A 217,548-nucleotide genomic window follows, 5' to 3' on the forward strand; every position below is an offset into this window, starting at 1 on the left:
TCTCGGACAAAAATAAAGGTGTAGCCGCATAGCTAGGCGATCCTATATACTACTCACTCTGTTTCAATATAGTTATACTTTACGAGTATTTTTTTAGATTTAATGTTTAATTTACGACTAAATTTTGTTATTCGTATAAATATTAAAATTTAATTAAATATAACGTTATTATGTATAAATGTATGATTCAATACATAATTAAGAATATTAATGATCAAAAGTGTGTATTAGATATTGTGATCCGAAAACGAATATAAGTGGGTAACGAATTTAGCTAGTGAGATGAAGGGAGTATGTAGTTGTAACTAATTCTAATAAAGTAATAAGCATATGTGATACGGCTGATTCCGTGGAATAAAAATCATACAAATTGATATGATTTGCACACTAGTTATTATTAATTATTAAATGTAGCAAGTTAACAACCTTCACCAACTTGCTATTGTTAAATGGAAAAGTACATAGATCAAACCTACAAATTGGTCATCTTATTATTGCTTGTTTTAGAGGTTCGGTTTCAATCAATAGTAACTCACTGTTTCTTATCCTAATTAGTCATATTTCATGTATTATGATATGATAAGGACTTAAGGAGACTCATTATAAGAAGGTGAAAAATTCCATGTCACATAAATATATAACAATGTAAGCTAAGAATGAATATTTTAAAATCATCTATCAATATAAATTTTCTTAAACTTTTTATATAATAATTATATACTATGATGATCTAAACCATTATGATGATTTAAAGTTGCTATAAATTCTTGTCAAAAAAAGTTACTATAAATTAACGGTAATTGGTCACGAGCATTATTGAGGTTTTATATACATCGATAAAGTAATTGAGACATAATTATCTTCACGTGGTACATTTGTCATTAACCAATATTACTTAATGCCTTATTGCTTGATTATCTAAGTTACTCAATATAAAATTGGTAAATGGCTTAACAAATCATATTAAAGACTTTAACACATGAAATCAATTAAATCGAATATCATATTATCATCATATCAAGATACATTATCTTCATGAGAAGATTAAATATAAAAGACAAAATGTTATAATAAGTGTCACCCCCCCCCCCGAATCTTCTAAACCTTTACCAAAAACGTTATCGGTTATCGGCTAGAATGTCTCAATTATGAGATTGCAAAATTCATCACAATGAGAAATTGGTCCCAACAAAGATGAGGACTCAAACCTACCCTTCACCAAAATCAAAGCAGCAGTATTCCTAATTCAGCTACATAGCCTCACTTACCAGATTATGATACCCATAGGGATGTCACTGGGGCGGGTCTAGTAGGAGACCCGCCCCATCCCCGCCCCGATGGGGCGGGGATGGGTCTAGCTTTGGCGGGTCGCGGGGCGGGGATGGGTCTAAAATCCATACCCGCCATGGGTGATGGGGCGGGGATGGTTGTTATGTAATACCCGCCCCGCCCAGACCCGCCCCATACCCGCCCCGCCCCGCCCCGCCTGACCCACCCCGTACCCGCCCCGCCCCGCCTGACCCACTCCATACCCGACCCATACCCGCTTTATACCCACCCCATACCCGCATAAGACCCGACTAGCCATAGCATAATACGATTAAAAAAAAAAAAAAAAAAACTACACCTAATGAAATCTAACCCAATAACCCACTTACCCAATACCCACCCTCATTCAGTCATTCACAAAACAAAAACCCTAGCCTCTCACTGCCTCACTCTCTCCTCTCACAGACTCACAGTCTCACTGCGCTGAATCTCTTCCTCAAGCCTCAAACCCCTCTCTTCGATCCTTCTTCTTCAACCTCGTGGTCCTCGTCTGCAATCAAATCTCTTCGATCCTTCTTCTTCAACCTCGATCTTGCAAGGCTGCAACTCATTCAATTTAGGTAAACGTTTTCGCATTATTATCTTTGAATTTTCTTAATTCAATATGTTCAATTAAGAATTTCTTAATTGGGTTTTCGATTGAAAGTATGTGATTCGTCTTTTATTTATGATTTGTTCGATTGCGGTTTTCAATATTTCATTTGATTGAGCTAGGGTTTCGTGTTATATTTGTATGATACTTTCAATCTAATGCAATGTAGTTGATTACTGTTATTTTTTGTATGATAATGTATGAATATGATGACCTCTAAATTTTTTAGTTTATTAGGGTTTTAATCTAGAATTTTCATTACTTGTTTTTTTATATTTAATTTCACAAAATAGATATAATAAAGTCGAAATATGTATAGATTGTAATTAGTTTTTCTCATTAATTTCAGACTTATAAGTTTATGTTTATTATTTTAGCTTATGTGTGATAACTAAATTCGGATTATGTCATTGGGGGAAGTTGGAGCAATTTCTATTGAGAATTGTTAAATAACCCAGGTAAGAATTTTCTTCAAATTTTGTTGTATTCTTTGTTATTGAGATTGTATAAAAGCGTGAGAAATGAATTTCAAACTATTATCATAGTATCATACTATTGTTGTTATACTGTAATTTAAGTAGTACTCAATATTGATGAAATTGATCACAATGTATGCAAATTGAGTTGGGGTAATGAAAATGTGGATGGATAATCAGGTGCTGATTTTGGTGGTTAAGAAAGTGGGTGTGTATAGATAGAGTGGAAGAACAGGTTGGATCTTTAATGTCGTAAGCTGACAGCTTTTAAGAATGAAGACTTTGAGACACCAAATTGTACAACTACTGTACTATATTTTGATGTCCTTGTGTTTGTGTTTGTTGTCTCCCTCTTTCTTACAAAATGAGAGTACTAAATTTGGTGATGCTGTTGCTGGCAGCCAGTATGTAGTGGTTAGTGACTTAGTGTGATAGGTGGTTAACTGGTTATGCAGCAGCAACAATATATTAACATAGCAGTTACAGTATGACATTATGCATTGATAGGCCTTTCAACATGATATCTTCCGATAGCTGTGCTAGAAGCATGATCTGCCTTTGCTGCTGTGCATTGCTAATTTGCTATTATTAATTTATTATTGCTGTTTCTGAGATGTCAAATGTGTTCAATACTGTAGTCAATATGTCTAGTGCATTAATTGTCTTTATTTAATTTTTACAGGGGAGAATTTGTCTGAGATGTCAAATAACGCTAGTGTTCCCACTTCCGCTAGTAATACTCCAATTGCAATAGATGATGATGAAAGTCCTCTAGAGACTAATTCCGATCCTTCTCTCCTACCAATTACTAGTAGGCATACTTCGGCAGTGTGGTCTGATTTTAAGAGAAAGAGAGTTGGGGATGTGATAAAAGCTGAGTGCAACCATTGCTCCAAGCTACTTGCTGGTGGGTCAAAAGCAGGAACTACTCATTTGAAAGATCATATAAAAATATGTCCAAAGAGAGTATGTCAAGATCTTCGACAAACAAGAATGTTTGGTACAAAAAAAAACTTGAATGATAAGAATGACACGATGACATTGGCTCCTTACGAATTCCACCAAGAAGATGGAAGAAGAGACTTGGCAGAGATGATTATTTTGCATGAGTATCCAATTAGCATGGTTGAGCATATTGGTTTTAGAAAATATAGCAAGACACTCCAACCTGGATTTAAAGTGCCGTCTCGCAACACAACTAGAAAAGATATTATGAAAAGATATGAGCTTGAGAAGGAGAATGTTGCAACCTTGTTGAGGAAAGCAAAGGGTAAGATTGCCTTAACTACTGACATGTGGACAGCTGACAACCAGAGAAAAGGTTATATGGCGGTCACCTCACATTTTATTGATAATACATGGAAGTTGCAAAGTCGGATCATAAGGTATTGTTTTCTGGTTACTTATAACTTGTTTATTTTTTTTTTGTTGTCTTTGTATTGCTATAGTTTTTTGTGTGAATTTTAAAATCATAAGAATTATAAGTTGTGATGATGGATGATAATAATGAGCCCATATATCCACAATAGTATTGAATAGACAAATAATATATGTTATTTTCATTGGTTTTGGTAGGTTTTTATATGTCCCCGCCCCTCATACTGCTGAGGTTCTTGCTGATGCTTTGAAAGAAAGCATTCAATCATGGAATCTTGATCTTAGGTTGTCTTCTATAACCGTGGATAATTGTTCAACTAATGATGCAATGATGGAAATTTTGAAAGGAGTGTTTCCATATGGCTCACTTTTATTGCGAGGTGATTTTTTTCATATGCGTTGTTGTGCTCACATATTAAATTTGATTGTTCAAGATGGTTTAAGTGCTGTGGTATCAAATGGTGTTCAAAGAATTAGGGATAGTGTTGTGTTTTGGACTGCTTCTGATAAGAGAGTACAAAGGTTTGAACAAGTGGCTAAGCAAATAACTCCTGAGTGTAGTAGAAAGTTAGCACTTGATTGCAAAACCCGGTGGAATTCTACTTATGAAATGCTTTCTATTGCTACTAGTTATAAAGAAGTGTTTGTTGTTTTAAGTGCTCGTAATAATTTATATAAGAATCCACCGACCCCTGAAGATTGGGAAAAAGTTGAGAAAATATGTGAACATTTGGAAGTGTTTAGTAAAACTACCCTTAGTTTTTCAGGAACAAATTACCCTACGGCCAATCTTTATTTTCCTAAAATTTGTGCTTTGAGAATTGCTATTTCTGGTTGGCTTTTATCTCCTCATGATTATGTAAGGAAAATGGCCGACATTATGTTACAAAAATATAACAAGTATTGGGCTAGTGTGAATGGCTTAATGGGAGTGGCAACAATACTAGATCCTAGATACAAAATGGCTCTTATTCGCTTTTATTTTGCAAAAATTTTTGATGAGCATGACTTTGAAATTGAGGTTCGTAGAATTAGTGATCTTCTACGAAGATTGGTTGATGAATATGGGTCTAAGATGGGTAAAACTCAAGGTAGTAGCAACCAACAAGATTTTGATTTGGGTAGTAGTAGCAAATCCAATGAAGAGACCTTTATGCAAGAATTTGCTGAATTTTTACAACAAGATAAGGACTCAAGTCATGATATATCAGATTTGGATAAGTATTTAGATGCTGCTAATGTGCCTCTAGTCCAAGATTTTGATATTCTTAACTGGTGGAAGACAAATGGAGGCACATATCCCATTCTTCAGCAAATAGCACGAGATATATTGAGCATTCCTGTTTCTACTGTTGCATCAGAGTCCGCATTTAGCACAAGTGGTCGGGTTCTTAATCCTTATCGTAGTCGGCTTTTACCGGAAGCTGTAGAAGCTTTGATGTGTACTCAAAATTGGATATGGGCTGCTTCTAAAAGTAAATAGCTAAAATAAAATTTTATTTAATTAATAATATTATTTATTTATTTATTTTGATTAATTCACATTGTATTTGCAGATTGTGGAGAATTTAAGGATGATGAATATGCTAAATTAGTGGGAGAATTAGAGGAAGGATTTGAAACATGTGATATCGATTCTGGAACAAGTGGACTTTGCACCGAATAATTCAAGGCCTAATGAATTTCTTGTTATGTATTTGAATATTTGTAGACTTGTAGTTATTTTTAATATTTGGACTTTGGACAATTTGGAGTTATTTTTTTTTTTTTAAAATGGTTATTTTTAAAATGGTTGATCTTGCAGTGGTTTTTGTTGGATTTGAGTTAATGGGATTTGTATGCACTGCTACTTTTTCATTAGTCTACTATGAAGTCTGCAGGGTTTCAGTTGACACTTGAAACTTGAAAGACAGTTGCTTTTCTCAATACTAAGTTGGCGGGTATGGGGCGGGGAATTGGCGGGGATGGGGCGGGGGTTTGGCGGGTATGGGGTGGGGGTTTGGCGGGTATGGGGCGGGGACGGGGATGGGGCGGGGGTGGTTTTAGAGTTGGACCCGCCGGGGCGGGGACGGGGATTATTTTCAGACCCGACATGGGGATGGGGATGGGGATGGGGATGAAAATGTGAGGCGGGGATGGGGATGGGAATGCCAAAATCCGCCCCGCCCCGCCCCGTTGACACCCCTAGATACCCATTGATTTTTTACTAGACGAATCCAATCCAAAAAAAATGTCCTCTTTATTCGTTTTGTTTTGTTTTTAATTGGTACAAATCGTACAATGACAAAAAATGTGACCCTTTAAGTTTTATTGAACCCAAAATACAAATTTGAAACATTTAGTACATAAATTTTGATATACCCCTGCTTAGACCCCGTTCTAGAAACATCATCCGTGTATTAATTAATAAATATTTTATACTACGTATTTCATAAATACAAAGTAGATAGAGTTAAGTATCCGTGAAAATAATTCTTACTTAATCATTCAACGAGCAATAAATAATTAAATATATACGCTCGAACCTTTGATTACATTAATCACTGTAGGTGTACTCGGAAACTTTATAATTTAAATAAAATGTTGGTCCAATATAGTTAAATCTCGCACAACTACTAGTAATTAGAAAAAGACTTTCTAAGAAAGGCACACAAAAAGAAAGTGACCTTCCACTACAACTCTCATCAACATCATCATCTAATCGCCAATCAACCACGTTTTGTAGTTGTATATAATTATTATTCCCCATTTCTCTACTTGGAATCTTTCAATACCCAGTATTAATCAAAGAAAAACCAGATAAGATTGGTGGTTGTCTCAATTATTATTATTAACCCATATTTTATCCCCTTTTTCTCTTCATTATTGTTCCTACTATAATTCCTATTTACAGGTATTCAAAGTTCTCATCTTTCTTGTTTAATTTTTAAGTCATTTGTGAAATTCAAGTTTTTTCCAGGTTTGATTTCTGGGTTTTTGATCTTTTTGTTTAATTAATTGGTTTGTTAATCATGGGTTCATTTTGTTTTTTGGCTTCAATTTCTTAATTTTTGTGGGGTTTAGGAATATTAATTGGTATGATTAGTGGGTATTTATCCGAATTGTGGATCAAAGTTTCAAACTTTGACAAAATTTTTGTGGTAAATTATTAAGATTTTTTGTTTAATTAAATTCCGTTACACTTAATTAGTTGTTTATCAGATAATCAGCTGTTTTTGCGGCATGATTATCGTGCTTATGAGAGTGATAAGTGGTTTGTTTTAACTTCTAAGGTCACGTTTCTTTCACTTCAAAACTCTGAAGTTTCTCAGGCACTTTATATTGGGTTTAGTTTGAAGCTTTTATTTGAAGCTTAAATTTGATGAGACAGAAAAATTCTTAGTTGTGTTTTAGAGTATCTTTTAGGTTTCTACCTTCTAAGTAAGTCAATTTCTTGCAATTTCTAGATTTTATATTTCAGGCTGTTTGAGTCCTTTTTCCTGAGTTTACTTTGTTTAACTTTTCATGATGATATGACTATGTTCACACTTCGTGTATGTAGAATATTTCTGTTGAATTTTAACTAGATTGGCTTCGTTGTAATTTATTTTAAATTTTAAACATCTCTCTTGAGTTTGGGAGATGGTGAATCCATCCTCAGACTTTGCACTGCTTATAATTTTTAAAGTGTACAAACATGTTCTTAAAATTTTAATTTAATGTTGTGCTGAAACAGTATTCTTATTCCATATAGTTTGCTAGTTGTTCTCAAATTTGGTCTATTACTGTCTTCTGATGCAGGCTATTGTTAATTTAAGCTCATATATTGGTGGTACATAGTATCTGGATTGTTAAATCATGGGTTCAGAAGGTCCTGCACCATCACCAGTAACGGTTCATGTGACGGGTTTTAAGAAGTTCCACGGAGTTGCTGAAAATCCAACTGAAACGATTGTGCGTAATCTGAAAGAGTACATGGAGAAGAAGGGTTTGCCGAAAGGGTTGGCTCTAGGAAGCTGCAATATTCTTGAGACTGCAGGACATGGAGCAGTTGTTCCTCTTCATCAGACGCTGCAATCTGCAATTAACGAGAATGATTCAGAATTGCCTAATTCAGGGAAAGTTATTTGGGTCAGTTCCTCTTTACTTCTACATGTTTTTTTCAAATAACCTTTGATGCAGAATAGTTGTTTCAAGTCTTGTTGTTTCCCTTCCTGAGATCTGTTGTAATTAAAGCTGAATCATGACTTTTCTAAAAGCCGTTGAAGGCGGTGATTCTGTCAACGTGGAGTGCTTGACTTGTGCACTTTTGTTCTGCCTATACGATACGTTGACCATCATACTTTGAGTAACCTATTAGCTTTCACTTATTGAAGAAGTTTTATGGTATGATCATGGATTGCTTAGATAGTGATACAGACCCATTAGAATCCAAGAAATGGTGAAAATTTGTCAGTTTTAGGTTCCTATTATGTTTTTAGCAGCAGCAATAAAAGGCTATATAAAAAAAGGTTTCTGTACTTGGGATAAGAGGATTAACATTGCGCTTCTTATGAGAATAATATTACCTGGCTCTGCTCAATTTCTGATTCTGTAATGTGATTTGTGCGTTAGATTGTCACAAACAGTTATGTTTGGCCTATGTGGGCAGGAGTGAAAGGAAGTAGCTTTATGTTTGGTTATATAATCTGTTGTTTAAAGTAGATTTTCTGGTTATGAATTGAATCTGAATGTCACTTTTCAATCGTTTATACAAATGATCTATTCTATCTCGTATTGGTAAATACTCTCTCCTCATTATAAAACTTGGAAGCTGGATTAATGTTGAGGTTATTCTTTTTTTTTTTTTTTTTGAAAAAAATGTTGAGGTTATTCTGGTTAGACCATACAATGAGATATTATACAGCCTACAAGAATGAGAACCAAACCATCCTAGGATCAGTGTACAACCCCCTAGCGCCCCTCCCCGTTCCCCCCTAAAGAGAAAGGGTCCTTGTAAAAAATATTTTGTGGTGCGCTATAATGTTATGATGGATTTTTGTTTGTTTACTGCAGTTACATTTAGGAGTTAACAGTGGCGCTACACGATTTGCTATTGAGAATCAGGCTGTCAACGAAGCCACTTTTCGCTGCCCTGATGAAATGGGATGGAAACCTCAGGTTATATGGATTCCCTCTTGTTATCCTCCTCTGTTTAAGCTTTTCACTTTTACTCCGGTGTCTAATTCTTTCTCTATTCACTTGCAGAAAGTCCAGATTATTCCTGCAGATGGAGAGATCACTAGAACAAGAAAGGTAATTTTGCACTTTTCTTATCCTTTCATTACTATGTGCTCAAACACTCTCATCTTTTTGTTTAGTGCTGAAAACCACCTTAAGATGAATACTGGATAATATTAAACCACTTATATTACAGTTTTTTTTTGAGTGTCAAAGCGATCTTTGTGAGATATGATGAATGTTGTTTAGTTGTTTACCTAGTATCTGAATAATTGGATTTTGTTTCAGGAAGTTGGGATATATCGTTATGTTGTTTATGTTTTCATGAGTACAAGCAATTGCTTTTTTCTTTCTTCTTGGTTTTTTTTTTTTTTTTTTTTGGGGGGGGGGGGGGGTGTTGCATCAATCGCAATTAATTAACATACACTGTAGTAAGTATAAATTATACTAGTAATATTAAAATTGCTCATGCAAATATTAGGTGAAAGACTGATAAATATTCAAGGAATTAAAGAACCTGAAGGAATGTTCTGATGTTGAAAACAAAAAAAATTATCTTCAACGAGAATGAAAAGTGGACATCCGTGTTCAAGTCTCCCAAACAGGTTTTCTTGTTTGTAGAACAGCTCTCCAGATTGTGTTAATTATCTCTTGAAAAACTACATTCTCTCTGATTTACAAGTTCTCTCTCACAATAGACTGTTGACTATATTGAACACTAATTTCTGTAAAAAGTGAGGTTGGAGATGGAGTACTGGAAACTTTTGTCTCTTGGAAGTGCCAAGGGTTTACGTGTATTTAAGAGTGCCTGCCCATCATAATTTAGTTTTTTTTTTTTTTTTTTTTTTTTTTTGAGGAACATCTTAATATAGGTATTAAACTATTAATAACCTGATAAGTAAATTCACTTGGTCTAGCAAAATATTTGCCAAGGACATCATCAATAAACTGCTAAATAATTGTGCTAGACCATTAACCTTCAATGCACCCTGTCAGTGAGTAATGGATTTTTCGTCTACTTTTGAGCTTTAACTTGCCGGCAAGGTGTGCAAGTGTTCTCTCTTTTTGCAGTTTGAGAGGCAACTGCTATTTTCTCCTATAATTCTTTCTCTGAGTTCTACTCTAATAGACTAGTAAGGGAACTTATCAAGTACACTTAATTCACAAGTTTCCCTACCATTCTATTAGAAATTTAGAATAGAACTCAGAGAAAGAATTAGTATGTTGATGTTTCGTTTTAAGTTGTTGTCCGTCTGGGATCACATGTTGCCAATATTATCGATTACTCCTTCAATTTCGTTTAAGTCATGTATGTAGGGTTGTAGTTGTATCTTTTTTTTTCCCCTTTTTGTAAAAATATAATGGAATGATTGTAGAAGTCGTTATCATTTCATTGGTATTTCAACTAACTAGTGAATTGTTGTTTATGACGAACATATAATTGTCCAGTGATACAAGAAAAGTTATAGTTAAGTACTACTCATGAATAATATAATATGAAGCTCTAAAATCTTGAAACTAAGTCGTTATGCATTTTTTTCTTATTGTATTATTGATAGCACTTCAATTTTCCATTGTTTAAAAGTCATTTTTATTTTTTATCCAGACTTCACTCGCCGTTGAGGAGATTACATCGGTTTTGACAAAAAAAGGTTACGAGGTGATGACATCCGATGATGCAGGCCGCTTCGTGTGTAACTATGTCTACTACCATTCACTCTGGTTCGCAGAGCAAAACGGGACAAAGTCCCTATTTGTACATGTGCCCCTATTCTCTACTATAAACGAAGAAACCCAGATGCAGTTTGTAGCTTCCCTATTGGAGGTACTTGCATCCTTGCCGTAGCACTCTAGGTAGCAACTCACGTCTTGTCCAGTGCTTGTGTGAGTTTGTATTGTTGGGTTTGTATTCAGAGTGCAGGAGAATGGAGGCATGTTTGTTACATGCCGGAGGAAACCGTCTTAAGTTACTAATTACATCTTGGGCTCTCTCTTTTCTATCAATCTTTTGGCTAGTATTCCAAAATTTCATTAGAATATATGCAATTTGCTTTGATAATGACCAAAGATAATCAGGAAGAGTCTTTAAAACTCCATTTGATTCCAGGAGTTGTAGACAATTATTTTTTACTAAAACTCTTAAATGGTATTATAATGATAAGTATTAAGTTTAACAGTCCTACACTCAACTACTTCATCATTGACTCATGGAAAGCAACTTAATAATATACTCAGATGTTTTGAGCATTATTATACTAGTTGATGTTATTATGAGGCGATGACTGGACTTGACTAAGCTAATTAATTAGCAACAAATATCAAAATCAAGATTATATCTTTGACAAAAGATATAAAGATTATATCTTTGATTATAGGATTAATTGATTAAATGATCTGTTTCATGAAATAGTGTCAATAAGGATAAGGACTACCTTATATTCGTACTTGTTGCTAATTAATTAGATTAGCCAACAAGCTAATTAAGTGTCATCTTCTGACTTTAATCACAAGCTTTCAAACCTTTAATAGATGTTGTTAACCCCCCTTGAAAAAATCCTACTTCATATAACCTCAATTCTTATCACAATTTCCATCAAATCTTAACATTCAATAACATGAACTTGCAAATAATGATTATAATTATTATAATAGTTAATAATAGTAATTGACGATATATGCTACTAATATTATGCATGGTTATGTTTTAGTACGGAAATTATTGAAAATTCAATGGGCTACATGGAGTATTTAGTCCTTGAAAAAAAAAATCCATATATGTGGTTTCTTTTATAGATTTGATCTCATGACCTCAAGATTAACATTAATATCTTCTGATTTATCAAGCTAAGCTTCGTCTAGTGATTAGCATTGTACCTTCCAACCTTGAAATTAGGTGTTCAATCCCTACTAGTGATATTTTGAGGGTGGAGATCCTTTACCATTTCCCCCTCAATTCATTAAATTATAAAATTTTGGAGTGTTTTTTTTGTTTCTTTTTTGAAGTGAAATATTAATAATTTAAATAATTTAAATTATATTAACCTAGAGTGAAGCTCGAGTCAAGAAACTAGTTTCATCGATAAAAAAAAAAAAGTAAAATATTTCTAAAATTGAGTTACCTCAAAGAGTTACTTGTAACCTACAAGTATAACATATTGCAATGCCCTTAGTTATCATGGAGCATTACAATACACAAGTGTTTTGAAATTGGGCACATTAAGAGTCCGTTATCTTCAGTTTATTTTTTGATTCAACTCCAATAAGTTCAGTTTTTAATTTCCTTTTCACATAAAATATTCAGCTCAGTTCAATTCAGCTCAGTTCAGTTACTCGTAATCAGAACATACCCTAAGAACATGTTTAGACAAAATCAGTTTAGATAAGTTCAAAGAAGCTATCTTACTCCGTATTAGCCATGCTCGGACACAATATTAGTTAACACTAGAAGCAACTGGAGCAAGCCCTCCACAGCCGACCACAGTCCACACCACAACAATGCGTCAAATGAAGAAGCGAGAGAGAAGTTGAATAAAATTTAGGAATGAAGTTTACATGCAATCCAACTCCATTAATCTTTTTGTTTGAAATCCCTTTATTTTCCAGAAATTATTCCCAATCTTCCTCTTCAATCAACGACCGTACTGTATTTCTCAATTCAGTTCAAAAACAATGCAAATTAGGGTTTTCAAATCTCAATTACCCCCTTTCCCTTTTTCACCAAATGACCTCTGTTCGTCCTCTTCCTTCAATCTTACGTTTCAATCAGCTTTTCGCCGCCATTCTTAAACTGAAGCATCTTCAACCTCATTCCATCATTATCTCTCTCTTCGCCCACCTCCATTGTTATGGTATTCGACCCGATAGGCATTCATTGGGTATTCTTGCCAATTCTTACTGCCATTTGGGTCGTATCGATTTCGGGTTTTCTCTTCTTGGTAAACAGATTAAACTCGGGTATCCGCCCGATTGTGTTACCCTTACCACCTTAATCAATGGCTATATCAATAATGATAAGCTCCCATTAGCTGCTCAATTGTTGGATAAAATTGTCGGCTTAGGAATCAAACCCGATATTGTTACTTATGGTGCTATGTTCAAAGGGCTTTGTAGGATCGGCGACAATGCCGGTGCTCTTGATTTGCTTGAGAAAATGCAGTCACAAGGGCATTGTATGCCTAACCTTGTTATATATAGTACTGTAATTGATAGTCTCTGTAAAGATACGATGTTACAAGAGGCTCTGAACTTGTTTTCTGCTATGAAAAATGAGGGTATTCAACCTGATGTTATCGTTTATAACTCGTTGATTCGAGGTTTGTACCATTGTGGATACCGGGATGAGGGTAAGCTTATGTTGAATGAGATGTTGGTAGACAACATTGCGCCGACTGTTGAGACTTATAATATGTTGGTTGATGTGTTTTGTAAAGACGGGAGTGTTGATGAAGCCTATGCCGTTCTTGAGCTAATGATTGATAGTGGTGAGGCTCCGAATATCATTACTTACAATGCTTTTCTTAATGGTTATTGTTTGCGTGGTCAGGTGAATGATGCGAAAAAGATTTTCATGGCTAAGAATAGTTGTGAGCCTAATGTTGTCAGTTTTAATACTGTGATTAATGGTTATATTAAGCTTAATTTCATTGACAAGGCTCTAAACATATTCCAGGAAATGTATCGGAAAGGAATGACACCGAATGTTATAACCTATAATACTCTTATTGATGGTATGTGCAAAGCCGATAAACTCCCACTTGCACTCCAGTTGCTCTTGGAAATGCAAGCTCGTGGAGTTCCTCCAGATATTTTCACGTATGCTTCATTGCTTGGTGGCCTATGCAGAAGTGGCCGGCTTGATGAGGCAGTAGCATTGCTCGAAAATATGGAGGTTAATGGTGTCAAGCCTAATACTGTCGTGTACAATATCTTAATTGACAGCTTCTGTGAATCTGGGCGCGTTAAAGATGCTGAAAATATCTTCTGTCATCTTCTGTCAAAGGGTCTACAGCCTGATTGTATAACATACAATGTAATGATCAAAGGCTTCTGCAAGAAGGGATTAATGAATGAAGCTGATGATTTATTGAGGAAAATGGAGGAAGATGGTTGTTTCCCTGATGATATTACCTATAATACAATCATCAGAGGCTATATTCTCAATCACAGCCTGTCAAAGGCATTATACTATCGTGATCTTATGGTTAGCAAAGGATTCAAAGCTGATGCACACACTTCCTCATTATTTGATGATCTCCTGTGTTATGGTAACTCGAGTTATTAGTCCGATTGCCTGCTTCAGGTATGGGCAAGTTTGCAACTAGAGGAGATTTTGGAGCTGGGATAATCAAATTTGGTGAAAACATCTTCCATTGGCTTCAGAAGTTTTAACATCTTATTGGCTTTTGTTGGAGATTGGTTTTCAGCTTATTGATTTTTTCAATTTAGGATAGGATTGTATATACACACAATACTTGTATATTTGTATACTTTACATTCATCAATTATACCATACTTTTTTGACTCAGAAAAACTCTGTCTAGCACAGAATAAGAGCTTGACCTTCAGTAAGTTTACAACGCACCAGGACAGTACCTTTCGAGCCTACAGACTAACAGATTTCAATTAGAAGTTTAAGAACACATCATGTGAACAGATATGTTTGTTCTTTGACAGTTTTCTGTTGTGTGACGCCTTCCTCCTAGCGAAATGGGTTGTCTTGATCCCAGCAATTATAGTACCGATTTTGTTCTCAGTATTAAGTCCTAATCCGAATGTGGCAATTAGAATCACACGGAGCAACATTGACCAATAGTATACATAGGCGGATAGGCCTACACGTCTTAGAGTTTGGACTGCAGGCTCATCTCTTGAAGTCTCTCCTCATCCTTACTCCTGAGTCCTCACCGACCATCTTAGGATAGATCATAAATTTCTAAGATCCCTCGCACCTCTCTCCTAGTATGCTTACTTATTTCTCGGTAGGGATGTCAATGGGGCGGTCAAGGCAGATGTTGGCCTTCCCATCCCCATCCCCACCTAACATTTTCATCCTCAATTCCTCATCCTCATCCTCATCCCCATCTCCGCGGCGGGTCCAATATTCATCCCCATCCCCGCTCCACCCCCCACTAGGATATTCATCCCCATCCCCGCCCCACCCCCCCACTTAGATATTCATCCCCACCCAAGACCCACCTAATCACTGTCTCTTAAATACACAATCCTACATGATTAATACTCCGTACGGATTATAATAATAAAACATTCTTAATATTATACACATTTTTTGTTTATAATATAAGTGTAATACAAAGTATTATAATTAATATTTTATTTGATGTAATTATTTTATAAAATAGTATAAAAGTATATAATTTTGTTTTTTAAAATATATAGACGTGGGTATAAGGTGGAGATGGGACAGGGCGGGAATGGGGCAGGTACAACTTAAAATCCATCCCCGCCCCATCACCCATGGCGGGTATGGTTTTTATCCCTATCCCCGCCCCACCACCGCCAAACCGAGATCCATCCCACTTATATCCACGCTTTTTGAGAAATTTTGGAGATTTCGGGGTCTGGTATCGAAAAGACTTGAGATTCTAGGGAATACCTCTCGAGGTCATATAATGTTGTTTGGAACCATATATGATCATTATTTGTTGTCATAAATGGTCGTGGTAGGCTTGAGTTAATGAAATTAGTGCAAGTTGTAAACCGGTAAATTGGACGTTTAAAGGCAAATTGGATGGTTCCACCCACCCAATTGGACTGCCGGAGGGTATTAGCGACCGTGGTAAACATTTCGACAATTTTTATTTTTGAGCCGAAAAAAGTCAAAATTTCAAAAAAATTGAAGGCTAATGTCCACGCTTTTTGAGAAATTTTGGAGGTTTCGAGGCCCGGAATCGCAAAGTCTTGAGATTTAAAGGAATACTCTGGGGGTCATATAATGCCGTTTGGAACTATATATGATCATTATATGTTGTCCTAGATGTTCGTGGTAAACATTAGTTACTGAAATCGGTGCAAGTTGTAAACCAGTAAAATTGGCCGTTTAAAGGCAAATTAGTTCCACCCACCGAATTGGACTCCCAGAGGGTATTATGGACCATTGTAAATATTTCGGCAGTTTTTATCTCCGGTTAAAAAAAAGTCAAAAAATTGCAAAATTGAAGGCTATTAGAAAAAATTTTAGGTTTCGGGGCTTGATGTTGAAAAGTCTTGATATTTTAGGGGATACATCTCGGTGTCATATAATGCCGTTTGAAACTATAGTAGGCTTGAGTTATTGAATTCCGTGCAAGTTGTAAACTGGTAAATTGGCCGTTTAAAGGTAATTGGATGGTTCCACCAACCCAATTGGACTCCTGGAGGGTATTAGGGACCATGGTAAACATTTCGGCAACTTTTATTTCGGGAGAAAAAAAGTTGAAAAATTCCAAAATTGAAGGCTAATATCCACGCTTTTTGAGAAATTTTGTAGGTTTCGTGGCCCGGTGTCGAAAAGATTTGAAATTATAGGGGACACATCTCGGGGTCATATAATGTCGTCTGGAACCATATATGATCATTATTTGTTGTCATAAATGTTTGTGGTAGGCTTGAGTTAATGAAATCGGTGCAAGTTGGTTGTTAACCGATAAATTGGTTGTTTAAAGGCAAATTAGATAGTTCCACCCACCCAATTGGACGCCCGGTGGGTATTAGTGAAAATGGTAAACATTTCGAAATTTTTTATTTCCGTGCGAAAATAAGTCAAAAAATTCAAAATTGAAGGCTAATATCCACGCTTTTTGAATAATTTTGGAGGTTTCGGGGCCCGGTGTCGAAAAACCTTAAGATTTTAAAGGATACATCTAGGGGTCATATAATGTCGTTTAGAACCACATTTGATCATTATATGTTGTCATAAATGTTCGTGGTAGCCTTGAGTTAATGAAATAAGTGCAAGTTGTAACTTGGTCGTTTACAAGCAAATTGGATGGTTCCACCCACCTAATTGGACTCCCGAAGGTGTATTAGGGACCATGGTAAATATTTCGCCAATTTTTATTTTCGGGCGAAAAAAAAAAGTCAAAAAATTCCAAAATTAATGTCTAATATACACGCTTTTTGAGAAATTTTGGAGTTTTCGAGGCTCGGTGTTGAAAAGTCTTGAAATTCTAGGGGATATATCTCGGGGTCATACAATGCCGTTTGGAACCATATACGATCATTATTTATTGTCATAAATGTTCATGGTAGACTTGAGTTAATGAAATCGGTGCAAGTTTTAAACCGGTGAATTGGTCGTTTAAAGGCAAATTGGATGGTTCCACCCACACAATTGGAATCCCGCAGGGTGTTAGGGATCATGGTAAACAATTTGGCATAAAATTTTCGGGCGAAAAAAGTCAAAAATTTAAGGCTAATATCCACACTTTTTGAGAAATTTTAAAGGTTTCGGGGCTTAGTGTTGAAAAGTTTTGAAATTTTAGGGGATACATCTTGGGGGTCATATGATGCCATTTGGAACCATATATGTGTAGGAGATTATAGGTACTAATTGCGGAATTAACATGAATCATATTCATATAGCACCAAACCAAGGATCTCATGCATAACACATAAAGAAGTAAGAATTATACCTTTGAAGCGTGATTCCACCGGTGATCGAGCAAGAACTAGGGAGATAAAGAACCTCAAGTGTGATTCCTCTACTTGGTCCACGGGCACAGATTAAGACCTCCACTAATTCTAGTTAGTCGCGAGAGAACTCTTCAATCGACCTTCTACGGAGATGAACGAACAACGAACTAGCCAAGAACCACCGCGCAACACCACGAGGACCACTAGGGTGGCCGGCCGTGGGTGAGAGGAGAGAGATAGGGCCGTGAGTTTGAGAGGGGAGAGGGCTTTGGATGTTGGTTGCTTAGATTCACAATTCACTGTATGTTAATTGTGACTTAATTAATCAACCCTAGGCATGACTATTATTTATAGATCATATCTCTAAATAATAGTCCAAGTCAAAGCCCAATTCCTAATCCCACTCAAACTACACTTAGCCCAATCATACTTATGACTAATTAAATGCTCATGAGGCCCATTAATGGGCCTCTAACTTGCTTAACCCATTACCCTTGTGTGTGACCTTATAGGATCCATTCTAAAGGGCTTTGGACTATTTGACTAGCCCAAAGATCATCTCTCATAGTCTAGCAATAGAGGATGACGCCGCAATAGAATGAACTTATTATCTCCATAATAGTGATCCTTGATATATCTAGTAATTGCACTTATCGAAGACACAATTCCTTCAATATGATCATTATTTTTTATCATAAATGTTCATTGTAGGCTTGAATTAATGAAATCGGTGCAAGTTGTAAATCGGTAAATTGGTCGTTTTAAAGCAAATTGGATGCTTCCACCCACCCAATTGGACCACCGAAGGGTTTTAGAGTCTATGGTAATCATTTCGCCAATTTTTATTTTCAGGCGAAAAAAGTTAAAAAAAATCCAAAATTGAAGGATAATATCTACGTTTTTAGAGAAATTTCTGAGGTTTTGGGACCCGGTGTCGAAAAGACTTGAGATTTAAGGGAATACATCTCGGGGTCATATAATGTCGTTTGGAACCATATATGATCATTATTTGTTGTCATAAATGTTCGTGGTAGACTTGAGTTTATGAAATCGGTGCAAGTTGTAAACCGGTAAATTGGACGTTTAAAGTCAAATTGGATGCTTCCACCCACCTAATTGGACTACCGGAGGGTATTAGAGACTATGATAAACATTTCGGCAATTTTCATTTTCAAGCGAAAAAAGTAAAAAAATTCATAAATTGAAGGCTAATATCCACAGTTTTTGAGAAACTTTAAAGGTTTCGGGGTTTGGTGTTGAAAAGTTTTGAAATTTTAGGCGAGATATCTCACGGTCATACAATGCCATTTGGAACCATATATGATCATTATTTGTTGTCATAAATGTTCATGGCAGGCTTGAGTTAATGAAACGATGCAAGTTGTAAACCGGTAAATTGGTCGTTTAAAGGCAAATTGGATTGTTCCACCCACCCAATTGGACTCCCGGAGAGTGTTAGGGACCATGATAAACATTTTGGCAGTTTTTATTTTTGGGCGAAAAAAAGTCAAAAAATTACAAAATTAAAGGCTAATATCCACACTTTTTGAGAAATTTTAGAGGTTTTGGGGCTCGGTGTCGAAAAGTCTTGAAATTTTAGGGGATAGATCTCGGGGACATATAATTCCGTTTGGAACCATATATGATCATTATTTGTTGTCATAAATGTTCATGGTAGGTTTGAGTTAATGAAATTAGTTCAAGTTATAAACCGGTAAATTGGTCGATTAAAGGCAAATTGGATGGTTCCACCCAGCCAATTGGACTCCCGGAGGGTATTAGGGAACATGGTAAACATTTCGGAAATTTTTATTTCCGGGCGAAAATAAGTCAAAAAATTCCAAAATTGAAATACACGCTTTTTGAGAAATTTGGGGTGTTTTGATGCCCGATGTCGACAAGTTTTGAGATTATATGGGATACATCTCGGGGTCATATAATGCCGTTTGGAACAATATATGATCATTATATGTTGTCATAAATATTCTTAGTAGATTTGAGTTAATTAAATCGGTGCAAATTGTAAACCGGTAAATTGGCCATATAGAGGTAAATAGGTTGGTTCCACCCACCCAATTAGACTCTCGGAGGGTATTAGGGACCATGGTAAATATTTCGAAAATTTTTATTTCCGGGCGAAAAAAAGTAAAAAAAATTCCAAAATTGAAGACTTTTGTCTACGCTTTTTGTGAAATTTTGGAGGTTTTGGGAACCGGTGTCGAAAAGCCTTTAGATTATAGGGGATACATCTCGGGGTCATATAATGCCGTTTGGAACTATATATGATCATTATATGTTGTCATAAATGTTTGTGGTAGACTTGAGTTAATGAAATTGGCGCAAGTTGTAAACCGGTAAACTGGCCGTTTAAAGGCAAATTGGATGGTTCCACCCACCCAATTGGACTCGCGGAGGGTATTAGAAACCATGGTATACATTTCAACAATTTTTATTTCTGGGCGAAATAAAGTCAAAAAATTCATGAATTGAAGGCTATATCCACGCTTTTTGAGAATTTTTCGAGTATTCGGGGGTTCGGTGTCGAAAAGTCTTGAAATTTTAGGGAATACATATCGGGGTCATTTAATTTCGTTTAAAACCATATATGATCATTATTTGTTGACATAAATGTTCGCGGTAAGCTTGAATTAATGAAATTGGTGTAAGTTGTAAACTGGTAAATTGGACGTTTAAAGGCAAATTGGATGGTTCCACCCACCCAATTGGATTCACGGAGAGCATTAGGGACCATGGTAAAATTTTTGCCAATTTTTATATCCGAGAGAAAAAAAAGTCAAAAAATTCATGAATTGAAGGCTATATCCACGCTTTTTGAGAAATTTCGAATGTTTCAGGGCTCGGTGTCGAAAAGCATTGAGATTTTAGGGGATACATCTCAGGGTCATATAATGCCGTTTGGAACCATATATGATCATTATATGTTGTCATAAATGTTCGTGGTAGGCTTGAGTTAATGAAATTAGTGTAAGTTGTAAACCGGTAAATTACTCGTTTAAAGACAAATTAGATGGTTTCACCGAGCTAATTGGACTCCCAGGGGGTATTAGGGATCATGGTAAACATTTCGGCAAATTTTTTTTATTTCTGGGTGAAAAAAAGTCAAAAAATTACAAACTTGAAGGCTATAATCCACGGTTTTGAGAAATTTTGGAGGTTTCGGGTAGAGCTGTCAATTTGGGTATTCGGGCCAGGATTGGGTCGATAAGAGTGGGTCGGGTCAACTCGGGTTGGGTCAATTCGGATTAACTCCATAACCTATGCAGGTCAGGTTTGGGTTTGGTCATGCTTGAGTCGGGTCATACTTTTTATTAGGCTTGGGTCAAGTTTAGGACGGGTTAATAACAGGTCGGGTTACATTCGGGTCGGGTGTACAATAAATCGAGTTTAATTCGGATTTTGAAAGGTTAAAAAGGGTTAGGGTAATTCTCGGGTTTGAGTCGGGTTCGGTTCAAGTCAATAATTTACGGGTTAGAATCAGGTAGGGTCATTCTGGGGTTTTAGTCGGGTTCGGTTCAAGTCAATTGTTTGTGGGTTATAATCAGGTTAGGTTATTTTCAAGTCGGGTCATTCTCGGATTCAAGTCGGGTTCGGTTCAAGTCAATAATTTGCGGTTATAATCAGGTTAGGTCATTTCCAAGTCAGGTCATTCTCGGATTCAAGTCGAGTTATGTTCAAGTCAATAATTTGTAGGTTACAATCAGGTTGGGTCATTTCCAAGTCAGGTTATATTCGGGTTCAACTTACCATAAATAGATAATTATCATTTTTATCAAAATAATTATTTCCTTTAACTATAATATATATGGAAATATACTAGGGAACTATAGTATATAGTTTAGTGAGATAATTATCTTCTTTGACCATATAACAAATATATACTATATTTAACTCTTAAATTTGAGGATGATGCTCCTTTCTTTTGTTGGCCTGGACTGACTTGGTCTCCCTAGACAAAATGCTTTGATCAACAATAATAAGGTGGTCTAAATTGCATTTAAGGTGATTTGAAATCGGGTCAAAACAATTTGGGTTGAATTTAGGTCGGGTCAATAACAAGTCGTGTTGATTTCGAGTCGGGTTAGTAACTGATCGGGTTGAATTTTTGGGTCTGGTTAGTAATAGGTATGGTAAAATTCCGGTCGGGTTAATAACAAGTCGGGTTGAATTTGGGTCAGTTAATAACAAGTCGGGTTGATTTCGGGTTGGATTTGTAACAGGTTAGGTTAAATTCGGGCCGGGTTAGGGACGGATCGGGTTGAAATCAGGTCAAGTTAGTAACAAGTCGGGTTAAATTCGGATTTTGATGGGTTAAAACGGGTTTAGGTCGATTTCGGTTCAAGTCGGGTTCGGTTCAGGTCAATAATTTACGGGTTACATTCGGGTTGGGTCATCTCTAGGTTAGTTCATTTTCGGGTTCAGGTCTCACATACTTGGGTCAACTCGAGTCTAGGGTTGGTTTCAGGTCGGGTTTGAGTCACCATTTTTTCGGGTTTAGATGAGTCGGTTAATAATCGGGTTTGAGTCGATGTTTCGGATCGGGTTAACTTTTGAAAGCTCTACTACCATGATGCAAACAAAAAAAGACCGAGAAAATATTACTTAAAATTTAATAAACAAAAGTCAGAAAATCAAGAGAAATAGAAGAGCAGGAATAACGATGACGATTAATTGCAAAGCTGCTGCTACTAAAACACCATACTTAGCTTCCTGTCTCCATTAATGGTGTTTTTCTGTTACAAGGCAAATCACTTGGAACTTACAATACTCAACAAATGAAGATTACTCCTAATTTCAGATGTTCTGCTTCCATTGGTAAATCTTCAACTCTTCTTCTTCCTTGTATTAATTCCCCTTTCAATTTCATCTCTCAATTTTATTTTTCACGACATTTTTCCAGTAAAACAATTATTGCAATTGAAGACCGTAAACTATTTCTCAATTTTGTTAGAGAACAATGCAAATTAGGGTTTTCCGATCTCATACTTCCACAATCTCTCTTCAATCAATTGATCTCTTTGCGTCGTCTTCCTTCAATCGTCGTTTTCAGTCAGCTATTGACTGCCATTTCCAAATTGAAACACCTTCATCCTCATTCCACCATTGTATCTTTCTTCAGGCAGCTTGAATTACTGGGTATTCGATCTGATAGGCATTCGTTGGGTATACTTGCTAATTCTTACTCCCATTTGGGTCGCGTTGATTTGGGGTTCTCTATTTTGGGTAAAAGCCTTAAGCTTGGTTATCCTCGTGATCATGTTTTCTTTCACTCATTAATCAATGGCTTTATCATTAATGATAAGCTCCCTCAAGCTGTTCAATTGTTGGATAAGACTGTAAAGTTAGGTTTCCAACCTGACATTGTTACCTGTGGTGTTATGGTGAAAGGGCTTTGTAGGATCGGCGACAATGCCGGTGCTCTCAGTTTGCTTAACAAACTGCAATCTTCTACTCATTGTAAGCCTAACCTTGTCATATACAGTACAATTATTGATAGTCTTTGTAAAGATAGGCTGTTGCGAGAGGCTCTGAACCTGTTTTCTACTATGAAAATGGAGGGCATTAAACCAAATGTTATCACTTATAACTCCTTGATCCGAGGCCTCTACAATTCTGGATGCGGAAAAGAGGCTAAGCATGTGTTGACTGAGATGTTAAGGAGCAACATCGTACCAACTGTTGACACCTACAGCATTCTGGTTGACATGTTTTGTAAAGATGGTAATGTTGAGGAAGCACAAGCCACATTGCAGTGCATGACTGATAAAGGTGTGGCTCCAAACATCATAACTTACAATGCTTTACTTGATGGTTATTGTTTGCGTGGTCAGATGGAAGATGCGGAAAAGCTACTTGACCTTATGAAACAAAACGGCTGTGAGCCTAATCTTATCAGTTTCAGTACTATAATCAACGGTTATGTCAAACTCAAAGACATTGACAAAGCTCTTACTATATTAGAAACTATGTTTGAGAAAGGGATAGCACCAGATGTTGTTACCTATTCAACTCTTATTGATGGCTTGTGTAAATCCAATAGACTTAAACCTGCATGCCAGTTGTTCGCAGATATGCAAGCTTACGGAGTTACTCCTAATGTTGTCACGTATAATTCATTGCTTGATGGCTTGTGCAAAAGTGCACAACTTGATGAGGCAGTTGCAATACTTGAAGATATGGACGATAAAGGTATTAAGCCTACTACTGTTACTTACAATATCTTAATGGACAACTTATGTGAGGTTGGGCAACTTGAAGACGCAGTAGTTTTCTTCAGTGATCTTCAATCTAAGGGTCTACAGCCTGATTCTAAGACATACAATATCATGACTAAAGGATTCTGCAAGGAGGGATTAATGAAAGAAGCTGATAAAGTACTGAGAAAAATGGAGGAAGATGGTTGTTTACCCAATGATATCACCTACAATACTCTCATAAGAGGATGTATTCTCAATAATGACTTTTCCAAGGCCTTATACTATCGTGATCTTATGTTTAGCAAAGGGTTTCAAGCTGATGCACACACTATCTCATTATTTGTTGATCTCTTGTATTCTGATAAGCTTAGTATTTCGTCTAAGGGCCTGCTTCAGAAGTTCCTAGAAGGACTTGAAGTTGAAAATAATTAAGATGATTGCGAATCATGAGAGATTTTGGATTTTTGCTGGTCAAAGTTTCTGGTAATGTTCTATATCTGAGGTGACCTTCCATTCTTAACTGCAATCACAAGATCACCTGAGGAGTTGGGTAGAGCCTTAAACAAATGGTAAATACTCTGGCTTAACATTTTCGTGTTTTAGCTTTTCTATAATTGCTTGGTTTAATGGTTTTTATATGTGATTTGTTTTAAGTTTTTAACTTACCCTTGTTAAGCTAATGTTGGCTTGCTGGCATCTCACTTTGTTACATTTCCTGCTGGTCCTTGGATCATTGTTTTTTTTCTTCTATTTTAGTAAGTAAAAAATTGGCTTTTGAAAAATGGCTAAATGATTCTGTTTGACTGTTACTTGCTGGGCCTTTACTTGATCAAAGTTTTTGGTTCTATCACACAAAACATGGTGGTTGTTGGATTTGGGGAAAATATTTTTTTTCTCTGTCATGTAGGAAATGAGAACTGCATCTTGATTAAGGATGCTCTGCAGTTGTGACTCTTGTAAGTATAAAAATACATATCAGAAGAAGTATATTGCTGGCTAGTGGCTAAGGCTATTAATATAAAACTTACTCAATTGCTCCTTTAGTTCTGAGGCATAATTGTACTCTACATAGAAGCCACGTGTATGTTCATCCTTATATATTCTTTACATTAAAATTTGTGGCAAATTTGATTGGTCTATAGATAATTGTTTGTAATTTGTCTGACTCCGGGCGTCACTTCCTTGTAATCTGGACTTTGTTGATTGTAAATTTCTGATGATACTTAGGTAATTATAAAATGACCTAGCTACCATTAAAGGTCATTTACACTATATTTGGATAGCATTAATGAAGGGAAAGAGAAGGGAGGAAAGTAAATAAGGGGAAGGAATGGAAGGGAAGGGATAGACTATAGAGTGAGCTTCCATTAATTTTCCAATTTTTTCCATTATTTGGGATTTCCCTTGTATTGAGTTGGAGAAAACCTTCTTTGAATTACTGATCATTTGATGTGTCTCAATCTTCTTGGCCATCTAAAGTCTATTTCTAACCAAATTAGCCAGGACTTTATAGGTTGGTTCTACTTCTACCATTCAAAACAAATTTTCTAGGTGTGTGTGATGGTATCTCAATCAGGTGATGTGTGCATGACTGTCCTTGTTTGTTGCTTCTGCTTGCACAGAATTCTCAATGAATTAACTCCATGGATGCTATAAGATATGCATATGTGTATCCTATGTTCCTACTTGCCCATGACTTTTTAATGAACATTATTATAAATGAACACAAGTGTAATTACTCGTGTGATTGAGTGGGCTGTATGGATAGGGTTGTTATTGAGCCAAATCGACACTGAGTGGTTTGAGCTCTACAATAAGCAATAATAGCATAACGGAGGAAGTATATAGATATAGTTGCCCTCCATAAAAAGAAAAAAAGAAAATTCTGTAGAATATATGGATGAGGAAATAGACTTGAGATGGGCAAGAAGTCTTGGTATTGTGCTTAATTTTCTACCCCATTTGGTAGAATAGTGAGTGGCGTTGACCCCTTGTGCTTTTTTTGACAAATGACTCCTTGTGCTTATGTTCTCATAGAATGTTGATTAGTATAAGAAGTCTAGTTCCAAAGCATTCACTGCTCACTCAAACAATCTACTTTTTTTTTTTTGAGATACACCATGGCTTTCTGGTGGTCTGCAATATGCCTATTGATTTTCTTAGTTTCATCATTACTTTCTCTTGATTCTAGTAATATCGCTCTTGCTAACAATTCTGTTCCTGCTTCCTTGCAGTATCCGAAGCAGTTATGCCATCATCAAGAGAGCTTAGCCTTGCTTCAGTTCAAGCAAAGCTTTCTCATTACTTGTTCTGCATCTAAATCGGCCTTTGCACATCCAAAGGTCAGAACATGGCTGAATGAATCATTTGATGATCAAGTGAAAAACGGAACTAGCTTTCATACTGGTGATTGTTGTATGTGGGACGGTGTCAAATGTAACAAGGAGACAGGTCATGTGATTAGTCTCAACCTCAGTAGCAGTTGCCTTTACGGCACATTTCCTCAAAATAGCACTCTCTTTAGCCTTTATCATCTCCAAGTGCTTGATCTGTCTGATAATGACTTCAACTTTTCTCAAATCCCGTCTGCCATTGAGCGCCTTTCCAAACTAACAAAGCTCAATCTTTCTTCATCCGATTTCAGTGGCCATATTCCATTGGGGATTTTGAAATTATCCAGCCTCTCGAGTCTTGATCTTTCCCTATCGGCTGTAAGTGGCTCCAAATTGGAATTTCAGCATGATTTGAGTTTTCAGAAGTTGGTTAGTAATTTAACTCATTTAACCCGACTCTATCTTAATTTTGTTGATATATCATATCCTGTGCCTGTTAGTTTAACCAACCTGACCTCTCTAAAATCTCTCTCCCTTGCTACGTGCAATCTATATGGTAGATTTCCACCAGGTATATTACTGTTGCCAAAGCTTGAACTAGTCGATTTGAGTGGCAACGTCAACCTTAGAAGGATTTCTTCCAGAGTTTTCGCTAATAGCTCTCTTCAAATTTTAGATTTTAGCAGCACATCATTTTCTGGGGAATTACCCCATTCCGTTGGTAATCTTGGCAGCTTGACTGAGTTAACCATCTGGAAGACCGGTTTCACCGGACAAGTCCCATCCTCATTAGTTAACTTGACAAAGCTCACAAGCTTGACTCTCTCGGATCTTAGTTTTAAGATTTATCCTCAAATATTAAACTCCTGGTTGATTAAGCTCAGTAAACTGGAGCACCTAGCACTTCACAATACGGGTTTATGGGGTGAAATCCCACCTGCTCTAGCAAACCTTACTCAACTCAATTGGTTGGATCTTAATTCAAACCCACTAACAGGTCCATTTCCAGTTTGGCTAGCAAATCTAACAAAGTTAAACTACTTAGATCTACTTGGTAATCAGTTTCAAGGTCCGGTGATACCACCGTCGTTTTCTCAGCTGATTAATCTTAAAGCACTCTTCTTGTCTTCCAATGGCTCAGTTGCCATGTTTGACACCTTGCTGAAACTTCCATATCTAAATATTTTATATTTGTCTGATATTAACCTTAGATTCTTTCCTAATGCAAGCACCAATTCATCCCTTCCCAAGTTTTCTGTCCTGGAACTTCAATCATGCAACTTAACAGAATTTCCACAGTTCCTGCATCATCAAGATAATCTAATGTTCCTATCCTTCAAACAAAATAACATTGTGGGCACCATACCGCAATGGTTTGTGAACAGAACCTTAGACAGTCTATCAGAACTCGACCTTAGTGACAACTTTTTAACGGGCTTTGAACAGCCACCTCAAGTCTTCCTCCCATGGAATAATTTGGGGGCGTTGTATATTCAGGGAAATTTGTTCCAAGGCCGACTTCTAATTCCTTCAAAGTCCTTGCTAGTTTACCATGCCTCTGGAAATCGGTTGTATGGAGACATCCCGAAGCAAATCTGCAATGCTAGTTCTCTTGCATACCTAGATTTGTCCATGAATAACTTCAGTGGTGAGATCCAAACCTGTATTGGTCCTCGGCTTGGTAATTCTCTGCAAGTTTTGAATTTGCGTGGCAATCTTCTTCAAGGCACCATTCCTCAAACATTCACAAGGGCTTGTAAGTTGAAGATGATTAACTTAAGCGAAAATCAATTGAAAGGACCGTTACCAAAGTCGTTGTCCAATTGTCGAATGCTTGAAGTACTTGATGTTGGGAAAAATCATCTTAATGACACTTTCCCATCATGGTTAGGAAGTCTTTCCAAGTTGAGTATTCTTGTTTTGAGGCATAACAATTTTCATGGCAGAATACCAACTCCGGAGCCTGGTCATCATTTTAGTAGCTTAAGAATAATTGACCTATCTAATAATTTTCATACTGGTAATTTACCTTACACATACCTTCGAAACTGGCTTTCGATGGAAGTTACAAGCGAAGCTCAGTTGAATTCATCTAGCTCTGAAATTGAGATACATATTAGGAGTGGTTCAAATATATTTATGACATTGCATCAACCTTACTCCTATATAATCACCATCAGCAATAAAGGCAGTGAAACAGTATACTCGAAGATATTGACTGTGTTTCGGGTGATTGATTTCTCAAGCAATAGCTTCACGGGAGGAATTCCGGTTCTTCTTGGAAACCTAAGAGGGCTTCAGGCACTTAATTTATCCAACAATCAACTTCATGGAGGTATCCCATCATCTTTTGCAAACATTATAGACCTTGAAGCATTAGATCTTTCTCAAAACATGCTCTCAGGAGAGATCCCACAACAGTTAACTGAGTTAACATTTCTTGCGGTCTTCAATGTCTCTCACAATCGTCTTGAGGGACAGATACCTCAAGGAGAACAATTCAACACTTTTGATAATAGCTCTTTTGATGGGAACTTAGCACTCTGTGGATTTCCATTGTCGGAGAAGTGTGAAGATACAGACCCTCCTCAACAACCACCGCCAGGAGTGAAAGAAGAAGACTCGGAGTTGATTGATTGGATAATTCGATCTTTGGGATGTGCAAGCGGGTTTATTGTAGGTTTTATCATTGGGAAAATCTACATAACTGATAGGCATCATGACTGGTTTATGGAAACTTTTGGAAGGAAACGACCGAAGCCAAGAGCGAGGAGATCAACACAAAGCCGCAGGAGAAATCGGTGAATTTGCAGAGATAATAGGGTCTGAAGTAGGTTTACTTCTTGACCTTAAACTATGCACTTAGTTTCTATATGTCTTGTGTTTGAACATGTTCCTGCTTTTGTATTCCCAATTATGGACTATATATGTAATATTTCATGGTTGTTTGGTTGCACTTTGAGAAGTTACACTTTTCTTGTATTTGCAATTTCTAGGCAATATTGTTAGATCATAAAAATTTGTTTTCCAATTTCATGGGAAGCTTGACTTATTTTGTGGGAGTAGAACTTAATAGGAAATTTCTTATGCTCATGTCAACAATCAATCTCTCCAATTTTCACTTCCTAAGAAATTAGACTTCCAATTAATTAGAATGTCAAACCAACAACCAACTTCTTGGTTTCATTTAATTGCATCGCTTTTATTTTCACATGCGTTAATGTATGATTTCAATTATTAATACAACTATGTTTAATTATGAATAGATAAAAGTTGATGCTTGTATTTTAAAAATATACTACATACAATAATAAGATTATAACAAAATATCACATTACTATAAATTTTTTTTTATTCAAAATATAAAAATTCATAATTATACAGAAAGATAAGTTATAATTTAATCAAGAAGCAAGATTGTCTAACAAGACTAGGGAGTGATTTCATGGGGACAAGTGATTGCAACATTAACAATACATAAACTAAACTGAAAGCGCCAGAGGCCTAACCTACAAAATCTTTACAGACTCATTAAAAAACGGCTGAGCTGGTTCTCCTTAGCTGATACCTTGGTTCATTAGACACTTCAACAGACAAACGGCTCTCCAGTTCCTGCAACGGAAGTCAAAAGTCAAAACTATCAGAACTCTGAAACGGAAAGAGCACAACCAAAGAGAAGAGGGAAGGAGGAGCATAAAATCGGAAAGATGAAAGTGAATGTCTGAAAGATAAAGAAATGTAAGTCCTAAATACATAAAAAGAAAGCAAAATCAAACCTGTTTCATCAAATAGCCTCATGATGTAACTGGAGACAAAGGCAGACAACATAGTTTCTAAAAATTAAATTCTCTAATCTCTATACAAGAAGATTACCAGAATAGAAAAGGTAACATGTTAGCTCCAAAATCAAGTAACCAATACTAGGACCTTAACAAAGTTTACGAAAAAAAGTCCTATAAAGTCCCATTTTGTTCCTACACACTCACACCCAAACAAACCAATCTGAACAATAGGACTATACTTCGATTATAATTTCATGAATTTAAGGGAAGAATATTATTGCAATTGCTTAAGATTTTAGAAATCATTGCAAGATAGCATCAAAGCGCTCATGCTCAAATCAGAATTCTTATTTAAGCTTCCACTTAAGAAATATTAGCATCCTTAGCCATGGGGAGTCTTTCTGATAAGAGGATTACCTATACACTTAATCATGAAGAGTTCCAAAGCAGGAACAAATCATCAAAAGATACTATACCAAGTTTTTTAAAGTTCTGTAGATTTGTCACACAAGTTTTTGTTTTGTTTTTTTTCCCCATTGCACAAACTCATTTTTTTTTTTTCGTCTTTCAGAAGAAAAAATAGAAAGAATTATCATTTTTTTTTTTTTTTTTTTGGTGGGGGGGGGGGGGGGTTCTAGTGAAGCATTTTCAGATATACCATCCACTAAGACCATTGGGCTGGACAGAATGTGATAAGCTGTCACTTCCTACTAGATTGATACTTGATACGGAGTATCATGCAAAGCAATAATTTAGCGTTCCATGTGAGTATCAAACAATTATCAAAACCAATCCCAGAAAAGCTAAGCCTTAACCCCTTTTTTTCGTTTTTTTGTCAACAGCTAAACACAAACTACAAACTACAAGAATGCCAACACAAACTAGCAATATCATGTTGTGCCTGATGCGCACCATCACAATCCCACCTGTAGGAGCGTACAAGCTAAGCAGATTGACTAAAAAAAAAAACATAACAATAATACTCATATATTATCTGTAGTCATCTCGAAATAGCTTTAACTATTGTTAACTCAAAATAATCTTAAGCTCTCAAGATTAAATTTAGAAGTGATAATAACATTCTCTCAGTTCCTACTTAACTACAGCCACATTCACCAACAAATCCACCATCCTCAATTCTCAGTCTTCCCCTTTCCTACCCCTGCCACAACCACATTCCCATATACACCATCAGTCCATGAACTAACCTCATTATGCTTTTGATCAACACACCAAATCCAACTAAAGGTACAATAGCCACAAGCCCACAAGTCCTTAAAAGTGAACTCCCATTTCTAGAAGACAAGCAATTCCTTAAAGTATCATCCTCAATGCCCACGTGTTCCTCGGGATTTAGAACAAAAAAATCTCCAGCAATTGTACTATTCACTCACTAAGCCTTCATTCACTTGCTATTCACTAAGAAAGTCCATCTTCATGCTTCACACTCCTCAAAGGTGTCTCACAACTTAATCCACTTCATAATTCTAGTATGTAAGATGAAACAAAGGAGAAGCAAGAGAATAGAAGTATTTTAATCACAGACATATCTCCTACTTTATTTTCCCTCCAGCAACCCAATTGCCAAACAAGAAAACTCACCTCTACCCATCTACACTTTTAGCCTTTACCTAGAAACACAACCTTAATATTTGGCAACAATACACTTCCAACAATTGGATATGACTCAAGATAAAACACTCCCTTGAGTCCTTGACAAGTTCAAAAGCATTCATCACACCCGTGGCCTCTAAGCAGCAGTTAGCCTGACATGTGACAACCAACTCAAAATGTAATGTGTTGTTGCTTAGGAAACCCTACTAAAGACCACCCTCATAATAGGTAGTCAACTCCAAAATATCAATTTTTATGTTTCACTACTTTTCTTCAAGCAAATCATCATCACATATCGTGATTATTCTTCTTCATCTGATAAGTCTAAACCCACATTTTCCCAAAGAGATTTTTTTCTTGCTTATCAACCTTCATATAACCAAAGAGACACACCACCAAAAAAAAAACACCACTAATTTACCTAAATATTGCTACCTAAAGGCTGTTAAACATTCTTACCACTTATTGAGACTTGAGGTTGTCGAGTGTTGCCACTTGCCAGCAATGACATAACTTTCTACTGAATCTGACCAGAACAGAACCCCCATGTATAGACTGAACATCTCAACATCTTAATGAATCACTAAAAAAACCATCAATTATACAGACTGAATCTCTAAGACATGAGTTATCCTAGCTTCTATTAGACTGGGCAATCATCACAATCAAAACACCCATAAAAGGAACAATAATCAGTTCCCTCAGTACAATAGGAACCACAATCATCCATACACTTATCTTAAATGATCTTGCCTGAATTCAATGCAAACTTCACCCCCAAAAAGGAACCACAAGAGCTTCATTCAAAGAACAGGATTAGGTATGTCACCATTCACCATCATTCAATAAAGTTGGGTATATTAGCCTCCTAAGTCACTATGTGCTTGTGATACATGACCTGGACCAAAATTGCAAGGTTTCTATCATCTAGATCAGAAGAGTTGGGTTTATAGTTAACAAAACTGCCAATTTAGGACAAATTGCTCAAGATGGGGATTCAGCCGAAGTCAAGTATTTGTATGTTGTGCAAAAAACAAGTGATGGACCACAATCATCTTTTTTAACTTCAATGAGGGGTCTGTGACCTCTGGACGGTCATACGTGTGATTGTGTATGCCACAAGATCCCTTGTGTAAATTTCTGTAGAGAACACATTATTGACTACTTACACAATCATATAAAGGGAAAGAAGCCTATGGTTCTGACAGTGAAAACAAGCTTCAATGCAGCTGTTTCAGGTGATGCTAAATGAGATGAGCAATCTAGTGTTCTAGAATCCTAGTAACTAGTAAGAGATAGGTAGAGTGGTCATTCTGGATATCTTTTGAAAAGCAAAGAATGAGGTATAGACACATTGTCAGAGCTAGAGAGGAATTTTGATTTATTCCCAGCTAATGTATGGGCATGTGTGAATTGGAACCTGGTAATCTGGCTTTAATTGCACATAACTCTATTTTGGAAATGAATATTTTTTATTTTATTCCAAAAAGAGAAAGCCAGGGCAAAGAATAACAACCACTTGCTGCATGAAGTAAACACCAACAAGAGTAGAGATAGTAATTCAACTAAGACTACATACAATAGGGTATATAATATAAATATAAGAGCATAGGCTATTCCTAAAAAAATAAATCTAAACGGATAGGTATTGTATTAAGCAATGCTAATATGCTATCAGTATCATACTATAAGTTTGGGCGTGAATCCTGTACAAGAAAAGCTACTATCTTGACAAACACAAATTGCGGCACTCAAACATTACAAGTTAAAATTACTTATGCAAAAAAGATAAAGAAAGCATGCAAACCACCCATAACCGGACATAAGACAAAGAGGCCAATGGCAATACAAAACTAGAAGAGTTAAAAGTACAAGAACTAAAATCACCTTCTCTTTCTTAAGCCTCATGTTTTTCTCCTCAAGCAGTGAAACCTTGCTGACCAACTCATTATGGTAAGCCTGAAGATACATAAAGATACAAGAAAGTGAAGATTAATTAAGATTGGCAGAATAGAATCAAAATACTTTTTAACAAAAAACAAAAATAGATTAACCTGTTTTCTGGCACGAGAACGAGCAGCAGATTCCCTGTTTTTAATTTTCCTCTTCAGCCTCTTTTCAATGCCCCTCTCCATTGGATTTGAGGAAATCCTTCCCGGCCCTTTAATTGGTGTATCAGATATTGTGTCAATTGAAGGAGCTGGGGATAAACCCATTTGCTGTGAGTAACATTGTGTAGTATCATCCATATCTAAAGGCATAGGCATCACAGGACTTAAAGCAGTTACATCCATGGCTTCCGCTTTAGCCAAGAAAGCTTCTAAAGTCATTTCACCCATTGAAGGCTCTCTCTTTACTCCCTGACTAACGCCTTTGATCCTATCCTCTTGTTGTATCTCTCTCCACACCTCATCAACAATCTTCTCACTAACAGTCCTCGACAAACATAGGCTTCCCTGACCTTGTAACGACCTAATCGATGAACCATTATTTCTTCCCTCTACACCAGCAGCCTGATGGATTTCAGGGTTCCAATCATTTTTAATAAACTCCTCAATATTCATGCTTCCTATTTTCTTACCTATAACACCCAAATCAGTCTCAACTTCATTAAAATCCCAAATACACCGAGAATTTGTTTGTACATCAGGCAAATGTGTAACCTATCCAACACCTATGTCCAATTCTTCCATCCACTTACCCCCTCACAAACCTATCATCATATATGGTCACAAAATCCCCAAAATCATGAAAATAATTACATAAACAGGACAATAATTGACTGTCAAATATCTGATTGTAGCTCTCCACAACTCTCCAGTTCATCTGCAACATACAATTCAGTGTAAAATAAAATTCCCCAAAATTAAAAATAAAAAATTATCACTTTATTGTATGAACTGTATAAGTAAGTATAATTTGATTAGAAGTACAAAACTTTTCAATATATATTACAGATAGAGATATGATATTAGTAGTAAACAATCAAAGGTTCAAATTCAGTAAAAAGAAAACCCAAAATTCTTCAGAAAACCAAAAACTTGAAAAACCCAGAATTTATCATCGCAAATTAACACAATCATAGCTACTAAAAACTTAATAATAATCTGGGTTTTATTCAGGAGGATCAAAATATTAAACCCAGATGAACATGAATACAAAACGATGGAAAACTTCACTAAAACATGAAAACCCAGAAATTAGAACAGAAAATTAACACTCGATCAACTAATTAAACTTCAGTATTCTTTATTGTAGAGGATCAAACTGATAAACCCAGATGAAAATGAATACAAAATGATTGGGAAAAATAAGGGAAAGAGACAAAAATTGATTACCTAAGGAAAAAAAAACGGGAATCAAATCAGTGCAATAAAAATGTTGGGTTATTTTCCAACAGATGAGTTCCACGTAGTAGGAAACAAGAGTTGAATGACAATCGTGGCCAATTTCGGTGGAGAGTCCAGAGGAGATGAGAGGAGAGAGACTGGTGATGGTGAGTTGCGAATTTTGTGTAAACTTCTATCTTTTGTTTCAACCTCCCTCCCTTTTTTTTTTTTTTTTTTTTTTTTGCGTTAATAATATTTTTAATTATCGGTAAATATTGAGCATCACGTATTGAAAGTTAATATTTGAGATTCAAGAATGAGAATGAGCATACTTTCTCATTCTTGAATCTCATTCTATACATTGAGATTGAACATATTTTCTCATTCTTGAATCACTATTTTTCTTTTAAATTCGAGGCTAGAGTAAAATTTAATATGAGGTAAAATTGGTAGCAAGGATGAGTGTACCAAAGCTACAAGTTGGAAAATTTTATGAAGGAAAATTTATTTAATTCAATATCTTATGTAATTGTTAACAGCGAATCTATATTGTAGGTGTAGTATGACTTTTATTTAATGAAATACTTTTGCTATTAAAAAAAACTACTCGTACAAGTTAGAATGAACAATCAAGTTGGCCGTCAAAAAAAAAAAAAAAAAAAAAAAACAATCAAGTTGTGGTGATTGAATAAGAAGGCTCAAAAATATATGGAGGTGAATATGCACATATTATTACACGTTGCAAGAAATTAATTGCAAATCCAACTTGGCAAGTAGAGATTAAGCACGAGTTAATTAAAATAGCTCGATGATTTAAACCCCTCCTCTAAGTCATATTCTACATAATTATGTTTTTTTCACAGTACATATTCTACATAATTATGTTGTATGGGAGGATGTGCCAAATTTTATTTCTTTAGTGTAATCTTTTGTGTCTAATAATTTTGTGAGGCCTAGCCTCTCATTTGCACCAAAAATTAAAACAAGAGTTTACATAATTACTTCATATTTTTTTTTCCCTTAGTATAAAACACTTGTTCCAAGTGGAACTTATTGAAAGTGTAAAACAAGACATTTAGTAAAATGACGGAATAGTAAATTATGGTAATTAAGTACTCGTATAAGACTTGTTTAATTAACCTTATGAAAAATAAGTTTAGATAAGTCCATAAATTGAAAAGTAAGTGATTACTCCCTTCGTTTTTAAATACTTGCTCTATTTCTCCACGCGCGGAGTTTTAGGTTAAACTAGCATAGTGCCCGTGCGATGCACGGTTTGTAAATCAAATTATTAAACCCGTAGGAAAAATAAAAATAAAAACAAAGGTAATTCATTTACTATTAAAGGACTTGGTTACTAATGGTCAATTAAAAAAAATTAAAGGAACGTTATTTGAATAGTATTTTATGTTATTTGAATTTCTTTTAATTTTTTTTATAATGTTATTCTATTAATTGAAAAATAATTGAATAATACTCCACATAGCTATATAAGAAGTGGACTAATTTATTTATATCTCATGTTGAGAAAAAACTAAATTTTTCTTATCATACCATCCGCATCAGTAGCTACAATCAATCTAATATATACATGTTTTATTTACCCGTCACACTCATTAAATTTATAAACACAATAATAACCTTATATTTTACCTACCAGAACATATATTTTCCTAAGTTAACCATTGTGTCAAAAACTATATATTATATAATAGTCACATATATAACCAACAGCTGATTAAATATAGTATACAACATTAATACTTCGTATATAGGTATGGATACTGATAATTTTATATAAATAAAATATACGGAGTATTTATTACTAAGATTTATCCCTACCTTAATTATAAAAAGGTTAACAAAACTCTTATAATAGTGCATGGACATTTATATATCTAAAAGTGTTCTTTTTACAAATATTTTCCCCCATTTAATTTTAAAAGCCTTAAAATTGTCTCTTGAATTCACTAAATTGATTTAAAAGGTTATGTTTATTTAAAGCCATTTACTATTTTCATTTATTTTTGTTTTAATTTTTCTATTTAGAATTTATTAGACTATTAGGTTTTAAGATCGAAGTCAATATTTTTTTACCGTACAATCACTAAATCAAAGTCGCTCAACTAAAGTTTTGGACATTGCATAGCTACACAACATCCAACACATTTAATGATTACATGCAAATAATTTTAATAAAACTACGCATTTGATATAAGTTATTAAACAATTTAACTATATATACATTTTGATAGGTTTATATCTTTCATATTAACAAAAATTTACAAATGTTATTATATTTTGAAAAAAAAAAAAATTAGACTTTGGAGTTTTGTATAAGATAGATAAAGGATAAATTAATTTCCGTCATATATGCATTGAGTTTTGCGTGTTCTATCCGGTTCACCCTTTGGGCTAATCTAGATTTGAGGATCAGTTCTAGGTTATTAGGTTCTATTCCCCTTCCGATTGTTGTTGCAGGGGAGCGAACACAGGTCCACCCTACCTAGTGTAGTCTCAGTCACCACTACACCAACAACCAATTGGTGTAGTGGTGATTGGGACTACACTTGGTATGGAGGACACGTGTTATAAAATATTATATTATATACATATACTTTTTTATATTATAAAAAATATTATATTATATACACATACTATTATAGTTAAAAGTATTATTATGTATAAAACAACATAAATTATTGCATATGATTGTTGTATATCTAGTATAATACATGAGCAATGCACGACTTTTAAATTCATAAGTAATAGCATTGTTATTACGAATATTACAATTTAAAACACGAGTAATAGTTATAATACATTTTATATCTGTCCCTTTTCCGTCAAATGTCTAATTCAATTTAACTTTTATTCTTCTTGTTTAGATTGGTTATTGGTTCAATTTTTTTATTTTTTTTATGCAAGAAAAACAAAAGGTCATTGTAAAAGGCCGATTAAAATTAAATTTATGTTCAAGATTATGTATTTTTTTCCAAGACAACATTTCGGCTCAGCATTCAGTATTTGTCAAGGAGTACAACAAATGATAAAAGTAATTTTTACACTATTTTGTATCTTTATAAAAAACTTTTGTATTCATGCGATTACTTGAATTGAATTTAGGATAACTTGTAGACTATTTTGGGTAACTTTTATCAATAAAGCATAAATAGTTTTCATTCATTACAGGGTAGCTTTTATAATAGGTGCACAATATTTTATTGTACATCTGATTTTTTTTATATGTTTGTATTGATTTCATAATTAACGTCAAACTAAATTCTATCGATTTTATTTAATTTTCATAAAAAAAATATTAGCCTTTCAAAATACGAAATATTTGTTCCTTAATTATGTCACTTTAATCATATTGCTTCAAATTAGTTATTATTCTTTAAATTGACTATAAAATTGGAAAGACTTTATGGATTATTTGTAGTATTGGAAGTATATATTTATTATAAAAAAAATTAAATCAATATTTATGTTAGGAAATCATGAAAATCTTATGCATGTATAGAAACTTGTTTTTATTGTTTGAAATTTAACAAAAATAACTATGCTTGAATATGTAAACAATAATTATATAAATAAATTTTATACATAAGATAAGCCAATGAGAGAGTGACATTTGTCATCCTCACATTGAGGCGCTTGTCTTTTAGTATAATATATAGATTGGAGAAAGTAATAAAATATGGAAGTAGTGGGGTAGTTGAGAAAATAAAAAATTGTGAAAAGCAAAAGTAGTGGAAGAATAGGGGGAGAGAGAGTATTATGTTGGGTCTTCTAAGTGTGAAAAATGAATTAAATATTGTAAAACCTTTCCAAAAAAGGAAATGTAGCAAGTATTTAAAAACGGCCGAAAAAAGAAAGTGGAGCAAGTATTTAAAAGCGGAGGGAGTATAATTTAATTAAGAGTCAGTCGAAAAGAATGTTATTTACTTAGTAACAAAAGTCACTTTTATTTTATTAGTACTTATAATTTCTTCTATAGTTGTATCAATTAACAGAAACGGTGGCTTATCAAACAGAGAAATACAGTTGGTGCGTGCACATCAAAAGAAGCATATATTTTCCCTTCATTTTGCTGATTATGGAGTAAGTAATCATAACATTTATCACATTTTCATGTATGCATTGGAAATTTGGAATAAAACATAATTATCGATTTACCATTCACGTTGAAAATTGATACATACTTCGTGATAAGGTTATAATATCACCTTATCAACCGATTAAAAAGCAATACATAGTGAAATTTATATGAAATCTAACATACAACTGTTAATAATTCCCTCTCCACCTTGTTATTACCGGCTAGAAAAGAGATATACATACTCAAATACTCAATACATCCTTACTTGTTAAGATGACTTTACTTTCATGTACAATATACGATATAACCCTCGAGCCTAACATTGTCCAACATCACTACCCACGTCTAAATATGGCAAACCCTCCAACAAGCAATAAATAGGGGGAGTAGTCAAATCTCCGACATTACTCCCATAAGCATTCCAACAAAAGGGTTCCATCTTACGCTTGTGACCATTTGTCATAGTCGTGGTGGCTGTGGCCGCGGGTAAGAGTTCTAAACCCGACACCGTGATGTTGGTGCAAGGAACCGCATCGCTACAAGCCAAGTGGACCGGAGGGGTCCGTGGGTCATAAGTGCCCTTGATATTGGAATAGGATATATCACTTATTGAAATAGCTGCAGTTTGGTTAGAGCAATTGGATGAGAGGCAATAGTATTGGTCTATAATAATTGGGTTACGGACCGTGTCCATATGGATCGCTTCGAAGGTCACTCCGGTTACTGATCCGAACCCGCCTTGCCATGTCTTGATCCGAACCCCGTTGTCGGAGTGCTTGATCATGCAATTGCTAACCGTAATGTTGGATACACACGCCTTGGAATTATGGACTCCTAGGCTACCAATGCTACATGATGAAACAAAATTGAGACTTATTATATTAGGTCATATTCTCAGATAAAAACTTATTTTGGTTGAACATAACATTTTTTTTTTCAAACAAATTATATTGTGAAACTAAAAAAATTATACTGGTATAGTACCTTATTCCATGACTAGGACCACACGTAACATTCCTGATATCTAAATTATGAGTGTTAGCTCCAATAGATATGCAATCATCACCTAAATTAGCAAAAAAAAAACATAATTAAGTCATTAATGAAAGATTAAAGAAAATAGATTATACTCTATAACACACAATAACAAATATTTAGTGTAAAAAAAAAAAAATTACCATTAGAGATGACTGAATTGTGAATGGTGACGTCATTTGTATTCTCAACGTGGATTCCATCAGTATTAGGGCTATTGCCAGGAGATTTAATGACAAGTGAATCCACACTCACATTTTGACATGAATCTACACGAATATGGAATTGTGGACTGTTCATGATTCTTAGCCCTCTCAACGTTAGATTTGTGCTCCCAAAGAATCTTATGGCCTGTAAAACAGTTATTTTATAAGTAACAATTTATATGCATGGACATTTAACACCCTTAGCTTGTTAGGGATCGGATATATACTCTCTATGTTCGAAATTAATTATAACTTACCACTGGACTATCACAAGGACCAGGCAATGTAGTCCCATTGATACCCTGCATGAATTGAAGTTAAAATATTAATACAATTTGTTAAGCTTAGGATTGGTGTATGTATACAATCAATTTAAGTACTATTTACTTAATTAAATAACTAATTAATGAAATGAAAAAGAAAATTAAATAAGATTGTTACTTAAAGTTAAAGTTAAGTACCTTATGAGGTTTACAAGGGAGATTCCACCACTTATCTCCTCTTCCATCAATAAGACCACCACCTTGAAGTGTTAATCCATGTATTCTATAAAAGATTAGCCATTGTCTTTTGCTGCTATTTTTAGGCCATGATTCTGGTCCATCTGGTGGCATTATTGTTCCTTCAAGCTACACAATAATATAAATAAATTAATAAATACGAATTTACGAGTATATTTAAGTTTTTCTAAAGCAAAATTATTTTTCTAAACCCTCTCTGTTGGTTAATAACTTAGATGAACCACGTAATCTTAGAGGATAATTTTTTTATATGTAAAGTTAGGACTTAAATTCGGACCTTAACTAGAAGTTTGTCTTATAGTAGTAGCTTTTCTTCCCTTTTTTAGCTTTTTAGAAAGGTTTACTTATAGAAACATTCTATTGGTCGTTTTGCTTTTTTGCCATAATATATGTTGAAGCAATATATTTGTAAATTGGGGCACCAAATTAAAACAAAGAACATGTAGAGATAGGGTGTATGACAACATTTTGTCTTTTTGTATTACGGACTTACGGAGTAGCAAGTTTTTTTGCAACTTTAATCGAGAGGTTGTACTTTGCAAGTTACAGCATAGATCATTCTGTAGCCCATGAGCGAAGAAATCATATGCACATGATAGTCTAACAAACTACATACACATCGAAATGACATTAAGTTTCGAACGTTAGTAGTATATGAACAAAATAAACATTGGTTACTAGACGTTACGTTGTTGTAGATTTAGAAATAGTTAATAAATACCTGAAACACAATAGCGCTTTTGCAAGGTCCGGTGAAAACCAAAGGTTGAAGCATGAAGGAAAATCCTCGAGGTGCAACAACCTTTGCATTGTCGACTTGGCAAGCACCATCCCAAGCTGATTTGAAGGCTAATGTATCGTCTGTTAAGCCATCACCAATAGCCCCATACGAACGAACATCAAACACATTCGCTTGAACTATAGTGCTATTACTACTACTACCACGGTTAACATAACTAGGTGAAGGAGCAGGACTAGCATCTATGTAGCTAGGAGGCTTAGGGCTATTAACATTTGGAGCTTGAGAAGGTGGTATCGAAATTTGGGAGTTTTTATAGGGTTCATTTAGAGGCATCGACGTTAAAATTCTTCCTTGGATTAAGCTAAATATAGAACACAACGAGAACATAGTTAAAAACATAGACACTTTAATAATATATGCCATATCAAAACTGTAACGTTAATTTGTGTTTTTTTTGGGATTAAGAAACCGGCTTAGGTTAATTATGATGAATATGTTGTAAATTATTATTGATCTATCGGACTTATTTATAGAAGAAGCAAAGGAGGTTAAAAAAAGAAGGGTAGTAAGTAGTAACCCTTAGACTATAGGGCAAAGTAAAAAGTTTGAAGTAGGGTATCCCCCCACAATATGGGAAGTAAAAAGAAAGTTGAAAGTTTGAGAGGGTTTTTTGTGTATGTATGATTTAAACAAGTAGGAGCACGAGTTAGCAATGCAAGTTGGTAGAAATCATGAAATAGATAGAGGATATATATATTGTCAAAAAGTGTTTTTTATTTTTATTTTTTTGAGTGGGATTAAATTAGAGTTATAGTGGAACACCAATGTGTTATAGATAGGGCGGTTTAAAGTGTTTATACTAGTATAATTTATATAAATTATATTGTATAGTTTGTATAAAAAAGAATGAGAAATGAGGGTGATTCATGAACCGACCATGACAACTAAAGTTTGCAGGGGTGAGTGTGTTTGAAGAAGGATGATGATCGTATTTCCAAGTATTTTTTGGTATTACTATTCATGTATAGTAGTTCTATCTTAAACGTGCTAGGATAGAAAGGTGTTTCACTGAAAACCAACTGGCTTGGGTTAGTTCTTAGTTATTACTCCATATAAAGGTAAGAAAATGAGACCAATGTAAGGTGAATTTTCTAATGAGCTAAAAACAAGGATAGAAATTGTTGTTGTTAAAAGGTACTATATATGCCCATACTATTGAAATAGCCATCCAACATCAGCTATCTAGTCAATTGTCAATTTGCCTCACGATAGATGTGTTAGCTAATACTTTATCAGTGTTCAATTATGTTGACAAGAAAATAATTTCTGGAAAAATATATATGATCAATCTGTCACAACGCCACATATATGTAAAGTTGTAAACCTTCAACTGATCAAGTTGATAACCATGAAGTTGTCGCCTTTCATATAGATTAATAGATATATATATATATATATATATATATTTTTAATGTCTTGTTTAATAATTGCTCGGTTAGCTCTTAGTTGGTGTACTGTAGTGTATTGTTAGAAAGTAGATCATTTTCTCCCAATGATCTACAAATTTCTCTCAAAGTCTTAAATAACAAAAACTTGTGTTACGTACATTGAAAATGCCTTTAATTGTCATGTCGATTTTTTTTATTTTTTTATTTTTAAATAAAGTTTAACGAATAATTAAATATAGTAGACACTTTGTATATAAATTTTATTTTGAAAAAATATTATACATAGTGTAGATTATTAATTTATTCAAAAGAATAAATACATGTAACTTGTGATTTTTCAATAAATGACTATGGTTATAATATGTAAATTATTCTCCTTGAAAAATAATGTACATTAAGCATTTAAGCATAATCTTTTTGTACATAATGCAAAGTATATAAATTTCATACAATTGAAAAGAACTTGAAATATACTTCAAAATAAGATCATTTGTGTGTGTAGTTTGTAGTAGATACCTATACAAACAAAATTAGGTTAATTTGAAAGATTATTACAAATAATGACGTCACAACAATATATTCTTCCTTTTTAAAACCCTATTGGCTCTATACATCGAGTTCAAAGCTTGAGTATATCCCAAATAAAGTGAGGATTGATTAAGTTCAAACTACAATAATTGAAAGGCAATGACATTGTACTCATAAGCTTTCAAATACACTAACAAAGGAATGATTGACTTCAAACTTTGTCGTGTAGTGTATCTTTTGAATTTTTTTTGATATTAAGTTCAATGCAAGTAGGGGGAGGGGGGAAGAGGTTTTTCATACTAGACATGTTTATCAAACTTTGTTTAGTTTAGTGTTCTTCTTAATTAGGGATTAAGGAGTACTTAAACTGATCAATTTGTACCTCTCTAGCTAATCAAGAAATATATTAGAGATTAAAACCTTATGGTAATTTAAATTACGCGAATGATAGCTCAATCAATCAAAAGAATCATTGATCTACCTAAAAAAGAGTCGCATGGCATTAACAACACATTTGACAACTGCGTTCGTAGATATGTAAAGTGGCTCCAATAATTAAGGGCAAAAAAAACAAGTTGTAAACTGCCTGAAATTTCAATGCCGTGTAATATGAGCGTTTTGTAAAAATTAGTAGAGCATTAGTAATTTCGGATGTGTAAGATCGAGTTTTGAATAACTACCTAAGCTTATGGTTGTAATTGTGAGCTCTTTAGACTAATTTATGGTTAAGCCAATGTCAAAATATAAAAATCATTAGAAACCCATATTTGAAATAGATGCAAATGTGGTCCACCATATAGTTGGAAGTTGGAACTTGAGTAGCTAGAAGAAATGTTAGTTAAGTAGCTAGAATATACTTCTTGATCCTCTAACCAATAGTATAAGTGATTAATGGGTAAGATAACACAAAATATGAGGTCAATATTCAAGACACTTTGGTCAAGGGGCTCTTAACTAGTTAGAAAGTCTTTTTGTCTTAAATCAAACATTAATTAAATGATATTAAAAGACTTTTAACTCAAAAGTGGACACTAAAAGTGGGGAGAATATAAAATAAGTTAATCTAATAAAAAGAATAATGGATAATTTGCAATTTTGAAGCAAGGTAAGCAAGTATTAACCACAAATTTTGGAAGACAAAAGAAGTGGGATAGAAGTGGGTTGTGGGCGGGGGTGGTGGCATTAGGCATGGCAGACCCAACTTACTTTCACTCTGGCAGTGGCGCCGACTCCAAGGATGATTTGCACTATTCTATCTTTTACCCTTTTTCCTTAAGACTTATGGCAGGGAGATTCAGCTATAATCAAATATTTGATCGAAAGCATAATGCACATCATAATCTCGAAGAATTTGGAATTCAAGGTGGGCTTAAGTATATGAGTTGGGTATTTGAATCAATATAGTTATCGAATCAAGCCTCCTATAAGCGGTACGAAGTACAACTTAAAATGATACTCGATAATGAAACAGATGGTCACAAAATCCTTTCACTATTTGAGTTATTAAGTAGTGAAGCAATTTGAGAAAATATGGTCAAAGCTAATATATATAGTGAAAAGGGATGGAGGTAGTAGTCAATTACAACGTAACAATATTACTTCTCCGTTTGGCAATCCACAACATAGACCTTTAAATTTTCAATATTCATTTAATGGAAAAAATAAATTTAATATTCAAAAATATGCAGTAAAAATTATCAAAGAATATTTTAATAACAATAATTTTTATACCTTTCCTCGAAAAAATAAATATCATAATAATAATTTGTATCCTTAAGTAACAATTTGTACTCAAAATATTACCATTATTGTTAAAAAAAATACAAAGAAAATTTTGGACAAGCAATAAATATTTAATAAAAAATTATGCTTCCTTGTTATTTATTTATTTTTTAATGGTAAAGAAATTAACCTTGATTAGAATCTGTTCTATTCACCTTATTTTCAATTACTTCAGGTGTAATAAGTTCAGATAAGGGTTATCCAAGTACAAATTACAACTAAAATAAGTTTTAATAAGGTCTAATAAGTTCAGATCAGTGAAAATTAGGTAAATTGAACACATAGATCTACCTTTACAATATTAAATTCAAACCCAAACCTCAAAGATTTAAGGCAAGAGTCTTATTAAATGAGTCAAGTTTGTGCACTCTTGCCTCATAATCTCTTGTTATTATTTTGTTGCTCTAAAACATAAGTCTATCCCGCATATATTTAATTACTCACTACTACACTAAGCTAGCAAATGAATTAGAGATAAATGAAAGAAGAAAAAAAAGTGTCAAAGGATATATAGAATAAAGAAAATAGAACTGAATAGAAAAATGTATACTGAACTGAATAAAAAATGTATATACTAGTAAATGAGATCATACATCCATACCCACTACATATGCTAGAAAATTGAGATCATACCCACTTATGCTAAAACAACTGTACCCACTTATATAAATAAAATGTTGGTTTAATCTTTTGCACATAAACAAAAGTCACACAAGAAAACAAGATTGAACCTTATTCTTCACTTAATAATTATGTTGAATAGTAGGTGATGATAATATTAGCGACTTGAATGAGTTTAAAAGTAAAATTATGTGGTCAAAATTTTTGACAATTTTCTAGATACAATTGGTTGTATGACATATATCTTGCGCATGGTACAATCAGTATTATATCTTTGCCAATGCGCTTGTATACAAATTGGCCAAAAAAAAGGGTTGAATGTTGTATCTTGTTACAACTAGCTAGTTGTATTACAGTATGAATTACGATTATTATTCAAATAATTCACAGTGAAAACATATTTTGATGGTACTAGATATACAGTAAAATTTCAAAAATAGCATGTCATACTTCCTCCCTTCTTTTGCCCCATTTCATGCTTTTTAGTTTTTACCCTATTCACTCATTCTTTGACCGTAATCACCGTATTTTATGATTTTTATATACGTAGTATATTGTCAAATTAACATACTTCGTATTTTGTAAGAAAAAAATTCTGAATCATGATTAGCTTATAATAGAATAAATAATTGTAAAAGTTTACATTTTAAAAGGAAGTGAAAGAGAAACCCTGAACGGTAGAGCATATAACATGGAACATAATTCTGCCACCAATATACATTATTTCAAGCACTAGATTTTAAAAATAATAGTTCAGCATGAAAACCCACATGGCATACATGAAATTGTTAGATAACAAACATGTATAGGCCATGGTCTACATAACTTATAATACATAACACGAAACCACATCGAAATGGCAAAGGGTGTGCAGGGCTGCAGGGGCATGGGATGTACACAAGATATAACCTATTATACAAGAAGAGATGATAGTATGGGCATGTAAACCACTGATAGAAGGAATGGCAGAAAAAGATGAGCTAGTCTATAGGATAGTCCCCCTAACCTCTTTTCTTCCAAGTCTCTATCTCTGTGGGTTCATTCAGTTGCCATCAAATTGCAAACAGCTTCTTTCACTAGCATGCTCCACACGGGTTATGCCTCTCCATTTCAACCTCTTCTGAGCAAATGGTTCTTCCCATATTGGATTTGTGCTGAATGTCAAATTAATATAAAGCATATAGTTTCAGCACTCTGGAATACTCAACAAGCAAGAAAAAAGCAAGCTATATGCAATATAAATATCAGAGTAAGTGACCATCAAGCATTTCAACCATAAATCACAGTTACTTGATCTCTAATTGATGATAACCAGTATATTAAGTTCAGAACATATCCATCCAATGAATAGTCATTGGATTGAATACACATGACATTGCTGATGAGATCAAAACATCCATTTCTATGCTATCTTAAGTATGAAGATAAAAACCCAAGACTAGGCTGCCTCTAGCGTTATGGGTCTCATGACTACACAATAATACAGCTCAACCAAGTCTAATAAAGAGAATTATTGATTTTATGGTGCTGACATGTATAAACACCAACATTTTCATATAATTCATGGGATTTTATTTTAAGCATGAAAAATTATTTCACCAATTAACACCACCAACATAGAGATAATAACATAATCAAATAAAGTTATACAAAGTATATTACTTTGCAACATACACCCAGAAAAGTTGAACATACGGTCCATACCCGATTACCTTACCCCAAAACCCAAATGCTACCTAAAATCAAAATTTTGACCAACCGACCAAAACTGACCTGACAATTAATATTGAATATTTAATATTAAAATAGACATTAAAACAATAGAACCGAAAATTAGCCGAACTGACCCAAAATCAACCCGAAGGAGGCTTACCCAAAAATGACCTGAATTGACCCAATAAGAACCCCTACCCGAACAACCCGACTACACCCTCTAAGTATACTATACTACCTCCATTTCATATTATTTGCGACGATTTGACATAAAGCGTGAGTAGAAAATGTCTAATCATTGCTACTAATACGAAACGGGGGTAGTAATAAACATGAGGGGATTTTCAATGAAAAAAATGCAACAGAACATAGATGTGTCACATACTTCGTAGGTTAAAGGTAATGTTCATAATAGAATAGAATTTCCAGTGCAAACTGAGTAAGATACTGAAATGCTTACAATTTGCTGCAGGATAAATGGATTTTAAAGGCATCAGGTTTGATTGTAAACAACAAGGCTTAAGATGCCACCATTAAAGTATACAGTAACTTTAAGTACCCAAAGACTAAAGGAGGCTAGTTTCATTTGGAGGATGCTACGGAGTCTAGATTTAAGATACCTCTAGGTACAATAGACAATTTCCCTCCGAGCTTTGTCAAGAATCCCATTGGTCATATACAGTTCCTAATATCTTTAGCAACATGGACAGGCTGTTTGGGAGTCTATCACTATAGCTTCATTACATTCAAGATATCCCACAGGAGAATTCCTAAGATTGTGTTTATGTTATTTCCATGGTTAACTAATTTCAGTATTAAGTCATCTATGCTACCAGAGTAGGGTAGTTTAATAAGGTTTCCGTCCAAGACTTTGATTCACCCATCATCCACTACAAGAAATATACAACAGACTTGAATTTAAGCTTTCAAAAATACCTACCAAAGGTAAGTATACTCCTCTGTAATACATATAGAATATCAATTTAAATCAAGCTCAGAAGGTAGCTTAAGAGCACAAAAAAACCCTTCAGTCCAGATTTTTCCCAAGGCTCCCCACAGGTCCACAATTGCCTCAGTAATCTCCTGGAAAAAAAAAAAAAATGAGGGGGTGGGGGGGGTGGGGGGTGGGGGTGGGGGTGGTCTTCATCAGAGTCAGCTTAGGTTGAATAATGCCATCTATGTTCCCAAAAATCCATTGAAAGATCTAGAAAGACATCCATCCTAATCTATTAAGATCACCAAGAGCCACCAAAAGAGTCTAACAAACACAGGTTATATGTTTCAAAATGGATTCTCTAACTCGAAGGCGATTTTGAGTCTAGATTTTCTACCAGCCATTCAAAAAGCTCTCAAAGATGACACAAAGTGCAGCCTCCTTGAAGTGACCAAATTGTAACACTTTCCCTGGCCTGGTCCATGGTACTAATGGCATATCCACTGATCCATGGGACAGCTACCTGGGCTAGCCTTTGGCCTAGTTATGTTCATTTGATTATTCATTAGAAACACACACAATACATTAACTAGGCTGAAAATAGGGCATTTCAATGCCAAACTTAAAGGACCTACATTTCTTACATTTGTCTTTAAAGATATAGTTATTACAGCCATCTGATTTGGCGCTAGGACTTCAAAAAGCTCGAAGGTGATTATCAGATATCAGCAGACCCCAATTCTTCTCAGAGCTAGGTGGATCGAAGTTCTTACAATTATTGCTCTCCCTCTTTCTCTCTTTTATTCCCTCCAAAACCCTAACATCCATCGTAGCTAACTGTAAGAACGGCCATTGTCTTTTGCCTGTGGGTAAGCCCCAATTACCTTGTTTTTTATTAGACCTACCAAATTTGTTTTATTCTGACAATTGTATCAACATCTACGACAATTCTTCCCCCTCATCTCTTATTGGGTTTAATGGTGGTAGGATAGATTTGTTGGTTGATAATCTCATTACATAGGTATCAGTTCTTCCACTACTATAACTACTATGCCAAATCTCTATCTAAATAAACTTATGGGACGTTAATACACCTCTTCATCAAGGATTAATATAGGGCATGCAGAAGTGCTAAGAGTTACTGTACTATTCTAAAAGATGAGATTAGTTTTGTCTTGTTAGAAGTTAGAGATGTAATTGGTTGAATTTAATTCTCTTTCGGAGAGAATTATTACACGTAGAATTCCACACCTATGATTCCCTATTATCATCATAACAACCTCCATGATGCAGAACAGGCTGCACAACATTTAGCAAAAAAATAAAATGGACAATCTAAGAAAAATACCTTACAAAACACTCATGGCTCATCCCCAATCAACAAAAGGTAGTGGCGGATATCCTCCTTCAGGAGGAGGCCTCAATGATGGAGGTAAATTCCCCAGTGACATCCCAAAGCTTTGGCTAGCAACATGACCTGCATGTAACAAAATATAAGCAATGCTAACATATAGTTCATGAGTTCACAAGTATAACTAGAAAGCTTAAAGAGATTGGCTTAGCCACAAGGAGCTAATTGCTGTGCCTTTTATGCTAGACAGATAGTGGTGGACAGTATGCAAAAATGTTTTCCCTCAGTATAGCTTCACTGTACCTTGTAATCCTCCTACACGCGGTTGCAAATTTTCAGCAAAACCTGACACCAATTTGTTGTACAGAGTATTAGGGAGGGAGACTATTCATACTTGCCGCAAAATAATGAAAACAACCATCACCAACTATTTCACAAGTATTTGGCCCCAAGGATTAAAGCTCTATTAATTCGAGTCTCCAATTTATAACGCCATACAAATGCTGTTAATACATCTGCCTTCTCGAATGGTATATATATAAATCTGACCAGTAACAAGTCAGAAAAGCTTCAAGAATCCAATTTAAATACTTCTAGATAACTCAAATGCTTGTAAGAAGTTGCGATAAGGATAAAGTTCCTGAAGGACAGCCAAACACAGTACAAGGAAATACAAAAAAAAGAAAACGAACCAGGAGAAAGCTGTGGCAAAAGGAACTTACTAGGCGTTCCCTGGCCCTGAGTTATTGGACCTTGCAAGTTATGCTTGGGATGATGGTATTTGCAAGAATCCCCGTATGGGCAAAAACCCTTGAAATTTTAAACAATAGTTAGAACAATCCAATCAATCTCAAATTGGATACATTTTATTGCAGGAAACACGTTCCAAAAGAACAATTTTCGTAATCAATCAAAGCTCAGAAAATTTAAGTGGGAAATACCCCCCCTTAACAAAGAAAGCCCAGGAGTACAGGCTTACAGAACACTGACTCCCCAAGTGAAGCATTGGAATAATTCTTCAAAATTAAGGTCTAGATTAACTTAGTCAATTGTTACTACTCTAAACAGAATTAAAGGCTTCACCAAACAATTACAAAAACACCAAAACATCAAATGCAGTACATGGGATTCTTCATTCTTTCGAGAACAGAAATTAATCAATTAATTAGTCCTGCTGAATTCCTAGGATGGACCAGAACTAAAACACTCAAATATTTTAAGTTTTTAACCCAATGAATAACATAACTCAATACAATATCACAATTGTAGCAATAACTGGAAAAAATGGATAATTAAGCTAACAAAATAAACCTCAAACACAATATCATACAATGCTGTTAAAAGACAATTGATGAAAGTCAAGTGTACCGTTCTGAGGAAGCGGTTGCAGACTCCATTACCAAAACTCTGTTGTGTGAAATTAGGGTCTGTAATTCCGAGAAATTAAAACAAAAATGGCGAAAAATTAGACGAAGAAGAATGAGATTGTTTTAGAGAGAGAGAGGATTAGAGGGAAAAGATTATACCTTGGGGAAGAGAGAGAGAATCGTACCATAGTTTGCGATTGCGGTGATGCGCAATACCTTGAAGATGACGCCTTCTTGCCGACGCTGTATCTTTGAATTCCTTGTCGCAGTAATCGCAGTAGTATTTTCCTACCGTCATTTTCTCTCTCCTCTACAATGTTTTGAGTGAATGTGGTAATGTAATTTTATACTTCCTCCGTTTTCGAAATGTCACAATACTTGTAACACACTGTAAAAGGAAAGTTATTTTAGGGAAAATTATAATATATTCCTTATCAAAATGCAGTCTACTTCTCATTGTAAGCCTAACCTTGTCATATACAACACTATTATTGATAGTCTCTGTAAGGACAGCCTATTACAACAAGCTATGGACCTTTTCTCCGCTATGAAACACGAGGGCATTCGACCCGATGTTGTCACTTATAACTCCTTGATTCGAGGCTTCTACAATTCTGGATGCAGGGTAGAGGCTAAGGGTGTGCTGACTGAGATGTTAAAGAGCAATATACCACCTGATGTTAAGACCTACAGCATGCTGGTTGACATGTTTTGTAAAGATGGGAATGTTGTGGAAGCACAATCCACACTGAAGCTCATGACTCACAAAGGTGTAGCTCCAAACATCATTACTTACAATGCTTTACTTGATGGTTATTGTTTGCGTGGTCAAATGCAAGATGCAGAAAAGCTACTTGATAGCATGGCCCAAAAAGGTTGTGAGCCTAATCTTAGAAGTTTGAATACTATGATCAATGGATATGTCAAGCTCAAAAACGTTGACAAGGCTCTTACTATATTACAAAATATGTTTCAGAAAGGAATAACACCAGGTGTTGTAACCTATAACACCCTTATTGATGGCTTGTGTAAAGCCAATAGACTTGCACTTGCACGCCAGTTTTTCACAGATATGCAAGCTCATGGAATTACACCTGATGTTGTCGCATATAATTCATTGATTGATGGCCTGTGCAAAAGTGCACATCTTGATGAGGCAGTGGCAGTACTTGAAGATATGGAGGATAAAGGTATCAAGCCTAATACTGTCACTTACAATATCCTAATGAACAGCTTGTGTGAGGATGGGCAACTTGAAGATGCAGCAAAATTCTTCTCTGATCTTGTGTCAAAGGGTCTGCAGCCTAATCGTAAGACATACACTGTATTGGTTAAAGGCTTTTGCAAGAAGGGGTTGATGAATGAAGCTGTTGATATTTTGAATAAAATGGAAAAAGATGGTTGTTTACCCAATGATATTACCTACAACACACTCATCAGAGGATATGTTCTCAATAATGACTTTTCCAAGGCATTATACTATCGTGATCTTATGGTTAGCAAAGGCTTTGAAGCTGATGCGCCCACTTTCATTATTTGTTGACCTCTGTTCTTCCAATAACTCAAGTGATACTTCCTAGGGCTTGCTTCAAAAGTTTATCAAATGAATAATAAGTTTCCTATGATTGGATAGTTTAGACCTTGGATATCAAATTTACTGTTGATGCTATAGAGAGATGTACCTCCATTGTGGTCTGAAAAAGCAAAACCATTTGTGAATGGTATGAATTTTTGTTTCCTATTTCACGTTCCAGATTTGAATATCAATTCTGCTGCATGTCTGTTATCCTAGGCTAGCTTGTCCTTAAGCTGATGTCGGCCTGTTAGCAATTTCATTTGTTACCATTCTTACCAGACATGCTGGTCTTCAAATTATTGTTTTGATCCTTAGCTTATGAAAAATGGCTTAGTGATTTTGGAAACTTATCGTACTTGATTAAATTTTGCTGGATAGTTAGCTGATTTTCTGGTTTAGTTTCTGGTTCTATCACACAAAGCACAGACTGTTGAATTTGTAAACACTCTTTTTTATTGTCACAGAAAAAGATAGAAACATCCTGATTTTTTATGCTCTATATGTGGAAGAAATAAAGAGATTAGAACTCAGTTTAGCTCTCTGATTGATACAGTGCAGAAAAAATTGCTGGCTCAGAGGCTATTAATATGGAACTTGCTCACTCTCTTGCTTCTCTTGGTGGACCGCATGCATGTTCATTTTCTTTGTTCTTGGCGAAGTAATTGTATTTTATCTCTTCATAGTTAGATTGTAGATTTGTAATGGCTATATGGGCTTCACTTCGATTGTAGTATACCGCTGGTGTATCTGATGAGAATTAGTGAACAACTTTGATACACCAAGGACAAATAGTTATGTTAATAAAACCTTATTTGACATTACACAAGCAGTGCCTTCTTATTTGTCGAGTATCAACTGAGTTCTCATATTCCAAGCTTCTTACCAAGTCATTTGTTCATTATATTACGAATGACAAAAAAAAGTGAGGCGCAACCATCGAACCATAATTCTATATCACAACATACACTTCCGATTAAGGTTGGCTGTTACTTTCGGTGATAAATTACAACCAGTTAGAAATATAAACCATAGTAAAAAAAAAAAAAAAAAAAAAAAAAAAGACAGCCATATTCAGGTCTTGTGCAGGACTTGCAATTGTTCATTTCTCTCTCTAAAAGCTGCTTTTACAACATAGGGTGTAAGGGGGAAAAAGATACTAACATAGAAGGGGGCACCAGAAAATATGTAAAGGAGTAAAAAGGAACAGATATTTAGACTACGAAACCACATCTTCCATAATAATAATGATTTCCTCTGCTCTTCATAATCTCATCAAATTTGATTTCACAATCCAAGAAATGAACACTGCTTTCTTGCATGCTCGGGGATCAATCGGACAACTGTTTCTGCTGGCACTCCTTTCAACACTGTAGTGTTGCGAAAAAGAAAAAAAAAGTCAACTCAAATCTTAGAAAGAGTAGTGGCACAACAACGTAGTCTTTCCTTTGATCAATTCTCTTACCAAGCGGCTTGAAGTTAAACAGCGGGGGTAGAAAGCGTCCATTTGGCAAGCGGGTGTTTAGGTCTCTAAGCTCATCAAAAAAGGGATGAGTCAAGGCATCCAGCTGAAATTGAAGACAAAAAAAAACCACTTTAGGATATCAGGAGCACATCAGTCACTGATAGAGAGGGGATTAAGATGCTACCTGGTGAATGAGGTATGAGCAAGCTTTAAAAGAATTAAGAAACTAAATAAACACACGTTTACTAAGTAATGTGCCAAGACTTATAAATAAACATAGAATAATAGAAAGCAACACTTAGAAATCATGATCCTCTTTCTTTCATGCAGCTTTGGCACAAACAATTAACAAGCAAAACTCAAGCTCATTCATTCATAAAAAAAAATGAAGGGAATATATATCATCAATTTTAATAAACTTGTAATAGCTCACTCAAACAAAAGCATGACCTGCAGGGCTGCTGGAGAATACTACTGAAGTGATGCAGGAGGGAAAATGCCAATGAATGAACTACAAAGTTTTTATATATGGCACTTACAGCTGAACATCGGAGATTAGGAGAATACTGTAGGAGCCTAGAAACCAAGTCAACAGCCTCAGGAGGCATTCGTTTGTGAAATATCTGTTGAAAAAAAAGCATTAAAACAATTTAATCAAAAAATAAAAAGAAAAAGAGAAGATCCAAAATTTGGTCTTGAATTCAACCTTGTGCCATGGATGAGCTTTAATTTGGGGGAATTTGAATTCCGTGTAGTTGGGATTCATACACTTGATTTCTTCTCTCGTTGGAGTGCCCAACACCTGAGAAAGTTTTAGGCAGGCATTGTCAATAGACATTCAAGAAGCACCACAGCGGAAATGACTACCAAGTTTCAAGACTGACAGAAAAATGCCTATATTCCCCTCCCCCAAAACTGACACATTTAGCAAGCCAAGAAACAACAAAAACTTAAAATACCATAGTCAACATAGGTGACAAGGGAGCCCGCCCTTTGAGGTGACCATAAAAGTTTGTCTATACCTTTATAATCTCAACAAGCTGATCAACTCCGCTCTCGCCAGGAAATAGAGGCTGAAAAATAATACAACACAGATTATAAATATACATACACATAGAAGGTGCCAACCATTACGTAAAAATGGCAGAAAACTTGCAAGAGTATCAAGCTACCTGTCCAAGAAGCAGTTCTGCAAGCACACAGCCAGCAGACCAGACGTCAATAGCTGTAGTGTATTCTGTTGCTCCGAATATTAGCTCTGGTGCTCTATAGTATCTAGAGCAGATATAAGAAATATTAGGCTCGCCTTTTATCTGCAGGTGAGGAGAAGGTAATTAGATGAGGCATAACACAACGGTAACATACATCTGAAGTAATGGGATGACTAAACAAATTTACCCACATACCAGAACTTTTGCGCTTCCAAAGTCACAAAGCTTCAGCTGGTGCGTATGAGGATTTACCTACATATAATTACAAATAAAGCCAGTAAGAGCCACTGACAGAAGTATCCAATTCGTAGGCTATAGACAAGCAGGGATGCAACCATGTAATGAAAACGTCGAGTGTATAGATGTGCATGTCGTCCATAATCAGGGTGTAGTGTACATAAAGTAAAAACAGCACTAACAGCTCAGAAAGTGACATAAAAAACAAAATTTTCATTGCTTGCAAACTTACCAGGAGATTTTGAGGCTTAATATCACGATGACAAACACCAATAGAGCGATGAATGTATGACAAGGCTCTGAAAATCTGCAATTATCAAAGAATTTAGCGAAGTCCAAAGAATTAGCATTGAGTAAAAACAGAAGAACAATGCAGATAAAGATAAACATAGTTACAAGCTTTTATTTAGATTTGGTACCTGGTAAGTGTATAGTTTAACATAAATCAGAGGCATCCTCTGGTTCATTTTATTATAGTGCTTGATCACGCGATGGACAGTTTCCGGAACATACTCAAGCACCAAATTAAGGTACAGTTCGTCCTTATCCGTTGTTGAAAAGAAACAATGTTTCAAAGACACGACATTTGGGTGGTCAAGAAGACGCATTGTCTGCAACTCGCGATTTTTGTACCTCTTGTCCTGAAGAACCTTTTTTATAGCCACAGTTTCCCCTGTTTCTAAGCACTTTGCCTACACGAATACAAGAACACAAATTAGCAAACTAATTACACGGACAAGAGACCGTCAACAGTATCTCATATGTCACGAGGACAAAAAGTCTACCTGAAAAACAACCCCAAAAGAACCATGTCCAACAACACGCTCTGCCATGTAGCTAATAGTCTGAAATGAGCCAATAGAATAATAATAGATGAGCAGCTAATTTCTAAATGTTTGATTTGTAACCTACAGATATACCTATTGGCATTATAACATAGCACTCTACCTGCTTTGGCTGGCCATTCTTCCCGCCGATTGTTGTCACTATTATATGCCCGGTCTCGGTGCCATTGCCATCAACAACTGTTGGTTCCATATCCTAAAATACAAAAACACTTATCAGTAACTAATAACAAACAAGAGAACAAACAAAACAAAAAAACGCGAAAGAAAAGAATCAATCATTCACCTTATCATCTCTAATTTTCATGTCATTCATTTCCTCGGGAAGCTTATCAACACCATTACCACTAGAGTCTCTAATACCAGTAGTAGGTGCAACACCTACTGAAGCCATACTTGCTTACAACGTTCGTTTAATTCAACTCAATCACTCAATCATCTACCAATACAAGATAAAACCACAATTAGCTTAACAATACAACGCCACAAGCCATTTCTCCATTAGATTATAAATAAAGGCACCTCAAACATTGCTGATACGATTCTAAAAACAAACCCTAATAATCGACGAAATTTGTTCACATTAGAATCGCCAAATTATGCATAACAATTAAGCTACAACAGACACACATAAACACACACACCAGCACCACAACAACAAAAAAGGGTGAATTCAAGCATCAATTACCAAGTTTAAGCTTCAGATCATTCTTATACTCTCACTAAGACCAGTAAAATCATTCTCTATTTTTTCACTAATTACAAATATGCAGCTTCTCAAGTAACTTTACACATATGCAGCTCAAAATCATGCTTGTTAAGCATTCTCCAAACTAATAATTACAAAGAAAGAAAATGACTACTTTTTATCATCACTTAGGTCCTACTGAAATTTACTTTGAACATGGATTACAATCTGTTAAAACCAAAAGAAAGTAATTAATGAAGAGCTAAATCATTTTTTAATTTTTATTTTTTTTGTGATTATTGGTTTGGAGTATCCTTAACAAGCATGCTTTTAACAAAACATATAGAAAAATTAATTAATTGAAAAAAAATTAACTTAGCAAAACAAATGATGAAAAGAAAAACCAACATCAAAGATTGCAACTTACTACAATTTCATAGCTTGACCATAGTGAAATCATTGTCTAATTTTACAAAAATCCACAAACTTCATTTAATTTCTATCCAATGAAAAAAAAACATTCTCAAAAAAAATTGACAAATAATCGGTCTATAATAGCCACAGAGATTAACCCAAAAAAACACAGCATCAAAAACATAAGACAGATTCAAATAAATCAACAAAACAAGAAAAAATGATGCATGAAAAAATCAAAACCCTAGAAATGAAACCCACTAAAAATGAAAAAGCAACAAAATTTGTGTAAAATCACAACAAATTAGCAAAATCCAAGAAAGAAAAACAAAGTACCGATCAATTGCGAAATTTACAGGCGAAAAACAGCAGATTACACCAAGAAGAAAGAAAGGAACAGAGGTTTGGATCAAAAAAAAAATAGGAGAGAGAAAATTAGAGAGAGAATGAAAAAGGGAAGAACAGATCCATACGGAGGAGAGAGAAAGATGAAGAGGGTGTCTGAGTGTTTTTGTTATTTTCCTCAAATTTTAATTTTTAATTTTATTTATTTTTTGGGTCCTTCTTTCTGTGTTAGTGTCATAATGGGTTGGGTGACAGTCAAAGATGAAAGCATAAAAATATTGACATTGAAAAGATAAAGGAATTATTTATTCATTTATTGGCTTTTTTTTTTTTTTTCAAACGTATAAAATATTCTAAATAATAGTTACTTAAAGTTGAACATTGGTCTTAACTCGTTTTTTTTTTTTTAAAAAAAAAAAACGGTCTTAACTCTTTACTTCCTCTATCCCCATTTATTTGGGGCAAAAATGGCAATAAATGGGTTAAACTTCAAAATTTTGACCAAAAATTCTTATTAATCAATGATAATGTAGTCATATGAGTCACATATATTTACTAATACAGAGTATCAAGTTTTTACGAAGTGCATATGAAATTGGAGTTATGTATGTTCTAAAGTATGCCAGTAAAACCATAAAAAGTCAAATAATGCAAAAAAAAAAAATGACATATAGGATAACAACCAAACTTTTTAGCATTTACATTAAAGTTGTGCTTTGATACTTAAATGTCATCAAATGTTGTTACATTTATCTTAATGTTATTTTTAGATGTTTTACTTTTATAAATTTTATTATTTACATAAAATTAAAAATAAACAATTAAAATAAAATAAAAAAAAATTATAGTAACAGTTTAGTATGAACAATTATAAATTTTAGCTACTACTTTATGTCATTTTTAATAAGAAAAAAAAAGAAGTTTAATTTACTTATTTTATTAAATAATTTTGTTTAAGTATCAATAATCAATATTGTATATAGCTTTATAGACGGTAATGATAACTACAGAATGGATTGGCTAATGTTATTTGTCAAGGGTGTCGTTACTAAGATTGTAATTATTTTATTTATATTTTAAGGACCGTTCAAACATTTAAAATTTGTGCTAAAAATAAAATACTGGTAGTAAAAAATAAATTAGGAAGTCAGAGATTTTCAGTGTGTGGATGGGAAAAGATTGGCGCCAATATGATGACAATTGAGATGGGCACCCACTTTCCTCATATCCATGATAAAACCAATTATTTACACATTTTTAATTTTTTTTATTACAAACCTAACATAATTTTCTATCATTCATTTATTGGTTTCCAATTTGCAACAGGAAATTAGTTGTTGTCTCAATTTGTCATTATTTTTTAAAATATTATATGCCTTATGGTTATTATTATTATTATTATTTTAATAATATACTAATTATTTATAGTTTTATACAACTAACATTAAAATATCTTTCGATAAAACTTTTAAAAAATGGCAAAACCTAACGAGTGTCCCGAGACGTTCGATAAGAGTACTAAAACTGGAAATATTATTGGAAAAAAACTAACATCAATTACACCAAATGACGCATGATTTTGTCATGCATTCATAACAATTCTATTTTAAGCAATATTTTAATTAGTTATTTAACGCTTCGGAATGCTCGTTAACAAGATCCTTAAAAAATTAACTCTGTAATTTCTGTAATTGTACTCACAAAAAAATTGCAATAAATTTAAAAATATCTAACAAGTGTTCCAACTAACGACATGTTTTCTTCAACTTAATTTTAGTTCAATTTTTAATTTTTTTCTCTCATAAACAATTCATTTCAGCTCAATTCAGCTCCAATCAATTTAGTTCAACTCAATACATAAATAATCAGAATATTAAATAATATTTCTTCACCAGCGTTGCAATTGTTAAGATCTTAAAAATTAAAAGTGAAAATTACTAAATTTGTAGTCTAGTGGAAAGGGGTATATGCTTTGGGTATCCTGCTTTCAAGCATTCTTTATCTTAGGTTGGGGGACAAGGTAAGTGTGAAGTAATGATTATGCATAAGCTTCTTGGTGATTAAAGAAGTATTAGGATCTCAGAATATTGTGGTACCAATTATTATTACTGCTGTCACTTTTAGAGCTCCAAGTATCAAATATGAAGGCATCTTCTTTGGATTATCATTGTATGAATGTATCATAAGTATATTGTAGTACAGTATGATGTTTGAATCTCTTTTTTCTTTTTGTTCATTTTCCCATTATGAATATAGTCTAGCCAATTTGCAATCTGTTGTATTATATTAAAGTCTTGCAAAATCATAATTCTTTTTTTCTTTTCACTATAATCCACTGTGTCATACATATATTAAATCACAAAAAGTAGCGAGTGTACGACGAGATTTGATTACATGTCTTGCTAATCCCTTTTAATTAAGCTAGTTGATGTCCACGTTTTATCCAAGTAGCTTAGATAATGAAATATGTATCAATCAAAAACCTATATATAGTCAATTGGTCGCATTTGACAAAAGTTATAGGTTGATAGATGGATCACTTGATACAATTCCTACCATGGTACAACACATAGTTGTATCATATAGTCATTGACATTTGCTGTCCTCATTGGGTGATGTTTCCAAACAATAATTGTGTATGAGCTGAATTAATGATTAAAATCAAAGCTTCTCATAAATTAAAAGTAGAATTTTAGGTGAAGATGCAAAAATTGTCCAAAGAATCAGCTGCCTACTCTATGAATCTTCTAGTTGGGCTTATTTGGACAATTTCTTTCTCTCAATCTAAAACGAAGGAGACACTAAAAAGGTAATAAGGCTAACTAACCAATAATTGCTTAATAATATTTGACCAATTAATCTACACCCACAGACATATTCCAACAAGATTTAATGCTCAACCTCAAACGTCAAGAACAATATTATCTACCCATATATTAATTTATTTTCACATTATTTAAAATACATTTTTAATTGAAAAGGACATCTAAAGTACAGGTTTATTAGCAAATATACTTCAATTCGATTCAACAACCATTTAATTTTTTTTATCATGAGAATCAATGAGTTAGCTAGAATGACATGGAAAATGTAGCTCACAAATTGAACTAATTGATGGAATTCATTGGCAATTGGCAAGTAGTGTGTTACGCGTTGATGTCCAAATAACATGCTTATAATTATTTTCGGGTGTAGGCTATCTATTTTTGTCAAGACATCGTACATTAATGTTGACCAGCTCTAGGTCAATAGCTACACGTATGTCGTGTCACAATTTTAAAAGGGCAACCTAGACCCAACCCTAACTCCGTAACTTATCGTGTTCGTGTCTAGCATGCTTGATCTTCATGCCTACCCCAATTTTACTTGTATTGATTTAAATCCGATTATGAAACAATAAACTCAACAACTAGACCAAGCCATCCTTCAAGTTTCAACATAAAAAGTTTGGTAAATACGAGTTTTTCAAAATCTGCCCAAAAACCACATACACTGCTTAAATGTTTTTACACAATTTGGCAGTTGTTTTCATGCGATGTAAAATCACTTTAATGGAGATAAGACTTTTAATCCTAATATACTCCGTACAATAAATTTCTTAATTTACTTTACTATGTAACAATCATGACGTTGCTCTTACCGAAAGAAAAGAATTCATCTTTCATACAGACCACATAAAATAAAAAAAAAATAAAAAATAAAAAATTCTAAAAAAAAGGAAGACAAAATTTTTCAGAGGATGAAAAATGGTGGATAAGACGAAAACAAAAAACAGAGAAAATCATGAAATCAAGGAAAATGACATACTAAAATAATAATTTAAATTAATTAATAGATTAAAAATAGGAAAGCAACAAATAGAAAGAGCTGTGCTGTCATGTCTTCTGTGTTCTGCTACTGAATAGTCAAATATTCATCTATAATTGCCTTACTAATAACACTATTAATTTACACTCAGATGGACCCCACTTGCTGTATTTCCTTATTCTATCATTCAAATTCAACACTTCAAATCTGTAGATGATTACTCCATTTGTCCTACTATGATTGTCCGGCTTAAGCAAAGTTCGACTCTTCAACTCACTGATCACAATTTCAAGAACAAAGCTCCTGTTCAAATTTAACAAACTGTTCTGTACAGACATTTACTGATACAAATAATTTTGGCATCATATAAAACAAAAATTACTGAGTACTCTGTAGCTTTTACATCATACATCTTATAACTTTTGGCCAAAACTGTCCCAGGGCAATGTAAGGGATGATAAATCCATCTCCATCTGAGAGTTGGGCAAAAAAAAAAAATCCAATCTTGGACATCTTTAAAATCTTGACATACATAAATGTTTGTTTGTTTGTTTGTTTTTTTTCAAATATTCAGTGGAAAAGCCATAAGAAAGGATGATTTTGCACATCTCTGGGACGGAATTAACGTGAATAAGGGATATGGTTGCTCCAAGGAGCATTAAAAACCAAAAAAAGTACTATTGATACCATCCTGGAAAAAAAGAAAAGAAAAAAGAAAGAAAGAATCCCCCTTTTAGGATTTTGTAGGCATAAAGAATTTGTTGCAACGAAAAGAAATCAAATGGAACGATGTAGTCGATCAGCACTAGTGAGCAGGTAGGAGGCAGCAACATACATGTCGAAGCTGGTGTAAGTACAGTTTATCAACCACCGCTCTGCATTGAGAATTGAGGCACACGACCCAGCGGAATCACAAAATCTTTCATGATCTCGTACTCTTCAGCACTTATCTGGGCACTACTTAAGACCTACAGAGGCAACATCCAAACATAGCCAACTTTATACATGTTCATATGTCCTAGGAGACTAAGTTCCAAATAAATGTTAGAAAATTTTGAATGTTAGCTATTCTTCTCAAAGGCAAATGACATGGACATAACCAATTAAATAATGGCCACTCAAACTCGAACACTCCACAATGGCCAAACATGGTCAGAGACCATGAAATCCCAACATACAAAATAGGAAGAAAAAATAAATAATAATAAAGAAAAAAAATCAGAGTCTACATTCACTTCATAAAACTCTAAACTCTTTAAGATGAACAGATGACATACAGGGAGTTAGAATCTTAGAAATGTAAAGAAAGCATATTGGGCAGAAGACTATAGTTTTTCAAACAGATAATATGGACTATATGGCGAAGTAAATAAGTAATTTATATTGAAATCAGTAAAATCTACACCATGGAAGAACAATGCACTAACATCCTAAACTGATAACAATGCTTATTACACAACTAAACTACCTCAACTGTATGCAAGTATAAGAACCTACAGATTCTACACTTAAACCTCGTATGTCACCATGTCTAGCTGACACTCTGCAATGCATGTGGGTTTGACACATGGAAACCCCTCAGCAACAAGATGTTAGCAGCTGCACCAGGGCGGAGATATTCTTACATCACTGTGAATGACACATCACCCCCCCCCCCAAATCCTCTCTCCCTCTCTAAATCATTGAGTATCAAATGCTAGGGATCGCTCAAATGACCTTACATAAACACTCTGTAGTACGTGCACAGGTTTTCGCTACATACCCCTTATTTTTCCCAACTGTACTTCCACTAAATCACTCAGGTAAGTAGATGTTTCCATACAGATTTCTTTCCTTTACAGTCAAGTAATTTAATGCGATTGTACTTCTAGCAACATAAGCCATATACATATTCAAGGGCCATGATAACTAGTACATCCATCAACTGTATCTCCTTGTCCAACCCTTAATTTCTTACTGTCACTTCCACACACAAGTCTAAACATCTAGTCCCGATTCCTTAGCAACACCTTAGCTATAAATTATTCAAGAGGGCCAACAAGCACCCTTCATTGATGGTATACTGTACGTCTGTACCCATACCTGTCCCTAATACAATTGATCTCCTGATCTCCATATCGTATATAATAGCTTTGTTCATCTGTACCTTTAAGTCTGCCAATAATATTAGCATTATTACCCCAAATTCCTTGTTCTAGATTGTCAACCAACTAGCAAAGTCATGCTCATACTCTCATAGAACTATAGAAGAATTCTAACACTGTTCTTGTCAACCAAATGCACATCTAAGCGACAGTATGTACTTCAAATCAGTGGCACCTAACCAAAATACCAAAACAGTTACTTAAGAGAACCCCGATGTAACATCAGCTACTAGTTACAAGTCTAAGCAAGAACCTATCGGCTAAACAACGATTCAGTGCCAACATTAGTTCAATACATAACAATGGGTTGTTGGATACAAATATACAATACTCTTAAAGTCTTTAAGGCTTGAAGTCTATTGTTCTCAAACCATAGCCAGTAGCCATCATACAAATGAGATGAAAAAATTATTCAGCTGCACACTGTTAATGTGACCCACTTCCCTTTTAGTTCACCTACTACTTTGCATGGTCCTCTCTCTCTCCATCCCTATCTACTCAGATTCTTCTTCAACTTCAAAGGACAATATCTACACACTATATCTCCCATGTCCTCTTCTGGCAACCATCAAGCCATCAAAAGCCAATGAAACTACCTCAGTGAGACTGATAATTATCCAAGTGACGTGACCAAAAGTTCCACCTAGCCTCTCATTAGTTGATGGCTTGATTTGTAAATACAAGGTTTTCAATGTACTCTTCGATCTGAAAAACCAACAAGATCGTTCACAAAGACTAAGATCAATGTAATTTCTATTTTTTTTTCTCCTTCGTAAAAGCCCACACACTTGTGATTTGTATGTGCAGCCCTTACCAGGTAATCACAGCACTTAAATATCTCCAATGGAGTGCAGGTCATCTCCAATGGAGAATATAAATATCTAATAACAAAGCTCCCGACCTCCTCCTTAGAGTAGGTTAATGTAGGTAAAATGTAAATCATTTTTCCCTGGGACGGCAACGCAGCTATCCTTACTGGAAATCAGTCAAATAATCTACAACCACCTTCTATTCTAGAATTTATAGCCTTGGTCCTTGGTTCAACTTGACTTTTCACAAAAGTTACAATTTGTGGAAAGATACTTAACAGACTAAAATGGGAGTTATGGAGAAAGAAGCACAGCAAAAGAACGCATAATTAGATCAAGCAATCGTATATATATAAAAAAAAAATGGAACAAAAATTATCAAAGAAAAAAAAAAAGGGAAACAACTAATCACAAGTAGAGGGCATTATGACAATTTATGAGATATTTCATTATTTAATATCAAACTCAGAAAATGGCCAAAAAAATAGACTTTTAACTTCATTTGGAAATGCAGAGATATCACCAACTAAGCTTCAACAAAGAACAAAGGGTGCAAACAAAAGGACATGGACTAAGAATCAGAAACTAATAAGCAAAAAACTTACCTTGGGAATTAGAATCCTCCTGCTAGTCAAGTATGCAGATAGTCCAGGAATCCTACAGACAGAAAGAGCATCAATGAATAGAAGAGCAATTACTTGCCATTGCTTCATTCTAAGCGGAGGAAGTGCATCCATAAAAGACATCGTTTCCAGCAAGCAGGTCTGCATACAAACAAGCTTACAAGTGAACACCGACCTCAAAGATTTGGAAACAGGCAAACAGCACAAAGGACCGAATAAATAGCAACCTCTTGCCAAAAAGAGAAGAGGAAGAAGAAAATGATATAAAGGAGCATATTAAAAAACAGCCAGAGCCGCTTTATACAATTAGAAAATGACCAAAAGGGAGGGGGGGGGGGGGGGGAACAGTACAAAGAACAGGATAAATCAATCAACAAAAAACTAGAACTGGTAAAATCCACCATTACAAAAGTAGATACAAGAAATGACAGCAAAAAGTGTTCTGAGCAAAAATCATGCAGCGATTAATAGAATTTAAAAATAGCACGATCTGAGTCAATGCATTAACACAACTAATCACTGATTGGTAGGGAAAGAGAGGTAGCCCAAGCAATTAATACCAAGAGTTCAATATCAAAATACCATATCCAGCAATAGACATGCCCACAATGCCCAAACAAAGTAAACAGTCATGCAATTGGCATATATAATTTTCATTCTATAACCAAAGCAGGGCTACAAAAAAAAAAAAAAAAAAAAAAAAAAAAACCCAGATAATTAGAGCTCAGTACCACTTCACGTTCCAGAGTAGATAATGGTGTTGGCAATTTTAGATCAGCAATCAATCCAGGCAAAGCTCGTGCAAGACAACCAGATAATGTTTGCTTGATTTCTGGAGAACGGCCATCAGGAAGCACTATTTTGCTGGGATATTCTCTTCCATTTGTAAACATATATTCTTCATGAACACTCTCATCTCTTCCATATATATAAGCCAGTGAGGATGATGTCAGCCAAGAAAATAGAGCATCCCACATCAAGGCAAACGGTGACAACTGAAGATCCAAACAATGCTTAGAGGAGCACATAAAAGTGAACAAGTGCACTGCAGTAAGTATTAACAGCACTTTTGGTAGCCAGTTAAAAATAGCGGTAGTGGAAATGAAATAGAGTGTAATTTGACAAAGCAATATACTACCTCCGTTTCACATTATTTGCAATAATTAGACACTTTCTACTCACACTTTATATCAAATCGTTGCAAATAATATGAAACGGAGGTAGTATGTACATAAAAATGCAAGCTTATCCCCAAACATGCGTTTTTCTTCATTATTGTTCAATTCCACCCAATATCACCCCACATGGGTGGATGGTTATGAAAATTTGCGAAGAAATTTATATAATCGGGGTGAACTAGCATTACCATGACAATGGACATTGGATTACTCAGTAATATACAAATTCAATCTCATTACCATTTACCACCATTAATAACCACTTACCAAACAAGCTGTAACATTATTAAAACTTACTGTCAAGCTGAATCCTTCCGGAGAAGTATCAAACCATGAGTTATCAGAGTCAAAGACACGATTCAAGTTGCCTGGTGTCTTGGGCAACTTTTCAGTAGCTAAGTTCTCTAATGCATCATCTCTTACAGAATGTTGCCCTTCATCTGCTGTTTTTGGCGGTGGCAACACTACGATTCCAGCCTCAGAAACTGAAGTGAAACAACCAACATAAAAGAAAATTAGTGCAACTAGGCTTTTGCACACAAACAATGTTCTCAAATGAACAGCCTCACGGAAAGCAGATTATACCAGCATCATCGGCATCAGATTGCCCAGATGCAACAGCTTCTGCTGCCTGGATCAATGCCATCGCACAAGCTTCAGCAGAGGTAAATCGCTGGGAATCATCCTCTTCCTCTGCCTCTTCGCTTCTTGAAGTACTTGGACCTTCTTTTGCGTTATTAAATTCTCTAAACTCACAGAGATTTCCAATGGAAAGACCATTGGGTTTCTCGTCAGCCCAAGTTACAGAGCGTGCAAGTTTCTTTACCCCAGAAGTTCTAAGAGCAGATTTTCCTTTTGATAAACTAGAGTGAACAACTTTCTCAGAATGAGATTCATCTTTTACATGAGTGCTACATGAAGCGGAACCATTCTGATCTTGGTGAACATATACTTCGGCTAAGCTTGCATTCTGATCTAAATTATTTCCAGCCCCAATTAAAGCTGAATCCATAGATCTCCGTAGATCATTGTCCCCAGGAGAAGCGGACTCCTTACTTAGATTATCAAGATCCAGTTTTTCAGAGAATTCTCGGGACATTTGATTCAGATCAGATTTGACTTGACTGGAAGGCAATTTGGAGACACTGTATTCATCTTGGGTAATGATGGTGCTCGTAAAGTCTACACTGCCAAAAAATGAATCTTTGCCCTTTGTCGAGAGAGACTTCTTTGCTACTGAGCCTGTAGTAAACTCAAGCTCAGTTCAGACTAAATGGAACTAATTTACACAGAAGAGTTAAAAAAAAAAAATCAAATAGATTATCCATGGTATTGATGAATAAAGCATTCAATTTTAAAGCCACACATGCCAATAATACCTTTTTTGGCTTCTGACTGCACTGACTTGGAGCCACCTTCTAACTTCTTAGGAGCAGTAAACTCATCATTAGTTATAATCATACTGGTGAAGTTTAAATCACCTAGCAAAGGTTCCATTGTTTCTGATTGATTGGGCTGAAAATTCTTGTCATTTTTCAGAATTTCTGTAGAACCAGTTGAGCCATCAATGGATTTAATAACAGTAACCTCGAAGTCAGACCCATTTGAAATGGCATCACTGTGCTTATTCAACTTGGCATCACCTGGTTCAGATCCTGAAATGTGCAACCATTCAACAAAAAGAACAATTGAAATGCACAACCATGATCCAAATTCCACAAAAATAAGAACATAATCAATGTGCAAAAGCTAAGACGATATTTTCTCACCTTTTGCAAAAGCTTCTGACCCTGATGAGTTGGAGAGACGATCTCTGTGTGGAACATACCCTTCAATTGCATTCGACGGACCAACCCATTCCTCCATCGAAACTTCCCCTCCTTTCGTCTCAACATTCTCCTTGATCATCAATTTCGACAACCCCAAATCCCCATTCTCCCCCTTGCCCTCCTCTTCCTCATTTTCCAAACCCCCACTCTTAAACAAACTCAATATCTCATTAACCTTAGCCGGGTTCAAAATCGAGCATCTCTCCTCATTTAAACTCCCCGCAAATGCCTTACTATTGATCAAACAACTAGAACAGCAATACAAATAGGTCTCATGAAGATCATACACCCGGTGCTCCTTAATCGAAATGCGATACTGCCCCTTTTTCGGGTGTTCAGCAGGCAAAGAATTCGGGCACAATGGATAACCACATAGATTGGCAATCGTACGCTCAGTCACTACATCACCATAATCACTCCTAGACATCAAAGGCCCAGCAGCAAAAAGCTGACCATCATCTTCAATACCATCAAGAAGTGCAAGCTGCAGCTTATGAACTGCTTCTGATACAGTAATTATCCTATCCTTTTCCATCTAAATTTCTAGGGTTTTCAGACGGGTTTTCCCAACTTAATATACAAGAAAACAAATCAAGCCCAAAAACCCTCCAAAACAACTAAATTAGGGTTCAAGCAAGCGATGAATCACTGAAATTCAAAAAATTCCCAATTGAGTACAATAAATTAAGCAAAATAAAGTATGAATGAATGAAATTTTAAGCAATTAGAATGATTGCATACCGAATTAAAGCGGAAAAAAAGAGAGAAATTGTTTGCTTAATCTTGTTCTTGCTCTTCAATAATCAGCAATAATTCATTCAATCTCCAGTAAAATTGGAAAATTGATTGAATCTTAACAAGAAGTCATGTGAAGAGGAGAGAGAAAGAGCGCGAAATCTGGGGTCGGTGGTATGGAATCGAACATAGAGATAGGGGTTGAGTACCAAGTTTGGTGAGTTTGTTGAGACTGCCGCTTTGAACTTCGAAGAGGGAGTTTGCCCAGAAGAGAGGAGAGAGATTAGGAAGAAGATAGGGAGACTTTTGGAACGTGACTTTTTAAGGGAGAACGACACCGGCCATGATTTTATTTTTTTTGGTTTTTATTAGGCCCCGTTCACTTTCTCTATTTTTCCTGAAATTAAATTATTTCTAACGAAATAAAATTAATTTTATTGAATATAAATTTTTTTTGCTGAACTGAAATTATTTTTACTGATAATCTATTGTATTTTTGCTTTAAATTTATTGATTTTTACTGAACTAAAATTAATATTACCGAACTGAAATTATTTTTACTGATTTTTTTTTTTTTTTTGGTAAAATGAAGTGAACTAGGACTTGTTCCGTATTTGTAATTTTGGGAACTATTTGTGAAATTTATAATATTTTAAGGTTTTTAAATGATATGAATTGGAGGTAGTAAATTGAAATTGTTTTGATGCACTTGGACATTGTTCACTCCATCTTAAAAAAAAATATTAAGTAAAAATAATTTCAGTTTAGTAAAAATAAGTTCAGTTAAGTGAAATTTAGTAACTTTAAAAGAAGAAATATAATAGAAAATAAGTCACAGTTTCAATTTAACAAAAATAATTCAGTAATTTAAAAAAAATATATATATTAGAAAATCAGTAAAAAAATAATTTCATTTCAACAAAAAAATAAGATAAAATGAACAGGACCTTGTACTAATTTATATCTTAACATTTGGAGGTATAAACACTATTTTTTGGTCCAAATGCTTACTTTGGATTATGAACAATATTTAAAATCATTACGAACTCGTCTACCATCCTACATTATACTTACATGTGATGCAATAATAATCCAAAATACGGAGTACTTGGTTTCAATTCAACGGCTTCTCAAAAAGTTGTGATTCAATTTTAGTAAAATTTACAATAGTAGTCATCAATAATACGGAGTACTATACACACACATAAATAGTACTCGTATCAACTATTGAATTTTTTTTTTTTTTTTTTTTTTGGGTTCTTTTTGACATTTCATCTTTTCTTTCCTCTTTATTTTTTTTTTTTTGGTTCACGCAGTTTTTCACCAATTATCTTAAATATATATAGGAGTATATCTTTAAAATTGGACAATTAGCGAAGAGCCAAAGGGCACCAAAATGTTTGAAATGGATAAGTGCCTAAGTGGCCCTTTGGCCCCTTTAGACTTCTAAAAAAGATAATGATAAAAATAAATTTGGAATTGGTGGAACCTATATTTTTGTGCCTTTGCCCTTAGTGACCTCATCACAAATAATTAAAATACACCTTATTAGCTTGACATAAGAAATATCAACAGAACAAATAGTGTGAATTGAAGAGGATGTCCTAATTGATCAATGAGTTTGACAAAAGATTGTCAAATTAGTACTCCGTATATGAATAATATTTAATTCAAAACGTTGAACCTAAATCTTAAATCTTAAAGCAGAGTATTACTTTCAAGTTTCAACCTGTTTATACAAGCTTCACTCTAGTTCTATTCATGGTCGATTCGTTGGTATACATTCCAATTCAGTTCTACCGAAAAAAACAGGCAAATTCAGCATTCAATTAATATTCTACGGAGTAGATCAGATTAAGAAACACAATCACTCTCATTTTCAAATCTACAAATTTGCCAATTTTCACTTCTTCGAATGGATCACAACGCAAATCCCTTTGCACAATACCACCCATGTCTTAAAAACCTTGAGGAACTTGTTTGGACCTCCTGAATTAGGAAGAACTTGTTCTAAACTTTCATCGGGCCTCTAACTTCATCAGCGTGGCATCAACAAACTAGCTCTGTTTCACACTACTAAGATATGAGAATCTCAGCAGTTGTTACATTCATTGCAACAAGTGTTTACAAAACAATGCAATATGCACATAAACTTTTGAAAGAATTTTTACCAATTTGCTTTTGATACCTGTAATACAGGTCTACAGGATGCGTCGATGCGAGAGGAAAATACATGATAGATATCAACTTGCAAAAAAGAGGGACGATACCAACAAATTGAGAGAATTATGCTAGATAAGAGAGGTACTTGAGTCCAACAAATAAAATCACCATTTTACATGTGAAAATTCTTTCATTTCTAGGATGAACGTTATACAATGCCCAGTGCAAAAAACATAACAAGAACAAAAGCAATGAAAAAGTACCCCATATCTAGAAAAACACAAACCAAAAGAACCTATCTAGAACCCATATCAGCTGACCACAAAACTGAACTTACCAAGCTAATGGATCAGTGCCAAACCCATCTACCTCCTACCCTTGGGACGCTTAGGCAAGCTGCTGCTGCTGCTAGGGCCAGGACGGGATTTCCCAAAAGTTGCCTTCATCTTCCTTTTACGTCTCTCTTCCTCGCTGTCAGATTCATCTCCTCTCTCACGGTCTGCATTGCTAGCTTCTCTCTCTAGCTCTTCCCAAGTCAAGCCTTCCTCTTCCTCCTCTTCTTCTTCATCCTCTTCCTCTTCATCCTCATCAGACTCCACCAAAGATTCACTGTCAGAGGCTTCATCTTCTGACTCTGACTCAGCCTCCACATCAGATGGCTCATAGCCTTTATCTGACTCTGACTCGTCGGTTTCAGAATCACTTGCATCCATGTTCAAGAATTCCCACCCTCCATCTTCTATAAATTTCTTTGGGTCATCAGTGATAGTCTTCAGAATGGCACGCCAATGCAGATTCAATCTGCTCTCATAATATTTAATATCAGTGGTATCTAGCCATTCTTTGATACTTTCCAAAGAACTGGTGGGGATAGAATCAATTCGGAACACATCTTTCTTAAAATCCTTGAATATGATTGTCATGTCGAAATTCTTCTGCCCAAAGCCTACTCTCTCCAGATTCACAATCTCAATCTCACTCAGGGTGATCACAAGGAAGGGTGTTTCAATCAGCTCAACAAGACAGCTGGAAGTGGGGACAATGAAAGCAGAAGCCTTGTACGGTACACCATGGAATCCAAGCTCCCTCAAAGGCATATCAAACTCCAGGTCAAGATCTTTAAACTGAGGCATTCCCCAAAGTTCATTTACCCTGGTGACAAAATTTTGAAAATCCATGTTGATTTTGTTCTTCCTGTCTCTTTCTCGCTGCTCTTCTTCAATCTCATCAGGATCATAGGCAGATCGTCTCCCACCACCCAGGGTCTGGACCACTTCCATCACTTCAACATAAAACTGCACATCCTTGGTCTTTTTGTTACCCACCATTATATGATTGTGAAGGTGGAAATGAAGAAGAGTAATCATCTCATTTTCTGCAGGCTGGAAGAAAGCATGCTTGATATTAGCAAACATGATATCAACACGCTCATCTGACCTGGAGGTAGAAAACCGAAATCCATTCACATGTGCTTCTAGAGTACCAGGCAGCTTTCTTCCCCGCCCACTAAAAGCAGGACGTACCCATAGATCAGACAGTCTCATTGGCTTGGATCTGTTTTGAGCAATTATAAGTTTTTCCTGAGTAACCAAGGTTGCCCTCTCAGCCCTTTCAGACTCCCTAGCAGCAACCTGCCGCCTGAGTGTCTTTATCTGCGCAACCACCTCATTCACATGCCTGGGATCTTTTGAGCGGAAGGAAACTTCCTTCACAAATATTGCCCCCTGATTCTTCAAAGAATTAGCATCATGTGGACTAAAAGGTGTGCCTGGAACATTGAAAATTATCCTGACATAACAATTGCGATTGGTGTCTGACTGACTGGTGATGGTCTTCACAGTGGCAATGTGGAAAGGGACCATGCTTCCATAGATGGGCAGTAAAATAGCCTCATTCTTCTGGTCAACCTGAATCATCATTTCACCCCTTGCATGTGGAAGATCATTTACATTCTTGTAAGCTACCAGCTCTGTTGAAGATCTTGACGAAGAGCGATTATCTCCTGCCCCTGCACCACCACCAGCAAGTCGCCGAGCAGTTTCTTCATTCTTTTGACGAGCAAGTTCAGCTTGATGCTGCCTCCTAAGCTCTTCTCTGTTAATCTCCCCATGATCCGACCTTAGAGTAGTTTTTGTAGGAACAGCTTCAGCCTCATTGACCTTGCGCTTTGCCTGTGGAAGACAAAAAAACGGCAAGGCAATAAAGTAAGAAGAAATCACAGATAAAGGGATCACATATAAACTGTTTGTACAAAGTAGCCACATATTCAGCTTACTGGTCATGTATATAGCACCTTAATTTAAATTTTAGTAAGCAACGAACGGCAGAACTGAATGTGTGTAAAACATGCAATAGAAACATACAACATGATGAGCAGCATCTAAGATACCTTTCCACAAAAAGCCTAGCCATTATCACAATCACTATAAGTTATACTCTGAAGTGGCTCATCATTTCAAAAAACAATGACCAACATCAAAAAATTATGTTCCCAGAAAGTCATGAGTGATGCATTTAGTGAACAAAAAAAGCAAAGTGCAGCTAAATGAAGTTACCATAAAAGGCAGCAATGAATGACTATACAGAAACTTATAAAGTGTGATAGAAAGCAAGTTCAAATGTCAAATATATTGGTCTCCATTGTTTCAGGCTTCCCTCCCAACGTTAATCCAATTTCCAGACCCAACTCACATAAACTTATTTCTTTTCCCATTTTACAGCTTTAATTAATGCTTTGGTTTCCAACCTGAAAAACAAAAATTTGGCAACTGCAAAGCTCCTTTCCACATTTCCCAGGAAAATAAAGGTTGTCTGGCTGTCTAATGTCCACTATAACTCTACAACTTTCAGATAGTAGATAAAAGTTATCTGATGACTCTTATTCCCTTCCTCATTTTTTCTTCTATTCTTTCTCTTGGCTATTCCATCTCTTTGAATTAGTGAAGGTAATCTTCCCACTTTAATTTTTCTCCTCCAATTTCCTAGCATCCGTAATTCCACTTTATGAGCAGTTACAGGTTTTTCATTCTCCAACCAATTTATGGTCATCAGTTGAAAGTGAAATTATGTTTGTTGGTGAAATGGAAAAGTGAAATTTGATTAAAAACTTAATTCAACTATAGATCAAATTCCAAATGTATATAATATTAGAGATTTTCTTATCCATGTCAAATTTTTTGCACACGTCAACAAGAAACCAGAGCAAGGCTCAGGCATTACCTAATCAGACAATTTAACGAAGCCAAAAAAATCTCTTATAAACATCACAATAATAATCACTTCACCGAGGTACAAATTGGGGAGGAGCAATCAATCACATATTCAAACTCTAATTATATGATAAGATTCTCGTTCAAAAACGAACCTCTTGAAGATCACGTACAGATCTCCTCACACAGAAATTCAACATAAATAGACATATAATCATTACCAATTTCTTTAAGGCTAAATTAATGGAAATTATTCTTTTTCAGTACATCTTATATTTCCATAAGCAACTTACTCCAATACACAAACATTTCACTATCTAATTTATCAACTTTTTACAACATAAATCTTTAAATCATGTTCTTAAATTAACCATAAAAACACATGTTTATCATCAATAACACAAAAGGCATGCAGCTATTTAGCAGAATTAACATGTTTGAAGATATGAAAGTAACAGTGTAACTGAATTAACCACAAACCAGAATAACAGCACACTATTAAAAGTAAACATACAGTAAAATTCTTTTTAAACCCATTACCTTTGGTGGCTCAACCTCTTCCTCTTCCTCATTGAATGAGTAAGCAACATCTTTCAATGCCTTAGAGCTCAATGCAGTCGTAATTTCTGGGCCCTTCTCCCCAACAATGACGGTATCAGCTAGAAGCAAGGCAAAGTTCTGGCTTTTTGGGTTACTTGCCTGAGTCTTCATGTTCTGAAATCCTAAGACAACATTAAATACCATCCCTGGCTTCAACTCCTTCTCATTTTTAGCGTTCAAGTTCAGCCCCGACTCCCTGAATTCAAGGCCAATACCAGTACCCGCTGATTTAGTCAAATTCGCCACCAATCCCGGGTCCTCTTTCTCGACTACAGCAAGAGCAGCAAGATAAACATCATTAGCTTTATTCCCAGACTTCAATGCACCAATGGCTGCTTCTTGCGCCTTAAGCAAAATCTCATATGCCTTACTCTGATCCGAATTAGCATCAATCAAGATTGTCCTCGCTATATTCGAGCAATAGCTATTATACCTAGACCCAACAGCACAAATAATCACACTAGCAGGCTCATAATACAAATTCTCATCATTACTCGAGGCACTCGGCCTCAAATCAAACTTCCCACCACTCTGAATGATCGGAGGGTAACAAATATCCACATTTTCCGCCTTCAACTTGACCTTAATTTTGCTAGGATCCAAAATCACCTTCTCAGCTTCATCCATCATAGCCGAATGCGCCAGCTTCTTCTCCTCATCGATAACCTTCTCCAAATTCGGAACAACATGACTCTTCATCACAGAAGCCGTTAAGAACGCCGCCTTCTTCACATTCACCAATTCTCCAGCATCCTTAACAGCAAACAAATCCGACAACCCGTTTGTAACATCACTCAGCTCCATACCCGAATTCTTCAGCTTATCAACCCACATTTCCAATAACCCTCCTTCTGGAGCTTCCTTCGACAAGTACCCAACCACGGGCTTCTCCTCTAACGCGCGCAGACTCTTCAAAATGGTATCCATATGCGACGAACCGTCTTCGCCTTTCCTCTTTATATACGTCAACACTTCAACTTGTTCGGCATCCTTCGCCGCCTTCTTCACGACTTCAAGCAACAACGCCTTCTTCTGGCTACAAAGGAAATGAATCTGCTTCCTAGTGAACACCATAATCGTATCAGGAAACTCATAACCTAAAAGCCAAATGTTAAGCGCCGAAGATTTCAAGTATCGTAAATCTTCCGACGCTGGCGGCGTTGCAATTGCTAACGCCTTAGCTTCTCCCCATAAATCTGGATTACTTTTCCAGTTTGAGTAGAGAGCCTTCAATCTCTTCGAGAAGTTCTCCAAATTGATTTGGTATGAATTCGTCGACATCGCTTAAAATTGATGCTGCTAGGGTTAGGGTTAGGGTTAGGGTTTTCTTTCGAGTTTTGGGGCGATTGAGATGCTCAATTAAACAAAATTCAACTTATTTCTTCTTCGATCATCAGAATAATCGAAGAAGATGAAGTAATTGATGGAAATTTAGGGTTTCATACGATGAGGGAGAGATCAAATTCATCAAATTTGATGAAATTGATGAGAAATTAGGGATGAATAAATTGAAGAGAGTGAGTGGAACTATGAAGAAGAGAGAGAAAATGCGAAAGGAAAATGTTTTTGTTTTTTTTGTTTCGCAAGAAATGTTGTGAAAAAAGGGTATTTATAGATGGAGATGTTGGTTTATCAAATAGGGTTTAAAATTGAGGAAAATTACGGGATTTGCCACCGTTTTGGAGATCTGAATTTACTGAATTGCCCCTTAACTGAGTGAATGAGATCTTGTGTATGAGGGCTATTTTGGGTATTCTAGACAATTTTGTAATAGGGTAATGTGGCGGTGATAAAACGACGTCGTTATTGTTTATTTATTTTATTTTTATTTTTTTAATTAAAATGGATGTGGTAAAAGGCGGGAGGAGTGAAAGTTATTGGCGGGAATCATCTGTTATTTGATGAATTTAAGAATTTAACTATCGGAAATTGTATTGATAGGAAAGGAAGTACTTCTGATTCAATTATTCACCCATGTGGGTCTGTTTATATTTATTAAACTGAACTGATTGGAGCTGAATTGAACTGAACTGATTGGAGCTGAACTAAACTGAACTGAGCTGAGCTGAAATGAATATTTTATGAGAGAGAGAAATTATGAGTTGAACTGAACTGAAGTGATTGGAGCTGAACTGAAATTAAGTAAATTTGAACAGGCCCATAGTATCACTGGTCTGATCGTCTTTTGTAATTATTGGCTGGAATTAGCTGTGATTTGATGAATTTGAGAATTTTCCTTATCCCAAATTGTATTGATAGAAAAGGAATTACTTCTCATTCTCACTCGTTTAATCGTCTTTAGTAATTAAATACTAGAAAAAATATAATCATATAAAAATTTTACTAGATTCGTAAAATGTAAAAGAATATGTTTATGAATTTACTTATAGAAGAAAAATTTATAGTAAAATACGTATGAGCAAACTTGAAATTTCAACGTCGTATTAAAAAAGAATAAAGTAATTATGATACTCTGTAATAATTTAATCTATTTCGTAACACACTTTATTGTGATGTTTGACACTTGGTTTTTCTATTACTGCATGCATATTTCTTTAACTTTTTGTACTTTGAATATTCAAATGAATATGACAATGAAAATTTCATCTATGTTGATATATATAAAGAAAATTGTATATTCTAATTTGCTGGTTATAATAAATTATTTAAATGACCATTATTATCTTAAAATGATGGGTCTATTCTTTTGAAGAGTTTATTCACTCACATGGTAAAGAGCTAATTAAAATTTATTTAATTTGTTTTTTTAGCTTTTGCTTCAAAAAAAAAGTTGTGTACAATCTATAGAATGGAGTTGAGTGATTCATTGCGTAATTTGTAAAAACATTTTTAGCTCTTCATCGTGTTTTAGTAAGTCAAATCAAATTGATCATGGTAGGTTTGAAAATCTTCGAATTCCAATGATGTACCACTTTTTTACAATTGCAAATATTATTGATCATGGTAGGTTTGAAAATCTTCGAATTCCAATGACCTTCCTAGTTAGTCCCAGCCAAAGAAGATCTTTAGATTGGTAAATTATGAACAAAAATATTTTTTATCCAAAACTAGAGCAATCTTACTATAAACTTGTGGGAAATAATTATCTTATGCTGCCCAGTGCCCAATGAACAATTCTTAGGCCATTTTCTTAGACTTGGTTCATTCTATGATACTCGACTACTCGTATCATTAGATGGTGCAATTAAAAAAAACGGAAGAAGTATTTTACAATTTCAATAATCATGCAACTTATAATCAATTGCTTAGAACATAATCATTATCCCTAGCATTAAGCATCATACAATATTTACAGATTAACAAGTTTACAGTTTCTTCTGATTTCACCTTGTGTACCAGTCAAGACCTCAATCGAACCCATACGAGTCATAGCATTAACAAACTCCGTCATCCAAACCCTCCCATACTTAGCAAACATTCTAACCATCGATGCAGTCCGAGGATTATACATTAGAGCTTGATCAGAAGCCAACAAACCTCGTCCTGTCTCCAAGTTCCTGAAATACCTGTTATCCAGCCTACTCGGCGTAAAACCATCTAGTGGGACTTCAACATTGTCACTAACTCCACCTGCACTAGTAATGGAAGGACAATTGTTTTTCATTTCACTAGCAAAATTTAAGTCCATTGCAGGATCTTGTACATGAGTAGCATTGAACGTGTGCAGTCTGTGAGAAAATACAGAACATCGCGTTACACGACCAATTGAATGTGCACCAGAAAGTGCAACCATTTCTTGTAAGGTAAGGCCTTTTGTAGCAAACATTTGTTGAAGTTGTTCAACAGTCGAGTTAGGTGATGGGAGATTTTGTGTTGGTTCGTCTTTGATGGATACTCTGCCGTCTCTCCTGCCTGCTGGGACTTGGTAGCTGATCCCTCCGAGCTTTAGCACAGAATCTCGTGCTGCAAATGCTAGGATGTCTGCACATGAGACTGTCCCAGGGCAGTTAAACTCAAGTTCTGCTTTCGCTTCATCAATCACCTCGTAACCTCTTAGGCTTGGACCATTTGCTTGGTTCTCCTTTTCTGAGGGATTACTCAATGTCGAATCTAGTAGTATAGATGCATCACAACCCTACCATAGGAAAAAAAAAAAGTACTTATATCATTCATTTGTTGGGTTACATGGTTAATTTTTATCGATTAAAACTGATTTTTATTGTTTAAAACTGAGCTTTACTAAATTGGAAACGCGGTCTAAAAGGATTAATTACCCTGACAAAGCAGTCATGAAAATGCATTCTAATAAGGCCTGCTCCTAAACCAGGATCTTGTGTTATAGCCCTGTATACTGATCTTCTTACAATAGCCTCGGCTGATGGGCAAGTTGATTGATAAAATCCGGCCTCGAGTGTTGCAGTGCTGATAATGAACAAAGAGAAAAACAACAATGAGAAGATTGATCCTGTCATATTGTGGAGTAATGAAAGCATGTAATTAGTGTGAAGAAAACAAGCAGAGAACAATGGATATTTATATTAGGGTGTGACAGCTAGAAATATAGTTTCCTTGTATAATATATCAATGGTTGGTTATAATTGGTTCGTTTGTTCTTCATTTTTACAAGAAACCAAGTTACAAAGTATTGGTGATACTATTGTACTGATTTACCAAACATTGAAAAAAAAAATGAACTTTATGGTAACTTATTTATATGTTGAAAGTTGAACCTTTCAAACGGCAAGACAATTATGGCTACTTCTATGCTACACGAAACATATACTCCAGTAGCTAGCAGCCCTTTTGTGACTTTGTCATAGTGGTATTAGTATAAACTTTATCGTCTATTGATAAAATATGTAGCCTCTGTTTGACAATAACTTTTCAACTTTAAGAAAAATAAAATAATATTTTAAACTAGTTTTTGCTGATGGTACTAGGAAAAAGCGAAATAGTATATGACAAGTTCAAGTTTTAAAATTAATTTTGCAACAAAAAAAAAAAAAAAAAAAAAAAAAAAAAAAAAAAAAAAACTAATTTGTGATTATTTATAAACTAACTTAGCTGGGATATGTATGATCCTGGTGCATTGTACAGCAAAATTTATTATTCACTCAAAATTTCCTTTGAATTAACATTAGCCTTTTTAACAATTGAAAAACAATGAATAACAAATCAAATCTGTAATGTAAATGAAAAAATAAACAAATATTTTTGTAAGCATAATTTGTTATGTAGCTCTGTACTTCTAATAGTTAACAACCCTACAATTTCTTCTGATTTGTCCCTCAGCACCAGTGAGCACCTCAATTGAACCCATATGAACCATGGCATCAGCAAACTTGTTAGCCCAAACTTTACCCTGCCAGCTGAAATCGCGCACCATTTGGACCGTGGTTGGTGAAGTCATAAGAGCTTGGTCCGAGGTCAACAAAGCCCTTTTAGTCTGCAAGTTTTTGTAGTAAATGTTATCTAACCTGTTTGGTGTAACAAAATCAAGAGGAACAGTTGGATCAGTAGTAGCCGGTGAATTTGGGCACCTTTCCCTTAAAACACTGGCTAGTCTAGGGTCCAAAGAAGGGTATTGAGGGTGAGTTTCATTGAACGCGGAACAATGTGAGACTCCAATAGAGTGAGCCCCAGAAAGGGTGACCATTTCTTCTAATGAAAGGGTTTTCCTAGCAAAGTTTTCTTGTAGTTGTTCTAGGTTGGAAGTTGGTCGAGGGATGTTTCCTGTTGGATCGTTAATGTTTGAGACTAGTCCATCTCTTCGGCCTGCTTGTACAACATAGTTTATTCTTCCTAATTTTAAAGCACTGTCTCGAGCTGCAAAGGCTATGATGTCTGCACAAGAGACCGTGTTTGGGCATTTGGCTTCGAGCTCTGCCTTAGCCTCATCGATGACTTCATACCCTTGTAGACTTGGGTTGTTTGCTGGATGCTCCTTCTCTGCTTGGTTCCCCGGTATTGAGTCTAGTAGGATCGATGCATCACATCCCTGAAAATCAAACAAGTACCATGAGTTTTACTCAATAATAACAATTTTTGTACACTATGAATGTAACATATACAATAATTATACGTACCCTAACAAAGCAATCATGGAAATGCATTCGAATAAGGGCTGCTCCTAATCTCGGATTTTGCGAAACAACTTTGTTTACGACATTCCTGACTGTAGATTCAGCTGAAGGACAAGTTTGCTGATAGAAACCAACCTGAAGATTGGATGCCAAACAAACCGTTGACATAGCAAGAAGTAAAACAAAGCTAAAACCAATGTATTTTTGCATGTTTGCTTGTTAATATATGTTAGCTAATGAATAAAACAAAGTATTTTGGAAGGAAAAAAATGCTAAGACAGGAAAATTTATGTTTTTGTAGTAAATTAAAGAAATGAAAGATGATATTTAGATAATTTGAGGTGTGTGTATATATAGTATATGATTGGTGACAAATGGGAAATGATTTATTCAAAGTATATTTGGACAAAAACGTGTGACAAGATCAACCTGCATCATGTGTAAAGAAATATAGAGAAATGGGCCGTATATTGGGCTTGTTTTCCTTTGAATAGATCAACTATTTCATGCAATTGGCAATTAATTATGTACTATTTATTATGTATACACTCATCTTTTTCTTCAACTACTTAATTAAATTTGCTCTGTATTTGAGTAGATCAATTTGAAAGTTTATCAAATTAAATAAAATTATTTCACTCCTTTGACCTTTTCCTTCAAAGCCTTTATTATAGTATAGCTTTTGTTGCCTTTTCTTTTTTTTAAACGGTAAAAAACGAGGAAGGACCCTATCCTATCACAGAAAGAGGGATGAGGAATCGAACCCCCGTCACTTGGGGGAGGGGGAGATGGAGGTGGAGGGACTAATCATATCTCCAACTCCTTACTCCTAGATCCTCAGCTTTTGTTCCTTAATGCATATAGATGGATTGGATAAGAATTCTGAAAATTGGTAGGCATAAATTGTTAATTTTTTTTTTATAATAACTTGACCTCTTTAAGAGATTTTTGCGTGAGAAACATTAAATTTTACCTCCACATGACAATAGAAACAAAGTCTTCTCAATATGAAATTTTTACCTTCGTATTCTAAAATAATTAGGGTTAGGGTTAGCAAATCTCCAACAAGCTAGTAACAAACCGTAGCTACCATATTTATGTGAATTTGTGATCTTCACTACCAATAAATTACTCCCTCTATTACACTTCGGTAGATCACATCTAATTATATGTCAAATAGTAATTAATTTACTTCTCTTAAAATCCCATAAATTATAATCTTGATATAGTTTGTTTATACCCGACGTATAAAAATTCCTAATGATTACAAATTTACAACAATTCTTAAGAACACCTCATTAAAATACTTCATTAATTATTACGTATAAAGTTTATTAATTACGTTTACGTATGTAAGGAATGTGAAGAAATGGACCAGTTTATATTTGTACACCTTCCTTTAGTTTGAACTTTTTTACGCAAGAAAAAGAGACATTTGAACTAATCAATAAATCTATGCGATTTGCCATTGAATAATAATAAACAAAAATAATGTAATATAGATATAATATATGTATACTCTAAACTTTATCTCCCAATGTTTTTCTTCAACTACTACGTTTGAAGAACTTGTATGTAAAAAGATTTTAACGTAGGTTCTTTGTAGTGGAGGTTGGGGGTATTTGGGTCGAGCCTTCTTTAACTGAACTTTGACTTTCAATTATTTAATCTGAATCCAAATTATATTAACATGCACGTGTGGTTTGAGCAAATAAATGTGTAAACTTTCAATTTATTTTGGCTGAATTGAAATTTATCATTACACAGATAGTATATATAATACTACGTATTAATTAAGGGCATGTTCTCATACGTTTATTTTCAGTTCACTTCAGCTTTAATAAGTTCAGTTCAGCTTAGCTCCTAATTTTCTTCTCTTATAAAATATTCAGTTCAGTTTAGCTCTAATAAGTACAGTTCATATCAATGCAGTTCAATTAATATAATGAGAACAGACCCTTAAGTATCATATATGATCTTGTTCGTTTATATGTCTCGATGATTGTTTAGTGATTACCTTATACATACTGCATACTCCATACTCAATTTAGTTAATTAATTTAAGTACATAAAAGACTGCAAAGAAAAAAAGTATTACCATTTTTATAATAAGAAAGGACAGAAGATTTAATACGAAGTTACGTACTGTTAATATAAACTCATGTGAAACAAATAAAACCTTATAATCCTACATGCATGTCAACTTGTATTGTTAATAGAATCTATCAAACTATAAATGATACTTCAATTTATTATACTTAAAAATTTGACTTTTTTTTTTTTTTTAAGGTGAGGAGAAGAACCCTGATCATATCTCAACTCTCACATTTTTTAGACCGGTATTTGTAGGTTAAATACTTTGAGAGTGAAAGGGAAGGGTATGTAAGGGATCCCCACCCTCAAAGTGTCATTGGGCTCTCAAGCTCAAGGTTAAAAGGTACAATCCTTACCATTAGACCAAATTTAGCTTGGTAATTTGAAACTTAACTTGACAAGCCATTAAGCCACTGTACTACAATGGCTGTACGAGTAGCATTTTACTCTTTAATTATCATAAAAGAACAAATAATAGAAGATATTCAAAATAATTATTATTTTTTACGCATGTGTTTCTAATAGTCTATGTATATATAATACGAAGTACTTTTTATCATCTCTATGTCCCACTAAAATTGCCTCATGTCTATTTTAAGTTAGAGTTGATTCGTCTCTTTTTTTAAAAGATTATTTTATAATTGTATCCGAGTTATCAAGTTATCTTAGCGGGATAAAAAGAGTAACGAGCAACTAGATTAAATAATCTCAGTAGTCATTTAGATGAATAATTAAGACAGGAAACTGCTGGGTGATGGCTATCATATAGGAATACCCATTTGCCAGTTGCCAATTTTGGTAATAGTAAAATTGTATGGAACTATTCAATTCAATGCTTGTTAAGGAGGCTACACGTTTTCTTCAATCAAAATTTAAACAACGCACTCCTAACTATATAAACTCCACCATATTACTACTCTCAACTTACTTCATCCTTAATCATTCAATTCCTTCATTTTCAACACTTGAATACAACACATTATAACACCGTAAGTGAATTAGCTTAGCAGCTTAATTTTTCTAAGTGTAAATGTCGCTTTCAGTGCTTTGTATGCTTTTCTTTCTTGCCATGGCATTGTCGTCGTCGTCGTCTTCTTTGAAGGTGGGATACTATCAACGGAGTTGTCCCTCGGCGGAGGCTATTGTGAGGAATGTAGTCAGCACTGCGCTCACTCGGAATCCTGGTTTAGGTGCTGGCCTTATTAGAATGCATTATCATGATTGTTTTGTCAGGGTAAGAAACAATTTATATTTGTATGTATTATAGTTTAGCAACATATCTGATAGCGCATATTCCTGGGCCTCAACCATCAGGTTAAGCTTTTGGTTGAATTGGTCCTCTAACAACATGGTATCTGAGCCAACGTGACATAGAGGTCACGGGTTCGAATCTCATCCACCCCTCCTTTGAAGTGGAATTTATCTTAGCTTACATTAATTTTATGTTACATGTATTTCAGGGTTGTGATGCTTCAATTCTACTTGATTCAACCCCTGATAGCCAAGCTGAGAAAGACAACATAGCAAACAACCCAAGCATGCGAGGTTATGAAGTGATAGATGAGGCAAAGAAGCAGCTTGAAGCTCGATGCCCACAAACAGTCTCTTGTGCAGATATCATAGCCTTTGCAGCACGAGACAGTGCCTCCAAGTTAGGAGGGATCTACTACGCTGTACAATCAGGTCGACGAGATGGGAGAGTCTCACTTAAGGATGACCCGAACCATAACCTACCTCCATTCTTTTTCAACTTACAACAACTACAAAAAAGCTTTGAACGAAAAGGCCTTTCTGTAGAGGAAATGGTCACCCTTTCCGGGGCACATTCAATTGGAGTTTCACATTGTTCTTCTTTCACTAAAAGACTTTACACCTTTAACGCTACTAACCCACAAGACCCTTCAATGGATTCTAGGCTTGCTAGTATGTTGAAATCCCGGTGTCCTAGTACTCCTAGTAATGCTCGTAGCAATGTTGATCCTACTGTTGCTCAAGATTTTATCACGCCTAATAGGTTGGATAACAAATATTATCAAAATGTACTTAACAAAAGGGGATTGTTAACCTCGGATCAATGTCTTATGAGTAGTCCTAGGACTGCAAGTTTGGTTAGGAACTACAATCAACAAGGCGGTGTTTGGGCTAACAAGTTTGGTAAAGCAATGGTTCATATGGGTTCTATTCAGGTTCTCACTGGCATTCAAGGTGAAATTAGAAATAATTGTAGGGTAATTAATAATAGTTGATGGTTTGATAGTTTTCATCTTTGATTATTTTTTGAATTAGAGTGTAATTGTGGAGGATTATTAATTCATTCTTTTATTTCGTAACGCAAGCAAGTGTATATATGTATAAATTACAATTTATATGAATGAGATCTTTATTTTTTCTTTTATTGGGATTTTTTTTATATAGTGGGCATTGCTATGAAATTGAAGCTAGTGCCTCAAATTTATTGGTAAAAATGAATCGTACAAGTTTGAAATAAGAAATATGAAGTAATTAATTAGCAGATGCATGTATTAATGACAGTAATATTGAATCCATCACTTATACATATATGACAGCATATACATAGACAGTTACATTTGATTAAGACTTTATATGTGTGATTCATATTAAAAAAAACAAGTAATGTTGACTTGATATTAGGATCATCAGAGTTTCAGATATAAAGAATTAGAGTGACCATTTGGTAGTTGGTATTTAGACTACTTGTTAAAAATGTTACTCCGTACTAGGATTGACAGATTGCCGTTGGGGCTCAGCCAGGCGGCCACTGATTCGCCTCCCTTAGTGAGCAGTTCGAGCTCCCTGCCTGTCAATAGGCTTCGAATTCAAACCAACCTGCCAAAGAAAGTTCCAAGAGAATATGATTACAGTATGTTAATTCTTAAGAAAACTACATACAGATGAAAATATTAAGCTGCTACTGACAATTTGCAATTCTGCAGAATGTAAGTCACCTAAGCATAGTAAATTGGGAAATATCCAAGATAGAGATTAATTAAGACACTCTAATACTCTATATAAGAATAATCTAGTTAGAGTACATTTTACGCGTTCTTAACTCTGAATCTCCAAATCTATACTAAATGATATACACACTAAATCTATTACTTCACACACTCAGGAGTCAGGACCATGCATACTTGTCTACACATAACAGAGCTATTGTCCACTTTTCAACCTCAAAATATTGATTTAACACAATAGTATGATAAGCTTAAGTAATTTGTACATTTATTCATACTATTTTGAATAATACACAAGATAAAATAAGAGCGAGCAATTTATCTAAAAGATACCTGCATCAAATCAGTAATTCCATAGCTAAATTTCCATTTCCTATCATAAATTCAGAAAATCAGAAGGTACTGGTCTCCTAACATGAGCTTGGTTATCTGGCGTCTTGTTACTTCCCCCTTCTAGTCCTTTGGTTTAGACAAGCTATGCGATCCGGGCTCAGAAAATAGTAGAAACAGTATTTCAGAAAAATGCACTGAACAGTGTATAAGAAGAAGGGAAAAAACAGGGCAACGAACTTTAGCACACAGCATAATAGAATTTTCACTTCTTGACACTTTACAATTGGAAAGTCATGGAAAAGATTAGAGACCCTAGCATTAGCAGTATATTACTGTAATAGAAAGATAACTATAATACCTCAAGAAAAACTATTTGATTGATATCTAAGGTTCAAAATCCCAATCATAGCAAACTTGCACTGCAATTCATTTAATAAACATGTAAACCAGCATGCTGTAGGTCTTAACAGCAGGTGCTATGTTGCTCTTTAACATCTCATCAACATACCCTTAGCCTCTACCCTGCATCCAGAATTGTAGAAGCCTGGAATCAAAGTATTATAGGTGACAACATCAGGTTGAATGCCCTCGGTTTTCATAGCGGAGAAAAGGTCCATAGCTTGTTGTAATAGCCTGTCCTACAGAGACTATCAATAATACTGTTATATATGACAAGACCAGGCTTACAATGAGCAGCAGAATGCATTTCTTAAACAAAGTGAGAGCACTAGCATTGTCACCGATTCTACAAAGGCCTTTAAAAATAGCACCATAAGTAACAATAAGAGAGAAGGAGAGAAGAGGAGAAGCGAGAAGGAAAAATTATTATTGTACTATAAGATAAAAGAAATGTAGTATAAAAATATAAAATTTGAATAATTTACTTATAATCTCTAAATAAAGCATTGGAACTTTTTTTTCCGCACAAGGGAGAAATTATATTACATCAAAGTGGCATGAACCACCTGAGCAAAAGTGGGATAATCTGGAGCATGAGTAGCAACCAGATATGCCTAACCTGAAACTTAGTTACAGATCCATAAAAAGCAATAAAAGAGTTGACAGTACTTTGTAAGTACTTTACAAAAGCCTTCCTAGATAACACAGAATTAGCATAAAGTGTTAATGTATCTAAAACAAACACAAGACTAAGCAGCAACATGATATTCTGGAATCTCAGAAGCATATGTTTCGAAGACTTCAGCTGGAGGATAGAAATAAGTTTCCTTTTCACCCTTCTTCACTCTAGTTCTTCCAATGGTTGCTAATTTGTCTGCCACAAAGTTCACAGTCCTCCTAGCATGAGAAATGGTGACAGTATAACTTTTTTAACACTACAATGTACTAATGTGTAGTACTTAGTTACTCCCATAGTAATAAGAATGAATACAATGTTTATGAATCTTACAAGATTTCACATGATTTAACATGTTTACCCTAACATTATTTTTTAACAAGTACTCAGCAGATAGAAACTCAAACCCATTTTCAGGCAATTTAACCTGTTGTAACCAGATTTCTCAAGCATTTAATAAAAAAGAAAATCTGATATTACTCTCTCTCTCTCTTCATAATCCCAAATTCATATCAGCTAACTCACTACACTCCAACAAACAAGAACTTAAATCACAATAAAATTCACATTTTAGCAATAAATTTCATAGCAAAATACAAAATATAAGCAATGCTAACAAAATGTTGAAGAATTCACGAGTATAACTAGAAATATTAAGAGATTGCCTAAGCCACAACGAGCTAATTGCTGAGCCTTTTGTGCCAAAGCCCGGATTATGGAGGGCAGCATTATGCAGATATATATTTACAGAAGTGTGTGGCTTCACTGTACATTGCAATCCTCCTAAATGCAAGGAATTGAAGCAGATTTCTAACAAGACTTTCTTAGATCAATTAACTAGCCAAATAGGAATTGCAAAATATGATTATAGAAGAATAATCAGAATATAAATACGTCTAACATTATCAATAGTCAAATAATAATATTAGTATCCTGTAAAAGTGATACCTTTCACTTATTACAGTACAGTTTTTATCAAGATCTTAGAAGCCTTATAATCCTCTTTTTAATCTGAATTAGCAACTGCAACCTGATTTGACAAGGCCATACTACCTTGGGATAGATTGCTTGCCTTACTTGAAATGAAACCTTGATACCGACATTGTTGAAACTAAAAGGTCTCAAGGCCCATAATAGCTCAGTATAACATTTTTCACATAACAAATTAACAAATAGGAAGTCATCTCAAACTGAGGAACATGAAAGACATTCAATATATCAATAACAAGGGGAAAGGCCTAATAAGAAGAAGAGGAAGAAATATACATAATCATTCTTTAATTAATCCACAAAAATATAAAAATGAGAAACAAATTGTGAAGTTCATGAAAATGTTAGACTTAGCTCGAAAGAATCAGATTTACTGTATAATTTGTGGCTCATCACATGCACCATCAGTATACTAGAATCATACAGCATAGCCAGCATCAGCAATACTTCTCTGATCTGTATTAAACAGAGAGCTGATTAGTTCCAATCTCTTGATTTTTTATTCCAACTGTAGAGCGTCAGAAATCAAGATGCTTTTATCTTTTCTAGTGTGACAGGAAAAAGAGAGTTCCAAATCCAACATCCTATGCTTAGTGTGATGGAAACATAAACTAGATCAGCTCAATGTACAGCAAAATTTAATTTAAGCAGATGAAGATTCCAGAATCATTGAACTATTTTTCAAAAGCTAGTCTGCTGAGTTTTATACAAGGATCAGAGTGGTAACAAAAGAAGTTGTCCACTGGCCAACATCAGCTTGAGGACAAACTAACTTAGGATCATAGACAAGCAACCAAGTAGATACTGAAAATCGGAGCGTGAAATGGGAAATACATACCATTTATCTGAAGCAAATCTCAAATTTTGAAAACCTTAACTACTATTCATTTGATAAACTTCTAAAAAAAGCCCTTGAATAAGAGACTTAAAGTTACCGGTAGACAAGAGGTCAACAAATAATGAAAGTGTGTGCATCGGCTTCAAATCCTTTGCTAACCATAAGATCACGGTAGTATAATGCCTTGGAAAAGTCATTATTGAGAACATCTCCTGTGATGAGTGTGTTGTAGGTAATAGCATTGGGTAAACAACCATCCTTTTCCATTTTACTCAAAATATCAACAGCTTCATTCATCAACCCCTTCTTGCAAACGCCCTTAACTAATATGTTGTATGTTCTAAAATTAGGCTGCAGACCCTTTGACACAAGATCAGAGAAGAATTTTGCTGCATCTTCAAGTTGCCCAGCCTCACACAAGCTGTCCATTAGGATAGTGTAAGTGACAATAGTAGGCTTGATACCTTTATCCTCCATATCTTCAAGTAATGCCACTGCCTCATCAAGCTGTTTACTTTTACATAGGCCATCAAGCAATGAACTATACGTCACAACATTAGGAGCAACTCTGTGAGCTTGCATATCCATGAACAACTGGCGTGCAAGTGTAAGTTTACAGGCTTTACACAAGCCATCAATAAGAGTGCTGTAGGTTACAACATCTGGTGTTATACCTTTCTGAAACATATTTTGTAATACAGTAAGAGCCTTGTCAACGTTTTTGAGCTTGACATATCCATTGATCATAGTACTAAAACTTCTAAGATTAGGCTCACAACCTTTTTGGGCCATGCTATCAAGTAGCTTTTCTGCATCTTGCATTTGACCACGCAAACAATAACCATCAAGTAAAGCGTTGTAAGTAATTATGTCAGGAGCTACACCTTTGTCAGTCATGATTCTTAAAATCCCTTGTGCTTCCACAACATTACCATCTTTACAAAACATGTCAACCAGCATGTTGTAGGTCACAACAGTAGGTGTTATATTGCTCTTTAACATCTCAGTTAACAAACCCTTAGCCTCTTCCTTGCATCCAGAATTGTAGAAGCCTCGAATCAAGGAGTTATATGTGACAACATCGGGTTGAATGCCCTCGGTTTTCATAACAGAGAAAAGGTCCATAGCTTGTAGTAATAGGCTGTCCTTAGAGAGACTATCAATAATAGTGTTGTATATGACAAGGTTAGGCTTACAATGAGAAGCAGACTGCATTTTGGTAAGCAAAGAGAGAGCACTGGCATTGTCGCCGATACTACAAAGGCCTTTGAAAATAGCACCATAAGTAACAATATTGGGTTGGAAACCTAAGTTGATAATCTTATTCAACAGCTGAGCAGCTTGAGGAAGCTTACCACAGAGGACATAGCCGTTAATTAAGGTAGTAAAGATAACCCAATCGAGGGGATAACCAAGCTTAATTCTTTTAGCAAGAAGAGAAAACCCGAAATCAATACAGCCCAAATGGCAGTAAGAATTAGCGAGAATACCAATAGAATGCATATCAGGTGAAATACCCAGTAATTCAAGGTGCCTGGGAAGAGAGATAATGGTGGAGTGAGGATGAAGGTGTTTCAATTTGGAAATGGCAGTCAATAGCTGATTGAAAACGATAACAGAAGGAAGAGGGCGTAAAGAAGTCAATTGATTGAAGAGAGATTGTGGATGTTTAAGATCTGAAAACCCTAATTTGCAATGTTCTTTAACAGAGTCGAGAAATAAATTACGGTCATCAATTGTTTTACTGGAAAAATGGGAGAATTTTCGAAAATAAAAAGGGGAGATGGAAGAAAAAAGGGAAAAAGGAAGAAAAAGAGAAGTACCGACATGAAAACGCTGAGCTTGAATCTTCATCTTTCAGTTTTCTTGTAAATTTTCCAAGAGGAAGATGTATCTTCGTGGCCAGTGTTGCTGCTGCATCTTTCAGTAGTAGTGATACTCAATACTAAGTATTGAAATACAAAATGAATTGTTTTGTTTTTTTTTTATCTCCAACTAGTTTAAATCCCGTGCAATGCACGTTTAATATTAAATTTTATAAAGAGTTATTGCATTAAATTTTATAAAAAACTTAAACTCATAATACTAATTCAAAAATAAATATAACTTTAATTTTATATGTAACTTTATCAATATCAAGATTAGTGACACTTAGACTTGATTTAAGGGAAAAAAAAGGTCTTTGAAGTTTTTTTTTTAAAAAAAAAAATTCTATGGATAGTACCCCTACGGCCGTACATGCTACGTTAGTATTGGTACGACTTTTAAGAGTAGAAAATAAAGTGTATATATATCTTAACAAAATTATTTTATTTTTAATTGAAATAAATATTATTGCAAAAGTAACAAAATTGAAAGAAAAAAAAAAGTTTATAGTATTATCGAAGACTAAAATAATATATAGCAGTATTGTTTAATAATATTTACCTCATTTTTTTATAAAAATAATACCAAATAAAAGATTACTTATATGGAAATATATATTAGTTGGGTTTATATGGAGATTAATTATTGTTAAAAATTTTAATTGGAAGAAAGATATTTTAAATTATTTCCTTAAAGTATATGCGTAAAAATACAAAGTAAAATGGGCGGGAAATTTTTTAATGAGATTATGACAAGTGTTATTTTAGGTTCGCTTTTAGTATAGGTTAATTAATGATGGTGATATCCAACTCATTCTCAATTTAGCAACTCATGTGAAGTCTAATTTTCCATTGGTGTTACTTTATAAAGTATACTCATGTCACTTTTAATTTATAACCCACCAAATCATATTATAAGCGTTTTAGAAAAATAATAGAATTAAAACTAAATAAATTACAAAACATATTACAAGTATAATATTGTCAAGGGCTCATACTTTTGCCAAATGAGACCTAAAATTGAGTATCTAAACTTAGCAAATTTCTTTTGGAGTTATCAAATTTTAATACCAAGTTATTGGTATTCTTTGCAAAAAATACTCTTTGTCTCCTAAAGATATTCCCTCAAGTCTCAATACTTGTTAAAATAACGATTGATAATATGAATATTTAGAAAGAGTAGTTGCAATAATATAATACATTAAAATTAAATTATATACAATACTGTTTCAAAAAGTAACCAAAATATGTTAAATGTTATCCACAACTTTGAAATGTGAGTAATAATATAAACTTTTGAGAAAAGTTACTCAAATGCTGCCTCTACCACTAAACCCTTTTATTTTTTTCACGTAGTGTATTAATTTGGTCAAAACACTAACCGCTATCTTAAATGCTACTACCAAATAGGGCCTAATTCCATTTTTCTCCTCATTTTCTCGTACTTCCAAAACTTGTACACGGTAACTTTGGTCACTCAACTTATAATTACTAATGAAATATTTTTTCTTCTTAAAAAAAAAAAAAAACCCTTATTTGCAATTATATAATTAATATATGCTTATAAGATTTGCTCCAATTATAAAAGTTTACTTCAATTCAAAACTGACTTGATTTAAAATTTTTCCAACCAAATTATTCGACCCAACATGATTCAACTTGAATTTTCCCACCATAATCCCGCTTCAAATCCAAACCCAACTTGACACAATTTAAAGCCAAACTTAAACCTTATCTACATCTGAGAAGATAAATAACCTAGCACATCACAAATCAAACTTGATTCGACCCAAACCCAAAAACAACCTGAAGTTTAAATTGACCTGACACAATTTGACTCAAATAACTAAACTTGAATTGACAACTCTAGCTCTAAAGACTCAACCAAACGCCTCAAGCTAAAAGTGGTCAAAAATTAGGGCTGACCTTAACATCAAATCTCATGTCCAAATCCGGAAAAAGTGACAAGCATATCGATTATCGAGCCATAGCCGGCTTTCGGGTATTTTTGGTCTGCTTAGGTTTTTACCTAAGTGTGTGTTTTTAGACTTGACAAAACCCGCTCTTTTCAGGCCGTAGTTGATCACCTCTAATCCACGCTTCTTTATTTTCTGATCATTTTCATACAGCTTTCCACTTTTCTTTTGTAGGTCATGCAAATTTTAGGTGCACAAGAGGAATAGAACAATACGCAGCAAAGGAGGCGTGGGTTTGAGCACCGGCTAGTTTCTCCGCAGTATCACTGGTCCACACACACAGAATTAAGTCACAATGAGAGGAAAAGGATAACATATATTGACTACATAATTTAGAATAGAAGGCATACTTGTGAACTTCTTTAGTCATTTCCCATTTCAAACACATAAACCATTATTAGGCTCAAGATCAGGTTGAGAAATCTCCAGGCCATGCTTCTTCACGAGGTAGAGAAATCTCTTTGCATACCGCCTGCAGATTATTTCAAAAGAGTGAGAGACAAAACTGGGTGACTTAAAAAAAAAAAAAAAAAAAAAAAAAAAAAAAAACAAAACAAAAACAGTACAATGTTATACGTTAAATCATGTTCACATAATTATGCTTCTAGCATATAAAAGAAATTACATGTTCTTTGCACCCTACACTAACAAATATTCTCGAAAACCATTAGAAAACGAAAAAAGATAAGAATTGCCTGTCATTTGGAAGCAAATCTTCACAAATGAGATGAATAAGAATCATTTACCTCCCATGTCTTTACAAAGATCATGTTGGTCAAATTATGTTTGGAACTTAAAAGGTAAAGTTTCAGTAATTTACTAATTTAAGAACGAAATTTTATCCACTTGTTACCAAGCAGGTATTTCATCATTCACATACACGGTGTACAACATTGCTTTTTAAAGTGACCATAACTATAAGAAACCCAAGAACATCAGTGTTCAATCAAACCAAATTCATGTAATAGGAACAAGTTTTCATGAAATGGGAAGGCAGACTGGTTGTTAGAAATACTGATCAATGCGGTCTAATAGCTTATAGCTATATGTATACAGGTAATACAACAGTCATTAAAGAATTTATTGCAAACCAATCTGAGATAAATCATAGGTAAAATTCAAATTTGGGTTAAGTTTATTTAGCAGCAACTAGTTTATTATAGGGAGAAACTTGCTCGATTATAAACTATTTGATGATGTAGCCATCTCATTTTCATCATGGGATCTACTATCTGAGCAGTGGGCTAAGATAGCCGAATTTCGACCAATAGGCATCAATGGACCAACAACAAGCCATAAATGTGAGAAGAAGATTCAACATAATCCCTACCCCTTTTCTACCCCAAAATGAATTCTATTTTTTTTTTCTTTTATTGGGATTTATGTTATATAATGGCCTAGTGGACGACATTGCTATGATTGAAGTGCCTCAAGTTATAAGTAGATACTCCGTACATATACATAGTCTGTATTGACAATTTTATTTTGGGAAATGAATCATACAAGTTTGAAATATTTAATACAAAGTACTTGATTAGCAGAAGCATGTATTAATGACAGTAACATTGAAACAACGAATTATACATACACGTCAGCATATTTAAAGACAAAATTGCAACTAATTAAGACTTTATATGTGATTCATATTTAAATAAGCAGTATTGTTGACTTGATATTAGGATCATCAGAGTTTCAGAGACAAAGAATTACAGCAGTGACCACTTCTTAACTCCTTACTCCTTAGCATAACAAAATTGGAACTATCCAAGATAGAAATCAATTAAGACAATCTATATAAGAATCATCTACTTTAAGTACATTTCACGCGTTCTTAACTCTGAATCGTCTCCAGTACTATACTGAATGATATACACATTAATTCTATTGCTTCACACTCATGAGTCATGACCATGCTTACTTGTCTATACATAAACACTTCACTATTGTCCACTTTTCAACCTCGCTCAAAATATTGATTTAACACAAATACACAATAGTATATAGTAAACTAAGTAATTTGTGCATTTAATCATACTTATTTTAATAAAATACAAGATAAAACAAGAGTGAGCAAAATAATTACAAGTAGAAGATACCTGCATCAGATCAGCATTTCCATGACTAAGTCTCCATTTTCAATCATGAATTCAGAAGGTGCTGGTCTCTTAAAGATAGGGTAGTCTTTCACGAGCTTGGTTCTCTAGCCTGGCTATTTTCCCCTTCTAGTCCTCTGGTTGGACAAGCTAAGTGATCCGGGCTTAGCCAATTTTAGATACAATAATCCTTATCACTTATACTGATTGATATTTCTAGCATTTCAGAATATGCACTACTCGTATACAGTATGTAAGAAGAGGGGAAAAAACAGAGCAATGTTTACTACAGCACACAACATAATACAATTTTTACTTCTTGACACTTTACAATTGGAAAGTCATGGAAAAGATTAGAGACCCTAGCATTAGCAGTTAATTTACTGTAATACAAGATGAATCGATACCACAAGAAAAACCATTTAATTGATATCCAAGGTCCAAAAAAAGCTCCAATCTTAGCAAACTTGCACTACAATTCATTTTATAAACTTCTGAAGCAGGCTCTTGGACGAATCACTTATGTTATCAGAAGACAAGAGGTCAATAAATAATGCGAAAGTGTCTGCATCAGCTTCAAATTTCTTGCTTACCATAAGATCACAATAGTATAATGCTTTTGTGAGGTCATTATTGAAAATATATCCTCTGATGATTGTATTATAGGTGATACCATCAGGGAAACAATCGTTGTCCTCCATTATCCTCAGTAATCGAGCAGCTTCAATCATGAGCCCTTTCTTGCAGTAGCCTTTAACCAATATGTTGTATGTTTTAAGACTAGGCTGCAGACCCTTTGACACAAGATCAGAGAAGAATTTTGCTGCATCTTCAAGTTGCCCAGCCTCACACAAGCTGTTCATTAGGATATTGTAAGTGACAGTAGTAGGCTTGATACCTTTATCCTCCATATCTTCAAGTAATGCCACTGCCTCATCAAGTCGTTCACTTTTACATAGGCCATCAAGCAATGAACTATACGTCACAACATCAGTTGTAACCCCATGAGCTTGCATATCTGTGAACAACTGGCATGCAAGTGTAAGTCTATTGGTTTTACACAAGCCATCAATAAGAGTGCTATAGGTTACAGCATCCGGTGTTATCCCTTTCTGAAACATTTTTTCTAATACAGTAAAAGCCTTGTCAATGTTTTTAAGTTTGGCATATCCATTGATCATAGTACTAAAACTTACAAGATTAGGCTCACAACCATTATTCTGGGTCATGATATCAAGTAGCTTTTCTGCATCTCTCATCTGACCACGCAGACAATAACCATCAAGTAAAGCATTGTAAGTAATGATGTTTGGAGCTACACCTTTGTCAGCCATGTGCTGCAGTATGGCTTGTGCTTCCACAACATTACCATCTTTACAAAACATGTCAACCAGCATGTTGTAGGTCACAACAGTAGGTGTTATATTGCTCTTTAACATCTCATTCAGCACACCCTTAGCCTCTACCCTGCATCCAGAATTGTAGAAGCCTCGAATCAAGGAGTTATATGTGACAACATCGGGTTGAATGCCCTCGGGTGGATGTTTAAGATCGGAAAACCCTAATTTGCAATGTTCTTTAACAGAATCGAGAAATAGTTTACGGTCATGAATTGCAACAATTCTATTACTGGAAAAATGGGAACAATATCGAAAATATTAAGGAATGGAGGAAGAAATGAGGGGAAAAATAGAAGTACCGCCATTAAAACGCAGAGCTTGAAACTTCATCTTTCAATCTTGGTCTCAGCAATGAATCAGACTCTGAAGAAGTAGCTGCTACTACTTGCCTAATTCTGTAATTTCCCAAATTCTCAGAGAAGAAAGACGAAAATTGAAGTTTGACACTTACAATGTTCTGGGAAGTTCGAACGAAACAAAGAAATTGAAGGTTGACACTACTCAAATCAACTTCATGTATTTGAAGGTTGACACTTACAATTGTTTTATTTTTTTTTTTAAAGAGGAAAAAGGGATTTCATTAATAAAATATTGTAAAACGGCACATACATATAATTCTTAAGAAATCAAAAATTCCAACACAAGTACACATCTTAAAACTAAATATATTGTAGAATTGATTGACACTTGGATGATCTACAACCGGGAGAGGAGGTCTAACCACTTGAGGAGCTATCCCTCACTCTCTACTTTATTTTTTTTAAATAATGTGTGAAAGTGAAAGGTTATTGTAAAATCTCAAACATATGAGCTATTTGAACTCTAATCAAGTAAAGGAATTAAATTTTACAAAGTATTTTCTCTTCTGCTCTATACTCTGGAGTATTTGTAGACGTTGTAGTTGTACTTGTACTAGTATAAAATACACGTTGTTCTCCTATATGAATAAGAAAACCATGATTGGAGATTTGTAGGATAAAGATTGAGGATTAGTTGTTAGATATTCATGAAAGTGTATCAACTATAAAGTACAAAATTTTTAAGTTACACTCGTGTGTTATATTATGTAAGATCAATAGTCCGATTAGTTAAGTACTTTGAACTTTTGAGCTTGCACATGTGCTTTCAAGTCGAACTTAGGGCCTGTTCTCATTTACTGAACTGAACTGAACTGAACCGACCTGAACTGAACTTAACAGAGCTGAATTGAATTGAAATGAATATTTTATAATAGAAGAAAATTAGGAGCTGAAATGAACTGAAATGAACTGAACTGAATTGAAATGAATATTTTATAAGAGAAGGAAATTAGGAGTTGAACTAAACTAGACTGAACTGAACTGAATTTCAACGTAAGAGAACAAACCCTTAGTTGTGCTCAATCTCATCATAAGAAATTATACTCAAGCTTAATTGAATAATTTGCAACTAGCTAAACTCCTTAACACCGACCTCTACTTGCACTATTGCAATATATAATATTGTGATGACGGATTAGTTACATATTCATTGTCATAAAGAATATATACCAATTGGAAAACCAGATCTAACGTTCAACAAGAAATAACTCATGTAGAACTATGGAGTATTATGTCAAGATCTCACCAACTCAATAAATGGAATTAGATGGTGGATCAACTATTATATACTTACGCACTAACTAATTAAGACAAATCAGCATAATCATCACCATCATGCTACTAAATACTAATTATATTTTTTTTAGTGAATATATGTGCCAAAATTATTAGCTAGAATAATGTATCTTAACCAATAATCATATTGAATATACCTAATTATTTCCAGAATTAGCTGCTCCAACTAGAGTGTAATAATAATAATATCAATGCATGCATCATTCACTAAAAATCTAAAATTCTAAATTAGGATCTCTTACTAATAATATAATTGAAAGAAGAAGAATCCGACAGAAGATTCCTATATGATGATATAGATTCTCACCAACTCTCAGTCACAAAATGACTAATGAGGTTTGATAAACTTTATTGCTGGAATTCAACCCAGGTGCTTATATCATCAATATGTTATTCAACCATGAGAATGGACTACTAGCCCCCACACTTGCGGGCGTTTGGATTGTGGGAATGGGAGTTTGGGGATTAAAATGTGGGAATGGAATTGAGAATTGATTGTTGGGAATATAGAAAAATATGACAATACTTTGTTTGGACAGTAGATGAGAATAGATGGGGAATAAATAACAAAAATACAAAATTACCCTACTAATCTTTCTCCTCCATTTTTTCATTAATGGTAAAAATGTCATTTTGCACTTATTTCCATTCCCACCCATTTATTACCTACCCTCCGTAGGTAATAAAATGGTAGGTAATAAATGGGTGGGAATTCACCCCATTTATTCTCAATTTCATACCCTTCTTTAATCCCAATCTCATCCAACAAACAAGAGATTTTGTTTTAGGAAAATGTTATACATAACCCTTAGGGCTACATATAAGCATTAAATTTACACTTGAAAATCGTAAGAAGTTAAGAAATTATCAAAATATAAACACTAATAACACTGATTTATACGCGTGTTTTTGTCATGAATTTCTAATTTCATACAATTTTCAAAAGTATATTTAATGCTTATATATAACTCTTACTCACTTAGGGCTACATATATCATTACCCTTTGTTTTATTTGGAATTAAAATTCCCATTCCCACCCTCAATTCCCGTTTACCAAACACCCCCTTGATTTTAGCAGTATAGGAAGTGTGTTTTTAATTCAGGGCGGGTTTTTATTATTAACAATTATCACTTTAAGCGATGGAGAAGTAGCTAGGTTGTAAGTAAATGAGGAATTTTAAATTAGAGTGGAGCAAAGTTCCATTATCATATTGTATCTCAAAATTATTCTGTCAAACGTTATTTAATATTGACCGTTTCAAAATAATCTTCCTTATAAGTTATGCTATGTATATCACTTTCTCTATATCACTCCTATATGGGCTATATCACATCAATTCAACCATATTTGTCTCTTAATTACTTGTCTTTTTTCTCTCAAACAACTTGTTTCGGGTGAAAACAATGGGACCTTGCCGAAGGTCCGCTGAAATGGAGAAGACTGGATTCGGTCCAAGTTGTGTTGGGCCGAAGGTTTCCTGCACAGTAAACACACGTAAACTAGCCTCAGGGGTGTTGCCGAGGAAGGCCCCTCCGATGCTAAAGTCAGTACAATGTGTAAGAAGAAGACACTATGCAAGAGAGTTTGTAGCTTGAGGCTTTTATGGAATATATCAGAATGTATGAATCAATATGTGAATATGAATCTATGAATGTGAATATCAATCCCCTTTTGAATGAGACAATATGATAGCTTTTATACCTCATCATATATGGAGAGGTTGGGCCTTAGCCCAATTGGCTTGCTTTGTGGGCTGACCTTTGACTTTAGCACAATTGGAGAGTCGAACCTTGACCTTGGGCTTTTAATTGGATCATTTAGTGCTTAGGCCCAATTTGGACTAAATTGGACCCAAACAACTTGCCCCCCAGACCCGATTTGGAAGGATGACGGGTCGGGTTTGATTTAATTCAGAAAAGGAGGGAAGTAAATGATTTAATTAATCCAAAAATTTGAATTTAAACCGTAATTAATGAGATAACAACGGTTAATGATTGTGGAAGTTGGACGTATAATGGGAAGTTTAATCACAAGATCATGTGTTTAACGGTTACTTAGTGGAGTACTTAAGAGAAATTAAAACGCAAACTCCTCGTATCCCGTACCTGGAGATATAAACAGAGGCGCGTCATTTCTCCTCACTTATTCACCAACACAAACCCAGAATTCTCGAGAGAGAAACCAAGAACCCGCATCAAAACTTCACAAATTCCCCGAGCATTAAGCTTAGAAACTGAGACTTGCCACTACGAACTCGTAAATCGGCAACTTTCGCTTCAGATTAAGGTAAATTCCTTTGATTTCAGTTTATTTTTCTTCGAATTCGAACTCCTTCCCCTTTTCTTTCGACTTTTCTCTTCGAAATAATCAATGGCAAGAGGAGTTAGAGGTAGAGCCCGTGCTCCAAGAAGAGCAAGGCCGATTCCCGATCCTAGGAACAGGATTGGGACCTGGAATGGTCAAAGGCCGGAGTCTGACCCTGCTGAAGGGATTAGGGCGACTCCCCTTTCCTCGGCTCCTCCTCAGAGAACGGAAGAGCCGAGCGCTTCTGGACGGGATGATGAAGTTCCCGCTGTCCTTTGGGATATCCTCCCCGGGTTTTCAGAATGGGAGAATGCCGAAGTTGCTTCGGCCATGATAAAGAACCGCCCCTACTCATGGTGGGTGGAGAATGCCGATCAATATCGATTTGCCGAGCAAATTGAGTTGCATTACGGCATTTTTGAAGCTGATGGGTACTGGTGCCGAATGCCCTCGGCATCCGATAGAATCCATCGTCCACCCCCGGGGTATGTGGGGGTGTACACAAGACAGCTTCATTATGGGCTGAGGTTCCCTTTGGACGTATTCGTCCGAGACTTGCTGATCCATTACAACATCTCTCTATGTCAGTTAACCCCCACCAGCATCCGAAGGGTGATGACATACTTATGGGTCTGCAAGTTCTTCAAGTACGTGCCGAACCTGCACTGCTTCAAAAAGCTCCATCGGCTGGTGCCAAATATTCAAAGTGGGCACGGAAGCCATGGTTCTGGGTGGTACCGGATTGAGTCCCGGCCCCAATATCTAACCATGTGGCCAAACGACTCTTCAGACAAGGACTGGAGAGGTCAATGGATTTGGGTTAGGGCACCCACAGATCCGGGCCACCCTTGCGTCTTCAGCGCTCCCCGGTACCTCGCTGAGCCTGATCCCGAAATGGGAAGTTTAGGTCCCCCCGCAGATAACGGGGCGGATCCAAACCTGGATCAGCAACATATCTTCGGCAAGCTGCCGAACCGGGGGGGCAGTGGCCGAATGCAGCATATCCCGGAGACTTGGCTCCCCGATACGCATTACGTTTTCCAAGAGAACATGCTAGCAGCTGTTGGCCTCAGCCGAAAGTTTAAGGATGGTAAGCTTCTTCGGCTGGGGCCGAGGCTTTTTAATTATCTCTTTTTCTTCTCTCGCTTCGCTTTTTATGCTGTGCCAATCTATCTGAGCTAATCTTTCCCTTTTCCTTTTTTCAGAGCGGGACGAGACCAACGTTGGCATTAACTACGCTCGTCTTGGTGTCAACCGAGAACGAGTTGTAACTGAACGGGCCCCGTCTATCACTGAGCCGAGGCATAGGGAAGTTCATCTAGACTCTTCCCACTTCCAAATTGAGGCTGTTGCTCTATATCAGAGGCAGAAGCCTTGGTCGAAGAAGAGAGACCCCTGGTTTCAGCTGCTGGACGAAGAAGCTGAAGCTGCCCGCACAGCCGAAGAGGTTGCACGGGTTCTCGAAGCTTGCGAAGGAGGAGAAGGGTCCTCCAGAGCTGCTGAAGCCGAAGCTGCAGCTAGGGCAGCTGAAGAAGACGAGGCTTTGCTGAAGACCTCGGTGAGCTTTCAGACAACTTTTTCTTTTTTCTTTTTTTTTTTTTTTTTTTTTTACTCACATTCTTCCTCCCCCCTGTCTGTTACAGTCTGAAGAGAGTAACAGACACAGAGAAGGCAAAGCTCCTGTTCGTCCCGAAGACCAAATACAAGAGTCTTCAGACTCAGATATGGACGAGCAGCCCCTTCTGAAAAGGCGCCGAGGGATGGCCATCATCGGCCCTCATGACTTTCAGCGGAGGCCGATGACCATCGGCGTCGCAATAAGGGAACCCGAGGAAGGCAACGGATCGCCGAGGGTTCCCCAGCCACCACCCCAATCACCTCAAAAGACCCCTCCGCCACCTCCTGAGATGGAGGTGGATCAGAGAACTCCCGAATCTAAGGGAGGGGTCCAAGAAGAAATCAAGAAGAGTGCTGTTGAGCACGAAAATAAGGATGCCGTGATGTCCAGTGCTGAGGGCTTCACGGCAGACATCGCAAGAGAGGTTGAGGCTTTCGTCCTCACCCCTGAAGAAGAGGAGGTCATAGTAATTGACTCCTCTGAGAAGGATGATGCTGAGACAACCAAAGTTAATCAAGCTCCATCGTCATCCTTCCCTTCTTTCCAGACTCTGCATTCTGGAGAAATGGGTTTCTCGGCCCCCCGAATTCCAATCCCAGACCACATCTGGGACCTCATATGGGGTCAGAACCGAGAAGGAGCTGCAGCCTACTTCGGCAATTTTGCTGGCATGTCCGAAGTAGACAGGGCAAGGATCTGGTCACTGAAGGCCACTGCTGAGATGGGCGAATCCAGCAGATCAGTTCCTGACCCAGCCAGGTCTAACCAACTGCTGATGATGCAGGTAATTTTCCTTGTCTTCATTTCCTCTGAAATTCAGCTCTTTATATTTTTTTTTATTTTTTTTTTTTTTTTTTTTGTCTTCCTGTTTTCAGTTCGTGCACAATCAGACTCTCACTGTAGAGCTGATAGATACCCTACAAGATAGGGTAGACGCTGCTGTGCACGACAAGAAGGTGGCTGAAGAGGAAGTAAAGCTTGCTAAGCTGAAGCAAGCAGCAGCTGAAGAGAAGCAGCAGGAGGTTGAGGAGTATGAGAAAAGAGCTGCTGAAGCCCTCAAAACCTTCTGCGACGCTATGGAGAAGGAAGTTTTTCCCCCACTGATGGAAGTGGAAAAATTCCTCCAGGACCATATGGGAGTGGACGTCTCCAAATTCAAGGCTGCTGTTGAGAGCCGAATTCAGGAAGGAGCTGCTGCACAAGCTGAAGTGCAGCAACGTCTAGAGGCTCTTGAAGCCAGCCGAATGGCTGCTGAAGAGCTGCTCCATGCCAAAGATGTCCAACTCTCAGAGGCTGCTGCTGCTGCCGAAGCTCAGAGAGCTGAACTCCATGAGGCTGAGGATCAACTGATGATCCAAAAAGTTGAAGTGGCCCAAGCTCAGACAAAGGCTTCCCGAGTTCAGCAGGAGCTGAACGAGCTGAAAGGTTCCTCCTCCAAGCTCGCTGATGAGCTGAAGAAATCCAAGGAAGACTTGGAGGAGACCCAGAAGAAGCTGGCTGATGCTGAGGCTTTACTCAAAGTCCGTGTCTATACCCAAGAGGAATATGAGATGGGTTTCAGAAATGGGTTCCGAGTATGCCGAAGAGTCTGCCTTCATGCTGAGCCGAAGCTGGACTGGTCTAAATGTGCTGAGTGGGTCCAGAATCCCGAAGACCCTCATATGAAGTATGCAACTCCAGCCGAAGCTGAAATCCTTAAGGCTGAGGAAGCCGAAGAGGAAGCTGAGAGAATGGAGTTGGAAGCTGAACAGAGGGAAAGGGAGGCTCGGCAGAGTGCAAAGCCCGCTTCTTCTGCTGCTGGGGCTGAGGCCACCATGGGGCTCAACGCTGATCAGTCTGATCCTCAGGCTGAAGCATAGGAACTCGGGCAGTCGTCTTCAGAATCTTGCGGTTCATCATGTGCTTAACTTTAGACTTGCCGCTTTCTGAATTTTTTGCCTTGTTTTTTGCTTCAGCTTGCCTTGTCGTACAGCAGTTTTATTTTTTTTGCTTATGTACGTATTTCGGCAGCTGTTATTTTCCGCTTGGGGGCGGCTGCCGATACTGTTAAATTGAACTTGTAGCTCAATTTTTGAGCATGAATTATATATCTGATGCTCTTTTCTTTAGTTGCTTTGTTTTTGAATGCTTTACTGTTTCTGTTTCTTCAATTCTGCCGAACATACTTGCACTGATAGTGCTTCTTGCCCCCCCCCAGAAATTGAAGTATGACTTCAGCTGAATAAGCAATTTCTTCACTTCTTCAAAATGGGTATCCGAAACACAGGGCCAACTGAAGGCAATGCTTCTGGGATACAAGTCTTACTGAAGATTGACTTCATCTGAAAGTTGGATATCCGAAACACAGGGCCAACTTAAGGCAATGTTTCGGATAATGGCTCTCTGGGATACAAGGCTCAGTTAAGGCAATATCCCAGAATTGTCCATGGACTAATGTCTTTGGAGAACAAGTCTTACTGAAGTTTTACTTCAGCTGAAAGACCATTGTTCTTTAAAAAGACGCATATCCGAAACACAGGGCCAATTTAAGGCAATGTTTCGGATAATGGCTCTCTGGGATACAAGGCTCAGTTAAGGCAATATCCCAGAATTGTCCATGGACTAATGTCTTTGGAGAACAAGTCTTACTGAAGTTTTACTTCAGCTGAAAGACCAGTGTTCTTTAAAAAGACGAGTTTTGTCAGCAATCTGAAACCCAGTTACCCGAAGGCGAAGGTTTCAGACGAGGCTGATTTAAAAAATTTCAACTGTTGCTATTATCCTTGATTTTCTGTCTATCTTTGAAAAATGGATACCCGAAACACAGGGCCAACTTAAGGCAATGTTTCGGATAATGGCTCTCTGGGATACAAGGCTCAGTTAAGGCAATATCCCAGAATTGTCCATGGACTCATGTCTTTGGAGAACAAGTCTTACTAAAGTTTGACTTCAGCTGAAAGACCAGTGTTCTTTAAAAAGACGAGTTTTGTCAGCAATCTGAAACCCAGTTACCCGAAGGCGAAGGTTTCAGACGAGGCTGAATAAAAAACCCTTAAAGAGTAGATAGAACAAAGAAAATTTTGAAAGGATAAAAAGTTGTAAATATTTATATAAATGGCGGCTCCAAGGCCTTTCATTAGTTAAAAATGTACTTACAAAGATTGTTCTGCCCCGAAGGGTTTACACATGGTATTTTTTCAGTACATCAGCGTTCCAGTGATTTTTCAACTCAGTTCCATCCAACTGCCGAAGTCGGTATGTCCCTGGCTGAAGCTCATCATAAATTTCATAAGGTCCTTCCCATGTAGCTGAGAGTTTCCCATGGATTCGGCCTTTCTGAACTGCAGCAGCATTCCGAAGGACAAGGTCTCCAATTTTGAGAGGCCTTGCATGGACCCTTCGGTTATAAAATTTGCTGATTCTCTGCTTATAGGCGGCCATTCTATCTCGGGCTGAGTCTCTTACTTCGCCGAGGAAATGAAGAGATTCCCTCATCAGTCGCTCATTCTCAGCCGAGAAGTGGTGCACTCGAAGGCTCTCAGAGCCAATTTCCACTGGAAGGACGGCTTCGGCACCATACACCAGTTCAAAAGGTGAGTGGCCCGTTGCCTCTTTTTCAGTTGTCCGAAGGGACCAAAGGGTTCCGGGGAGCTCCTCTAGCCATTTGGACTTTTGATCTTCCACCCTCTTCTTGAGGGCATTTAAGATCTGTTTATTTGCAGCTTCGGCTTGTCCGTTACTTTGCGGGTGGCATACCGCTGAATATGCCAGTCTGATGCCGAACTGATCTGTGTACCGCTTCAGCGGTAAGTTATCAAATTGCCTCCCATGATCGAAGACAAATACTCTCGGGATGCCAAAGCGAGAAATGATATTCTGCCAGATAAATTTTCTGACAGTTTGCTCTGTAATGTTCGAGGCTGCTTCGGCCTCGATCCATTTACTGAAGTAGTCGACACCAACTATCAGCCATTTTTTCTGGTACACAGCCTCTGGAAATGGTCCCAGTATATCCAGTCCCCATTGGGCAAATGGGAGTGGATTAAGGATCGGCTGAAGATCCCTTGCTGGCTGATGGATAACTGGAGCATATTTTTGACATTTTTCGCATTTCCGAACCAGCTCCTTAGCATCTGCGATCATGGTGGGCCAGTAATATCCAGCCCTCAATGCCTTGTGGGCTAAGGTTCTTCCCCCAATGTGGTTCCCACAGATGCCGAGGTGAATCTCCCGTAGGATATAATCTGCATCTGTTGGCCCACGCATTTCAGCAATGGGGCTGAGAAGGACTTTTTCAGAAGTTCCCCCCTGAAGACAATGAACCTAGAACTGGTTCTCTTCATCTTGGAGGCCAAAGCTTTATCCTCAGGAGTTTCTCCCCGAAGCTTGAAAGCTAGGATGGGGTCCATCCAACTAGGCTCTGGGTCAGCGCAGCACACTTCAGGTGCTTCGTCGACACTTCTCTCTCGACGCACTTCTACATATACAGACCTGTTCAGCTCGGTAAAAGATGAACTAGCAAGTTTGGAGAGTGCATCGGCTTGAGTATTCTGACCCCTTGGGATCAGCTGAACCTCAAAAGTTTTCAGCTCTGCAATGACTGATTTGATCTTGGCAAGATAAGCTATCATGGAGGGCTCTTTGGCCTCGTAGCTGCCACTGATCTGATATGCAACTAGCTGAGAGTCTGTTTTTAAGCAGACATGATCGGCTTCCAAGGAGATGCACAATTGTAGGCCGGCGATTGCTGCCTCATACTCGGCTTCATTGTTCGAGGCCTTAAAAGAAAACTTTAGTGCATACTCAAAGGATTTGCCTTCGGGAGAAGTTATCACTACTCCTGCCCCCGAACCGTTTTCGGTGGAAGACCCATCCGTAAACACGGTCCAGACTTTCTTTTCACTGTCTAGCGCTTCTTGGTATGAGCATTCGGCCAAGAAATCCGCTAGGGCTTGAGCCTTAATGGCAGCCCTCGGACGGTAGCTGATGCTGAATTCGGTGAGCTCAAAAGCCCACTTGGCTAGCCTACCGGATTTTTCAACCTTGCCGAGAACTTTTTCCAACGGCTGATCAGTTAAGACCACTATCTGATGGCAATCAAAATAGGGCCTCAGCTTCCGAGCAGCTACTACTACCGCGAAAGCAACTTTCTCGAGTAGAGGGTAGCGAGTCTCGGCATCCGTCAGTGTATGACTGACGAAGTAGATCGGTTGCTGACTCTTACTCTCTTCCCTCAGCAATACTGCGCTGATGGTGGCCGGGCTAACGGCCACATATAGGTATAAAGTTTCTCCTTCAGCTGGGCTAGCCAGCGTTGGGAGTCGAGCCAGATGCTCCCGAAGCTGTTGAAAGGCGTCTTTTTGCTCTTCCTCCCAAACAAGCTCTTTTGTTTTCGGGAGTTTCAGGGCTTTGAAGAAAGGTAACCCCTTATCCGAAGCTCTGGAAATGAACCTCGAGAGGGCTGCCATTCTTCCGGTGAGCCGCTGAACATCCCGCTTCGTTTTCGGCTCAGGAAGGTCGAGCGCCGCTTTGACTTTAGAGGGATTGGCATCAATCCCCCTTTTGCTGACCATGAACCCCAGGAATTTCCCTGACTTCACGCCGAAGACACACTTCTTCGGATTCAGCTTCATTTGATGCTTTCTCAAGGTGGCGAAAGTTTCAGCCAGGTCCTTTACATGGTCCTCTAGTTTTTTGCTTTTGACGATTGAATCGTCAACATAGACTTCCATGTTTCGGCCCTTTTGATCGGCAAAAACTTGATCCACCAGCCTTTGATAGGTTGCCCCCGCATTTTTCAATCCGAAGGGCATCATTTTGTAATTGTACACCCCAGCGTTCGTGACGAATGTTGTCTTGGCTCGATCGTCGGGGTGCATAAAGATCTGATGATACCCCGAGAATGCGTCCATGAAGCTAAGCAAGGCATGGCCACTTGTCGAATCGACTAGCTGATCGATTCTCGGCAAGGGATAGAAATCCTTTGGACAAGCCTTATTTAGGTCCGTGAAGTCAACGCACATCCTCCAGGTACCATTGGGCTTCTGAACCATCACCACATTTGCCAGCCATTCTGGATATTGGCAAGGTTCAATGAATCCTGCCTCCAATAATTTTTTGACCTCGGCTGCGATGTCTCGGTTCTTATTGGCGGAGTAATTCCGCTTCTTTTGCTTAACTGGTCGACACGTTGGGTCAACATTAAGCTTATGGGAGATGAGGTCTGAACTTATCCCGGGCATATCAGCTGCCGAGAAAGCAAACACATCTCTGTTATCCCGAAGGAGCTGAATAAGTTCGCAACGGGTGTTCGGATCAAGGTCCATCCCGATTGTTACACATTTCTCAGCGTCTCCTTCGGCCAACTCAACTGTTTCAGTCTGTTGGTCCATGTCCATTGCCGATGGACTGGACTCTTCAGAATCTGGCCTGCTGCCAATGTCAGCAGGTGTCCCAGTCTTTGTGTTCTTCGGCTGGCTCTCTGAGTCTTGCGGCTCAGCTGAAGAGCTAGCCTTTTCCCTTTCGGGCCCTTTTTCTCTGGGCACAGATCCTTGGGCCGAAGCACTTAGGCCTTTCGGCTTTTTTGTGCTTGGCTCTCTTTCTTTTTCTTTCTCCTCCTCATCCTTGTCGTCATCTGGGCGACTACTGGATGGCTTGAGGTAGTTGCACCTTCGGGCGTCCTTTTGGTTGCCCTGTATCCTTTCGGGGAAGCCGGCGTCTGAGACGTAAATCATCAGCTGATGATAAGTTGAGACGACCCCTTGGATCTCGTGAATTATGGGTCTCCCCAAAATCACGTTGTACACTGAAGGAGCGTCGATGACCAAAAATTCAATCATGACGTTCCGGGCTGCCTCATCGCAACCGATGGTGACAGGAAGTGTCACCTTCCCATCTGGATAAGTTGAAGCCCCATTGAACCCGGATACCGGATAGGGTACCGGCGTAAGGTGCTTGGGCTTCAGCTTAATTTGATTGTAGGCCTTTCGGAACAGAATGTTTGCTCCACTGCCACCGTCAACAAGGACCTTACTGACGTCGTGGTTGGCCACCGTGGCGATGATCACCAACGGATCCTCATGAGGGAACGTAATCCCCCGGCAGTCGGCGGCTGTGAACGTCATGTTCGGCACCGGCGGCTGGGGAGATTGAATGTCAGCGTTGTTCACCTGGTGAGTCAAAGCTCTAAGGTGGCGCTTGTGCTCCCTCCGAGAGTATATTCCTACCGAGATGACATTGATCGGAGGGAATTTCCCCTCCGGCTTTTTACTGTTTTTCCGGGGGAAATCAAGGTCCTGCCGAGGGTCCTTTGCTGACCTCTCGGATTCTTTTTTCTCGCGGTGATCCGCGATGTATTTTTTCAAGTATCCCTTCCGGACCATGTCCTCTATCTGGTCCTTCAGTTGGATACACTCCTCAGTGTTGTGGCCCGAAGACTCGTGGAACTCACACCACTGATTTTTATTTTTTCGCTGATACCACTCTGGGAGTGGTCTCGGCTTTCGGTAACTCTGCTCCTCCTTCGTCACACTGTAAATTTTGGCGCGTGGAAGAGAGAGCGGAGTGTAGGACTCGTATCTGCCTGTGTATGAGGCAAATCTTTCCTTCTTTGGGTCGTTGGCCAAAGATTGCTCCGGGGCCTTTGACTTTCCCTTTGCCTTATGGCCTTGGCCTTCAGACAAGGGTATTTGCCTCTGTTTCCCTCCCCCGGATTGAGGTTGGGTTTTCGCTTTGTTCCATTCTTCGGCTCGGATGAAATTATCCGAAGCACTAAGAGCTTCCTCCAAAGTCTGCGGGGTATGCATGACCATGAAGTCTAGGAACTTTCCTGGCTGAAGGCCATTCTGCATTGCGAAAACGGCTAGCCCCTGGTCTAGCTGGGAGACGCTTGATGACTCATTACTGAAACGGGTCAGGTAGTCTCGGAGGCTTTCGGTTTCCCCCTGTTGCAGACTCATGAGCTCTGCGGTAGTCTTCTCTCGGCGGTTTGCCGTGGAAAACTTGCTCCTGAACTTGGAGGACAGATCATCCCACCCTGTTATGGAGCCTTGCCTTACTCCCTTGGAGATCCACGCTTGCGCGACCCCCTTGAGAGTGGTTGGGAAATATTTGCACCAAGTCGCCTCGGATCTGGGGCAAAGATGCATATGAGTCTCATACGAGGCCACGTGGTCCTTCGGATCCGTGGTCCCGTCATATGTGATGTGCGAAGGGATTTTAACCGTGGGTACGCGCTCTTCCAGTATCCATTGCTCGAATGGTGAACTAGCGGGTAGCATAACGGCCTTGCCCTTGTTCCTGGCCGAAGGGACCGCGCTCCGCCCTCTTAGAGAGGTAGGAGTGGTTTTCGTCCCTGGCTGGGAAGTCTGGGCCTCGGCTGCAGGGAACGAGAGGCGACTACGCACGCTCGGTTCCTGGCCGCCGGGTCGGTCAAGGACGCTTCTGCGAACAGTCTCAGGTTCTCGGTGAGTAGATTCTGGCCGAGAGGCTGAGCTGCTGCTCTTATGCGCTTCTGGTCTTGAGGATGAGGATCCTTTTAAAAATTGAGGGTTCTTTTTCCTCTGTTTTTCATTTTTCCAAGAATCCTCCTCCCACTCTTCCAATTCCCGGAAGGAAGGAAGCTTCCCACCATCATGGTCTAATTTCCTCCGCTGATGCCGGGTATGCGGAGGAGTTCGATCACGAGGTGGTGGCATATTTTGTGCCCTCATCGCCTCCATGAGTACTGCCAGCGCTCTTGCCACCTCTTCCGAACTGGGCCCCGTCAAAGGGGTCCTCGGCCGAGTGTGGGAATGAGGCCGCGCAGCCGATGGTTGGCTTTGGGACACTGAATATGTCCTATGATCGGACTGACCCCTGCTAGACCGAGAGTGGTCCGGCCTATATTGAGAGTCATGAATTACGGGAGATAGGGAATCCTCCTTGTATGATCCTCCCTCCGAGCCGGCACCCTTGGGAGAGTTCCGGTCCGGCGAGGGCGATGGTGTAGGGGTTTTTGGCTTTTCGCCCGCTCCTTGACGGAGGCTTTTGCTCTTGCGGTTCTTAGCCATTGCTGCTAAGATAATTGCAAGATGATCTTGGTTAGGAATTTGACTTAAAGATTTTTGAAAGTCTTCCCCACAGACGGCGCCAAATTGTTTCGGGTGAAAACAATGGGACCTTGCCGAAGGTCCGCTGAAATGGAGAAGACTGGATTCGGTCCAAGTTGTGTTGGGCCGAAGGTTTCCTGCACAGTAAACACACGTAAACTAGCCTCGGGGGTGTTGCCGAGGAAGGCCCCTCCGATGCTAAAGTCAGTACAATGTGTAAGAAGAAGACACTATGCAAGAGAGTTTGTAGCTTGAGGCTTTTATGGAATATATCAGAATGTATGAATCAATATGTGAATATGAATCTATGAATGTGAATATCAATCCCCTTTTGAATGAGACAATATGATAGCTTTTATACCTCATCATATATGGAGAGGTTGGGCCTTAGCCCAATTGGCTTGCTTTGTGGGCTGACCTTTGACTTTAGCACAATTGGAGAGTTGAACCTTGACCTTGGGCTTTTAATTGGATCATTTAGTGCTTAGGCCCAATTTAGACTAAATTGGACCCAAACACAACTTAATAAACATTTTCGTTTACATACAGTTTACAATTTTTTTTTCTTATTTTAATTTCGTGACATTAAAACTATGGACCATAAAGTCTAAGGAATTTTTTTTTTTTTTTTTTGTGATATAATATGTTGTAGAGTTTGTGACTACTCTGTATTTCTACTTTGTTTAATTTGTTTATTTAATTTTATCAACAAACAGTTTATGGTCAAAACTTTGATTTCATAATATATAAAATAACAATTTTGAATTACTCGTTATATTTTTCGTTCAGTGAATGAATGATGACCTCAAGATAAAAAAAGTGGGGTTATAAAAAATAAATAAATAAATAAAATAATTGTTTCATCGTTTTGTTTTTCGGTATTTTGTTTTTTTACGAAAAATAAAAAAAATGTAAAGACACGTGGAGCTAGTTCAAAAAAGTTGAGCTCTCTCCCTCGTAAATAAAAACAAATCGAAGCCTTAGCTTTCATGGTTACATGCTTTACTTAGACAATTTTCCTTTGAAAAGCTTTCGACACTCTTGTAAGCATGCACGTTATGCATCACTACAAACATTGATATGGACCCGAATAAATACTCGTAAATGACAAATACTTTGTATGAGACTGACTTACAATACTTTATTGTTATACCTCATTATATACTCTATAAATGTTAATTATGTACAATGTATAATAGATAAATAAATATTAAGATTACATTAATATAATAATATTGTTTCATGCAATATTGAATTAATGAGTGAAATTACGCAAATTTTGCTCTAAAAATTACTTCATCCATAAACAAGATCATGTTATATCAGATATAATTAAGCATGCATATAACATAAAAGTTATTATTCTCATTTGTATTTATAATATAATTCGCTCGTTCCTTGGTTCTTTAATAAACATATTTTGAGTTCATCAATCACAAATCAACTGTCGTAGCAAAAGCTAGACACCATATTTCTTTATCCAATAGTCTAAAATAGTATACACAATAACTTAGAAGGATTAAGCAAAATTATGCTAAAAAAAACAATGCTACTATTAGAATGATTTGAAGGATGTGGCAAGATTCTATTGGAGTTGAGAAAACATCCAAGAACAAAAAATGAAAATAAAAACAATTTGTGGTAGTGATTAAATAAACGCAAAGAGAAAGGGGGCCATTGAAGTAACGGGTATAAGCAAATCGTCCTTAAACAGCGGGTAACATAAAGGGGCCAATTTCTAGTTATATGATCGTTACATATGACATGTGTCCTTATAATAAAGCTGTGGTGTCCTCCCGCTCTTTGCAAAAGCCATTTTTTTTATAAAAAAATTAATTTTATGGTTACAAGTTTATTAAGTTATCAAAATTGTACTAGATTTATTTTGTGATCATGGTAATTAGTTGGTATCTGATTGATCAATAATGTACGAGTATGTATCAATTGATTGTAAAAGTATTTGTAAATACTAGTAATAGTTAATTGTGATTTTGGCTATTAATTTATAGCAACCATTTTCAGTAAATGTGTGAAAAATAATTTTGGCTCATCTTAAATTCATTTTGATATACTCCCTCCGTTTTTAAATACTTGTTTCATTTCTCCATGTGCGGAATATTAAGAAAAAATTGGAAAAAATAATAAAATATGGAGGTAGTGGGGTAAGTAGAAGAATAAAAATTAATACTTCGTATAAAGTAAAAGTAGTGGAGAAAATTGAAGGAGATAGAGTATAAAATTAATAAAATATGATTTATTTTGGATCTATAGGTGAGAGAAATGAATTAAATCTTGTAAAAGATTTCCAAACAAGGAAATGAAGCAATTAAACAGAAGAAAGTGGAGCAAATATATAAAAACTAAGGGAGTAGAATACTCTTTATTATGAGTAGAGCACTAAAAAATGCCACCTCATTATAAAAGCACTAAAATCAAAATTTTATATGACCCCCTCCACGTACTCCAAAGGTCCCAAGTCCCAACAAATGGGACTCTATATTAGTCATAATAGTCTTGTACATTAGTCAAATGGAAATGATAGGTGCACTTATGTAGAGGTAATCAAAGAACGGACTAAGTTAGGGTATGTTCTCTTACGTTGAAATTCAGTTCACTTTAGTTCAGTTCAGTTCAGTTCAGTTTAGTTCAGTTCAGTTCAGCTCAACTCAGTTCAGTTTAGTTCAGTTCAGTTAAGCTCCTAATTTCCTTCTCTTATAAAATATTCAGTTCATTTCAGTTCAGTTCAGTTCAGTTCAGTTCAGTTCAGCTCAACTCAATTCAGTTCAGTTCAGCTGAGTTCAGTCAATGAGAACAGGCCCTTAAGAGTAAAAATTACAATTAGCTTGGTTAGGTCGGCCTAAGGTTCAACCCGAAAATACTTGTCCAAAATCTGCAAAATTGAATCGGGCTTAATCGGTTTTTTTGGAGCAAAATATAAGTAAAAAAAACTTAAAATTGTATGTCCAAGGCCAGTGGGAAACTAAAATTTTTTTGGCCTAATTTCAAACCAACTCTTCATTTTACTAAATAACTTTTGTAAAAAAAAAAAGAATATCTGAATTTAAATTATTTTAGTTGTTTTAATTGAATGGATTAATGGACTTTCGATGGTGGTATTTAATTAATCAATAACCAAAATATAATTTAAATTGTTAAGTAGGAGTGGATATTCTACCCTCCTAATGAGTAGATGTATCTATCTCCCTAATTTCATCACTAATCATGTATTCTAGGTAAACCCCAAACCTTAAGCCCTAGGATTGTCATCTTTTAATTGCGTAACTAGTAAAAAAATCTTTGAAATACTTGTGAAATTGGTTAACAAGGTCTCCTTTTAGCCTCACGTCATCCAAAAAATAAATTTAAAAAAGAGTACAATTAATTTATTTTTTGATAGTATAAAAAGAATCTCAGTTTACATGAATTTAATTTTTATTTATTAGTTTGTTCTAGAAGAACATGAAAACTTAAGGTGTTGTTTGGTTGATGTGGGAATTTAATTCCCATAGGAATTTATACTTCATGGGAAGTTAATTCCTTAATGAAATTCCTAGGAATTTCTTAAATGTGTTTGGTTGGCAATAAGGGAAATTAGAATTCCAATGAATTTTGGTTTACCTAGGGGGGCTAGGTAATTTACTTCCCATGTTTTGTGGGAAGTTGAAATTCCCATGAATTCCCACTTCCCCCATTTTTTGCTTTCTTATGTCAATCAAACAACTCCTCATTTTCTCAATTCCCATGAATTTTCAATTCCCCCATTTTAGAATGTCAACCAAATAACTCCTAAGTCATTTGACACTGACAAATAATTTAAAAGATAATGGCTTGATTTTGAATTACGGATTATTAAAGGGCAAAGCTCAAATAAGTAAGCAAATATACTTTTTTTTTTTTTTTTAATGTACTTGTATGTATAAAACAATTGATAAAACCTCATCAATATAAGAATAATGGATATTTTGCTAGTCTATAAATCGATTTACAAGTCTCAAATGGCTTTATTAGAATAATCAATTGCTTATAATAAACAATACTAGTAATGATAATTACTTGTATTAACAACACGCGATTTTGTCAAAAATTTCCAAGTATCTACATTAATTTATTTCCTCTCATTTTAGAATTGATAAGTAATTAAGATGAGGTTGAAAAAAAAAAAGATTTTAATAATCAATGAGAAAAATAGGTTTTGATGAATAATCCGCCACAAAAAATTAATTTAAGAAGGTGATTCAAAGGCTATTTTTTTTTTGGTGTTTAGAGAACCACAAGGGCGGGGCGAGAACCGATCCTAGGACCCCTTAAAATCGGGAGAGAAGCTCTAACCACTTAAGCTATCTCTCTCTCATAAGGCCTATAACATGCATGTTAGCATACTTTATAATTGTACTATGTTGTAGGTATGAAGTTGGTCAAGAAGGTCCAGCTTAAGAAATTATTAAGGTATACAAATGCAGTCAACCACTAGTAGTACTCGTAAGATTATTGAAGATTTGAAGCATTCTATTTATTTTAAAATTTAAAAAGTCGTTTTAATACTGCTGCCCTCTAATCAACTGCTTCGTACGTGGATGACATGTCATTAAGTCTTTAATTAACCCATCTAAGCCAATCTTTTATATGCTAAACCACTCAATATGACTCATTAATTAATCTTAAAATAAGATTAATAGGCCGAATGATACTCGTACATTGTTAGAAGACAAAAGTAGAAACAACAAAATTATGAACCTGTAAACACATGTAAAATTATTAAATTTAAGCTCCATAAACATGTTGCCAATTGCCATTAAGAAATAATAACGGTAACTTGCCTTTAATATGAACAGGGTATTTTATGGATATTGGCTATTTCATTAAAAAAAAAAAAAACTGCCACAATTTCAATTTTTTTTGCTCACACAATTGATTTCATTTTCACTTACGTTTTTATAAACTTAATTTGGTTGTATATTAAATTTGAGTAGTAACTCTTTCCATAAGAAAATAAAAATAAATGAGTAACTCTTATTACTCCTTTCGTTTTTAAATACTTGCTCCCTTTCTATTTTTTGGACTATTCATTTGTCCTACTTTGACTAATGTTTGTGATTTATACATAAGAAAAAAATAAAGTCTTGTAGGTACTTGTTGGAATCATCTCAATGAATAGATTATTAATTTTCAATTGTTAGAATTTGTATTTATTGCTAATTAAAGATATTAGTGACCAAAGATTAGCATCGACATGCGTGTCCAAGAGAAATAGAGCAAGTATTTAAAAACTGAGGTTATCAACCCCACTCTTATATTATGGGCCTATTCTGATTTACTTTACTGAACTGAACTGAGTTGTTTATGAGAAAAAGAAATTAGGAAATGAACTAAACTAGGTGAACTAAGTTGTTTATGAGATAACGGAATTAAATTAGGAACCGAATTGAACTGAAATTAAGCTGAAGAGAATAGACCCTATATGTTGAAATAATATGTATAATCAAGCACCCAAGGCTTAAGATATTACAAAGAGTATTACGAGTAAAATTAGTTAATGCATATACTAGGGTTTCCAAAGTTCTTCTTCCATCTTCATATGTATTTTAGGTTTTACACACTTTTATGATCAATTATAAGTTTAGATAATGAAATAATAGTTTTAATAAAATCTAATTTAACTTGTAAAATAATTTAATTTAAATAAGTTAAGAGTTACTCTCTAGTTGAGCAAGGACAATTCAAAAATTAGGAAGAACAATAAACAAATCTGGATCCCACCAAATTGCATGACTCATCACACTCGACCATGACCCAAACGAACATAGAGCAAATGACTAGTTGGCACCTCTAGTTTACCTGTTGAAACATAGAGTCAGTAAAGTTAAGCATGGGTCGAACCGAAATCAGAAGTTAGTTAGGCGCAACATGAAAATGACTCAATTTGGCCTGATCTTATCACAAACCCATCGGTGGCCACAATACACGTGTGGGTTAAGCCGTGCATGAGCTTTATTTATAAAAGATTGACACAAACCTTACACAACACGACTATTATTTAATTTGTTTATAACATAATCCGATCCACTTGAAAATAAAATATGTTGACATGGCACGTGTGGACCTACACGGCATGGCCCGTGCCTACCTTTAAACGCCATAGTGACTGCGCGAAGGCGGGGTGTCAAGTGTATCCCAGATATACACTACTGTAGCACACTAGATCAGAGTAGTCTTTAATTCATTCACACTCCAGCGGTGGATCTGAGATTCACTTGAAAAATAAAAAGGACAACATTGAAGCAAAGTGACACCCTGGTACAACCTGCCAATTACCTGTGTTTAACTGCTAAATACCAAGTATATTACGATCGGATTAATCCTAATATTGTTTTTGCCAGAACTTTTTGTTACTTTTTCCTACTCTATAGCTGTTCAGATCATATGCTACTTCCTAGTTCCTACATACTTCTATTCTTCTCTTTCTAAAAGTGCAAATACCTCACTTTCCATTACTTACAAAAGACACTAATTAGGGATCACCAATATATCACAGTATCAGAATCATCCCTTAATCAGTTATTAATTTTAATAAATTTATAATAATGTTTGTGTACAAAATATCTTTAATTAATTCAATACTAAAGTAGTGTACTAGTGTCGGTAGGATTATATATAGGAGCAGTCCATATTCTTTGACTCTAAATTATTTTGTTTTTATTATTATATATTTTTATTTAGATCTTCTTTCTTCTTATATTGGACAATGTTAGATCTAATAATGTTATGTATCGTACATACTTATGGAATGCGCCCTTTAAAGCTGGTATATCTTATAGCAATAAATTTTAAATCTATGTATCCTTAATTAGTTAGCAATTTAATGGATGATTGGATTCGTATTGTGGACTTAATTGGTGAGACATTGGAGTTCAAACTTGTCAAAGTTGTTTTATTCTTTCACCCTTTATTCTTAATCTATTACCTCTAGCATTAAGGGTTTGTTCACATTTATTGAATTGAATTGAGCTGGACTGAACTGAGCTGAGCTGAAATGAATGTTTTATGAGAGAGGGAAATTAAGAGCTGAACTGATTGAAGCTGAACTGAACTAAACTGCAATTAAGTAAATGTAAACATGCCCTAAATATGACTTAATACCATTTACTTTCAACAACTTATAATACATATAATAATACTTCGTATGATAATTTAACTGAACGTCAACTGGTAATTAAGGATTTTGAGTGGATTTTGAGTAACGGAGGTGATTTGATTCTATAAATGCGGTTTCACGTAAGTAAGATATGCATCTATACATATTGGAATTTGATTTAATTATGCAAAGGAGTAACATTTTATGAGCTTGCAATTAAATAGAGAAATTTGGGATTAGTCAAACAATTGGTTTTGCATGATGAGATTATAAAATGCTTTGATCTTGGTTATTGACAAAGAAATTCAAAGTGTTTTACAGAGTAACTTTTAAGGCATTTATTTGTACGTGACTACGTGTTATGTTTTGTTATGAATAAATTGACCTATACATGCATATATAAGTAATATAACTATGTGCATGCTGAATCAATTGTTTGGTGTAAGAATCCGTCCATGATGTTTCTATCAAAATTCTACTTCTTGACCACTAACGAGTTAGGCAATTACCAACCCTTACCAAATAAAAATTGCATAGAAAGTCACTTATAATTATATTAGATATCATCATATCATTTGTTTCTCCTAAGTTCAAACAGGTTTTTTTTTTTTTTTTTTTTTTTTTTTTTTTTTTTTTTTTTTTTTTTTTTTTTTTGGGATATTGTTTTAGTGATTAAAACATTTGTCAAATGGAGTGAAAGGAGGTCGGTTGTTCCTTTTTCCCTCCTACTTCAAAGCGATAAAAAGATTAATTAAAATAGCATTATTATACACCCGGCCCGAGTGTTCAAAACATCTATTTTCAGTATTAAAACTCTTTCAGATTAAAAAACCAGAAGGTGATCATATATGCTTTTTGCCTAGAGCTAATTATGTATCGAGTACAAAGTTTTAACACACAAAAAAGGTGTATGAGCATCATGTTGAGCTACATTAGAGACAAAAAAGTCAACCCGTACAAGTAATATAGAGTGTATGTATGTCAATTGTTTAATTGGATTGATTTGAGCATTGTGTTTCATGTAAAAATGATTAACACTCCATACGTTGTATGGTTTTAAAAATTTACTTGAGTGAAATGCCAAAATTTGCTTATGAGGACCATGAATATACCGTGTATAAAATAAAACAAGCATATAGATAAGATACATACATAGACACAACACCCCTTTTGTTATCGATAATGAGTTAGTAACACATAATCCGTACAATCGAGTTACCACAAGTCCGCAAAAAATAAGGTAATATTCACTACCTAAACAACTTCTAGTGAGTAAGCATATTCTAGTCTAGCTTAGTATCAAAATATTATTCTACATTAGCCAAAAAAAAAAAAAAAAAAAAAAAAGAGGGTATTGTTTGTCCTTCGTAAAGATTTAAATTCTACCACTAAAAAAAAAAATAGAAAGAATCTTGTTAACGAACGCCCTTGGGGCGTTGGATAAACATTTAAAATATTACCTAAAATGATACGACAAAATCACGTGTTGATCGTTGTAATTAATGTTTATTTTAATATAATTTTTCTATTTTTAGCTAGCATATCCAAGGCTCCCGGAATGTTCGTGGAATATCAATCCATTTTATGTGAAAGGAAACAAATTATACAGGTACGTGGAATATCAATCCATTTTATGGAGTAAATTCTAAAAATATACTCGTATTACCACTTTTTATTTATTGACGCAATAATAATAAATGGTCCAATAGTTAACAAAAAATAAAAATAAAAAGCCCAAAAATCTCCTAGAAAATCACAACAAAATCACAATATCTACATTAAACTAATATTGTATGTTACACTAATATAAGTCCAGATTCAATTATTATTATAATATAATCCTTTCCTCAAAACGACACCGTTCACACAAAATCGACGGCGCCAAGCCGTCAAGCCACCAACCTTAGCCATACAAAGTTGGTAAACCAACCATCCTCTCTAACCCAAAGGGGGGTAAAACCGTCATTTCATACATACCCCACAAAATTTCTCTCACCGACCCCGCTAAATCCTGACCATCCAATCACACCCCAAAAATTGAACGGCTAAGATTACCCATTCCAAACAGCTTGGTAGATTTTACTCATTTTCTCTCTCCTCATTTCTCTATAAATACCCCCTTTAGTCTTCCCTTCCAACTCGCCTTACACCGGTCTGCAAATCATATAACAAGACTCGGACTCTCTCTTTCTTCTTCCTCTTCTTTCTCTCTCCTTTCATTTCCAGCTTTTGCTACTCGGGGATTTCTTCGTTCTCCAGGTAACAATCTCAATCTACCTTTTGCTGGATTTTTGAGCTTCATTTCTATGTCGTCATTATCATCTTTTGACCTTTTTTGAGAACTAATTGATGAATTGATGAATTAATGAATAAATTGATTGGAAATTTATAGATCTATGATGCGATGTTGAAATGCTGAAAAATGATTGATTCGTTCGTTTTTTCTGTTAGATCTTGGTTATTTATCGTTACTAGATCTGGAGTTTGAAATGAATTAATTGAAATGATTGTTGTATGAAATGTTACACCAGCATGTTCGTTTGATTTTTACCCTTTTTTTCGTGATTTTGGAGGAATTAGTTCTATTTTAGGAGGATTTGTTGGTCTTATGATTTGATTTTTAAAGGATCTGGATGTTAATGGAGTAATTTTTGGTTGAAAATGGTTAAATTGGGAAATTAGGGTTTTCATGTGTCGATTTATGATAATTAATTTGATTATATGCTATTTCAAATGTTGATTTCTCGTCTGTTGGTATGATGAAAACATTTTGAGCTTGTTAGATCTGGTGAAGTGATTTAAATTTAAATATTGAATGGAAAGGAAGAATGAGAATTTTTTAGGAATGGAATAAAGTATTCGATCTTCGATTGCAATTTGTTGGGAGTGAGTTGTAGATCTGGAGAACAATATATATAATGGCATTTGTTTTGATTCTTTATACCATTTGATTGTTGAGATTCTAGGAGTGTTAGTGAGGGAATAAAACTTTATTTTAAGGAATTTTGATTTGGAGCTTTATTTATGCTCTTATCTTTAGATATTTGTTGTGAAGTATTTTGCAAGTTGTATGTGTGTGCTGATGTGAATGATTCTGGTTGTGTTACAGTTTGAAAAATGGCCGCCGCAGTTGACACCTTCCTATTCACCTCCGAATCCGTGAACGAGGGACACCCAGACAAGCTCTGTGATCAGATCTCCGATGCAGTGCTTGATGCTTGCCTTGCGCAAGACCCCGAGAGCAAGGTTGCTTGTGAGACCTGCACAAAGACCAACTTGGTCATGGTCTTTGGTGAGATCACCACCAAGGCGAATGTAGACTACGAGAAGATTGTCCGTCAGACATGCCGCAACATTGGGTTTGTGTCTGCTGATGTTGGTCTTGATGCTGACAACTGCAAGGTCTTGGTTTACATTGAGCAGCAGAGCCCTGATATTGCCCAGGGTGTCCACGGTCACCTTACCAAGCGCCCAGAGGAGATTGGTGCTGGTGACCAAGGTCACATGTTTGGGTATGCCACTGATGAGACCCCTGAGTTGATGCCCCTCAGTCACGTCCTTGCCACCAAGCTTGGTGCCCGCCTCACTGAGGTCCGTAAGAATGGTACCTGCCCATGGTTGAGGCCTGATGGCAAGACCCAAGTTACTGTTGAGTACTACAATGAGAACGGTGCCATGGTTCCAATCCGTGTCCACACCGTCCTTATCTCCACTCAGCACGATGAGACTGTTACCAACGATGAGATTGCCGCTGACTTGAAGGAGCATGTGATCAAGCCTGTTATCCCAGAGAAGTACCTTGACGAGAAGACCATCTTCCACCTTAACCCATCTGGCCGTTTCGTGATTGGTGGACCTCATGGTGATGCTGGTCTTACCGGCCGTAAGATCATCATTGACACTTACGGAGGATGGGGAGCCCACGGTGGTGGTGCTTTCTCTGGAAAGGACCCAACCAAGGTCGACAGGAGTGGTGCTTACATCGCCAGGCAGGCAGCCAAGAGCATTGTTGCTGCTGGCCTTGCTCGCCGTTGCATTGTCCAGATCTCTTACGCCATTGGTGTCCCCGAGCCATTGTCTGTGTTCGTTGACACCTACGGAACCGGAAAGATCCCAGACAAGGAGATCCTCAAGATTGTCAAGGAGACCTTCGACTTCAGGCCCGGTATGATTGCCATCAACCTTGACCTTCTAAAGGGTGGCAGCAGGTACTTGAAGACCGCCGCCTACGGACACTTCGGTAGGGACGACGCAGACTTCACATGGGAGACCGTCAAGCCCCTCAAGTGGGAGAAGCCCCAAGCTTAAACCGGAGAAGGTCGAGTGAAGTCTATGAATTCATTGATTAATATTTTTGATCAATAAAGCAAGTGCCCGGATCTCCTCCACAGGCTGCAGCTGCTCTCTAACCAAAAGGAATATATAAAATGCTTTTGTATGGGCCACAATTTTAATGTCTTTTTTATTTCCCTTTCCTTTTCTATTTCTTTGTTTGCGGGTAAGTTGGTTGTTGGAGAAACAGATTATGGTTGTTGGAGAAACAGATTATGGTTGTTGGGAGGTTTTGTTAGTAGTAAAATGGCAGCATTATGTTTGTAAAAGAGCTGCATATGTATGTTTTTTTATAATGCTAGAAAGGGCTCAGCTGCCGAGCAGCAACCGAAAAAATGTAATGTGTGCTCGTTGATAGTAGTAATGAAATATTCGCGTTACAAAAATAATTTCACCGTCTTCTTCATACTTGCATACATACAGGCAAACTTCTTTTGTGTATCGTTTTTACCAAGCCTTTCACATTTTGTTCCTATCATTCAATTTTCGAGTTTTGACATAGAACAGAAGGCTTTGTTTCTATTATTTGATTTTCGAGTTTCGACACAGAACAGAAGGCAGGTTATAGTTGGGAGGTGTTTAGGTTGGTGTAGACCACATAATGAAAATGAAGCAGGAGGCAGGTATGGCCACCATATGGGTCCTTTAACTTGCTTTTATGATGGAAACATAAACATAGAAATTGGTATGTACGAAAAAGACATGGAAATGTTGTGAAATGTGAGATGTCTGAGTCTCACTCAGTAGCTACTGCAGCAGGCCAACAAGCAACACTCCCACTTCCATGCTCTCTCTTTTGAGTGGAATATATTCAAGGTTATAATTATTATTATTATTTTTTTTTATTGTTTTAATTTTATTTATTCCAAATTTGATATTTATTTTTGTCTCAATTTTTACAGATATTGCATTCAGTGTCCATTTATTATTAAATTTGTAACTAGTATCTTTGTCCTTTATGGGCTTTATCTATTTACGTGGGATACTAGTACTAGTTAAGTGAGCAAACCATAGGTAATTAATTAATTAATGTTGCCTATTACCCAGTACTTTGTACGAGCATTAGATTACTCCCTCCATTCCCAAAACTTTGACCCTTTTTGGCCTAATTTTAGTCCCAAAATAATTGATCCATTTGCTTTAAAATACCCACATTTACAACAATAGTTATGCAAAATTAGGGCATGTTCTAATAGACTGAAATCATCTGAATTGAACTGAGCTGAACTGAGCTGAACTGAACTGAAATGAATATTATATAAGAGAAGAAAATTAGGAGCTAAACTGAATTGAAAATAAACGTATGAGAACAGACCCTTAGTTTTCCCATATAAAATTTTGTTTTTTCATATATTCTTAATATTTTATCTCTATAAACCCCATGTAAATTTACTTTCCAGTATTTTTTTTATTTCTTTTTATTCAAGTTTCTTAATAACCGCGGAATCAACCCATAAGGGTCGAAGTTTTGAGAACGGAGAGATTATTATTTAACTACCCATAGACTTTAATTCCATCTAATAAATTTCATCTATCTTGCTTTCATATCCTTTTAACAGTATTTCTTTCAAAGAACTTATCCGTTTGATTCTCTAACATTATACGGAGTACTTGGTATTTCTTTCTTTTATCACTCTCCAACTCGGCTCTCCTAACAGTGACTTTTTAACTACCCCTCGACTTTAATTTTATCGTTAATAGGAAGTAAATCTAAAATTTAACAAAAAAGAATAATCTATACTTAGTATTTAAAAACAAAAACCATCATCCCTATAATGCCACATGTAGATTTCATTTTTTTTCTACAATGCCACATGTCACTTCATTTAATCTTTCTTTTTTTAATCCCTTTTTCATATGAAAAAAAAACTTTAATTCAATATGTATAAATTACTGAATGTTGTTTGGTTCACTTTCCTCCAAATTAATTTCAATTACAATTGCATTCAATTTTTACCTCTTCTTATCCTTTGTAAACTATTCATTTGACAATATAAATATATTAAAAAATAATTATTTATATATTATACCTATAAATAAACCGTGCATTGCACGGGCCAGAAGGCTAGTTAAGTCTAACTAACCAACATTTTCTACTAGGACCTAATTTTTTTTTGTGTATCACACTTTTCACACTTTATTACTATTTCACTCATCTTTGACATCACATCAATCTTTACTTTGTTATTTTAGAATATGTTAAATAGTGAACACATTGTTAACAGTATTGATTGTATAGCATAATAATTAATAATTATGAATTTACTCAATGATTATACCTCAATATAAACGTGCTCTAATACATTATTCTTAAGTACCCACTTTTCATGTAGATTAAAGGAGAGTAAAGAAGGATAATCACTCAATCTTAGCAAGTGCTGACCAAAATTTTGTCTTTTGACATTTAGTAGAACAAAAGTTGCACCAGTCAAAGGAAAGCAATATGAGTCAAACACTTAAATCAAATTGTAAACAAAATACAAGTACTAAGTTATCAAAAGTTGCTTAGTAGTCGTAAATGACCAAACACCAAATTGGTTGAATCTACCTACCACAAAAATGAACATATCTAATTATGTTGTGTGTTGCATGCTTTAAATCATCTTCTTTTGAAAAGTCCATTTTCCACTAAACTACTCAAAGTGAGATGCTAAGAGTGACTATTAGAACATATGAATAATTTTTCATATGAATTTCACTTATTTAAAATTATTTGACGCATACCTTAACATAATGTGTCAATCCTTATCTACGGAGTAATATATAAAGAAAAATGATAATAATCCAAAGTGGTCTTTTTCGTGTATATCCCTGTACAAGCAAGGAAGAGAGCATATATATGAATATGTAGTCCAATATGATGTAAATAGAAAGATAATATAATAAGCAAATATGTTAAGTTCTTAAGCAAACCTTTTTTTTTTTATATAAAAAAAATAGTATGAATTATTTAATTAAGTTTTTTTTTTTTTTTTTTTTTTTTTTTTTTTAATCTTATTCAAGGTCACATTATTTTAGTAATGCAGCTTTCTTTTCCTTTTCAAATAAAATTTAATTCGGGTTTTCACGGGTTAAAACGGGTTAGGGTAATTCTCGGGTTCGAGTCGGGTTCGGTTCAAGTCAATAATTTGCGGATTAGAATAAGGTCGGGTCATTCTCGGGTTTGAGTCGGGTTCGATTCAAGTCAATAATTTGCGGATTATAATCAGGTTGGGTCATTTTCAAGTCGGGTCATTCTCGGGTTCAAGTCAGGTTCGGTTCAAGTCAATAATTTGCGGGTTATAATCAGGTTGGGTCATTTCCAAGTCGAGTCATTCTCGGATTCAAGTCGGGTCGCATATTCTTAGCTGCATGCTTGTGCATGTAGAGGTAGGTGCAACAACCCAAAGCGCATGTTTCACTGAATGAAATGCAGCAAAACGCAGCCTTGTTCTCTGAACACTATCAACGTTCTTCGCGCCAACATATTTCCTTCTTCCCAATTTTTTCTCCTCTTTTCGATCAACAATTTTTGGTTTCCTTCTTACCAATTCTCTCTCTTCTCTTCTCTTTTCTTTTCTTTCCTAATTCTCATCAAAATTTTCGATCAAAAATTTCATTATGATTTTCTTTTCTTCTGTTTTTTCTCCTTCTTTAATTTCATTTCAGAAAGTGAACATAAGTATTCAAAATATGAACATATGCATTTCAAAATGTGAACATAAAGTATCGGTTTGATTTCATTGATTTTTTTTTTTACAATTCCAATAAAAGATTTCGAACAATATTCAAACAAAATTAAGTGATAATCATATAAATTCAAACAAAATTAAGTGAAATTTACATAAAATTGCCTTTTGGGGGAGAATCCGTTTAATTTTTCATCTTATCTCAAATATTCATGGTTGTTTTTGAAGAGAGAGAGTGAATTATGTTTGATTGTTAGAGAGAGAAAATCAAAGAGAGGAGTAATAAATTTCAGAAATTTAAAACTTAAGAGTTACGCTTTTTTAAAAAAAATATATTTAAAAAATAATAGTTGTTGAAAGTGATGGTTAAGTGGGCTGTATTTTAAAAAATATGTTCAGTTTTTGGGCGGGCTCATTTTGGTTTGGGACTTTTTTAATAGGGCGCGTTTGAAATTGGGCTTGTGGGCTGGTGTTGCATCTAAAATAGGTGCACAAGTGTGCATCTTAGACCTATTGAAGTCAAGTTATGTTCAAGTCAATAATTTGCAGGTTACAATCAGGTCGGGTCATTTCCAAGTTAGGTCATCTTCGGGTTCAACTAAGTATAAATAGATAATTATCATTTTTATCAAGCTAATTATTTCCTTTGATTATAATATATATGACAATATACTAGGGAACTATAGTCTATAATTTAGGAAGATAATTAACTCTTTTGACCATACAACAATTATATATTATATATAACTCTTAAATTTGAGGATGATGCTCCTTTCTTTTGCTGGTCTGGACCAACTTGGTCTCCTTAGACAAAATGCTTTGATCAACAATAATAAGCTGGTCTAAATTGCATTTAAGGTGATTGAAATCGGGTCAGGAACAATTTGGGTTGAATTCAGGTCGGGTCAATAACAAGTCGTGTTAATTTCGAGTCGGGTTAGTAACAGATCGGGTTGAATTTTTGGGTTAGGTTAGTAATAGGTTTGGTAAAATTCGGGTCATGTCAATAACAAGTCGGGTTGAATTTGGGCCAGATCAATAACAAGTCAGGTTGATTTCGGGTCGGGTTTGTAACAGGTTGGGTTAAATTCGGGTCGAGTTAGGAACGAGTCGGGTTGAATTCAGATCAGGTTAGTAACAAGTCGGGTTAAATTCGGGTTTTCACGGGTTTGGGTCAATTTCAGTTCAAGTCGGGTTCGGTGCAAGTTAATTAAATTGGTCGTTGTAAACCGGTAAATCGGTGCAAGTTGTAAACCGGTAAATTGGCCGTTTAAAAACAAATTGGATGGTTCCACACACCCAATTGGACTCCCGGAGGACATTATGGACCATGGTAAACATTTAAGCAATTTTTATTTTCAAGTGAAAAAGTCAAAAAATTCCAAAATTGAAGGCTAATATACACGTTTTTGAGAAATTTAAGAGGTTTCAGGACCCGATATCGAAAAGTCTTGAAATTATATGGGATACGTCTCGGGGTCATATAATGCCGTTTGGAACCATATATGATCATTATTTGTTGTCATAAATGTTCGTGGAAGGCTTGAATTAATGAAATCGGTGTAAGTTGTAAACCGGTAAATTAGTCGTTTAAAGGCAAATTGGATGGTTCCACCCACCCAATTGGACTCCTGGAGGAATTAGGGACCATGGTAAAAATTTCGGCAGTATCCGGGCGAAGGAAAGTCAAAAAATTCCCAAATTGAAGACTAATATCCACGTTTTTTGAGAAATTTTGGAGGTTTCGGGGCCCAGTGTCGAAAAGTCTTGAAATTCTAGAGGATACATCTCGGGGTCATATAATGCCATTTGGAACTATATATGATCATTTTTGTTGTCATAAATGTTCGTGGTACGCTTGAGTTAATGAAGTCGGTGCAAGTTGTAAACCGGTAAATTGGTCGTTTAAAGGAAAATTGGATGGTTCCATCCACCCAATGGGATTCCTGAACAATATTAGGGATCATGGTAAACATTTCGGAAATTTTTATTTTCGAGTGAAAAAAGCCAAAAAATTACAAAATTGAAGGTTATATACACGTTTTTTGAGAAATTTTGGAGGTTTCAGGGCACGGTGTCGAAAAGCCTTGATGTTTAAAGGAATACATCTCGAGGTCATATAATGATGTTTGGAACCGTATATGATCATTATATGTTGTCATAAATGTTCGTGGTAGGCTTGAGTTAAAGAAATCGGTGCAAGTTGTAAATCGGTAAATTGGTCGTTTAAAGGCAAATTAGATGGTTCCACCCATCCAATTGGACTCGCGGAGAATATTAGTGACTGTGGTAAAAATTTCTGCAATTTTTATTTTCAGGCAAAAAAAAGTCGAAAAATTCCAAAATTAAAGGCTATCCACGCTTTTTGAGAAATTTCGAAGTTTCGAGGCCCGGTGTCGAAAAACCTCGAAAATTTAAGAGATACATCTCGGGGTCATATAATGCCGTTTTGAATCATATATAATCATTATATGTTGCCATAAATGTTCGTGGTAGGCTTGAGTTAATGAAATCGGTGCAAGTTGTAAACCGGTAAATTGGCCGCTTAAAGGAAAATTGGATGGTTCCATCCACCCATTTGGACTCCCGGAGGATATTAGGGATGGTGATAAAATTTTTGGCAGTTTTTATTTTCAAGTGAATAAAAGTCGAAAAATTCAAACATTGAAGGCTAATATCCACCTTTTTGAGAAATTTTGGAGTCTTCAAAGCCTGGTGCCTAAAAGTCTTGAAATTCTAGGGATTACATCCGGAGGTCATATAATGTCGTTTGGAACCATATTTAATCATTATTTGTTGTCACAAATGTTCGTGGTAAGCTTGAATTAATGAAATCGGTGCAAGTTGTAAACCGATAAATTGGTCGTTTAAAGGCTAATTGGATGGTTCCACTCACCGAATTGGACTCCTAAAGGGTAATACGGACCAAAAAAATTGAACTATCTAATTATGTTGTGTGTTGTAGGCAATCATCTCCTTTGAAAATTTCATTTTCCACTAAAATACGCAAAGTGAGATGCAAAGAGTGACTATTAGAACATTGGAATATTTTTTCACCTGAATTTTACTTATTTTTTTTTTTTTTACGCATACCTTAACATAATTTGTCAATCTTATCTACGGAATAATATATTAAGAAAAAGGATAATAATCCAAAGTGGTCTTTTTATTTATTTAAGTTTTGTTATAATCTTGTCCAAGGTCATTTTATTTTAAGCATTGCATAGTTTTCAAAAAAGCTACCATTGATAGTATATAAATAGTTTACATCTTCTACTCAATTTATATCAATTCATATAATTAAGGAAAATTTGATTCTAGTAATCCAACCTTTGCATGGTCTTATTTTATTAATCCGACTTTTCGATTATTCCTCAATAATCCAAGCTTTGGGGGGTGTCTTAATCTATTAGGTCAAACCGGTTACTTGACCTAAAATTGTAGGTCACTTGCCACGTGTTGAATTTCTATTTGTCTAATTTTTTTCCCTTTCTTCTTCCTCCCTTCCAAGTTCCAACATTCATGAATGCAACACCACCACCCCTTCCCCTCAAAAATCCGACCACCACCACTCCCTCCCCTCCAAAAACCGACCACCCCACCTTCCCCTCAGAAATCTGACCACCCCATCCCTTTGCCTATAAAATCCGACCACCGTAACCCCTCCCCTCATAAAGCCGACCACCCGTAGCCCCTCCCCTCCAAAATCCGTCCACCCATAGCTGGTCGCTTTTAAAATCCGACCACCCTAACCCCCTCTCTCAAAAATTCGACCACCCTAAGACCTCCATCCTGAAATTTGTGGGCCATGTAGGGGTTCGCCGGGATGGGAAAAGGGATTCTGGGTGGGATCGTGGTGTGGAATGGTTTCGCCGACTCGCGTGCTGGTTCTAGTCGTCGGAAAGGGGGCTGTTGGCAGGGGGAGGGGGAGGAGTGGGGGTGGCTAGGGGAAGGTGGGTCGTGGCCTGGTGATTGGTGGTTGGTTTTATTTTTTTATATATTTTTTTTCCGTTTTTGCTTAAAATCCTTTTTTTTTTTGTTAAAAAAAACTTGGGAAATTCTACATGGTGGCCTCAAGGATTCAGTTTTTTTACGTGGAAGACGAAGTTTTTTCCAACTCTCTTAAGTGGCCTCGAGGTTTTAAAGAATTATGCATAGTGCCCAATTTTTGATTTTTTGGCTAACTTTTTTAATTTTTGGCATACAAAAAAAAGTTACCTGAACAACAAAGGTTGGATTTATTAGAATCAAATTTCCCTACAATTAATGACATACTTGATAAAGTAACCGAAAACTAAAACTATATTATCCAGAAAAACAATTATGGAGTATGTTCAAACTCCGAAATTCATTTCGACAAGTTACATTCTTGTTTGTAAATTCTCCATGTAAATTCTCCATTGTTGTTTGTAAATTCTAAACAGCAACGGGTTGACCGACTAATTGATACATTGTACATTGGCTCCAGGACTTGAAAAATTGGTTGCTTCCTGTGTAAAAACATACAAAAGAAGCAACTAAATTTTCATGATACCTGTAAAGCTCAATATAGATATGAATGCATCTACTCCGTCCTAGCCTTTACTGCTGACAATTTGAAAACAAACTCCTGTAAATAGATAAAAAGAAAAACACAAGCATTAGCCAACCAAGCTCGTATAAGTAGTTAGCCAAAATAATGAAATCCTACCTTAACAAAATGATGAACCCGTCAAATATGACTATGCAGCTAGTCATCTCCTCTGAAAGTTAAGTTTTCCGATCAAAATTGCAAATAGAGATGCAAAAGTCAGAGGGAAGATAAGTAACATAGCAGCAACGAGGCCAAGATGATTACGATCAAACCCAAAGTAGTCTTCTATGAACGAAGAGGCTGTAGTGCTTTTGCCAAATACTGTAATTTCTTCATGTATATCACCGTACTGGGAAGACAGCAGACCATGTAGAGTCCAAGAAGTTGGACACAAATAAAATAACCACTGCCACCACTTGGGAATTTGCTGCAAGGAATACCACTGCAATCTCAGTTTTCCAACAAATAAGAGGTATGTATGTGTTCAAGATCTGGCAATACCAACTAAGTACTTGATTACCTGATCCAAGCTTAAATTATACCCAAAATTACATAGCATAATTTTCACACAAAGCAAAATTGAATGACCCAAAATTCGTGCAGCTAATATTGATTAATTTATCATTAAAAGCTAATTAGCAATAGACTCAAAAAATCTGAACCCAAGTGAACATGAACTGAATGGCTCAATATCTGATATCTGAGCTGAACACGATCCAGACAACCTACTTTGTGCCTACAGAATGTCAACCAGAAGCAACCCATCTAACTTTGTGCAAGTTAAATTTTGGGCTTTGATATAAGTTGAAAAAATCGAAAGGAAAATAAGGCTGGTCGGCCATAACCACAGGACGTAGCAGCTATCACATCAACATTATCCCAATGTCTAAACAGAGGCACCAGCCCATGACAGAATGAAAAGAGCCTATTATAGACAGCCGTGCCACCTTAATCACAAGCAGGTAGGCACGGCTTATGCTTATGCCACCTTAAACACAAGTCCAGTAAGGCAGTAATTTGAATTCTAGCCAGAAAGAAAAGATAATGCCCCCTTTGAAGTCTAGAAGCATAAGCACTGTTTCACAATTTCCATGATAGATTCATCCCCTAAAACTTCCAAATTTATCATGATCTTACTTATACCTTTATAATCATTAATCCATACTCTTTTCTCTTCATCACTGGAGATATTTTGGGAAATCTGGCTGTATTGCACTACTTTAAGAAAGTAGCTATCCTTTCTGAACACAAAATAGTACAAGTGACTAATATTACTAACAGAGGGCATAACATGATTAACTTATCAAAGTTTATATCATTTAGTATATGCATAATATACAACAAAATTATTCCTAGAAAGGTATATTTTTCTTTTATGAAATAATTTCCATGATTTTTTTTTTTTTTTTTTTTTTTTTTTTTTTGTCAATGTTATAATGTTATATAGGCAACTGTTGAGAGCATTTGCATTACATAACTCACCGGTTTAGGGAACAGAAATCCAGAAAACAAATTCATCAGCGCATAGTTAGCTGATGCTATGATTGAAGCCATCTGGTAGTTTGGTGTCAATGATGCAAGCATCATACCCAAGTAATTGAAATACACCAAAGTACAGGACATGGCATAGAAGTACCAGATCAACTTGTAGGCTGTTAAGTAATACCCAATCATCGGATATGAAATAATAGTGAATATTAGAGCTATTGTAAGAAGATATGGAAGCTCAACGGTGACCTGTAAATCAGCAACTAGATAAGTGAAACAAGCTAATAAAAAGAAACGCAAAATAATTGAGTAATAATCAAGATTTCATATACTTTCAGGATAGGAAGCAAAAACCCCTTCTGCCACCCCCCCCCCAAAAAAAAGGTAAAAAAGGTGAGCAAAGGAAATGTGTAAAAATATATGGAGAACTACTAAATTTGACCTGAATTCTTGTTTGCATTCGTCAACAAAAGATGTATTTAAAGATGAAACAAAAAAAATGATTTTGAGTTGATAGTTGTAAGCTAAATGTTTTCTTAGATATATTAGAACTAAACAAATTCTAGTTACAGCAAGAATGGCTCAAATGAAACCAGGTATGGAAAAAAGCTATACCTGTGCAAAAGAATAAGCCCACGAGGAGTACATCCCAGCAAATCTTTCCCGATAAACAACATTTCTTTCGGTTGAGATGAAAGGAAGGACAGATTTACAGTTGTTTATCCCCAAGAATGTCACAGAGACAAACATCGACCCAAATATTGTGAACATACTTTGCTCATCTTTTCTGCCATTTCAATGAACATATTGCTGGATGTAAATATGTGAGCAACATCTCAAAGAACATCATGACCCAAATCCCATTTAAAATATAATTTGACATGGAACATGGAAGTCTTGAATATATGTAGCAGTTGGCAAACACACATCTCATTATTACTGAAAAGCAACTTCTAAAAGAATTGTGACCAAATATTTCTTACTAAAAAATACTTCAAAATTCGGAAATCATACAACTGATGACAAATTAGAAAATTTCTGCACACTTACAAAAACCTTGCAATTTTTTTTTTGAAAATTTTTTCCCTGCCATATGACATACAAAGTATATACTTGGATATATGAAAGCCAGACAGCTAGGTAGAGCTAGCTAATAAACAGGGTAATGGGTATAGGGTTAGGGTCAACTTAAAAGGTTGGTCAATATAAGGCCAAAATGATAGCCCAACAAAATTTGTGTATGAAATCTATCATTATAAAAAGTTAAAAACAAAAATTACATCTATAATTTTGTGTTCACTTGTGCTCACTTTTGTCTCTCACCTTTTTACTTTTTCTTGCTTGTTTATTAACATATTCATATCAACCAGCGAGTCTGAAACTCGCTTTGGCTATTCTGATTCATGACAAGGTGACCCTTTATTGACCCTTCCAGATACACCCAATAATCAGTTCTACCACTAGGTGCATCTATTTTTATTTTTTTTTAAGGATATTATAATTCCATACTGACACTAGTTGTAGAACAGCAGGTAATTTGAAAGAGAATTAAGTTTAGATTCCTAAAGAAACTGCCCCAACTTACATGTTCCTCCCTTGCTGCCAGAACAACAATCCAAATATTAGAGATGACACAAGGGAAAACAAGAGACGCATCAAATTGTATGAAGGGCTTCTCCAGTAAGATAGCTGTTGTTTCCAAAGACAAGATTTATATTGTTCCCAACCAGATAGTGAAAAGCGGCTATGAAAATGGAGATCCTTTGAGTCAACAGAAGGGAGACTTAGCTTCTGTACAACCTCTTCATTAATCCTGGAGTTAACATAATAGTCAACATGATTCAGGAAGATACATAAAGAACCAATAAAATAAAAATCTAATAGATAAGAAGAGAAGTACCACAACACTTACTGGCAAAGAACAGAGTTATAGTAAACTTCTGTGAAATTGATCCCCAGTTCAATTTCAAGAAGACGCAGAAGTGACCTCTAACATCCATGTTGCAGGATTATAGTTATCTTTGATCTTGGGCATGGAAGGTATAGTCTATTCAATTACAAAACCAAAAAAAGATATCACAGTAAGGCTTAAGTAAAATCTAAGAGGCAGTAAAAATCCAATTAAATTATTAAACAAAAGATCTAGCATAAAATAAGGACATTAAGATAAACCAACCTGAAAATATTCAATTACTTTTCTTGATTGCATGCCCAGGGGTCCAGAATATATTATGCGACCACCAGTTTTTTAAAAGAATCAACTGCAGCAAAACAATACATTCACACCCAGAGATTCAAACACCCACCAAACAGTTACATACTTCGTATTAAACAGAAAAGGTAGAGCTAGAAGTGAGAAAAAAACATCACAGTTATTTCAGGGTAATAATTAATCAATGATGCATCGCAGCATGTAAAATTATGAAGTCAGGATTAGTAGATATATCCCTACATTGATTAGGATGAATTACTAAGACAATAAGATATTTAGTTCATCTAGTATGATTTCATACGTTCTTAACTAGTGAAGTTAGAAGAACTGCAATAAAGTTAGTGGCATAATATATCAGGGTGCAAGCAACTGTTTTAAGGGATATACTCCATAGTGATTTTTATCAACAAGGAAAGTATCCTACCTCGTCAAATGCTTCAAACATGTCAATACTTGGTTGATGGATGGTGCAAACAACAGTTCTGCCAGTAGCAACAATGTTCTTTACTGCTCGAATTACAATGGAAGCTGCTCTTGCATCCAGACCTGTTGTAGGCTCATCCATAAAAATAATTGATGGGTTGGCCACAAGCTCCACAGCTATTGTTAGCCGCTTTCTTTGCTCAGTTGATAGACCATTGACACCAGGTAAGCCAACCAAGGCATCTCTTACTTCATTGAGCTCAACAGTTTGAAGGACTTTGTTAACGAATTCCTGAAATGAAATTAAGATAATTCTGCAATGTAAACTTCAATATAAGTCGGAACTAGACTTGCAATTCTTTCCATGTGAATAAATGTCATACAGTTTTGGTATTTGAATCAACATTATCAGGAAGCCGAAGCCAGGCAGAAAAGTTAAGTGGATTCCTCAACGGTAATATTTGGAGTGTGTATATCTGCTTGTTCACAATAGCCTGATACTCGTGCAAATGTTTCCTGCACCTTTGGATATCCTCCAATACGAATTTCCCCTTTGATGGTGCCACTAGTTTTCCTTCCTGCAAGAACATCAAGAAGAGTCGTCTTTCCAGCTCCACTGACACCCATCAGCGCGGTAAGAACACCTGGCTTAAAAGAACCAGTGATATCATGCAGAAGCTGCAGTTTCTTTTCAGTAAAGCCCCGTTCTCTCATTTCCTAAGACAAGCAAAATAATTATAAATTATGATAACACAGTAAATGTCCAGGGTGCTTATGAACACCGTATTGCAGAAAAGGACCTCAAGCTTATAAAATTTGGTTTTGAGATTACCGTTGGGGTATCAATGAAATACTGCACATTGTGAAATGTTACTGTAAGGGGTTGGAATGGTAAGATCATATAACCTGCCATAATTACCAGACGTTTGAGAATGCTGGACGACAAAATTGTGCCGATAGCAATAAATGTTATAAAGAAAATGTCCGCATGAGCGATGCTAATTAATAGGAAATTCAGATGAATTTTTTAAACCTTTATTAGATTCTACACAGCTTTTTTTTCCACAACTTTTTAGCTCGTTGTCCACTTGATATGGATCTCCTGATCCTTGTAATTGAGAAAGCTTTTCTCTAGAGATGAAAGCCATAGATGCTCTCGGAGCTACAAATATAATCAAGAAAAATTTAAATCAGTAATGTTACTATGACCTGTTTCTAGAGAAAAAAAAAAAAGAGAAAAAAAAAAGACAATCCCACCCTTCAAGTAAGTTAATGCCAAAGTAAATCCCACCGTGGAAAGTATGCAAAACCCAAACAAAGCACCAATCGAAACCCAGACAAAGTAACTGTCAAACAGTAGTCCACGAGATTGAAGTACTTCATGACCTATCGTTGTGTTCGAAGCAAGCATCTACAAATAAGAATAAGAATCAGCTAATAGATGAGGAGCAAATGCACCAAGTACTTTCAATGAATTAAACACCAGCAACACATTGAAGTTTTCAGAAAAGCATTAACACTTTGTTTGGATAGAAGGAAATGGAAAGAAAAGAAGAGATGAGAAAGGAAGGAGGACATATTCTTTTTTTTTGGGAAAAGGATTGGGGGGAAGGAAGGGAATGAGAGGGAGGGATCCATTTTCCCTCTCTCTTTCAAATAAGAAAAGATGAAACTGCTAGCTAGAATGTCATTATCCAAGAGGACATGAGCAGAGCACTGATGTCTAGTTCTCCAGTGGATTATCCAACTAGCTGTTATAGTTAAAAATCAACAAATTAATACAACAATCAAGAATGACCAAGATGGTCTTCTAGCAGGTTCTTCATATATCTTTGAGATAAATAATCAAAGCAAAGGATCAATCATACAATCCTATTGTTCATTCTAGCATGTCAAATTTTTGCACATAAACTTGCATCATAATTGTCATGCCTCTAGCTGCTTACCTTCTGCCACCTTGGAGAAAGAAATTCATTAGTTGCAAGACCAATCTCTCCATAAGTAAGTGGCACAGCCCAAAATCCCCATCTTAACCATACTGGCATTGAAGCTGTAAGTAAAAACACAGGTAAGTAATAGTATTCAGATGATCAGCGAATTTTATTAGGTAAAACTTCACAAGTATTCTTACATTGTGGGATTATGAATCCACTGAATATGAAAACAAATAGTATGAAAATAACGGAAGCAAAAGTGGAAGCAACTGTGGTACGAAACAGAGAAGCCAAGAGCCTGAACATGGATATTGATGCTAAGTGCACACCAGAAAATAGAAGTGCTTGGCAGAAAAACCTGAAATATGCAGAAAACTCTCAAAATTTATTCCAATATCTGGTTAATTAGAATACAAAAGTACTAAGATTGATGAGTGTTACAGCAACTAAACAATGACAGTCACAACCAAGAGTACACTGTCACAGCATAAAACTCCTCAAAACCTACCTTCCAACTTCTGGAGCATATCCAATGGTACAGTAAGTAAGTGAGGTCCAGATAACAGCAAGCAAAATGGACAAAGGGATCTTCAAGATAGTGGCCGGAATTGCATAGGCCCAAGCGGGGTAGAAATACAGATCTCTCTGTTTAAAGAAAACAGGAAGTCTTATGATAGTCATTGACAGTTCCGGAAATCCATCAAGAAGAAGCATGATAAGACCATAGAATAGAGAGCCCAGATAATAATTTGCATGAAGAATGTCAACATGCATCCGTATACGTAAGAATACAGTCATTGTTATCAGAGCTATAATGACCAACTGCAAGTGGAAATATCAGGAAAAACACAAGAAACAAAAATTAGGTTGCAATTCAATGTAGCTCTAACATATATACACACTACATATAACTGAACATTGAAATTGACTTTTAAGGAGGGGGAGGGGGGGGGGGGGGGGGAGGAGGGGGGAGAGGAGATATTTGAAGTTTAAACCCATAATCTCATGGTTTCATAGTTGCTGTTTATATTACTAACCCAGAAAAAATAATTACATTTTAAAACAGCACATGCATTCCAACAAACATATACAGGTGTGCCCCAGCAAAACCATGAACAACAAGCAACTTTTGAACTTTATTTGTCAAAACAATAACCCAAAGAAGAAATAGAAGTTGTAAGCACACTGTGAAGTGTAAAACAACCTGAATAATTTTGAAAATATAAATGAAAGAGTTTCTCTTCATAAGCAGGAATTCCCTTGAAAAGCAAGCTTTGAAGAGTTCTCCCTTTGGCAGAGAAAACTTGTAAAAGGAGATGGTGTAATCGTCAACCTGTGTCTTCACAGGTGGCTGTGAAGCCTCTTCATATAAAGTCTTTCCAACACGAGATGCCCTATATTTCTCACAGAACATATTTACAGAGATATAGCCATAAGGTTCTTTGCGAAACCAGTACTGTGGTTGGTCTTTTTGTGAAATAACCTGTAGAAAAAAGGGTATCAAGTGTAGGATTTTACATTTAGCAAAAGGAAGTTAGAGAAAAATGCAGTCACTTCATAATATTAAGCTTGTATCACCAAATACCAGAAAAACTGTTACCTCCTGAAGAAAGTCAGCTATTCCCTTCCTCTTGGGACACCTAAAACCACAGGTCTCAAAGAATTCCAGAACACAATCACGAGGCCCATGATACACAATCTTTCCTTCTGCCATTAAAATTACATCATCGAAAAGATCAAAGGTTTCTGGTGCTGGCTGAAGAAGGGCAATCAGTGCAGATGCATCTGTTACGTGAACCAACTGTTGAATACACGAGACAATCTGAAATGCAGTAGAGCTGTCCAAGCCATTCGTTATCTCATCCATAAATAATGCCTTGGTTGGCCCAACAATCATGTCACCTACAAAATTCCATTACAACAACAATTCTTCAGACTGATGGGAGTATGTTCTAATTCAAGTTAAAGAATGGTTGTTTTATGCACAATTCACTGAAGCACCTGTAGTCAATCTTTTCTTTTGACCACCTGAGATACCTCTCCTCATAACATCTCCAACCATAGTGTCAGCACATATATCAAGTCCAAGAATCTGACAGAGAACAGATGGCAAGTATTTGAGCATGTGATTGACAATAAACTTCTATAAACCACAAGTTGACTAGAAAAATCAAATATGAAGAAGATTTTTTTAAAAGACTTACTTTAAGTATGTAGTCTGTCTGCAAGGAATTCTTCAACCCTTCAACAGCTATTGCCTGTTAAATCATTAGATTAAATGCACGCATTTACTAAACACCATGGTACTTAAGACATAAAAATTAATAGAGAGGACTGGAAGTCCTTTTCATCCCTTCTTGCTACATCTCTTTAAATTAAGTATTTAAATAAATGATTAAAGCAAAGCATACACATCAGATGTAATTTGAAAATTATTTGAAGAAGCATAAATCAATCAGGTATAAGCAAATGCCTCATCAACTCTCATATAGTCCTCGTAAAGAGGAGAGATTCCAGAAATAAGAATATACAGAGTTTCAGATGATCTCTTGAGGAGTTTCTATTTCAGAATATGCACTCATGATCAAGGGACAAGGAACTCATTAAATTGTTGAGGAATGTGAGAGTTATCTTTTCTTCAACAAATATAGTGAGAGGGCTATGAAAATATGCAACTATAAATCACCAATAACATCTCAGCAACCAAAATAAACCTTACAATAATCACATGAAGGGCTAGAATCAAGAGCTTTACCTTTGCTGGCATTGGTTTATATTAAATTTAAAGTGCAAAGCAATATGCCAAACAGATCTATTTATCATAAATTACATATCAAAGGGAGCTTTGACAGGATAAGCACCTTCTTATCTTTTACCACAGACAAACCTTTCAACATATGATGCAATCACATTTGCTATTTGCCTGAGTAGAAAGCATAGTGAGAGCTGTCAAATTCTAATTTAGGTACAACTAGTACAATAGAAAATTTGTCATTTATTTGAATCAAATCAGTATTGAAGGAAGCAAGGGATCAAGTTAGCAATATAGCATAAAATGATGATACATAGAGCTGCAAAGACAAAATCATGGCTGGAATACCTTCATGTATGCATCTATATCAGCATCTGGAATGATTCCTTCCTGCTTCTCCCGTTTACAGACCTCAATTAACAAGTCTTAAGAGCAACAAACTTCCATTATTACTTGGACGTGATGAATGGTCATAAAAAAAAACCAGTAATCAGGAACTGAATAAACTTACCTGCACGGCTTCCCACACCTTGACAACGAGCTGAAAAATCAACTGTCTCTCTCACAGTCATTTCAGGAATATGCAGGTCATGCTGGCTTATATAAGCAGAAGTTTTTTGAGTAATAAATTCTTCAAATCTGTGCCCATTGTATTCAATATCTCCCTTACTCAAAAAACTTCTGCTTATATAAGCCAGCAAACCTTCCAACTTGCCTACCTTAAATCCCTAAGAAAAACAGAAAATACTCAAATAAATTAGAGTACACATTACGTAAAGCACAGACTCATATGTAAAATATCTGAGAGCATTTTAATCACCACAGCATCTCAAAGCTCGCAGCCTCTAGTAACTCTGAACATAGAGATAGGAGGCTGTTCATTGTCAATTAGATTAAGCTCTCCAAACTTCAATCTGCACAATTTTAGATGTAATAGCTTTCTACTCCTTACAGAGAACTGATGCTATCCTAAATCCTAATGAGTAGAAAATCTAGAAAGCTTAAAATTCACAAATTTGAAAGTTACAAGTCATAATAGAAACAAACCTAAGCATCCAGTTCCTTTATTGGGCTATTAGGCCATACAGCAGACCCCATATAAGAGGTCTTTTTGAAAGCTTGAATTAAGGAATTCACTCTGTGTGTCTTCCCCACTCCCTGTTCAGCTCTTTAATTTGCTTTTATATAACTTGGCCACATTGGATAAATGATATGCCATTTTAAGCATATCTAAAGAAGAATAACTCATTCATTATAAGATATAACATCAGTATTCTATCAGCTTGGATTAGAAGAACACTAGCAGTGTAGGAGTATGGTAGTGTAAATGTTGTCTCAAACACTTCAGTCTGAGGATATTAAGCGAACATCTATTGACGCCATATCCAGATTTGTCATGCTTCCAGAAGATTAGGAAGTTACATTAATGTGAATTGTGATAAGAGTTGGGAACACCACCCAGTCACCCACAATACTGCAAATGAATAGTGTACCAACTTATCTGCATGTGATAATCTTTGAACCACTAAGTCATAGACTGACTTTTGAAAAGCATTAAGCAGCACAAAACTCTATCAAGGAGAGAGCATAAAACTGAAAGTACCATGCTAAATGTTACATATTGAAGAATATACTTTAGCAGCAGCATGACACTGACCAACGCTTGACTGCAGTAATATTAGAACCAGATGAGGGAAGAGCCACATGAAAGCTTCTTCTCATAAAAGTAGTTTTTTCTGTCAAACAATTCTTAGCACTAGACGAGGGAGGACCATATACAAGCTTACACATGAAACAATTGTTCTGTCTAACACTTTTTAGGACAAAGTTAAATACTCAATTTGTAGATAAATTATTCACTGACCTCCCAGGTTTGATTATGCCACTGACATCCTTAATAATGGTAAGCTTTGCTTCTTGCAATTGAGACCTCAATAGCTTGGAGAAGACCTGTACAATAGAATATTGCAAGTCGATAAATCAGAGTAGGGGCCGCTGACTAAGTTCTTTCTTTTCGAGAATTAGACAAATTTTTAAGCTGAAAAAAAGAACAAGTCTCGTTTTATAATAACATTAACATCTATTCAGCATTTCAGCTTCATGCATTCATAAATAGTGGTAAATGACATCATAGTTTAGACACCGAACAAGAATTAATGACAAAATTCCATAATGAGAATTACAACAAAGAGCTACGATTACATATGAAATTCTCCAAATTCCTTATGTACTTACAGAAAGACTACTTTTAAAAGTGTTCCACAGAGTAGGAAGGGGCTTGCCATCCACAACCTTACACCTTGCGTCCACAAAAAGGTTTTTATACTTTATCTTGACAGTAGGAAATCGTAAGCCAACTCTACACAGGAGAAAATTTGCAAAATTATAGGACAACCATATAAAAACAAATGATACAGTATTGCATAGTTGTGATAAACCTTACTTTTCCATTCTTTTCCTAAGTTTCTGCAACAACCGAAGGTTATCTTGTTCAATCTGCTTGATGAGCTTCTCAATGAATTGATGGCGGTCTAGAGGTCCAAGCATGGAGACATCAATCATCCGTTTTCCATTGGCATTAATTGTGCTTCCACCATCATATTTATCAAACAATAACATCCTTGATCTTTGATAGGATGGTAACCTCTCGAATTTAGCCCATTCCTGAATGAACTCCTCATCAAGGACATCTTTTGAAGAATCCAAAGATGTATTTCTTCTGAAACTGGACTTGTGACTCTGGAACGACAATCTTGAGCTTTTACCAAGCTCTGCCAGTTCAGAATGTTGGGGCTCAATTTCATCATCAAAGAATTGAGACATAGCATAGTACTGGAATGGAATCAAAGAAGCAAAGAAGACAATGGAAAATAGGAGAAGGATTTATCTATTCATTTAAATGGTATGAATTATTTTATACACTTGCAGAAAATATAATAAATATCATAACAAGTGTATCAGTGTCTAACAAAAATCAGATCTGCCAAAAAAAAATTAACTCATATGGGACACTAGATGGGATGATGGATGCATGTACTAAGAATTACACGCAACATGACCATCACTTAATTTGCATAGCATTAGACTGACATAGAACAATCTAAATGTATCAGATTTCGAATCAACTTAATAACAGAAATTATTGAATATAATATGATACGAGTACAGCTGTACAAGAGACTTAATTTCAGCTTCCTAAGTCGAATGAATTAAATTTCTGACTTAATTAATAATAAATTCAGGATCCGGACTGATGATGAATAAAAAGGCCATTCCATCATACCCCGAGGGGAGTTACCCGGTCTTGACATATTTAGTACTTTGTACATTGAATTTATAATTAAACAATTGGCATGCAGCAGTGTAATTAACAGTTTGTAGTTTTATGAGCTAACAGATTAATTGTGTCGTATTATGCATTGGCAAGATATTAACATCCAAATAGTCACAATGAAAGGTATGTGCAAATGAAAAATACACAATGAGAGAGAGAGAGAGAAATAGAAATCAACTCAAAGAATTACAATTTGAGGGTGTTATCTAACCTACATAATAATCACAAAAGTATTACAGTAATAGCCTATTACTAACCTACATCATTTGGTTCTCGGTAGCATCATTGCTTACATAAATAAGCACTCTTTTTTTTTTCAAACTTCAGCAAACCTATTATAGTATTCAAATGATGCCCTCATTAAGCATTCAAAATAGCTATAATTTGACAAAAATATTGAATACTACTTGGACAAAGAAAGTGTTAGATTTTCTCATATTGAACGCAGTGTTGCAACACGTAATCAACATCATTTCCCATAAAGATTCCTAAAGTATAAACTAAAAAGGCTGCATCTTCAAAGAGAAACTCTATCAATCATACGTAGTATATTATAGTGATACAACCAGTTTGTGTATAGCCTAACTCTTTCATCAATAGAAATGATTCAAATAAAGAAAAAGGGTTGCTTTTGCTCGAGTTTATTCAATATTCAACCCCTTCGTCCAAAATTATTCGCCATTCATACTATTTCAATATGTCAGTACTCAGTAATGCCAATACTAAGATTAAGTAATTGGGGGTAAATAGAAATGACAACTGCTGGTATAAATGTATTATATTGGGTTTTTGGTGCAAAATCATGCTATATTCTTAATTACTAGGGGTTGGAACAATGCGACAACTACATCTCGAGAGAGTATAAGAATAACCCTCACGACCAGATGGTCAGCTACGGAGTATTAAAATAGACAATCAGTAATCTGTATATAATTATATTACTTCTAACTACAATAAACTAATCAAGTACTTAAATTTCTCCTGGGGTGAATACATTTGCTTATAAATATTCAGGATAATCCTTCAAATTTCAAGCAAAAATTAAACAGAAAAATTGCAATTCACATACTAAATTTACGTGCAAAACATTACCCAACTCACAAAATATGCAGATAAATTTGAACAACAAATAAAATCAAGGAAATACTAAGAAATTGAGATAATTGAAGTAAAGAAATTGAAAAATGTGCCTGCTTTTGATTGACCCTTGATCTTGTTGAGCTGCTAAATGATATTCTGCCTGCAATCAAGGAAAAATAATGCAGAAATTAGAAATGGAATTTGATTATCAATGACAAATTACAATTATAATTCAATATATTATATGGGGAATTTAGATTACACTCTCAATTTTTATGTAAGATTACTGGTGCTAAAAGATAAATCGCTCCTTCAACGTCATTAGTAAATTAGTCAAGTTTAATCGACGCAATAGCTGGTTTTACCCTTTTACTTAGGCTTCACTTTTATAGTTTTATACATGCTCTATTTTTCACATTTTCTACCGATATAGTCGAAATAGTGTATTTGTGTTAGTTTTGGACCGAGTTTAGTATTTTAGTCTATCTTACGATCTAGGAATGATATTGATCTGATTCCAATCGGATTGGAGAGTAGTCTTTTAGAGCTTTCCAACGATATATTATTTGCCTTAATCCGAGTTCGGGATCAAAAGTTATGATTAAAAAAAACGCAATAAAATTGAAAAAAAAAAGCGGGAGAAACGACTAGAATTTTGAAAAGGTAAACATTTGGCCTCTAAACATTTTTTTTTAAATTATGACTTTAACTCCAGCAATGACCCTTACACTTGGTCGATAAAGGTTTGTTGGGAGGAGAGAATGTTAAACTGGGTTTGAGGGAAGTAAAAAAATGAAATACACGTAAGAGTATGTTTGTCATGTATTAATGTAGGCATTACTTGGTAAAATTAAGAAATTGGGTGAGAAAGTACATTAGAGCATTTACATTAGTAGAGTGACTCACAATTATATATACTCCCTCCGTCCCATAATACACTTCCTGTTTTCCTATTTTAGAGTTCTTCCTATTTTTATTTTTAGAAAGTAGGTAAAGACCATTATATCCTCATATTTTTTAACTTTATTCATTGTATTTTTTAAATCACCCTTGAAATTTGCACATACCTTGTACTTTTTTTTTTCCACTTTTTCTATTTTAACTTTTGTCTGTAATTGTACTTTTTACCTTTATTAATAATTTAATATACTTCATCCACATTCCTTCTCTTTTTTCTTAAATACCGTGAAAAAACACAAACAAGAATTATATTATGGGACGGAGGGAATACTAGTAAGTAACTTTCCTCTATTATCACACACCAAAAAAAAAAAAAAAAAAAAACTAACTTGAGTCCTTATTAATTTAGGAGGGTTTGAGTAAGCCAGTATAGATGCTAATACATACAAAAGAATAAAGTACATGCATATGAGTGCTAAAAAGTTAAACGGAACTATGCTTGAGACGGGGGAGTGTTATAAAGTTTTATTTTAGGACAACATTACAAAAGATGCACATTTTTTTTAATAATTATTTATTATTATTATTTATTAAATAAAGATCAAGATACGATAAGCAAAATTTCGGATTAAATTGATAAATTCATAGTACTAAAGAAATGGTCTAAAAATTTAGCTAAGATGTCAAATAACATTAGAACTTATTTATTTTAGCTTATTACTTTTTCTTGTTAAAAGTAGATCATATGATACCATATTAGAACTTTTAATTCTTGTAAACTAATATTTAAATATCTTTAATTGTGTATATTTTTTTTCTTCTTTTTTTTAATGAAAATTGCATACAAGTATTTGAGAAATACCCGATGAGAGGTATTTTGTTCAAGATCCTATAATCATATAATCACCTAGTTACATTCTTGTTTACAAATACTACTACGTACTTTGTATCTGCTTCTTTAATTATTATACGCAGTCTAGACAGCAACTGGTTGAATAGTTGACACATTGTACACAATAGTCTGCTACAATCAAACAAAAGCTACTGGCTCCAGTATTTTGATAACTTGGTTGCTTCCTGTGTAAGAAAATGTTCAATAACTACTTGTAGACTTGTATTATATAAGCATCTGCTGTAAATAGAGAAAAATAGAAAAACTCAAGTATTAACCAATCAAGTATCAAGTAATTAGCCAAATTAATGATATCCAACCTTAACAAAATGATGAGCCCATCAAATCCGCACCTTACAGCTAATCATCTCCTCTGAAAGTTAAGTTTCCCGATAAAAAATGCAAATAGAGAGGCAAAAGTCAGAGGGAAGATAAGTAACATAGCAGCAACGAGGCCAAGATGATTATGATTTAACCCAAAGTAGTCTTCTATGAACGAAGCGACTGTAGTGCTTTTGCCAAATACTGTGATTTCTTCATGTATATCACCGTACTGGGAAGACAGAAGACCATGTAGAGTCCAAGAAGTTGGACACAAATAAAATAACCACTGCCACCACTTGGGAATTTGCTGCAATGAATACCACTGCAATATTAGTTTTCCAACTTATAAAAGATCTAACAATACTAACTAGTGCTCGATTATCTGATCCAAACTTGCAAGATTACATAACAAAAAAATTTCACACAACAGAGTTTACTGACCTGAAATCAGTGTGACTAATATAGACTGATTTATCATTAAAAGCTACAGAGTAATTAACAATAGACTCAACAAGGCTGAGCCAACCTGAACGTGAGCTATACATTAGGAATTCCCTTGTGGGGCTTCCTAAAAAAAAATGAACGTGAACTGAATGACTCATTAAACAATTATGATCTGAGTCGAACACGATCCAAACGGCCTATTTTCTGCCTCTATAAAGAATACTAATCACAAGCAACCCATCTGTATGATCTGAGTGTACTGAAACCTCTTCAGTTACAGTTGCGCTTTGATATATTAAAATTGAATGGAAAATTAAGCAGGTCAGCCATAGCCACAGGATGTTACAGCTATTACTTCTACATTATCCCAATGTCTGAACAGAGGCACCAAACCATGAGAGAATGAGGGGAGCCTAATGTGAACAGCCTTGCCATGTTAACCTTAATTGACCTTTGATCAGCCAGCAAACTATCTGCTACTCTAATATAACCAAGAAGCTCTGACCAGACAGAAACTCGATAACCATTTCCTTATTTAGTCCAGTAATTTGACTTCTAGCCAGAAAGAAAAGATAAAGACCCCTTTTCTCTGATGTTTCACTATTTACAAGATAGTTTACACTTTAAATACCTTTATAATTGTTAAGCCATATTCTTCTCTTCATCACTGATGATGTTTCTAGGAAATCCGACTATATTGCACTTTTTTTTCCGAAGGTGGCTATCCTTTCTGAACACTCCAAAATAGTACAAGTGACTAATATATCTAACAGAATTCATAACAAGATCAACTATTAATGCTTAAATCATTTAGTATATGCTTAATATGCAACAAAGTTATTCCCAGATCTGTTTAGCAAAGTCATCTGTGGGAAAGGTATATGTTTCTTAAATGAAAAAAGGAAGACATTTCCAAGATTTTTTTTGATGCCAAGGGCATATTTGAAATAAATAACTCACCGGTTTAGGGATCAGAAATCCAGAAAACAAATTCATCAGCGCATAGTTAGCAGATGCTATGATTGAAGCCACCTGGTAGTTTGGTGTCAATGATGCAAGCATCATGCCTAAGTAATTGAAATACACCAAAGTACAGGACATGGCGTAGAAGTACCAGATCAACTTGTAGGCCGTTAAGTAATACCCAATCATTGGATATGAAATAACTGTGAATATTAGAGCTATTGTAAGAAGATAAGGAAGCTCGACGGTGACCTGTAAATCAGCAGTTGGACAAGTTAAACTAGCCAACAAAGATATGCAAAATAATTGAGTAAAGAAAATCAAGATTTTCATATTCTGTCCACAATAGGAAGCAACCCCCCTTCTTGCCCCCCCCCCCCCCCCCCAAAAAAAAAAAAAAAAAGAAAAAAAAAAGAGAAGTAAACAAGGTGTTCAAAGGAAATGTGTGAAGATATAAAACAAGGAGAACTACTAAGTTTGACCTGGATACTTGTTTGCTCTTTAAGATGAAACAAAATAAAAAAAAAAATTGGTTTTTGAATGCTATTTGTGAGTTAAAATTGTTTTTACGGATATAATGGAACTAAACAAATTTTAGTGACTGCAGAATGTCCCAAATGAAACCAGGAATGAAAAAAAGAATTATACCTGTGCAAAAGAATAAGCCCACGAGGAATACATCCCAGCAAATCTTTCCCGATAAACAACACTTCTTTCTGTTGATATGAAAGGAAGGACAGTTGAACAGTTGTTTATCCCCAAGAATGTTACAGAGGCAAACATCGAACCAAATATCGTGAACATACTTTGTTCATCTTTTCTGCCATTTCAATGAACATATTGCTAATGTAAATATGTAAGCAACATTTTAAAGAACATAATCATAATATAATTTGGCATGGAAGCCAAAATGTAGCAGCTAGCAAGCACACATCACATATTACTGAATAGCAACTTTTAAAACGATTGTAACCAAATATTTCTTACTGAAAAATACTTTAAAATTCAGGAAATCACATAACTGATGGCAAAATAGATAATTTCTGTACAATTATGAAAACCTTGCAATGAAACAACAATAACAACAAAGACTTAGTCCCAATATGATTTGTAATCGGCTAACATGATCATCATAAGGAACCGTCCAAAAAGGAAAAAGAGCATAACAAAATAATCGATTGAATGAAAGTTGGAAAAAAAGTATGTAAAATGAGAAACAGAAAGAGTATACTAATAAAATAACGAGAGTTTTGAAAAAGTGGTAAGGGGATAAAAAAGAGAGGAAAAACATGTGAGTGAAAATATAAAGTTTTGAGAAAACTGTAGCAAAGGAAAACAAGGAAAACTTGGCAAAACACAAGTTGAGTAAACAATAAAAGCAAATAATATAATGAAAAGTATATACATATATATTTAAACATGAAAACCTTGCAATAATTCTAAATTTTGTCTGCCATATTCCATATATGGCATGCGTATATTTGGATATATGAAAACCAGATATCTAGTAGACCTAGATAATAAATAGGGTAACCCAATGGGTATAGTGTTAGGGTCAAATTAAAAGGGTGGTCAATATAGGGCCAAAATGATAGCCCAATAAATTTGTAAACGAAATTAACCCAAAAATAAATAAATATACATTACATGTATAGCTTCGTTTTCACTTGTGCTCATTTATGTCTCGCCTTTTTAATTTTTCTTCTCGTTTATTAACACACCCACTATTGACATCCAAGTATCCTGACAAATGACAAGGTGACCTTTTATTGAACCATATTGACCCTGCCTCAACCCAATAGTTAGGTCTACAATAAGTGCATCTTTTCAGGATATTATATTTCCATACTGACACTAGTTGTAGGAGGGCTAGTGATTGAAACAGTGGATTAAGTTTAGATTCCTAAAGAAAAGGCCCAACTTACATGCTCCTCCCTTGTTGCCAGAACAACAATCCAAATATTAGGGATGACACAAAGGAAAACAAGAGGCGCATCAAATTGTATGAAGGGCTTCTCCAGTAAGATAGTTGTTGTTTCCAAAGACAACATTTATATTGTTCCCAACCAGATAGTGAAAAGCGGCTATGGAAATGGAGATCCTTAGAGTCCACAGAAGGGACGCTTAGCTTCTGTACAATCTCTTCATTGTTCCTGGAGTCAACATGACGCGAGAAGATACATAAAGAACTGATAAATCAAAATACAATAGATAAGGAAAGAAGTGCAACAATCACTAAATGACAATACACAATACACTTACTTGCATAGAACAGAGTTATTGTAAACTTTGGCAAAATTGATTCCCAGTTCAACTTCAGAAGATGCAGAAGTGACCTCTAACATCCATGTTGCAGGATTATAGTTATCTTTAATCTTCGGCATAGAAGGTATTGTCTATTCAATTATATATGAAAAAAATTACCACGGTAAGACTTGGGAAAAATCTATGAGGCAGTGAAAATCCAATTTAACTACGAAACAAAAGATCTAGCACAAAATTAGGATATTTTAGAAAGAACAACCTGAAAATATTCAATAACTTTCCTTGATTGCTGACCCAGGGGTCCAGAATAGATTATGCGCCCACCGGTTTTTAAAAGCATCAACTGCAGTAAAATGTAAAACAATACATATACACCATTAAAATTCAACCTCCCGCCTAACAATTCCATATTAAACAGTAGAAGTAGAGCATGAAGTGAGAAACAAATGTCTCAGTTACTTCAGGATAATAATTAATCAATGATGCATTACATCATGTAAAATTGTAAAGACATCATCAATCCATCAGTAGATAGGTCTTTACATTAGACAAAGAGGAATTACTGTAACAACAAGATATTTATTGTATCTTGTATAACTCCATTCACTCTTAAATGGTGAAGTTTATTAGTAGATGAATTGCAATAAAGTTAAGTTAGTGGTAATATATCAGGGTGCAAGCAAATGCTTCAAAGGATATAATCAGTAGCATTTTTATCAATGAGACAAGTATCCTATGTATCCTACCTCATCAAATGCTTCAAATATGTCAATACTTGGTTGATGGATGGTGCAAACAACAGTTCTGCCAGTAGCAACAACGTTCTGTACTGCTCTAATTACAATGGCAGCTGCTCTTGCATCCAGACCTGTTGTAGGCTCATCCATAAATATAATTGATGGGTTGGCCACAAGCTCCACAGCAATAGTAAGCCGCTTTCGTTGCTCAGTTGATAGACCATTAATACCAGGTAAGCCAACTAAGGCATCTTTAACTTCATTGAGCTCAATAGTTTGTAGGACTTCGTTAACGAATTCCTGAAATGAAATTAAGAATATTGTAAGGTAACCTTCAAAATAAGAAGGAACAAGACTTGCAATGCAACTCTTTCCAGGTGAATTAAGGTCATACTGTTTTGGTTTTTGAATCAACATTATCAGGAAGCCGAAGCCAGGCAGAAAAGATCAGTGATTCCTCAACGGTAATATTTGGAGAATGTATATCTGTTTGTTCACAATAGCCTGATACTCGTGCAAATGTTTCCTGAACCTTAGGATACCCTCCAATACGAATTTCCCCTTCGATGGTTCCACTTGTTTTCCTTCCAGCAAGAACATCAAGAAGAGTCGTCTTTCCAGCTCCACTGACACCCATCAACGCGGTAAGGACACCTGGCTTAAAAGAACCAGTGATGTCATGCAGAAGTTGGAGTTTCTTCTCAGTAAAGCCTTGTTCTCTCATTTCCTAAGAGAAGAAAATTTATTACTCCGTATAACACATTCACTTCCTTGGGTCCTATGAACCACTTATTGCAGAAGGGGACCTCAAGCTTAAAAAAATTTAGTTTTGACATTACCATTGGGGTATCAATGTAATATTGCACATTCTGAAATGTTACAGTAAAGGGTTGGAATGGCAAGATCATATAACCTGCCATGATTACCAGACGTTTTAGAATTGCGAGGATAGAAATAAATGTTACGGGGAAAAATGTCCACACGAGTAATGCTAATTAACTGGAAATTCAGATGAATGTTTTTAACCTTTATTAGCTTCTACACAGCTTTTCTTCCCACAGATCTTTAGCTCGTTCTCTACTTGATATGGATCTCCTGATCCTTGTAATTGAGAAAGTTTTTCTCTAGAGATGAAAGCTGTAGATGCTCTCGGAGCTACAAATATAATCAAGAAAACTGTAAATCAGTAATGCTACTATGACTTTTTTTCAGGGAAAAGACAAAAGACAGTCTCACCCTTTAAGAAAGTTAATGCTAGAGTAAACCCCAGAGTGGAAAGTACGCAAAACCCAAACAAAGCGCCAACCGAAACCCAGACAAAGTAACCATCAAACAGTAGTCCACGGGATTGAAGAACTTCATGACCTATCGTTGTATTTGAAGCAAGCATCTACAGATAAGAATAAGAATCAGCAACAGCGGAGGACAGCATACACCAAGTATTGTACACCAGCAACACTTTGAAGTGTCAGAGGCCCATAGCCTAAAGCTTTAGGCATTGAAAGCAGATGCCCATCAAATGATCTCGTTCAACTTAGAGAGGATGACAATATGACACTCCTAGCTAGAATATCATTATCCAAGAAGGCATGAGCCGATAGCCAACTAGCTGTTGTAGTTGTCAATAATCAGTCCCAACACATAGATACACAACAAGAATGTCCAAGATAATCTTGTAGCAGGTTCTTGATATATCCTTGAGATGAATCCTATTGTTTAATCTAGCAGGTCAAATCAATCATAATTTTCATGCCTTTAACAGCTTACCTTTTGCCACCTTGGAGCAAGGAATTCATTAGTTGCGAGACCAATCTCTCCATAAGTAAGTGGGACAACCCAAAATCCCCATCTTAACCATACTGGCATCGAAGCTGCAAGTTAACACACAGGTAAATAATATACTCAGATGATCTGAAATTCTACTAGGTAAAACTTCACAAGTACTCTTACATCGTGGGATTATGAATCCACTAAATATGAAAACAAACAGTATGAAGATAACGGACGCAAAAGTGGAAGCAACTGTGGTACGAAACAGAGAAGCCAAGAGCCTGAACATGGATATTGATGCCAAGTGCACACCCGAGAATAGAAGAGCTTGGCAAAAGAACCTGACATACACAGAAAATTCTCAAAATTTACACCAATAACCAGTTGACCACAGTTTTTTTTAAAAGTACTAAGATCGATGAGTGTTAGATTCAGACACAGCAACCAAACAATGACAGTAAAAATCAAGGAAGAGCCCAGCATTAAAAGTGTTTAAGAAGGTATAGATGTAAGCAACCTCTCTCCTAACCAATCAAGACTCATAGACAAAGCTGTTTGCAATTTTGCACAAGGTAAGCTGAGCTACATAAAAAACTTTAGTTTGAAAGTCAATTTTAAAATTCAAATTAGATCACCAATTCACCAGGAACTATACCAGACAAACTTACTTCACCTCAATGGATTAGGGTAGATGAATTCATGTATATATGGTGTCATTGTGATGAAGCATCCTTACTTGAGGTATATACTGACTAATTTTGGTACACAGCACAAAACTCCTCAAAACTTACCTTCCAACTTCTGGAGCATATCCAATGGTATAGTAAGTAAGTGAGGTCCAGATAACAGCTAGCAAAATGGACAAAGGGATCTTCAGGATAGTGGCAGGAATTGCATAAGCCCAAGCAGGGTAGAAATATAAGTCTCTCTGTTTAAAGAAAACAGGAAGTCTCATGATAGTCATTGACAGTTCTGGAAATCCATCAACAAGAAGCATGATAAGACCATAGAACAGAGCACCCAGATAATAATTTGCATGAAGAATGTCAACATGCATCCGTGTACGTACAAATACAGTCATTGTTATCAGAGCTATAATGACCAACTGCAAGAGGAAAAATATCAGGGGGAAAAAATTTAATTAGGCTGCAGTTACATTTAGCTCTTATATATATACACTACATAAAATGAACATTGAATCTGACATTTAAGGGAAGGAGTAAAGGAGATATTTGAAGTTTGAATCAATAACCTCATAGTTTTATAGCTGCTACTTATATAACTAAGTCAGAAAAGGTTATATATATGTTTTAAACAATACACGCATGCACATGTATACACACAACAAACATATACAAGCGTGCCACGACAAATGCATGAATAGCAAGCAACAATTGAAATTATCGGTCAAAACAAAAATTCCAGAGAACAAAGAAAAGGAGCAAGCACACTGTACACTACCTGAATAATTTTGAATATATATATGAAAGAGTTTCTCCTCATAAGCAGGAATTCCCTTGACATACAAGCTTTGAAGAGTTCTCCCTTTGGCAGAGAAAACTTGTTAAAGGAGATAGCGTAATCGTCAACCTGTGTCTTCACTGGTGGCTGCAAAATCTCCTCATATAAAGTCCTTCCAACATGAGATACCCTATATTTCTCACAAAACATATCTACAGAGATATAACCATAAGGTTCTTCACGAAACCAGTACTGTGGTTGGTCTTTTTGTGAAATAACCTGTAGAAAGAAGGGTATAAAGTGGAGGAAATTGCACCTCTGCAGTCACTTCATAATAATAAGTCTACATCACCATATACCAGACTTGAAAATTGTTACCTCCTGAAGAAAGTCAGCTATTCCCTTTCTCTTGGGACACCTAAAACCACAGGTCTCAAAAAATTCCAGGACACAATCACGAGGTCCATGATACACAATCTTTCCTTCTGCCATTAAAATGACATCATTGAAAAGATCAAAGGTTTCTGGTGCTGGCTGAAGAAGGGCAATCAATGCAGATGCATCTGTTATGTGAACCAACTGTTGAATACACGAGACAATCTGAAATGCAGTAGAACTGTCCAAACCATTCGTTATCTCATCCATAAACAATGCCTTGGTTGGCCCAACAATCATCTCACCTATAAAATTCCATTATAACAACAAATCTTCAGACTGATGGGGTATGTTCTAATTTAAGTTACAGAATAGTTGTTTTATGCATAATTCAATGAAGCACCTGTAGTCAATCTTTTCTTTTGACCACCTGAGATACCTCTCCTCATAACATCTCCTACCATAGTGTCAGCACATATATCAAGTCCAAGAATCTGCCAGAGAACAGATGGCAAGTAGCGAGTGCATGATTGGCAGCAAGCTAAATAAATCAAATATGAAGCAGGTTTTCCAAAAAAACTTACTTTTAGTATATAGTCTGTCTGCAGGGAACTCTTTAATCCTTCGACAGCTATTGCCTGTGTAAACATAGATTCAATACACACGTGTACTAAACAGTATGGTACTTCAGAAAATAAAAATTATTAAAAGCATTATGATAGTAAAATCAGAGATTAAAATTACCAAAAAAATTTATGCTTCTTTTTTCAAACTGCATCTCATGTATGCTTTACTTTAATCATTTATGTAAAGTTTAAACACTTAGTTTAGAGATTTAGCAGGAAGGGGTGAAGAGCACTGTCGGTTCCATTATTAGGTAATTGAAAGAAATATAGAAAAAAATAAGCAAATGCCTCATATACTCTCATATCGTGAAGGAGGAGAGATTCCAGGAATAAGAAGATACAGCAATCTCTTGAGGAGTTCCTATTTAGAATATACACTCAGGATCAAGGGATGAAGAACTCATTAACTTGTTGAGGTTGTGGGAGTTATCTTGTCTTCAATGACCATAATGACAGGGTTATATCACCACTAAAGTCTGTGCAACCAAAATCAAATTTTAATAAATAATCAAATGAAGGACTAGAATCAAGAGCATTTCCTTTGCTGGCATTGATTTATATTAAATTGATATTCTTTCTTCTTTTTTTGATGCATTACTTTTAAAATCACAGACCCCTAGGCAATTTTTGGAGAAGAGAGAGAGAAATTATGTGATATGAAAGAGATAGAGAGAATTTATTAACTAAAAAGGAAAGTGAAACATCTAAATTGAAACTTCCATACATATAAAGTGATGCATCAAAAAATAAATAAATAATAAAAAAAAAAAAAAAAAAGGATGAAGTGTTTAAATTTATATAGCAAAGCAAGATGCCAAACTGAGGTAATTTTCATAGCTCACATATCACAGGGAGCTTTAACAGGATAATAACCTACTAATCTTTAACCACAGACAAACCTTTCAACTTATAATATGATGCAATTGCAATGCTATTTTGCCTAAGTCGAAAACATAGTGAGTTGTCAAATTCCAACTTAGATACAACTAGTACAATAGAAAAGGTATCATTTATTAGATATAGATCATACCTAATTGAAGGAAGCAAGGGATCAGATTAGCAATACAGCATACATAAAACTGCAAAGACAAAGTCATAGCTGAAATACCTTCATGTACGCATCTATGTCAGCATCTGGAATGATTCCTTCCTGTTTCTCCCGTTTACAGACCTCAATTAACAAGTCTAAAGAGGCAAAATACTTCCATTATTACTTGGACTTAATGAATGGTCATTCAAAAAAAAAAAAAAAACATTAATAAGGAACAGAATAAAACATACCTGCACGGCTACCCACACCTTGACAACGAGCTGAAAAATCAATTGTCTCTCTCACGGTCATGTCAGGAATGTGCAGGTCATGCTGACTTATATAAGCAGAAGTTTTTTGAGGAATAAAATCTTCAAATTTGTGCCCATTGTATTCTATATCTCCTTTAAGCTGCAAAAAAAGAAAAAGAAACAATATGTGTAAGAGTTGCAAAACAGTGGTTCTATTAAAATGAAAACTCCTACTAGCCCCATTCATGGTCTCTCCCTATTAAGATTTAAGATCTTTCTTTCAAAATAGAATCATGCATTTGATCACAATGAGGTTTAACAGATTTAAGTCCAGTAAAACCTCGAGTAAAATCCTCCCATTTCCAGAACCAAAATGCAAGAAATAAGGAAATACAGAAGTAAAAAGCATGTTTTAACTGCACTAGACAATATCATGCAAGTGTATAAGAGAAAAGGAAAGGTCATAATATTTAATTATATATAACCTCCAAAGAGCTGTCGAGGTTTCCTGAAAGTGCCAACAAAAGGGAGCTCTTCCCACAACCAGGTGGACCAAGTAGTAGAGTCATCCTGCAAAAACACCAGCAACTACATGAAAACTTTTGGAAAGATAAACGTAATACATCTTGATACTCTAGAGATCTGTGAGTTGATATTAATAATTCTAATATAACTATTTTAGTGTTCACCTATTGTACGCTAGCAACCCTTCCAACCCACCCACCTTAATCCCCCAAGAAAAAATAGAATTACTCAAACAGATTAGGGTACATATGATAATAAGATGCACAGACTTATAGATGTTATGTAATTATTAGGAGAGCTGAGAATTGACAGCATTTTAATCCCACAGAATCTCAAAGCTAGTAACCTTATAGTCACTCTGAACATAGAGATAGATATCATAGCTTTCAACACTGTCAATTAGTTAAAGCTCTCCAACCTTCAATCTGCATAATCATAGATGTATTACTGTGCTACTCCTTATAGAGAACTGAAGCTATTTTAAAACTAGGAATTCTTGAAAGCTAAAAATTCACAAATCTGAAAGTTACAAGTAACATTAAAATTGAAGCCTAAGCATCAAGTTCTTTATGGGGCTATACAGCAGAGTAGCAGACCCCATATAAGAGGCAAAAGCTTGAATTAAGGAATTTACACTTTGTGTCTTCCCCACTCCCCTTTCATGTCTCTTTAATTTGCTTCCATATAACTTGGCCACATAGGATTAGTGATACGTCATTTTAAGCACATCTAAAGAAGAAAAGGGAATCGCAAACCCATAAATTATGACAGACAACATCAGTATTCTACCAGCTTGGATTAGAAGAAGACTAGCAGTAAAGGAGTATGGTAGTGTAATGTTGTCTCAAACACTTCAGTCTGAGAATATTAGAAAACACCTACAATCCCCAATCCCCATAGCCAGGTAGTGTCATGTTTCCAGCAGAATTAGAATGTTACATTAATGTGAATTGTGAATTTGTGATAATGGTTGGAAACTCCACCCACAAGACCGAAAATGAATAGTGTACCAATTTATCTTCATGTGATCATCTTTGAACCAGTAAGACATACTGGCCTTTGATACGAATTGAGCAGCACAAAACTTTATCAAGGAGAGAGCATAATAGTGAAAGCACCCTGACAAATGATATATATTGAAGATCATATTATGTAGCAGCGGCGTGACATTGATCACCACTTGACCAAAATAATATTCAACCCAGATAAGGGAAGAGCCACACAACTTTATTCACATAAAAGTAATTCTTTCTTTCATACTATTCTTAGCACCAAATGAGGGAAGACCACATACAAGCTTCTACACATGAAATAGTTGTTCTGTCTGAATCTTTTTAGCACAAAGTTAAACACTCATAATGTAGACAAATTATTTGCTGACCTCCCAGGTTTGATTATACCACTGACATCCTTAATAATGCTAAGCTTTGCTTCTTGCAGTCGAGACCCTGCTAACTTCGAAAAGACCTGTACAACAGGACAGTATAACTCAGAGACACTGACTAAAGTCTTCCTTTTGGTAAATTCGACATTTTTTTTAGCTTAGAAAATAACAATGTCTATTTTCTAATAATATTAGCATCTATTCAGCTTCATGCATTCGTTAAATATTAGTAAATGAAGTCATAGTCCAGAGTCTCCAGACACCAAACAATGACTGATCTACATAAATACATAATGCGAGCTACAACTAAGAGCTACTGTTACATATGAATTTTTCCAAATTCTTCATGTACTTACAGAAAGACTGCTTTTAAAAGTGTTCCACAGAGTAGGAAGGGGCTTGCCATCCACAAGCTTACACCTTGCGTCCACAAAAAGGTTTTTATACTTCACCTTGACAGCAGGAAATTGTAACCCAACTCTACACAGGAGAAGAATTGCAAAAGTTTAGAGAAGACCATATTTCAAAAAGTGATAAAGTATTGCATTCAATCAATTCTAGTGGCTGCAATCTGATACATCCACTTAGTTTTGGGTGTATCATAATCAGTGTAATACATGCAGGTAACTAATTTAAATAATTTAAACAGTAGGCAAGCAATATGACTTCGCTGACTATTAAACTCTGTGCTTTTGAGATGTAAATTCTACAACTATAAAATACAGTGAATCCTATATTCTGTGACAAATGGGTACATAGGGCCATAGGGGTCATTACACCTTTGCAAGTATACAAACTTCAAGTAGACAGAAAGATCATGAAGCACTCGCACACTACTTTTATAGGTCGTTAAAAGGAAAAATCAGCTTTATGCCACAACAGAACTCCTCCACAAAAAACATTTTTGTTAATCTGAAATGGCTTTATCTTCTTTATCAATGGTAATCACAATTACATGGTTCCACCAAAAATATCACCTGCAGCTAGCCAGAGTTCCATATTTATCATAATATATTACCAACACGCAAAAAAAAAAAAAAAAAAAAAAAAAAAAAAAAAAAAAAAAAGGAGATGAATCTAACTGGCACAAAGAAACCCACTCTTGCTAAATTAGTATATGCCCAGACCACATACTATCTATAAATTTCTAATTTATCCCAGTAATTAGATTTAATTAATTAAATCTTATTGAAGTTATTATTTTAATTTTCCAATATTACCCTAACCGATTTTATTTTAGCCATTTTATCAAACCAAGTATATAGATTACATTGTCAAAGATAATATTACTAAAATATCTAGAAAACAATTCAGCCATTGATTCGGTAATACTCCATTTTTGCTTAAATATTTACACTAATCTGAATCCCATTCAGATTAGGATATGCTCTAGTTAGCATTATTTACATCACAGAACAAGTGGAAATTTAAAAGTAAATGTAAACGTAGATGTGAGAATGTAATATATTAAATGAAATCTTGCAAACATTCTTAGGGCATCCAAAAATCCATAATGGAATAACTTCCCACCCACCCTCCATCCTCCAGGATCCAAAAGAGAAGCACACAAGTTGTACTCATAGAGGTAAGTAAAGGGGAATCTAGTGAGACAAGCAGTCACAAAATCTAAATATTCTGGATATGTGGCCAAAGTCTCTTTGGCTTTTTTGGCTAATCTAACAATCCTAACATCACCATATTCCCCCCTCCCATTGAAAAAAAAAATACCAATACAATAGAAGTACTAGATTTTAAATGGGCAAATATATAGCTATGAGAAAGTACACATATTTTACTCATATCATGCATAATAGTGATAAAACTTACTTTTCCATTCTTTTCCTAAGTTTCTGCAACAACCGAAGGTTATCTTGTTCAATCTGATTGATGAGCTTCTCAATGAATTGATAACGGTCTAGAGGTCCAAGCATAGAGACATCAATCATCCGTTTTCCCTTGGCATTAATTGTGCTTCCATCATCATATTCATCAAACAATAACATCCTTGATCTTTGATAGGTTGGTAACCTCTCAATTTTAGCCCATTCCTGAACAAACTCCTCATCATGGACATCTTTTGAAGAGTCCAAAGATGTATTTCCTCTGAAACTGGACGTGTGACTCCGGAATGACAATCTTGAGCTTTTACCATGCTCTGCCAGTTCAGAATGCTGAGGTTCAATTTCATCACCAAACAATTGAGACATAGCAAAGCACTAGAAAGGACACACGGAAGCAAAGAAGACAATGGAAAATAGGAGAGGGGTTTATCTATTCACTAAATTGTTATATTATTATTTTATAAACATGCAGAAAAATAACATAACAAGTGCACCAGTGTCTAACAAAATTCAGATCTGCAAAAAAATACAAATTTGACTCTCACATATGGGACACTGGTTGGATGCATGTACTAAGAATGACATGCGACATGACCATCACTTAATTTAAATAACATAAGACTGACATAGAAGCATAGAACAATCTAAATGAATAGCAGAAAATGAATATTATATGATCTGTGTACAGCTGCACAAGATAATTTATCTTAGCTTACTAACACAAATGAATTGTAATCAAGCTACGTACTTAATAAATTAATAATTCAAGATCTGAACTGATGATTAATTAAAAGGTCATTTCACTTGCATATAAAATAGTATAAAGTACATTGTGCATTGAATTTACATTTAAACAATTGACCTGCAGGCTGTAGCAGTATAGTTGACATTTTATAGTTTTAAGAGTTAATAGCCTAATAACGGAGTAATTGTGTCATCTTATGCATTGGCAAGACATAAACATCCATGATCCATATATTCAAAATGAAAAATAAAGATTTAAAATATACAAGGAGAGAAAGAAAGTGGAGTATAGTAGATAGAAATCAACTTGAATAATTAAAATTTGAGGGTGTTATCTATCTAACCTATACATAATAATTAAGAGAATATTATAGCAATATTATTTTTTGATGTTAAACGAAAAAATAACAAAAAGTGTGTTTAGTTATGTAAGCAATGATGCTACAGAGAACCAAATGCCGCCCCCATTAAACTTTCAAAATTGCCATAAGTTGACATGTATTGAATAATACTTGGTGAATGAAAGTGTTAGGATTTCTCAGACTGAACACTGCGTTGCAACAAGTAATCAGCAGCATTTCCCATACAGATTCTTAAGGTAAAAGGGTTGCATATCCAAAGAAGATCTCCATAAGTCAAATCATCAAATATAATAACAATCAAAATTAATACCCATCTTATGCTCAACCCAACTCCTTGTTAAGTAGAAATATAGCAAAAGTATCGCCTTTTCTTGAGTTTATTCAACGGACAGATACTCCCTTCGTCCAAAATTATATGTCACGCATAAAAGTAAGTATTTGGGGGTGAATAGAGATGACAAATACGAAGTATTACATATCTAGGTAAGATCTTTTAATACTCGTAATAACAAGGGGTTGGGATAATGCGACAACTACATCCCAACGAAGAGAGTACAAGACAAGCACCCTAAGAATAACCCTCGACGACCAAATTGTCAGCTACGAAGTACTAATATAGATACTCCGTGTATATAAGTATATTGCTGCTTAGCTGTAATTATTGGTGGATTAGTTTGAAAGTTAAGCTAATAAACTAATCAAGTTCATAAATTTTTCCTGGGGTGAATACATTTGATTTAGGAGAATCCTTCTAAATTCAACCAAAAATTAAACAGAAAATTGCGATCCACATACTTCGTACTCATTAATTACTTGCAAAACACTACCCAACTCCTAAAATAAGCAGATAAATTTAAAAAGCAAATAAAATCAAGTAATACTAAGAAATTGAGAAAAAAAAAAAAACTTAATTAAAGTAAGGAGATTGAAAAATGTGCCTGCTTAATTTGAAATTTGATTATCCTCGAACTTGTTGAGCTGCTAAATGATATTCCGCCTGTAAATCAGGAAAAATATGCAGAGATTAGAAATGAAATTTGTAATCAATGACAATTTTTAATTCAATATACAATTCAATTGCTGGGGAATTTAGATTACCGATTATAAAATACGAGAATGTGTTGATATTTATGTAAGAATTGCGAACATAGGATATTTAAAAGATAAATTGAACATCATCATAGTATGAGTTCAATCGTAAGTGCAGAGTACCTGGTTTAGTATATACGGTAAAGATTACTAGCAAGAGTGCAGGAATTGACTTAGTTGGCGAGAAATTCACCTTGTAATGTAATCTCAATCTAGTGAGTTGTGACCCCAAGCGTTGCCCCGGATTGCTATTGTTGTAGAAGTAGGCATCGATAACTGAAAGCTCCTATCACAGGAAACCAGGTTGACAATGCCCGGAAGAGTTGGGGGATGAAATTTGTGCCCGATGAGAATCGAACTTGGCACCTCAATGATGCGAGGTGACCTTTGGACAACTAAACCATACATCCACCCCATAATAGTTTTTCGTAGCTACCCTTGACAAGAGTATAAGACTAAAATAATTTATGTCATCCACTTAATTATTACTCATATAATTTTATATGTTTAATTAATGACATACTAGAAGATATAATCGATTAATACTCATATACCGATTATTTATAAAATTGATTATTATGTAAGATTGCGAAAATAAGATACAAAAGATAAATTAAATCGCTCCTTCAACATCATCATATTCATAATAGAAGTGTAATGGAGTATCTGGTTTTACCCTTTTAGGCTTCTCTGAATTGCTAGCTTTTACTTTAAGCATTTCTTGAAAACTAGGACGCTTTTTTTTTACCACTTGTGTTTTATATTATTTGCAACGATTATACACTTTTTAGTTTCTACTACTCCCTCCATTTTTAAATACTTGTTCCATTTCTTCATGCGCAGAATTTTATTGGAGAAAGTAATAATATATAAAAACAGAGGTAGTACAATATATCACTATGTCCTCGTATTTTAGTGAGAAACTAAGGAATAGACCCTTTTACTTTGTATTCTCTTACAAACCAAGCTCATTGACCACCCATTTTCACTCACTAGTCACTACAATTAGGACCATATGCACCAACTCCACCATAAGTCTTTATTCTCTTCGTCTTATTATTGCTAAAGTTAAATTAATTTTGTTATTTTTATTGAACAGTTAATAAAAGCTTATTTTATATTGTTGTACGGGTTCTCTATTACATTTTTTGCTTAAAGTTACTCATTTTTATTAATTAAAAAGTAATTTTTAATAAACTTGGGGTATGTTTAATTAGTTCGTCTTATCTTTGTGATCTAATATGAATATATTTTTTTTAATTAATCTAAATATGGAGTTTTGTTGGATTTAATTATGTGTATTAAAATAATTTGACAATCCATATCTATAATAAAAGCAATCATTCCTTCAATAATAATAACAATAATGGTTATAATAATAAATACTTGACAAGTTGACAATACTCCATGGTCTCCATCATTCCGTATCTATGATAATATCAATAATTCCTTCAATAATAATACTAATAAAAAAAAATAATAAAAATAAAAAAATAACAACAAGACAATATAACTAACAATAATGGCTATCTATAGACTATAGTAGTATAGTAATAGTAATAATTCCTTCAATAATGATAATGATAACAACAACAAAAACAATAACATTAACACAAATAACAACAAAAATAATGACAACAATGACTATATGACTTTAATTAATAATAATATCGACATAATGTTGTTCGTGACTCCCTCATCGACATTTGTTATTGATCTGGGATTTCAGCAGGTAAAGAGGTTAATATTGGACTGTGTGATGGCAGGACAAACCTATCCGTCTTGTGGACATGTTACTTTACTCTTGGGATATGTAGCTAGATGTGTGTGTTGACCTGATTGGGTTATCGCCCTTGACACAAGCTACGATGTCCAATTTTGTACCTGGTCATGTGGTGATAGAAGCGGTTCGACGTAAACGTGCAAAGTATCAGGCTAAGTGTGAGACAATTGGATATGGTAAAATTGAAACTAGTATATGTGTTCTTAGTTCCAACTAGTACAATTAAACTCAAAAGCTTTGGAGTATTAAGCAGTGGCGATTCCAGGAATTGCTCGTTATGGATTCGAATTCTCTAAACAATTATAGGGATATCAAATATCATAATTCAAAATAAAATTTACATGTGTTAATTCGGGTGTGCACAATACATGTCAATTACAACTACAACAAAAAAACAAAAAAAAAAAGTTTAACTAAATTATAGTTGAACTCGACATTCTACATTTTTTGCGATTTTGACATACGTTCTTTCCAATAATACTCTTTTTATCTCAATGCTAGAATATATACATATTAATATTCTACTTTCTACTAATTCACATCATTTACCCAAATACCCATTTATTAATTAACAATTTTACAATTCCAATCAAGCTTTCACAACTTCAAATCTTCAATTATTAATATAATTAACAATATAAGTATTTCAATTATTAATACAATTAACAATATAAGTATTTTACAATTCCAATCAAGCTTTCACAACTTCAGAGATGAAGAAAAGCCCACGAATTGATGGTGATACTCTGTATAATTGGGATTTGGGGTAATTTGGAATAATGAAGTTAAAATATTAATAAAAAAAAAAATAATAAAAAAAAGGAGATGTCAGGGTTATTGGGTTTGGAACCCCTGACTTCTGTTTTATAATGTGAAACTCTAACCAACAGTCCGCGCGCATCATGTATTAAATATGTATGCGTAGTTTAATATATAACCGTTGTTTTTTATTTTTCCTGGATCCAGTATGGGTTCAGCTGAACCCACCGAACACATACTGGAATCGCCACTGGTATTAAGCTATTAGCTGCCTCTCGACCTTCCTCCTGTTGTACTTAAAGAAGTGTGTATATGTAGAAACAAGCAAAAGAAACAATCAGTTCTTTAAACAGCCTGTAAAGATAAGATATGCTCCATATATGTAGCCATATCGCCCTTCCTAGCCTGAAGCCTGAACTGCTGACACTCTGAACTTTGAAGACCGAACGCCTAAAAATAGGTAATGAATGAAAAGAAAAGAAAAAAAAACACAAATGTCAACCAAACAAAACAAAGATGCATATTCCAATCAAATGTTGCAGTTGGCCAAACTAATGAAATCCTAGCTCACTAAAACGATAAATCGTTACCTTTCATCTCCTCTGAAAGTTAAGTTTCCCGATGAAATATGCAAATAGAGATGCAAAAACCAGAGGGTAGATGAATAGCATAACAGCCACAAGGCCAAGATGATCATGATGAAACCCAAAGTATTCTTCTACGAACGAAGCAATCGTTTTTGTTTTGCCAAATACTGTGATTTCTTCATGTACATCACCATACTGGGAAGACAGCAGACCATTTAGAGTCCAAGAAGTTGGACATAGATAATATAACCACAGCCACCACTTGAGAATAAGCTGCAACAATACCATTTCAATTTTATAAGTTCAGCTGTTCAAGTTTCAATCTGGTAAAACTTAACTATGACCTAATTACCCAATCCAAACTTGCAATTAACAAGGGATTATTTAAACCATTTTTCACACAAACAGAAATAGACCTAACCTGGAATCAATGTGACTGACATTAATTTATTACAATAAAAAATCTAATAGACATAAACCAGTCTGGACCTGAACTAAATGACTCGGTACTCAATGACATCAACATTACCCCAATGGCGGACAGAGTCCATGACAAAAGAAGGAGAGTCTAATATACACAGGCTGCTCAGGCAGTTACAAAGAGGGAACTGAATTATGATCAGAAAGTAAACTATCTGATGTTTCATGTTTATATTAAACAAGGACCTAAGATCCGCAGTTTAAATTGAAACCAGAAATAAAAAGTAGCCACTTCCATAAGAAATGCTCAGTTCACCTAGAGTCTAGAAGTATTAGCACACAGTTTTATCCCCTAATATTAAAGAATTTATCAAAACGTTGTACCTTTCTTATATAGTTGTTAAGCCACACAGGAGAGATTTTGGGACATCCGGCCATAGTGTATTGCTTTCAGAAAGTTGCTATCCTTTCTTAACATTCCAAAATAAAACAGGCTCTTAAAATTAATGACAGAGGGCATGCTAACAAGCTTTTTATATTCAGACAATACATGAACTCCTAGAGTCCTAGAATTGTCAAAGCAAAGTCACCCAAGGGAAAGGATATTTTCCTTAAATGAAAAAGGAAGCCAATTTGGGGACATATTGTTGATTAAAGTATGTTAAGAGAACATTTGAAAGAGGTGACTAACCGGTAGAGGTATCAAAAATCCAGCAAATAAATTCATCAATGGGTAGGTAGAAGCTCCTATAATTGTAGCTAGTTGGTAGTTCGGTGTCAATGATGCGAGCATCATACCGAAGTAATTGAAATACACCAAAGTACAGGACATGGCATACAAGTACCAGAGCAACTTGTACGCTGATAAATAATACCCAATCATCGGATATGTAACAAGTGTGAATATTAGAGCTAGCGTAAGAAGATAAGGAAGCTCAATGGTGACCTGAAAATCAACAGCTAAATAAGTGAAATGAGCAAATGAAGGAACATAAAATAAATGAAAGCAACAGATCAAAGTTGTTTGACCAGAGGGGGAAGCAAGCACCTCCCCTTCCCCCCTCCCCCCTTCCCACCACATCACCGCATAAAGAAGGGAAAAATTATAAACTTTTCGAAGGAAATGACTAAAAATATATGTAGAGTGGGAGAATAATGTTTCTAAAATAGACCTAAATACTCGTTTGTATGCATTGAAAAAGATCGAGACTAATTTACGATGAAGCAGAACAGGTTTTTTGGGTTATACCAAAGTACTAGTGTGTTGAACATGTTTCCTCATAATTTTAAGACCTAGACAATTTTAGAAAGGTTTAAATGGGAGTAATGGGACCATAAATACATTCTATACCTGTGCAAAACAATAAGCCCACGAGGAGTACATCCCTGCAAATCTTTCCCGATAAACGACAGTTCTTTCTGCAGTAATGTATGGAATAACAGTAGAACAGTTGTTTAGTCCCAAGAACAACACAGCAGCGTACATCGAACCAAAGATCGTGAACACACTTTGTTCATCTTTTCTGCCAATTCAATGAACAAAGGGCTAATGTAAATATATAAGACACGTCTTTAAATATATCAAGACTGTATTTGCAGCTAAAATATAACATACTTTTAATTCTTTATACAGAGAATAGCTTCAATATTCAGAAAATCACATAGCTGATGTTAAAATAGAAATTTGTTGTGCAAAACTTGTGCAATATTCTAAAATTTCTCTGCCCAATACTTTTAATTTGGATACTAGAAAAACAGTACAGGTTGGCAGTTTATCCAGGATTTTATGTTTCCACACTGACACTAGCTGTGGGACAGCAGATTTTCCTGATAATTTGAAAGAATAAATAAAGTTTAGATTCCTTAAGTAATTTCCCAAACTTACATGCTCCTCCCTTGCTGCCAGAACAGCAACGCAAAAATAAGAGATGACACAAAGGCATAAATTAGGCGCGCTAAATTGTATGAAGGGCTTCTCCAGTAAGATAGATGTTGTTTCCACAGGCAAGATTTAAATTGCTCCCAACCAGATAGACAAAAGCGCCTTTGGAATTGGAGGTCCTTAGAGCCCACTGAAGGGAAACTTAGCTGCAGTACAATCTCTTCATTGTTCCTGGAGTCAACATGATAAGGGAAGACATAAAAAGAACCCATAAAAATCAAATCTACTAGAAAGGGAAAGGACTACAATCACTAGAGCTTAGTGCATCCATTGATGAAGACACCTACTTGCATAGAACAGAGCTTTTGTAAATTTGAGCAAAATCGATGCCCATTTCTTTTTCAGAAGATGCAGAAGTGACCTCCAACATCCATGTAGCAGGATTATAATTATCTTTGATCTTGGGCATGGCAGGTACAGTCTATTTAATTTCAAAAGAAAAAGTAACTCAGAAGAATCTATGAGGCAGTAAACATACAGTTAAACTAATTAACAAAAGGCCTAGAACATTATAGGGGCATTCAGGAAATAATCTAACCTGAAAATATTCAATAATGTTACTTGATTTATGGCCCAGAGGACCAGAATAGATCATGTGTCCACCAGTTTTTAAAAGAATAAGCTGCAGTAACACAATACATAAACACTTGTCAAAATTCAACTGAGTCAAGAGACAGAAATTCCATATTAATCAGGAGAGACAGAAAAAGACAAAACAAATACATATCAGTTACTTCAGACTTCAGAGTAATAATTAAACGACAATGCATCGCAATAATAAGGTTAAGTCAGGATAATGGTACACTTCAAAAAGCTTAATCACCAAATTAAAAGTTATTCAATTTATTATTTATGAACTAATATATTCATAATTGATCACGTTATTATCTAGGAGAAGAGAAATAATTTTAGAGGCCAGAAATCCAGAATACAATTAATTGCTTAAAAGCATTCAGTTTGTAAGAATATACACTTACCATCTTTTACCAACAATTTATAGAAATGTTAATGTAAAATGGACTTGTAATGTGCAAAGGAGGCTTTATTGTCATAATATTCTCTGTTTTCTACCAATAGCTTATTCATTCTACTGTACAAAATATGTAATATATGTCGAATTTGAGATTGAAGTGTCTTTGTCAACAAATGAAGTATCCTACCTCGTCAAATGCTTCAAATATATCTATGCTTGGTTGATGGATGGTGCACACTACAGTTCTACCTGTAACAACAACGTTCTTGACTGCTCGAATTACAATGGCAGCTGCTCTTGCATCCAGGCCAGTTGTAGGCTCATCCATAAATATAATAGATGGGTTGGCCAAAAGCTCCACAGCAATAGTCAGCCGCTTTCGTTGCTCAGTTGAAAGACCATTGACACCAGGTAAGCCAACTAAGGCATCTTTAAGTTCACTGAGCTCAATAGTCTGAAGGACTTCATTGACAAATTCCTGAAATACATTGAAGACAACTCTGTAATGTAATTTCCAAAAAATGTAGGACTTGCAACTTTTTTGTAAAGAGAAATGTCATACTATTTTGGTGTTTGAACCAATATTATCAGGAAGCCGAAGCCAGGCAGAAAAGATCAGTGATTCCTCCACGGTAATGTTTGGAGAATGTATATCAGTTTGCACACAATAGCCAGATACTCGAGCAAATGTCTCCTGTACCTTAGGATATCCTCCAATTCTTATTTCCCCTTCAATAGTACCACTAGTTTTCCTTCCTGCAAGAACATCAAGAAGAGTTGTCTTTCCAGCTCCACTGACACCCATCAACGCAGTAAGAACACCTGGCTTAAAAGAGCCAGTTATATCATGCAAAAGTTGGAGTTTCTTCTCAGCAAAGCCTTGTTCTCTCAATTCCTAAATCCAGAGAAGAATTATTATTTTAACACAGAAAATGCTCTGGGTGCTATAAAACAGCTTATTGCATTAGCCATAAGGAGACCTCATGCTGAAGAAATTTGGTTTTGAAATTACCATAGAGGTATCAATGTAGTATTGAACATTGTGGAATGCTACTGTAAGGGGTTGGAATGGTAAGATCATATAACCTGCCATGATTACTAGACAATTATAACGCCTGTTTTGAAAAAAAAAAATGTTCACATGAGCAATGCTAGTCAACAAAATAATGAAGAATTTAACCTTTAGAATCTACACTAGTTTTGTATTTATTTCTCTCTAACTCGTCTGCCGGCTCTGCCCTACGTGGATGTCCTAATCCTTGTAATCGAGAAAGCTTTTCTCGTGAGATAAAAGCCATTGATGCTCCCGGAGCTACAAATATAATTTAAAAAAAGATAAGTCAATAATCCTAACATAACTTTATTTTTTTCTTTGGGAAAAAGAAAATATAGTCTCATTCTCACCCTTCAAGAATGTTAAAGCTAAAGTATATCCTACATTGGAAAGTAGATAAAACCCAAATAGAGCAGAAACCGATATCCAGAAAAAGTAACCATCAAATAATAGTCCACGAGACTGAAGAACTTCTCGACCTATCGTAGTGTTCGAGGGAAGCATCTGCAGATAAGAATGAGAAATATTATTGGCTGAGGATGAAAACACAGCATCAACCTGTAGAAGCTCTCAGAAAAGGAAAAAGGAGGGGCCAGAGGCCTTTAGTCTGAATATATAGGCATTGAAAACAGATGCACATCAAATAACCTCACTAAAAGAAGATGACAACAAGCTACTAACTTAAAGAAGATGACAACAAGCTACATTGTCATAATCAAAGTGGGCATGAGCAGAGTACTGATGTCTAGAGGGTTAGCCAAGCTTTTATCCTTGTCCATACTAAGTGCAAATGATGCACAAATAATTACGGACAAGATTATGGAATTGCAGGTTCTTGAGGCATATCCTCGAGAAAGTCATTATATTAGGTAAAATCTTAGCCCATAAATTAGCATCATCATCATCATTGTCATGCCCTATTGCCCTACAACTGATTAACCTTCTGCCATCTTGGAGCAAGAAATTCATTAGTTGAAAGACCAATCTCCCCATAAGTAAGTGGAACAGCCCAAAATCCCCATTTTAACCATACTGGCATGGAAGCTGCAAGTAAACACACAGGTAGGTAGGTAATAGATACATAAGATCAGCAAATTCTAATAAGCGAAACATCATTAGAATTCTTACATCGTGGGATTATGAATCCGCTAAATATGAAAACAAACAGTATGAAGAGAACAGAAGCAAAATTAGAAGCAACTATAGTTCGAAGTAGAGAAGCCAAGAGCCGGAACATGGACATTGATGCCAAGTGCACACCCGAAAACAGAAGAGCTTGGCAGATAAACCTGAAAAACACAGTAAATTCTCATATTTGCTCCATGATCTAGTTTTCCATAGTACAATATCACTGAGATTGAGAAGGATAAGATTCAAACACAACCAAAAGTCCAAAACTGACAATAACCAAAGAAGAATTCCAGCATTAGAAAATTTTAAGGAGGTCATATGCAATTTCACTCCAATTTAGTCAAGACTTGCAGACAAAGCTGTTAGCATAAGGAAAGAGATATGGTACAGTGAGCAAAATAACAAACTTTAGTTTGACATTCAAGCTAGGTACTACTTAATTAATAAAGAATTCAGGATCTGCACTGATAGTAAAAAAAAAGGTAATTACATTAGCATATAAATAGTACCACTGAGAGCTGTATGCACGACCACAAATGTACATATTTACAAGGGACATAGTCGTATAGGTAATTAGATAAACCAAAAGCATACAAACTTGTTACACTGAAGTCAAATTGCTTCTATGTTAATAAAAATTGACTGTCAACATAGATAACAAAAACACTTAATAGAACTAATCATAAGACTCTTGAAATATTACCTTTCAACTTCAGGAATAAATCCAATGACGTAGAAAGTAAGTGAAGTCCAGATAACGGCAAGCAAAATGGACAAAGGGATCTTCAGGATAACGGCTGGGATTGCATAAGCCCAAGCTGGATAGAAATAGAGGTCTCTCTGTTTGAAGAAAACGAGAAGTCTCATGATAGTCATAGCCAATTCTGGCATTCCATCAACCATAAGCAGGACAAGACCATAGAACAGAGCGCCCAAATAATAATTTGCATGAAGAATGTCAACATGCATTTGTGTACGTAAGAATACAGTCATTGTTATTAGAGCTATAATTACCAGCTGCAAGTAAAAAATCAAAAATAAATAAAAATAAAAAAGAGAAAAAAATTAGGTTTGAATTATATTAAGCTCTAACAAATAAATAATGTTTGATGAACAGTGGAGTCAACCAATAGAAGTACTTGATCTTCTTTTGGGGAGGGGGAGAGGGAATGAGAAAATTTTGAAGTTTAACCGTCATAGTTTCATAACTTGTTTTAAGTAGCCATCCCATAAGAAATAATAACAGTTTTAAGAATCATACATAATAGACACACGCATGCACATACAAACAGGTGTGCCTTGGCGAGTCCACAGAGCTTAATAGGTCAAAAGATAAAGCCAGGAGGGGAGTAGGAGCAAGCCAACCTGAATAATTTTGAATATATATACGAAAGAGTTTCTCTTCATAAGCAGGAATTCCCTTGATAAACAAGCTTTGAAGAGTTCTCCCTTTGGCAGTGAATACTTGAAAAAGGAGATAGCATTATCGTCACATTGTGTCTTCACAGTTGGCTGTGAAACTTCTTCAAATAAACTCTTTCCAGCATGAGATGCCCTCTCACACAACATATCTACAGATATATAGCAATAAGGTTCTTCACAAAACCAGTACTGTGGTTGATCTTTTTGTGAAATAACCTGTAAAAAGGACAGAATGCGGTGGAAACTTTACCTCAAGCAAAAAGGAAGGAAGGTAGAGAAAACAGCGTTCACTTCATAATTTTATGTGTATTGCCAGATACAAGACTTGAAATTGTTACCTCCTGAAGAAAGTCAGCTACTCCCTTCCTCTCAGGACACCTAAATCCACAAGTCTCAAAAAATTCCACTACATAATCACATGGTCCATGATACACAACCTTTCCTTCTGCCATTAAGATTAGATCATCAAAAAGATCAAAGGTTTCTGGTGCTGGCTGAAGAAGGGCGATCAATGCAGATGCATCTGTTATGTGGACCAACTGCTGAATACATGAGATAACCTGAAATGCAGTAGAACTGTCCAAGCCATTTGTAATCTCGTCCATAAATAACACTTTTGTAGGCCCAACAATCATTTCACCTGCAAAATTTCATAAAACAATGATACTTCAGAAAATTAGGGTGTATTCTGATTTAAGTTCTAGAATGGTTGTTTTAAGCACAATTCATTATGGCACCTGTAGTCAGTCTTTTCTTTTGACCACCTGAGATGCCTCTCCTCATAGCATCTCCAACAACAGTGTCAGCACATATATCAAGTCCAAGAATCTGCAAGTAAACAAATGTGGAGTAGTTGAATACATGATTAATAGCAAACTTATATAGACCACAAACAGACTTTAAAATCAAATACAAGGCAGGTTTATACAGGAAGTTACTTTTAATATATAGTCTGTCTGCAAGGAACTCTTCAATCCTTCAACAGCTATTGCCTGTTACCCAGATCGTTAGACTCGACAAACACAATTACTAAACCGCATAGTAAAAAAAAGTTATAGCGTTGCCATAGTAAAAATCAGAATATCACAATAAATTCACAAATAAATCACGTAATTATAATTTCAATCATTCATCTAAACACTTATTTTAGAGGGGTGTAGCAGGAAAGGATAGGGCTTCCAATTCCCTTAGCATGTATTACATGGAAAATATACATAGAAATTAGCAAATGCCTTATAAACCCTCATTGTATCTAATTGAGTCTCTAATTAGTGCCTAATCAGATAAAGCAAAGGATAAAAATAGCAATTTAGCATAAGGTGAAGATATCTGGAACTGCAAAGACAGAATCATAGTTAATATACCTTCATGTATGCATCTATATCAGGCTCTGGAATGATTCCTTCCTGTTTCTCCCGTCGACAGACCTCAATTAATAAGTCTGAAGAGGCAACATGCTTCCATAACTACTTAAATATAATGAACAGTTATGGAAAAAAATCATTATCCAGGAACTGAATAATACTTACCTGCACGGCTTCCCAAACCCTGACAACGAGCTGAAAAATCAATTGTCTCCCTCACAGTCAAGTCAGGAATGTGCAGGTCCTGCTGACTTATATAAGCAGAGGTCTTCTGCGGAATGAATTCTTCAAATTTGTACCCGTTGTAATCAATATCTCCTTTAAGCTACAAAATAAAATAAAATAAAACAAACAAAATGTATAGGAGTTGGAATTTTGGAAAGCACTAGCTCCATACAAAAATAAAAATTATTAGCCCAATTTGTAATTCCCCTTTAAGCTCCTTTTTTCAGAATAGAATTATTATTGCTTTAGTCCAGTAAAACCCCAAGTTGAACCTCGTATCTCCAGAACCTAAATTCAAGGAAATACACAACTGACATGTTGGCTAAATGACCTACATCAGATAACAAGAGGAAAGATGAATGTACAAGAGGAAAGACGAGTTCGTAACATTAAAATAACCTCCAAAGAGCCATCAAGGTTTCCTGAAAGTGCCATTAAAAGGGAGGTCTTTCCACATCCAGGTGGACCAAGTAGTAGGGTCATCCTGCATAATTAACCAGAAATACATGAATGCACTTGTTTGGGAGATCACAGGGAAAGAGCCATGGCATACATCTCCTTAATACTCTAGTGATGTCATCAACTTCTAATACAAACTATTCTAGTGTTCTGCTATTGTGCAGTAGCCACCCTTACAATCAACCCACCTCAACCCCACAAGAAAAAAGAAAATATATTTGGAGACGTGAGAGTAAAAAGATGTACACAGGCACAATGTTCTGCAAATTAAAAATGACAGCATCTCTATTCTCTACCATCAAAGTATCTCAAAAATCCTAGTCACAAATCATAAAGATAGAATTCAGCAATGACAGTTGGTTCAAGATCTCCAAGCTTCAATCTGAACCATTTTACTATTTTAGACATGATATCTTGCTTCTTTTAGAAAATTGATGCTATCCTAATAACTAGAAGTTCCAGTAAGCTGACCTAGTGTGTCATCCCCACTTCCTTTGTGTGTGCTTTTACTCTGCTTTCGTGTAATACTTGCCCTCTTAAAGTGATCAGCCATTTTTAGGCACGTCTAAAGAAGAATAGGAAATCACAAACTTAATATAACGAATAACCATTGGTTGCTGTAAATTTTGTACTAGTATCTAGTCTGAAATATACTCTGCAGTAGACATCTAGAATTTTAGAGATGTAATAGTCAATTATCATCCTGCTTCCAGCTTAAATGTGACGATACAATGTTGTAAATTGCGACAAAAATAGGAAAAATCACCTACAAGACTGCAAATGAAGAGTATACCAGGACTTATCTGCATGTACTCATCTTTAAAGCAGTAAGTCATTGACAGACCTTTGATTCAAAATTAAGCGGCACAAAATATAATCAGGGAGAGAACATAAAGACCCGGACAATTTTTACATAACTCAAGGTTATATTATGTAGCAGGCTAGCAGCACCATAACACTGAATTAACCTTAAACACAGTAATCTAACACTAGAAAAAAGCACCAGATGAAGGTAGAGCCATGTGCAAACTTCTACACATACAAAAACAGTCTTTCATTCAAACTAGTCTTAGCAGAATTAGCACCGGATGAGGGAAGACCGCGTGCAAGCTTCTACACATTAAAAATGTTTTTACGAATAATGTTTCATACAATTCTTAGTAAAAAGTTAAACACCTAAATTATAGAACATCATTGCCTGCAACTTACCTCCCAGGTTTGATTATTCCACTGACATCCTTGATAATGCTGAGCTTTGCTTCTTGTGGCTGAGACCCCAATAACTTGGAAAAGATCTGAGCAATGTCAGTAAAAGTTGATGAGTCAGAGTAAGGGCCCTGGGCTAAGGTCTTCATTATGGTAAATTCACCCGGAGGGCGAATTTTCCATCTCCAAGGAAAAATACTCTGATCTCCTATCAAAAATATCCCTAGTCATTTTACGAATATTGAGATAAATCAAAAGTCTTTTTTTATTATTAATAATAGCTCTATTCAGCTTTAAGTGGCATCACAGTCCAGACACCAAACAATGAAAGAAAGACAAACATAATGCTAATTATAACTAAGAGCTGCAGCTCCATAAAAAGCATGATTACATCTGAAATTTTCCAAATACACACATACTTACAGATAGACCGCTTTTAAAAGAGTTCCACAGTGTAGGAAGAGGCTTGCCATCGACAACCTTACACCTTGCATCCACAAATAGGTTTTTATACTTTAACAGCAGGAAATTGTAAGCCAACTCTACACAGGAGGAAAAAACAAAAGGGTTAAGAAATGACCATAACCCGACAAATTAAAAAAAAAAAAAAAAAAAAAAGCTTTAATTAAGTCTGAAGGCTACTGAGTACAAAATGTTAGGTCCTCTTAATTTTGGATATATTGTAATCAGTGTATCTCATAGAATTGATCAATAAAACAGCTAGATCAGATGATATATATGATAGTCAGAAAATATGATTTCACTGAATATTGAACATTTGAAATCCAGGCTTATGAGATGTTGTATTCTACCATTGCACAAACACATTGACAAATCTTCTTTACTCTGTGACAAATGGGTACATAGAAGTCAGAAGTCACTCTGCCTTTGTAAGTATACAAGCTATAACCTATATATTAACATATGAATCATAGGATCTCTCAAGTCTTTATATTACAGTGGCAGCATATAAAAAAAATTTGATTGATGTGCAGAATAATCACACAAAGAAGCAAATATACAATTTTTCTGTTGGTCATCTGTTATCAAAAGGGAGTAAAGCTTGTTTCAAAAAAAAAAGGGAGTAAAGCTTTATGCCACAAGTGAACATCTCCAAAAAAAAATTCTATTTGCTGAACCTAGTGGTATTTGTCTTCTTTCTCAATTGTAGTCATACGTCCACCAACAATGTCAACAGCACCTAGCCAGAGTTCCAAGCAAGAAAGAAGCCAATATATCATTACAATTTGCAAAATAATGTGCCCAACACTCCAACAGTGATATCAGGAGAACTAAGACACCCACTCTTTATATTTCTGCCCCGACCACACACACTCTATCATATTGTCCCACTCTACCCCATCTATTAATAATCACTAATTAGTCTATGATCATTATGATTCTTCAGAATTAATCAAGGCAAGGAACTATATAAAATTTAAGTCTTAAGACATATTATTAACAACTCAAGGATTTTTTTTACAAACATCAGCAATTGGTTCAGTAGTACGGCTTCAGTCCTGCAGTGATATAATATTTTGGATCCTTTAAAGCTCAAGAAAAGTTTATATTGATTTTAATAAAAGTAAAGAATAAGTAGTGGAAAGTGTAACAATAATGTTTAAGTAAGAATTTAATATCTTGAAAATAAAAATTATGAAAACATTTTAGGACATCCCAAATCAAAACAACATCCCACTCCCCCTCTCCCTTTAACAAAAAGCATATAATGCCAAGCTTATATGATAGAAGTATAACATTACAAATCAATAAATATTTAATAATGAAAAAGAGCATACATATACATTTTACAAATTTCGTGCATAAAAAATGACCGTACTTACTTGTCCATTCTTTTCCTAAGTTTTTGCAATAAACGAAGGTTATCTTGTTCAATCTGTTTGATGAACTTCTCAATGAAAAGACGCCGGTCTAGAGGTCCAAGCATGGAGACATTGATCATCCGTTTTCCATTGACATTGAGTGTGCTATCCCCGTGATTATTATCAAATAAAAATACCCTTGCCCGTTGATAGGTAGGTAACCTCTCAATTTTAGCCCATTCCTGAAGAATTTCTTCATCAAGGGCATCCTTAGAAGAACCTAAAGATAAATTACTTCTGAAACTAGAGTTGTGACTCCGGAACGATAACCTTGACCTTTAACTTAGTTCTGCCATGCTGAGATGTAATTTCATCGCCAAAGAAAGGAGCCATAGCATAATTAGAAAAGATTCAAAGAAGCAAAGAAGACAATGGGAAAAGGAGAGGGATTTCTATAGTCATTTAAATGCTAACTATACTATGATATTATTGTATGCACATGCAGAAAAATTATAAAATAAACATGACTAGTGCATCACTATCTAAACAAAATTTAATTTTACAAGGAATTGAAATTGAATTTTACATATGGCATACTGATTGAATTGTACTAAACATGACATGCAACATGAACATTACATAAATTAAGTAATGTTAAGCAGGCATAGAATGTATAACTTCTATCAGATTTCAAAGCAAACTAATGATAGAAAATGAAAATGATACGAGTACAGCTGTACAAGCAACATAATTTCAATTTTTTTTAAGTTAAATAGATTGACGCTCCTGCTAGGTCATTCATTAATATTGAAATTCAGGACCCAGACATATGGTAAAAAAAATAAGGCTATATTATTGATATACAAACAATAGGCAGTACATTTTGCACGTTGAGTTTACAGTTAAACAATTTACTAGCAGCAACAAACAATTTGTTGCTTAACAAGCTAATAACTTATTAATTATGCCTTCTTATGTTTTGACAAGACATTTACATGCAAAAATTCACAACGAAAGGTACATACAAAGAGAGAGGATTATATAATATAGGAGTCAACTCAGAGTAGTATAATTTAAGGGTGTAATCATTCTAACGTACATAATAATCAAGAGTTTTAAAGTATTGGGTTTGTTGAAGTTTAAAAAATATGCGTTTAGAAGTAAGCAATGATGCCAACTGCAAACCAAAAGATTCCCTCATTAAGCTTTCAACATAACAAAATTGCCTTAATAAGTATTGAATACTACTTGGAGAAAGTGTTTATTTTCTCAGATTAAACATTGTGTTGCAACAGGTGATCAATAGCATTTCCCATACAGATTCTTAAGGTAAAAAGGCTGCATACCCAAGTAAAAAGAAAAGATATTCAATGATCGAAATCGATCAATTATATTAATTGTACAACCAGTCAAGATTGATTCGCAACAAACTTGTGCTCAACGTAACTTCTTTCAATAAAGATAAAATGATGGATTTTCCATGAGTTCGTTGAATAGACAAATACTCCTTTAATCAATATAAAATTGTCAGTTGTCACACACTCACACATATTTCTTCATAACATCCAGAAAAAAGGTTGTCATAACACGGTAATGCAACTACTACGATTAACTAATTTGGGGATCAATAAAAATGACAACTAATCGTATTATATAGGGTGTTCAGCTTAAAATCTGGCATATACTCTTAATTAATAACAAGGGGTTGAGACAACGTGACAACTACGCCCTGAAGAAGAGAGTTTAAGTCAAGCACCGTAACAATAACCCTTGACGACTAAATTGTCAATAACAAAGTATATTTACTGCTAAGTGCTAACTGTAATTATTGGTGGATTACAATATTACATTGGGAGTAATGCTACAATAAACTAATCAAAAATTTCTCATAAGTTGAAAACATTTGCTTATGAATTCGAATTTCAAGCCAAAAACTAAGCAGAGAATTTGCAATCCTCATAACAATTTGCGTGCAATATACTACCCAACTCATAAAACAATTACATTAATTTGAACAGCAAATTTAATCATGAAAATTAAAGAAATTGAGATTAAGCTAAATTGAAGTAAGGAATTGTAAAATGTGCCTGCAAAATTTGAAATTTGATTGACCCACAATCTTGTTGAAACTGCTAAATGATATTCCGCCTGTAATTCAAAAAAAAATAAAAAAATGCAGGAATTAGAAATGAAATTTGATTATCAATGGAAACTTTTAATTAAGTATATAATTTAGTTTCTGATGAATGTTGATTACCGATTATTAAGAATCATATGCTTCTTCAAGTCTTCAACATCACAATGAAGTTCAAGCGAAATTTGAGATTTTGTGCTTCTCCGAAGTGGCGTTGGGCTTGTTGCCTTAGAAATTGAGATATGGGCATCAGTTGTGTTTTTATAGTTTGGGCGCGCTCATATAGATTAACTCGACCCCAAATTAACGAACATAAATTCAAGGGAGTTTAGGAACGATAAGAGAATCTCCATCCTAAAATAGCTCTTAATTGGATTGGTTCCACACTACTAGAACTAGTATCATTTGATTATTTATAATACTTCAAATCAAGTTTGACATACTAGTTAAAATTATTTCACACCTACTATGAATCTATGATAAAGGTTTGATTCTCACCCCTTGCAAAATACGTAAAGTATCACCATATTGACGACAACTAAGACATTCTCCTTTGATCTCAAAATCTTGTTTACATTATTGTCAATTGCAATTCTTTCATAATTAATAACATGCTAAAATAGTGATCTACTAGTAATCTCATTTTAAAGAGGAGGGTTTCATATAAATTGGAAGGTTTGAGTGTTCGACACGCCTAAGATAGAGGATATTTAAGTATCACCATAACAAGTCCTCTTTCTCAGATAATCTGTATTTGCCAAATGATATCCCTTGAACATAGAGGAGACTTATTATCATTTAAGAATACAAGAGGATAAAACAAGATAGCAGATTGGATTATGATCACTCTTTTCTTGGCTTGACACCATCAGTTTATCACTACTGATGCAATCGTATCTATTACGATATACGAGTACTATCATATTCATATCTCAAATCTCAATGGAAAAAAAAGCACAAGCACAGTACATAAAACAAATTTGAATTGCTTAGAATGACTGTACTTCTGTACAACCCCTCCACCCCCCCCCCCCCTCTCTCTCTCTCTCTCTAAATTATAACAGAAAAAAGAGTTCATCAGTTCTCGCCGTACCACTTTCATACACAAATTAATATGTCTACCTAATACTAACAAAAAGGGAAGAAAAATTAAGAAGCAAAGGGGAAAAAATGATACAGACCAAAAAAATAGACAGACTTCTACAGTAGAACTCCCCTCCACCAGCGCTCGAGATAAGAAGAAACAGAAGAAAAAATTATATATATATATATATATGGCAGTGCCGGTTGTTGGCCGTAAGCATCTGAGTGACAAAATCACTGGAATCAGGCCATCAAGATCCTCTTACATGAATAGCATGCAAGTTTAACCTGATGCTCGTGGGAGCCTTCTTCCATCTGACTTCGAGTCTGGATTATCACTTTTGTCTGTGTCCGATAAATCCCTCTGGGAGGATTCAATCTCTGCACTATTTGCCCGAGCCCTTCTGTGTCTGCGATCCTGGAATGCAGTAGAAAGTACCTTAAAACATGTGGTAGGAAAAAGAACGAAGAAATTTCATGTTGTTATATGAGTCATGGCAATCATTCTACTCCAACACTCCATATACTAAATCATTTGATAGTAAGCCATGTTCTTTCAAATAAAATCCTGAACTATTTGAACCGACTTGAACTTATTAGTCCTGAACACAAATTAGTGGCCCTAAAACTGATCTTATTCAAACTGATCTCATTCGTGCCCTGTAGTCTAAAATTAAATTATTAGCCTTGAACTGTATTGAACTTATCAGCCCAGAACTAACTTAGTCAAACTAAAACTTTAGTTTAAGATTTTGCAAAATTCTATCAATTTCCAATGGCATTCTAGAAAGTACCACAGCTTTTTTCTGATTGGGTACGGGTGACCCAGCTAATAATGATTTCATATATGAAATCCAGAAGTCATGTGTAAAGATTTATTCTTTCACTTGAATTATCCATGTCTGCACTTACCATTTTTTCTTTTTGACAGCTTAGCTAATCTTAACTTACCTAAACCTATATGGCAGTAAATGAACTTCGTAGCCCTTGTATGAACTTTACTAACTTAATGCCTCTAATTTAAACTTCAATTTCCATGAACTAGTCTAAATAAATAAGAAATCAAGATTGAGCAATACAGGGAGTGCCAGATTCCAATAAAAAAAAAAAAATTATAAAAAAAAGGGCCTTAATTTCAACAAGAAGCCAACAAAGGAGGCAATAGAAGTAAAAGTTAAATTTTAAATAAAGTACATCAAGAAGCTAATACAAAGAAATAAAATAAAATCCAATGAACATGTGTTAGTGGACGAAGGAAGGTCTATGTAATTAAAGAAACTGATAGTATTGAAGAGCTAAATATCACTGTTAAGTGCAACAAGACTGGGGTGACAGACATAAATAGAAGGAATTGTAATTACTGCAGCCAGCAACTTAATTAATCATACAAATGATAAGGCAGAATGGAATCACAAGAGGTAGCAAAAAGAACTTCCTACGTCTATAAAAATCAACTGTGGTTACTTAAGGTGACAACAAACAACTCAGAATTATCAATTAATCATTGTGCAAACTACTCCATATGTTGAATTAAACCTTTAAAATGTAAAGGTGTTGAAGCATATTCATGTTCAATCAAGTAGCAACAACAAATGGAATATATTCGCTCAAACAGCACAAACATATGCAAGGCATTATGAAGATAGCAACTCTCTTTTTTGTCATGAGAGATCCCTAAGGAGGTAGGATCATTACGACTTTGGGCCATGACGAGTCAGTGTATCCATGTGGATCAGGATTCAGGTCACTTTGGGTTTGGTCAGGTTGTTCTTGAGTCAGGCTTACAACTCTACTAGTGATGAGAATTTCTATACAAGTTGCTTTTGTTTTTCTTTATTATCTTCTCCATTTTAATGGGAGGGGATGGAGAGGAAGGAGCTAGAATAGATGCTGGAAGCAGCCAAATAAATCATATCATCAGATGACACCCCAATGGTTTTGACTTTTGAAGCAACATAACAAGATTTGGAAAGCTGTTAGTAGAATGTACCACAGCACCAAAACAAGTAAAAACCTAAGGAGAAGCGCAGTACATAGCAACATAGTCCTTACACTTATGAAAACACAATTTCAAGTCATTAATTACACACAAAAAATTTGAACGTGCATGTAACTTTAAGAACCACATTAAGGTGGAATTGGCCATAACTAACCTCTCTAGGTATGGGATACTCCTCTGATTCAAGCATACGAACAACTTGGCCCATCTTGGGTCTCTTGTCGGAATCTGGATCAACGCACCTCAGCGCAGTGAGCAGAGCACGCTTCAGTGCCCTTGTTGACGGCTTTGCTTCAATATTTGGGTCCACAACTTCCTCAGACCGCCGGCTTCCCACCATCATTTTAAGCCAATCAACCAAATTTACCTGCAACCATCATGGCATATCAATCCATCTAAATTATCACCTGACACCTTGAATTGAACTTGCAAAAACATTGTTAGTATAAGGGAGTATGTTAATTTGAACAAGAACAAAACTCTGCTTTTGGCTGAATTATGACAGTCCACTAGTACCAATAACAAGTGCCTTCCAATATTAAAAAAAGCAAGGCCACCTGATAGCTCATAGACCACCAAGCTAGAAACAATTAGATCAATAAGTGAAGCTACAATGCAAGAAATAATTCAACTAAAGACATAAGGTGGCATGTTTCCGTACTTTCACTATCATAGGAAGTTTGGCTCTACAGAATTACCACGTATCAACAGGTAACGTAGTAACTGATAATTCTTAATGGCAACAAGAAATTGGAATGTAAACACCAAAAGCAACTATCAAAATTACTATGCAAATATTTCGTATTAGTAAGTTCATCCAACAGAAGTTCAAGCAGCAACTGCAACAGAGAGTACATTAAAAAATAAAAATAAAAAAATAAAAAATAAAAATAAAAAAAAATAAAAAAAAAAAGAGTATTACACACCTCCTGCTGTGGACGCCCATAATCCACAGGATCTCTTCCGGTAATTGCCTCCAAGACCAAGACCCCAAAGCTGTAGACATCACTCTTCTCGTTCAAAAGTCCAGTGTTTGCGTACTCAGGTGCCACATATCTGAAGATGAAGAACAATGGAGATCAGATTAATTGCCAAGCATCTTTCTAACAGTTGGCAATAGAATAAAACAAGAATGCACAGCTATTAGTAGTCATTTGAAGTCAGGATACAGGACATATAAGTATAGAAACAAAGTCAACAATGTATAAGCACCATACCCAAATGTTCCCAAAACTCGAGTTGTTACATGACTCTTCCCAGCACCAAGAAGTTTAGCAAGGCCAAAATCAGACACCTTTGCATTGAAATCTACATCAATTAAAATATTGCTCGACTTTATATCTCGGTGTACAACTTTTGGCTCAATTGCCTCATGCAAATAGGCAAGACTGCAAAAAAAAAAAGAAAAACATTTCAAACAGTAAATCTGCAGTTCAAAGCATTACAGAGGCCCACATGATATAAAACAATAGTACTATCCAATCAATCACCAGCTAATATGAGTATAAAATCAGATTGTAGCAAACTAGCAATAACCCAATGATACCTCTCCTCTACTCCTATGAGTCCTATCCCACTCATCCAAATTTTTCCCCACCCTCCCTCCTCCAAACATCTACCAGGGATCTGCTCTCCCCTCCAGTCTCCATTGTTTAATCTACTTTATATTATACTTCTTCTAGGATGATATATTCATATTTGAAGGGGGGGGGGGGAGTATAGATGCCAAACACGTAGCTTCACCATTGATAATTGCTTCACTGAAATCCTGATTCAAAATCAACTTCATATTACTTAAAGATGCTTGAAGTACTCGCTAAAAAGCATTGATCAAGGAAATCAAGAGGGAAAATTTAACCCATAAAATGGAAAGTTATCGAGTCACCATAAGATTTGAATGAATTAAACACACCAAACCACAATATTGCATACTAGCATAGAAGTAGATAACTGCTAGAAAAGGTTGACTCAAAATTGCAACAAGGTTTAGCAAAATCACAATTGATGGTTTAATCCCCTTAAAGAAAGAAATTAGAAGACATTAGGGGGAGTGGCATAAAGTAGGTAACTGCTAGAAGAGGTAGACTCACAATTGCAAAAAGGAGTAGCAGTATAACAATGATGGTTAGGGCCCTTTAGGAAGGAAAGGGAATTAGAAAACATTAGAGGGAAGAGGAGATCAATATTGGAATGGTAGTCATTATTGAGACTGGTCTAAAGTGGAAGACGGAGGATGTTTGCAGGCCACTATCAAACCTGGCAGCTGACAAGAAAATTAACAAGGGGGGAAGACCATAGGTTGAGGGAGAAGGGAAAACAAGGGGGAGTAAGTACACCCACCATTAGATGGTGGTTTCGCACCTTTTGTAATTCTAATCTATTGATTTGCCACACATATCCATAGCAGCTCTGCCAACAAATATTCTTACCATTGGCAGGCATTACCCTACATATACAAATATGCTACAATTTGTGCGGCTAAGTAGTAAATTAAAATAGGTATAGTGAGACCAGGAGTTATTTCCTTATAAATGACTTAATTTCCAACCAGGGAAAATTAGAAGCAGATAAGCAATTCATATTTTATAATCATCAAGCCAATTCAAATTTCAAACTTTGATCAACTTACGCTTTTGCTGTGCCAAGCAGCACTTTCATCCGGGCCTCCCAAGTCAGATATCCATGTTGACGCATGGCACCATGAAGCCATTGCTCTAAGTTGCCATTATTAACATACTCATACACTAACATCCTGAAACTCATACGAGGATGATGTCAGATATTTGTGGTTTTTGAAATATACAAATCAACTATGATATAGCTGGACCAAATCCATGTTACACAATTATTTTAAAACCAGGGAAGTACCTGTGAGTTCCTTCAACACAATAACCCAACAGCCTGACTAAATTCTTATGACGAACGTGACCAATGGCTTCCACTTCAACTCTGAATTCCTTCTCAGCTTGGCCTCTATAAAATAAAATAAAAAATTCAGTAACTTGAACTAGAAAACTCTTCATATATACACATGTAAAATTGCATAGTCTAATGAGCTTGAGAAATAAACATTAAGATCACTTCCTGACTCACAGGTTATTAAGAATCCTCTTTATAGCTACAGGGGTACCGTTGACCAAGCATCCTTTGTATACTATTCCATATCCACCTTCACCAATGACATTTTCCTTTGCAAATCTGTTTGTTGCAACCTCAAGATCCCTTAACGTAAACCAGTGACCCCAACCCAGATGCGAAAATTCAGGCAGACCACAAAGTGGAGAAGGAGCTGTGATTGGATGAGAGGAAGATGGTTTGTACATAAGATACGACCCAGAGCCCCCTTCATCCCCTGATATGGAACCACCTGTTTCCAAACGATGAAATGATCCCGACTGGCTGCTAACATCTCCATTTCTCATTTTCCCCGAATCTCCATGGACGGCCACCTTATCAGATTCCCTGTCACTGAATTTGTCTTTGAGTGTCATAAAGTTCCCTTCATTAGGAACATATGCATTCGTTGCTATGTGCTCTACCCGAATTTCTTTAATTTCTTTGGATACCGAAGGGATTTGAGTGACGGGTATATTTCCTTTAGCTCTCCTAGCTTTCTTGCGAAGGCATAGAGGTATGAGGGCAATTATAATAATGATGAACAATCCAATAACAATCCCAATTACTTCCCAGACCTTTAAGCCGAATAAAACCTTTTTAGATAACTGAGCATTAAGATCACCCATTTTCCAGAAGCCAAAGTACCTAATAACAATTCAGGAGTTCAGGAAAGCTAATCCAAATACTTAGAATCCATGCTCCAAACAAATGCCAATCATTAATTTCATCAGCAACAACCAATAGTATATCACTCAGCAGCAACAACATACAAGTTATTTTGAAATCAACTATCTTCGGAAATGTATTTAATGCTTATATCTAGCCCTAGTTCCTACTTCCTACTTCCTAATACGGATGTCAAAACCTGTTATATTTAATCACATTCAATTTTCAGCCTTACATCCAGAAGCACAGTAAACCAAGAATGAAGTGAACAATCAAATACTGCTTGGACATGCTAAAATTGCTAATTAATAAATAAAACTATACTACAACGATAAATTGCAACCCCATCAATTACCAAAATTAGTAATCCAAATGCAGGTAAAACAAACACATTAAACTTCCAGCCTCCCACATGAACTATAATAACACACCATAAAGATTAAAAATTAGCAAAGCTAAATAAACTTCAATAAAGAGTTAAATTGCTTGATTACCTGAGATTGAAATGTGAAATTACGATCACAAAACCCAATTAATCACACCAAAAAAAAACCCAACTTGGATCTCCAACAAGAAATTCTGCAAAGCCCATGAAGTGGGGCAACCATTAAAATTACAGTACCTTCATACAAAACTGAATGAACTTTCAGAAACCCCTTACTTAACAAAAGGGAAGGTTAAATTTATTATATATTATTGAAAATAATTTCTGGGTATGACAGAAAATGCAAAGATTGATTAAATCTAAGCTGAAATGGAGCTTTCTCCCACCACACTAGTTGGGAAAAATAATCAACAGTAAAAACCCTAAAATCCCAGAAATGGCAACAAGAAAGGTGGTATTTTTCAGGTGGGAGGAACAGGAACATGGGAAAATAAAAATTAAAATGAAAATTAAAGGGAAGTGAGAGTATATCTGTGAAAAATGGTTGTGTGAAGGAGAGAGAAAGAGGAGAGAGAGTGGTGGGTGTGGAGTTATCAGTGGTAGGTGATGAGACAAAAATTTGGGGTCACAAACAGTAAAAGCGAAGTATTGAGATTGGATTTGAAGGTATTCTTTGGGATTTTTCTTTTGGATTTTGCTTTTGCTTCTTTCGGAATGTGACTGATTATCGTCCTAATTCATTATTTAAGTCATTGTGTTAATTCATTGTAGGAGGTTTGGGAATTCAAGGGTCTATGCTCTAATTGAATCTTTGATTGTGTACTTGTGTTCGTTTGTGTGTTTGGTTTTTACCCCGGCAAAAGAGAGAATGTGTTGGATTTGGAAAGTCGAAAATGTTGTTTTACATGAAAACATGAAGCCGGTAAATCGAGGTGAGTTGAGTGATTTAAGGCTTTGAGGTCGTCCTTTTAGTTCTAAGTTTAAAATGGCTTATATGTGGTTGTGGTATGTCAAATCGTTGCACAAAACTTGTAATGGAGCAATTAAGCACAATTCGATTATTTTTCTGATTCAAGTCGGTTTTAAAACATTCATTTCTCTATGATTATAGTAATTGTACACATGTTCAAAAACCGAAACCTTATAAGAATGTGAACAGCATGCAACTACGAGTATAACTTTCTCAATAATTGTTTTCCAAAACCCTCTGCTTTGACTCATACTCCGTAATTGCTATTTTTGGATCAAAATAGCCTTTTTCATACTCCATGTTTTTGTTGATGAATGACGAGTAAGTACTTGTATTAAGTTAAACATGGTACATTGACCATGCACCAATTATTTTGACAAGTGTTAAGCTATCGTAATTCGACCAAATCTATTCACACCACATTTCTCCCTAGTAAACTAAATTAAATTAAATTTTAAAAAATGTTGTTTTTTTATTTTTGGGATGAAAATTTCATTGATATTTTTTTACGGCCCTTTACACTTTACAGAGGCAGTAAAAACAGTGTAGGGAGCTTATGCCGTTACAACATTGTCGGTCAAACGTCATATAAATCAAACTTTAATAATGATAATGATGTTTAGTGCTCTATTAGTCTAACACGCCGTTAATTTAAATAATTACCAAGATGACTCCTAAGAGCGGCGAAATTAAAAAGGCAAAAAAGTGAAATTATTTTATAAATCTTGAGCTGCCAAATTCCATTAAAAAGAACACATTAAAGGTGACAATTCAATCTAATTAATCACTAATTTAGTATTCTAGTCTATCGATTGATGCAAGCAATTGAAAGGTATACGTATACTTATGAATTTTACGCCAAATAGCGTCACTACTTTGATGGAAAATTGTGGACGTATCTTTTCTTACTCTTTAGTCTATATAATCTTCTCGTTAACGGCTTCGTCTTGCATCCTCCTTTACTTACTTCCCATGAAAAAGGGACAATTATATGCGCCCTGTTAATTATAAAATTACGTGTGACAACGAAGATCGATTACAATATTGGTTGATAATTGTCATGCAATAAAAAATAACTTATTTTTTTGCTTATTGAAAGGTCGAGTACCTCATGAATTCATATTTATTTAATATAAATGGTAATTATACAATATAGTATAAAGATCATTTGCGGTGTTTATGGTGATGCACTATCAAATTATCCCAAGTTGGCCTGGTGTTTTTTTTTTTCCAGTAATTATAAAAGAAAATGTAATGTTATTGTATAGAGTACATATAAACACATGTATCTTCATACTCCGTGTAAAATAAAATTCGAATAGATAATTATTTCAAAACATGAATAAAAAGTACAAGAAAAAATATTAAGCTATGAAGCTGGGTTATTAGAAACCTAATTAATTGTGCAGGATAACTAAAATTAGTAATTAAGACTAATGACAAAGCTAGTGACTAGTACAAGTGGATAGGATGTCCAACTGGCATATAATAACAGCTCAAAAGTGTCTTGTTGGCACTAGTACTAGTAGACTTAGTTGTACGCGATTTTGGCAGTGGTACCCATTCATCTTGATAAAATTAAACTAGTAGGGGAACACTAAGCATCAGCCAAGTGTGGGTGATCGGACAAACTAAAAGCCAACTCCGCCTTTCAAAAAAACACGCTCTTAAAAATTTATGGTCTGTTTTGATTGAGTGAACTGAATTGAGCTGCACTGAATATTTTACGAGAGAAGGAAATTAAAAACTGAACTTAACTTATTAGAACTGAACTGAATTTAAAATAATATGAAAAGAACAGACCCTTAATTGATATGTACCCATATTTTTACATACAATGAAATTTCGTACAAAGATTAGACGAGATGTAAAACTAAGAATCATAATCCTGAGTAAAATTAACTAAAAATTTAAATCCTAATTTATCTCATAATAAGATAATATTTCTTAATTATAAATCTTATTCATTTTGTTTCACAAATTAACAATTATATTTATAACCAACTACTAATTTTATCCTAACATAACCAAATCAAACAAATAAATAAAGATCCTAACTGAAACCCCTAAAGCCTATAGGATAATGTAGGTTCTAACAAACTCAATGAAACTTCAAAATTTACAAAATAATAGCAAAATTCTTCACAAACATAATTATTTCAAGAATTGTTAAAATAAACCATAATGGACTCCAATCACTTATCATACACCCCTTATGAAAAAAAAAAAAAATTGTGACTAGGTCAGTGAAGGGTTTAGGATTTACTTTAAGTTAATGGTCTAATGCTAATTCAAGGTTTAGTTAGGCCATGGTTAGGGTTAGGTTTAAGGTTTAGGATTATAGAACACCAAAATCGTTCTTTTTTTATTGAATTAGAAATTTTTGAATAATGCGCTTTTTAAAAGACTTATTGTTAAAAACTCCCAATTTATTTTTTTATTTTTTTTTTGGAAATTTCCAAAATGAATTATAAACAGTATTAAAATACACCAGACAATCGCAACCATCGTGACCCATTTTTCTGGCGGCGATTAGTGCAGCTTTCATCGAAATCTTTTTCCCATAATACTATTTTATGATAACATAATATATTATCCTATCTACTTAACAACATCTACAAGCTACTAAGCTAGTGTTACAAAATACAAATAATTAAATTACTTAAATTTTACTCTTAATGGCCGTTATGGACTTATGGCCTTGTGTATACATGGAATGGAATATGCCCCCGTGACGCCTAAAAAGCAATAAAATGAGGCATGTCATTCTTGTGGGTATCAAACTAGTGGGACGTGAAAAAAGTCATGCAAAATAATTAATTAATTAATTATCCCTACTTAATATAGTAATCCTATTTAGGGAGTATAATTTCTGACATAGTGACATTACTCCACTAACTACTCTCAACTAGTGGAGTATATGCTTTGCAGTAAAATATAATTTTATCTGTTCTTACACTAATTTAAGGACATTCATACTTCATTCGAATAATATATACACCTCAGTTTATGCAGTCCTAATTCCCAACCACTTGGTGTACGAAACATGCATACTTCTTTATATGGTAAGGTTGTTGCTCCTATTATAGTATTCGTAGAGGCACCAAATTATGGGCATGATGTGTTAAGCATATATGCATGTGTGGTGATAATACTAGGAGTGTTCACGAGATTGGTATCACAACTCACAAGCCAATGTTCGCCACTCTAGGACGTGTGACAATTCGTTCTTAGGTGTCGTATCAAACCCTTGAATGTGATCGGTTTGATTTACTACATTGTTGTTTCTCAGTATGTGCGCCCAAAATTGATGGGAGGATTTTTCATGAAGAATGAAAGTATGATTTTAATAGTGTAAGGTTATATTTAGGGCTTATTCAGATTTACTAAACTGAATCGAGCTAAACTAGACTAACTGACTGAGAACTAATTGGAGCTAAACTAAACTAAACTGAACTGAATAGATCTGAAATAAATTGTTTATGAGATAAGGAAATTAGGAGCTGAACTGAACTGAAATTAATCTGAAGAGAATAGGCAGCCCTTAGTTGTTCACTGAACGAACTGAACTAAAATTAAGCTGAAGAGAATAGGCAGCTAGCCATTAGTTCACTGAACTGAACTGAAATTAAGCTGAAGAGAATAGACCCTTAGTTCATTTAATTTGTTTATATAATATGAATTGAATAATAATAATGTATACGATTTTAATAATGTAAGGTTAAATCTGACTTTATCTATCTATACACTAATTTGTAAAAATAAAATATTACTCTATCAAATACGAAATAAAGATTTTTTTAATTTTTGTTTTTTTTTTTTTTAATTTAAGGAAAGGGATTTAAATTACTTAGTAATGAAATGTTATCAATAAAATTTGGGTTGCTCATACCACTTTAATGGTACGTGCACATTTACTATTACAGGACAAATAAATTGTTGTCATATATTTCATGAATTTATGAAATCAATTTAAAGTGCGGCTGATCACGTCGAAGAGATGCATGGAGTTGAATACTAAGCTAGGAATGTCAATTCAATTCGTTGCAGAAGTGCGGTTTTGTGTTTGGTTCAAAGCTTTGCTTGAGAGCATATCTAAAGCAAAATTAAAGTTTTCCTCCACTAGTTTTTTGACTTTTTGTATAAACAATATGGTTGTTATTTGAATGAAATATTTCAACTAATTATGACATAACTCTTGTTGCTCTCTAATTCTAGCTATATTCTATTTTTGGTTAATAATATACAAGTCGGAATCCAAATTCAATCAGTTAATCGAATCTCACGATCTATTAAGATGCTTTCGTTCTAATAATCATATTTTCACTAATTTAAACTTATTATTAGTTCATTAAAACTTTATAGTTGTGATATGGAACTCAATTAACCCTTAATAATCCATGCAGAACATTTGAAATTTTCAAACTTATTATTTTTTTTTAAAAATAAGTGAAAAATGAGGTAAACATACAACTAAACATTAAACAAGCTAAGACTTAAGTCAAAATGGTCCACAAATATTTTAATTTAACAAAAAAAAAAAAAAAAAAAAAAAAAAAAAAAAAAAAAACCAAAGATGCCACTAATTAAGGGGGGAAATGACACAAGTGGAAGAAATTAGCTTATCTACTGTCGGTAATGTACATTTAATTTTCACAATAATCCATTTCATAAATCAAGATCAACGTAAGATTAAGCAGGGTCTTATCTCTCCTCTTCAGTGATTAGAAAGGACGATGTTGAGTTAAAGCCTAATCTAGCAGAATTAATAATAACTTGAACTTAATATCTATACTCCGTATATATAAACTATATACATATGATTTCGTATAATTATATTATTAATTATTAATGTCATACAATTAATTAGGATCGTACATTTGTTTAAATAATATAGTACGAATATGTTAAGCCCGTATATAATTTATTGTATTTAGTTAACGGGCTAAGTTTAGGCCCTTGGCTTAGGTTGTATATATATATACCGAATTAACAATCAATACAAACTAAGAATACACATTCTTGACATGGTATCAGGCCTAACTTAAAACAAACCCTAAACACAGAATTTTGATTTCCTCTCCACGATTGTTCACGGAACAGAGCATCCATGGAAGACAGGAAACTCGATCCTTCATCTCCTTTCTATCTTGGTGCTGAAGATCAACCGGGAAATTTGATCACTCACGTGGTCTTGAAAGGCGACAATTACCTGGCTTGGTCGAGGGCAATTATGTTGTCTCTTCGATCTCGTCGAAAATTTGGGTTCGTCGATGGAACAATCACGAACCCAACTGACAAGAAGATAGAAATTATTGGATTGGGAAACAACCCATTCAATGCTCGTTTCATGGATATTGCGCTCTATGGAACCTAAACTCGCGACATCACTGCTCTTCTTTGATGAGGCTCAACGCCTTTAGGCTTATTTAGAACAGAGGTATTTTGTCTCTAATGGACCAAGGTTGCAGCAACTTAGGTCGAAGATTACTGATTGTCGGCAAACTGAAAATATGTCGATTAAAGATTATTATACAACACTCATGTGCTTGTTTGATGATCTGACCAGAATTAAACCTCTTCGTGGCAGCGAATGCGGGAAGTGCTCGTGTGATGTTGCGGGTAAACTTGCAGCAGACAGGGAGGAGGAGATACTCCATCAATTTTTATGTGGAATTGATGACTCTAAGTATGCTGTGGTGCGAACGAACTTGTTATCACAGCAGCCTCCGGTTGATCTAAGCCGCGCATATCAAGCTCTCCTCCAGGAGGAGGAATCGCGCGGATTTGTTAAGGGGAGGGTTGATAGGGAACAAGTGAAGGATGCTCACGCGTTTGCCGTTTCTGCAATTCGCTCGAAGGGAATCTCGGATCGGCGGGATAAATCAAAACTATTTTGCTCACATTGCAAGAAAACAGGACATGACAACGAGGGGTGTTTTGTTCTTCATGGTTATCCTGAGTGGTGGTACGAGTTGAAGCGCAAGAAGGAGGGAACTACCGGAGGTAATTCTGCTCGTGCTAAAGCTACTGCCTCTGATGGTGGTTCGGGGAAGCCTGCGGCTGTTCGCGCCAATGTAGTGACAGGGGCAGCCTCCGAAGGTGGGGACAATGTGTCCTTGAGTGACCTCAAAACCGAAGATATCCGGGTTTTGATGAATATGGCTACTCTTCAACAGGAGCGAATGCAAGGTGAGCTTGTGACTAATTGGATAATTGATACGGGGGCATCTCATCATGTCACCGGGAATGATTCTTGCTTGGTAGATGCTCGTTTGATATTACCGTGCCCCGTGGGACTACCAAATGGAGAACAAGTTGTTGCCTTGAAAGAGGGTCGAGTCATTTTGACCGACAAAATAATTTTGGAGCATGTTCTTTTTGTTCCTAATTTACTATGCAATTTAATATCGGTGTCAAAAATGATTGATTCCTCTAAATGTTTTGTACGATTCACTGACTCTTTATGTGCTATATAGGACCAACGTTCGGGGAGCCTGATTGGAGCCGGTGAACGAAAGGAGGGACTCTACTATTTTCGGCGAATTCCTACAGTATTTACGGTTCAAGCTACTTCGGTGTCAGATTTTGAGCTGTGGCATAAAAGACTTGGACATCCGTCGGATAGAGTGGTTAAGTTGATTCCTCCTCTTCGTAGTAGTTCTACTAAGAAAAGTTTGAATAAAGCTTGTTGATGTGTCTATTTTATATAGTATTTTACCCCCGTCCCTTGGTCATAATTAGTAGTGTTTTTGGCTCTTTAGATCCACTTTTATTACTAATTGGTGTTTTCTAGTGTTTTCGTAGACTTGGTTGACTTTTGCAGGGATTTATGCTTTTGGAATATTTTCTCAAGATATTTGGAGCAATCACGAGCATTGGAGAAGCACGGCCATATCTTATAGCCCAGGGTCGGTTAGAGCCATCGAACCGGTGATTAAGGGCTCGGTATAGGTGATACCGGGGTATTTGGACCGAGTATTCAAGACCCAAAAAGGAAACCCAGATTGGCCCGAAGAATTGGAGCCCAATCGTAGTCCAAATAGTGGCCCAAGAGAGCCGCCCGGCCAAAAAGGCTGGCGCCCGGAGGCGCGCCCGGCCGGGCGGGAGAAGCTTAGTCTGGCGCCCGATGACGCGCCCGATCGGGCGGTGCCTCGCCCGATCGGGCGCGTGTTTTATTAGTTGATGTTTAACGTAGTTTTAATTTGTTTTAATTTAGGATTTTGTACGGAGTATAAATACTCCTCCGTAATACGATTTTAGTATCATCTCTTCTTCACCTCTTCTTCTTCTCCTCTTTACTTTCTTTACTCTCTTAATTATTCTCTTAGAATTCTTTCTCTAAACTTTTGTCCTTAATTCTTCCATTAATTCCAGATTACTTTTTGGTAACAATTTCTTCCCCTTTAATTTCAGTTATTTTATTTACTCCCTTAATTATGCTTTTATTTATTTATTTGATTAGTTTAGTCATGATGATTTGTGAGTAGTTTAATTTCTAGGGTTTATGGGGATCTAATAAATAATATGAAGGGGTAAATTATTGTTGTTGATTATCAATGCTAGATTAATTTCCTATTGATTGATTTAATGCTCTGTGACTAGATTAGACCTATCTTTTATGCATGAGTTTGACAATATTGATTCAAGATGCGAGAGATGAGAATTGATGTTTAGGTCTAGTTTCAATAGGCAGGTTAATTTATAAATGGTTAAGTCGAGATTCGAGAGATGAGATTTAATACCTATAAATTAATTGTGTGATTGTAATACGTGGCGAAAGCCCTTTACAATCTGGTTAATTGATGCATTGATGATTGACTATTATTGATTGTTGGTATTGCATGATAATTTCTTATTGAATTGTTTTAACGTTTTACAATTGCGGCTTGTAAAAGTATGGCAATATTAAATTGATGAATCGAGCAGATTAATTTGATATTAAAGGCTATTTTCAATAAGAACTTAGATCTAATAAATTGCGAGAGCCTGTTAATCGTGTTATTTATGCAATGTCAATGATTGATTACTATGTTTTACCCCGGAGTATTATTTATTGGTGAACCTATGCCCTAGATCCTTTTATATATTGTTTTCTCCCTATTCATATTCTTTGTAGTTTAGTTTCATACTCAATTATAAATATTGGTTACTTAAATAATTTAGATTATAATAATTAATTAGGAGTAAAAAGACTTGTTTCCCTGTGGAGATCGACCCTACTTCCCTATGTACTTTAGTTAGAGGACTTAGGAATTATTTTTGATTAGGGGATACGACTTTACCCTGTCACTTGTACTGTGTGTCCACAAGCTAAACAACATAGGGATAGTTTTCCTACTAGTGATAGTTTAGCAACTCGTATTTTTGAATTGATTCATTGTGATTTATGGGGGTCGTATAAAACTCCTTCCACTTGTGGTGCACATTATTTTTTGACTCTGGTTGATGATTTTTCAAGAGGTATTTGGATTTATTTATTAAATTCAAAAACAGAAGTTTATTCCGCATTTTGTTATTTTCTTGCTATGGTAGACCGTCAATTTGGTGTATCTGTCAAATTGGTGAGAAGTGATAATGGTACTGAATTTAATTGCATGCTCCCATACTTTAATGAACAAGGAATTATTTTTCAGACTTCGTGTGTTGGGACTCCCCAACAAAATGGTCATGTTGAGCGTAAGCATCATCATATTTTGAATGTGGGGCGGGTTTTAATGTTTCAAGGGAATTTGCCTATTAGTTTTTGGGGAGAGTGCATTCATGGGGCGGTTTATTTGATTAATCGAACTCCTTCTCGTTTGTTACTAAATAAAACACCATATGAGATTTTATTTGGTAAATAACCTATGTTTGATGAGTTACGTGTTTTTGGCTCTCTTTGCTTTGCCCATAATCAAAAATCCAAGGGGGATAAATTTGCACCTAGAAGTCGAAAGTGTGTGTTTTTAGGCAACCCTCACGGAAAAAGGGGTTGGAGATTATATGATCTTGAGACGGGTGAGATTTTTGTGTCCCGTGATGTGAATTTTTATGAGAACGAATTCTCATTTGCTTGTGACAAGGAGTTGAATGTTGACTCCGGAAAAAATGTTGTGATGGAAAATTCGAATGTGGGTAATGAGGGTGTCGACTTTGATTTTTTGGATGATTTGGAAGCGATTTTAGAGGTGAGCGAAGCAAGCCATGACTCACAACAGGGGACCACTGCAGCGACCACAACAGAGCCTGCTGCTGTTGGCAGTACCGACCGCGGCTCTCCTGCGGAAGGTGGAGACCCTGCTGCTGGCAGTGAGGGTGGCAGCGGGGCAGAAGCTGCTGATGACAACGAGGGTAGTAGCGAGGGCGGTTCTTCTCTCTCTTGACATTGATCGTGGGGGTCGTGTGCGACGTCCACCAGGTTGTCATAAGGATTATGTAGCACATACTGTACAAGCAACGAGTCCTCCTAGTTCACCTGCTCCATGCTCCTCAGGTACTCCTTATCCTATAGCACATTATGTGAATTGTGACAATTTTTCCCTGCGACACCGTATATTTCTTGCAGCTGTAATTGCAGGCACTGAGCCCCGTAATTTCAAAGAGGCTATGACAGATGCAGGGTGGAGAGAGGCAATGCAAAAAGAAATCACAGCATTGGAAGACAATAGGACTTGGGTGATGGAACAGTTACCTCCAGGGAAGAAGGCTCTTCTTGGATGCAGATGGGTCTATAAAATCAAGTATCATTCAGATGGCATTGTTGAACGATTAAAGGCTCGTCTGGTCATACTTGGTAATCATCAGGTTGAAGGCATTGACTACAATGAGACGTTCGCTCCCGTGGCTAAAATGGTTTCATTTCGGACTTTCCTAGCGATTACGGCTGCGAAAAATTGAGAATTGCATCAAATGGATGTTCACAATGCCTTTCTTCATGGTGATCTTGATGAGGAGGTGTATATGAAGCCACCTCCTGGGTTTCATGGTAGCAAACCAGGAATGGTGTGTCGTCTTCAGAAGTAGCTCTATGGTCTCCGTCAGGCACCCGGTTGTTGGTTTGCCAAACTTGTCGGATCGCTCAAAAGGTATGGCTTCAAACAGTCATACTCTGATTATTCCCTGTTTACTCTTAATCAAGGAAATGTCCATCTTAGTGTTCTGGTGTATGTTGATGATTTATTGATTTCTGGCAATTCTGCTTCTACGATATCTGCTTTTAAGGCGTATTTGAGTGACTGCTTTCATATGAAAGATTTGGGTGTGTTGAAATATTTTCTTGGTATTGAGGTTGCTCGCAGTCCGGAAGGCATATTTTTGTGCCAACGAAAATATACTCTTGATATTATTGCAGAGTCTTGATTATTAGGGGCCTGTAGACACCCATTTGTGTCTCCCCAAAACCAAACCCAGTGATGAGTACCTTTCACGTCGAATCATAATCGAATGAAACGAAAGTGTGGAAAGGTCTAGTGTTGCGGAAAGTTTTATTTCTTTTCTCTTCTCCCTGTTTTGGAAAACTTTATTTTAAGAAAACAGCCAATCCAGTCTGGTTGGTCCATGATATGGGTCCAATAGTGGTGTAGTTGGATGGGGCTTGCAAAGACCTTTCCAACGATATATTATAAGCCCAATTCCGATGAATATTGAGGAAGTTATGGCCAATTTACTAAACTGGGCCCGGTTTGAGCTTTATGTACGGCCCAATGATCTAGGGGAGGGCCTAATGTGATTTATCATTCCTAATGCAATTAGGGATGGTTTTAGTCTTCTAGAATCTTCTAGAAGGTTCTTTTCATTCCTAATTCAATTAGCATTGATAAGTTGACTTTGTTGACTTTTCAGAGTTTTAATCAAGATCAAATAGCATTTTCGAAGAAATTATATTATTTTATCTTCCAGTACGGTAAATTTATCAGATTTTCGAAAACGCGTTGAAAGCCAGTTTGGCGTCCAACCCCAGGCCTTGGCGCCAGGCGCTATCCATTGGCGTCTGGCGCTAGCCACTGGTGCATGGCGCCAGCTAGCCAGGGTTGGCGCCAACCTTGTTTTGCGTGCGTCAGACTCTGTTTTGTTAAATTATCTTTTTTGGCAGATTTTCTCTATAAATATCATATCAAAAACTCCGTTTTCATTGAAAAATTTCACCAGATTTCATCAATTCTTATACAAAATTTCACCAGATTTCATCATTCATCATCTACATTCTACATCTTCCTTCATCCAATTCTCTCATTCTCAAATATTCTTTCATTCAATTCTTTCTTGCTTTTCTCATACAAAATTCCGCATTCGCAAGATCTAGAAACACCTAGCCATATTCGAAGTTGCCTTCGCCCTAGGCGTGAAAGGTTTAATTTCTGAGGGTTTGGTCCCAAATCTCTATTTCAATTATTTAATTTAATTGTTTTGATTATTATTTTCCTTGAAGTTACTAACGTGTGTATTTTGTAATTAGAAAGAGGTACGAGGCATCAAAGTAAGTACTTTAATCGATTTTATTGATATTATGATGTAGATATCATGTTTATATTGTTGTTATGATATCCCTAGTATCATGTCTAGGGTATTTTAATGTTAAATATGCTTATTATGATTCCTATGATGCCTTTTATTCTCTTCTTAATGTTTATTCATGTTAGTATCATGTTAGGGCTAAAGCTTTGATTTTTATTGCTTAGTGACATGCTAAGGTTTGTTATTAATCTTGTTAGTATCATGCCGAGAATCTTGCTATTTTTATTAACATGATTATGATTATGATTATGATTATGATTGATATTATTATTATTAATGATGTTGATTATTGATTATGTTGCTTGATACATTATTTATTCTTTATTGCTTGATCACGCCTTTTATACATGTTTAAAGGGAATTTTGTACTTGTCATCACGCTTAATAAGATATTTAATAATCTTGTTAGGGTTAATTGTGATTATAATTCAAGTGATCGCCAATAATAGTTTATTTGTGCATTAATATTCAACCAACATAGATAAACAGGTTTAGGGTTAATCTATTGATTGCATGTTAATCAGAAAGCGCACATGAATACGATCAGAATAAAGTAGAGGCCTATTATTTGGGCAGGTTCAATCTCTTTTAGGTTGGATTTGTACCTTCATCCCCGGACCCTTATTTGGTTCATGACCTTATGGAGTTGGCGATCTCTTGGATCGTTAAGGGGTGTAACCTTCATCCTATGAACGGTTTACAAGTTCCTTAAAAACTTGTTGGCGACTCTTTTGCTCTATCTTCTTCCCTTTTGGACGCCACCGTACTTTAGTGTATGATCACAGTGGGGTTCGAGCTAGTGGGATTAAGGCTTGAATTTATTCCCTACAGGGCCCGACCGGCAGGTACTCCAATTGAGCAGAACCATACTCTGGCAAAATCAGAGGCACCTTTTATTGATGACCCCGAGATGTATCGACGCCTTGTTGGTCGTTTGATCTATTTGTCTTTTCACTAGACCTGATTTGGCATACACAGTTCATATTCTGTCCCAATTTATGCATCAACCCCGTCATGATCATTGGGAGGCCGCTCTTTGAACGGTGCGCTACTTGAAGGGTTGTCCAGGTCAGGGAATTTTATTGCGCTCAGATTGTGACTTACAGTTGACAGGTTGGTGTGACGCGGATTGGGCTAGTTGCCCTCTTACGAGACGGTCGATTACAGGTTATTTGGTCTTTCTTGGAAATTATCCTATTTCTTGGAAGATTAAGAAGCATGATACCGTTGCTAAATCTTCTGCAGAATCTGAGTATCGTACGATGTCTAAGGCCACTGATGAGTTGAAATGGTTGAAGGCTCTTCTTGACAGTTTAGGAGTCTCGCATCCGCAAGCGATGAGTTTATTTTGTGATAGTCAGTCTGCGTTGTATATTGCGCAGAATCTGGTCTTTCATGAGCGTACTAAGCATATTGAGGTCGATTGTCATTATGTTCGGGATGCAATTCAGGACGGGATTATTAGACCATCATATGTGCAGACCACGGACCAACTAGCGGACATCTTCCCTAAGGCGTTAAGCAAGCAACAATTTTTGTATTTACTTGGCAAGTTGGGCATTTGTGATTTGCATGCTCCAACTTGAGGGGGGGGTGTTAAGCCCGTATATAATTTATTGTATTTAGTTAACGGGCTAAGTTTAGGCCCTTAGATTAGGTTGTATATATATACCGAATTAACAATCAATACAAACTAAGAATACACATTCTTGACAGAATATCATGTCAAATTTATTGTCAATGACATTCGTGTACTAGTAGTACCACATGTCTATCTAAGTAGTACTCCGTAGTAACTAGTAATCCATATGCATAATGCATCAATACATGCTTTTGATTAAGATTTAGCTAGTAACTAGTAGTACTCCGTAGTAACTAGTAATCCATATGCATGCATTGCTCAAATTTATTTTGAGTGCTTGTAATTTATTAAGATTTAAGAGAAACTATGTCATCTTACTTGAAGTAAGAATCGAACCCTTTGTATAGGGGCAGGAGGAGGGTCTCCAACTAGTGGACTAACCTTGACTCTCTCTTTGAAAGGATAAATGGTACGGTGGTAATAGCATACTAGCATGACAATAGTTAAGTACTCCGTAGCTGAGTAGCTCGGTAGAGTATCATTTTTTTTTTTAAAAAAAAAACAATTTTATGGTTATGGCCCCTTAGAGCACTCTCACCAATGGGGAGAAAAATGCCCATGGGGAGTTTTTGGGTTTTAATCCAAAAATAAAAGTCCCCATCAATGGGCTAAATAAAAAATGCCCATGGGCAAAACATTTTTTGATCAAAGTTTGGGCAAAATTAAAATCAGACCAAGAATGAGTGGGCCCCACGTGCGACGCTGGCAATAGCGTTTTTTTTGCTCACCACGCCTCAAAACGCAGCGTTTTGAGGAAGCGTGTGTTGCGCTTCAACTCAAAACGCAGCGTTTTGAGGAAAGGAAAAGCAAAAAAATACTAAATGCACCCCTGACAGGCGCGTCAGCACGCCCAATCAGGCGCTGGCACGTGTCCTGTCAGGGAGCTTGAACCAATCAGGAAATTCCTGATTATTGCAACGGTTATATTTTTGTAACCGTTATTTTGTGATTTTAAAATAAAAAAAAAAATTACTAACGGCTAGAAAAAAAATTCCCTACAAATAGAGACCCATTTTGCCTATATTTTCATATTTCCAAAATTCACATAAATTTGTTGTATTTACATTTTCTCTCAATTTCTCCCTCATAATTAGTCATCCTTTTAATATTATTATTATTAATATTATTATTATAATTATTATTATTAAAATAAATGAAAAATGAAAAATGAAATTTCGCATAAAATATCAATAAAAATAATTAATATTGTACTCATAAATAATTTAATCAATAAAAAAATTTAGTTAAGAATAAATATTATTATTTTATTAAAAAATAAATTTTGCATAAATTAATAATAAAAATAATTAATATTGTACTCATAAATAATTTAATCAATACAAAATGTTGTTAACAATAAAATTAAGAAATACTAAATTACAAATTTAACGATGTGTATGAGAGATAAATATTGGTGGGGTATAGGGTTAAAAATAGGAGAGAGAATGGTAGGGATTATAATTTTTGACCATTGGTGTAGTAAAAAAATGACCAAGAAAATGCCCATGGGGAGGAGGAGTGAGAAAGTGGTTAGAAAGAGATTGGGCAACCAAAAAAATGCCCATTAGTGGCAATGCTCTTATGGGAGATGTATTTTGTCTCAGCCAACTAGGGAAGTATTTTTGTTTTTATTGTCAGAAAACATTAATGACATGTTTTTACAAACATTTAACTCATTATTGATCATATATTCCGTGGTCCGTACTTTCGTAATATGCATAAATAAATATGAACATTTAACTTCATTCAAATAAAATAAAATAAAAATATATGAACATTTAACATTAGGGTAACATTATGACTCTTTTTATTATTTATAAACAAAAATTCCTCCCGTTCAAAAAAAAAAAAAAAAAAAATTCCTTTCAAAACAAATCACATTTGTAATCATTCAAAAAATCTCAATTAAAAGAAAGTTGACCTCGTTTTCCCATAACAACAATGAAATTGAACAATTACTCTAAAATAAACTCCTACAATTATGAACTTAAATTTATACTTCTTGATATACTTAGGTGTCCTTGTAAAAGGCTAGGGGTACACTAAGTGTACAAGATTCCTTTTGTACACCACCAATCAAAAAACGCCAACTCAACAATGTAATTATGGAAACAAAAAAAAAGAAGAGGGAAAGGGAAAAAAAGAAGAGGGAAAGGAGAGCGGCAACATTTTCAGGTTTAGCTCCATTGTGGGAAGGTGGGCAGCAAAATTTTCAATGGGCAGCAACAATTAATGCTTCCATTAATGAATAATACACCATTAGTTTTCCAATTAAGCATCAAAATTTCCCATCTTCTCCCCCAAAATTCCTTGGTGAAGAACACATCCAATTTGAATAAGGGAACGAATTATGAAGAAATTATTCAAGTGTGGATATCAATTTCGGCAATCAGTTACAAGTATTCGCAGGTAATCTTGTTTGTTGTTGAATAATTTCATTTAAATTTCCTATTTGACGCTTTGATAATTTAGGGTTTTCATTGTTTAATTTAGAAGAAATTGATTTTGGGTAAAGATTAGAAATTTTATAACAATTGATTTGAAAGGGAAAATCGTTTAGATTAATATATTGCTTTGTATGTTGCTTTGGTTTTGTGTATTTTATAATTGTTTCATGTTAAATGTTATTTAACTGAAGGAGTTTTTCTGGGTTCCATTGTAATGGAAGCAATTATTAAATGGAATCGAGGTTTATTTGCTGTCAATAATTGTGTAGGATCTGTTTTTTATACATAGGATCATTTTGTCAATATTAAATTAAAATATTATTTTATAATATCTTTTTTTATTTTGTAGAATCTGAGATAAAATACAGTAGTATATTTGATATTGTGGCAGTGAAATGGAAAGTGAAAACTTGTCCCCTCGTTTGAAGATTGATCTTAATGAAGTGATAAACGATGTGATTAGCTCTGTGAGATGCATAATCAAACGATGTAACAGAAGAAGAAGCAACAATGACATTCGATTTGAATGAAGAAGTTGAGGTTCATAACATTGGTAATGAAGAGGTTGAGGTTAATTAACAATTTAAATGAACATGGTTCTCATAATCGGTCAAACGGAGAAGAAAAAGTCAGTCGTGCTCCGGTTGTGGGTATGTAATTTGCAAGCGATGAAGAATTTATAAGGTTTTGCCATATGTATGCGTTTGAGAAAATATTTGTATTTGTATGAATCAGATATGAACCAATAAGCAAATATTTATATTGATCCTGTTAATACCATTTTGATGTTGTTTAAATTTGGAAAGATGTTGTATTATGGAATTTGATCACGGAATGGTTTTTGTTTTGTAGTGGGATACTCATAATTTCATATTTAAAGAAATCAGATCTCGAATTGTTTTATTGATGATTGGTAACATTAGTATGTATGTAAAAGTACTAATTTTTATTAGGACATTACTCTTTATGGCTAATAGATGAATGAATAATAAAATGCAAACAAAAATAATAATAATTGGTACGTTGAATTTAAATCAATCATGACTCAAATTGTTTTATTAATAATTAGTATCATTAGTATTTAAAGTCTAATTTAAACTGGGATACATAGTATTTATGGCTATTATGTGAATGAAAACTAAAAATAAAACCAAAAAAAAAAAAAATTAGTGTAGTTTGGATTCGAACACGGATCACTTATGTATAAACATCCACCAACTACACCAAGGGGTATCAACACATATGTTATTGTATTATTTATTTATTTATTTATTTATTTGTGCTATTTATATTTATGTTAAATATATTGTATGATTCTATTAAAGACAATATGATTCCTTAAATGTTAATAGGGCGCTTAGCTTATTAATATATTATGATGATTACTGTTGCATATAAATGTTCTTAGGGTTGGGTTAAGGGTTTAGGGATAAAATTTTATTGGGCTATAAATGTTAGGATAATGGTATTGTATGTTGTTGTTTAATTTAATTAAATTATGTGTTTCAACAAGAATATGTGTTAGTAAAAAGTTTTGTACACTACTTGTTACGTTATGTGCATCACTTTCTAAATGGATTAGTTAACAGATGTATAAGTTGCTTTTATAGATTGTAATGATTTCTTCTATTTGATATGTTAATTCTACTCTATTTCTTCTATTGTTAGTTATGATTCTATAAAACCAAAAATGATTACTTAACATTCAAAATTTTACTTAAAGTAAAATGAGGGAAGATTTTCGCTAAACTCTCATTCAATGAACTCTTAATGGTGGTAAAATTTCATGTGGCACTGACATTTAGCTTTGGAAATTGTAATTAGGAGAGAAAAATTAATTTCCCTTTTCACCATTAGCGCATACCTAAAGTTTCTTCATCTCCTTCAATATAATAAAATTTGATAAATTCGTTCATCTACTGATACTAAAAATATTCAGTGAATACTTTTATTAGTAACTTGATACCAAGAAATATAATTAAAAAACAAGTCTATGGCACCACTTGACTCTGCATCTTGTTTCATTCAATATCGAGTACATGCAATAAAAATATAAATAAAATGAATGTATTGAATATTTGATTTCATGACCATTATATTTTATACGACTAACAATGCAAAATTTATTATATTGTTATTTTTTAAACTAATATACTTGACTAGTATAAATATTTATTAATTCTTATTATAAGTAATATTAAGATAAGCACGGTGGATTAAAAGTAAACTAAGAATAGCTGAAATAAAATTGGAAATTATACCTGTTTAGGGTAATTTTACCCCGCTATGTGGCCCAATTAGAGGGTGACACGTGTCGGGTTAGTCCAAACTGGACCAATCCCTGCTTGACACATGGCATTCCAGAGAAATGGGAGAAAAGGCGGCCTTCATGGCCCAAATCCCGAGAAAGCCGCAATGCGGCGCAGCCCACCAATGATTAGGGCTCGATGACCTAATCAGGGGCACAATTCCCGAGGACCCTATAAATAGGGAGATTCCCTTCATTTGGATATAATGAGTTTTAGGTCTAATAAGTTCAGATCAGATATAATAAGGTCCAATAAGTTAAATAAGGTCTAATAAGTTACATTAAGTTAAATAAGGTCTAATAAATTTCAATAAGTTCTAATCAAGTCTAATAATAAGGTCTAATTAGAAGGGGTGTCCATTCGGTTTTTGGTTTGAATTTAGCCCAAATCCAATTCGATCCGAAATAAATTTTGATTTTCAATTATAAAATCAAACCTGATTGGAATTCCTCGCCAAATCCACTCTGATTCAAACCGATTTTAAATTCGGTTATTTGGAATCGATACAAGAGTGCAAATTAAAATACGTTACAAATATTTTGGGCCTAATGTGAGAATAAAATTAAAAAATAATAATAAAAAGTTAATTCTTAAAAGTATAGATGTACACGATTAATAGAAGTACTGAAAACGTAGGTAGGTTACATGATAAATAGTAATAATTATAATCATAGTTTAACATGATTATATTAACAATACTTATTCATAAACTAACGATTTCATATTTAATTTATTTCGTTTTGTTTTTTTTGGATTCAAACAAGGTCAATCCAATCCAATTCGAATGTCCGATTTTTCAAAAATTTCAATCCGATCCAATTCGATTTAAAGTTCGGATCCGATCCCCGAATTAATAATTCAGTTATTTCGAATTTTATTTCAAATGATGGATACCCGTACTAATAAGGTCCAATAAGGAACAATAAGTTCAAATAAGTTTAGTAAGGTCTGATAAGTTCAATAAGGTATAATAAGTTTGATAAGGTGTTACAAAGTTCCAATAAGTTTCATGACTTTGAAATACGGTGTAAGTTTTGATTTTACAAATACAGATATGATTCCTTTAAAATTGATATTAATTATTTTAGAGTTTTTGAATACCAAAATGATACTTAAAATGAAAATTTATTAAAAATAAAAGATCAAACGTGTTTCTTTATACCTCCACAAGGTTCGAACACAGGACGACTATGCATGCATAGTCATTCAAGGGGTTTGTTTATTACTAGACTATGGGGTATCAACTCATACATTGGATGAAAATAAATTAATTTTTATAGTGTATCTATTAGACTAAATTTCTCGGCTTATTATTTTGTTCTATTTTCTAGAATAAAATTATGCCCAAAAATAATTGATTGGACACATTTTACAAATAATTTACATGCAAAACATTTAAAATTCTATTTTCTAGGAAAAAAAATATGCCCAAAAAGAATTGATTGGACACATTATACAAATATTTTACATGCAAAACATTTAAAATAAAAAAAGTTATTTGATTTTTTTTTTCCACTTCGAATATGGTGTATGTTTTGACTTTATATATATACAAATATGATTCCTTTAAAATTATCTTGATAACAATTAGTTATGATTTTTTAAATACAAAAATGATTCTTAAAATGAAATTTTTTAAAAAATAAAAAGCAAAATGTGTTTCTTTTGTACACAAGATGACTATCCATCATAACTCAAGGGGTTTGTTTATTAGACCATTGGAAAATATTTTATTTTAGAAAAAAAAATAGTTATTAAAGGTTAGTTATACATCTAAAAGTATATCTTTGTTCCCTTCAAAGAAATAAAAAAAATTATGTTTTGTTAACAACAAGGTGTTCTCCATCTTTGTACTTCAACTTAGGATAATATACAAGCCTCCCACCATGCCAGATTGTACACCTTATGGAATTTGAACATGCCATTCTGATCTTTAAAATGCATGTACTAAAAATGGATCTAAGAAAGAGAAAAAAAATGTGTAAAAGGGAAAAAAAGGGCAAAGTGGATTGGGAGGTGATGACGGTTGGAAGTCTGGTCCACATATTCCACAACACATACCATTAGTTTTGTTAATTCATTTCAAACTATAGTGTGTACTAGCATTTTAAACATGTTGTACGGAGATCTCATAGTGACACGTTTATCAAACAAGATTTTATTAAAAGAAGAATAATGATTCTTTAAAATAAAAAATATTTTTAGGGGACAAAAAAAAGATGATTTTATAATGGTCGCAAGGTTCGAACACTGAATGCATTTGAATAATACAACATTTTGATAATATCAACACCATAGGACTAGGGGGGTATCAGCACATTCACTGGATTACATATTAATATGTATTATTAGTTGAATAGGTTCTCTTTTTATGTTTATCAAAGTAGTGAAAATTTTAACTTATTAACATACTTTTTGTTTTAAATAAAATAGTTTTTTTAAATACTAATAAAATAGTTATTAAATATAAATAATTTATATCTAAACGTATAACCTTGTTTCCTTCACTAACATCAAATAATTAAAAAATAAATAAAAGATATACGTATAACATTGTTTCATTCACTAACTTTTATATTATTCTGATATTTTAAAATTAGATATGATTCTGTAAAGTTAAAAATAATTAAAAACCAGAAAAAATTACAATTTATGCCGTCAAATCGTTTTCTTGGAGTCGATTCAAATTCCGGATCGTTTGTTTTAGGTGAATTGTAAAACATAATCTTTAACCAATTTTTCAGCTAATAATTCTAAATCTGTTTTTGTTTTTCACACCTTCACCATACTTTCATTCAAATTAGTTTATTCTTCAAATATATAATCACTACAATTCATTTTAATAATTGTAAGCCACACCACGACGGGCCGGAATATACATGAACATTACAAAAAATTCACCGACGCCGATAGGTTGTTCACCGGCAACACATTCACCCACGGTGTTTGCATTTTAACCAACACCTTATCGCACCACCATCAATCTGTTTCACGCTGAAATTCAGAAAATCAGATTTGTATATTGTTCTTCATTTGTTATTTACACAGATACATTAGAGGGGAAACATTAGGAGAGAGAAATTAGAAAAAACGACATATGCATCCCATAAGAATCCTAAAAATTGAAATGTTAAGTTAAATCAAATATTTTATTTACATTTTATTCATTCTTCATTCGTTATTTACACAGATACATTAGAGGGGAAACATTAGGAGAGAGAAAAAAAATCAGGAGAGAGAAAAAAAATGAGATCAAAAAATCTGATTTTTTTTTTTGGGATTATATACTACATTAATTTGGGTAGGTGAAAGGATAGATAAATTTGAAATTCAAAAGTTGAAATTTAAAAAACAAGTTTGAAATTCAAATGAAAATGAAGGTGGCCCACTAAAAAGGAATATTTCCAATCAACCAATAGGAAACTTGTGTACAAGATTCCTTTTGTACACTAAGTGTACCTTAAATTGCTCCCGGTGTCCTTTAGTTGCTATGGGAAATTACTTCCCATGGGAATTTATATTTCATGGAAATTAAATTCCTACATCAAAATCATGAGAATTGTATAAAGTTGTTTGGTTGACATGAGGGAAATTGCAAATCATGGGAATTAAATTCCTACGTCAAAACATTTGCCGAAACACAATAAAAAAAAGTGTCTTCATCCACAAAAGCCCAATGTTAACGCTGATACAAGACATCCTTAACCCACAATCCAAAGCCCAATAAAATCCAACTCAAAACGTCATCGTTTTACCTTCTCCCGCCTCCATCTTCAATTTGAAATTTTATCTCTCCTCCCTTTTCCAGTTTCTCTCTGCATCTCCTGTCTCTCATTCAACTAACTCACTGAGTCACTCTTCTCGAAATTTGAACTTCCAAAATTAGGGTTTTTGGGTTCAATTAATTTCTAATTAATCATGGGTTCAAACCCTAGAAGAGAGAGAAAATCCCCAATTCAAAACGATTTGTGGAATGAAATTATAGCAGAAGATCATCATAATCTTAATCGGCAAAAACAACCTCAAATTGTCGTCACTTATCAGCGTCACAAATCCGATGACGCTGCTGCTGTAAAACCCTCGCGAAAGTTGGTTTTTTTCTTCTTTTTACTTCAATTTCCGTATAATTTATCGCCATTTTCCCAGATTTTTAGGGTTTTTTTTGGGGGTTTGATTTTGATAGGTCGGGAAGCAGTAGTTCAAGGGAAGGAAGTCTCGCGAGTCGGGTGAGTTTCGTGGCGATTAATAATAACTCGCAACGAGTCAGTTGGAATCGTTCTCTCTCAACCAGGTTTTCTTCTTTGCCTATTTAAATCATTTCATGATTTTGTTTTGATGATAATTTGTTGGGTTATTATTAATAATGTTATATTGTTCATAAAAATGTCTTTTAATTTTCAAGTGTATAGTGAAGTAGGTATTATGATGAATTTGATTTGATTTGATTTTCAAAGTTATGCTTAAGTTGTTTTGATTGATGATTGTTGCAGAGGAAGGGCAAGTATTGCTATTTTAGCAGTAGGGGATTACAAGGAGCAGCAACAAAGGGCACCCAAGAGGAAACCTAGACCACCTCTTCCTAAGGTATGGATTTTTTTTTTTCCGCGTTTTCGTCTGTTGGGTGTCGGCTAGCTTAGTTGGTTAATGTCTTGGCAGTGGTTGATGGTACTAATAATGTTGATTGAATCCTGTCTACATTACTGCCCTTTTGTGGCTACCTATACACTAGATAAAAGTATGAATCTTTTCTTCCCCTTGCACTATAACATGATTTATCCGTAATTGGCTTGATTGTGGGGAAATCTGATTGAGCTGTTTGACTAGTAATTTAGGTAGAAAAGATATCTCTTTATATTAACTTCTACATTTAGAGACATTAGGTCACAAGAGGTCAAATATTGGGTGTTTTTATTTTGTAATATGATGTTTAAGACTTTTATTTCTTTAAAATAACAGTCTAAGAGATAGTAGTTTATAAGCATTTTGGATTTTGAATATCTCTGTGTTGTGTATTATATATTTGTATCCCCTCGTCTTCAAATATTTTTCTTACCTTTAATCATTGAGGACGTGACATTATTTCACTAATATGTTAAGTGAGACCATTCCTACACTCACCGTATCACTCAATGTATGCCGGCGTCTTAAATTGAATAGTCTAATGTTAAGTGAGTTAGTTCATAGCCAGATAGCTTTGAAGGAAAAGAGAACACTTTTGACAAAAATCCCACAATATCATATGTGGTTATAATTTTCAGACAAAGGAAGTAGTATTAAAATGCTTGTATGTAATCAAATTATCAAATTTTTATCATTATACTATATGTTTTCATCAATTCTTTCTGATCACACTCACTCCCTTGTGCCAAATAAGAAAAAAAGGCTTTCATAATGATGGAGTTTTGTTTGTTTGCCATTAAGGGAAAAGTTACACAGGCCTCGAATTTTGAGAAAGAGAGAGCATACTTCCAAGAAGTGGATGCAGATGAGTTGTTGGAAGAAAGTCCTTCACCTAAGAAAGTTGCTTGGGTGATGGGAATTCAACCTGACAATATAAGAGTGCCTCCACTCTGCTCAAGGCTCGAAAAGTGGCTACATGCTAAGAAGCAGCATGTAATTCCTTCCAGCACATTGTCTACCATATTAAGAACTCCAGATGGGGGGGCACTGGAACCTATTCCTTATAATAATGATGGGTTTGATTCCTCGTTTCCGAGAAAGTCTAAAGAATTTCGTCTACGCAGTATATCTGGTTCACTCTCAGTGCAAGACATGCTCACTCATTTAGGGAAGGGTCATATTGATCTTGAGCACCTAGAGGACAAGGACTTTGATGATATAGAATCTGAGATCAAAAAACTTTCTTTAGCATCGAGGCTTAGTTCTTTGGCTAATGAGGCGTTTTTTGCACTTCTGAAGGAATGCGAACAGTCAGCTCCTTCAACATTGTTTGAAGTGTTCTCCAACCTCTGGTCAGTATTTTGTTGATTATAGTCACTTTTCTCCATGTCATATAAGCTGCAAAACATGTGTTAAAATCCTATCAAGATAGTAAAAAGACAGGTAGAAAATTATCCTGCTGAACTGCTCAAAACTTGTTTTTACTTAGAGTCTGCCTCATGTAGCCAGGATTATTTTCTTTGTGCTTTCTTAATTCAACTTACTTTTGGCTTAGCCATACACAATTTATACATGTCAGTATATCCTTTTTAACCAAATGTGATGACTTAAAATTATGGAGTGCTAATGCTGTAAATGATTTATAATTGGCAAGAACGCGTGGTGATTTAGAATCACTATGCAACCAAATTTTCTATCTTTCTAGACACAATTTTCTTGTAGAGAAAGTATGAGTTAAGTGAATGATTAAAACGGTATTAGATAATATAAGTAGTATGCTATTATTGATTGTCCTTTAATTTTAGTGGCTTAGGTGATGGAGGTAGTACTTCTCATACATGATTTAATTGCTCGATATATCAGTTTTTTTTCCTGTTATTGTAAAGGGCTGACTGTTGATGGGTGAGCACTGAGCGATTTCAAGCAACTATATCATTCCTCAAATTTAATCATCAGAACAAAATTTATTTCTGATTTTTGCTTCTGTGTTATGAGTATCATATGCGCCTGAAAGCCCATATTGTAAAGATAAGGCTTCTTCCACATTTCATTTTGCATTTTCTTGTGTTTTTGCCATGAATTCACAAGCATAGAATCCCTTTCTTCCCTAATGAGATTTGAAAATATGGAATTCAGTGATACAGGAAGTATCATTAAGATTGGTGAAGGTACATTCGGAGAGGCTTTTATTGCTGGAAGTTCCGTTTGCAAAATTGTTCCTATTGATGGAGAACTAAGAGTAAACGGTGAAATACAAAAGGTACACTTTAAAGCAATATCTCTTATCGTTGCTTTGTGTTCCTTGCTCATTGTGCCTGAGTAGGTCATGCATTGGCATCAGACAACTATGAGCAGCTGTCATAGGTAAAATGTTTCCTTGGCTTATGCTTTAGAACATTCAGGATATTATTCTAGGCAATGAGACGAACTTAACCAGAATTTCCTATTCTTGTTGCAAAAAGCCTAAAAAACACATCAATCATGCTTTAGACAGCTGCTCACATTTGGTTCCTCAGATTTTCTGCAAAATATGTTAAACTTTCAAACCATTTTTTTTTTTCTTTAATATAAGTGGGTTTCAGTACCTTATACATTTAAAGTAAAACTTCGAAATTGAATCATACTCTGTATATATTTGAAGATATGTATTCTTGTTTATGAATGCTTTACAGAGATCTATGGAGTTGCTGGAAGAAGTGATACTGTCACGTACACTTAATCGCTTAAGAGGGAGTGAGGTTCTATTTGATAATGCTACCACTACATTTATACAGACAAAAGAGTATGTTCAATTGAGAACTCACTTTTCTTTGGTTGTGCCACTATCTAGAAGTTTCTGATTGCTCATTTTGGCATGAAATAGGTGTTCTTACTAAGTTCAAACTCGACTCCTTAGTCCTTAGTCTGAGATGTTGTGCCCTAGTTTTGGAAATAGGAGATAACTAGCTAATCATCTATTTACATTTTGTACACACACACATATAGTATGAGTATTTCATACCATGTTATGTTCAACTCAACTGATTGTTTTTAGCCAGCAAGCAATAACTCAGAACAAATGAAAAGGAACAATAAATGCAGAAATAGGTAGAAAGACAACAGTTATCACTTCAACTAAAAGGATCTGGAATATTTTAGATGACCGGTAGTTCACTAGTTCAACACTGCCTATGAATCTAATAATTTTAAGGCTTTGTTCGTGTAGTATAATTGTTAGCTTGCAACACTAATGAATAATCACTTACCGACTTATGTAGTATGTTCCAAGAACTTATCTGTGCAAAGAAGCTAGATTTATGCTTTTGAGGATTGAATTTCTTTTAACAATCTTTTAATAGGTTCTTAATTCTTTGTTTTTCAGTATTAAGGTTTGTCAAGGTCCTTATGATCCCGTTCTACTGAAAGCTTGGGAAAATTGGGATACAGAGAATGGCTCAGAGAATGACCATCCTAAGCAATTTCCTGAGAATCAGGTTTGTGTTCTTTGCAGTTCGATTTGTAGTAGAGTATATGCATAATTATGGGAAATTTTGACAATTGCATGCAGCTTTGCTAGACTTTCAGCTCCAATGTGCCATAAAATTGTCTAATTACTTGATCATTATCTTGTTTGCAGTGTTATCTTGTTTCAATCCTTGAGCATGGTGGTACTGATCTTGAAAGTTTTGTTCTCTTAGACTTCAATGAAGCGCAGAGTTTGTTAGTTCAGGTATATTATGACTTTTCTACTATGCTATTTTTTTATATTTCTTTTTAAAATTTTTGCTTAAAACGCTTTGGACACTATGAATTACAGGTAACAGCTGCCCTGGCTGTTGCTGAAGCTGCTTTTGAATTTGAACACCGTGATCTGCACTGGTAAACTCGAAGAACATCTTGACATGTGAATACCTTCTAGTATATTTTTGTGCTACAGTTGAAGTCAATAAATTCTTTTTCTTTACCCCTTTTTTTTTATCCCTTCCTAGGGGAAACATTCTTTTAAGCAGAAGAGAGACTGCTGTGCTGCAATTTACTCTTGAAGGAAGGACGACATCCATAAGAACACATGGGCTGTTGGTTTCCATAATAGATTTTACCCTTTCGAGGATTAATACAGGTAATTCTCTATGAAGTCAACAGTCAACACATTGCTGTATATCTTTGGCATATTGATTCACTGACATGCAATACACACAGGCAACACAATTCTCTATTTGAATTTATCCTCGGATCCTGAGCTTTTCGAAGGTCCCAAAGGAGATAAGCAAGTAAGAAAAATATTTAGAATCCAGTTCTACCATTTGTTCCTATTAAAATGAATTTGTGATTGAATTCTCAATCGTCTTGCGCAGGCAGAAACATATCGGAAAATGAGGGAGGTTACAGATGATTGCTGGGATGGAAGGTATATTTCATTATTAAGATTGGTTTTATTAATTATGTTGAATCTACTGTAGGGCTGGGAGTTTGATCAATAATCAGTTTCTATGAAAAAGTTCAAATGAATGCTTAATTTGATTGAAAGTTGCTGTTGGCAGTTTTCCAAAGACAAACGTATTATGGTTACAGTATCTGGTGGATATATTGTTACTGAAGAAATCATTTGTAAGTACTTGATCTACGTTGTTATATTATCTAATATATTGGCCAATGCCAACCATTTAATTGGGCTTGAAGATGCATACATAATCAATAGATGGATAGGATATATTGCATCAATATATGTTCACTATTAGTTGAGCTCATTTGAATATGTGCACGGTTAGTCCTTATTCAGTCACTTGGCAGCTAAATTTCAAAATGGGAGACTAGATCATTCATGTTATTTTGTTTCCAGAAACGTTGTGGAAAAGATGAAAGGGAGTTACGATCCTTGAAGAAGCGATGGAACAGTTGCAATTCTGCAAAGGAAGCGCTCTCAGATCCTTTCTTCAGTGATATGTTTGTTGATCGCGCAGCTTGAGGAAAAGCTCCAGGGGTCAAAATAAGGGTCATTACTTCAGGCCGTTTGCCATAACAGCTTCAAATCATTAAAAACACCAAGTAATTTTACCAAGAGAGGTGAGTGTATGACAGATTGACAGTTCTCACCACTTAGTGAGAAGACTGAGAAGCCTGTAAGACTGTAAATGTTTGGTTCATTTGTCAAGTTTGTACGTGAATGTATGTATTTGTAATTATGTACTCATCCACTGTAATGTTTCCATCTTTTTATCCGAATTCCTATTATTTAAACTCTAATAGTCTAATGAAATCATTTTGACGTAAAATTTGGCAGTCCTTTAATTTAACCCTTGTTTTTCTTCATCAGTTTGTACTTACATGCAGCGCGTTCAATTGCATATCATTGATGTTAAGGCTTCTTATGAATTTAGTCATTTGTTCACAGAGTATTCATATGATGTGGAGTAGGCAGTAATGATAATGGATTTATATGCAATTGGTAAAGAAATGATATATCATTAAGACATTAACACACTTTCTTTCTTCTTAAAAAGCATTTCCCATAAAACACCTCTTAGGGCCTGTTTTTTCAGATTATTTTCAGTTCAATTTAGTTCAGTTCAGTTCTTAATTTCATCATCTCATAAAATATTCAGTTCGGTTCAGTTTAACTCTAATAAGTTCAGTTCAGTTCAGTTCAGTTCGTCAATTAGAACATGCCCTTAACGTACTAAATGATGATGAAAATTTAAGAAGAAAATGAGATACTAGCATGACAAATTGTACCCGGCTACCAAATGGACTAGGGTTTATACTTTTTAGAGTCTTAACATATTTTGGCTGCTTTCCAATTTCAAAACTTGGCCATCAAATTATTCAAATAAAAAGAGCATAAACCCATATAGTCTCCATCATCCAAATCAGATTGCTTGGTCAAAAGAAAGAATAGAGGATAAGTCCCAGGAATACTTTTTAGTGGTGACATTGAACATGCATGGCATTGCCCAAAGTTTTTCCTTTTCATTCCCTGTTTCCCCCACCCACCCATCAAGTTTATAAAGAAGGGATTAGATTTTACAACTTTGTGATGTATCCTGCAACCATTTAATATATACCGCATTTCAATTAAAGATTCGTTTGTTTTGACAGAAAATATATATAATTCTGAAAAAACATACACAATTGTAAAAATATATTTTCTTTGTGCGTTTTTTTACATGAAAGATTACAAAGTAAAGAAAATTAAGAGTAAGGATATAAAGGAAATTGTTTTTCACCCGCTAAAGGTCAAACAATAGAAAATGTGAAATCTTTTCCGTCAAAACAAACAAAGTCCGAGAGTTGATAAAGAATGTTTGGCTGTAAGTTCGTTTCTTAACTAGCTTTCATGCCTCTCCCTTCAAACAAAATAACGTTCTATATGATAAATTTTTTTGCCTAGCCTTCTCTATTTGTAGACAAAATTCAGTTGGTATGATAACCATAATATCCCAAAAGTTTAATAACACATTAATACTTCCATCTCATGCATGTATGATGGAAGTAACAAGATATAATAATAAAGCAAGATAATCAAATCTCAACCAACTTGTTAAAAAACAAAGAAGTTGATGAGACTCAAAACTAATCTAGCTCCAAATAAAGTATCACATCCTCACATGCACTACGAAACCAAGATTATTCTGGTATAAAAGTAACTTATTAGTGGGTGATTATCTGTTAATCACATCTTAATCCTTTTTTTTTGTTTTTTGGGGGGGGGGGGGGGGTTCTAATAATAATTCTGATGTAAAGACTCCCTTTGTTTTTGGGTCTAAATTATTATCATCTAAAAATTGTTAGCTAGCTTAATTGTGATTGCTTGATTAAGCCATCTTTTGGCCTTACTTTCTGGCTTTGTAGAAGCCTTTTTGACAATCAATGATAAAATAATTTTTAGATAAAAACTTTATCTTAAATAAGATTTGGCCACTTATAATTCTTGGTGCATGAAGCAGTGTAACTTTGTGCAAAAAAAAAAAAAAAAAAAAAAAAAAAAAAAAAAAAAAAAAAAACATGCATGGTTTAGTTTTTATTATACAGTGTATGATATGGTTAGTTCATCCTTCCTTATCAAGTTAACTTTGGTGACGTTGGTTTTGCACTAGTTGTACATTGTTTATTTTGTCCGATACTATTAGTTCCCTAGATAACATTTTTTTAATCTCTCTTTACTACCTTCGTCTTTATGTTCTTCTTCATTCTTGCTATATAGTTGTAGCCT

At 35.2% G+C, this 217,548-nt stretch overlaps 21 protein-coding genes and 2 pseudogenes across 24 annotated transcripts; 9 read left to right on the forward strand and 14 right to left on the reverse strand.

The window, feature by feature from the left end:
• Positions 1-6,424: 6,424 nt before the first annotated feature.
• Positions 6,425-11,145, forward strand: LOC110701215 (pyrrolidone-carboxylate peptidase-like). Of its 3 annotated transcripts, none has more exons than XM_021878822.1 (5): positions 6,425-6,733; positions 7,555-7,884; positions 8,809-8,913; positions 9,001-9,048; positions 10,580-11,145. In XM_021878822.1, the coding sequence occupies exons 2-5, from the start codon at positions 7,612-7,614 to the stop codon at positions 10,817-10,819; spliced, it is 666 nt and encodes a 221-aa protein (XP_021734514.1). In that variant the 5' UTR covers positions 6,425-6,733; positions 7,555-7,611; the 3' UTR covers positions 10,820-11,145. The 3 variants fall into 3 exon arrangements, with proteins under 3 accessions (XP_021734514.1, XP_021734513.1, XP_021734515.1); XM_021878821.1 differs by having other exon boundaries at positions 6,428-6,667; XM_021878823.1 differs by lacking the exon at positions 6,425-6,733 and adding an exon at positions 7,171-7,194.
• Positions 11,146-12,420: 1,275 nt separating this feature from the next.
• Positions 12,421-14,493, forward strand: LOC110701216 (putative pentatricopeptide repeat-containing protein At1g12700, mitochondrial). Its single transcript, XM_021878824.1, has one exon. The coding sequence runs from the start codon at positions 12,515-12,517 to the stop codon at positions 14,252-14,254; it is 1,740 nt and encodes a 579-aa protein (XP_021734516.1). The 5' UTR covers positions 12,421-12,514; the 3' UTR covers positions 14,255-14,493.
• Positions 14,494-21,851: 7,358 nt separating this feature from the next.
• Positions 21,852-24,269, forward strand: LOC110701219 (putative pentatricopeptide repeat-containing protein At1g12700, mitochondrial). The gene has a single exon (XM_021878827.1). The coding sequence runs from the start codon at positions 22,398-22,400 to the stop codon at positions 24,249-24,251; it is 1,854 nt and encodes a 617-aa protein (XP_021734519.1). The 5' UTR covers positions 21,852-22,397; the 3' UTR covers positions 24,252-24,269.
• A 14-nt stretch (positions 24,270-24,283) lies between these two features.
• On the forward strand, positions 24,284-29,254 carry LOC110701217 (receptor like protein 30-like). The gene is made up of 2 exons (XM_021878825.1): positions 24,284-24,388; positions 26,054-29,254. The coding sequence occupies exons 1-2, from the start codon at positions 24,386-24,388 to the stop codon at positions 28,955-28,957; spliced, it is 2,907 nt and encodes a 968-aa protein (XP_021734517.1). The 5' UTR covers positions 24,284-24,385; the 3' UTR covers positions 28,958-29,254.
• Positions 29,255-29,465: 211 nt separating this feature from the next.
• On the reverse strand, positions 29,466-35,204 carry LOC110701221 (ABSCISIC ACID-INSENSITIVE 5-like protein 2). The gene is made up of 4 exons (XM_021878829.1): positions 34,887-35,204; positions 33,603-34,374; positions 33,436-33,507; positions 29,466-29,764 (listed from the first exon to the last, which is right to left on the reverse strand). The coding sequence occupies exons 2-4, from the start codon at positions 34,110-34,112 to the stop codon at positions 29,684-29,686; spliced, it is 663 nt and encodes a 220-aa protein (XP_021734521.1). The 5' UTR covers positions 34,113-34,374; positions 34,887-35,204; the 3' UTR covers positions 29,466-29,683.
• Positions 35,205-39,027: 3,823 nt separating this feature from the next.
• LOC110701220 (polygalacturonase At1g48100-like) lies at positions 39,028-42,591 on the reverse strand. The gene is made up of 6 exons (XM_021878828.1): positions 41,463-42,591; positions 40,682-40,849; positions 40,478-40,522; positions 40,158-40,365; positions 39,964-40,045; positions 39,028-39,827 (listed from the first exon to the last, which is right to left on the reverse strand). Exons 1-6 carry the CDS (start codon positions 41,904-41,906, stop codon positions 39,296-39,298), a joined length of 1,479 nt encoding a protein of 492 aa, XP_021734520.1. The 5' UTR covers positions 41,907-42,591; the 3' UTR covers positions 39,028-39,295.
• Positions 42,592-46,514: 3,923 nt separating this feature from the next.
• On the reverse strand, positions 46,515-51,566 carry LOC110701222 (zinc finger CCCH domain-containing protein 3-like). Its single transcript, XM_021878831.1, has 6 exons — positions 51,387-51,566; positions 51,229-51,287; positions 50,583-50,670; positions 50,164-50,205; positions 49,858-49,986; positions 46,515-47,016 (listed from the first exon to the last, which is right to left on the reverse strand). Exons 1-5 carry the CDS (start codon positions 51,523-51,525, stop codon positions 49,877-49,879), a joined length of 438 nt encoding a protein of 145 aa, XP_021734523.1. The 5' UTR covers positions 51,526-51,566; the 3' UTR covers positions 46,515-47,016; positions 49,858-49,876.
• Positions 51,567-51,666: 100 nt separating this feature from the next.
• On the forward strand, positions 51,667-52,770 carry LOC110701452 (putative pentatricopeptide repeat-containing protein At1g12700, mitochondrial). The gene has a single exon (XM_021879105.1). The coding sequence runs from the start codon at positions 51,667-51,669 to the stop codon at positions 52,768-52,770; it is 1,104 nt and encodes a 367-aa protein (XP_021734797.1).
• A 956-nt stretch (positions 52,771-53,726) lies between these two features.
• On the reverse strand, positions 53,727-58,176 carry LOC110701223 (shaggy-related protein kinase alpha-like). The gene is made up of 13 exons (XM_021878832.1): positions 57,997-58,176; positions 56,845-56,997; positions 56,662-56,754; positions 56,499-56,558; positions 56,133-56,405; positions 55,946-56,020; positions 55,672-55,728; positions 55,438-55,578; positions 55,288-55,338; positions 54,972-55,067; positions 54,805-54,888; positions 54,266-54,368; positions 53,727-54,170 (listed from the first exon to the last, which is right to left on the reverse strand). Exons 2-13 carry the CDS (start codon positions 56,950-56,952, stop codon positions 54,088-54,090), a joined length of 1,224 nt encoding a protein of 407 aa, XP_021734524.1. The 5' UTR covers positions 56,953-56,997; positions 57,997-58,176; the 3' UTR covers positions 53,727-54,087.
• Positions 58,177-62,098: 3,922 nt separating this feature from the next.
• On the reverse strand, positions 62,099-69,541 carry LOC110701224 (putative RNA polymerase II subunit B1 CTD phosphatase RPAP2 homolog). The gene is made up of 8 exons (XM_021878833.1): positions 69,137-69,541; positions 68,336-69,043; positions 67,946-68,221; positions 67,152-67,808; positions 66,864-67,051; positions 66,120-66,383; positions 65,371-65,529; positions 62,099-62,780 (listed from the first exon to the last, which is right to left on the reverse strand). The coding sequence occupies exons 2-8, from the start codon at positions 68,928-68,930 to the stop codon at positions 62,676-62,678; spliced, it is 2,244 nt and encodes a 747-aa protein (XP_021734525.1). The 5' UTR covers positions 68,931-69,043; positions 69,137-69,541; the 3' UTR covers positions 62,099-62,675.
• A 1,856-nt stretch (positions 69,542-71,397) lies between these two features.
• LOC110701225 (FACT complex subunit SPT16-like) lies at positions 71,398-76,702 on the reverse strand. The gene is made up of 2 exons (XM_021878834.1): positions 75,043-76,702; positions 71,398-73,464 (listed from the first exon to the last, which is right to left on the reverse strand). Exons 1-2 carry the CDS (start codon positions 76,381-76,383, stop codon positions 71,659-71,661), a joined length of 3,147 nt encoding a protein of 1,048 aa, XP_021734526.1. The 5' UTR covers positions 76,384-76,702; the 3' UTR covers positions 71,398-71,658.
• Positions 76,703-78,368: 1,666 nt separating this feature from the next.
• On the reverse strand, positions 78,369-79,601 carry LOC110701226 (peroxidase 5-like). Its single transcript, XM_021878835.1, has 2 exons — positions 79,338-79,601; positions 78,369-79,198 (listed from the first exon to the last, which is right to left on the reverse strand). Exons 1-2 carry the CDS (start codon positions 79,554-79,556, stop codon positions 78,413-78,415), a joined length of 1,005 nt encoding a protein of 334 aa, XP_021734527.1. The 5' UTR covers positions 79,557-79,601; the 3' UTR covers positions 78,369-78,412.
• Positions 79,602-79,768: 167 nt separating this feature from the next.
• LOC110701512 (peroxidase 5-like) lies at positions 79,769-81,645 on the reverse strand. Its single transcript, XM_021879151.1, has 2 exons — positions 81,150-81,645; positions 79,769-81,061 (listed from the first exon to the last, which is right to left on the reverse strand). Exons 1-2 carry the CDS (start codon positions 81,354-81,356, stop codon positions 80,312-80,314), a joined length of 957 nt encoding a protein of 318 aa, XP_021734843.1. The 5' UTR covers positions 81,357-81,645; the 3' UTR covers positions 79,769-80,311.
• Positions 81,646-84,280: 2,635 nt separating this feature from the next.
• LOC110701513 (peroxidase 5-like) lies at positions 84,281-86,112 on the forward strand. The gene is made up of 2 exons (XM_021879152.1): positions 84,281-84,474; positions 84,701-86,112. The coding sequence occupies exons 1-2, from the start codon at positions 84,292-84,294 to the stop codon at positions 85,484-85,486; spliced, it is 969 nt and encodes a 322-aa protein (XP_021734844.1). The 5' UTR covers positions 84,281-84,291; the 3' UTR covers positions 85,487-86,112.
• Positions 86,113-89,290: 3,178 nt separating this feature from the next.
• LOC110701453 (putative pentatricopeptide repeat-containing protein At1g12700, mitochondrial) lies at positions 89,291-97,462 on the reverse strand. The gene is made up of 2 exons (XM_021879106.1): positions 95,871-97,462; positions 89,291-91,305 (listed from the first exon to the last, which is right to left on the reverse strand). The coding sequence occupies exons 1-2, from the start codon at positions 96,822-96,824 to the stop codon at positions 89,563-89,565; spliced, it is 2,697 nt and encodes an 898-aa protein (XP_021734798.1). The 5' UTR covers positions 96,825-97,462; the 3' UTR covers positions 89,291-89,562.
• Positions 97,463-120,680: 23,218 nt separating this feature from the next.
• On the forward strand, positions 120,681-123,285 carry LOC110701227 (S-adenosylmethionine synthase 4). The gene is made up of 2 exons (XM_021878836.1): positions 120,681-120,823; positions 121,674-123,285. Exon 2 carries the CDS (start codon positions 121,682-121,684, stop codon positions 122,870-122,872), a length of 1,191 nt encoding a protein of 396 aa, XP_021734528.1. The 5' UTR covers positions 120,681-120,823; positions 121,674-121,681; the 3' UTR covers positions 122,873-123,285.
• A 7,306-nt stretch (positions 123,286-130,591) lies between these two features.
• On the reverse strand, positions 130,592-160,803 carry LOC110701228 (annotated as a pseudogene).
• Positions 140,570-144,709, reverse strand: LOC110701230 (pleiotropic drug resistance protein 3-like). Of its 2 annotated transcripts, XM_021878839.1 has the most exons (5): positions 144,623-144,709; positions 142,390-144,520; positions 142,182-142,305; positions 141,811-141,896; positions 140,570-140,674 (listed from the first exon to the last, which is right to left on the reverse strand). In XM_021878839.1, exons 2-5 carry the CDS (start codon positions 142,767-142,769, stop codon positions 140,662-140,664), a joined length of 603 nt encoding a protein of 200 aa, XP_021734531.1. In that variant the 5' UTR covers positions 142,770-144,520; positions 144,623-144,709; the 3' UTR covers positions 140,570-140,661. The 2 variants fall into 2 exon arrangements, with proteins under 2 accessions (XP_021734531.1, XP_021734530.1); XM_021878838.1 differs by lacking the exon at positions 144,623-144,709 and having other exon boundaries at positions 142,390-144,596.
• LOC110701229 (pleiotropic drug resistance protein 3-like) lies at positions 146,201-156,255 on the reverse strand. Its single transcript, XM_021878837.1, has 19 exons — positions 156,226-156,255; positions 155,076-155,129; positions 154,895-154,948; positions 154,495-154,796; positions 154,117-154,395; positions 153,447-153,760; positions 152,836-152,996; positions 152,653-152,756; positions 152,122-152,275; positions 151,912-152,040; positions 151,725-151,798; positions 151,280-151,612; positions 150,895-151,185; positions 150,408-150,491; positions 150,146-150,279; positions 149,809-150,036; positions 148,532-148,703; positions 147,881-148,135; positions 146,201-146,783 (listed from the first exon to the last, which is right to left on the reverse strand). The coding sequence occupies exons 3-19, from the start codon at positions 154,938-154,940 to the stop codon at positions 146,517-146,519; spliced, it is 3,327 nt and encodes a 1,108-aa protein (XP_021734529.1). The 5' UTR covers positions 154,941-154,948; positions 155,076-155,129; positions 156,226-156,255; the 3' UTR covers positions 146,201-146,516.
• A 3,389-nt stretch (positions 160,804-164,192) lies between the features above and the next one.
• Positions 164,193-177,953, reverse strand: LOC110701454 (annotated as a pseudogene).
• A 2,621-nt stretch (positions 177,954-180,574) lies between these two features.
• LOC110701231 (probable receptor-like protein kinase At5g18500) lies at positions 180,575-187,646 on the reverse strand. Its single transcript, XM_021878840.1, has 8 exons — positions 186,985-187,646; positions 185,801-186,469; positions 185,576-185,680; positions 185,337-185,459; positions 183,925-184,095; positions 183,634-183,763; positions 182,862-183,074; positions 180,575-181,126 (listed from the first exon to the last, which is right to left on the reverse strand). The coding sequence occupies exons 2-8, from the start codon at positions 186,448-186,450 to the stop codon at positions 180,992-180,994; spliced, it is 1,527 nt and encodes a 508-aa protein (XP_021734532.1). The 5' UTR covers positions 186,451-186,469; positions 186,985-187,646; the 3' UTR covers positions 180,575-180,991.
• A 5,104-nt stretch (positions 187,647-192,750) lies between these two features.
• Positions 192,751-194,610, forward strand: LOC110701232. Its single transcript, XM_021878841.1, has 2 exons — positions 192,751-194,037; positions 194,325-194,610. Exons 1-2 carry the CDS (start codon positions 193,359-193,361, stop codon positions 194,357-194,359), a joined length of 714 nt encoding a protein of 237 aa, XP_021734533.1. The 5' UTR covers positions 192,751-193,358; the 3' UTR covers positions 194,360-194,610.
• Positions 194,611-209,297: 14,687 nt separating this feature from the next.
• LOC110701233 (serine/threonine-protein kinase haspin homolog) lies at positions 209,298-215,611 on the forward strand. The gene is made up of 14 exons (XM_021878842.1): positions 209,298-209,827; positions 209,923-210,030; positions 210,230-210,323; positions 211,161-211,711; positions 212,496-212,619; positions 213,032-213,141; positions 213,721-213,832; positions 213,976-214,068; positions 214,156-214,217; positions 214,328-214,458; positions 214,539-214,609; positions 214,694-214,746; positions 214,880-214,946; positions 215,179-215,611. Exons 1-14 carry the CDS (start codon positions 209,658-209,660, stop codon positions 215,302-215,304), a joined length of 1,872 nt encoding a protein of 623 aa, XP_021734534.1. The 5' UTR covers positions 209,298-209,657; the 3' UTR covers positions 215,305-215,611.
• Positions 215,612-217,548: the final 1,937 nt, after the last annotated feature.

Source organism: Chenopodium quinoa, unplaced genomic scaffold (assembly GCF_001683475.1).
Source record: "Chenopodium quinoa cultivar QQ74 unplaced genomic scaffold, ASM168347v1, whole genome shotgun sequence".
Taxonomy (NCBI): Eukaryota; Viridiplantae; Streptophyta; class Magnoliopsida; order Caryophyllales; family Amaranthaceae; genus Chenopodium; species Chenopodium quinoa.

Bases quoted from the DNA above. Each gene is read 5' to 3' on its own strand.
- LOC110701215 (XM_021878822.1), top strand. From the start codon at position 7,612: ATGGGTTCAGAAGGTCCTGCACCATCACCAGTAACGGTTCATGTGACG. The intron at 8,914-9,000 runs GTTATATGGATT...ATTCACTTGCAG, and splicing joins AAATGGGATGGAAACCTCAG to AAAGTCCAGATTATTCCTGC. The intron at 9,049-10,579 runs GTAATTTTGCAC...TTTTTTATCCAG, and splicing joins AGATCACTAGAACAAGAAAG to ACTTCACTCGCCGTTGAGGA.
- LOC110701216 (XM_021878824.1), top strand. From the start codon at position 12,515: ATGAAGTTTACATGCAATCCAACTCCATTAATCTTTTTGTTTGAAATC.
- LOC110701219 (XM_021878827.1), top strand. From the start codon at position 22,398: ATGAAGATTACTCCTAATTTCAGATGTTCTGCTTCCATTGGTAAATCT.
- LOC110701221 (XM_021878829.1), bottom strand. From the start codon at position 34,112: ATGAATATTGAGGAGTTTATTAAAAATGATTGGAACCCTGAAATCCAT. The intron at 33,508-33,602 runs GTTAATCTATTT...ATGTATCTTCAG, and splicing joins GTTCTCGTGCCAGAAAACAG to GCTTACCATAATGAGTTGGT. The intron at 29,765-33,435 runs GTGATTTTAGTT...CTTCCGTTGCAG, and splicing joins TGAGGCTTAAGAAAGAGAAG to GAACTGGAGAGCCGTTTGTC.
- LOC110701220 (XM_021878828.1), bottom strand. From the start codon at position 41,906: ATGGCATATATTATTAAAGTGTCTATGTTTTTAACTATGTTCTCGTTG. The intron at 40,523-40,681 runs GTACTTAACTTT...CAATTCATGCAG, and splicing joins TCCCTTGTAAACCTCATAAG to GGTATCAATGGGACTACATT. The intron at 40,366-40,477 runs GTAAGTTATAAT...ACTGTTTTACAG, and splicing joins GTCCTTGTGATAGTCCAGTG to GCCATAAGATTCTTTGGGAG.
- LOC110701222 (XM_021878831.1), bottom strand. From the start codon at position 51,525: ATGACGGTAGGAAAATACTACTGCGATTACTGCGACAAGGAATTCAAA. The intron at 50,671-51,228 runs GTACACTTGACT...TAAAATTTCAAG, and splicing joins GCAACCGCTTCCTCAGAACG to GGTTTTTGCCCATACGGGGA. The intron at 50,206-50,582 runs GTAAGTTCCTTT...AATTGGTGTCAG, and splicing joins TCAGGGCCAGGGAACGCCTA to GTTTTGCTGAAAATTTGCAA.
- LOC110701452 (XM_021879105.1), top strand. From the start codon at position 51,667: ATGCAGTCTACTTCTCATTGTAAGCCTAACCTTGTCATATACAACACT.
- LOC110701223 (XM_021878832.1), bottom strand. From the start codon at position 56,952: ATGGCTTCAGTAGGTGTTGCACCTACTACTGGTATTAGAGACTCTAGT. The intron at 56,021-56,132 runs GTACCAAATCTA...TGATAATTGCAG, and splicing joins TTAAACTATACACTTACCAG to ATTTTCAGAGCCTTGTCATA. The intron at 54,171-54,265 runs GTAAGAGAATTG...GCAACACTACAG, and splicing joins GTTTAACTTCAAGCCGCTTG to TGTTGAAAGGAGTGCCAGCA.
- LOC110701224 (XM_021878833.1), bottom strand. From the start codon at position 68,930: ATGGAAAAGGATAGGATAATTACTGTATCAGAAGCAGTTCATAAGCTG. The intron at 67,052-67,151 runs GTATAATCTGCT...GTTTCACTTCAG, and splicing joins ATCTGATGCCGATGATGCTG to TTTCTGAGGCTGGAATCGTA. The intron at 66,384-66,863 runs GTAAGTTTTAAT...TTGGATCTTCAG, and splicing joins CGGAAGGATTCAGCTTGACA to TTGTCACCGTTTGCCTTGAT.
- LOC110701225 (XM_021878834.1), bottom strand. From the start codon at position 76,383: ATGTCGACGAATTCATACCAAATCAATTTGGAGAACTTCTCGAAGAGA. The intron at 73,465-75,042 runs GTAATGGGTTTA...TGTCTTCCACAG, and splicing joins AAGAGGTTGAGCCACCAAAG to GCAAAGCGCAAGGTCAATGA.
- LOC110701226 (XM_021878835.1), bottom strand. From the start codon at position 79,556: ATGCTTTCATTACTCCACAATATGACAGGATCAATCTTCTCATTGTTG. The intron at 79,199-79,337 runs GTAATTAATCCT...TTCCTATGGTAG, and splicing joins TTCATGACTGCTTTGTCAGG to GGTTGTGATGCATCTATACT.
- LOC110701512 (XM_021879151.1), bottom strand. From the start codon at position 81,356: ATGCAAAAATACATTGGTTTTAGCTTTGTTTTACTTCTTGCTATGTCA. The intron at 81,062-81,149 runs GTACGTATAATT...TTTGATTTTCAG, and splicing joins TCCATGATTGCTTTGTTAGG to GGATGTGATGCATCGATCCT.
- LOC110701513 (XM_021879152.1), top strand. From the start codon at position 84,292: ATGCTTTTCTTTCTTGCCATGGCATTGTCGTCGTCGTCGTCTTCTTTG. The intron at 84,475-84,700 runs GTAAGAAACAAT...CATGTATTTCAG, and splicing joins ATCATGATTGTTTTGTCAGG to GGTTGTGATGCTTCAATTCT.
- LOC110701453 (XM_021879106.1), bottom strand. From the start codon at position 96,824: ATGTTAAAGAGCAATATAACACCTACTGTTGTGACCTACAACATGCTG. The intron at 91,306-95,870 runs AAATGAATTGTA...GAAAACTGAAAG, and splicing joins GCCTGCTTCAGAAGTTTATA to ATGAAGATTCAAGCTCAGCG.
- LOC110701227 (XM_021878836.1), top strand. From the start codon at position 121,682: ATGGCCGCCGCAGTTGACACCTTCCTATTCACCTCCGAATCCGTGAAC.
- LOC110701230 (XM_021878839.1), bottom strand. From the start codon at position 142,769: ATGTCTCAATTCTTTGATGATGAAATTGAGCCCCAACATTCTGAACTG. The intron at 142,306-142,389 runs GTAAGGTTTATC...TCTCCTGTGTAG, and splicing joins CTTAGGAAAAGAATGGAAAA to AGTTGGCTTACGATTTCCTA. The intron at 141,897-142,181 runs GTAAGTACATAA...TCTATTGTACAG, and splicing joins CTTTTAAAAGTAGTCTTTCT to GTCTTCTCCAAGCTATTGAG.
- LOC110701229 (XM_021878837.1), bottom strand. From the start codon at position 154,940: ATGAGGAGAGGTATCTCAGGTGGTCAAAAGAAAAGATTGACTACAG. The intron at 150,492-150,894 runs GTAGGATACATA...ATTTTACTGCAG, and splicing joins TATTTGAAGCATTTGATGAG to TTGATGCTTTTAAAAACCGG. The intron at 146,784-147,880 runs GTGAGTTATTTA...TATTCATTGCAG, and splicing joins GATTTCTGATCCCTAAACCG to CAAATTCCCAAGTGGTGGCA.
- LOC110701231 (XM_021878840.1), bottom strand. From the start codon at position 186,450: ATGGGTGATCTTAATGCTCAGTTATCTAAAAAGGTTTTATTCGGCTTA. The intron at 185,460-185,575 runs GTACTTCCCTGG...TATGAGTTTCAG, and splicing joins TGTGTTGAAGGAACTCACAG to GATGTTAGTGTATGAGTATG. The intron at 183,764-183,924 runs GTATGGTGCTTA...CTTCATCTTCAG, and splicing joins CGAGTTTTGGGAACATTTGG to ATATGTGGCACCTGAGTACG.
- LOC110701232 (XM_021878841.1), top strand. From the start codon at position 193,359: ATGTCGATTAAAGATTATTATACAACACTCATGTGCTTGTTTGATGAT. The intron at 194,038-194,324 runs GTGAGCTTGTGA...TGTGCTATATAG, and splicing joins TCAACAGGAGCGAATGCAAG to GACCAACGTTCGGGGAGCCT.
- LOC110701233 (XM_021878842.1), top strand. From the start codon at position 209,658: ATGGGTTCAAACCCTAGAAGAGAGAGAAAATCCCCAATTCAAAACGAT. The intron at 210,031-210,229 runs GTTTTCTTCTTT...TGATTGTTGCAG, and splicing joins AATCGTTCTCTCTCAACCAG to AGGAAGGGCAAGTATTGCTA. The intron at 214,747-214,879 runs GTATATTTCATT...TGCTGTTGGCAG, and splicing joins GATGATTGCTGGGATGGAAG to TTTTCCAAAGACAAACGTAT.